The following is a 254,675-nucleotide window of genomic DNA, read 5'->3' as shown; positions in this document are numbered from 1 at the left end:
TGATGGTTTTGCCACTTAAACTTGCCTCCCCTCTCGGGTAGGCGTGGCCTCCGCAGGATCTTCTCCACCCTGAATAAGGGCTTAGACCCCCTTCCCTCAATGCGTGTAAGGGCCCCGGCCTAAGTTGCTCTATGCGAGAAACATAGAGAGAAAAGAGGCCCGGCCAGGCTTGGCCCGTTCCCAGGTTGGCGGCCAGCACCTTGTTCCCCCTCCAGGGTAGCGATAAGGAATCCTGATGGCTTAAATGGGGCATTGGGGAAGGGTACGTGCAGCCTGATACAGTTGGTCGTCCTGCACGTAAGAATACCTGCTCACTCCTGTATCAGCAGTTCACATACACGGCTCAGCGCATGGCGTTTTTATAAGTGGACCCCTAGTGTCGCTTCTCTGACACAACGTGGAGAGAGCGACAGAAGGGGAACGTCCAGGTTACGTATGTAACCTCCGTTCCCTGATGGAGGGAACGAGACGTTGTGTCTCCCCTGCCACGTCGCTGAGCCGAGCCACTTCCGACCATTTCCGGCTCCTCAGAAAAATCCTGAATGAACTCCCGTATTTGCGCCGCTTAAATACCCATATGTCCGGGGGCGGGACATGCAAATACTGGTTGCCAACTCTCATTGGCCTTTTTTCATAGTTCAGAGGTGAATATCGGCGCTCAAGAGAGACCCCTAGTGTCGCTTCTCTGACACAACGTCTCGTTCCCTCCATCAGGGAATAATACGTAACCTAGACGTTTTTATTGAGCCAAGATGTCAGTGTGTGATGTTTCATTCTTCTATTGGTCACACGTCGTCTCCATGTCTGGATTCGCAGGTCAGAGGCAATCTGACATTCTTCGTATGAGCTTGCATTTCCGGTCTTCTATGTTCGGATGTGTTTGAATGAGAGTGAATGAAGCACGAAGTAGCATTGGAGACTGAACTCACAATTCATTTCAATCAAGTTTCCTGTTACCATGTTGTTAAACTAATGTCATAAAAAAAAACAGCAGACACAAATATTGGTAAAATAATTTTTAAATTCACAGAATAATTTTTTAGGCACTTTTAGGTACTTAGTATTTATTTAAATATAAGCATCAACAATTCTCTCGCCATCTCCGTAATCTTTTTATTGATTTTTTTTTTTTTTTTCATCTGAGCTTGTCATAATGCCTCATAGAAGGATTCATATGATGCTTAACTGTATTCAATATGTAGCGGATAAATTAAGATTATAAATTAAAATGGTGCATCCATAGGCAGCTCACTAGGTTTTGGAAAGGAACAATAGTCTTCAGTTTGGATGGATGTTTTTTCTGTTAGAAACGGTCTTTTTTCTTGTTAGAAACCACATAAGATATATTGAGGACACCAAGCTGTTCAAGAGAGACATATGAATGGCACTTGCTCACTAAATTGTGTGTACATTTGCAGTATGTGCATGTGTCATCTACCTAGGCAGGAGATATAGTTATACTCTGTAGCATGATGACATAACATACCAACTGTCTTTACTACAGATGTAAAAGTATTAGACGTCTACTTTGCTGAAAAGACCAACCTGGACATCATGAATTTCCATGTTGGTCCAGGCTGGTTTATGCTGGTTTGATTGGTGGACCAGCATAGTCATACTGTTCACAAGCAAAAAATGCTGGTCAACCAGCATGATCTTTCTGGTGAAGTTAACCAAGGAAGGGTATACTATAAGTAAGGGATAATCCATGGCTAGGTGTGCATTAAACTAAGTCACGACGAAGAGGTGAAGAACCACTAGACACAAAGAGCACTTTAATCATTTAACACATAATTTGCTGTGGATTATTCTCCTTATAAAATGGTCACTTGCTAGCATATTTGTTGGCACTCCTGAGAAAATGTCATATTTAATTCCTATTCTTTGTCATTTTCACATTAATGAGAAAAACCTGCATTGTAGATGTAACAATTTTGAAAGTGGCACTTACTGTTGAAATTGTACATGATGAGGGGAAACCATCCAATTGCTCTAAATCTGCAGACTTTTACCTCTGAGACATCAATACGGTATCCATTAAGGCTGCACGATTTACTGAATTAAGAATGAAATCACAATGTAGCTTTGCGTGATTATTAAATCGCAAAAGGCTGCGTTTTTTATTAAAAAGTTTTTAAATTTAGAGCTACATTCAGCAATGTGTGATTGTAGGGCGCTCTCTAGCATAGGTGCACATGTTCAGCAGGTCAGCAATAATAAATTATGTTTATATCATATTACAATTTAAATAGTCTTGCCGGATTTACTGGTTACCTTCTCTCCCCCTCTGTGCAAAACAGCTGAATGTCAAACCACTTTTTCCTTACAAGTGCTTTGGGTGAGAAATAAGGGGCTGATGAACACTGTTGTCTTTTCCATGTTTCCTGAATTACTTCTCAGTTGATTTAAAGATGGCCCTACATGACTTGATGATGCTGTTTTGTGACTTGATCGTTAATTCTAGCTCTGAGACTATATTTGCGTCCAGAGTTTTTTTTTATACATAGGCATAAAACTCTTACAATTTCTCATTACAGAGGACAGCAGAGAAGGAGCATTTATGTAGAATATTGATTAAAACTGACTTAAACTACCTGTGCATTAAATGGTTTTAACTAGAGCCCGAAGCCATTTGTTTTGAGAATAATGGCTGGCTGATGAAGTTATTGGCTGGCTAGCCGGCTCAGCCAAAACCTAAATGGCTGCTGCAGCCGCCAAACTTTTCATAGCTGCAAATGTCTGAAGCTGCCACTTCATGTCTACAGAATGACGGCAGAGATCGCGGAGATGTTGATTAAGAACGCAAACTTTTGTTGAATTTATGAGAAATCTACAGACGCAAACAGACGAAGTGTAGTTAAATAAAGACCTAAATATGTATTTTGGACTTTTTTTCACCACAAGTCTGAAAGAAGACATGTTATTGAAGACAAATATCCAAAAATCTCAAAATTGACCAGTAAAAAAAAATGATGTTTTTGCCTGCGGTGTCTCGCCTTAATATAAACACACACTGTTATCAGTATTATTTTGGACAAAGTTTTGCACATTTCACTTCAATGTACACTGAAGCATGCGTCGTGAATTAGCAATGTGGAAACGGTGGTTTGTTACTGCAGTAATATCACGTTCAGTGCTATAAATCTCTCCGTTCCAGAATATTTGGTTCATAACATCAATCTTTGATTCAGGTGTTTGTGCAACCGTGCCCTGAAGATTTAACAAAAGTCTGGGTAGGCCTAAGTTAAAAAAAAAGTAAGTAGGAATTAGGAAAGTATGTGAGAAGTGAGATCAAAATTACCTTGCTTGCTTCTTTCCGCCATTTCACCTCAGTCGCGAGAAAAAAATGCATCAGCTTCTTCTGTACAGGAAAACGAGCAATTTTAATTGGTCGTCAATTCACTGTGAGTCTGTGTATCGTAGCAACGAGCACAAGACTGTGCTGTTATGAATCCAGTGGGAAAATAGATCTCGTGTATTGTTTATATATTTCGTGTGTGTATGTCTCTATGTAATAGAATTATTATTTGATGCAAATAATTCTAGCCGGCTCAGCCAAACTTTATCAGATGGCGGCTCAATTTGGCTTATGAAATTATTGGCTGGCGGTGGCTGAAATTCTAAATGGCGCAAATGGCGGCGCCTGGCGGCATTCCAGCCAGTCAGAATTGAATATTCAAATAGACCATGGCATAATATACTCTAATACATATTAAACAATATTATTTATGAACTTTATTATTTTTAATGTTTCATTGTTTAAATACTAAGATCCATGCAAATCAGTTTAATTACTCAGATGATTGCTGGTCAGCAAAACAATTAAAGGCTGTAATAGGGAGCCTGAGAGCAAGCATTGCTCACTTTTCTCTTGATTACAACATTATTGCCTCTGATAACAGTCAGATTTGTTTTGTAGGTTTGCCTCTTCACCCTTTAAGACAAGTCCATAACCATAACTAATCAACACCTCAGTGTTAATCCCTTGTTGTCTGCCCTGTGTTCTCTGTCTCACTTGTCACGTTTCCTTGTCTTCTCCGTGTTTTCCGTTTCACCCGTCACCGATCCCGTTCCATGTCACGTTTTCCCTCTTGTCCGCCCTGAGTCTCACTGTCCGTGTGTGATAAACTACACTTCCCTTCATTCCCGATCCTCTTCACTGCTGCCTCGGTGTTATTGTCCGCACCTGATTGTTATTTTATCATTATCGCATCTGTTTATTTAAACCCCGCTGTTTTCCCTTTCCTTTGTCGATCGTTAACGTTTCATGTTTCATATTCTGATGACCTCTTGCTGTTATCTCTCTGTTCCCCTAGTTCGTTCGAGGATACCCCAGCCCTTCGCTGTTTGTCCTACCTGCTGTGCGTTATTTTGTGTTTGAGTTTGTTCCCATCGTGGACTTTTCATTTGTTCCTGTGTTTTGTTTATTTATCGTTGCTAATAAAGCCGCACGTAGATCCAACCTCCCGCCTGCCTTCTGATTTCCCCACATTCATAACACTCAGCACTATGCAGTATTTTCTTTAGCTTGTGTGTTTGTGGGTGGGTTTGGGTGGTTTACAAGGACATGTTTTTAGGTTACAAGCTGTTAATTACAAGGGTATTATGCTATGAATGTGGTTTATGAGGACATTTCTATTGTCCCCATAATCCAAATCACTTAAAAAACATACTAAACAAAGCAGAAAGTTTTTAGTTAGGGTTAGGTTTTGGGGAAGGGTTAGGGGTTAGAATCTATATTTTGTACAATATAAAAATCATTATGTCTATGGAGAGTCCTTGTAAGGATAGCTGCACCAACATTACTGGGGTCTTCTCTGGAAAAATATCTGAGAAGCAGGAGAGTAAGCAAATTCTCATTCATGTCTAGGAGAAACAATTGAATTGTTTGTCTTTCCTGAGAGATGTCTGTCTGCTGCTGAGCGGAAAATTCCTGCTAAAGCTGAATATGAGAAATAGGGGGACTCTTGAACATATACTGTAGGAGCATCAAAAAAAGTGGGATGAGAGGGTGGAGCCTGAATGTACAGAGCCAGGCAGATATTGGCTGGGCAGAAAGCTGCCTTTGTGAGATCACAGCCTCCACAACAGCTTCCACCCACATTGGGAATGAAGCCTTGATTCCAGTCAGCCAACACTTTTCTCAATGAATAACAACTGTTGCTAGTGTTTCAGTGTTCTGTGTCCTCCAAAGTTCTTCTTTTACAAATTCACACATATTACATTAAGAAATTAAGATTCAGTTTTATTAAATGTTCTATCCACAGTTTGTGGTAATAAATGGGTTTTGCAACATGTGTAAACTTCTCTGGAAACTCTATGAACTGACTCCAATTTTATACTTGCTTTTTTCAAAAGATGATACTGAATTCTAAGGAAACTTTAAGGCCCTTTCAGTTTAATTTAAGAGACAACGAGAAGAAGAAAGAGATTCACCAAAGGCTGAAACACAACATCAAAGGACACTGATAAAATACAGACCCAGTCAGTACTAGGAACATTTTGAATGTAAAACATATTTGCCTGGTATGAGACTGCACTTGCAATACAAATCAGAGATGGATCTGAAAGAGCTGTACCTTTTAGAAAAGTGCACTCAAATAAAGTACATGAATAAAAAAGAAATCTTCACACAAAAAGAGCCCTGACCTAATAGAACAATAGTAACATTGAAAGAGCTAGACACATACTCACTCACACTTTCTGCTGTTTTCTTATCACAATGTGGTGACTGTGTATTTGAATGTTCATCTATTCCTTTAGGTCTGTCCCATATGCGTCTGCAATATTATACACCATTTTGTATTGTAAGTAGTGTGAGTAGTATGTTCACACTACAAATGTAAAGGAAAGAAGTGTAGAACACCTGGATGATGCAATGATGTGTATATGTTAGAAACTTGAAAATTACACTGGATGAATATACTGGACCACCGAGTGCATAGCGCATAGAGTGAGTTCACAGCGTATACTGCATCATTTGGGGTACAGCTACTGTAAGATTGGCCTTTTTCCCCCAATAAAAAATCCTTAGGTGTTTTTTACTGGAAAACAAGACAAATACCTATTAAGAAAATGATATGCTAAATAAATTGTGGTTATCTATACTTTTTGGCTATAAGTACGAGGACAATGAATACATTCGGTTACTCCATTAATTTCAGTGAAGACAAATCATAATGCTACTCCATATAATGGCATTCAAGGGCATTGTGTTCTTCCAACTTCATTGCATCAGTTTTGGGAGAGTCTATTTTGCTTCAATGCCCCTGTGCACAAAGCAAGGTTCATAAAAAGGTTGTCTAGTGAGAAAAACTTGACTGGCCTGCACAAAGCCATACCTGAACTCCCTTGAACATCTTTGGAGTGAATTGAAATGCCAACTGTGAGCCAGGCTCCTTTGACCAACATCAGCACCTGACCTCACTGATGATCTTGTGTCTAAATGGAGCAAATCGCTGCAGACATTACTACATACATTATAGTGCAAAGCCTTCCCCAGTGGAAGCTGTTATTGCAGCAAAGGTGGAATTGATGCCCATGATTTTCAAAGTAAAAATTCATCAAGTACATATGGCATCTACTAACATTTGGCCACATAGTGCCAAACACACATAATGTATAAGTGAACTCTGTGTCATTACTTTTCTATTTTATACAGTGCATTGGCACAACTAATAATTGTGGTCATTCTAAAGAATGCCAGAAGAACATGCATTAAAAAAGGGTGTTTATAATAAAAAAGAACAAATGTACAGAAGGCTTAAAATGAATCCCTGTAAAAATAAATAAATAAATAAAATCCATAGGGGGTGAATCTCTTCCACAGATCCTCAGGCCTGGGAGCTGTTTACTGTCTGGGCCAGAGGCTACTGGCTCTCTAACAACCCCAGTCACAAGTTGCAATAGTTGCCAAGCCTTTGAAAAGAGGACAAATAATCAGAATTCCCCTTGAACCAAAGGCAGTTGCACTCCCCCAGTCTTGGCACAAAGCAGGCGTTACAAAATAGGTCCTTGGAGGGATGATTATTAATCAAGTGCTTTAAGAGTGTTTGAGCTTTGTGAAACTTGCTGAGAGATATCAAAATAACTGATACGTCAGGCAAGATTACTGCTATTCAAGTGTTCAAATTGCTGCTATTCAACTACAACCTTGGCCAATATTAATAAATGCAGCTATGCATGAAGGCACAGACTGATCAAACTGTGAATTCGGCAAAAGTAGGTTAAAAGATTTGCTGCTGAATTAAGTCTGTGCTTACGAAATTTAAATTACTGCCCCCTAGGTCAAAGCTGGAAGCGTTGCTGTGGGCATATGTGTAGCTCCAGTTTCCGAGTGAAACGTCCACAGAGTGCCGGCAAAAGCAATTTGTATTTTTAGTTGTAAATGATGTAAAACAGTCAACAGAAATGCATATTTTATTAGCCGTACACCAAAAACTAAACCCTAAACCTAACCGTCAATGGAGTAAAAGTCTCATTTTTGAGCAAATATGCAACCTCAGAATCACACTCATCATTGATTACATGATCACAATTACTTTATGGTTCCCACAGGACCTGTGCTTCAGAGGGTCCTTACGCAACACACTATATGTAGCACTACAGTAGTGGCCAAAAAAATCTGCATTATTTATCCTTCTGATCTTTCATTCAAAACATGTACAAAAATCTAACCTTTAATTGAAGTAGAACAATTGAAAGAGGGGAAATATCTCATTATTAAATAAATATTTTTCTCCAAAACATGTTGGTCACAATTATTGGCACCCCTAGAAATTCCTATGAGTAAAACATATCTGAAGTATATATATTCCCCTTCATATTTTTTTTTTTTTTTAGTGCACCTGTGTGACTAGAAACATGAAATTGTACAGCCATGACTTCCTGTTTCACAGGGGTAAAAATATGACGTAACACAAAGGCAAAATTCTCTTAATCATCAATCACAGTGGGTTACACTAAAGAATATAGCTCTGATGTGTGGCAACAGGTTGTTGAGCTTCACAAAATGGGAAGTGGCTATATGAAAACAGCCAAAGCATTGAAAATGGCCATTTCCAACATCAGCGCAATAATTAACAAGTTCCAATCAACTGGAGATCTTAAGAACCAGCCTGGAAAAGGATGTGTGTCTATACTGTCTCCATGCACAGTGAGGAGGATGGTTCAAGTGGCCAAAGAATCTGCAAGGACCACAGCTGGAGAATTGCAGAAATGAGTTGGGTCTTGGGGTCAGAAACTCTTAAAACAAATAAAAAATTAAATAGAATATCAGACATCACCTACATCACCACAAGTTGTTTGGGATGGTTTCAACTCTCATCCAACAACAAATTCAAGTGTCTTCAGTATGCCACACACTACTGGATCTTCAAATGCAACCGGGTTCTATGGTCAGATATTAAAAAAAAAAAAAGCTTTTTGGCAGCAAACACAAGAGATGGGTTTGGTGCACACAGAGGTGAAGAAATATCCGATGCCCATGGATAAATGTGGTGCTTGATCTTTAATGTTGTGGGGATGTTTTTCTGCCAGAGGTCCTGGACATCTTGTTCAGATCCATGGGATCACAGACTTGGATAAAAAATAAAAACCTGGCTGCCTCTGCCAGAAAGCTTACAATGGGCACTGGTTGGATCTTCCAGCAGGAATGGGAAAATGTTTCACTGACCACAAAATCAAGGTTCTACCATGGCCATCCCAGTCCCTTGACCTGAAACCCATACATGTCCACCAACATGGACATCTGAATTTGAAGGATCTGCAGAGATTCTGTGTGAAGGAATTGTCTCAGATCACTTGCCAAATGTTCTCCAACCCCATTAGGCATTGTAAGAGAAGACTCGGAATTGGAAAAGGGTGCCGATAATTATGGCCAATGCATTTTGGAGAAAAATATTGATTTAATAATGAGACATTTCCCCCTTTTCAATTAAAGTTAGATTTTTGTAATTTGTTTGGATGAAAGATCAAGGATAAACAACACAGATGTTTTTTTTCACAACCTTCTTTCTTCATATTTACCATGGGTGCCAATATTTTTGACACAACTTTACAGGGAAATGTGTTCACACTTGAAGTGTTGTAAAAATGTCTGATGGGGATGGCGCTTGTCTGTAATTCGGCTGAATCGGGTTGATTTCTGGGTCCATGAACTTTGGTTAGCAACATGTTGATTTCCCTTGTGATGACGTTGGAGGGAAAAAACAGACCAGGGAGTCTGGGATGTAAATTTAGTCACATATTTATTACATAAATATATAGTAAAATAGACCAGCGACAATAACCATAAAAATATCTTCCTTTAAAATCCAGAACATAAACAAAGAATATGAAAATAACAAATTGACATTGACAAACACGCTGATTGTCTGGACCTGTCATAAACAGCCATACACAAAAAACCTGACATCACACCACCCAAAGGACTAGGACTGTAATAGATGTAGGGTGGGAAGAAAGGACAAGGTAAATGGGTGGTGAGGGTGTTCAGCATGATGGTGGTGTGGTGGTATGAAAGGAGATCACAGTAGATATTCAGAGGTTTTGTTGTGTGTATTTTTTTTCCTTTTTTCTTTTAAGAATCTGAGCGATTTCTATATAAACATACACTAGACAGACAGCTTTGACTGTTGCGCTGCATCTCACTGTTTTAAAATGTCTTGCATAAAAATGTTTAAGCCACATGTCAACTTAACTTCAACTTTAAAACTGTCTCCAGACACCTGTGTTCTGTTATATCCATTGTGATGCAACTAGCTTTACTTGAGCACAAGAACATGTTCTGTCTGAACAGCCTCTAAGAACTGTTTGTTCCTCCACATAATGTTCAGCCAGGGAGAGCCAAACATTGTCCACTGAACAGTGTAATGAGCAAGCAGCTTCACATTTGATCCATTTCCTGCACTTTCCACTGAGTACAGCATGAAGCTATCATGGATGCCTCTCCGTACTTCAGAGGTTGAATTAAATTTTTTAGATGCATGGTTCTTTCTTTACCCCTCAAGCAATGCCAATAAATTCCACAAAAAGGCCCTGTACAATAACAGCAAGGTGTAGTCTGAACTCTGCATAGTTTATAACAAACACTCCCACCTTCCTCAGCCAGTCATCTGCAAGCTGACCCCTGATCCAAGCCTCTGATTGGTTAGAACCCCTGAGTGACCGCAACCTGTAATGCACACAATTCCCAGCTGCGTCTTTGATCACAGTGAAGCAAGGAATTTAGTTTGTACTAGTATTAGTTGTAGTCGAAATTTTTGTTTTGCCACAAATACACCCTTTGCACAATGTCACTGGTAGATGGTGCAATAAAAAAAAGGCTGGCTTTAAACTTTAGTGACAGGTTTGATTTTGGTATTGCAGATGTGACAAATGGCTTACACCTTATCACCAGGCCCACACAGAATCTGTGGCTTGCCAGATTTCAATAGAATATGAACGCTAGCCATTTACAGTGTTCTACATATGCCCCAAACCTTGCGTGTTAAATAAATATTTCATTTAATTTGATGCTTTCAGCTTTCAATAATGGTGTATTACTCTCAGCTCGCTGCACAATTCAGCAGACCCCCCCTCCCAAAAAAAAAATCAGACCAAAGAAATTTTTGGCCGATTCCATCTGGGCCTACTTATCAGGCACAACATCCAAGAAAAGCTAAACATATGGAAACTGTGGTATATGCCAGAGGACCACTCAGATGGAAAACTAGCAACATGACAGAAAAAACAGGCTTTCATATGTAGCCCAAAAGGAATGTTCCTTTACTGTAGCTGGAATGGTGAAAAAAACTTGAAGCCTTAAAGACATGAACCCTTCCTTTGCACCTAGACTGAAGAACCTCAAGGTATCCAGAAACAATGCATGGTGAAACAACCCCAGCAATATCCTGGCAGAGGGGCTTTCATCTGTAAATCTTATTTTAATTATACATTATAAATGATAAAGCTTTGCATGTAGATTTGGAATCGTCCAGTGCAAGTAGGTTTTATGTCTTGTAAGAACCAGCTAAAAAGCTAGACAATCTTACACCAAGCCCAGGAGGGTGTTTGGGTGTAGGGTTGTTCCACTAAAGCATGCTTTGAGGCCTTTAACAAAATGTTCTGGGTTCAAAACAAGTTAAATTCAATCGACAGCAATTGTGGCATTTCGACTCAAATGATTTAACTCAAAGCAAAACTCAGTTAGGCACTTTCAATGAAAGAAAATGGGGCCAGTCCATAAATGCTAAAATACACATTGTTTCAAAAGTATTGTAATGAGATGTAAATATTATATGTGCGAACATGATAATAAAATCGCTTACTAGCCTTCTGTGTAAAGTTATTTCCGAGCCAGGATCACAGGGTTTCATCATCATATAAACAAAGATGTAATATTGGATATAACTTTCCACAGATAAGGTTAGAAAGCAATTTTACCATATTAAAATCATGTATTCACATGTATAATGTTTACATCTTGAGGCTATATTTTTGAAACTGTGTGTAATTTAGCATTTATGGACAGGCCCCATTAATTTCCATTGTAAGTGCATTAATGTAACAGAACATTCCTTTTGCAAATAGAATAGAAGAACAGGGAGCACTGCAAAAGATAGCATGGCCCTCACAATGCCCCCCACTGAACACAGTCAGTCTGGGATTACACGAAAAGACAGTTGTAGTTGAGACAGCCTAAATAGAAGAACTGTTGCGAATTCTCCAAGAAGCTTGGAAAATCCTATCTGCCAACAACCAACAAAAACTGTTTCCAGGTGTACCTAGGAGAATTGGTGCTGTTTTGAAGGCAAAGGTGGTCACACCAAATATTGCTGTAGCTTTTCTTATGTTTCCTGAACTTGGTATGACATTAATTGATAAATGAAAACTTTTTATGGCATTATATTTGAAGTGCCTAAAACTTTTGCACAGTACTGTATATATATATAAATATGCAGTACTGAGCAAAATTTTAGGCACTTCAAAAAATATATATGTCATATATATATAGTATATATATATATATATATATATATATATATAATAGAGGAGGACAAGTTGAAATTACTTTCTTTTTCTTTTTTGTGGAAATCAACATTATGCCACAAATGCATAATATTGCTCTCTACATAGATTCTTGTGTAGTCACTGAAAATAGTCTCATGTTTGGCAAGATACATATACTAGTACATGTACATTCCTCACAGTCTAGGTATAGCATTATATTTAAATATCTTGGAAAATTAAAACAAACTATGCAAAGATGATACTCAAAACATAATACTAACAGCATCCTGTATCTAACTATTGTGATTAATGTTCTTGGAAATATATTTGGTTTTTGGATCTTGGAAATTAAGTACCATTTCATTTCAGCCTCCCCAAGCACTTTAAATAATAAGTCAAGCCCTAGAGAAAGATCTGATTGCAGGTCTGATCTCCTCGTGCACTCACTGGATTGCCATAATGACACTTGATATTGTCTCTGGAGACCTCTACCACACTAAATTCACTACAAAAGGCTCTGGGTTCCAAAAAAAAATATATATATTACTGTTAAACACCAAAACACTGAAGTGAATAAGGCAGCAGCACATTTTCCAATGGAAAATCAGTTACTTTTTAAAACTGGATCACAAATGTACCTTTTCTACTTTCTCTACTTCTCTGAACCTAGTACCATACACAATGTCAATCCTCAAAAAGTGGAACACGGCAGGACAAAACAAAAGGTGACTTAGCATAGACCTTTTTCACAGACTGTGATGACACGTTTCTGCCCTATTTAGCAGTGTAAAATATCACAATTGTTTTTTTATATTATAAATTTTTTTAAATATTGAGTGTAAATTTATAACATTATGCTTATTGTTATATTACTCTGAAATAAGTTTTAAAAAACGAAATACCACAGGATTTCGATTACAGCTGCTGAGGGAGTGACATTAAATTTGGTATCTTCTCCATCTGGCTGTCTTAATCCACCGCTCTCTAATTTTTTCCTCTTCTGGAAAGTCATTCAAACATAATAGTGGATTTTTTTCTTTTGGTCTTGGAGCAAATGGGTAAGCGAAAATAATATTCTCTGTGATCTCCCATTCACTACTGCAAACGTTTACTTCTGCGTTTCAAAACCCAGAGTGTGAAAAAGGTCTATTAAGCCTCATAATCAAATCAAAGACATAACTCTCACATGTACACTAACTAGCAGTCTCATAGTGCACAAACTCATGCACTTTGCATACTGTACTATGCAAAGATTTAAATGTATTCACGTTTGTCCTCAACAATCAATACCTGCTCTTGACTTATTTGTACCAAATAATGAGAAAAAAATGTAATAAAAAAATGCTTAACTGCAAAAAAATATTTTCTTAATCAGTATATTTTTGCACCGTTTTTCAGTATAAATATCACAAAAATCCTTAAAACAAGATACTTTTCAGTGAGAAGCTAAATTGGGTAAAATAATAAGACTTGTTTCAAAGAATATAGCATAAATTGCCAATTGGCAAAAACATTTTCTTGTTTTAAATTATAGATTTATGTTTAAAAATGCTATTTTGCTGCTCCAATATAATATATCTTGTTTTAAATGTTGTTTAGATGTTTTTAATGGAAAACAAAAAAGCTGAATAAAAAGAATTGCATTTTAACTGTCATCGGAAAATCCTGTGGAATCTACACACCCATACAGGCATGTTATAACTACAGCATCATTTTTTTAAAGTATATTCTGTGATGGTTTTATATGTCTTTGTGTTTGAAATCAGCACAAGCTAGTTTCCCCTGCTTGAAAGCTAGAAAAGGAATGGAGTGTCTATTTACAGTGCAAAGTGCAAATAGCCCCTCTTGTTGGCAGAGACAATTTTGACTAACTCCGACCACCACTGCTCAGACCAAACTCAAGACAGCCACAAAAGATTTATTTGGGGTCAAATGCTGATCAAATGAAGGCGGGCATATTTGAATTTTTCGCAATGGGGCAAAGATATTAAACTAGTTAACACATTAGACATATAGTGGATTAAGAGATTAGATTACTAAGTGACTACTTGCTCTCCGATTTTACGGAAACCGCACCCCTATATGCAGTTTTAGTAGTGCTGTGTGTAACGACGGTATGTGTATGCGTTGTCACGCTGGAAATATGGGTTCGAATCCCACCCCTATCATACTTTCCCATGTCTTTACTATCAATTATTCTTATATACTATATAGTAATAAATAAAAGAGATTTAAGTCACAGTGAAAGATAAAATGAACCATTGTTTAATATTGTAGTTTTGGTGGAAACTGTATAGTTCTGATGTACTAATCTTGGTGTTACTACAGTAACATGTTGTTAATAGTAGTTAGTAGTAACCATGTTTAATTTTGTGGTTAATATGATTTTGCTAGAAAAATACCATGGTGACACTATGGTGAATGTAGTAAAACCATGGTTACACTTTGTAGGTTAGGGGTAGGGGTTGGTGTAGGATGTCTGTGGGACTCCAAATAAACACAATACAAATGTAGTGATGCCACTATACTGTATGTTGTGTTTTTAAACAGGTGTAAGAGTATCCGCCACAAATTCTGCAGGTAGGAAAGGGAGAGAGGAAAGAATACTGAAATCACTCGTTTCTTATTTTAAAACCTAAAACACACAGATGTCATCAGATTTAGAGGACCACACTGTACCCAAAATATAACACTTCAGAATTTCTCTTTGAGACCAAAATGTTGCAGGGGGCCAATCAGACTTGACTGTTATTATACAAGTTAACAATTCCTTCAGTGCTTCTTCTGATTCACTTATTTGTTGCTGCTTTGCTTACAACAAAATTTGCTCTGCTTTTAAGGTTTCTCCACACTGTTAAAGCTTATTAAAAAGGTTGATTGCAGCACAACAGCTAATTTAACTTCTTGCTGTGGAGGCTGGCTGCTACTCGGCATCTGAACACGGAGAGAGTTACTCATCAAAGCAAATGTAATTGGAAATCAACTGAATTGCCCCGCTGCTTGACAGGAGTACAGGTATGATTGGAGAGGTTCAGTTCACCTGCCGGCACTTTTATCAACTCAGTGAAGTGTCACTTATTAATGGTCATGGAAAAATCTAATTTTACACAAATTTCCTGCATTTCTTGGTGTATTTCAATTCAACATACACATTTGCAAATTCAGAAAATAACACAATTACAGATAAGTTCTGGCCTCACTTTATCCAGTAAGTGATGGTTGAAAATGGTAACAAATAATGATTAAATCTTCCTAAATATTTTAGTTTAATCATTATATCCTTTGTAATGGGCAAAAATACAGATAAAATTAAATCAAAAAAAGTATTAAGCATTATTTTTATTTTTAATATTAATATTACATATTACCATAACTGCCATTTTGACAGCTGGGATTGGTAACAACCCTGTCTTATGTAGCATTCCTCTCTTTTATACACTAGACACCTGTTTTATGTCTTATCTGGCACATCCAGTAAGAAAAGCTGAATGAACTGAACATGTGGGAGCTTTGGCAACAGGTCAGTGGACCGCTGAGATTGAACACTAGCGGAAACAGCACAAACACGACAGCAAAACAGATGTGTATGTACACTTTGGAACCTTGTAAATGCGGACAGAAGTGCATGGCTTTGATACATGGACCCATGTTTTGGACCTGGAAATACAGATTGCAAATTCTTTTTTTGCATGTTGTTTAGAAACATGTCCTGAGAGCAAACCTGAACAAGCCCGATCCAAAAGGAATTTCTTCATACCTCCCATTCGTTTGCATAACATGACAAATATTGGCCATTAAAAATAGCCATTCTTCATACTCTCATGTGACTAGCTAAACACATTCCTTGCTGTCTATGCATAGTTTTCTCTCCTGACTTGGTAGAATAATCTCAGTTCACGATACCAACAACCTACTCAACATGACTAAACACAAAACATTCAAACACCAACCAAATTGTCATACTCTGGTGAAAATGCTAGCACGAAATTTGTTTCAGAGGATGATAGCTTGTATCTCAGAATTAACATCAAGCCTTTAATAACCACTTTAAACAACAAAACCCCCATATCCCATAGACAGATCTGACTGAAATGTCTCTAACTGTTGAACATGAAATTACTGGGCAAATCTTTCTACACTCCAAAGCCAAAATAAAGTAATATTTCCTCACAAGATGATCTAATGAAAAGAAATGTTGATATTGTCTCTGGAGACCTTGCACAATTGCTACCTTCAAGTAACTTCACTTCAAAAAAAGCACTCCGTTCCAAACATGTACAATGAAAGAAATTCCACAAAGCAATAGGAACAGCAACCAAAACAATCAATGAATCTGTTGTGCCAGTGTGAACGAGAGCAAGGGTTTAAGAGTCAAACGAAGCAATGGCAAATGGAAAATCATTAGTGTTCCTATTTCAAGTTGGACCTAAAACACATTAGTGACCACATTTTCATCTTCTGTCCTCAATTTCCCCACCCAGACCCATACTTTTCACTTTTTACTGCATCAAAAGAGCCTTAAATTGTGTCTGAAGGTAGAACAAAGAGGTCCGTCAGCAAATCCAGCTACATAATCACTATGAAAGCTGAGACGCACGCACAAACACTCACACACACCCGTGGACACATTTTTTGCATGCACAAAATGCCCCAAAACTCAAAACGATGGGTCTTAATATGATCATTAGATGTTTAAATTAGTTTCTTCCACGTACAGTTAATCTGTTTTACCTTAAGTCATAAGGTAAAAACATAAGCTGAATGTATGGTGTATATACACTCCTTTAACATATTGTGTACATAGAGTATTTCCAAATATTTTAAGACAAGTTTGACTGGGTCTGGCACATGACAACATAATTTTTTCATTAAAAAAACAAACAGATTAAAAAGTGGCAATTTCAGTGCATATAGCAGCACCAAACAAAATTGCAAAAGTAAGGACTGTTTTCTAACATGTTTGTATGGAACCCCCAACATTGACGGAATACCAATGTGCACCAACATACATCGCCAACACCTTGGCGATCATCATATGTCATTGCCCCACCAATTTTACTTTTCTAGATTCTGGCCTTTTTTGTGCATGCCTCTTTTCAGTTTGACTTCAAAAACAGAGAATAACTAGATAATTAAAAGCTCATGTTTTCTTGCTTTGTTCACAGGCAGCACCACAGAATTAACATTTTTCAGGAAATCAACTTACAAACTGCTTACATTTAGTAGTGGAATAGGAGAAACTATTTTAATTAAAATTATATGTTCGATAATTACACACTTCACCTTTATATTCCTTTGCTTGCCCATGTATCAAAAACGATGCTTTTGCAGAAATATAAAGGTTCCCTGCTTTAATTTTTAGATCAGCAGAGATGTATTTTCACTGCTGGAACACCAGGCTTAAGAGTGCAAGAGAGATGTGTGTGTGTGTGTGTGTGTGTGTTTGTGTGGCAGATATAGAACAGATAACCAGAGAGTGAATGGGGAACAATAAACAGAAGACCACCACAGGACACAAACACTGAAAGCACATCGTAGAGAGCAAAGAATGATGAGCTAACAAAAAGGAGTGGCTGGAATTTTTCATCATTTATTTAAAAAAGTTTATTATATTTATTTTTTGTCTTTTTTATTTTCTTGATACCTGAGAGAATCTTTCAAAAGCTTTCCTTTCCAGTCTCATTTCAAACAGATGCGGTGTATACATACATCATGCCCGCTCTCTACTCACACTCTCATGGCTGGGTGCATTTAGCTCATAACTGAGCACTTAAACATAATCATCAACACAAAGCAAATGAAATGAAGTATCAACTTAAGGTAAACACACCAGACTTGAGGGATTTGACACCACAGTGTTGAGGGTGGCCAATTAAACTCAACGGTGTGGTTCTGCACCCCACTTGATTGAATGTTGTTCATTCGTTGACTGTTTCATTCAGATGCTGATTTGCATATTGCATTTACGATTCTCTCCACATGCTGTACAAGTACATTAAAACTGTCTGACTTCAGTACCATAGCTAATTAAATATGCCTCACTAATTTTAAAGCTCTGAGAGGGGAAAAGTTCAACTCGTGAAATAAAAGTTTATACACTTCAATAATCATTTTCCCAATTAGAATTTATGTCTTGTTTACCTATAAAAATGTCAATTAGTTTTTTTTTGTTAAGCCTAAACCTAACAAAACTTAGCAAGCTTTTTGCTTAAAAGAACCCCCAAAAAACAATGTGCTTCATTAGTAAATGTATCTTGCTTTAACCCTCCTGTTTTGTTCAGGTCATTTTTGACTCACATGTCAGAGTTTTTTTAGTGATTACTAGGGCCTTGCTAGGTGGTTGCTGGGGCATTCATAAATGTTTGCAAGACATAAGTAATTAAACATAATTCTGAATTTGTTTAAACATACAATAATAAAAAAAAATATTCGATTTTAGATTTAAATGTTTTTTTTTTTCCTCAAAATCTTTAATGTGAAAAACAAGCAATTGACATGGTATATATACTGTACTCTACAGGGTCAAAACAGTTGTTTGAGTGTTAAGTGTTAAGGATGTTCAAATAGTTAAGACAATGTGTTTTTTTGTCTACGTAAAAAAAATGAATAACTGGTTGACAAAAGTGAAAAAGCTTTATTAATCACCTCAGCTCATAGAGAATGTTTCATTCACCAGGGTTCATCGGTTTTCGAAACCAGCTATGTGTGTCTAAAGGGGTTGATGTTCACAGAATGGAACTGATTTTCATAAATTACATTTAGGAAAAAGTGCTTTTGTTGTCTAATAGGTAGTAGGCTACCAATCCACCAAACCATGAGACAGCGTTCAACGCAAACTCATACATACAAACACAAAAGCATGCTACTTGCAGGGCAGTCTCTCAATAGAGGATTACCAGTAGAAAGTTGAGTTACCATCTTTTCTTGCCTTGTCTATGAAACTGACTGACTGATGAACAATCTGACTGTGGCTCATTAAGTTGCAGTGGGTGGGACTTTGGGGGGTGGGAGTGTTTAAAAAGATGACTTCTCATTGGAACAACCAGCATGCTATCAGAGGGTAGAGCATTGCATAGACATTCTTGCTACAGGGCATTTTAAGAAATAAAACAATACCACCACCAAAGAAAACCAAAAATACTGCAAACAAAATAAATTCTCATTCTTTTCCCCCCACCTTTTTTTGGTCTTGATTTCCAGCAAAAATATCTCAACTTCCTTAAAACAAGATATATTTACCTGAGAAGCAAAACGACGAGACATCTAAGAAATAATTCATTAGGAATAAACTGAGGCTCGATTTTATTTGCATGTGCTGTCCGCACTGGTATAGCATCCGATTTACTGAAAGTGCACTTGACTACACTGCACATTTGGATTAGGTTCACTCAGATCAACACCCTTCTCCATTATTTGATCATTATTGATTACAATTAATTATTGCTGCCATGCTCAATAGAAAATGTGCACAAACATATATTTTTAATCAAATGCAGTTAATAATTTAAAAGTGCAATGTTAATTGCACCAGGTAAATAGCACAGACATTTGTAAATGAATCTAAAGTTATCTTAATTTACTTTAAGTAGAAAGTAGGGTGGATTGTGGGTGGGTAGAGAAGACGATGGAGGTTTTTGTCTTTAAATACGTCATGCAAATGTAGCGCAACAGTTAAGTGAACTCACCCCTTAGTCCCTTGGTTACACAAACATCTAGCAAAATTAGTAAGGGTTGTACTTAAAAAAAGAAGGAAAAAAATATTTTCCAATTATAAAAGAAAAATAAACGGTAAGAAAAGTAAACTTTGAATTATAATTTTTTTCCCCCATTGGCAGTCCCAGGCAAATCTTGTGGCCTTCTGTGCTAATTATTTTAGAAAATATGTAGAATTCAATTTAAAAAGTAAAATTTGTTAAATGAGTCGAGAGTACTACAGTCTTAATGTTTGCCAAAAGTATTATCACATTAGGTAAAATGATTAATAAACAAACATGCAAAGGACAGGGAATGTGTGGACATTTGTGAATTATGGGCATCCTCTGCGGAGATTTCTACGGAACACTGTGTGTGCAGATTCTGTATGGGCCTGCCCATTGCCAAATAGCGTTTTCTTGTTTTAAGCATTAATGTCACAAAATGTTATCATGTTTTTCTGAAAACTAGTTAATATTTTGTGTCATTTTGCTTTTGAAGTTAATTCATCTTGTAAAAATATGTAGAAAATAAGAAGGGAAAAATATATATATATTTTGCAGTGCAGTGTCTACTGTTGCCCTCCCTTCGGCGAATGTGTATGGACGTATGGAATCTGATTGGCAGTAGTTGGGCCAGTTAAGTGCTTTTGGGTACCGGACTATGCTTTTGGGGGTGATTAACAGCGAAAACCTATTCGCTACTCTCTGATGTTTCTTCATTGCTATACGTCCCCTAATCTATACCACTTCCTCCATTTCCCTGTCAGTGATCGGACCTATAGAATAGACATTACGTCTAGTAACCCTGTTTGGAAAGAGCAGTAGATATCTCTGTGGTTTGAGTGCGGGGCGGAGGCACGGGGTTGGATTGTTAAATTCACGGGGCACTTCCTCATATTTGTATTGAACATGCACGTTTGCGAGTGCACACAACGGTACACATACATTTCACTTTACAAATTGGGTTGCATTCGGGCCTCAACATCCAGCATATGACGTTTGCATATGGTTAACACAGTGATTTAACCTTTCGTTTTATATTTACATCCTTGGTTATGGCCAAAAATTACAAAACAAGGAAAAACACATAAAAACAAAACTGAATAAAGTATTGCACCTTGAAGATGGGCAATATATGCTTAGTAAGCTGTTTGTGTAACAACAGTTTGACAGCTATGTCCACTCTGCTGGTGACCTGTAGTGAGGTTCTAGTTCCCGGGCTTGGTTCCAGCCCAGTCCTGTCAGCTACATTCAATACCATGAAGTACTCTCTGCTGTCACAGATACACACAACTCCCTCTACAGCCTTCCTGCCATCCTGCATCCTGTCCGCTTCCATTACTGCCCATCACTTCACCGCAGACAGAGCCTTTCGGACAATACCACACAGGCTCATCTGTTTACTGGCTAATGTATGTACCTGGTGCAAATCAGAAACAGAATGGGCTCTGAAGGCTGAAGAAGGACGCTGTGCGCCTCTGCGATCACATGAGCGCGACAAGCACATACACCCCATCGTATAATTCAGCACATGCATTAGATACACTTTGACACAAGTGCCACACAGATCAGCACTCCTCCCAAGTTCATTTATGCTTTGTGTTGTGTGAGGTATGAGTAGATTGTGTTTCAGTTTTTTTTTTTATATTTTCAGTTTCTGTTGCATTATTTCGCATATTTACGTTTTTCTAGTATTCTATTATAAAAAAGAAAACAAAATATAAAAAAAGAATATATTCCTGTTTCTTGTTTTGTAAATTCCTCTTGATAAAAAGATGGACAAAAGACAGATACACAGACAAACAGAGCAGTTGACTTATCAATACAAACTATAGTGAGGTGAAAAAGAGGTGAAATCTAGTTTACACTGCACGCATGGTCAAAAAGTGACTACGGTTGTTGTTTTCTCTCTTACACAGATCAGATCCAAAACAAACAAACACATTTCAGTTTAAAAAAAAAAAGAAAGAACAAAACAAAAAGCACAATCAGCTCCAAGATATTAACTTTGTTTTGGAGTCATCTTTTTTTTTATTTGTTTTCTGGGTTTGTAATTCTTCTTTTATTATAACTTTTTTTCTCTTTCTATCTCTGGCAAAAAAAATAAAAAAATTAAATTGAAGGTAAAGCAGCATCAAAACCCCTGCCATAAACCAATCGGAACCACTGTCATCACTGTGTTTTCTTATTTTAAGATGAAATTCCATACCGGCATTTACAGAATGCTGTTTCTCTCTCATGGTTTCAGTCTGTTTGAGGTTTGTGGGTTCTCGCTCTCTCTCCGGGGCACACAACTGTCCACAAGTAGTAACATGGTTGTTCTGTTTCCACTTTCTGTGATGTCATAGGACCTCTGATTGGCTGTCTTCCTTTGCTTTGCAACCTCCCATTATAGAGCAAGAATGTAAAACTCCACTTCTCTCTCCAACTCTTGATACTCTCTTTCGATCTGATGCTAATCGTTCACATTCATTCGGTGCTGCCATTCTTTGCATGGCTAGGGTCGCTCCCTTGTCTCACAAGGGAAAGGCCCATTTCTGTTTGGTGTTCATTGAAAGCCACGACTGGCTTCAAGGGGAAGTGTGGGGGTGGGGGGCACAATGGTGTATGTATGTTTTTGAAAGTGTATGTTGGAGTCCTTGACTGTGGCATGACACTACAGCCCATACCTGGCATGTATGAGTGTTATGGTTAACTTAATACTGACACTGAGGGTGTGCTCGGGAGCACATGGACTTGTGGCCTCTGTTTGACAGAGAGTCCTTGGAAAGAGCTCATGTCTTGCATGCAACTGAGCTGCTGTGTGATTGAGGGGGCCCATCATGCCTTAGTGCAAAAACTCCATGGAGGGAGATGGGCCAAAGAAGGTACCTCGAGAACCAGGGGTTTAATTGTTTGTGAAGATTTGAATTGGCTCTTTCAAAGCTAAGTGCTTTCTTTCAACTTCTTGTTGCCCCACCTCCCCCACCCATTGCACATTCTCTCTGCCACCCTGAAAATTCCAGCTGACTCCTCACTCCACTTTCATAGATTTTTACAAACTACTGCTTGGTATTGGAAAGGTAATAGATAACAGTGATAGACCCAGTCGGTTTAGGCCTGGCCACCTCGGGTCCTTCATCTCCTCATACGTTTAACTGTAGTTGTCTCAACAGCGCCTCTTCATAGTCAGCGGCATGAACGGTTTAGTTCGCTTGTCTGCCGAAAAAATTAGCTTCCATTTTGACGGAAATTTCAAAGTGACACTTGGTCCCACATGAACAAAAAACAAAGAGACAAAACAAACCCCATACAGAATTGTTCTCTCAGCCCAGAGTAAAGGGAGCTCGGAGAAATCTGACAGGCTACAATGAGGAATGGAAGGCCCTCCTGTCTACAGTGGTATTTCAAATTAACTGAGGGAGAACTGAGAGAAAATGTGTTGTTTTTTTATGGCTGTCAGTGTGTGAATCTGTGTAGGTGCATGTATCCCTGCATGGGAAATCTAGCTAACAGTTGTGTTTTGGAACATGCTTGCTGGTTTCTAGCTGGTCTAAGGCCCTGTTTACACCTGTATTATACTGACACTGCCATTTACACCCGGTCAAAATATACTTTTCTTTTTACCACTTTTGTTCGGATTTCAGGGGAAGGGTCTCTGATTTATTCACCTTCCACACAAAAGAACAGGGTTGGATTCCCAGAAGGGCAGATCTCCTTTTGGTCTGATGGAATCCACTTACTCATAAAATGTACAGCTTTTTGTACTGTTATTTGCTTTGGAAAAAAGTGTCTGGTTAATGCATAAATATAATGTAAACATTTAAAATATAAATATAATGACCAGCTTAGTCCAGCTAAAAAACAGCTACCATGTTCTAAAACACATCTACAAGCTTAATCTGGATTTTCCAACACAGTAATTCCATGTGTGAGTAAATGTGTGTGTGTGTGTGTGTGTGTGTGTGTGTGTGGGAGGAGGCTGAGGGTAGCTGCCCTGTGTCCAGAGGTGAGGTAGAACCTGTCCTGTCTTGGAGCCACAGCCAGCCGGAGGTGTGCCCACATTTGAGGTAAAACAAAAACAAAAAGAAACATCGACATCAGCCCGACCGCCAGGGCTCATCAGGAGTGTGTGCGTGTGTGTTCACACAGACCGGGAAACAGTAGCATCTGGGCGGAACAAAAAGGGGCTGGACTGAACTCTCAAAGTCCTGCATGGGAGTCCAGAACTACAGCACCGCAGTGCACACAGTAAAAATGAGGCATTTGAGTTTTGAGGTGTGTGTTTGAGTATATCTGTGTGCGTGTGTGTGTGTGTGTGTGCTGGGTCTGGGAGGATGGTAACAGGCTCCCTCCCAACACCTGTAAAACATACAAATCAGTGCGAACCACAAGCGGGGTGCCTGTATTTCCAAGTCTTTTGTGAAATCTCTCCTGCACACTCTTTTTCTCTCTGCGTGACTTTGTTGGGAGAGAAAAGAGCTCGTTTATCATTCAGAACAGGCTAATCTGACGAAACACAAAGCCTGGACAAAGGTGAGTAGAACCACACACAAAGTTTTTAAGTGGCACCCCAGAATGTTCGCTTAACCGCCGACCGAAAGTTTCAAATGGTCTGTATCCTACAGAGGAGGGAGGGAGGGCATATTTTCGAAAGGTCCCAAATCATTTTGAGAAGCTTTATTTAAATATAGCACCTGATTTGGTTTAGAAATATCCTCCCACTTCGCACACAGGCTCAATGTAACTAGTAAGAGAATAATGAGGTCTGTTCAAAATGCTCCACGTTTGCGTGGAGCTCGACATAACAACACGTGAGCGACAAGATGCCGGCGGATACATTGCAATCTCACAAGAAGTCTTTTATTATGTAACTAAAATTAACTGACCACTTCGCAACCTGCTGAGAGGAATCGACACCAGCTGCAACATGGCATAAACCGCCAAAGCCCTCGCGTCTTGTCAGATGGCATAGAATTGCTCCTCCAGTTATGAGAAGTTGGTGTGACAGTAGTGCAGTGTCTGTATGCATACAAATGTATACAACCTCATTGGAGGTTGTGTCGCTCAGTAAGAACTACACTGTGTATGTGTGTATATTCTGTGTCTATAACTAAGGTGTTGGTAAACCAGTATAAGACATTATGCAGAGACAGAAGGGCCACCCGTAGGGAGTTTAGTGGATGGAGGGAGGGCTGAGTATTCTGTAAAAAGCAGAAAATAAAGTTGCCGACTAAGACCCCTGTATGAAAGCTGTTCTGATGATGACTCCTGCTGCTGGTGAGATTTGGTGCATGGAGTGGGGTGACAGGGGGTGAGGAACACGAGTTCAAAAACGTTCCTGATTCCCGATCTCCTCACACCTCCTGATCCTCGAAGACCTCCAGGAAGAGTGGGGGGAAGAGTTCAGTGGGGCACTCCACCTTCATGTGAAGGAAGCGGCTGGCGTGGCAGGCTCCGATCATGCGTAGGTCCGTCACCTTCATCAGCAGCTTGGGCCAGAAATGGGGAATGTTGTGCTTGCGATAGTTGATGTAGTGTTCGAACGCCAGGAGATACATCTCCTGACACTTCTCAATCTTTTCCACACATGTCAGGCCTGTGCGATCTACAGAAGAGGAGAGGATACTCATTAGAGCCCTACGACTACTATTAAGCAAATCTCAATTATATAAAAAAAAAAATAAAGAATATTGTACAGAAATCCAGTCAGAAATTATGTGTGTAATCTTTTTTAATGTTAAAATGCAGACTCCTACTTCAGCTTAATATGTAGAGACAACTACAAATAATTCACTCATAGGTTGATTCCCTTGAAAATACTGGGGCTTAGAAGTGTTTTTAAAATACTGTTAAAACAATGGCTTGAGATTGTGCACCAAAAATATCACAAAAAAATAAGTTTATTAAGTTTCAAACTATAAAATAAAAGATATTTTGTTCAAAATTAAGAAAAAATGTGTTTGGACACTTTCTGGTTGTCAAACTTTGTGGAAAATGTTAATAGTTAATGGGATGATCTACACCTGTGGTTAATCTGCAAGGATGCCGGTGAGAACTTCAGGGGAACTCAAATCATATGCAGTGAAATTTAGACATTTTGAAGTGTGACTTAAGTGTCTAAAAGTGTCCTTAAACTCTTTGGGTCCACTGTATATTAGGGATGGGACAATATATGAAATTCCGAAACACCCCCCCAAAAAAACATATAGGCAAAACTCAATATTGTGGCATTTGCAACATAATTTTCTGTCCATGTGATCATAAATGAAATGTCAAAATCTCTGTCGCTTTTTGAAGTGCTTAAGGTGCTTGAATATATTACTAATGTAAGTACTGTAATACCTGGAAAATCACCTTGTTTTATTCAAAAGTGCTTGAGATTAAAAAAGAAAATGTCTTCTGTGTAATGCGTGTCCATCAAAGATGAGATCAACAAACTCAACTTTCATTGAAGTGTCTTATAATTTCACTTCTGATCTTTAGTTAGTTGCTAATCAAAAAGTAAAAAGAAACATAAATTTTAAGCACACATAGCATGAATGTGGTAAAGAAACCGAGACAATTATCTTGCGTTAATGTTCGTAGAACCGGAGACCGTAGTTGAACTCCTAAAGAGACTTTTTGCGTTTTTTATACAAATTAATGTACTCAATGTAAAAACATGTAAATTGTGCACATTATTTTACCCAGTGACAGCTCATATCACTGTTATATATACAATTTCATGATTTAATATTAATTAATAGAATATAGAATTTTTCTACTTTAAAAAAAAAATAGAAAATGTGATTATAATAATAACAAACAAATATATATAAATATACATAAAGAAAATACCCTTTCACATACTTTTTCAGGACAGGTTCTGTTCAGTGCTTTTGCTTGCTCTTCAACTGATCTTCCAGAATCTAGCCAACTATTTTTGAAGGTTTATTTGTTTTTGTATAGAGAAAAGTATGTGAGAAACGTCTCGGGTTACATGTGTAACCCTTGTTCCCTGAAAAAGGCGGAACGAGATGTTGCGCTGCTAAGCGCTAGGGGAACAGCTTTAGCTGTGAGCCGAGCTGAATAAATGTGTGGAACACGTCAATGAACATTGACCAGAATTTATAGCCTCGGCTGATGTAATCATTAGATGCACCTGAGGCCAGGCTATAAATGGATACGTCACCAGGTGTCGTCAGATACTTCTTTTTGAAGAGCAGTCCTGGGACGTCCCAGTGCGGCAAAGCAGCGCAACATCTCGTTCCGCCTTTTTCAGGGAACAAGGGTTACACATGTAACCCGAGACGTTCCCTTTACAAAAGGCTTCACTACGATGTTGCGCTGCTAAGCGTAGGGGAACGCAATACCCACGCCGCCGCACTTGGGGCTGTCCGGACCCCTACGGTTGTGCAGTGTACTCACAAAAACGCGAGAGGTCTCAGACATGAGCTTCAGATGTCGACTCAAGGGCATAAGAGCCCGGAGTAGCATAAACATCTAAACCATTCAATTTTGATGAATGTGTGCGGAGAGGACCAGCCTGCCGCATCACAAACTTGTTCAGGCATGAGCTGAGATGTCGACTCAAGGGCATAAGAGCCCGGAGTAGCAAAGCATCTAACCCATAAAGTTCGATGAATGTGTGCGAAGAGAACCCTGTCGCAACACAAACTTGTCATAAAAACTGATGAATGTGAGCGGAGAGGACCAGCCTGCCGCATCACAAACCTGTTCAGGCATGAGCTGAGATGTCGACTCAAGGGCATAGGAACCCGGAGTAGCAAAGCATCTAACCCATAAAGCTTGATGAATGTGTGCGAAGAGAACCCTGTCGCACCACAAACTTGTCATAAAAACTGATGAATGTGAGCGGAGAGGACCAGCCTGCCGCATCACAAACTTGTTCAGGTATGAGCTGAGATGTCGACTCAAGGGCATAAGAGCCCGGAGTGCAGAACATCCAAACTAAAAAGTCCAATGAATGTGTGCGGAGAGGACAACCTGCCGCATCACACACTTAGTTTAGGCATGGGCTGAGATGCCGACTCAAGGGCATAAGAGCCCGGAGTAGCAAAGCATCTAGCCCATAAAGTTCGATGAATGTGTGCGAAGAGAACCCTATCGCACCACAAACCTGTCATAAAAACTGATGAATGTGAGCGGAGAGGGCCAGCCTGCCGCATCACAAACTTGTTCAGGTATGAGCTGAGATGTCGACTCAAGGGCATAAGAGCCCGGAGTGCAGAACATCCAAACTAAAAAGTCCAATGAATGTGTGCGGAGAGGACAACCTGCCGCATCACACACTTGTTTAGGCATGGGCTGAGATGCCGACTCAAGGGCATAAGAGCCCGGAGTAGCAAAGCATCTAGCCCATAAAGTTCGATGAATGTGTGCGAAGAGAACCCTGTCGCAACACAAACTTGTCATAAAAACTGATGAATGTGAGCGGAGAGGACAAGCCTGCCGCATCACAAACTTGTTCAGGCATGAGCTGAGATGTCGACACAAAGGCATAAGAGCCCGGAGTAGCAAAGCATCTAACCCATAAAGTTTGATGAATGTGTGCGAAGAGAACCCTATCGCACCACAAACCTGTCATAAAAACTGATGAATGTGAGCGGAGAGGGCCAGCCTGCCACATCACAAACTTGTTCAGGTATGAGCTGAGATGTCGACTCAAGGGCATAAGAGCCCGGAGTGCAGAACATCCAAACTAAAAAGGTGCAATGAATGTGTGCGGAGGGGACAACCTGCCGCATCACAAACTTGTTTAGGCATGGGCTGAGATGTCGACTCAAGGACATAAGAGTCCGGAGTAGCAAAGCATCTAACCCATAAAGTTCGATGAATGTGTGCTGAAGAGAACCCTATCGCAACACAAACTTGTCATAAAAACTGATGAATGTGAGCGGAGAGGACCAGCCTGCCGCATCACAAACTTGTCCAGACATGAGCTTGAGATGTCGACTCAAGGGCATAAGAGCCCGGAGTGGCAAAACATCCAAACTATAAAAATCCAATGAATGTGTGCGGAGAGGACAACCTGCCGCATCACAAACTTGCTGCAGAGGGAGACCTCTAGCCAAGGTTTTAGAGGAGGAGAGCCCTCTGGTAGAGTGCGCCCTGAAACCTACTGGCGAAGCTTGACCGCTGCCTCGTAGGCCCGGGCAATAATGAGGATGCCTCTTTGAGGGCACCCCGCCCACCAAGCCGTGGCAAACCGCAGTGGCCACATAGAACCTGGCAGTGGCGAGGCAAGTGCCCGCTGACAGTTCTTTTACAGAAAATCCAGAACTGAAACAAACTGGCAGTTAGCTGGTTCTGTAATAAGAACTTTAGTAGAAGGAAACGCATGCAGGTGCATTTGCGTTACTACGTTCAGCCCCTCCCAAGGGGAGGGGAGGGGGACTGGGCAACTCGGGAGAAGTAGAGGAGACATTGCGCTATCAACAGAGGCGAAGAGGTCCTCTTCTGCCCTGTAAAATCTACCCAGATCAGTTCCAAGTGGAGGGAGCCCTAGCACTTGAAATGGTCTCAATAACCTCAAGCGAAAACCCTGTGAACCTCATTTGGTACCCTTAGGGGCCAGACATGAAAGGTTTCACAATTCGGGCCGGGGATGAAATATCGTCCCCTGTGCCTGAGACAGAAGGTCCCTCCTGTCCAGAATCGCCCAAGGCGAGCCGTCGAGGAGAGATATAATTTCTGAGAACCAAATCCTGTTCGGCCAGTGAGGCGCTATCAGTAAGAGGCAAGACCCTTGCTGGCTGAACTCTGGCTAAGACTCCCGGAGCAGAGAAACCGGGGAAAAGCATACCGACACATTCTGGGCCATGTATGCGCCATCGCGTCCAGACCCAGGGGGCTGGGTGACTCAGAGAGAAGTAGAGGGACATTACGCAGTCTCTTGAGAGGCTGAAGAGGTCCACTTCTGCTCTGTAAAACCTCTCCCAAATTTGTTGTACTACCTCGGGGTGGAGTTTCCACTCGCCCCTCGGTATGTTCTGTCTGGACAGCAAATCTGCTCCCACATTTAGGCGTCCAGGGATGTAAATTGCCCTGAGTGACAGGAGCTTGCCCTGGGCCCAAAGGAGAATCCGACGTGTCAGAAATACAGCTGACAAGAACGTGGGTCTCCTTGATGATTTATGTAAGAGGCTACCGCTGTATTGTCCACCCGCACCAAGACATGGCAGCCTCAGGAGGAGGTATTTCAGGGCCAGAAATACAGCCATCAACCCGAGACAGTGACTGTGACAACCGAGCTGACGACCCTCCTATCCCCTTAAGCTGGACGACCACTTAAGGCCGCTACCCCGCCCGTCAGGGAGGCGTCTGTCGTTAGCAGTCTGCGACAACAAGACCTGTAGTGGGACCCAAGGCAGAAAACCGGGGTCTGAACCACATAGAAAGGGAACGAAGCCTGAGGCGCGTAACCCTATTTAGCCCAGGGGTTTTGGCCCTTGGAAGAAATCCCACGGCTTTTGGCCACAACAAAAACGGTCTCATAAGCAGAAGGTCCAGAGGGATCACCGTGGACGCGTTCGCCCTGAGACCTGGAAATCGTTGATACTGATAACAGTGCAACCTAGCCTGACTTTGCTCAGGGTGATCTGAATGGACTCAATCCTAGCGGGAGACAGTTGTGCCCGCATAGTGATTGAACTCCATACGATGCCCCGATAGACAGTGTTCTGAGTGGGAGAGAGGACGCTTTTCTTGGCGTTGAGCCTCAACCCCAGAGAAACAGATGAGCTAAGACGATGTCCCTGTGCTGAACTGCCAGTTCCTGGAACTGCGCTAGGATCAGCCAGTCGTCTACGTAATTCAGAATGCAGATGCCCCGGAGTCGCAAGGAGCCAGCGCTACATCATGCATTGTGAATGTGCGGGTAAAAAGGGCTAGGCTGGGTGAAAGAACCTGACCCTGGAAGACTTCGCCCCCGGAAGTGAACCTCAGGAACTTTCCATGTTGTGGCAGAACTTCTAAATGAAGTATAGAAGTGCGTCATAAGATCGATGGTGACCAGCCAAACGAGTTGTAGGGCTTGAGACACGACCGTCTTGACAGGCATCATCTTGGACTTGAACACCCACGGGTAGTTCAAGCTTAAGATCTAAGCCAGACGCCACCCCTCACCCTCCATGGGAAACGGGAAGTATTTAGTGTAATAACCTAACTGTCTCTCTGGAAGGGGAACACATACCATGGCCCCTTTAACCAGGAGATTGAGAGTTTTTTTTTTTTTTACAAAAAAGAAATCCGGTTTACGGTAGTGAGAACACGCCGTTGAAACACGGAAAAGCGGCGAGAGAATTAAATCCTGACGCCCTTATAAGACCCACAGAAAAGGATATATCAGGCAGAAGTTTCCACGCTGCCAGGATCTCTGAGATGGGTATTATATTTTAACACTTCCTGTTGAGGGGTTGTCGGGTGTTTCGCGTCCTGAATAAAATGCAGGAACAGCGAAAACACCCAATTTTGACGGAAGCCTCTGCAACCCGAAACACCAAGAGGTGGCGGGAATGGAGGGGCTTCGAGGGGGTACCGGGAGGGGTGAAGTGAAGCACGCGCCCGTCCCGAGGGAGCTACCCCTAATCTAGGCGCAAGACCGTCAGGGTCTTCTCTTACTAGAATTTATAGTCCTGAGGGCTGGCAAGGGTGGCGAGACTGTCCCCAATCCCTGGGAGGAGGAGCACGACTCGCCACGCTTTGCTTTTGAGCCTCCCTTCAGTCAGGACCGAGGTGGGTCTGAGGCTTGCTCGTCAAGCGCAGAACCCACACTCAGGTCATCCAGGAGGTCAGCCTGGTATGCCTGAAAAACAGCATAGTGTGCAGAGCAGCACCAGCCTGACCTGCTGCTTGATAAGCCCTTCCCACTAAAGTGGAGGTTGTCCTATAAGGCTTTGAGGGAGAGAGGGCTTCTTAAGTGACGATGTCGAGCCCGGCGAGAGATAGCCCGCAAGCGTCTCTTCGACCGGCGGCATCACTGAATACCCCCGTGCCTCAGCACCCACGATAGTCGAATATAATGACGTCGAGGGTATGTGAACACGGGAAGAAAATATATATATATATATATATATATATATATTTTTTTTTTAGGGGTTCTCCATGAGCGAAAAAGCTCTTCAAGGAGGTTATCAAAGAAAGGGAAGGGACCCATGAGGCGTTCCCTTTCTTAGACTGGAAGATAAAATCTATCCCCTAATTGGAGCGTTTGGGGTCTCTTTTCGCGTGGCCAGTCCAATCTGGCAACAGCACGAGTAACAACATCGAGCAATTCCTCCGTAGATTTTTTATTGCGGACGGAAAGCTCGGAGGCGGAAGAGAATAGCGATCCACCTCATGATCCGAAGAAGCGTTGGAACGCGCCGAGATCATGTGAAGGACCAGCTGGGTTTGGGGAGAGAGTGAGAGAAAGGGATCAACCCGTCTCTTGCTCCTCAGCCAAATCCATGCACGAGCCCCACGAACGATCTTTTCGTGAGTGCTGACTCCGGAAGCAAGCGAGGCGAGCACGCCCTGCTGCAACGCAGAGCAGCGTGCTCTACCCCCAAACAAACAGCAAAAACTGATGTGTGCCGTCTTCAGCTATAGAGCAAGAAGAGGGGAACACGCACCGTTTGCTTTCAGTCATTCTCTCTTTCTTTTTTTTTTTTAGATATATATATATATATATATATATATATATATATATATATATATATATATAATATTTTCTAAACAGAAGAGAAAAATAGAACAACGTTCACTGCACACTGCCTAACTGAATCTATCTCCTAACAGAGGAAAGAAAGTTTTGACAGGGTGTGTGAAACACACAGAAACAGAATCGCTCTGAAAAAAGAGTTTCTGACGACACCTGGTGACGTATCCATTTATAGCCTGGCCTCAGGTGCATCTAATGATTACATCAGCCGAGGCTATAAATTCCGGTCAATGTTCATTGACGTGTTCCACACATTTATTCAGCTCGGCTCACAGCTAAAGCTGTTCCCCTAGTGCTTAGCAGCGCAACATCGTAGTGAAGCCTTTTGTAAAGGGAACTCTTATTATTTGAACTTTGAGAATTTACATTGTGTTTTAAAGAACTTTATTCTGTTGAGAAATGATAATGTGGATTTTGCTAAAACAAATTCAAAAGAATACATGCAATTTTCTGTCATTATTTATTATCTAAGTGTTATTATACCGAATCAAGATTATATCAAATTGTGAACCTCATTTCGGACATCAAAGCGAATCATGAGATTACTAAATCGTCCCATTTCTACTGTATATGTGCAGGAGAGCAATTATAGGTTATGTTCCCCTGGTGTCCTCTCACCTGAGCTCATAAGTAGTACAGCTTGTAGCAGTGCCACCTCGGAGTCATCCAAATTAAACTGCGCCAGGCTCTTGCCCAAGTCGAAGATGGCGTCCGACACCACACCCAGCCCTCCATTCTTCAGCTGCTCTCGTTTAACAGCCATCTCTCCACTGAGGGTCAGGGTCTCGCTTTCTGGGTCATACCGAACTGCAGCACGTAGGGACATGATCTCCATACAGCAGCCCTTCAGCAAGATGATCTGATCCTCACAAGGCAGCTAGACAGATTACAAATCACACCATAATGCATATTTATATCCACTTATAATGGGGATGTGCAAAACAAATAAAACTGACTAGCTGGTGGGTTGACTAGTTGACTAATTAGTCTTATAAACCCTGAATAATTACACCTATTTCTGGTTCACTTGAGCCCAAACATTTGCATTTTTCTAGTGAAGTTTACGTAAAACACGTTCTTGGGTTCAAAAACAGCTAGACAGTGAGCAAAGGAATGAAACAGAATGCACGCATCTCGAGAAGCTCTTATAAAAGTTGGATATTTTTAACTCAACACAGCATTTTAAAAATGCAGGGCCCTATTTTAAGAGCGCTAGCATTAAGCGCTGCACTACGCGATAAGTCACATGCACCAAGTCATTGTATATGTTAATTAATTTTTGGTATTTTCATGCAAGCATGCGCCAAGTCTAGGAATTGTGCAGATTAAGCGCTAATGGACTGGGTCTCCGGATATTTCACCATGTGCGTACTATTATATAGTCTATATTCTGTCAAACAACAGTGCTATAAACAAAGACAGCACAATCACAAGAAGTTGGTAGTGTAAATGGTTAATATGCATTACAGCAAATTATGGCTAGTATTAAGTATTGTATTGGCCTTTCAGCTTATGCTGTGGATTTTTGCACGCACTTCACTTCTACCAGTCGATTTTGCTTTAAAAAATGTATCCATTTATTGAAACACAAAAACATTAACCAAAATGATTTCTTAATTCAAAATTACACTTCAAACGAAACAAAAATATAATAAAAATAACAAAGTGGTCAAAAACATCCTATTTAACCACAGCGCAAAATCCAAACATTTTATATTTTCAGAGTTTGGATATGCAGTTTATTAACCACCTGCTGGTGGAATCTACAAACTACAAAAGCAGAAACTGAGATTAGACTTGGTTCTGAAAAGTCTTAACACAATTACCTATTTCTCAGGAAATTAGCAAACTTCATTAACATATAATGCACCCACAGTTTGCGCGCATAGCATACACCCACAGATAGCGCAAACACTTCCACCCAAGGCAACTTTGCAATTAGCACTCTCATGAAAATGAGATAAATTGCACACGCTTATTATTCTAAACTCTACGCAATGGCCAAATATGTCCATCTGAATATGTCTGGCTGTAGCGGCAGCACCTAAAAAGTGGATGAATTTAAAGATGCAATTTTTCTGATATGGTTTTACCATGAAAACTGCCTAACAGCTAAAGAACAGCAGGCTGTCAGCATGCTAATTAATGCACTGTCATTAAAAAATATTAAATACACATAACAAAAAATCGATATAAACAAACAAGTAATCGGGACACATCCCTATCATCTAAAGGCCAAACATCTTGTGTGATGTTGTCCTAAGGCCTAAATCCTTGAAAAACGACTTTATTTTGTCAATAAAGTTAGTAGATTCTTGTATGCATCTCGAATATTTTGGCATACTGGTCAAGTCAGACAACTCAAACACTAAGGACAAAAAATGTAGGGAATCTTGCAGCAAAGTTAAATAATGTTTACACTGACATTTCATGAACGTTTCACATCAGTTACACAAGCAACATGGTTCAGTCAGGTGGCAGATGAGCATAAATTATTCCCTTACTATGTGTAATTATTACTTTTTTGCTTTTCAGTGTGTGTAGATGTATATAATATAAAATGTGGAAACAGAGGAGGCATAACACTCAGTGTAGAAATAAACATGGAGGCAGTGGATACGTATTATAGTGTCAATTTATGGTGTAGACAATAACAATTTTGCTGCCATAAGTGTGTTGTGTAGTCTACTGTGCAAGAATGCAGTTACACATGCAGTTAGAGTTGGTGAACGCCAACTCGAAGTATTGAGAAAGCCACTTGGCTCTAAAAATTAACAGTTCATACAGTAAAAATAATGACACAGACAACAATGCACACCAAACTCACCTCCGAAAACATGGGCAATTTTTTGGCAAAGTCGACGACGCGTGTGATGGCTGGGGTGATGATCTTGGTAAACTCGCTGAAGGCCTCCAAATCCACTTTGTCTCCATCTGATGTGGGGGCCACTGGAGACTGACCGATGTCCTCTGGCTATGGACACAAAGATTTACAGAAGGTTAAAAGTGGCTTTCACCAGAGAACACTTGGCAAAAAACCTGTGAAACAAATTAGGAGCCATAACTGTCTATGACTTCAGGGTGGCTTTTGCTAAATAAATATTTTCCATAAAAACTGAGTATAAAGAACATTGAGGACATGGAATACATGTTGTGGTCGATCGTTATGGGTTTTCCCAATGGCCAATGTCAATACCAATAGTTTATGTTGAGAGCAAGGTGGCTGATGGAGGTATTACAGTATATTTACACACATAACACAGGACCACGCCAAACCACAAACTGCCCGGATTATAAGTGCATGGCTGCATAAGCAGTGCGAGAGCGCAAGTGCTAGATTGTCCTGCCAGCAGACCTGATCTGTCTCCAACAGAGAATGTGTGCCGCATTATGAAGAGCAAAATACGGCAACAAAGGCCCCGTACAAATGTGCAGCTGAAGATCGGCATAATGGATGAATGGTGTAAAATTTTGCTTGCTAAATTTGACAAACTTGTGTCTTTAGTGTCCAAACACTTACTAAGTGCTTATAAAAGAAACAGTGATAAAAAAAATGAGGCTATAAATTTTTTTTTTTGAGGTTGTACAATTTAATGATAAAAAATAAGGTTTTCTTGTTACAATTTAAACAATACAAATTTTGCACAATATTTACTTAAAATTCACTAAACATATTTGAAAACTATTGTTACAAAATATGATTAAACCAGTGTGATCCCTCTAGGCTTGGTCCCTCAGGTGTGATCTGCATTCACACCATTGAGAGGGACTGAAGCGGTTGTCATAATGAAACAGCAGCTTTTCAACCACACAACAGCTCTACTTTTTTGCCAACATTAAAATAATCACAGAAGTACTGGGAGAAAGGTTTATAGTTGGTCTGAACCAGCTGTTTTTATAAGGCAATGTTTTTTGATGTCAAAGAATACATTAGGTAATTAGTAAGTCCTAGCTTTCTCCTAGCTTATCCATCACTCATTTTCAACCCTTCTGGGGAAACAAGTGGAGGGGCTAGTTTCTTATAACCATCTTTGCTATTAAGAACGCAGAATGCCATGCAGTATTGCAATGTAAACAACATGGCTGTGCTCAAACTGGTAATCGAATTCACAATCACATCTTATCAATCATAATCAATCATTATAATAGAAACATATTAAAATCACAAGTAGACATAGAAGTTGTAAATTTCAGTATATATATAATGGAAAATGTGTACTTAAAGGTGAAGTGTGTAATTTCTGCGTTACTAGTTACGGAATTACAAAGAAAAAATATGTTTACAAACAACCTTTGGCAACACCCCTAAGACTCATCATGCCCTTTCGCACTCTCTGAGTCCCTATGAACAAATAGGCAATGCTTAATAAAAGGTGAGAAACGTTTAATGTTGTATGAACAAGATCACTATAACATAAACACACTGGGCAAGAAGCATGGCAGAGGAATCCGGTCATCCAATAACAGTGGCGGATTGAACGGCAGCTGGGTGTTTGGTGCGCGGGATCTAGCACATGAGGTAGGATGGTTCTGGTAACTAGTAAGCAGTCCCTAGGTGAGATTATTTTGGTACCCTAAGTGAGATCTCTGTTGTTCATGGGGGAGGCGGCGGTATATTAGCAACTTGAGCGGTGATGTCGTTATTGGCACTCCCTTTTACCAGAGCGATCTCATTATTGGTGGTGTGTTTGTTTGTGTGTGTGAGTACCATGTAAATGTGATGCCAATGTCTTCGAATTTTGGCTTTAACATCTGTAGACAAAGCTATACTTAATTCCCTCTGTACAAGTCTGCCATAGTTGTTCATATTTTCCCCGCTGAACGGCTAGTTCAAGTAGCCATGCCCCAAACTTACACTTTAGGCGGAGATAAAAAAGGATGGTTGGAGACTAGCGGGCCGCTCAATATATAAACATCAATATTTTGATGGTGCCCGGGAGGCTCAGTGTTTCTACTTTTGGGGGAAGTAAACCCACGACTGGCTTACTTATAGTTGTCAATGAACAATAAACTGGGAAAGTATAATGTATTTTGACACCAAAAAAGTTACACACTTCACCTTTAATAAAGAACAATATTTGTGTGTATTTGTTGAAGATATACATAATATATTATTATACATCTGGAAATGTATATAAGTTACAAAGTCAAATAAGAGGTAGTGGAAATTTTATAATACTGCAAGTATTATAGGATGTGTAAAATGCTCCAAATAAAGTGCAGAGACAGCATCAAAAGTACTATAGTACAGTAGAGGTAGTTAAAGACAGAGGTAGCATGTTCTACTGTAAGGGTCAGATATGGTGATCAGTTAAGGGATGTGCGTGTATAGGAAGGTGATGGTGTGATGTTGATGAGTGTCCGACTTCATCTGGGAGACAGATCTGGGGAAGAAGCTATTCCTATTCCTATTCGCCTGTTAATGAGTGCTCAGATAAGTCTGTACCACCTTCAGGAGGGCAGGAGAGAGAATAGACTATAGTTTTTGTGGGTGGGGTCTTTAATGATACCAAGAGCTCTGGTCTGGCAAAGCAGGTTGTTGAGATCTTCGACGGCCCATAGCTTGATTCCAGTAAATTTTGGGTAGTTTTGACTACTTGCTGTAAAGATTTCAGGTCCAGTGATGTGCAGCTGTCATACTAGACTGTGATGCAGTGGGTGAGGATGGCTGAAGAAGGCTGTTGGTAAACTTGATGAAATGATAATAGGAAAATACCAATAATTACCAATACCAATGATTAATCAGTCTGGCCGATATATTGGTCTATCTTTATTTGTGTGGAACAACAGCCTTCCCTTATGTGAGCACAGCCCTACAATCGCCACCCTGCAGGGTACAACTTGAGTGGGCAATGAGAAAGGAGGACCGCCGTAACACACACTGCTAGCAGCGCATGTCGATTATGCTCAGATAGGACACTACACCCCCTTTTAGTTATCTCTACAATGCCACTGGACACTTTATTTACCCTCTTATATGTCCATCTCTTTGAAAATAAGTGACTCTCTCTGAGGCCTGATGCCACACCCATTATGTCTGTCATCGTTCACCCTGCCTCAGTGTACAGTTCAGACATAAGTAACAAGAGGCAACTCCAGCAGCAAGCACAGAGATGAATGTGTTGGCTCTGGCTTCTCAGTTATGTAAGCTGATAGCCTTGGAATACCTCAGTGTAGAGTATCCTCAGGGTGGATTAGAGGTCAGCTATGTAAAAATCCTGGATAAACATCCAAGTTGGCCTCTGCAATTGGAGCAACATTCAACTACAGTATGTATGCAGTAAGAGAGGTGTTACGTGACTGAGTCAGAATAGAGGAAACACGTTTTCAAGAGGCAGAGCTGCATTAGCCGCGAGTGAATTATAGCTCTGCAGGCTGGCCGTTGAATATATTTTATGAATGTGAGAAACGACCATGACTCAAGTTTCTCCAACCCACACCTCAAACATTATAGGAATAACACATGAATAAGCTCTCAGGAATGGAGGGTGAACGTGAAATATAGAGATAGAGAGGGCAAAAGGGAGAGAGAGATCAATATATAGAGAAAGAATCAGAAGGGAGAGAAAAAGTCCTTATAGGATCAGATTTGTGAGGGCCGATGACCAGAGATGAGTGCCAAGTTATGGGTAGTCTGCGGCTGCCCTTCACCCCACAATCATTGGGATCCATCATCAGGGTGGAAGTCACCTCCTGCAGCACAAATGCACATTGATTTCTTTTGCTCCTAAAAAGTGCAGTGACAGCAATAAACAAACACACTAAAATCAAGGCAAGACTAAACAGGAAAATGTGTAGCAGGAGGCTTCACACAAATAATGTAGTTGACCAATAGTGTGTTTCACAGAGAAGCTGTGAGAAAAAATAAGGCTTGTCTAGGGCTGCACGATTATGACAAATATCATAATTGTCAATTATTTACCTTTATACTACAAACCCGATAAATAATGTATAAATTCAAATCCTTTTTTTGTGTGAAACAACTTCATGCCATATTCTTTATGTGGGCTACACATCCAAAACAAGCTGAGAAATGTTTTCGTAAACTACTTCTGCTTGGTCAACTTCACATTGGCCCTCTTTGTAGCATGAAAATCAAAACTGTTATTACATTTTTTTTTTTTTTACAAATTATACAAAGAAAGCTTGAGCAGATTTACTGTTTCAGGCAACTGTTTGAGCTGGCAGCAGTTCTGTAGTCTCGCAAATAATTGCGCTATAATCAACAAAGCTGTCTATTATTCAGAGTAAATCTTTCATTTACAATGTCTCTACCTTCTTGGTCATAATGGGGATGTTCCAACTTTTATGTTGCATGCTTTTTGTTTTGGTTCTAAAGCTTCGTTTAATTGCCAGAAGTTGTTTCTTCACATTTAGTTTTTCATTGAGAACAGAAGCGAAACTTAAAACACATCTGTGGAGCAGACTGTTTATAACAATAGTGATTGCTTTAAGACTACATGGGAAGCACTGCTTCCCCTAAAACTTGAAAAACAAAATGCTGCAATGACGATATGTACAAATAATCTGTGTATATTAAATATTACTCTTTGTGCCTTTCAACATTTTAGCGAATAATAGTGTAAAATATCAAACATCACTACCGCTCTGTTCATTCAATAATGGAATCTGCCTTTTGCTGCATAAATATGTCCATTAAAGACAGTGGACACAAGGCCCAGCGCCATTGCTTCAGTGGGAGCATGTGGCACATACCTGTACCATTCAAATCAATGCTGCAAAAGATCAATGTTGCTTGGACGAGAGGAATGCTTTGCTTCTCTAGGAGTCTATGGGCGAGTTCGGAATAGCATCCTACTATAATATACTCTTCCTATTTTTGCGATAGATATTTATTGCAGAAGTTATAAGAGTAGTATGGGCAGTATGCCATTCCGAACTCAGTCTATGAGAACTTCATGAGCGCTATTTGCACTGGATCTGCATATGATTGCATATTGGACATTGGGCTTTCAATCAATGTATTTTTGTCTCCCCTGGAAGCCCAGCTTCTTTATATGATGATTGGTCGAGCTCTCAAGTGGGTGGTACTTTGCAAAAATGGCATATCATTAAAAAGGTGATGTACTTGATTGACAGTGTATACAATGCAATAGCACTGCTGTCGAGCACATTGTTCAGATGTTATTAGTAATCTGGCATAACACATTTATTTCAGCTTTCACAAATGAATATTTTACCTATCATGTTGCAAAAACAGTTTTGAGCTTATTTAAAAATGTTCTTTAGTTTGATTAGTAGTTAGAGCAGCTTTTGGAGCAACATTGCAGACACCCAAAAACCATAGTCAATGCTTCCCCACTTTTGAAAAGCACCAGTCGCCATTGGTTTAAAGCTCACTCATTAGGATAATTTGTCAATTCTAGTTGTCAAATTTATCAGTTGGCTTATAGACCAACTAAAATGCCTCTGATTTCCCACTGCATTCATGTGTGCAACAAACACATCTATGATTGGTTCCCATGCTCAATATTTAGCAAAAAACTCATCCTAAATAGAAACTTTTGAATCAACAGTAGTACACCCAAATGGAGTGCGTAATAAACACTTTTCATGTTTAGTTAATCATGGCAGCCGTAAATGTAATCTTGATTATTTATTTGATTAGTTGTGCAGCCCTGGGCTCGCCTGTAGCTCTGTACACTATAGCTCAGAAAGACGAGTTGTTGAAATAATTACATGTACAAATATTAACATTCATTCGCCCTAAAGCTGTTAAGAAGCCTTGATATGATATATTCTGATGTAAATTTACAGCGTAGACCACACAGAGTGCCAATGGCTAGAAGGTAAATAAAACACAAAATAATTGTGTGTAGCAGTGTTGCTGTGTAGCTGTGTTGTGCCTCTAAGGTACTTCTGCTCATGTTTAGAATGTGTGTATTTGTGTTTACATTGCGCTGTCCCAGGCTGACAGGCCTGTTTTAAATATGCTGCACTGGTATATTGATGTACGTTTTTACAAGTATGAGTCAAAGTGTGTGTTTGTGTGACAGCAGTTCCTCGCTCTCTTCCTTCAGGAGGTGGTGGTGGTACTGACCCTGGAAACTTACCAAGACTGTCTTTGCATGTAAGACCCTAGTGTAAACTATTCTCGCTGCTGGTCCACCTCAGAATTCTCTCAATGCTGAAAATTGGCATTGGACTTTATCGCCACATATGTCTAAAGACAGCTCTGTTGGATTGTAGAAAGGCAGAATTGAACGTTCCCATTGAGAGAGAGACAGCATTTTATTGAGGTCATGCAGGGTCTTGGCCTTGCCATGTTATTGGAGGAATATCTTGGTAGTAAAGCTTATATAGGCTGAATTCTTTATGGGGCGTTTTATAGGAGTTCTCAACCCGGCCGGGGAAGTGGTTTCTCTCTCCCCTGTGGCTGATATTCATGGGTCTAGTGCAAACTGAATGTTTAGATTGGTGTGCGTCAGGGCTTTGATAGTATGCTCAGAATGGTTGGGAGGGCGGTGTGTGTTCTGCGGGCTGAGCAAAGTGACTGCAGTTCTAAGACATGCTCGGATTCTCCACCGCGCTTATGCTTGCTTGTGCATCAGTGTATCTGAATGTGATTATGTCTGTTTATCTATATACTACAGAGCACAAAAGACAAACAAATACTGCAGAATATCTGACCTTCTAAACACTATGACATTGTATCTCAATCTCATTTTACAGTGCCTTAAACCTTACAAACCATTCTTGAAAAAAATATAAAGCTAGAAAGATTGTTAGTTTTGTGAGTTTGTAAGAATGATATTACTGGCTCGGGCCTGGGTAGCTCAGCGAGTATTGACGCTGACTATCACCCCTGGAGTCACGAGTTCGAATCCAGGGTGTGCTGAGTGACTCCAGCCAGGTCTCCTGTGCGACCAAATTGGCCCGGTTGCTAGGGAGGGTAGAGTCACATGGGGTGCGTGGATTGCGAAGAGTAGCTTGAGCCTCCACATGCTGTGAGCCACCGCGGTGTCATGCACAGTGAGCCACGTGATAAGATGCGTGGATTGACTATCTCTGATTATTATATTATTATTATTATTACAAATGTTTTTTTTTAGATAATATAATTAATAATGATAATAATAACAACATAGAAATAATATGTTGACTTCTACAATCATAACCATCCAATCTGCCAAAGTAACAGGACTTTAGAATAAAGTTTAGGACCAGAAACGTTTTGTGCCATTAATATTTCTCACTTCACGCTCATAGTTTATCACATCGGGTGGATGCATACGGTCTAGTCATTGAAATGTTTTTAAAGCATAGACATGTTTAAAATATTTCTGAAGTGATATTATAGGAGTGGGTAAAAAGAAGATCAATATTTAATTACTTTTTTACTATCAATGTCCACTTTCACGTTCTTCTTTCGTTTTTGGCGATTTGCATTCTTTGTGTATATCGCCACCTACTGGGCGGGGAGGAGAATTTATAATAAAAAGGACTTAAAATGTTGATCTGTTTCTCACTGACACCTATAATATTAGTTCTGAAGACATGGATTTAACCACTGGAGTCATATGGATTATTTTATGCTACCTTTAAATTCTGTTCACCATTCAAGTGCACTGAATGGACCAACAGCGCAACGATACTCTTGTAAAAATCTTTGTTTGTGTTGTTCAGCAGAAGAAAGAAAGTCTTACACATCTGGGACCGCATGAGGGTGCGTAATTATGTGTGAATTTTTATTTTTGGGTGAACTATTTTGTTAAGGTTTGATGGATGAAATTGCACGTTGATCGAACTCATTTATTAAATAGCATCATGTCAGTTGTAATAAGACTTTCCTGTGCCACATTCTTTTATAAAAATGTTTTTTCATCACTGTCACTGTTTACAGGCATTATTCATGACAATCACAAGAACAGAAAAGAGGCTTGACTTCAGTTAACCGTTCGCATTAAAAAAACTGCCACTCACAGTAGTTTGAACATAGCTTGTGTTTTGAAACAGCATGCGGGTCTCTCCAAAACTTGTGCTTGGCAACTTTCTTTTTCTGTCAAAAGTTGACACCTTTTTCACAGGGGGTGGTATATTGTCCTGCTGTCCACAACTGCAAGAGCCATCTCAGGTTGAGCAGTCTGGTATCATAACTCATTACATTGATTAGAAAGCTGTGTAAACACATGCTAATCCATGCTGACAGACACGGTCACAGTGATGCGCTAAACTGAAATGTATTGTTTTGAGCTGACACACAGACAGACAGAAATGGTCCTATAAGTGTAGTCCTCTGTGTGTGTGTGTGTGTGTGTGAGAGAGAGAGAGAGAGAGAGAGAGAGAGAGAGAGAGAGAGAGAGAGAGCGATAGAGAGCAAGTGAGAGGTAGACGAGCACAGAGTGTAATTAAAGTAAACAGCTTGTGTTATGACAATTCACAAAAAAAATTAAATACTGCATGTCTCATATTCAGTTGTTAGAATCACTGATTTACTTCAAAGTAATTATCATCAATATCCTTGTAGCTACTGTCATTGTTATCATTTGTTTCTCAATAAAATGTCAAAATAAGCTTGACAAAGCCTTCTCAGATAGATCGATTACCAGGAACTTGCGTTTCTGTTTCCAGTGCGAGCCCTGTGCATTGGTGTGGTGGTGAGCTTCTGTCACCATACGGATGAGCTCCCACTCTGAGCTGCTGGGTTCTGGACGATTCTGCAGGGACTTCACCATCTCCTCTTTTTTCCTCTTTTCACGGTTCTCCTCAATCAAACGGCGCTTCGCAACCCGCTTTGAGTCATCCAGAACCACTACACCAAAGAGAGAGACAGAGATAGAGGTTATTTCTTCAACAAGCATTAATACATTGCTATCTAAATGGTTGAAGGAGAAGACAAGAGCTTGAACAGTAACACAGTGTTCTAAAGGGACGGTAATATTTACCTTCGCCTGACTACTGGTGGAAAATAATTTTGCACCTTAAAATGTGTACAGATTTTTTTTTTAAATAATAATTTTGATTCAGTTTAATTTGTAAATGAACCATGAACCATGTGAAAAATCAGACATCAATATGTCTAGCGCCGATGTTTTACTCTACACAAGAGCAATATTTAGCCCTTGAAATATTTTCTAGCTGAGAAAAACTAGAAACTTCCATTACTTCTTGAGATTTTCTTAATTTCCAAGGCTTTTCATACAAGGAAAGCACAATGATCTCATTTAAAGCCATTTTTGGAAGAAAGATGCTTAAGACACATAAGCAGAATTCATGTTTACATGCATTTTGTTAGCATCTTTCTCTTACTTCTTTATATACATGCAGCTCGCTCAGCAAGCAGCTTTCTCAACAGCGAAGGGGATATGACGTGATTTCTTTGTGACACTGGTGCAAAAATAATGAACATGGTGTCTGAGGAAGGCTTTGTTATTTTTTTGTTCTCCATTGTTTTACTTCATGTCACACAGTTACTGCTGTATTTGTTTCCTTAACTTTCTATCCTGCCACGGATTTGCACATGCAATAGTGGGTTTCCCTATTGCGCCAAACTCCAGGATTCCCACAGCATTCTTGAGTGCATATGCTGACGTGAGGGACAATAGTCGACATTGTAAAGTGGTGCATTATAGTTGATATTGTTGTGTGTTTTCCCCCTTCCCACTATACCCCCCCCAAAAATGTTGGGGGGTATAAACTTGATGATATCATGTAGCGCTACATCCGATGAGTGTTATCTGGGCTTTTCCACACACATGTAGAGTTTTCAAAGATGTATTAGAACGTCGCTTATCCTGCGTTCTCCAGTAGAAACCTAGGTGTACCTAGCAGCATAAGGAAAAAGGTGCTTGCGTATACATGATGTTACAGAACGTTTTCTGCAAAAACCCTGTAATAATCCATTTACTTAAGTACATGTAAACAGCGGCAGTTTTGAAATTCCCTGATATTTCCAGGTTTACCATGACTATGTTTCCATAGTTTCCATAGGATGTTCCCAGAAATTTTATCTTTTTGAATATATTTGATAGATGGTGCTACCAAGTGCAATGTTGCAGAAACAGAATCAAAGCGATCTACAAAATAACGAGCCCTGTCACAGTTGGTTAAGACAAAAACTTACATGCAATAGATATTGTCGAGAATGGTTAGATACAGTGTAAAGAGTTTGACATACATTGCACATCATATAATGTAAAAATTCAATAAAGAAGAGAAAAACAGCCCTAAGATATTGAAATGAAGGCAGGACACATAGGGGGTGAACGAGAGAGAGAGAGAGAGAGCATAAGGGAGGTATCAAAGCAGAAACAGATCAAGAGACATAAAGCATTACTAAGGAGAAGAGAAAGAGTGAGAGTGACAGTGGTCAGCATTGAACATGTGCTGTACATGTGTGAGGCGTATGGCAATTCCGAACGGAACGCTTCAGTTTGCCTCAGATTAATTTTACATTTGCTGTCAAAATGCATTTGTGTATATACGGAGCAGGGCTGCATTTGTGATCCACTAACCTCTTGCAGAATGTTATGAATATATGTATATGGATTCAGTATGTGGGTCTGGCAGTATGTGTTTGTCCGTGTTCGTGTGTGTGTAATTGTTGTGATTCTGCTAGTGTACTGTATACACACAATGCTTTTGTTTGTCTGTCTATTTTGCATGTCTCTATTTGTTAAATCCTGAAGTTAAATGTCTTGATCGAAGAAATAATAACAATAGTTCAGGACTGTGACCTCTGGAACCCAAAGCCAAAAATTAGAGGGCATATTGGCAGTGACTGTGATGCAAACAAATGTTCTGACTCCATGCATTTATTGTTGTGTGTGTGTGATTTTGTACGTTCAGTAATTTTGTATATTATTTGCATAAGTGTGTGTATGGTGTCACTCACAATCCATGGCCATTCCAACTGCGATACATTTCTTGAAGCGGCACAGCTGGCACTGGTTGCGGGTGATCTTGTCGATGATGCAGCAGCCATCGTACTTACACGAGTAAGAGGGATGCAGGTTCTTCTGGATGGTGCGCCTGAAGAACCCCTGAGAGAGAGAAAGAGGTGGAAATCAGTGGCAGGCAGTCTGACATGGTGTCATCTGTCACATACTACTCTTCCTGTCCCAGATTAGCATGTGTATTTTTACAAGTCAGGGGAACTGTGCGCTCTCAGTTTGCTTTTCAAATCAGTATGTTAAGACAGGAGTTGTATTCAAACAATTTCATGAAACTGTTGTCACTCACAATTCACTCCCTTCACCTATTTACAGACACAGAAATAGACAGTGGGGGATGATAATGTGTTTTTGGGCTTGTGATTTGACAGGTTTGCATGTGATGGAAGTATGAAGGTTGCAAAGATGACAACAAGGTGTACTGCAAAGCTCAGATCAGCTCCATGTCATGACTATATGCTAGGTGAAAGTCTAGTCTCCCCTTTTCTCCCCAATTTGGCATGCCCAATTCCCAATGCGCTCTAGGACCTGGTGGTGGCGTAGTGATTCGTCACAATCTGGGTGGCGGAGGAAAAATCTCAGTTGCCTCTGCATCTGAGACCGTCAACCCAAGCTTAAGATGTACATCTTATCACGTGGCTTGTTGAGCACATTACCGCAGAGTCCTAGCGCATGTGGAGGCTTCACGCTATTCTCCGCGGCATCCACATGCAACTCACCATGCGCCCCACTGAGAGGGAGAACCACATTATACCAACCACGAGGAGGTTTACTCAAAGTGACCCTACCCACCCTAGCAACCAGGTTGCTTAGGAAGCCTGACTGGAGTCACTCAGCATGTCCTGGGTTCGAACTTGTGTGTAGTCAGTGTCTTTTCATGCTGAGCTACCCAGGCCCCTTCCAAAAAAATTTTTTATGAGAACGAGTATGAGTACCCATACTTCCTTTTCGGTACTCACCTTTTAGGTACTCACGGATACCTGGGAATTTTTTTTCTATTACTTTTCTGAATTCCATATCAAGAGTTTATTTCCATTTTATCATAAAACATTTTTTTAATAAATTAATTCATTAAAACTTTAATCAAATGAAAATAGTATGATACATTTTCAACAAAATATTGTATTGTATAGAAAATACAACATTGGAGTTATTTTTGTCAAATAACGTGCTGCATAACAGAGCATCACAGATGTGAGATATTGCTCAAATATAATAAAGGTACTATTGATGTATTACTAATATTATCAGCAGTATTAGTATCACAGTGAATATTAAATAACTATACAGAAGTTATATATTTCTGTCGTACATTTTTCCATTTAAATGTAGCTTTTATTTTAGCGGAGGTTTTATTTTGAAGCCCTCTCCGGTTCGGTTTGTTTTTGACGGTAGCTTCTCACTTCTGAAAAAGCAGGTTAGTACATGAACCAGTGTGATTTTAATTGAATATACAGTATATGTAGTCTGTATGTGCTTCACGCTATAAAGTGAATTAGTGTTCTGCTCCCGGTCATCGCTACAATAAAGTATGCCACTGTGCTCATGATGGTATTTTCCCACTCATGCCACCAAAACAGTGCCAACCTGCATCTCAGAATAGCATTCTGAGATTATATTCTTCTCACCACAATTGTACAGAGCAGTTATCTGAGTTACGGTAGACTGTGTCAGTTAAAACCAGTCTGGCCATTCTCTGTTGACCTCTCTCATCAACAAAGCATTTCCTTCCACAGAATGTTTTCTGTGCCAAAATGTTGTTTTTGGCACCATTTTTTTTGTATTTAAGTATAGGTTTGAGTATTTAATAACTGCTGATCTCCTGGGATTTTCACATACAACAGTCTCTAGAATTTTCTCTGAATGGTGCCAAAAACAAAAAATCATCCAGTGAGCAGCAGCTCTGTGGATGAAATGCCTTGTTGATGAGAGAGGTCAACAGAGAAATGCTGGTTCTGACTGACAAAGTCTACGGTAACTCAGATAACAGCTCTGTGCAATTGTGGTGAGAAGAATAGGTTGTTACACAATATTAGGCAGGTGGTTTTAATGTTTATCTTTATCTTGCTAAATCGCAGCCTTTGCAGCTTAATAATCACAGTAGGACATAGCGTGATTTTAATTTGTGCGCTGATTGTTTATGTAATGACAATCGCACTTTAGGTGTATCAGTTTTTTGTATCTGAGCATTTTTACGAGCACAATTACAAGTACATGAGTGCACAGGTCATCCCATACAAGCAACATCAGATATGTCTTACCTTGCAGCCCTCGCACGTGATGCAGCGGTAGTGGTAGCCAGTAGCTTTGTCTCCACACACCACACATGGCTCATCCTTATCCAGGTAGCTGGGTATATACCCTACAATATAAACAACTGTTATTTACATTTGGGTTTGCTATGCAACATGTGTACTAGTGAAACTGCAATTTTAAGATTATTTTCCTGTCAAAATATTCTAAGCTAATAACCAGATGTCCTAAATATCAATTTACCTTAAGGCATGTGACATTTAGTAGATTTGTTAAAACACCTCTAGAGCTATTTGAGGTAGACTGTATTGTAAAATCAAAGGAAGGTAGTTACTTCTGAGAGTTCTATGTAGTCTTGTTATCTTTGACTGGTGAAAGCCCTGAAGAGCTCTTGACTTTCAGAGCATCACTTGACAGCAATTAAGACTGCCAGAGTTAAAAAGAGGAAGAAAAGTCTCTCATCTCAAGCCAATCAACTGCCTGAGCCTTTCTGTCAATTTCTGGGGCATTTCAACAGTAAGAAACAAACTGTAGTTAGAGATAAGGCTTATGGACTGGCAAAACCTATACATAAATTGCCATACATGTACCAACTGTTTAATGTAAAATCTGCTTAATATTCAATCTATGCCCATATTATAGATATATGTAAATAAGTAGGGCTGGACAATAAAACGATATCAATATTTATCACAATAAAAAAACTCCATGATATCGACGATAAGCTTTTGAGTCATTTTCTATATTTAGCCTGTGTTCTGCATCTAGACATGCGTGTTGACAAAAACACTAGCAGCTTGGCTTTCTTGTCGTATGTTTCCACTGGTGCGTGGTGAGCGAATGTGAGCGAGTGCTTTCAATTCCTTCCTATGGAATCCGAGCATCAAGCTCACAAGCTGGATTGTAAAATTGACAGCAGCGCAGGGCAATCGGTTCCCTAGCGTTGGGAGTGGCTTTATGCGGATTTCTTCCGCATCAGTGGAAACGAAACCTCAGACTGTATGAAGTTGCTATTGCCCCCGCTACGCAGGTCACCACGTTCCGGACCCCAGATTGATTCCATCTTGACTGCAAGACATCATGACGACGCACCCTCTCCTCGTCTCTAGTGAGCAGCGCGACAAAACAACAGTGCCGGTTACATCATATCTGCTCTTTCTGCTCTGTATTCTTCAACATTTTTCTCTAGCACTGAAACACGCTTCACTGATGCCATGTCCCGGGCCACACCCGCATCCTCTTTTCCCCACATGTGCGTAAACATGAGGTGCGTGTTTCCAGAGCACCTTTAGACCATAACTTTTATTCTTTCTAAATGTAGTTTTATTTATCAGCATGTTCAAAGCCTTTAATAATAAACAAACAGATTTCTGTTCTAATTATGGAATTATATATATATATATACACAAATAAATAAAATCTGTTGAGATGATTGGATATGTAGGAATACTAACAGATAGCTGTCTCCACATATTACAGACCTCCTTGGGCCTACAGCACTGACTTCCTCAAATGAATGAATAAAGAAACAATAGGCCACTCATTACACAAACCAATACAAAGCCAAACCTTACATAGCCAAATAGCCTGGGAGATTGTTTTAATGCAAGTTATTACCTCCTAATAGAAAATATAGATAAAGTGACATCCCATGATGACAACAAGCCTATTCAAATAGCATTTGGGCTGATGTGAGGAGAATCACGAGACCAACTGAAAGCCCTCTTCTCCCTTTTTCTGTGTTTCTTAGAAGTGTGTAGTCAGAGATGTGTTCTAGGAGCACAGGGGAGGGGACAAGCATACGACCATGGCTCTAGGCAACAGCATAACTGTTAGCTAGCATGTGAGTTGTCTTACCAGACATGCTCTTCACCGAACACTGGCTGTTTTTTCTTTTCCTTTTCGGGCCATCGAGCCACCTAGAGAGTTAGAGAATAAAAGGCTAGCATTACAATATGTTAGGAATAGGTAACAGTGGTCGACTAGTCATACAAAAACTGACTAATCAATTAATTCATTTTGATATTTTAGCTGTTAGACAGTTTGCACAGCAAATCCCTCTCGAAAAGTTTAAATTCATCCCACGTAAAGCACTGCCACTTCGAACATTAACATTCAGACAGACCTTTAGCTGTTACATCTTGTCTCACGCTGTTTGTAGCACCCTGCCATGAGAATTTTGTTTCTATGGCAGATTGTCAAGTAAAAAATAGTCCAACTTTAAAATAAATAAATAACATATCTCAAGACCCCTGCATTCTGTTCCATTCCATTGTGCTCCTCTAGCTGTTTTTGGAAGCAAGTGTGTGTTTTATGTAAACATTCCTTAAAGGGATAGTTCAGCCACAAATGAGAGGAACCCAAAATGACATTTTAGGCAGAATGTTAGCCTCAGTCACCATTCACTTTCATTGCATCTTTTTTCCATACAGTGAAAGTGAATGGTGACAGCTGGCTAACATCACAAAAAAAATTACAAAATTTATAAAATAAATACTAGGCCAATAAAATACAAGAATCGGAAACTAAGTTAGGATAAAGCTACTTCCACTAATATACACAGAAATTATTTATAATATTTACCTAACTGATTCGGCCATTCAGGCCACAGTCTCTTTTGAGTTTATGTGCTTAAATACAGCTTTGCCATCTCCCATCTCAGCAGGAATATTCTTTCAACAGTTTGCCTCCTCTCGTCACCATATCATGCGAAACAAAAGCTATATATATATATATACATATACTCCCAGCACAGGTGCAAAAATTCAATATGTCTAACTGAACCTCGTATGAAACTCCCAAAAATATTAAATGCCACTTTTAATAGTATAAATAATCTATTTTTGTTTGTTATCTTGTCCCGTTTAAAATGTATTTACCTATTTTCATAAATGACATGCCTATGGTGCGTGCGATCAGTGGTACAGGGTGGGGAGCAGGCTGCCGATAATTTTCTCCACACACAATGTGCTGTTTGTAGTCTAGGGCTAGTAGCAGCTCGAATTTCACACTGAATATGCTGGATTCAGTCACGTTATTCCTTCCTCAGAGTTGTCAGAATCTTCTTTTGCCACAAATAAGTTCCTAATTAAGAGCTTTGTAGAGTCAGCAAAAAAGCAAATAGTCAGATCAAACGTTTACATGCTATTTCATTTGCGTGAAGACTTCGATTTCAACAGATCTTGCTCACGTTTCAATGGCCGTTGCTGATACTGGAAGTAGGTTTACCTTGTAAGGGGCACCCCGGAAGCAACAACCCCGGAAGTGTGAAACTGGCCTATCAGGCTTTCAACATGTCAATTTGAAGGTTTTCATTTTTGGTTGATATATCCCTTTAAGAAATGCATGCAATTGGGGTCAGAAGTAGCCAAAACCAGCCTCATAAAACATGAATTTCTTTGAACCGATTAGTCGACTTGACACTCAGTCAACACACTTACAAGATTTTTTAAATAAGTCGTTTTGTGAATCCCTAGTATCTGCCAGAAAGATGGCAAAAGGGAAGTCTTTGCTCCGATTTAATGGCTGCAATTCCCTGTGGTATCACTTATATTTTTAACTAGCACACATTTAGCTACAAGTGCTCCACCAACATGACAAGCCTGTCATCTCAATTTGCAAGAGTGAGGATCACAAAACAACAAAACCATCTGAGCTGTGGCGCACGTGTTCCTGATATGTTGAGTGCTCATGCAGGTGCCACAGGTTCCCTTCTCTCGTCCTGTCTCATCTAATCTCTTGTCATCAGAAGCATGTGGCCCCCTTAGAAAATTCTGTCAACATTTGCACACCCTTATGTCGCTCAAAACATGTATGATTTTCTCAAGGGTCACAAAAAATGTATGAGCAAAATGCTGCTTTTTTCCATACAACAAAATGTTCAGCTGCAATTTTGCTTTGTAAAGAAAACAAAAAACAAATCATTAGTTCTGGATTTGAAGCTGGATCCCCATTACACACTGAACAAAAACTAGACTAACACATACACACCTACTGAACATGTGGAGTGCCCCCTCAAAAAATATAGGTGCACTGTAAAAAGAAAAGAAAAGCTAAAAACGTGGGGGAGCATTAAATAATAAAAAAGAAGAAGCAGTTTCTGAGTACATCTAGTCTTACTGTGATCAAAAGGGCTAGCTGGCTCAGCTCTCCACTGGGAGAGAGGGAGCAGTTATGTAACAGAGTACCCAAAAAGTGCAGGCAAATCTGTTAGCATTCACTGCTAGTCTCTCCCCACTTCATCAGATCCTTAAAGGGATAGTTTACTCAGAAATTAAAATTCTGTCACACACCCTCATGTTGTTCCAAACTTGTATGACTTTCTAGCAGAACACAATAGGAATTTTTACTGAATATCTCGTTCAGTCTTTTCAATATGGCAGTGGATAGCTTTAAAAGCATAAAAGACTCAACAGTAAGATATCATAAAATTAGTCCATGTGGTTGGTGTGTCATATTCAAAGTATTCTGAAGGCATACAATATGTTTTGTTGAGAAACAACCTGGAATCCAATACATGAACATTTGACCACATAATTAAAGAGGCTAGCATTAGCCATGTGTGAGATTGTGTGTTGTTTGTTACACTTTATTTTACAGTATCCTTGTTAACAGGGTTGGGGAGTATCGGAATACATGTAACGGGAATACGTATTTAAATACAAAATGTAAGTAACTGTATTCCACTACAGTTACAATTTAAATAATTGGTATTTAGAATACAGTTACACTCAAAAAGTATTTTGATTACTGGAGAGATTACTTAGCATTTTATTGTAATTTTTTTCATTTAATATTTAGTCCTTTCATATGGAAAACATTTATACATATAAATGATGCGATCCAAAGTGCATTTGAACACTTTCTTATGTGTGTTACATTCATATGAGCAGACAGAGAAGTAAGATTGAAGTAAGTTTAGTGCAGAAGAAATAGAAATAAACTTTGTGTAAATTGTCAGTTTTACGCTAAGCTAAAATACTATTTCTCGCCATTTTACATGCACATGTGACCAGGCACGATCATTTTTTTTTATCAAGAAAATTCACATTGGATCATAATTTTTTTTCTTTCTAGCAAGATATTCTATTAGATATTAAGGTAAAAATTGTATATTCTTGATAATTGTTGTATCGTTTTCCTGTAAAAATATCTAAAAATCCTTAAAACGAGATCAATTTCATTTATCTTGTTTTAGAAAAAATATTTAGGTTTTTCAGAGAATGTATTTTTAACATGTGTATTTTGTAAGAGTTTTTATAGTCAAAACAAGTGAAAAAAAATCGACCAGTGCTGAAGAAATAATCCAAAGTATTTAGAATATGTAACTGACCTTGAGTAATCTAACGGAATACATTACAAATTACATATTCCTGCATGTATTCTGTAATCTTTAATGGAATACATTTCAAATGGTAACCCTCCCAACCCAGCTTGTTACAGTGTAATTACAGATTATTACTAATTAACATGCACTTACTATATGTTAGGGTAAGGGTTTGGTTTAGGGTTAGTTGTGTGTAATTATGCACAAATGACTGTTATTACTACAGCCAATACAAGTAATATATGCAAAAAGCACACTGTAAAATAAAGTGTTACCACATAGTTTAGTGTTGCAAAAACACAAGTTCTGACACAAGGATAATGCTGGCCTCTTTAAATATGTGGTCAAATGTACATGCAGGCCATTATTGTCCTGTATGTCTGGTAGAGCACAGCGCTAGCAATTTTTAGGTCATAGATTTGATTCCCAGGTAACACACATACTAATTTAAGAAATGTGCTTGAAAATCCTTTCAAATGCATTTTGAAGCATCCACTAAATGTACAAATTGTAAGTGTAAACAAGTCGTATGACTGCAAGATGGAGCTCCACACAGAGTTTACAAATAAGGGAATCTTGGCCATTGCATAACAGCCTATATTAACCTAACAAAAAAGATACTACAAAGAATGCCACTGTATTGCATTGAATGCCCTGGTAAAGTACAAGCCAAATCAAATATGATACTATCATGGTAACACCATAGTACTTTTTGTTAGTTTCCTTGTTAGTGTCTTGAGTTACCACTTTCTACCTCTTGTTGCTTACATAGTGTGTTTTGATCAAGTTCCTGAAGCCATTGCTCTGTCTCACACACAAACACACACACACACACAAAGAAGGTCATCTTTGTTCAAAGCCATGGGATAAAGATTTTTAAAAAAAGGTCCAAAGTTTAATACTGATGACCGCTAGTGGGTTCTTTCACTCATCACATTGTTTTTGTCATTCGCTGTATTGATTCTGCAGCTGTGGTGCATTTATGAATGTCATTTAATATGTCTGAGTGAGGTTCTGTCAGGACACTGAAGCCTCTAGACTTAGTCTTTCTCTCTCTCTCTCTCTCTCTCTCTCTCTCTCTCTCTCTCTCTCTCTCTCTCTCTCTCTCTCAGGCAGACGTAAATATCATTCTTGAGCCCTGTTGTCTTTGTCACAATTACACTTGATTCAGTGTTTTTGACAGCATTACCAATACAACTGTCAATCTGCAGTTCTCGTGGAGACCCACACAAACAACACAAACATGCAAAAAGAAACAAAAAACTAACACAAGCATTGCATCTTCATTTTGTTTTTTATTCTGTTGATCTCTTTCACTTCAGATGCTTCTGCTTAAAAACAGCTTGTTGGCTGGTCTTAGATGGTCTTCCAGCCTAGTCAGACTAGTCTTAGTTACTTTTCAGCTAGTCAGACATTGAGTTCTGTTAGACCAGCTTGGCCAGGCTGGGAGACCAGCTTAAAACAGGGTTCCCACACTTTTTGACCAATGGATTTCCAAGACTTTTCCATGCCCTTTCCAGTCATTTTTATTCAGACCAACTTGCTAGCAAGTCATTTAGACACATTTTTTATCTGTTTTGGCCAATTCATAGAAATGAACCAACTCAAGAAAAACATTTCTCAAAAATCAGACATTGCTATGGCTTGCAAGCCTGTGATACTCTACACAAGATCAAAGCCAATAAAATACTTGACAGCAGAAAATATAGTGACTTTTCCATGACTTATGATTTTATTAAATCCCATAGCTTTATTAGATTTAATGTAACTTCTCTACCATTATTCAAGTACGTTCTTAGTTTAAATGTGAGTAATATGAATACATTCCAGGACAAACTTCATCCGGGAACAAAGGAATTCTGTATATGACTTAGTAACAACAACTGTGAAAATAATTGACTCTGGTTTGTTTAAAAGTACAATTTAACCATAAGGAATATCTTTCTTATTATGTGTAGCACTTTGAGTTGAAATGAGTCGCCCGACTCTCGGTTCTTTATTCATTTATTTATTTAAATCAGCATTTTGACTCTGACGAGTCCACCGCCACATTATAGGGATAGTAAAATAATTCTAGGTTTTCTGTGACAATGGGAACCATGTTAAACCAGGTTTAAGGTATTGTAGGCTGGTTTAAGGTATTTTATTATAGCAGCAATTGCTTATTTCAAGTTTCAGACAGGCTGCACTAGGGAAAGCCCATAAGTGCTCTTAAGACATGGTGCAGGTAATCAATACTGAAACTAGATTAATTTAGCAACCTCCATTACAGTAAAAGCAAAGCAGATTAATAAAGCTAAAGCTCTACCATATAATGTGGTAAAACAAAAATAGACAGCAGGATTTTAAGATAGACAGATGGACAGAGATAGACATAGAGAAAAATAGAGAAAGACAAAGTGGGAAAGGTATTTTTTCACTCTGACATATGCTATAAAAAGAAGCCTCAGAGGAAGCCTCAGTGGACAAACTTGTTTGCCGCAAAAGACATAAATTATTCTGGATCCAAATGGAAGGGCTACACCACTTTCCCATTAAGAAAGAGGAGCTGTTGCAGTTTGCACAGAAAATACTGCAATATGAGCCGGGAATGAGCAGCTATCACTTTGAACACAAAGTGATGTACAACTGCACCAAAATATGTCCGATCTGATGGTACTGAAATTATGTTAACCATTTCTCATTTAATGCTCAGAAGCAGTACAGCAGCATACACGATTCAGAAGTATCAGACATTAGCATTATGTTCAATCGAAGCATCAGAAAGCACATTTCAAAAGGGGAGTTGGATAACACCAATGCTTTCCACTCACAAACCAGAGGTTTTAAAACTATTTCGAATTAAATCCAGCAAGGGACACTTTAAAAGCAGAGCCACGAGTGTTGCAGCAAGGCTAGGCTTGTACAGTGATACAGGTATGATGATGAGAAGAGTCTCACCTGATTACGCAGTGGGAATGAAGAATGTGCATGCTGAAGAAAAAGGATTATGGCTCTTCACCACATCAAGTAAGCTTGCTGCTCAACTAACAGAGCTGCAATAGCCTGACTGGATTCTCTTTGATACTCTGCCTCTCTTGCATAAGTGCTCTTTCTCTTTCTCTCTCTCTCTCTCTCTCTCTCTCTGACTGTCATTCTGAAACTCTCCCTCACACTTTTTTCTTCTGTCCGCTGTCTCTCCAACTCCCCTGAATTTCCCCTGACTCTTCTTTGAGCTTTTTTTCCAAGAATTCCTCATGAGAGGTTCACTCTCTCTCTTTCTCTCCCTCTCTCTTAATCCCTCCCGTGGACTATTATTGGGCACTGTGATCCCTTACGGGCAGTTATCCGGGGTTAGGAATGAGATATGGCAAGATCATCATGATAAAGCAGGAGAGATGGAGATCTCTAAACAAGCCTTTAAACAAGCCAACTGGTTCAGTTACCTCAGGTTATTTCCGCCTTTTACTGAAGGAAAGTGAAAGAAAACTTCAATGGCACATTTATATTTTCATTTATCCTCTACAACAAGGTGAACATGGTACAAGCAGCGACAGTGACAGTAAAGGTGGGTCAAATCAGGTGAATAAAATAAATAAATAAAGCGAAAGAGGGAGTTTGGGGACAAAGGAATCAATGTACCACTCCTCTCAACATTGGAGAGATAAAGAACGTTTTATGTGCTCATAGTTCCATTCTGAATTTAGACGAACATTGGCACATGGGTAGTTTTCACCTAATGTAGCTTTCCATTTTATCAAGATTTTAGGTTCAAATTTATATGATTAAAAAATATAGAAATTACGCAATATATTAGGGTGCTTTATAATCATATGCTATGATTTTTTGTCTACAGTAGTTCATTTTGAATTATCCTGCAGAATGACATATTAAATGTTCCATATACTGAAGTTTCTCCATTGATACGAGGTTGTAAAAGCTGCAGGCATAATACAAATTCTAACAGAATTAGGAAAATGCTGATTAAATTAGTTTTAGATGGAGTAGGACGCCGCAGGAGATGTCAACTTCCCCAAAGTATTTAATGTCAACTAACCACATATGCTTGCAATCAAACCTTGAAGACAATTTTAAAATCTAGGCCAAATAAAATTAATCCAAATGACGTCAAATTGATGCATAGCTAAACATGCTGTAATTATTCCCAGAAAATTGAAGTGCTGTAATTCAGGTTTCGCTGTCCTTTAGTTTATTTTTATTTTTAAGAATCGAGTTGCATCATTTGAGTGACAGGCAGCTGAGAATCTCAACTCTTTCTTATGCAAAGAGAGGTTTTGGAGCCACTCCATCCTGCATTTCCTTCCTTCTAAATCCCTCACTGTGTATTTGCTGTTTTCTTCTGTCTCTCGCTCTCTCTCTCTTTATCCCCTCTCGGCCAGCTTTATGAGAGCTTATTTTAGACCCTGTCTGAATGTGATCTGGCAGTTCCCAGCCAATGTCAGAACAGCAGCCACGTGTTCGCTCAGAAAGAGAGAATCAGAGGAGGAGAGGAGGGTATTTGAAAAAGCAGCTATTGGATTGTGCTCATTGCATGTAAATGTGTATGTGGCACGTGGGGGCATGGTCATGTGTCGGTCTCAGGGAGAGTGGTAAGGCTCATCACCTGGGTTGTGAGTACTCTAACACCAGTCTCTAATTATAGTGATGGAGGAGGGAGACATGAAAAGGAACGCCAGAGTATCAGTGTGGGAGAGAGAGTGACCGGAAAGAATGACAACCCGGAATAAGAGTCATTAATTGAGAGTGCTTTCATTATTTACAACTTAATTTATGTTACTGATGGTTACCGTCAATTGTGTGCTGAAAACATACAATTAAAAGAGACTGACCTTGAACCTCCTTGATTGTCTCCTGACTCCTCCATTGCCCACGAATGTAACTTATCACAGTGTATATGTGCATGTGTACACATTTTTATGTACATGTTAGTATGAGAGCATTCGCATTTCTGAGCAAGATAGCAGATGAAATAGTCTGACAGCGGACAGCCTGCAGATCACATGACCAAATGGCTGGAGGGCTGTTGGCTCTGTTTTCAAGTGCTGTGCCACCAACACGTGCTCATGTTTGCATCTGAATTACTGCCACACTCCACTCAATTAATCTCTTAATAGGAATGAACCAGGGTTACTATTGTATACTAAAACTGAAACTATGATAAAGTATATCTATCTATCTATACATATATATATATATATATATATATATATGTGTGCATGTAAATTAGAATTACTCTTCAGCAATCTGTGAGCATCATGTCTCTCTGCTTAAAGTGGATTACACCTTTGCAGGGCACAGACCTGCTGTTAGGCAATCTGCAAGAAAATCCTGTCTATTCACTTTATGCAAATCTAAGAGCTTTTGGAAGCAAATGGTGAAGATCCAGGAACTTAGTGTTATCAGGGTCAGACTAAAACAGAATAGAAACATAAGCATAAGTTCTCCTGTCCACTGTGGCTAATTGACTCCAACAGAAATCTTGTGTTTGTAAAATCAACAGCAACAACAACAACAACAACAACAACATGCCTGGTTCTTCTCTACACACTGCATCACAAACTATACTGATAAATGCAATTTGAAATAAAATGTGGCAATTTCGGCTGTAATAAAAAAGTAAATAAATAAAAAATAAAAAAACAACAACAAATACAAAATTTAAATCAAGTCAGCTTTCACTGCTCACAAAATCTGATCTCCAATACAAACATCTCTTATTATTACCATCAAAAATCAATTGGATAAGCATAATTCCCTGTATACAAATTCCTTGCATATGTATTAAAAACAAGTCCAAAACATAATTATTTTAGACTAAATACAGAGCATTGCCCTACAGACACGTTTCAGATATAATAGCATAATATGCGAAGACGATGTAAATGTAATATAATTAGTACGTTTTTGGTAGTTCAATTCCCCCGAAAAGTGTCAATACTGTAGCGCTAACAAAGAATTTGAGCATCAAAACCAGCCCGTCATAGTGACATTGGCTAAACTAGTTCTACCAATTGCAAATGGTGGGTGTTTTCTGGAAACCTGTTTAAAAACAATAATTATTATTGTAATTCCATTTGGTGCAGCTAGTTTATGGAGTTATATTTGTGCCACAGCTCTGCACTCTCAAAATAATAAAAGAGTGTACAAACATTTTCTGATGATATTTTGAGTTTGAGTTTATTTATTTATATATTGCAAGATCTCACTCTCTGTCTTTCTCCTCGTAAGCACTCTGCGTGCACACAGAACTTTAGATTGCTTGCTTGCTTTTCCACAATATTTTAACAAGTCTTGCCTCCTTTGACAAGATTGGCTATTATTATACTACTTAGCTTACTCTAATGTACGTTTTTCAAAATATAGTAGCCTGGGATCATGCAATACCATGGAATTCTTTCCAATATTGTTTTTTTTTTTTAACTTTAATAGGTTCAGAATATTTATAATACACAAGGCTGTCGTCATAGCTGACATAAAGGCCATGAGACAATGGGACAGGTCACACTATAGAAGGTGGACAAAACATGTTTATTAAATAAAATGTATGTAATAAAAAAAGAAGAAGATTATTCAGTGGTTGCTGTTCCTCAGAATATACTGTGGGATTGATAGAAGTGAAAATAATCCCCCAAAAACTACACTGTTAAAGTAGTCTTAAAGAGTTTTACACATGTGGAGAGATTCAATTTATATAAATTTGGATGAAAGTGGAAGCTAAATTGACCAAGCTAGTAGCTACGCAAGTGTAACTTGGTAACCTAGAGAGCTGGCCAAGATAACTAAATCCTAATATAGACCATACTAAGAGAGCTAGCCAAATAGAAAGCTATTTAGTAAGCATACTGGCTGTGTGCAGACTAAAAAACAAATCATAAAGGTAAAAATAAAAGCAGTCAAGATGCATCTCGGGTAATCCAATCACAGGTGGTCAGGTGAGTCACATCACCATCGCTGTTTACACCTGGTCGTTTAAATGCATCTCCTGTGAACATTTCTGATCGGATTTGGATGGGAGGGACTCTGTTTCATGACAACATACATCAATCACAATGTCAGTGTGTTCCTGAATGATAATAAACTGCAACAAAGTAAGAAACGAGGTAGAGGGATGGTAATTTGCTGCTTCCGGAACACATACAGGACGGATTAGCATTTACACATCAAATGTGAAGGTTTTGACCACATACGCATGTCGTTTTTGGAATTCGATCACAAAATGATTTAGATCCCATTTAGACCTTTATTTAGCGCTGACCACATGTGATCGGATCACCAAAAATGCATCTTAATACCAGGTGGAAACAGGGTCAAATTCAACAAAACAGCTACTTAAGTGTGGTTATAGTGTGTTATACATTTTCTTTCATGAAAACAAACTATCTCCTCCTTCAGCTCTCCCCGTTTTGATTAGCAGTGATATGGACAGCCAATCACAATTTACTCCCTTATCTCTGATTTGCTGAACGATTGGCAGATTGTAATTCTGTGACACTGTTGAGCAAGCATGCAGTCAAAGATATGTGCACACGCAGAGTGGTTTTGAGAACAGAGTGAATAAGATCTTGCACACACAAAAAAAAGTAGAGTTACATTCATTTCAGAATTCTGTGTAAATTCACATTCAAATAAACTTGATTGATTTTCGTTTGCTCAAATTGAATTTATCTTTGCAATAAAATACACTGAGTTCATGCGTGTGCAAAAAAACTTTTTATGCACTCAAAATATCATCTTGCATACTAAAAATATCATCTTGTGTGAGCAGAACCAATTCGTGTGCTCAAAATATCTTGGCACGCAGTATTGTGGCACAAATATAACTCATACTAGTGCAGAAAATTACACACTTCATCTTTAAAGCAACTTATTTTACAGTTGTGACTTTGCATAAACATTGTTTAGCATAGTAACATAGTAGCTATAATTACGAAAAGTAATGTGTTTTTAAATGACATGAAATTTAGAGGTGAGGTTTGCAATTTCTGTGCCACTTGTGGCACAAAACAGAATTGCATTCTGTTTGAACATGCAGACCGTGTCCAATAGCACATGTGTGGAGCTGGATTACCTGTTTTGCTTCAAGATGGCAGATTAAGGAATGTTTGAAACTTTGCAATTTGCCACTAGTGGTGCAGAAATTACACACTTCACCTTTAATGTATAGAGGAAGAAAAAATACAAAAAACAACAAAGTCCTTATGACCAGGAGGTTTGGGTAGGTGGTGATTGGCTGGCGTCTAGGGATGTTGGTGGGTGGGTGAAGCAGAGTAATGAAATTAAGAGAAGAATGGGAACCAGCAATCAGGTCTATTATGAATAACAGCCATATGCCTGCTTCTCCCACTCTTTGATTTAATCCAGATTCCTGTGGTGTGTGATCAGCTAACCTACTGACAGGTGGCCTCTGTGTAATTAAGCTGAAGGGCCCTCGCTTTATCGGTTACTGAGCCAGCACGCTTGGCATCTGACCCTGCATTCCTGGGGTCTTGTCCGTGACACACACACACACACACACACACACACACACACACACACACACACACACACACACACACACACACACACACACGTTGGTGCTGCTATCCTTATGAGGACTCTCCATAGACATAATGATTTTTAGACTGTACAAACTATAGATTCTATCCCCTCACCCTAACCCTCACCCTTTCTGCATGTTTACATTTTCAAAAAAACATAGTTTAGAATGTTTTTTTTAAGCGATTTGAATTATGGGGACATTAGAAATGTCCTCATACATTTATAGCATAATACCCTTGTAATTACCAGTGTGTAACCTAAAACAAATTCTCGGAAACCACCCAAACCTGCCTACACACACACACACACACACACACACACACACACACACACACACACACACACACACACACACACACACACACAGAGAAACACCTGTAAACACTAGAACAATGGTCTGCCACTAAAGACAAAGTACTGATGAGGTTGTGATCTATGGCCTTCTGTGGCAAATCATTTGTTCTTTGCACTGCTTCTGTGTAATTAACGGCAAGAACAAATGATTGCAGTGAAAAAGCTTCAGTGGGGTGAAACCTGCTCTCAAGCCTCATTGATTTAATGACTGTAAAACTTGAATAACATGTATAGTCTATTTAGAGGATAATTCATTAAACTAGGTGTAAACTGGCAAAAGTTTAACTGGCAAAAGTTTAACTAGCCACACATCTTGAGCAAGGGCTTGTGGGAAGAATGCATACTTAATCTTAAGTTATATAGAATTATTCAACTCCTTAAAAGAGATACTTCTTGCATACAGTTTTAATAAAACTAGATTTAAAAAAAATAATAACTAAAGACTTAAGTGGTGCTTGCCCGGGCATTACGCCACAATACTAGGGAGTTCTGGGTGGATGCTATGCAGTTACTAAGGTGTTCTAAGTGGTTGTTAGCATGCTGTCACTTACCTACTAAAGGGCTGTTCACACAAAACATGTTTTTGCAACTCAATGCACTGTTTTTAATTATTTTTCTATGTAAACATGTGCTAGATGGATGTCTTTGACCATTGCTGTTTTTTTAAACGTCTCATGCAGGACTGCCAAGTATAAAAAAAAATAATAAAAAAATATTAAAAATAAAGCATCACGATACAGCTGCATTCTGTTTTATTTGTTACACTATTCTATTTTTTCTATTAGAGCAATAATGAGGTCAGTCTGAACAGAGTTGTTTTGGATACCTAAAAGGGTGTTGCTAGTGGTACCCTCTGTGACGGAATGACACACCCAACCCTTGTATATAATATAATATATAATATAATAGAATATATAATAGAATATAATCCTTTATTTTGGTCACATTATACACACAGTATTTTGCATATATACAGTGAAATGTATTCGTTTTCACACATCCCAGCTAAGCTGGGGTCAGAGTGCAGGGTCAGCCATGATCACGCCCCTGGAGCAGATAGGGTTAAGGGCCTTGCTCAAGGGCCCAACAGTGGCATCTTGGTGGTATCATCGTCACCCCGCCCCTTCAGAGGGGCTGTCCTGCAGTAAGGCTCACAACTAGAATGGGCAGAGGATTATTACTAATAATCTAATATTTAATGACATCAATGAGCTCATGTTTTGCGTGACAGACATCAATCGTTTCGACATTCAGTATGATATTGACATTTACACTCGTTTACATTTACGAGAAAGGGAAACAAAACGTACTTTTAAGTGTTGGTGTAGTATCAACACATTCAAAATATATAGGCTATAAGATATTAAAGTTTTTTAAAAAGTCTATTTTTCCAGCTGTTGTATTAGTATTTATTTATCACCCCTTATTTATTTTAGATACAGTTCCTATATTGTTATCTACACAGGGAAAATGTACTATTTATCTACTTTTATTACATATCATATTTTAATGGGGATATAATTTATTACAGCTGACAGTTACACGACCAGACAAGGTTTCGACATCAGCCGTAATAAGATCAAATTGAAGTTCACTGCTTTTTAACACTTCTGTGTACAAATCTGAAGGCTGTTTATTGGATCAATACAGGTAAATGTCATAGTATGCAAAGGAAAAAGAAAAAAACAGAGGAAGAGAAAAAACTGTAAGATAAAGGTATGTTAAGTAGCTAGGCTATGATGCGAGCTAACGTTAGCTGGGTAGTTAGTTAACATAGCCTAGGTAGCATATCTTCTTGTATTAGGAAAGTTCAAGTTTGATTAAACATCCATAAATAGCCTTGACATCTTAATATATTATAATACAACATATTACTTATATAGTTTTAGATGAAAGTTTTTGTCTTATGTGTAAAAATGATTTTCCTGGGTATATATTTTTGTAATAAAAATAAGCTTCTGTTCCATAAACTTTGTACTGATAACAACTTAACATTATTCAAATTAGTCTACCATTTTGGGGTCTTAGCTATTATATTCCAATATCATTATGCCTCAATAAGCGAGTTATAGATTAAGAGTTGTTGTTTAGGTGTACAGATGACTTGCTGCTGTGTATAATCATTTGAGTTGAGAAAATAACATTCTGTTCTGTCAAATATGTACTCTTATGAAACTTCCCTAGGAGCACTGTTGAAATATTTTGGAGGTGGGGCACAACCAACACCACCTGCCCCAAGTGCCAGTGCTACAGCTGATGATGATACAGCATCTGAGTTCAACAACAATCCCTGATCAATATATTTATATGGATAAACCATGCCTCTTATTTTGTTTTTGACAGACAGTTGCATTACCTTCTAATATGACATCTAACATGACTAGCTTTTATTATTATTATTTCTATTTTCATCTTTAATCAGGTTCATCCTCTGCAGGTGAGGAGCATTTCCCAGCACCTGCATCCACTGATCCTACTGTTCCTTCCATGTCTGTTTCAACCTCAGCGGATGTGGCAAGTTAATAGCACAGCAGCCTATGTATTTGCTCAGTTTACTGTAGAACATCCTGAGATTAACATTTCTAATTCTAATTATTAATGTAATTTCCTTATAGGTCCTTCTAATTCTGTGGTCATAGGGATCGATGTCACATCTACTCCTTTAGCAACTTCCAGCTTACACCATGGATCAGCAGCTCCTCCAGTTGACCCAGCTGATGTGGCCATCTATCCTGTCCGACTCAGAAAGGACTGATCTGGTAAGCAGAGGGCCACTGCCTATAAAGGAAAACTTCACATTCCCTGAAAAATCTGATGGCCGAAACTTCCAATACCACTACAGAAAATTAATTAATGGGGAAAAAAATAAAGTGGAGCTGCTCACTTATTCAAAAAGAAATGATGCAGTCTAACAGGATTGGGTGTATATAATATAGGTGTGCTACTGTTACAATTAAAAACTGTAGACAGGTAAAATCATACTAGGCAGACATTGGTATGTCGTAAGCAGCAGCTACAACTAATAAAATTGATAAGGGGTGTGTTAGATTTATAGTGTGCGAATAATCAAGCATTGACAATATTCAATCATATTGGCGGCATAGAGGGGCCCTCAAATCAAATTTTGCTTAAGGCCCCATAAAGGCTTGGGCCAGCCCTGACCCTTCCTTCATATGGCCCCATTCTCCAAGTCAAAAACTGATTTTTACATGGCTTGTTGAACGTATTGCAGCAGCTTCCCGGTTAAATGAACACAGCAGGCGCTAAAACAACAATTACTTTTATTCCCTTATAAAGTGAAGAAAAAGGGCAGATTATCAGTTCTCAAACAATTATCTTTGCATTCTGTTCCTCACACAATGTTACTTTGGACATCAAAATACTTCACTGAGATGATACATTTTAACCTTTGCATTACATAACCAACAAATTACGCAGTAGCTCAACTGATAACACATTGCACTTGTGATGCAAAGGACCAGGTACGTGTCATGAAGAGTACACAAGTCTACACATGAGCCGAAAGTGTCATAAAAGCACATTGAAATTACATTTGCTTTTTATGACACTATAGGTTAAGTTTGTGTTGAAGGTTTAAGGTAGAGAGGTAGCTTTTGTTGATATAAAAATCATTAGAGCATTAACTTTTATAACCTCAATTGTTTTGGGAGAGATTGTAAATAATTTATAGTGCAACACAGTGGACATTTCATTTTGGAAATTATTTGAAACTTGTTAGGATCCATGTAATATAATTTTTCAAAAATGTTGCCACAATCACATAATTTTCATGAGGTCAGTCTTGATATTCTCTTCCCTAGCACAAGTCACTACTTCAATGTACAACCCCAATTCCAAAAAAGTTGGGACAGTATGAAAAATGCTAATAAAAACAAAAAGGGGTGATTTGTAAATTATATTCACCCTTTGTTATTTTGAATTATGTTTAACATCTATGTATAACTAATGTTTATTAATGTTACAACTAAACATTATATGATGTTTTATCTTGTAAATGTCTTTTTTTTTTTTTTTTATGTACAGTAATTTCAAATCAGATGATTGCAGCACACTCCAAAAAAGTTGAGACGGGCAATTTAAGACTAATAACAATTTTATGAGTTAAAATAAGATGGCAATGTGAAACAGGTGATGTCAAACAGGTGAGGCAGTTGTGTCATAGTATTTAAGGAGTCTCCAAAAACAGCATAGCCTTCAAGAGCAAGGATCATTCAAGACATTTCAATTTGCCAACAGATGCTTCAGCAAATAATCCTGCACTTTGAGAACTATGTTCCCCAAAGACAAATTGGAAGGATTTTGGGAATTTCACTCTCTACAGTGCACAATATAGTTAAAAGATACAAGGAATCTGGTCAAATCTCGGTGTGTAAAGGGCAAGAAGAAAACCACTTCTGAATGTGTGTGATCACTGATCCCTCAGACATCACTGTCTTAAAAGCAATCATCCATCTGTAATGGATATAATGAACATGGGTTTGGGATTATTTTAGTAAACCTTTTTTAGTCAACACCACTCGCCACTGCATCCACATATGCAAATTAAGACTTAATTATGCAAAGAAGAAGCCATACATCAACACTGTCCAGAAGCACTGCTGACCTCTCTGGGCTCGGACTCATCTTAGATGGGAAGTAGAACAGTGGGACCGTGTTTTTTGGTCCGATGAGTCCACATTTCAAATAGTTTTTGAAAAACACGGCCATTGTGTTCTCCATGCCAAAGAGGAAAATGACCATGCAAGCTGTTATCAGCATCAGGTCCAAAAGCCAGTGTCTGTATGGGCCAGGGGTGTGTCAGTGCCCATGGCATGGGTAACTCGCACTGTGAGGGCACCAATAATTCAGACAGAGATGTACAAATTGGACCAGCATATACTGCCATCCAGCACCTTCTTATCCAGGGAAGTCCTGGAATTTTCAGGAGGACAACTTTAAAACACAGAGAGTGTGGGTGCTAGATTGGCATGCCATGCGTTCCTGAGCATCTCCAAATGCAAAGTGTGGTGCATTATGAAGCACAAAATATGGCAACGACGACCCCGTACAATTGTACAGCTGAAGACCTGCATAATGGATGAATGGGGGAAAAATCCACTTTTTAAACTTAACAAACTTGTGTCTTCAGTGCCTAAATGCTAATAAGTGTTACTAGAAGAAATGGGGATCTTTCACAGTGGTAAACACTCGACTGTCCCAACTTTTTTGGAGCATGTTGCAATCATCTGATTTGAAATTACTTTACATTAAAAAAATGTAAACAATTAATTACATTTACAAGGTAAAACATCATATAATTGTTTAGTTGAAATGCTTTCAATATAGAAAAGGTTGAATATAATTTATAAATCACTCATTTTTGTTTTTTTTAAGCATTTTTCATACTGTCCCAACTTTTTCGGAATTGGGGTTGTTAGTGTATGGGATTTGATGGCTTACAGAAGTACTAGCACGCCTCTCTCCCCAACAAGCCATGAGATTTCGGCTTGGCTTGGGAAAGGGGAGGGGGTTAGTGTTGGTTCTGTCAGTGAAGTGGAAAAGCTAATTTCTAAATAAAGAAATTTCCCAAAGACATCACACATCACACAAACACTCTGAGAGAGAAGACTTCATGTGCATGGTTAATGGGTAAAAACACTACTATTGTCTGTAAACCTAACTCTCCTTTGGAACGTGAGGGGGCAGTCTGTACCATCTTGCTGAGACTGAAAGCCCACTTGCCAGTGTGTGTGTGTGTGTGTGTGTGTGTGTGTGTGTGTGTGTGTGTGTGTTTTGAGTGTGTACTGACTGTGGACATTAACTGGCATTCTCTATGGCTTTAACTAACTCCTGTGCTGGCTCCAGTACTCACACAAAATGTGTTTATATTTGTATGTGTGTATAGACTAGTTGGTGAGGTAAAGGTTGGTCTCTACTGCTAGCCTTTAAACTCAAAAGCAAGGCACTGAGCTGTACTCACTGTGTGAGCTGTCCATAATCACAATGGCAAATGGAGCCAGTAACCATGAAAAAATTTGAGTCTCCTGACGCATCATCATGTGAGATAGAACAATTAGATAAACACACAGAGAAGCAGGGTGCACAAGCAACATTGACAAACAAAATAACAGAAAAGCTCTTAAAGGAACAGTTCACCCAAAAATAAATATTCTCTCATCATTTACTCACCCTCATACCATCCCAGATGTGAATGACTTAATTTCCTCTGCAGATCACAAATTAAGATTTTTAGAAGAATATCTCAGCTCTGTAAGTCCATACAAAGCAAGTGAATGGGTGCCAACATTTTGAGACTCCAAAAAGAACATAAAGGCAGCATAAAAGTAATCCATATGACTACAGTGGTTTAATCTGTATCTTTAGAAGTGATGTGATAGGTATTAATGAGAAACAGATTAATATTTAAGTCAATTTGTGCTAGAAATGTGTGTGTATGCATGAAAACTGCAAATCACAAAAAAAGAAGAAGAAGAATGTGAAAGTGGAGACTGACTGAGCAGGGAGGATCATTTATAGAAAAATACTTTTTTCTGACCCGCACCTATAATATCACTTCTGAAGACATTGATATAACCACTGGAGACTTATGGATAACTTTTATGCTGATATATGTGATTTTTGGAGCCTCTAAATTTTGGCACCCATTCACTTGCATTGGATGGACCAAAAGAGCTGAAACATTCTTCTAAAAAACTTAATTACTATTTTTCTGAAGAAAGTCATGCACACTGGGATGGCATGAGGGCAAATAAATTATTACAATTTTTGGATGAACTATACTTTTAAAGCAACCACTCTACTAATATTTATTCATTGACTGCTGAAACTGTTCTGAGATCAGTATTTAAAGTGAAAGTCCACATCAATGTAAATTCTGTCATCATTTACTTCAACCCAATATAGCTTTGTTTGTCCCAGGGAAGCCTCAGTCGCAATTCAATTGTATTGTATGCAATGAAAACACATTCTGCTTAATATCTCCTTTTGTGTTTAGCATAAGAAAGGAAGTAATAGGTTTGGAACAACATGAGAGTGACTAAATTAGCTTGTTATTTTAGAGTGAACTACACCAGTAACCTTTAAGGGGTGTGACTCACTGTTTCTCTTCTCCCTCTGATTGATTTGGGTCCTGCTCCTTGGGCATGTGTTCCATTCACCTTATTTCCATCCAGCGGCCAATCATGTGAGACTGAGGCGGGCCCCACCCTCGAATGCACGCCTGTCATTCGAAGGTTGTGATGAGTCAGACAGTCATCCGACGGCTCCGTGGAGCGACGCTTGCAAACCAAGCCCACCTCACTCTCCAAGAAAAATGTGGTAACAATTGAATTGAGGTCTGTAAAAAAAAAAGAGAATAAAAATGAACATGTGCATTAACCAAGGCAGAATGTTGCAATAACATTATTGTGACAATGTAATTTGTCGAAAATTCAAACAATGTTAAAACCTAGCTGAATATGCTAACTAGGGCACCTACCCTAGGGTAACAGATGCCTAGAGAACTCCACAGGAAGCTCCGGAAATTTCTGAAGAATTGGAACATTCACCATTCACAAAATTCTACACATCCCCTGCCCATTTGTATGCTCATTTAATACATATTTTGGCTATTGTCATAATGCTTTCAGCTACCAATAATAGTGAAGCACTCTCAGGTCCGTTTCACACATTTGACCATGTTAATCCACTCTGCAGAATTTCCCTCAAAATCAGTGCAGAACAAGCAAATAAAGTCTGCAGATTCCATCTTGGCCTGCCTAGAGGTCTGAGCTCTTGAGTTTTATGCAGAATTATTAATTGTCAATGTGCATGCATTCCCCTCCTCTCTTTGCTGTCATTCTCATGTGAAACACTTTGCATGCACTCTCCCGTGCATAACTGGCTCACTGGAGTCACACTTTCCAGGAATACACCTCTGATTAGCCGGACCATAATCCCATCTCTCCTTATACACAAAAATACCTTGTGCGAGCCATGGATATCATGCGAAACACTAGGCTTCTCTTTTGCTTCTTTGGCAACAACAATGGGTCTCTCAACCTGTTTAAATCACATTGGCTCTGCAGCCGCAATAATCTGGATTAAACGGCGGGATATTGATAATATTTAGTTTGCAGTTCCAAGGGCCACTTGTCTCACTAGATTTGAAAGCGCCACAGAGCCACAGTTTTTAAAATGTTCTAAATAATCGAGCTTAAAATGGCTTATAGTTGTCCCTGCACATTAAGCTTTGACAAGAGAAAGTATCTTAATATCAAAAAATGTACACACTTAATTGTGAATGCTGATGTAGTTGTTCTAAAATGGATACACAAGTCTAAACACACTAATGAGATTAGAATAAGGAAGTGATCATGTGCTAGCAAATTAGAGATTTTGCAACATAACAGATCAGTACCCAAAGTTAGACTGTTTTGTTTTTGTTGCAGGTTAATAAGGTCAAACTATATGTGTCATGGCAAAAACCAGAGTCCAGAGTTCTCTCTGCAAGTAATTCTATGTAAGCTGTCTGGCCTCCCCTACAAAGGCACATTTCTTCTTTGAAAACTGATACAATGAGTCACATTCAAAAAGCGATTTGCTGAAAGATGTGCATGCGTTAGGGTATATCAATGTTTCTTTGGTATTTATTATGTTCAGTTACTAAGCGCACTGGCCAAAAACATCTATGTATGTGTGGCTCTGGACCAGAGAGGGGAATTAGATCTATATTGTGTGTGTGCGTGTATGTGTATGTGTGTATGTGTGTGTGTGTGTGTGTGTGTGTGTGTGTGTGTGTGAGCGTGTATTTATCACTTTGTGGGGACCAAATGTCCCCATAAGGATAGTAAAACCCGAAATGTTTGACCTTGTGGGGACATTTTGTCAGTCCCCATGAGGAAAACAGCTTATAAATCATATTAAATTATGTTTTTTGAAAATGTAAAAATGCAGAAAGTTTTCTGTGAGGGTTAGGTTTAGGGGTAGGGTTAGGTTTAGGGGATAGAAAATAAAGTTTGTACAGTATAAAAACCATTATGTCTATGGAAAGTCCCCATAAAACATGGAAACACAACAAGTGTGTGTGTGTGTGTGTGTGTGTGTGTGTGTGTGTGTGTGTGTGTGTGTGTGAGAAGAGAAATTAAAGGTGATCCGACAGCTTAGCTCAAATATTGAGAAATCATTATCACAGAGCTGAGAGGTGCTGCAGGACTAATGCAACAGGTATACTGTAGCATAAAGCTTGATACAGGACACTTGCATGCTGTTGCATCCGGCTGGGCTAGAGTGCCATTTGTCCATCCTTTGCATTAATGACAGCATGTACTCAAGTTGGCATGGAAGTTGGTGCAAAACCCAATGATCCATGTTATCCTGACAAGATCTGAGAATGTTCCAGATACTAAGGCAAGCATCTTTTGTCATTCAGTGGAAGCAAGGAAATCTGTCCTTTTGTACAAGTTAACATGGTCAATGCCACATTTGATTATATTCATAGCATATTCAGATTATGACATTCTTTGTTGTAAAGTTTTCAAAATGACAAAACTTGCAAAACTGTTTATTTTAATTCAAAATCCCAGATTTTCAATGTGGACTTTTCAATGCCATTGTATATTGTGACTACAGAGGTGCTTGGAAATTCAAAGGCATAGCAGTGAGACCAGTGTGTGATGCAACCCTTTGACAACAAAGCCAAGAGGACATTTGCTGGGCATTAGTTAATGCTCAGCTGGCCTGTTATCTTTCAGCAGGCCTGTTTGCATATTTACCGGCCTAATCAGCCTTTTCATCTGCCCATTAAGCTTATGTGTGTTAAAGTATGCTCACATCTATTGTGTGTAATGATAAGCATGTGTGGTCGTTTATTAAAAAGAGTCATTACTAAACAGCATTGATGCTCGCTGGGACTGCAGAAACTAATCACAATAATTAGTCCCTAATGATTAACAAAGGATATGAGAGGATTATGAGTTCCTCGAGTGAAGCTGCTTGTAAGTAGGGCTGGGTGATATATTACACAGTGTATTCGGAATGAACGTGCTGGCAATATAAAATTAAGCAACACATTGTGAGGATTTACCTCACTTTTTGTTTGGACAAGTTTCCCAAAATCTGTGTTATTAGAATAGTTTGGGAGTTCAAAAGTGTGAAGATAGAGATGTTTTAAGTGCATCTCTGATTCTCTGATTTAAACTTCAGTATCAAAATGCAGTTAGAGTTGATCAAATCAGATTAAATTAGAAAACTTCCATTTTATAAATTAGTTTAAACTAAGTAAATTGGTTCAAAACACTCGATTAGTTTGCGTCATCACAACACTTTTGTAAAAACAAAAACAAAAAGAAAACATGGCATTTAATGAAATGGTCCAGGTTCAATGCAAGTCAAACTCAATTAACACCATTTTTGGAATAATGTTGTTTACCACAATAAAAGTATTTGCACCATGTTCATTAAAAAGGTAAAAATATGAATTAATAAAAAAAAAATTCACAACGTTTGAAATATATAGACACAAGATGTAAACATTACATGTGTTAAAATAATTTTAGTGGGATAAATATTGATTACTAACCTCAGATGTGTTAAATCATATCCAATCGGGATTACAGGTTATCATTGTCATGAAAGCAAAGTTGTAATATTGGATGTAGCTTTACACATATAAGGATAGTAAGCGATTTTATTACACTGAAATAATGTTGACATGCATCATGTTTTCCTCTTGTGGCAATACATTTGAAACTGTGTGTTTTTGGTCATTTGCATTTGAATGTTTATGGACTGGCCCCATTCACTTCTATTGTAAGTGCAGTGATTTTCAAATGTTTTGTTTGTTTTTTTATAAATGATGGGCGAGTCGTAATTATTTTTATTTTATTATTATTAACATTATGCAACATATGGTGTTAATTGATCTTAACTTATATTGAATCATGAACATTCCTTAAACATTTATTACAATATTTAAGTCTAAAATACATTATGTGCATAGGTAAATATTAAACAAACTGGCATGGTGATAATAATTCATACGGTACTTTTAATAGTGATGCAGCCTCATAATTGGTGGTGACCCCTTAACCTGTTAACCTTTGCCAGTGCGCCGGCGCACTGAAGAGTTTTTTTCCCCCACTAGTTTAATGTTTATGAATAGATTTAACGTGAAAGAACATCATTAATCTTGGCAAACTATATATCATTTTAAAGGTGTAAGCCTCAAGCATCGATGATAGAGCTCTGTTTTTCGATGAAAAGCTTATAACGAATGAATTTCTTGCATTTATGTAAGCAGTACAGATCAAAACACACATAATCAAAAACGGAGTACATACCAGTAGTGTTGTAATAACGAGCCACACACGCATCCACTGCTAAAAGTTCCAGATTGAATGGAAAGGTGAGGGTCCACTGAATAACATCCCATAGAGCATTTTTAGTCCAAAGAAACAATAACGTTGTAACATCGATGGTTATTCCTTTGTTTACATCGAGTTTCTTCAGGGTGAAGTATCATACTTGTCGGTTATGCAATAAAATTATGCATAAAAACAGACTCCCGCTACCCGAACGTTATATGGGTGTGTTGCTTAGAGTGTAATGAACAAATTAAGACCGCACACACACACACACAGAAATACAAAGATAGGCAATATATAGGTCAAAATATCCAAACACTGCGGTCAGTTTTTTTGACGTGAACCTATTATTTTGTCTTTACAACGAAAGCCAATGAAAGAATTGAAATTATATGACTGATAGAAAATGTAGCCAAGCAGTGCACAATTCCAACGATACCCAGGAAGATTAAATTCCTCGCGAACCAGATTTTTTTTATTTATTTGAATCAGCCACTCTCTATTGAGGAGCTAACCTGCGACGTAGGCTGTGACCACACCCCTGTCATTTGACAACAAACAAGCCATTGTAAAAAGACGGTTCCCCAGTCAACATCTGTTTTCGCGTCTTACTTACTGGACGGATTATCTCATCAAATGGATCGTCAAAAGAAGTTTTTTTTCTGCTGAAGATGTTTTATTTGAGATCACTCGAAGCAGCGATGACGAAATTGAGGAGAGTGAAGACAGCGCCGAGGGTGATATGCTTGAGGACGGAAAAGATGGTCCAATTTTACATCTGTGAGTTGCTATGTAACATGCACACATTATACGTGTGTGTGTGTGTGTGTGAGTGAGAGTGAGAGAGAGAGAGAGAGAGAGAGAGAGAGAGATAGTGTGTGTGTTTGTTTTCCCATTTGATTTATAAGGTAAATGCATTGTGGTCTGAAAAGATAATGCTACTTTATATGTATTTATTTATTTATCTATTTATATTTGTATTTATTGGATAATTATACAATTGTTTCTGTCATTTTGTCCTAGCACACACACACTATATATCTATATAATGTATGTGTGCTAGGAAAAAAAAAACAGAAACAACTAAACACCTGTACAATTGTCCTATACAGTATAAATATAAATAGACTTGATATTTTTTCTGTATTTTTCCTAGCACACACACACTATATATATATATATATATATATATATATATATATATATATATATATATATATATATATATATATATATATAGTGTGTTTGTGCTAGGAAAAATTACAGAAATACCTAAACAACTTTACAATTGTCCAATATATACAAATAGAAATAAATAGAAATAAAGTAGCATCAACTTTTCAGACCACAATGCATTTACCTTATAAAACAAATGGCCTGTCTGATGGCTGGCCATCAGTGTGATTGTTGGTTCTATGTCTGACCATCCATATGAATGCTGTCTGTACCACTGGCCATCACCATGCTGTCTAAATGACTGCCCATCAGTTTGATTGTTGATTGAATGGCCAGCCACATAAAAACTATGCAGAATTATTTACTTGACATGCGGTGCTAACTATCTTTCCATTCTTTCCCATGCAACAGCCATCAAGTTGAATCTTCAGATGAAGAGTGACATCCAAGCACCAGCCAACCAGTAGAAAAGAGAAGCAAGCTCTCAAATTCTTCAAGATCTGCACTTGCTGTTTTAGACCTGAATCGACCAGTAAAAGGGAGAGGCAAAAAGAGCAGCGCGTACCAAGTCCATACCCGCTGTGTCCCCAAGCACCCCTAAAGAAAAGTGGAACTGTTCAACTGAAGAGGACGTTTGGCATGACCAGCACTGACTAAACAGGACTTAGCATTTTGCCAGAGACAACAGCATTTTTGAATTTTTTTTCTTTGCCTTTTCTGTTGCAAAGAAATTCAGTTATTTTTTATACATTTATTTTTTTAAATATTTCATAATATTTTACTTATATTTTTATTGTTCTGTTGTGCAAATAAATCACTTATATAAAGTCTTATGGTTGTGTGGATTATTTTATAATTGAAAAAGCATGGAACACTGTATATGATGACTAAAATAGCTTGCAGTACCCTTCATAACATTTGGTCATTAGGTTGCTTTTTGAGGTATCCAAGGAGGCTTCTTGGTACCTGGACATAGTCTTGGAAAAAATATTGCAGAAATCTCATTTTTCATAATATCTTCCTCAAATGTGAAATATAAACTGATGAGACTTGTGGCTTTCAATCAATTACCTAACTGGATTCCTCCAGGTTTGTTTTCATTTATTTTTTCATAAAATAATGAAATGTTACTTGCAGTACAAATTATCTTCAAGACACTTTAAATTCTATACATTTTTGTCTGTGTAAGTCTGTCTTCTTTTTAAATATGTCTAAATTGAGCATGTAGAGCAAATTGTTCAGTAACTACAATTATTTTAGTTTGGGGATGTCATTTCTGGGGATGTGCCTCGGGCAGGGGGAGGGAGAAAGGGAACTGACATAGTCTTGGAAAAAAGCTTGCAGGAACCCCATTTTTCATTATATCTTCCTCAAATTTGAAATATAAACTGATGAGACTTGTGGCTTTCAATTATTTACCTAATTGGATTCCTCCAGGTCTATTTTTATATATTTATACATGAAATAATAAAACATTTTTTGAAGTTCACATTATTTATGAGGCACTTCAACTTTTATAACTTTTTATTTGTTTGAGCATTATCAACTCTGATTGATTGTTAGTAGAGTGCCAAGTGTCTTCTTTCCAAAGAGACCTTAATTTTGCCTGTGGTACACTGTTCTCAGGAGCTATATTTATTTTAATTCAGGTATGTCATTTTCAGCTGTGAGCCCCTGGGGGTGCAGGTTAACAGGTTAAGCCCTACCACTTATTTTCATCACAAGGCTCACTATCAGAAAAAAGGTACTGCAGAGGTAAATTTTTGTTGTACAATGTTAAAGGTCCCTATATGTACCTAAGTCTATAGGCCTATCTAGAATATGTCATAACAAAGTATTTATATACCCTTTACAAAAAAAAAAAAGAACAAAACAAAGTACATACATAGCCAACGGTATGACTATAAAAAGGGCAAAAATAACAAATCTGTGCATTTTTATTGAACATGTACACGTAATATTAATATGGTTGCGGTCTCTTTAAGAAAATGTCCCTGACTCGCGCCTGTCCGTGCAGTCAGATATTCGCGGTTCCGTCAGCCGAGTACCGACAGCACCGGCATCTCTTTACCTCTCTAGAATGGAGTTGGGGAAGATGTCTACAGCTCACTCAATGAAGGAGCTAATTCAGAGGAGAGGAAGAAATTAGAGGGTGAGTATAAAAGTTACACGCTGAAACATCCTTGGAAAATTAAAGTGTTGACCACTATTTAACGACACATAACCTTGAACTTTTAACTAAGGCCAACAGAAAAAAAAATCAGTTATGGCAATTTCTGTCTGCAATCAAATTACTTTATTCGTCAAATAAGAGAGACGCTGAAACGAAAGTATTGTTAAATTGCACTTTGGTGTTAAGGCGCTTGCTGTTCTAAGTTTTGGCAGCCAAGTGGGGCCCATGAAAGTTACTGTGTGTTAGTGTGTGTTTGTGTATGAGTGTGTGTTTGTTTGTGTGTGTGAGAGAGAGAGAGAGAGTGTGTGTATGTATGTGTTGATGAGTGTGTGTGCGCGAGAGTGTGTTTGTGTATGAACGTGTGTGTTTGTGTATGATAGTGTGTGTGTGTGTGTGTGTGTGTGTGTGAGAGAGTATGAGTGCATGTGAGAGAGAGAGAGAGAGAGAGAGAGAGAGTGTGTGTGTGTGTCTGGGATGGCATGATGGTGAGTAAACCATAAGATAATTTTAATTTATGGGTGAACTTTTTCTTTAATATCGATGTAGCCTTAGCATTAATTATGGGACATTAAAAAAGTATACAATTACATAATTTGACAGGAAATTGCTCATGCTTTTTGTGTCTTTCTTAACTATTTGCAGCTTTATCAAGAAATTGGTTGTGTTTGTGTATGAACGTGTGTGTTTGTGTATGAGAGAGAGAGTGTGTGTGTGTGTGTGTGTGTGAGAGAGTATGAGTGCATGTGAGAGAGAAAGAGAGAGAGAGTGTGTGTGTGTGTGTGTGTGTGTGTGTGTGTGTGAGAGAGTGTGTGTGTGTGTGTGAGAGAGTATGAGTGCATGAGAGAGAGAGTGTGTGTGTGTGTGTGTGTGTGTGTGTGTGTGTGTGTGTGTGTGTGTGTGTGTGTGTGTGTGTGTGTGTGAGAGAGAGAGAGTATGATGTGTGTGTGTGTGTGTGCATATGAGTTTTTTAAATTCCCATGTTCCCTGTAGATGTTCAGACTAAGCTGGACAGAAAATAATCAAAATCATAAGAACAATCATAATTTTAAGATGCAATAATCTTAATAACGGTGCCAAAGTATTAAAGTTTTACACCAAATTTGATATTTAAATCACATATAATGCTAAACTAACATTAACATATTTTTACAGGTATCCATCTAATAATTTCTGGTGAAACAGTGATATGAGTTGTTCATATGATATAAAGGGTATATACACAGACCAAGTCCCGCTTAAAAGCCAAAACAGTTGTAAACAAAGATGTCGTTGGATCTTGATGTGAGAGGAGAAGAAGATGCCATCTGGGATGGCATGATGGTGAGTAAACCATAAGATAATTTTAATTTGTGGGTGAACTTTTTCTTTAATATAGATGTAGCCTTAGCATTAATTATGGGACATTAAAAAAGTATACAATTACATAATTTGACAGGACATTGCTCATGCTTTTTGTGTCTTTCTTAACTATTTGCAGCTTTATCAAGAAATTGGTTTCGAGAAGGTTTTGGAAACATTGCATCTAGTGCAGCTTGCTCAAGAGAAATCTCCCTTAGCAAAGCTAAACAAGGAGACTAGAGAAGAATCTCTCAGTGAAGATCATTCTGGTAATTGATTCTGATTATTGATAACTGATTCCAGTAATTGGCTATTGACCTCAGTCTTCCTCTTAATTAATCCTAGTCTTTCTTTGGATGGATTCATACATGTTTATATGTGTCTTGTGTTTTAGTTATTGATTTCAAAGCAGCTCTCCTGATGTTGCCATCCTTGTTCAGGGATAAACTTTCATTGTGCTTGGGGAGGTGTGTATATGGACATCTGTTTTATTAATTTTATGGAAAACTGCATTTAGAGTTGTGCCACATTAAGGTGAATATTAATTACTATTCACGTATATATATATATTGTGTCTGTCCATCATTTGTTGTGTAGCCTTACACCGTGTCCTAACTACACGCGGCGCGATAAAATTCCAGCGACAGCAAGTGTGTCTGTCCACACTAGACGCGACGCGACTGTGAGACGCCACACGTCAATCAAAAATCACAGCCATTCAGAACAGCGTGTGGGCGGAGTCTCCCATCTTTTCCATTTACTACATACATTAGGCACTCTGATTCCATATATGGGGCACATATATATTATTCATATGATAGACTATGCATAATAGCCCCTCTGCCCCGTGTCACACCGCCGGCGCCTCTGCTACGAGCAGCGCGGACTACTGTCATTGTCATTACGACTCCCCACCCTGCCTGTATTTCAGTAGATTGTCTGGAATGACACCCCTGGATACAGGGACACAAATCGTCATGCCTATTCACTCTACTTTACATTGAAAATAAAGCGGAATTTGTTTTACACAGGTTGATGCGTCATTAGTAGCCTACTATAGCTAAATGCTACATTCATTCATTCATTCGCTGTAGATGAAAGTCTAAACTTAACTTACCATGTGTATTCAATGCTTCAGCTATACTTCTCCAGACGGAATCCTTTTTCCTGATGTCTTTGTGGAATTTGTGGGATTTATCGTAGAGAATTGAATGCCTTTGAACTTCGACAATCAGTTCCTCGTCGTCCATGTTTGATGATTAAATATTCATGACACGCAGAACTTCCATCCAATGAGATCTCTGTGTGGGCGGATCTGTCAGCCGCGACGTCGCAGAAATAGGAACCGTTTCTAAATTAGCAACTTCGCGTGTCGCCGTCACGTATGGTTAGGACAAAAACTCTGATTAACATGGAAAAGATACCTTTTATCGCGTGTCGCGGCGCGTGTAGTTAGGACACGGTGTTAAGTAAAAAAAAGTTGACAGAGAAAATCTTATGTGTGCTCTGTCATTTAGAATCACCATATCCAACTGTTCAGCTACCAGAGGTCACCGACACAAAGTCTGTGTTTACACGAAGAGTCACTGCAGTGGTCAGAGCTGATAGGTTGGAGATCTGCAGGGCTAGCGTTGTGGATGAAGGGACTCTTGCTGCATTTTGTTCTTACTTTGTCTTCAACCTGGCACATCCATCTCACTTAAAGAATACTCTGATATTTCTTCAGCGGTATGTTCTGAAAGTTGCTTTGGATGGTGACAAGCCTCTGCCTACTCCTGTGACCTGAGTCATTAACCGCTTATAATAACATCTACCAAAAATTCCTCGCCCATTCTGTTGTGCAAAATTTCCTCGGAGAACATTCACACTTGTTACATTTATCCAACACATAGGTCTTGTTCATGCAAATGAGGATATTTTTCAGTAACTATTTGTCATACTGTATGAAATGTGAGGAAGACTGGACTGTTCTCTCACAAGGTGAGGAGGCTGATTACCAGGCACTAGATACATATGTTGTTGATGACAAACTGTTAATTAGCTCTTGGTATTCCTGCTGAAGAAACAATTGCACTATACTGTAAACCTAAAAAGGTGAAGTACAAGTATTAATGTAGCCTTCTTTTCCCCCCTAATTTGGAATGCAAATGTGCTCCGAGTTCTCATGGTGGCATAGTGAATCGCCTCAATCCAGGTGGTGCAGGTCAAATCTCAGTTGTGAATCTGAGACCGTCAATCCGCGCATCTTATCATGTGGCATGTTGAGCGTGTTACCGCAGAGACATAGCATGTGTCGAGACTTCACACTATTCTCCACAGCATCCACACACAACTCACCACGTGCCCCACCAAGAGCGAGAACCACATTATAGTGACCACGAGGAGGTTACCCCATGTGACCCTACCCTCCCTAGCAACCTGGCCAATTGGTTGATTTGGAAGCCTGACTGGAGTCACTCAACATGCCCTGGATTCGAACTTGCGACTCCAGGTATGGTAATCAGTGTCTTTACTTGCTGAGCTACCCAGGCCCCCAATGTAGCCTTTTTAATAACATTTACATTTACACATTTGGCAGATGCTTTTATCCAAAGTTACTTACAGTGCACTTATTACAGGGACAATCCCCCCGGAGCAACCTGGATTTAATTGCCTTGCTCAAGGACACAACTGTGGTGGCTGTGAGAATCGAACCAGCAACCTTCTGCTTACCAGGTCTGTGCTTTAGCCCACTATGCCACCACCACTCCATAATAAGCTATATGTATGTCAATATTAAACATTGGGTTTTATTTTCTCTATGTTTGTGATTTCATTTTAAATTTAACTTTATGGATGAATTATATTACAATGTTTTAATGTTTGTCATTTAATGCTCATTTTAAATGACTGCTTTATATTTTATAGTATGTAGTGTATTTGCTGTTTAATGTATGTTATAATACTTATTGATCCACACCTGCTGTTGAGAGATGTGCAAAGTTATGAACTTAATGTTGTTATTTTTGTAAAAGAGAATTATAAGTAAAATTTAATATCTGTAAACCTGTGTCAATAAGGTACTTTTTTGCCACCTAAAGGATCAAAATGGCTCTGTCACTGTGGTGGTACCCTAAAGATACAAAGTTGTACCTTTTAATAAGGTCCATTTTTGTACCTTCTACGTAGTGTACACGATTGTACCTTAGAGTACAAAATTGCCTCTTAAATGGCACAAAGTTATAAGGTACAAATTTGTTCCTCAATTAGAGGTACAAAAAAGGTCCCCTTAAAGGTACCACCCCAGTGATGGCACTTTACCCTAAAAGGTACAGTTTTCTTCTTCTTTTTTTTCTGTTGAGTGTGCTGAATGTACACTACCATTCAAAAGTTTAGGGTCACTATTCATTCTTTATGTTTTTTTCACATTTTAGAATAATAGTAAAGTCATCACAACTATGGAATAATAGAATTGGAACTATGGGAATTATGTTGTGACTAAAAAAATCTAAAATAAATCAAAACTAGGTTATATTTTAGAATCTTCAAAGTGGCTAGATTTTGCAGAAATGTACTCTTGACATTTCTCAACCAACTTCTATTCGGTACAAGTTTACAAAAACTTTTTTTTAAATAAAATTTTAGTTTAGTAATTAAGTAAATGAATATGTTGGCACAGGCACAATAATATTTTTGTCTACAAAACTAATTTCAAACATTTATGTATACGCCTTCAGATCAACAGGTTTTTAAGATCACGAGAAACACTTCAGGCAAGTGACACCAAACTTTTGAACTGTAGTGTACATGTGGACTATATCACCTCCATACAGCCCTGTATATTGTAGGAGGTCCACCCCTCCCTCCTGTTCAGTCAAGGTCAAAATCATAAAAACTATACAATCAAACATAAAGGATCTATAAAAGTAGGTTTACAAGCCAGGGTTCCTGTTAAACATGCTACTGAGCAAGAACAGGAGGTGAAGGGAGACTGGGACAGAAAGAGCTTCTAGGGAAAGAAAAAGAGAAAGAGAGGAAGCTGATGAGGTTAAAACTGAGTGGTAGTGCTTAAATCATTACAGGACCATAAACAAAGAGAAAAGAGAGATGGCATTTGTTAGTGATGAGGGTGTGTGTGAGTGTGTGAGAGTACGAGAGCAATAAAAAAGTGCAACAGGAGCCAAAAATGCACATAAACTACATTCATTTTAAGTGGAGCATTGCAGGTATCTTTGATACTGCACCTGTGTATGTAAGCCTATTTGTGTGCTGGAGTGTGTATGTTCTGTGCGTGAAAGGGGCACAACGCTTGACAAATATGTTGACACATTGGTTATAAGAACAGCAGCAGGTGCAGCTGAGTAAGGGTTTCAGCCTAAATTTTCTTGCTGTATCTTTATCACTGGTCTAAAATACTACACTAAAAACATTTTAATTGGGAAGAAGAAAGACTCAGGACTCTTATCTCTCTCTCTCTGGTTTCCTGCTTTCTTCTTGCCCTTAATAACATGCTTTAAAATGCTGGTTTGAAAGCAGAATAAAAAAAAAAATAATTGTAACTACGTTGCAGCGAGAAACGGTCTCTTGCTCCTCCTCTCAGAAGGGATGCACAAATGTACATATTTTCACAATCAACTAGCCAACTAGTCAGTCTTAAAGAAGCCCTGTATAATTTGTCTGGTTTCAGGTTCACATTACCCTGATTGGACACATATCTTAGGTGCTGCATACACCTAAGTTACACTCACACCACAAATAGAGCAGAACACAGGTGTCTGGAGATGTGTTTTTAACAGTTTAACTTATTTTTAACTTAACAAAAAAATGAGGCATGGCACAATGGTCAAAGATATCCGTTTACCACATATTTAATAGGAAACCAATTGGATACCTGCGCTGACTGATGCAACAATGTGTTCCTTGTGAACACCCCTTTAAGGGAATGTTTACTTAAAGATGTTTTTCTGTATGAAACAGCAAAATGGAGTGCAACGTAATGGAATAGAACACAGGACTCCTGAGGAGCATTTTAAAAAGTTGGACCATTTTTGTTTGACTATTACTTGAAATGCCGCCTTAAAAACACTCATGGCAGGACTCTCAAAAATCTGTGAGATGCAACACAACTGCCGATGATGTGCATCTGAATGTGTGTGGCTGTAGCAATGTTTTCAGAGAGGGTATTTCTGTGATATGTGTTGAACAGCTACAGGAACACTGTCAGCATCCTAATTAAATCAACGTCACTCAAAATATTAAAGCTAAAAGACTAGTTAGTTTAGTTAGATAGACTAGTTGTCATCAATAAAACTAGCTGGTTATATGACCATCCTGACCCATTCTTTTGTCTCACCCAGGTATGAAGGCTTTGCAGTTTCCTTAATGTACAGTGGATTTACATAACTAATCCATGATGAATAACCATCCTCATCTTAGGATATCATTGCCAGTCAGAATGTACCAACCTTTAATACAATTTTCAGGATCAAGCCAACGCATGAAATGCCTTGCACGGTTCCAGAGCTAGAGTCCCTTATATAACTGGCCTACACACTGCTTGAATTTTGCTTGAAAAAAAAAAAAAGAGCATTTTTAATGGCAAAGGGAATCAAAAATGCTGCTTTGGATGGAGAGATGTGCTGTTTAAAAATCTAGACCTGTTGGAGAGCAAAGGTTAATTTGATCAGCCGCAGGAAACTGGAAACCGGTCCATAGCAGGTGTGATCATCTCGACAACCCGGATAGTTGATATTCAACTTTGCTCTCGAGAATTAGCACATGGGTAATTACAGATCTAATGGATCTAACACAATATTCACGCATATACTTGCCACCTCCTTTTACATGGAGGTGAAGCTTTAGCTATGAAAAGATTGTAATACCTGCCTCTTGGTACATGATTTTCCACAGTCGTTTACCTGGGCCAGAGCTGAACAATAAGGAATGTTCTCTGCTGGCCTGGTTGGGCAAGTAGTTCAGATTTTCACTTGCCCAGCCAACATTTTCCCTGGCCCCACCATAAAAATTATTTCCTTTTTATTTTTAAGTGTCAGAAAAGTATTTATATTTATAGTATTGATGAAAAAATATATACATTTTTCATTCTTTAGAGCTCTGTGAACAGACTCTACAGCTACTGCATAATGTTACTCCCTGACATTCAGGTATATTATATATACTGTATATGTGTAAATGCAAATGCCAATGTTTGGCATGTGTACATTATCGGTATCGACCAATAAGCTGAATATATACAGCATCAATTATGCAGGTTATTGGCCGATACCAATAATCTACATATGCCAATTAATAAGCCTGGTCAATATATCAGTCTTCTACTTCCTTTCAAAAAGAAACAGGCTTTTTCCAAATGATAATTGAGTAGCTACAGCATCTACCATCATGGGCTAACTGCCAAAATGTATATGCCAAACCCTGAATCCTTGCTTCTACTCCCCAGAACCTGAAGGGTATGTCCTGCTGATTATTGCTTATCAGATCTCTCCTTATAATGCAACTCCATACTGTACAGGGCCGGAGATTAACAATGTCCTCTTCTTTCCAGTACTTTGCTTTTAAAATGTTAATTATTTCAGACATTCATAGAGCTTGAATAATCCTCATCATATCTGTGAGGAAAAATTATGCTTGTGTCTGCTCAGCATCTCTGAGGGATAAAGAAAATGTATGAAGTGGATCTGATCAAATGCTTGTCTGAGCCTTTCAGCTAGACTACGGTTACCTAAGGTCAGTGTTCCCAGGGAAAGGTCACATATATACGGCTCTAACATTGGAGGCTCTACAAAGTCACTTCCCTTGGGCACAGACAAATGTTTAGGTGGAAACAAAAAGGGAAAAGGAAGGGCAAACTGGCCAACCCACCTCCCCAACACACACAAACACTCCCCTTCAAAGAGTGCAAGGCTTCGTCCCTCATTCCACCATGCCTTGGCAAAGGCACATTAAGACACTGCCAAGAATGTGACTGCATTTAAAAAACAAATTAGATGTTTTTTTCCCCTCTCGATCTTGCTAGGTTTCTGAGGTAGATCAAACAAAAGAACAAAACTTTGATGTTCTCCAAAGGTGGATAAAAGGAAGATTTGCAGAGTTGAGCTCTCTCAGGGTTTGTCTGCTTGCCAGCTTTGTGCATAGCTAAATCATGCTATATTAATCTTTCACAAGGCAAGTCAGTCAGGCATAAAAAAAATAAAAATACAAACCTGATTTACTTTTTAAGACGCATGCTTGAGCATTTATATTTCATTACGCTATACCAATAGGAATTGCTCACATCTAGCAACTTGTCAAGCTATCTAATTGCTGTTTGTCTCAAGGTATGGGTAAAGCATTCATCTTCAGAGAAGAGACCACAAACTTCCTCTTAGAACATAACAGATGGTGCACTGCCCTTCCCCTGATTTAACGTGATGCCAAATGGACCAAACACAAAGCTGTTCATCCAGTGGCCTACTTATGATGTAATTAGCATGCTTTTAAACAATGCAAAGAAGAGAAACAAAAAAGAGACACAGAGGAAATGGAGGGAGGGAGAAAGAATGGAAAAAACAAACACATAAACAGAGCCAGTGTGGACAGAGAGACAGGTGGGGGCAAAGGTCACCACCAAGTTTGGACAAGAACCCAGTTTAAGAGCCTATGAAATAAAGTTTTTTGAACATGAGTTTTGTGGCTATTAGTCCATGTCTATTCACTTTGTGGCTACCTAGAGTATTTGCCAGTGTATGCCTAAAAGTTGACTAAATTAAATTTTACGCAATTTAAATGTATTTCTTTTCTGAGAAAACGGACCAAAAATATTGATGACTCATCTTGCACTACACAGATTTTTGCCAATCAAATTATCTCTTGAATAAAAATGTCCCTCCCCCTACAACCGAAAAGCAAGTAGCAAATCATGGGTCATGGCTGTGACGTCTAAAGCCTTTTGGCTATTAATGAAAAAAAGAGCATGCCTTTCAATATTTCATCAATACGTCAATATATGTCAACAAGGGCCGAAAACTGTAGTGCTTTTATCTCCTTTCCTCTTCACAAACTAGAATGACTTGCCTATTTGTGTGTGATTCATGCACGTCTCTGTCTCTATGTGAAGACGCCAAACACACACAGCACGTGAGGTCTGGCAGTCAATCAGGTAAACAAGTATAGTATTTTTATGAATGGAGAAGAAGTTAAATCAAGATGAAACAAAGGCAAATCCGACTTGTTTGTGTTTGTTGATGAGTGTTTATTGGCAGAGGCTGAGACAACCCTGTGGCTCAGAGGCACCTGATAGATTATACTGGGGGATAAAACAGACTGAGAGGTGTGATATTTTGGCCAAAGGCCATTCGATCTGCGCTTGTTCCTGCACAGGACCGCACACTCACTGCCAACGCAGTCAAAGGTCTGGGTAATCTCAACCCGCAGACATTCATGTCTTTCCTCTCTTCCTCCATCACTCCAACTCTTTCCCACTCTAATTCTTCCCTTTCCAGTTACTCAAAACCTGGCCACATCCATAAGAGCAGAGGAAAGAGCAGACATCACAGTAGGCCTCAATGACTTCATTGTTTAAAGGGATAGTTCACCAAAAATAATTTTAGTTAGTTAATACTTCCCCAATTTTGTTCCAAACATGTAATGTTATTTTTTTTTTATAGATATCCTAACTGCTTTTTCCAAAAAATGGAAGTTAATTGTGACTGGGTTTGTCAGGAGCCAATATAAAAAAAGAAATTAAAAAAAGCACATTTAAGTATCATAATAGTCCATATGACTCAGATGCAATATTCTTCTGAAGCAATATGATAGCTTTGTGTGAGGAAAATGGCATTATTTACTTATCTTCCCCGCTACCAAAGCTCTGAAATGGAATACACAAGTTGTTTGAACTAGAGGTCTTTACAGGTCCCTTTGGATCCAAAAACCCGAGGTCCAACCGAAGACCCATAAAGGTTCAGATCCAAAATTTTGACGAATGCCTCGGACACAGGTCGGGACTGATATTAGTAGCCTCGGGTCTTGGGTACATTTAAAAAAATGTGCTTTTACTGAATGGACCCAAGAAAACCAGAATTATTTTAAAATATGCAAATATTGCAAAGATCCATTAATCTTTCAGGCATTTAACAATATTTTATTATTTAAAACAAATACAAATTAAATAATTCTATGACAACATTATTTTCTCACCTTTTGTCTGTTCTCGGACAATCCACGCTTCTACATGTAAATGACCAAACCCTCCTGAATACTGGTGTGTGCAGGCTGTGTAGACGACACTGCCTTTTTGCATTGGATCCAGTCAGGTTCGGAAAAAAATTACAGTCAGGTATTTTATCGGGTCTGTCTTGGGTCAGGTTTTCTTTTCTTTTTCTTTTTTTATTATGCACATCGGGTTCGGAACAGAAGTGATTCTGGATGATTCTGGTTGGGTAGACATCTTAGGAACCCGAGAAGACCTCTAGTTTGACCTACTAAAATAGTGCAGTAATGCCATTGACACCAAACATGGCGTGCTGGTTCTGGTATGTCTTGTGAACTAGATGTCTGCATTCCCGCGAAACTCCCGCAGGACCCCATCAGTTTTCTTGCGGCATGGCAGAGTTGTAGTCGAGACCAACTCACTCGAGTCCGAGTCGAGACCGAGACCAGAGAGAGTCGAGTCCGAGTCGAGACCGAGACCAGAGAGGGTTGAGTCCGAGTCGAGACCGAGACCAGAGAGGGTTGATTACCTAATTTACTTTTATTTACTTAGTGATATTGGTTTAAAAAAATATTATCAGTTTAGGGTAAAAAGGCCACATAGTAGGTGGTGTTAAAGTAATTTTATTACAATTCGTCAGTATTAAGTGCTCTTGTCCACATAACATCATTTCATTGTACCACTATATACATCCATATAACATTTCTAGTACACATAACATTACTGTACCACTCTATACTGTAAGTCCACATAACATTTCTAGTCACCAATCACTGGGCGTGTCAATCAATTTAAAGAAATATTATATACATACATTAATAATCATGAAAAATATTTTGAATTGGACTCGAGTGGACTCGGGAATAAGTCTGAGTCCTAAAATGTTCGAGTACGAGTCAATACCGAGTCAAAATGCACACGAGTCCATGACAAGACCAAGACCATTAAAATATGGTCTCGAGGCCGAGTCCGAGACGAGTCCGAGTCTCGAGTACTACAACACTGCGGCATGGGATAAAATTGCCGAGTCGAAGGCAGTATCGGGCGGTCAGACAAGATATGTGGATATCTATTTTTATATTATTATTTATAATTGCAATAAAAATTAAATTAAATAATTATTTTATTTTACAATTCATTTAATTTTGGAAACAACAAACAGAAATTCCTACCTAAAAATGTGCACACAACAAGTGCATCAAATTATCTATTACTTAGAGCAGACTATAGTTACCGTAGCTTTACAAGAATGGCAGAGCAAAGCATGGACATACTGTGTCATCAAAGGATGTGAAACTTGGACTGGAAAATGGTCAGTTTAAGTGTTAAGAAACCAAACTCAGGCAAGGAAGATGGGCATCATGTCACGCATTATCTGATAATAACTATAACATAAATATAAAACGTTATTTGTATACACTTGTTATTTGTTTGTATGCTTTTTCCCTATGTGGAAAACAAATGCAGGGTTGCGGGAACGGGAGCGATCGGCAAGAAAATCACTGAGGGAAGAGTGGGTGAACAGGGAGTAAAATTCAGCGGGAGCATTCAGGTGCAGGATAGAAACTTGCAGGAACAAGATGGAAAAAACGTCTTGTGTAGACTTCTATTGTAAACAAATTTCATTTACATCTATGGCGCCATATTTGATTTGAGAGCTCCTGAGTCCTCGCAGATAAAAAATTTGAAATTTAAAAAAATTTAAAATAAAATTCCAAATTGAATAAAATGTCCATCAATTTATAAGTACTATACTGAACATTCAGTGTTGTTTACCACCATAATTTTGTATGTAGTTTATAATTAAAACTCTGCATTCATTTTAAAACTCTAATGTGAATAAACATTACATACTAAAGACTTTAAGTCAAGATGTGAAAGAAAACAGGGCAAAAGGTATTTGTGGAATTTCAATCATCCTCAATGCTTTTGCTGCACAATTTACCTGTCATTTTTAGAGAAAACTGATGTATTTATAGCCGGCAGCAGCATTCGAGTCCTTTAAGTTTTCATCAAATACAGAACAAAAAGTCCAATTGTTGCTGTGCAGTGTGTGCAGTCACAGTGTGTGAGAGTACACACGTGGCATCAGTCCAAACATCAGCACAGCACAAATAAAACACACCAGCTGCTGGCCAAGAGCATAAACACCAGGCAAATAAAAACAGTGAAATAAACAAGGCCACATTTACAGTATAAAGAGAAAAAGCAAGCTTCCACAAACAGTGATGGCTCTGAAGAGTTTAGCAGGACAAGCCTCAGAATGAAGACACCACAGCAACTCAAATTATGATTCCTGTTAAGCAGTTCTGAAAAGACTGTTTTCAAGACGGTTGTACAAAAAGAGATAACTACATTGTAGACCAGGGTCAGAAATGAATGGCCACTTACAGCAAAAATGCCTCTAAATATGACAAAAATGCCACCGAAATTCAAAATGCGAGGGCAAAAAAAATCTCTCTAAAACAAATTCCTCAGTTTGTATTTTTATTAGTAAAATCTTACGTAGACTGAATAACCTGAGGTATTTGACATAGAACGATTACAGTTTTAATATTAGTTATAAAATATACAGTTATTAAAAACTGAATAAACAGCAGTGGGCCTATAGTAGTATAATAAATAAATAAATAAATATTATTTTTAGTATTGATAGAAAAATACATATGCTTATAAAATACTTATATATGTGTGGCTTAAAAATGTAGAGGAATGTTAAGGCTGAAAGTGAATTCCATGACATGGATGGCCCAGATGCTTAATTTAGCCCCATTCAGCATCTTGTTGCTTGTATCGGTAAAAAACACATAAAAAAATCACTCCTAGTGGGATGCAAAGTGACCCACCCCCTGAAGCAGCCACACACTGCTCTCTCATGCATCATGCCTCATATATTCAGGCCACACCTAGCTCTCCCCCACCTACTCCACCCTACCTGTCACCTCGACCCATCACCTCCTCATCTCAGTCACCTTCGTAATGAGCCATAAATGTCGGCCGCTGTGGCATACGGAGGACAGAGGGAGCTTGCACGAACCTCTGAGACTAAAGAGCTAGAGGGTGGGTAACTGCACTGGGTGGGTGAGGGGGTTTCCCTCTCACGGATGTTGTGCAGCCTTGAAAGCCGAGAAGGTGGCGGTGCTCTCCAGGATGACGGCGCCTGTGGGAGAAAGGTGATTTTTTTGGCTCGGTTCCAGAGCCGGGACCCCTCCTCCCATGCATGTGTGGTCCTGAATCATATTAGCGTTAAGCTGGAGCCCACATATGAAAAAGCAATTTTGTATTTTCCTCATTTAATACAGTTTTTTTCCCCAAAACAAATTAAAGTATCAGCATAACAATTTAAGTGCAAAGTTGAAAAATCAACATGAACTTCAAAATATTTTAGCATTTGCTCTGTCCGGCTTTGCTTTAATGACCGTGCTCTCAAGCTTTCCTGTGAAAACGTGCATCATCTGATCACCTTTTCTAGGGGATCCATATAAATAGTATTTTTTATATATATATATACTGTACATTTTAAATAAGTAATTGCCCTGCAACAGTGTTTGAAAAACTAAATTTCAGCATAAAATGTTACCAAAAGAGATTTGAAACTTGACTTGGACTCATGACAAAAGACTAAGACTTGAGACTTAACTCAGACTTGGCATTTTTGACTTGAGACTTGATTTGGACATGTGACTTGAGATTTGACTTAGACTTGGCCTTGAAATAATTCGATTTGTGACAAAAGACTAAGAATGAGACTTAACTTGGCCTTGTGACAAAAGACAAAGACTTGAGACATAACATACACTTGGAATACTTAAGACTTGACTTAGACTCTTGACAAATTCTAAGACCTGAGACCTGACTTGGACTATTTATAAAAGACAAAGACTTGGTTTAGACTTGGCCTTGAAAGACTTGAGATTTAACTTGGACTTGTGACAAACGACTAAGAGTTCAGACTTGACTTGGACTCTTAACAAAAGACTAAGCTTTGACTTAAACTTGGTCTTGATAGACTTGAGATATAACTTGGACTTGTGACAAAAGACTAAGAGTTCAGACTTGACTTGGACTCATGAAAAAAGACAAAGACTTGAGAATTGACTTAGACTTGGTCTTGAAAGTCTTAGAACTTGACTTGGATTCGTGACAAAGACTAAGACTTAAGACTTGAATTGGACTCTTGACAAAACACTAAGCCTTGACTTAAGACTAAGAGTTCAGAATTGACTTGGACTCATGACAAAAGATAAAGACTTGAGACTTGACTTAGACTTGGTCTTGGTAGACTTTACATTTGACTTGTACTTGTGACAAAATCTTAAGACTTGAGTGTTGACTTGGATTTGGCTTTGAAAGACTTGACTTGGTCTTATGAAAAAAGATGTGAGACTTGACTTGGCCCTGCGACAAAAGATTTGCAATAACTGACTTGTGTAAGAGACTTGTGAACATCTCTGCAGCATAATTTAAAATAGTTATTTATTTTACAGAATCCTAAAACTTTGTTTATTTCTATGTTTAAAATGCATTTTGAATCCCAGATTCTCAATGTGGACTTTTGAAACAACTGCACTTATTGTACCAAAAAAAAAATTATCCAGCCACAAATATGGAGCTGTGTGGAAATTCCCGCTGCAACACAGTTTTAAAACATGCACATGTACAACACATTTGAAATCTCCAGGCAAATACCTCTCATCCCATCAAAATGTGGGCAAAATCACATGTGTTGCCGTACATGCCTCTCTCTGGACCATTTAGCTTTGTTTCACATACAGTTGAAGAGTGATGCGACAGGTTCAGAAATTTGAAGCATATAACATTGTGAAACAGGCCCAGAGAGGCAAAGGAGAGACTGATGGGTGGAGGAGGGAGGCCATGAGATGTAGGGTTTATGGCAAATTGCCCTGAGGTATAAAATGAAACAGTTACTTAATCATTTTTTCAGCTTTCCTCACTTTCTTGTATTCATTTCATGTCTGTTCCCAGATGCAAGGCCCTTATTCAACACAACGTTCAAGAGAGAAAGAATGAGAGCAGGAGAAAGATGAAAAACTAGGTGTCTGACGGCTTTTAGCAGCAAATTTATCATTTTTTTCTGTATACTGTATACGTCTGTGTGGAGAGTGTTTGTGTATGTACATGTATCTTAATCGGGTTGTTTGTGAATATATGTTTGCTTTTTGGGGCTCAGGGCGAAATGCATAGCCATGCGGCCACCATACCCCTATGTCTGTTTTTAATAAATATGTAAGTATAAGTCTGAGTCTCTTAGGATCACTCTGTCTATTTATTTTTAGGTAAACACTGCACTTCCTCTGCTTGTGGATTGTGGGTAATGGGGTTCGGCAACTTTCAATCTTGGTCTTGGCTTGCTGCATACATTATACATATCATCCTCAACCAAGCCACAGAACTGTAGATGTGGCCCCTGAGGGCCATGTCGAACCCCATGGACTTAAATACAAATGGCCCCTTTTTTATATTATAGTAGTGTGTTTCTTTCTGTTTAATGGTGAGGAAATGGACTCCAATTCCCACAACGCTTGCGGTGAGACAGCTCACACATGCTCCATACATTTGTCAGCTCAGGCTCCGTGTGTAGCCGTAATGAGAAGCACTGGCCCCCGGCACTTAATCAACAGGACAGCAGTTCAACATGGCCCGCTAACAGAGCATGAGATGATTCAATCCCTCCCTCACACAGATGCCTCAGGAGAATCAGGAAACATTATGGAGCATAAACATTGACCCGAACCACACACAGGGGAGGGCTGAAGGAGTGGCGGGCCGTCAGAGGATTTTTTCAGAATTTTTACAAAACATTTACTCAAACAGAACAAAACAATTAAAGAGATCAAACTAACCAATGTTTTAATCAATTCACCAACTAATATGCATAACTCAGATGCATATATTGTATAACTGCATATATACAGTACATTTACAGAAATTTCAGGTTAATCAACAAGAGGAGGCTGACAGCACGAAGCAGGGCTTTGGGCTACCATCCTGAGCTTAGTTTCAACCCTAATCATACACTCCGGCCTATAATTTTAAATTAATCCTGAAGACCTGGATAAGCTTTTTCAGACGTGTTTGATTAGGGCTGAGCAAAACTCTGCAGAAAAAAAACTTCCAGGACGGAGTTGAATAGCAATGGATTCAAGGCTCCTCTGATTAGGAAACTAAGCAAGATTATTTTGAAATGAAATGAAATTGACACAGCAACAATTTTTTCCCCATCAAAAAGTGACAAGAAACTAAATTTATATAAATACCCCAAAATTAAGAGAATTAACCTTTCAAGCCAATTTGCTTTGATCTGAATCGGCCAGGCCCGAGCAGGAGATCTGTATCTCCATAATCACCTTGTGCCACCAGTGGTTATCCAGCAGAATGTGTCGACTCCATTCACTCCATATAGAGTCTTGAGAGTCTCTGAGGGAACAGATGGCCCTCTGTAAGATTCTACTATACTAGTGGCAGAGACAGAGTACACCCACACATAACAACTAAAGCACATGGCTGGCAGTCTGGGTTGTTGGAAGTGTACATTACATATGATCTTTGTACTCAAGTGTCCAGGCAAATCACAGGTAGGGGAGATGAGGTGTGAGCTATGAGTTTGGCTGATAATAACACTATCAACAGCACTGCATGCCCAACAGGTGACGATAATGAACGCTAATAACATTAAATTGCTTATTTGAAAATATGCATAGACTTACTTTAGGGACCAGATTAAAAATAACAGTATTTAATTAATTAAAAATAAATGAATTATATATATATATATATATATATATATATATATATATATATATATATATATATATATATATATATATATAAACATGAAAACATCTGCTGAATGTCATTTTATACAGTGTTTGGGAGTGACTAACTAAAATGATTTGCGCTACAAACCTATATGGATTCTAGCGTTTCCTATTATTTTAATAAATGACCCAGTTAACAAATTTGTTGTCGAAACAATTTTCAAATGTTACAATGTGCTTTTGCAACTACTTTTTCAAAAGGGTACTGTAGCTTGACTCTAGCTGAACTATTTTTCCAATTACAGTAGCTTGTATCTTGGGAAGCTATACAGTTTTCCCAACACTGATTCTAACATCTGACAAAAAATGCAGTGGTGTGACGTATTACACATGAACAGATGCTTTTTCATCTTCAATTCATCAATGATATATTTTTCCATGTACACGTGCTAAGCTATAAGTGTCCACTTCCTTTCTTCTCTTTTATCCTGTAGGGATCCTGGGCATTATTAGAACAGAGATAGAATAGCGTTGCCAGAAACCTTGTCTAAAGATGATGAGGATGAAACCGACTTTTTGGGCTGCGGGAGAAAGACGCCACTGTTCTGTGCATTAGAGGTGGAGAGAGTGAGAGAGAAGAGAGTGAGAGAGAAGGAAACAGGTTACAGTGTTACACAGCTACAGCGCCCCTTGCACTCTCACATACATTCTGATTCAATAACGCTCAGGTTTCTTCACAGAACTGCCTTCTGTAATCTCCTGTAATGCAATACAGTACCTGATCTTTGAACGCAAGTTCGTTTCACAGTTCAGTTCAATGAACTTTATAAGCACTTCCATTAAACATGACAAACATGAATGAATGAAGCCAGTCAGCATTCATTCAGATACTATTCATTTCCTTCTTCTCAGAGTTCTCTGAAGAACTCAAAATTCTCAGTTCTTCAGGTCATGATATTCCAAATCAAGTAATATTACAAATAATAATATATATTTTTCAAAATCAAATAATAGGCTATTGCTATGCTTTTGAAACGACTTTTCCAAGGAACAAAGTTGATTAATAACCCCAAAAACATATAATGTATAAAAGATAAATAAGTGAATTTACCTTTAACAGTAACAGCTCAGGTGTCACAGATTAACCAAGAGTGCACAGGGAGAAGAGAGTGAGAGATAAATAAAGAGACAGAACAAGATAGAGAAGAAAGCAAGCGCATTACTCCAGGGGCCTCAATTAACCAACACAGGAAGCACATCTGTGGACGCATACCAGTGAGTGTGGGCAGTTGTGATATCTCATGCTTAAACGCTCAGTAGTGTGAGCAAACTTTACTTTCACATGACACAGTTGCATGATAAAATCTCTTTTAAAGCACTGCGGCTGCAGAAAAAAACCTCATCCTTTCTTCTTTATTTTGATAATATACAAGGCTAAACCATACAGTAAGTACTCCCACAAAACATTGAAACTAAAAAGACAATAATTTCATAACAAACAACAACAAACATTTTCAAAATCAGTATTTTTGTCTTGTTAACCAGTTTACTAGGGCTGGGTTTTGATACAGATATCCTCATTCGATTCGAATCAGAATACAATCTGATTAAAAATGTATTCGATTTGATTATGATTTCAATACGATTCAATATTGATTCATAAGGGCATATTTCAGTTATAATGTCCCTTTTGCTTCCATATGAAAGAAATTCTCTCCCACTTCTCTCTAACTTATTACAATTCTCTCTAACTTGGTACAATTCTGGTACAATTCTCTCTAACTTGGTACATTAGGAAAATATTAATTTTACTAATTATATTTTATTCGTTTTTCATCATTTTGGTCACATTTTGGCTTTTAAAAATAAAGAAATCCATGTAATCAGTTAATTATTAAGATATTATATTTCATATAATATTTTTGTTCCATATCTATTGTTTAATTGCATAATTTGTACTATTTACAAATATTTAATTGATTTGTTGAACACTAGCTAAAACCTCTAGCTAAAAGTCTCTTTAACAAAACTGACTTTTCTGTCGAGCACATGTTAACTAGAGAGAACTTGAATGGCTTCACCTCATTTGCGCTATGCATGATTAGAATGAAATATATATTTTTTGTTGTTTTATGCAGATTTTGCGTATGCTCATCTTTCTCTCTAAAAGCGAACAGAGCAGCAGGAGGTGAGTGCTGAAGTGAAGGCACAGGCAAGCCAGACAGCCCAACTCAGCTGAACAACCAATCAGAAAGTTTGTTTCAGAAGCGATTAGATATTTGCTAACTAATCATGTCTAACGTTTCATTAAGAGCCAGAACATTTCTAGCATCTACCTACTGTGAATTGCTGATGTGCCAGTAGCACTGGAGACATTATAATTTGCGGTGTTTACTTAGCTGATAAACATGAAAATATGCCTTTAAATACAACTTTTTGTGAAAATACTGACTTCACCCATGTTAGTTTAATTTAGATGATCTTCTCAGATGCTGTGCCAGTTAATTGAGTTGTCCTGTAATTATATTATTTAATTACAATTTGTATTTCCAAGTAGGAAAACAATTTCACTATACCTTGAAAATTATAGTAGTTTACATTATACAGTAGTAGGCTCCACAAGTAAAACAAATGAACCATTAATTACTACGCATATTTAGCAATATAGATACTATAGTAAACGTGAACATTACTACACTCATATTAGCTTTACAATGCTTAACATTTTATAATGTATGCATTAGTTTATTAATTATTATTTCCTAGTAATAAAAATAACATTAATATTAATTTCTTTAATTAATGTATTAATTAAGTTATCATGCCATTGTTCTTTTAGTAGTGTACTGGACACCACAAAGAAACTATCTTACCCTGACAGAAATTTTGTAAATTCAAATGGGACTATGATAACAACAGACCATACTGTGAATTTGATAAATTCACAGTATGCCCACCTCTTCAGACACTACTACACCAAAAATAAAGGGTGTTAAAAGAGGCATTATTCGATGACAAATGGGTCACGTGAATCTCGTCTTTGGACACACATTACACAGAACAAGTCAAATAAAAATATTAAAAGAAAGAAAGAAAGAAATAGATTGGCTGATTGGAAGAGAAAAAAATGGTAAAGAATAGAGAGAAAAAGGAAGAGATGTGCACCTGAGACATGGACAGCAGGAGGCGAGGAACGCAGAGGGAACTTGATTAAGTGCTACAGCTGAATAGCTTCTATTCTTTCTCAGCAGTCATTATGACTCTAGTTTCACAAGAGGAATGCTGCATATAGGAGTCATACAGACAGACCCATATACCTCTTTCTCTCTCTCTCTCTCTCTCTCTCTCTCTCTCTCTCATCTCGAATCACACACACACACACACACACACACACACACACACACACACACACACACAAACAGGCACAAAACGGCTGGGAGGGTCTGCGAGGCCTTTGGGTCTGGGTGAAAGTCATGCAGTCGTGTGCTCCTCTCTCAGCACACCATCATTTGAACAGATGGGGTAAATATTGTGCCTCATAATTCACTTCATCTAAATCACTCATACAGCGAACAGCGGTCACCCCTGATCTCCACATAACCGGTGCAGTACCTTGAATCCACCTATAGTGGACACAAAAATGATCACCCAACACATTACACCATTTCACAGAGGGGCAACAGATCAAGGCATTATTAATTCCTCACTATACTACGCTAAAGTCTCCCTTAGCCTACCGTCAACATGGATGTGATGGCGAGCCTGTGAGGTGGTTTCCATCACAGGATTTGAATGTTTCTATAGTACTTATTTATTGTTTTGCTCACCATTTTGCAATATTTATTTGGGTATTGTGGTGCAAATATGTTATGCATCCTATTTATTATATATCCTATTGTTGTTTTCCACTGTCATTTTAACTCATTCGTATGTAATTATTCAAAGATTTTGTATTTAAGAATAGGCAGGTGAGAGTTCATTTTAAGTTAAATTTAAACAAAATTGTGTGTTTAAACCAGCCACCACTAGGGGCGAGGAAAAGTGAAGGACGACGAGTGTTTGAGTATATGGACAAAGTTGCTAGCGCTGCTTGAGAGCAATATACTGTACTCTGGCCTCCATAATACCAGAAACAGGCCTAACTAACTTTTTCTCTCGAGTATGTGTAGCATTCATGTAACAATTGGCTAGCAGTGGTTCCCAACCCTTTTTCTTGAGGCCCCCAACACTACATATTTTGGATATATCCCTAATCAATCACACCTGATCCAAAAATTAAAATTCTGTTGTTTACTCACCCTCAAGAAGTATTCATATAAATTGGGATTGCTAACCTTCAGATCATATGTGAGAAGATCTAAGATGAGAAAGGAATGGGATGAATTGACATAACCTAACAGAGAACATGAGAACCTACATGGACACTGTCATGTAAACACAACAGCTGAAATTCTAATGTTGATTTAAGGAGACAACCTTTCCAACTCTCTTTTCCTCCCACCATTCCTCCTTCACCTCCTTTACACACCAGCTGTTCAGACTATTGTGCATCTCATCAATAAATGAATTATTGCTCATCACACAATTAATGGGCGATTCTGTTTGAATTTAGAAATAAACCACAGCTTTTCTCTTAGTTAGGGAGAGAAAGAAAAAAACAAAGGAATCAGAGATGTGAGGGAGAAGCTTAGAGGATATCCTTTAGATTGCACTTTTAATGCTGTGGTGTGAGTTTTACCTATCCAGACACTATTGGCACTTTTCCACTGCACGTTACGGTTCGACTTGCCTCAACTCTTTATGTTTCCAGTCTTGTATTTCCACTGCAGTTTAGTGCCATCTTATCGTGGGTGGGATTACAGGCTGGTCGTCATAGTTGTGCTGCCTCTACTGCCGTGACATCATCTTAAACATGACTCAAACTGACCAAAACAATAACATGACCGCTAGCTGTTAGCTACTAGCTCATTGTGCTGCATAAAGCAGTTGTTGCATGGTGATTTTAATTGGCCTAGCCTGGTTGTTTTAGAAGCAAGCTTCCCAGTAGATGGTCAACTAAATAAAGTGAAGCTTTCAAGCAGAGTATAGAGTTAACGTACCATCCATCATCGTGGACTCCAGCCGGGCACTCTCCATCCTATTGCTCGCCAATCTAGATAGCGTCCATTTGGTCGAACCACTTCCACTTTTCCTTGATGGTTCTGTAGTCACTTTTATTTAACTTTTCCCTACACAGTTGGTAGGTCCAGTGGTAGCCGGGTGCGGCCAACAGCTGATACACTTCCTGAGAGACTTTTTCGTTTCGCTCATCGCTAACGAGTGGACCGTCTGCACCTCGTTTATTGACCATGGCATAGTTTTGCACACAGTCATTTCTTTTTTACCAATTCGAAAGTCCCGTGAACAAATTACACTGCTATCGCTGTTGCTAACTTTAAAACTAGCAGTTAGATGTTGCGTGTCGGAAATCAAGTGACGCTGGTCGTGACGATTCTCCCTGATCAATCAGTGATCTGCAGGATTTTGACTTCACATTTAGTATCCACCCGGCTCGCTTGGAATCTCGACCGAGGTGGTACTAAAAAAGTATCAGGTACCAGGTACTATCCACAGTGGAAAACCCCCAAAAAGCGAGCAGAGTCGAGTTGAGTCGAGTTGTACCATGCAGTGGATAAGCCCCATATGAAAAGCTGCAGGCAAACAGAACTGCCTCATGTTGTAGTCGTAGGCAAAAAACAGGCTTCATCACTTTCTATGCACATGTTGCAATTTACAAAAAATAACCATTGGCCATTAGGGATGTCCATTTTAGTAATTATTTCTACTGAAGTACTCGACAGATAAATTAAGTATCCCAGGGTGGTGTTTTGCACAATTCTTTAATAGTTTGTCTATGCACATAAGAGTCAGATGGATGTCGTTCGTCATAGGATCAGTCCTTGCTGCTTTTTCAGTGTCTTGAACCATAAATATCTCCTTTTTTTAAGATGTGTGTCAAGTTAAAAAATTGTATTACAAAACTTTTAAACTCATATGGCACCACCAAAAATGACACCATAAACAACCAAATTATAATATTAAACAACCATTTAATAAAACTCATCTCCTGATTGAACAGCATTCTGTACAGTATACATAGCTACACTGATAGCCATAAGTACAACCTCAACTCTGTTTCTTCTCTCTCTCTTCCTGGGTTCTACCATAACTTTTACAAACAAATTCTTAGAGAAATATTTATTTGCATAAAAGGTCATGAATAACCAAAACATTGTTTTAACAACTATTTATGTTACAAGAAGAGAGGAGATGGTGTAGTAACAAAAAAATATGCGCATGCGCAGTCACGCAACTTATAAAGCGATTGGTAAATTAAACATGATGTACAGTACGAGTGATTTTTTTCAGCCAAAAATTCTGCCATTTACGCATCCTCAAAGTTTTTGGATGGAAACAATGCAAACTAATGCATTAGGAAAGCTTCAATTTTAAACACTGGCTCACACAAGGCTTACTGCACAGCTAAACCATCCACTTTATAAACCAGCATTTAGTGTGCAGCTATCCGAGTGTGGACGACATAGTACACTATTTTCCATACAGTATTTTGTTTGTGTGGATGTACCCATCTTTACGCTGAATGCAGTAGTCTAGGGGAAACATCTTTTTCCACTCAACGCTTAAAATCAACCTATAAACAGGAACTGAGGCTCCAGCTCAAAAACTCTTTGCATGTTGTTTGCAACGTGCCATTATAAGAGGCCATCCATGCAAATGTTGGGGACCTTGACATAGTGATCAGTTCTGGCCAGGTGTGCAGATAAACTAGTAAAACAGGTGCTGATAAATTATGCATTAATGAACATACCCACAAAACAGCATGCACAAGCACGCGCGCACTCACACATACACGTTTGGTGCAGCTATTCTTATGAGGACTCTCCATAGACATAATGATTTTTATACTGTATGAACTGTAGATTCTATCCCCTAAACCTCAGAAAAAACTTTCTTCATTTTTACATTTTCAATAAAACATTGTTTAGTATGTTTTTTTAAGCGATTTGATTTATGGGGATACTAGAAATGTCCTCATAAACCACATTTATAGCATAATATCCTTGTAATTATCAGTTTGTAACCTAAAAAATAAATCCTCGTAAACCACCGAAACCCACCAACACACACACATGTAGAAACACATATAAACATACATATTTACAAGTCCATACTACCAAACATCACCTTATTTTAGAGGTATACAATATATTGTTGACCAATTTGGTATCGGCCCAGATTATTTTATATTTATATTATATTTGAGATATTATCAGATTATAATTTGAGCATATCTGAGCCAATACTGTCTTTTACAAGACAGATCGAGACCCATTATTTTGGTAATAACTTAAAATTGACAAAATACTACTGTTTTTTTTCCTTTTGGGTGCAGTAAAATTAAGCATAAGTATACATTGACCTAACCCTATATAAAAAACAAAAGCATTATTTTCAATTATAATTATAATAGTTTTTTTGTTTTTACATTTGTTTTTCCATCACAATTGCATGTCTTTCTGGGGCCATAACATAATATTGGGCAGAAATGCTTTGTAATTGTTGTTATGTCATTTATATCATACAAAATGGGAATACCCTACTATACCTGCTGTCTACATGAAGGATGACAGAATTTTGTTGTCCATAGATATTTATTTAACCTTAGAATATTTTAATGCTCAACGTGATCATTTCAAGTTCAATTTCACATTGTGTAGTGCACTGAAATTTGAAATGATATTTTTCTTGTAATACAAACGACAATGTAAACACTGTTTAGTCTAATTTTATACATATGATTAAAGAAATATGTAATATGTATACGTGTCCGACTGACGTCTGTAGAGAGTGAGGCCGGAAGAGGAAGAACGCTAAGGATTTACACCTGTGGGAAATTCTCTCTACCAGTTTATGGCAGCGGGGGCGTGGTCAAGCGCCCGTCCGGGGGAGAAAGCGGTAAGGGTGCTTGCACCTGAGCTAAATTATGTCTAACACCTGTCTCTAATTTCAGTGAGCACGGGGAGAGCGGCATAAAAACGGCCACAGAACCTCCAGTCTAAAGGAGAGAAACACGTCAGTCCAGTGTTGGCGTGTACGAGAAGCTACGAGAGAATTGAAAAGTTTATGTTTACTGTTGTGTGTAAAGCTGTGAGCACTGCTGTGGCCATTAAAAATACGTACTTGGGAAGAGCAATTGCCTTCGCCTCCTCCTTGACCATCAAACTTTGTTACACAGTTGTTCTGTGTTGCAGTAAGAGTTGGACAGGGATAAAAGAGGCAATCCAGACCACTGGAGGAGAGAGAGAGGGAGAGAGAGAGAAAGATAGAGAGAGAGAGAGAGAGAGAGAAAGAGAAAGAGAGAGAGAGACGCATGCAGCAGTTCTGATGTGTGCATTCAGTTGCATTATGCTGAAAAGCAAACAGTGTGTGAGAATACTGAAAAGTATTAAAAATAAAGATGTACTTTGGATTGTTTGCCCGGCTCCCGCTTCCTCCTTCATAACAGAACAAGAGACTTGTCACATATTTTAACTCTGAGCCTTATTTAAAAGATCCATTTATGATACCGGAACAGTTGCGTTCTAATTCCTATTGTTATTTGTCATCATGTAAAAGACAGAGGTCCCTTTAAATGCAAACATATTGCAAGCGCACAGGCCTTGTGTGTGTTTATGTGGGCAATGCAGCTTTTGCACAGCAATAATAGGATCATAACGCGCTGAATAAAATCTGTGCTCCACGGCGGGGCACTAAGCTCCCAGTGAGAAGCCTCTGATTTATCGCCCCATGCTGCTACATTCGTCTTACAATCTGTGGTTACACTTGCCTTTTCATGTCTTACCATATCCTGCTTTTTATCTCTTCAGTTTTTTAACCCCACCCCCTGCATGTGCTCCGACAGGTAGCATCACAGCATTAAACCACTGGCATGTTACCGGGAAGACGTCATAACTGGCGGTATAACAGTGTGCTTACCCTTTTAAAGGATACACCAGCGATTCTCCTGTGTTCTCTGTAATGTTTGTGTACATAAATGTGATGAAATTCCATCAACTCTAGTAACTTTTGAGGTGAGATACATTTTAAAGAGTATCCTGTTCCGAAAGAGCCTAAAGAGTCATATACTTTGGAAAGTCTTGTATAATTATCATTAATGAAAACAAAAAAGAATGCTTTTTTTAAAACTGAAATCAAAATTAAAACTAACTTAACTGGAAAAACTGAAACTGATACATTAAAATACAATTCATGGCTTCAAAACGAGAAAAAAAAAAATAATAATAATAAAATGACCACAAATGATTTTATTTTCTGATACACAGTATATTTTATTATATCATTTAATCTTCAAAATTTGGCAGCACTAAAATACTAAAACAAAACAAAAAAGTAAGTATACTAAAAAAACTAAACTGGAACTAGAAAACACTGGAAAGACTAAACTAAAACTAACAGAACAGAGTTTTAACTAAAAGAAAATAACCTAAGGACAAAATGAAAAATAAAATATATAATAATAATAAAAATAATAAACCTAAATTAAAAAACTAAACTATAATTACCCTGGAGGGAAAACCTTCACTTTGAAAGTTTACAATAATCAAACAATTCAATAAATTAGTTTAACAATAAAGTCAGCTATCATAACTTCATAATTTCACTGGGCTGAATAAATACGTGCCAACATTGAGATAAATACCATATAATTAGCAAAGTGCCTGAAAAATCCTGAATTATTTACTAGATTCACTAGAGTATATTGCCGCAAAGCACACATTTTCAGACAACACGGGTAACTGTATAATAATAAATGATAGCATTACTTGGAAGTGATCATTATTCCAAAGAATCTACCCTAAAGCACATTTTTAGTACTCTGCAAGGATTTAACATAATGAAAGTATTATTATCATCTCTCCCTGTGTAACTGAGTGAGTGTGGATTTCCTTCCTGAGAGACTGCATTCAAACACAGTTTGTTCTACCATTCTCCACATTCTTTATTTAGAAATGAATCTTCTTGTTAAAGGATAGGCTTTGTTAGTTAGTGCATGACAGCTAGATGTTGTTTATATGTTCGCTAGTTTTTTGATTAGCACTTGAGTATTGGTGGCTTGTATGATAATAGCCCATTAGCAGGAGGTCATTAATAATCAAATGCTGCTGTTTCTTTTGGCAACGTTGTGTCTTACTGTGCCGATTAATGTTTGGCAGAAAAGTAAAAAGAGAGCAACTATGGTCTTATCCAATTTTCGTGAGAGCGCTAATTGTAATCACAATTTTCCTGCCAGGGCAAAGCACAAGTGGGTGGGATTGTTTGCACTATAATGGCGCAATTTGCTATTTTCCTGAGAAATAGGTAATTGCGCTAGTTTGAAAACCAAGTCTTAACTCAGCCCAAAATTTGAACTCAGTTCCTGCATTTGCAGTTTGGAGATTCCAAGTTCATGTCCAATCTCTAAAAATAAAGTGGATTAAAAAGTGGAAAATATGAGTTGTAGCTGTCATATATGAATCAAAAACGCATTATTTTTCAATGGTTATCATTATGTTTATATTTACAATTGTATTTATGATCTAATTTGTATTGGTATTTTTCTACATGTTGAGTGATTTTTAAGTCACTGCAAGACAGGCCAGTGGAAGAAGTTGGAATGGTATGATTGTTTTGACCACTTCATTAACCACAAAATAATATTCATTATTTTGATTATATTTTCATTTCTTTGTAAGTGTTATTTCAATGAAACTTTTTTTACAATCAAATCAGACCATTAGAAGTAAAGTGCTCAATTGCACTTTATCCAGCCCATTTGCCACTTGCGTCTAGACTTAGCACATGCTTGCATGAAAATACCAAGAATTCATGGCCATGCCCACTGACTTTGCGCTTATGACTTAAGGCATGGCAATGCGCTTAAAACTAGCACTCTTAAAATAGGGCCATGTTCTTTTATCGTGATTCTGACCAACCATTTTGGAGACTTTTATAATTATTTCAAATGACAAGAAAACAAGAATTCAATAAATGTCTCATCTACACTCTGCCCCATCTAGGGTGCCGGCTGTGACGTTTCACGTGAATTTGATTGTTTACACAAGGAATAACGCACTCTGGGGGGCACTCAGAGGAATTTAGAACCTACATTATGTGTTGTAGGTTGTAGGTTTACATTGAACCCTTGAAATATCACTTAGAACCTGAGAAAATTCTTGAGTTTGGGTCATTTTGCTTTTAACTGCTTTTTAGCAGATCGAAGGAGCTTTTTGTCCACCCAACCCTCAATAACCCAGAAAGCACTGTGCTTCAGTTACCCTCGTACATTCAACCTCCCTGGGTTGTTGTCATAGTTATAGAGACTGCATAACAGTAGATGTATGGAGGGCATATTAACATAGAAGTCACACATGTGCTCACACAAAGAAGCAGCCACCTGTTGTGGCTCCACAAGATCTCACTGCACATTGCCCTATTCCCCTCAACACTGACCCATGTCTCAATATGAGGGCTAATCACATTGTGCTGTATATGTAATTATGTAGCTCATTAACCAAATCCCGAGAGTCATTAGGGATTAACTAACATACATACTCTTTGCCTCGCAGTTACATGCATATCTGCATTATTAATTTATCCCCCCACCCCATTCCCATCACTGCCGTTACTCATCACCAATCCACGCATTGCTTCCCGATGGCACTCAGTTCAGGTCAGTGACCATAGGAGAGGAACGCAGGCATTTTTCACTTAATTGGGTATTGCGAATTTAATTAAAACTCATTGAGAGGAAAATTTAGTTGTGGCACTGAGCCTGTGGACTCAACCCGAACAGCCAGACGGGACTGATCACTCTTTGCCTATCTATAGCTGCTTTATCTTCTTTATAACCTTATACTATCATTATAGAACTCTAACTCACTCTCTTTGTTTTTCTGTATCAGTTACATACACAGTGCTGTTCAGCTCAGAGTATGTAGTATGTGTACGTACTAAAAGAGAGTCTTTGTGATGAGGCAAGCGAGCAATCAAGAGAGGCTAAACAAAGGCTGAACAGTTTACATAGGCCTACCACACTAGAGGTCGACCGACCGTAGATTTTCAGATAGTGGTAAAACACTATCTATGATATACAATATATTGGTCAACCTCTATATCACACCCAAAGTACCCTCTGCCCAAGAATGGATGGGTTATGATGATCAACTTGTTGTTAAGAGACTTTGACAAGTTTTGTCTTGCTTTTTTCTTTGGTGCTTTCATTAAATTGAACCATTATAGCACCGCTGCTGCATCCAAACAAATCCAAACAGACTGGCTACATTCGTTGTTGCATCATGACATGCACTGTTTTATGAGTGTCGTGCACAATGAGAATTGCGTTATTAAGATTTTGTATAGTTTAAAATAGTTCAATTTTTAAAAATATGGGATACCTTTATTCTGTTCCATCGCATTGCATTCAGTCCACCTGTTTTTGAATAATTTACACATCTACGTGAATGCACCCTAATAGACTGATCCTGCATTTTGCCCTGTCTTTTTAGGAAAAGAATAATCCTTTATAAATGCCTCAGTATGGATGTCACCTACTGAGCCACTTAGTTAAATCAATTTCCTCTAATCTGGGCAAAGCTGGCCCAGAGAAGGAAATACTTACAACGGCACAGCACATGCCTAGGAGAGAGACCCATTGTGCTGCGATGCAAAGCCTGCGCTGAAGAGGATCTGATTAGCAAAGTGCTTCTCCTTTGGGAGCTCAGCCAGCTTCACTCTGGCGTGTTCTGCCCAGACAAACAGCCCTCCGCCTGGCAGCAGACCCACCACTCGCTGTCTACAGCAGCCTGGGCCACACCGGTTGCAAGCAGCACCTTACTGCAGGACTCCCAAACTGAGGAGCACCTCCATGCCCAGAATACATGACTGCACAACTCTATTTTATTTCACTTTATGTCCTTTATACTTCTATACATTTTTTAATTCTTTGTTATATTTTCCTTCTAAAATAATTAAGAGTGGACTTTAACATGTCTTTATTTTGTGCGCTTTAAGTTTCCATTGAGTATGAAATGTGCTATATAAATAAACTAGCCTTGCCTTCAGATAATCTGCCCAGTAATGGCAGCCTGACCGTGTGTTAACAAGTCAAAGACCTAAGAGTATGAGGATTCCTTTAAATAGAGGTCAGAATAACAGGCAGTTAAGGCCAACATCCTTCTTTGAACAGTCATTTTTGGTCTCTTTGACAAACAAAAAGCATTTATGTTCAAATACAAGTCCAACATTAGGCAAGACAGCGGTAGAGGCAACAATACACTGTGCTGAAGGTGGGACAATAATCACTGTGAAAAGTGAGATGTTGCTTTCTCATACCCTGCAAAGTCAATGGAAGACGATACGTAAGCAACAAAAAGCACTGCTCAGCATAGTATCAGTTACACATTTGTAACTCATGTACTGCACCTTTTTATTTTCTAATTTCAAGGCAGCTGATACAAAGTTGGAGTGCTACTGGTTAAAAATGTTTGATTGGAAACAATGGCACACCAATGAAACACCTCTATTAAAATGTTAAAAGTTATGTGCACACAGAGGAAGCCCTCTCTTTCCTGCAGCACTGTGGTTTCATATCCTGCTTTGTTGTCACAGCAACGGAAGGTTTGCTATTGATATTTGACAGAGGTAGTGTGTAGCACCATGACGTTTTTGAAAACCCACAGATGTCCAAAGGCAAGTAAAGAGAATGAAAGCGTTTTCACTTTCAGGAAAAAATAGACTAAGACTGAAGCCTGGAAAACCTCTTTGTAGGATACACTGGAGAGTGTGCTACATGACAGGACTCTGGAACTGAGTTCCAAATGCAACCTAGGCTCATAGAATGAACGTTACTATAACCACATTTTTTGCTAAGTGAGTTTTATGTGCCACATATTATGTTTTGCTGCAGTTTTCTGGTAAAATTAACACAAATCATTAGTACTGTCGCGAATACAAGTCGAGACAGTCACAATGTCAGAGAAAAAACTGCTTTATTAAAATAAAAGCAGGCAACAGTACAAAACAAGGGCAAATCCAGAGAAGACTGGTCAGGGTGAGCGTTAGGTCAAAAGCCGGGGAATCAAGATATAAACAAGGGGCAAATCTGGGAGAGAGTAGTCAAAGGGAGCGTGAGGTCGAAGCCGGGGAATCAATATATAAACAAGACAAGCAAGAGAGCTCGAGGGAGCAAAACGAGCGTGAGCTCGAGGGGGGCGGTACGAGCGTGCAAGCTCGAGGGGGCGGAACAAGCGTGCGAGCTTGAGGAGTGAGTGTGTGTGCTTGAGAGGCTTGAGAGGGGGAGGAGCCCTGAGAGACTCGAGAGGCGAAGCCATGAGAGGCTTGAGGGATGGAGCCATGAAAGACTCGAGGGACGGAGCCCTGAGAGGCTCGAGGGGAGGAGGAGGAGCCCTGAGAGACTCGAGAGGCGAAGCCGTGAGAGGCTTGAGGGGTGGAGCCCTGAAAGACTCGAGAAGAGAAGCCCTGAGAGGCTTGGGAGGGGGAGCCCTGAAAGACTCGAGAGGAGAAGCCCTGAGAGGCTCGAGAGGAGGAGCCCTGGGAGGCTTGGGAGGAGGAGCCTTGGGAGGCTTGGGAGGAGGAGCCTTGAAAGACTCGGGAGGAGAAGCCCTGAGAGGCTTGAGAGGCGGAGCTCTGGGAGGCTCGATGGGTAGAGCTCTGGGAGGCTCGAGAGACTTGAAAGGCAGAACCCTGGGGGGCTTGGGAGGTAGAGCTCTGGGAGGCTTGAGAGGAGGAGCCTTAGGAGGCTCGAGAGGAAGAGCCCTGGGAGGCTTGAGAGGAAGAGCCCTGGGAGGCTTAGGAGGAGGAGCCTTGGGAGGCTCGTGAGGCGGAGGCCGCGAGGGCTCTGAGGGGCGAGCAGAGGCTGGCAGAGCCGTGGAAGACTCTGGGGGCGGAGCAGAACCCGGCAGAGCCGTGGAAGACTCTGGGGCGGAGCAGAACCCGGCAGAGCCGTGGAAGACTCTGGGGGCGGAGCAGAACCCGGCAGAGCCGTGGAAGACTCTGGGGGCGGAGCAGAGGTCGGTAGAGCTGTGGAAGACTCTGAGGGAACCTCTGCGGTCTTGAGCACAAGACGAGCGTGCGAGCTCGAGGGGGGCGGAACGAGCGTGCGAGCTCGAGGGGGCGGGCGGAACGAGCGTGCGAGCTTGAGGAGTGAGTGTGTGTGCGACGAAGCGGGGATGGGGCAGAGGAGCGGGGTTCGTGACAAGTACAATGGCTGATTTTGACTTTATAAGACTTTTGACTTCATATATATATGTTATGATATAAAAACACTTTTACTCTAAACGCTAATTGAAAAACAAAACATTTTAACACTTGTATCACAGACCCACCTACATTTACACACCAGTTCCAACATGATTAGCTTGTGTGATAGCTCACAAAACTCAGAAGAACCACGGCTCATGCCCAGCCAAGCAAGATGACACATGAGACAAAAGAGTCATAGAAGCAACACAAAATGATGTGGTTGCTTCAGAAAATGTGCTTACGCATTTCCTTTTACAACACTATCGGTTATATTTAGGCTAGGTTTTGGTTTAGGGTAAGCCATTTCACTTGCTTTTAGTGCCCCAAAATGTGTAGTAAAATGTGTAATGAGGCACGAATTTCATTTTGCAAAAATGTTGTCATGGTAACCTAATTTTCATGATATCAGGCTGTTCAAATCACTTCATAGATATAACAGAAACAGAATTTCAGCAGCATTACAATCAACATAAAGGGATAGCTCACCAAAAAATGAAAATTATCTCATCATTTACTCACCATCATGCCATCCCAGATATGTATGACAGTCTTTCTTCAGCTTCAGGTCCTTAAAATGCAAGTGAATGGTGATCAGACTTTTGAAGCTCCAAAATTCACAGTCAGCATAAACATCATCCATATGAAATCTTTATGGTTAAATTATTATCTTCTGAAGCGAACCGATTGATTTTGGTGTGAAAAAGATAAATATTTACAGTAAGTACTTTTCTTTTGTACAATAAATCATGTAAGTATATAAATCAAATAATGTCCGGTCAGCAGCAGTATGCCCGACCACGTCACTAAGGGGGTTCAGTTCATGCGGTCTCTCATGTGACGTATTCACGTTGGCATGTTACGGATGTATTCTCACGTTTTTCTCTCGGTTGAGACATCCAGAATAAGCACACAAACGCAACATTGCTAAAAACATACAGATACAAATGCAGATCTAAACCAAAACCAACAAAGCTTCTGTAAAGTGTTCCTCCTTCTCAGTTGTAAACAGCACTGCTCTTACGGGTGTGTCGCACGTGTGTCAGTTCTCGCGTGTACATGCAAACATGATTACTGCATACTGCTACTGACTCGAAGTGATGATTTTACAGTTAAAAGTACCTAAATATTGATATTTTTCGCACCAAAAGCTTTAGAAGGCATTCAATTATCCACTGGAGTTGCATGGATGACGTTTATGCTGACTGTAATTTTGGAGCTTCAAAGGTTTGATCACCATCCACTTTTAAGGACCAACTGAGCAAAGATACTTTTCTATTTTTTTTATATTTTTTTTTTAAATGTGTTTAGCAGAAGAAAGAAAGGCATATACATCTGGGATGGCATGAGGGTGAGTAAATGATTAGAGAATTTTCCTTTTTGGGTGAACAAACATCCTAGGTAACAATGTTCAAAACATCATATTTTCAAAATCTACTAGTCTGTGATTCTGTGAGTTGATAGAACAAATAAAATAAGTATATAAATTAAATAATAGCTTTTTTTACCCATTGCTTTTGTCATACCTTCAAATCCACTTTGACATTTTCGGTTAGGACAAGACTGCACAGACAGACTAATTCATCAAATGTCTTGTCAAGCCTTCTATTGTATGCTGAAAAATGTGTGACTTAACTTTTCCTCAGCATGTCACTCCACTTGGCATGAAAATACCACCATCTGTGTAAGATATAGAACCTTCTAAAACCTCAACCACCCTAGCTATACTTTTGCTATACATTCCATGTTTAAATAAGCTTATGTTTTGTTTAATTAAGCGAGGAAATTATATTACCAAAGGATATGGTCCAGTTTGTTAAATAGCAAGAATTAACATATTAACACAGGATATTAACACCGGAAGGAACTTATAACTCAGGAAGGAATGCAGGCCCAACAGCTCCAGAGCTATTGCTAACATGTTTGCAGTGTTAAATTATTCTTATGGGAATTGTATGTTAATTATTCATTTGCAAAATGCAAGATATGACAAAGAATAACATTTAGTTTTATTAGGAGAATTAAATTAAGGCATTTGATGGATGAGAATCTGGCCAGAGCTTGTCATTCTTAAGGCAGTGTAAGGAAATGGGAGCAGGGTAACCCACTACTCACTGGTTTACTAATCTTCCTGCTGTTGGGATTTCATCTGGGTTAAAGTTGAAAGCTATCATGCACTGGTTGGAATTTCAGCTTAGATCCCAACTGGTGACCCCAATCCCTCCTACAGGAACTGCTCCCACCTGTACAGGTAACAGTGATTACAGTGATTTGTAATCGGTGGAAGGGTTTTCAGAGGAAGAGTTGAAAGAGAGTATGGCTAAGTATGCACTGTTCAACTGCAAAAATGTGTCACAGATCACTGTTAGTATTGCGCTGAATATATTTGCTAGGCTTGGCATTGATGCCTTTTTCAAGCATAGATTATCCGATTTTGTTTTAGATGATTATTGATCTATATCTGTATTTTTCCCAAATATAAATAGGGCTACTCATTGCACAATAGTTTTTGTCTTTTCATACATATTTCTCAACACAATTTGGTAAAGTGCCTAAAGTTGGTAAAGCTGACCGGTAAGGTAACTTAAAGGGGGGTCACACACCAGACATGGCACATTCTAAAATTAGAAACAACCATTTTCTATGAAGGTACGCACACCACCGCTCACTTTCTCATGGTGGCAGCTACAACTCTGTAGGATTGCTTAAAATTCTGCAGCACGACTTGCATAACTTTCCATTAAATTCAACCTTAATTATTATCAGAAGACATAATGTAGATTATTTACTCTAGCCATCACTGGATGATATATTGTACATATGCATCTTTCATAGTCTACACAATGTATTTTCAGTACCAAACATGTTTTTTGTGGTTTGACAGCTTGAATGAAAAAAAATTAATCAAGGCTCTATGCCTTTTTCATAATAAACATGGCCATTTTGAATCGTTCAGTTTGCGCAGTTATACTACACTAATAGTACACTAATCTGCAAACTCTTTGCTGTCACTGTTCATTTTTGAAGTACAAAAACCTAAAAGTAGGTACAGAAGTACCAGGCAGATGGCGAGGTGACCAGGGCAGACCAGGTACATGGCCAGGTGACCAGGGTAGACCGGGCAGATAGCCAGGTGACCAGGGCATAGCAAAGGGACAGCCAGGAGACCCCTGGTAGAGCTGGCGGAATGAAGCATAGCTTGGCAAGACGGTTGTGTGCCGAAGAGCAGGCGAGGCTGACGCAGCATAGAATGGGAGGCTGATGAGGCAGCATGGCATGCTGGACTCTCGGAGTGCAGAGTCGCTATAGGCAGAGGTCAAGGGGGCAGAGCCGCAGTGGGTGGAGCTGCTAAAGGAAGAGACCCAGGGGGTGGAGCCACTGGAGGCAGAGACCCAGGGGTTAAGGCAGCCTGGCACAGTGGGTCAGACGTAGGACAGGCGGCTTGACATTGTGAGATAAAATGGCTTGGCATGGCAGGCATGACAACATGGCTTGACGATGCAGGAGTGACAACATGGCTTGGCATGGCTGGCATGACAACATGCCATGACGAGGCAGATGTGGCAACATGGCCTGATGAGGCTTCAGGCGCTGGCTCTGGGATGGCCGAGTTGACCATGGCAGGCGTTGGCGCTGGCTTGTGGTTTGTGGCAGGCGTGGTAACGGACTCTGGCATATACTCCTCTGTAGGAGAGATGGCATCCTCCATAGCTCCAACAGTAAAGCTGTATAAATCAATATATTGTGTCAAAGTCCATGTGATTTTGCCCTGTGGCATCAAAGATTTGACTGGCTCTTCCAGTCCAATATGAAAAATGTCCTTCAGATCCACTTCATTAAAGTTCACCTCATTGGCCAAATCACAAAATCTGACATGTACTCCTCTAGGGGATGATTCCCCTGACTTAGATGAAGTAGCTGAACTGCTAGGTTCATATTATAGCTGGTTTGAGTATTCTGTAACTTTGTAGGCAGGCAAGACAGGAGCAAGCAAAAACAAAATGATGATGATATGAATTTAAGTGCAGTTTAGTGACTAAATGCATCCAAAAACTTTCAAAATAAACAAATCGGTAAATCATAAAACAAAACAGAACAGAACATAAACCAGAACATAAGCTAGACTTGACAATGACTTGACCCTAACTAGACTTGACTATAACTAGACAATGCAGAGACAATGCAAAGACGTTACAATCTCAATACTTGACAATGGACTAGAGAACATAAGCATTATAAATACACAAACATTGGTAACAGTAAACAAGACAACCAATCACAGACCAGAACTAATAACATAAGAACCAATAACAGGACAGATAACAAGATAACAAGACTAATAAACATAAACCAATGAAAAGACAACACTAATTAATATGATACCAAGACAATAAGCTAGTTTGAGATGAGTGCAAGTTCTGCACATAACCGGTGATCAGAGGCAGGTGCATGTCGGTTAGAAATCTGTCCGACTGTGATGTCATGGTGACGTATGCCAAAAAAGTCTCATGAGAGCGAGGCGTGAGCAATTGTAAGAGTCAGGCTTTTTGTCAAGTGTTGGATTTTTCCAGCTGCGAAAACTGCAAGCATGATGATTTGCTGATGATACAGCTTAATGCTCATTTGCTTAAACAACCTTTGTGTTTTGTTCTCTTCTAAAAAGCTCTGGGAGCTCTGGCTCTTTTTTTATCTCCAATATCATGTTTTATGTGTATAAATTATATGTGAATATTTTCAACACTCTGACATTTCGATCTCTGTAGAGGATATGCAAGGGCATAGATTTGGCTTGAACATGGGGGGTTGCAGCGTGAAGCATTTACATGTATCCATTGATCATGATATCTATATTGGAGGGTTGTACTTGCTTGTTTTGATTATTGTGTGGGGGGTTACCTCCCCCCCAAAAATCTATGTCCTTGGGGATATGTGATTATATCATATTTCTGAAATATTTAAAATACGTGTCTTTATTAAATTAAAATGGATGTAAAAGGCATGTCTTATGGAGGGAATTAAATAGCATGTACATTGATTGTCTTTTTCATCATATTTATTTTCATTTTAAAGCAACAGAATTTTAATTGTATCCACTTTATCAGCAACAGCATATGAAGGCATCTGCCTTTGATCTCGAACGTATCTGATCCACTACATAAAGTGAGAAATGTCAGACTTGACAGCAAGTATTTCACTCCTCCCCAAACTGCAACCGTCTACTCTCCTCTACTTTCAATGCGAGGCGTTTGGCATCTCAAACGAACCTATTTGGTGTGTTCGACTTGCTCGAACTGCAGCTGGGGGAGGAGTTAAACCAGACACTTTGCACTTCCAGTCACATGCTGAACCCACACCAGTCACGGAAGAATGCGCAATGTTTGCTTTCTTTATTGCAGATGTGGAATTCAGATGTTTGAATTTTACATAAAATAACCAGAAACACTGTTCATTTGAAAAGTTGATGTGCTGCTTAATACAGCATCTATTGGGTATACAAGAAATAAATCTAATAAAAGCCTGAAATATTTTAATACCAATAAAGGAGTCCGAATTTTTTATAACTTTGAAGAGTTTTTTTAAGAATAAACATGATATTACTATGGAAAATATGATGTACAGTTTTTTTGTTTTTTTTATCCTTAATTCCCACTACTTAGTAGGTCCTCGTGGTGGCGCGGTTACTCACCTCAATCTGGGTGGCGGAGGACAAGTCTCAGTTGCTTCCACTTTTGAGACAGTCAATCCATGCATTTTATCACGTGGCTCATTGTGCATGGCAACACGGAGACTCACAGCACTGGAGGCTCATGCTACTCTCTGCGTTCCACGCATAACTTACCACGTGCCCCTTATCGCGACCATGAGGAGGTTACCCCATGTGACTCTACCCTCTCTAGCAACCGAGACAATTTGGTTGCTTAGGAGACATGGCTGGAGTCACTCAGCATGCCCTAGATACAAAATCACAACTTCAGGGGTGGTAGTCGGCGTCAATACTCGCTGAGCTACCCAGGCCCCAAAACATGATGTGCTGTTATAAAAACACAGAGTTGTGAGAGTTTCCGCTAAACTGGAGTTGTCAGAACACTATGGTAATGGCATACTAATATACTACTCTTATTTCTGACATAGATTGACATAGTATTAGTAGTAAGAGTAGTATGTGAAGTATGCAACTGTGAATGCAGCCCACTAAACACGTGTAACAGGTGTCGCGTTGTACGTCTGGCCAAGCGCGAATGAGCTGTGTCATCATCAGGGCTTGTGCAGCTCCTCTGGAGCAACTGCAGCTACTTCGCCAGCCGGCTGCTCTCAAATCGCTCTCGCGGTCCTTTGAGAATACACGTCACGTTGGCGTGGAAGGCGCCGTGTCATGTCGGACAAATTTCTAACCAACATGCACTGCTTCAAGTCCAGCACCAATCGGTCAGTGCAGCATTGCATTAACTTGATCACACCTAATAACTAAAACCCAATCAGAACAAAAATACATGGATTATGAAGGTCACATGACAAGACAAGGAAGTCACATGAAAAAGGAACTAAATTTCAAAATAAAAAAGACATGAAATCAAAGCATGAAAGTGAACAAAACACACAAACATGTGACAACAGACCAACTGACAATAAATTAGACAGCACAAAAATTAGGCTTCTAATTTAAATGTTGGTTAATGTTCATATAGCGATGCTTTAACATCCTATCGAGCAAATATAGTGGCGCTCAATTATCGGTGTATCAATATTTTATGACATTGCTAATAGTTGCATACATTTAGGAACTACCTGTTTTATAATGTTAGCTTTACTGTTAAGCACTGACGTCTCAACCTTAATTATATTTCATTAATAATAATTTTTTTATGATGAATAATCAGCTTTTGGTTTGCGTCTAGTTCAGAATAAAAAGAGAAAATAATCAAATGTGATGAAGAACCATTTATTTGTATATTAGCAAACAAATTTAATTCATAGCATTATCCAAAAAATAAGCACTACCACATTGCCATTAAATTATAAATGTAATTTATTTAAAAATAAAATTTAAATATATATATATATATATATATATATATATATATATATACTGGTGTGGCATTGGGGGCCGTGGTCATGTATCTGTCTGCAGGAGAGGGAAAGCGGTAATTACTCTTAACACCTGTCTCTCATTATAGTGATGGCAGAGGGAGACCTGATAAGGCTCGAGCGCAGAGCGAGAGAGAGAGAGAGAGAGAGAGAGAGAGAGAGAGAGAGAGAGAGAGAGAGAGAGTGAGTGGCCAGAGCAATAGTAGAGGAAAGACCCAAAACTAAAGCCAGAGATTGTCATTAAAAGCGCTATTTTGAGTTGGCCACTAAGAGCTGTTTATCTAAAGTTTGTGTGAACCTAAAGTGTGTGTGTGTATATAAACACTCAACTGTTTGGTGTCTCCTGACTCCTCCATTGCCTATGATCCAATCTAATCACAACTGTATATTGAATTTCTATCAAAAATAAATACATACGGTTAACTTGAAATTACTTTTATAAAAATTTAGATTTTGGACATCCCACCCATTCATAAGATACAGGATGCTTCTGAGCTCATGTGCAAGTGTGGCAACAGCAGGTGTTTCATGCAGTAATCGCTGAGAGGGATCCGTAATCAAGCTAATTAACTGACTGAACAATATAGACTGTAATGTGTTTGAGAGGAGCGAGAGGCTCCATGTGCTAATCTGGATCATTATCCTACCCCTCCATCAGTGTCAACAGAGAGGCTACAGCTAAACAAACACACATGAATTTCCTTGCTCTTCTAGTAAATATGCTAATTGAAATCTTTAATTCAATCCACCATATCTGGAACTACTAAACTTATGTATAAAATATAAATAATAATTAGAATGACAATACGTGTAAATGAGATGATATTTGGCAAGCAACCGGAGGGGGGAAACCCCCCACTATTTTGTTATGCAACAAAACGTTGTACAAACCAAATGATTTCCATATATGAATTTGGCAAGCAACCAGAGGGGGGAAACCCCCCACTATTTTGTTATGCAACAAAACGTTGTACAAACCAAATGATTTCCATCTGATGAGCAATGTCTTGTGATGATCAAACATATGATCACTCTTTCTTTATGTGTTATGGATGAAAATGTCCAGGTCGCGTTTACGAGCAGTCGACTTAATGGCACTAGATTAAATATCTTTAAAAATAACTTAACTTTGGCTGTTGCATCAGGTCTCGTTGCTTTTTCAGTGTAATTTTGCCATGAGAGTCACATCTTTCAGACATTGTCTCAAATTAAAAAGGATCTTTAAAAAAAACACTTCTCAAATGCATCTCAAGACCCCTGTGTTCTGTTCCATTAAATTACGCTCTGTCTAGCTGTTTCTAAATAGAAGAACGCATCTTGTGTGTAGGCCCTATAATCCTCTCCAGAGAGTTGAGCACTCCTGATGCACTTGAGTGAATAGTGTGGTGAATAAAATTGCATGGTATAACAGTACAATCACAAAATTAAAAATAAGGTGTAGTTGTTCCTGAATTTAGATCAGTATGAAATGTTTTGAAGTTGGGAAAAATGTCATGCAAATATTGTTTTCATGATCGATAATTGCTGTCCCTCTGGAATACTCAATTACTCATGCACAACCACTGCCTACAGTATATGCCACAAGAAGTGGCGGCCCATGCATTCTAAGTCTAGGCCTTCAGTGTGATTCATGCCATTAAGAAAACAACGTTTTACAATGATTAAGACACCTTATCATACATAATGTCGAAGCCAACTAATAATACCAATTGACATTTTAAAAATTGGTTCACGAACGAAATCCAAATCTTGAAAAGACACTGAATGCTCAAGATAGCCTAATCTTAACTGCAGCATGAATGTTTTGTGAAATATACTATTAAATAAAGAGTAGGATACATCTCTCGAATGGATATATGAATCTACCAAGGAGGTCTACAATACCAGGAAAAAGATATCTGATAAAATTTGCGATTTAAATGTTGCTTGCAATTCATTTCACTGAATGCTCAAGACATCCTAATTTACACTTTGAAAACTCCTGATGTTGCTATAAAATTGCCAAAAAGCACATACCAATGTAATTGAAGTCAAAATTAGCCATCCATTCTTGTTTAATAAATGAAACGATCACACTGTCATGCAGAACATCTCGGGTTTATAATCCATAAGGATCTCTTTCTCAATGGCGATAATGGCAGTGAGTGATGACAGTCTCTGTCTTGGGGCAAATTCCTATCGAAAGTGATCATCCCTATGCCCTAATCACTACAAAGGTCAAAGCTCTTGATGAAGAGTCTCTAAAAAGAGCATGGCATTACAGTTTGAATGTACCCTTCTCTAAAAGTCTTGAAAAAGATCCCTTTGTGAGAAAATAAACGTACGTTCTTTGTTTGAAATGACTTTCAAATGACTTTCAATCACTTTCAAATTACGTACATAACGTCATGCGAGATTGCGTCACTCAAGTCCAGATAGAAAGTCTAGACTGGGACTTATTTAAAATTCTAAATCCACCAAGAAGAAATAAATTAATTTTACATCTAGATGTCCATTCATTTGCACTGTTAAGGGATTCAGTGGAAATTCTTAAGGCTTAAGAGGGTTGGGCTGCTTTGTCTAACAATCTCGGCTTCGGAAAGCGTCACGTTATGCTTGTAAGCGTCAAGGAATAAATTCAGATTGGATAAACTTAGTTTTTCCCTATTCGTTTGTAGATCAATTAGTTGTAGAAAGTGATTAAATATACATAGGCAAAAAGGTTCATGAGAATTACAGGTTGAAAAAGATTTTTTTAAACCACATCAAGATTTTCCAACAGTAATCAAGCATACAAGCTACAAGGTGAAACACAAGAATACAGCAAATAAAAAACAAAACAAAAAAAACTCTCATTAACCTCCCTGTCTGTGTGCGCCTCATAATGGGAGCTCCCCAGGAAGTGTCCACATATGTCTAATCCACTTCTAAACTTCAAGGGACTAAAACGTATTTAACACACATAAAGTAAACACATCAATACACCCATTGTGTATCATTCATAAGTTTGGTCACACTTGAATGATTTTATGTTTCTCATGATGTTAAAAACTATTATCTAAAGGCACATGTTTGAAATCACTTTTGTAGACATATAAAATTGTGACTGCATATAAAATTGTACAATACTACTTAAAAATAAATAAATAAACAATTATATTATATTATATATATATATATATATATATATATATATATATATATATATATATATATATATATATATATATATATATATATATATATATATATGGTGATACACCGATCAGCCACACCTTTAAAACCACCAGCCTAATATTGTGTAGGTCCCCCTCGTGCCACCAAAACAGCTCCAACCCCCATCTCAGTATAGCATTCTGAGTTACCGTAGACTTTGTTAGTTTGAACCAGTCTGGCCAATCTCCTGTTGTCCTCTCTCATCAATAAGGCATTTCCGTCCACAGAACTGCCGCCCACTGGATGTTTTTTGTTTTTGGCACCATTTCGTGTAAATTCTAGAGACTGTTGTGCGTGAAAATCCCAGGAGATCAGCAGTTACAGAAATACTCAAACCAGCCCATCTGGGGACAATCCCAAGACTGAATAGCACATGTAGAGCTGAAGTTATGCAATTCATTATTTGAAATGTTTATTTAAGTGCTTGAATTGGTCATCAAGAATGTCTATTTATAAAAACAGAAATTTCCTTTCAGAGAAAGTGACTTTCCATCTCACAGTGAAGCTGAAAGACACCTGGAGAGTAGGCTAAGAATTTCACAAGAGCTACAGTATTCACGCTGACAATACTCTGGGAGGTAATGTACTGTACGAGCCCTTGAAATGAAGCATATGACATTTAAAATGTGCATCTGGGGGTTGGTCATCACAGGGCAAGTTAAACTGTAGAGTGAGCAATTCATATCAGCACCACAGCATGGATAGCAAACCAGTGTGAATTCTATGCTTTCCACGACACAAATAGCCCATGGCTGACAGAGTCATCACCAGTTGGACAGCCACAATTGCCATAGATCACGTGCATAGACAAATACACAAATACACACACACACACACACACACACACACACACACACACACACACACACACACACACACACACACACACTTCAGAATTGGTTTTATGTGCAGCACTTACATTTACATTACATTTTACATTTATGCATTTGGCAGACGCTTTTATCCAAAGCGACTTACAGTGCACTTATTACAGGACAATCCCTGGAGCAGATAGGGTTAAGGGCCTTGCTCAAGGCCCAACAGTGGATCTTGGTGGTGCTGGGCTTGAACCCCCGACCTTCTGGTCAGTAACCCTGAGCCTCAACCGCTGAGCCACCACTGCCCCCACTTAAATCCATAACCAGAGTTTATAAGGAAACATTTTTGTCAAAAGTAGAACTCTGGTCCTCTTGGGACTGATAGAGGGTTTCCTTTGTGGACTGGAGTCTGCCTGTCCTAAACCTCTCGGTATTTCTAGCAATGTGCGAAGCATCAAGGAACGGGTTCGCTCACTTTTCCTCCTGCTCTACTTACCTAATGTCCCATATTAACGACCTGTTGGAAAACTTGCCGGCTTTACAGCAAAGGAGAAAAAGAGAAACTAACAATTGGGGGTGGGATTCAGTTCATAGAAGTCTTCAAAAACCTATGCTGCCTTAGAATTTGAACAAAATAACATATCTTAGCACAGTTAACATGTCTAACTATTCTGACTCTGAAGCAAGCCTATGATGCCTTAAAATGCTGCATCCGTAGGCAGCTAACTATGTTTCACAACAGAGCATATAGACAGGCTATGGATCCATTTTTCTTTCAGAAAACCATTAATTAATGCAGGAGTGATATATTGCAGAGGCTAGAAAGTCAATGATCTGTTTAGATGGTCTGTAGACTTTAAGTATCCAAACTTGTCTCTGAGACAGATATACTCTTAAACATGTGTATGCTGCACTGCTGCATACTTTTGAGAGGAGAGGGCCCCAGGACAGTACGTACTGTACTGTTCCCTCCTGCACGGCTTGAAACTTTTTTTGTTTTACCCACGTGGGGGGAAGGTACATAGGAAATGTGAATAGAGATCCTTCAAGCATGTGCTTTTATCTGTGCAGGCCTGTATAATGTCATGTCTACACTTCAAAATCATTCCTTGAGGTTGCAGGACTGTGGACCTCAGAGACAGAACAAAGCCAGAACTTCAATATACAGATCTGTTCTGTCACCAGTGGTCCCTTACATTGGGGTGTATAATATTTGCTTTGCTCGATTGGATTACAATTGTTTAAATTGTGCACTATATTATAATCAGCGACTAACAGTTCACGGAACAAAAGCGAAAACGAACAAAATATTTAGAAGAACGTAACCAAAATGGGAACAAAGTGATTTTCAATTGTTCCGGAGTGAAAACCTTATTTTTAAATACCGGTAACCGGTTATAACTGGTTAATTTCATTTAGATAATTTTTTTCATGAAACCAAAGGCCAAAGGGTTTATCACAGTACATTTTTGGAATTACACCACTTGTGCTTTGAGTCCTGAAGGAAACTGCATCACAAATTTCTTTGCCTAGTTGCCAGTTGTGGATGTTGCATTCTGTAAATGAAGATCTTTTAACAACTATATGTAATTACAACAAACCGTACACATGCATGACTAATACAGATACAATGAAAACATTATTAGAGAGTTGTTTCCAAGTCTTAACTGAATTAATATTAGATATGTTGCATTAATACAGAATTGATGCTGTCGGGTTTTGATTCAGAAGCAGATCTGAAATAAAAATTATACTTAACTATTAATTAACTTGTAATGATTTATATGCTGATAAAGACCACCACACAGAAAAACATTTTATTGCTTATTTTAGCTTATTTTGGTGAGTCAAGTGGTATATTTTGGGCTTGTTTTTACAGACCAGGTTGCTTATTTCTCTTGCAAGACCTGGCAACACTACAATTGGTATTTTACCCATCCCTAAAAGTACTGTCATTTTAAAATGAACATTATTAACCGTTATTTTATTTTGCAAAAACTGTTTTTTTCTTCCAGTTCAGATGTTCAGCAGCTACCTTTCCAAATGGTCACCGTACCATTTGGAAAGAGGCTGCTGAATGTCTGAACCAGAAGAAAAAATACAGTTTTAGTCCCTGATAATAACATCTAAAATGTGATCACAATCAGTTTGCTTTGATTTGATTATTTTGCTGCGTAAAAATTTAAGAATTTCAACAGGAAAGAATGTAAAATCGCTTCAGTGAAATGCTGTTGCCTTACCATTAGGGCTGGGTTTTGATACAGATTTCCCAATTTTCTTTGGATTCACAAGATATCAATGCATATGGGTATATTTCAGTTATAATGACCATTTTGCTTACATATGAAATAAATGATCTTCTTATTTCTTGAGTGAGATCTTTATTGAATCTTTAGACAACTCTTATTTTGGAAGAAGGTGCCTCGAGGGTGGGGGGTTATGGAAAAGCAATATCCTGCCCAGATCTCACTGCTAACTTCACTTCCCCTCAGCATGCTTCAAGTTCACCGGGTTTCTGTGGCGTCACAGCAGGTGTAATTTATGGGGTGTTAGGCTGTAACTGAAAAATACACTGTTACACCCCCCCACCTCACCAACCCCCACGCAACTACAACCCACCCCCCCCTCCCCTCCAACACCCATGTAACACCAAAGCGTGAAGCCCTATAACACAGGTACAGGGCCTCTTTTACCTTGAGAGTCCCCCAAGGTAAATGCATATCACATTTGGCTCTGCTTTCTTTTCTGCAACACCAATTTCAGAAATGCAAAGCAAAAATAAAGAGAAAAGCCAGCTAAAAAGACATGCATAGCTGGTCAGCTCCACATGTTGTGTTTTGGAAGCCAAACAGGCTTCCTAACGGGCCTGGGTAGCTCAGCGAGTATTGACGCTTGGAGTCACGAATCCAGGGTGTGATGAGTGACTCCATCCAGGTCTCCTAAGCAACCAAATTGACCCGGTTGCTAGGGAAGGTAGAGTCACATGGGGTAACCTCCTCGTGGTCGCTATAATGTGGTTCTCGCTCTTGGTGGGGCACGTGGTGAGTTGTGCGTAGATGTCGCGGAGAATAGCATGAAGCCTTCACACGCATTACGTCTCTGCGGTAACGTGCTCAACAAGCCACATGATAAAATGCGCGGATTGATGGTCTCAGACACGGAGGCAACTGAGATTCGTCCTCCGCTACCCGGGGACTTAAAACCACATTGGGAATTGGGCATTCCAAATTGGGGAGAAAAGGGGAGAGAGAAAAAACACAGGATTCCTAACTACATTAACCAGCAAGATTCCTTTCACCGGACAGGCCATTCTGATCAACAAACTTAACCACTTGAGATTTTGTAGTACATCAGAATTACAAGTGGGTTAGGGCTGTGGCTGAGTAAATAAAAGTGCTTTAAATTGACATTGTGTATATTTGGGCATAAGACACTGTGTGCATATTTGGGCATCAGAAATTAAGTTAGCATTTCTTTTTAACTATCATCATTCATATATGACTTTATTATGACTTTATTGACAAGGTATTGAAAAAAATAACAAACCATATTGAAAACAACCACACTTGCTGAATATTTTACAGATGCAAAGCAGCAGACCTCTAGTTCTTTGCACTGCTAATGGGTCTCTTGTGCTATTCCACCAGATAGATTAACACCAAACCAGAACTAATATGGAAAATGGTCAGCTTATGTAAACATCATGGTTACCCTATCTGTCTAGATGTATTCCTAGAATTTAAAGTGTTTTTTTTTTTTTTTCATATTCCAAGAAGTTCACATGGATTATTTGATTTTACACTCAAAAAACTGAAGCATGCTACAGGGTTTCCACTACACAAAAGTACTTCTATCCTGCGCTAGAGACATGTGTACTCGTCACATGCTGCTGACTAATCTGACAGTGCGAGATGGGACACATGTACATTTAGAGGTGCTCTTTCAAACATCTGTGCATCAGGAAACAGCTCTGCATGACTGGTATTATCTAGTCTTCTAGGTTCATATATTTTTTTTCTAAAGTTCTCGTACTGGGGCAAGGATTACACTGCAATTACGTGTCATCTGTAGCAGCCGGCTGCAGGGCAGGAGAGAGAGAGAAAGATGAAGGCTACTTTCATTTCTGACACTGCTCAAAGCTTCAATATGTTCTTGCAGACAGGTGTGCTAAAACACCATCTTATCCAAATGATACTGTAATTCTTTTTCAGCATGAGACTCTGGCACAGGGCAGCTGTCGCACTGGGATAACATGCTGTAAAAACATATCAAATGGACCAAATGAATGCAAAGCAAAGTTTGCAAGTCTAGACTGAAAGAGTGTTGAATTCCGTTCAGAGGTATTATAAAACAAATTCAGCCAGACATACTGTACAGTAAGCTAGAATTCAGGGAATGTGTGTCCCCTATTTCTTAGCCCTACCGACAAGACCTCCCCTCCCTAAAAATGCAGAAGAGTACATTCTGTCCGAGCCACTGGGCCATTGCATTAGACCCTATTTGGGTTTATTACACCACTCTCAGAAATACTTGATTCTGATTGGTCAATCGTGGCATTCTCCAGTCAAATATCTTTCTAGAATGACTACTAAACTGCATTTTTTTTTTTGTATTCTGTCCCTGGAAACAAATCTCCACCACTGTGTTATTTTCATGTCTCTTTATCTATCAAATAATAAAATAATTTAAACTCAAATCAATATTTGATGACCATTTATTTTAGGAGGAACCCCCAAACACTGACCCCCCTCACCATTCTGAACAGCACTGTGGCAGCAGTGGAGTCATTCAGTTTCCTGGGCACTACCATCTCACAGGACCTTAAGTGGGAGACCCTCATTAACTCCATTGTGAAGAGGCCCAGCAAAGGTTGTGCATCCTTCGCCAGTTGAGTAAGTTCAACCTGCCACATGCAGGCGCTGCTGATAAAGTTCTAATCAGCAGTCATTGAGTCTGTCCTCTGCACTTCAATAACTGGTTTGGTTCAGCTACGAAATCAGATCTCAGAAGACTACAAAGGACAGTTCGGAATGCTGAGAGGATTATTGGTTGCCCCCTGCCCCCCCTTCAAGAACTATACACTTCCAGAGTGAGGAAAAAGGCTGGTAAAATCACTCTGGACCCCACTCACCCTGCCCACTACCTTTTTGAACTGTTGCCTTCTGGCCGACGCTTCAGAGCTCTGAGCACCAGAACCGTCAGTCACAGGAACAGTTTTTCCTCTCAGGTTATCCATCTCATGAACAGTTAAAATTGCACCATTGCACAATAATTATTTGCAATTCACAGTCTAGTCTTTTTAAATTTATCTGAAACATCCAACTTCTTCTAACATTATATTCCCATGCACTATATATAACAGATTTGTATTTATACTTGCACTATGTATGTGTGTGTGTGTGTGTGTATATGCGTATATATTTATGTATGTATGTGTATGCTTATGTGTGTATATATATATATATATATATATATATATATATATATATAAGAAAAAAATATTCAGATAATTAAAATGCATTACATATTGTTATATGAATTACAGTTATACAGTGAAGAAAACACTTCAGCAGACAACAACACAAGCATGAGTTACGTTCTTGCGTTCAAAACACTTGAAGGAGTGCAAATGCGAACTAAGGGATCTCAAGATATGTTTAAAGATTGAGTATTAAACTATATTTAACTTGACACAGTGACCTAAACATATTATTTTTACAAAGCAACACACTCGAGACGCGACACAAGCAATGTCTGACGCAGGTCGTATGGTCTTTAGCTCACAAATATTTAATTATCAACAAGGTTAAGGAGGTGTCCTTTAAACCGTTACACTGTTTTTACCCAGTCAATCTTTATTTAAGAAACATGCCCCCTTAAATAGATCCACTTTACTCCTTCTGTAGATGAATCTGCCCCTCACTTTTTTTGGGATTGTGTCCACGCTGTAGTATTTTGTATTATTTTCTGATTAATCTGTTTATTTTTCTTGCCAAGTTTTTTATAAATAAGTGTAAATTTATGCCTAATAAAGCCCCTATTTGCACTTTATTGTAAAGACTTGAAATATTATTTAAATACTCTTTGTACCTCCAACAACTCCAAAGCATTGAAAACCATTACACTATGTAATGAATATAATGTCTTGGCATTACTGTAAAATATATCTGTAGTATTGTGTACTATGTATACCCCTGGCTTGTTTCTTATGTTCAATAATATGGTAGTAAACAATACGTTGTATTCTAAAGCCGCTTTTTGTATTGTAATATTTTATATATATATAAAATATTGTAATATATATATATATATATATATATATATATATATATATATATATATAGTCTTATTGTGTATTCTATATATACTTTATTTTCTATTAAAATTGTATTGTATCTTTTTTATCAAATTTAATTTTCTTTTTATTATTATTTCTGTCTTGTTGCTGTTTTGTATTGTTTTGCACTGGAAGCTCCTGTCACAAAGACAAATTCCTTGTATGTGTAAGCATACTTGGCAATAAAGCTGATTCTGATTCTGATTTGCTTGTTTATTAAGTAGCCAAATAATGTGTGGGATAAGGTACACTGGCATGCAATGTGGTGAAATGGAGTAACTACGCATTTTGTCAAATCTGAGTTATGAACACTATCAGGTCTCACAGACAATGATTTGTAATGTGACAAATTTGGCTCAACTATGTTCAGATTCAGAGAAAATGGTTTGATTGTCATCCTAGTCACTGCGTTTTGCATTTATAAGGCATCCCAGTCAGACCCCACACAGGTCACTATCACAAAATCAATAAAAATAAATCAAATGACAAGCGTTACATTTACATTTATGCATTTGGCAGACGCTTTTATCCAAAGCGACTTACAGAGCCCTCATTACAGGGACAATCCCCCCGGAGCAACCTGGAGTTAAGTGCCTTACTCAAGGACACAATGGTGGTGGCTGTGGGGATCGAACCAGTGACCTTCTGATTAACAATTATGTGCTTTAGCCCACTAGCCCACCACCACTCACCATGTCAAGGTTTACTTTTTGAGCATTATCCCTTACACACTGTATTTGCCTGATAAGACAATGAAGATTCACAGAAGTGGACAAAGCTGTATACTTTACTCAGGGACTTATAGTAAGCGGGACAGAAAGGGAAGGCCACAGAACCTACCAGTGTCCTGTTGTGCTTTGTTTCTGGTTAATGATTTTCCCAGGCTTTGGCTCGCCGGAACTATAGGCCACCACCCTGCAAGAAATAAACAGAGGTTTGTTCAGAGGGGGTTCAGAGGCAAGAAGGGAAACAGTGTAGGATATGGGAATTATTTTTGGTACACACACACACACACACACACACACACACACACACACACACACACATACATACACATACACATACACACAGACCAACCAGCCATAACATTAAAACCACCTGTCTAATATTGTGTAGGTCGCCCTCGTGTCACGCATCTCAGAATAGCACTCAGAGATAATATTCTTCTTGCCACAATTGTACAGAGCGGTTATCTGAGTTACCATAGACTTTATCAGTTTGAACAAGTCTGGCCATTCTCTGTTGACCTCTCTCATCAACAAAGCATTTCCGTCATCAGAACTGCCGCTCACTGGATGTTTTTTGTTTTTGGCACCATTTAGAGTAAATTCTAGAGACTGTTGTATTTTTTCAGTTTGTTGACTTTTTTTTACAGACTCAAAGACTCCTTTCTGAGCCTTCTGGTCTCCTCATGTCAGAGTCGGCAGGGGCAGAGGCTATAACATTAACATTAATGTGAAGAGGGAAAAAAACAAAACAATAAAGCTAAACTGTTAATTCAGCCAACCCTAAGGATAAGTACGGTTTAAACAGATAACTAGTTTAATGTGAGTTAAACTTGATCAGTTACTGTCAACCTTAAAGCATATTTAGCATCAATTTAGCTAGCTATCTATAGCCATACATCCAAACAATTTCTAACGTTATGTAGGTCCCAGTTTATATGACTATGTCACCGTGCACAGAAAGGTTAATTTAACATGTACACAAGCATGTACCACTACAAGTTAGATGATTTTGTTTGTTGGTTTGTTTGCTAAACTTTAACCTTACATGTCGGTGTCCCAGTCATTGCGCCGCTGCATTTATCAGTAGTTTTGGAGGAGGACTCGTGTGGTGTTCATGTTCAAGGAAGCTCTGTGGCAGGACGCTGAGAGGGTGACTGCACTGGTTCAGTCTTCTTGCAGTCGAAGACGGAGCAACTTTCTGCTCTTAAGTTTATTCCGTGCACTATCAAGTGCTTCATCAGATTTGTCGTGCTGCCGGTCTTGGCAGCAATTATCTTGTCGCAAATACTGCATCGCGCGCTGTTGGCATCGAGCCTGGTGAAATGTAGCCACACTTTTGATCTTTTCCAAATCTTTTACATCTATGGGGTTGAGACGCATACACACTACAGCATCACGTGTGAGCCGCGTCTCTGGGCGTAACCGGTGTAAACCAATGTTTTTCCTTGATGCCTAAACACAGCCAATCACCGGCACTTTTAGATTTGGGCACATCTAGCATGCTACATGCTTATCACTGACGATAATGAGATTAACCCCTTAGGTATTGAAATTTGGTACCAAACGACATACATTTTCCGATACTCGATACCCAGCCCTACTCGTATCTGCATGATTTTATGCACTGCTCTGCTGCCACACGATTGGCTGATTAGATAATCGCATGGATGATTGTTGGTGCCAGACGGGCTGGTTTGAGTATTTCTGTATCTGCTGATCTCCTGGGATTTTCCCACACAACAGTCTCTAAAGTTTACTCAGAATGGTGCCAAAAACAAAAAAAAATGCCTTGTTGATGAGAGAGGTCAATGGAAAATGGCCAGACTAGTTTGAGATGACAGAAAGGCTATGGTAACTCAGATAACTGCTCTTTACAATTGTATTGAGCAGAATAGCATTTCAGAATGCACAACATGTTGAAGCTTGAAGCAGATGGGCTACAACAGCAGAAGACCATATCGAGTTCCACTTCTGTCAGCCAAGAACATAAAGCTGAGGCTGTAATGGTCACAGGCTCAACAAAACTGGACAGTTTTGTTTACTGGAAAAACAGCCTGGTATGATGAATCTCGATTACTGCTGAGGTACACAAATGGTAGGCCCATTGCAGCCTCAGCTTCCTGTTCTTGGCACTAACAATCATGCCATCACTGAGATAAAACAAAATTCTCCATTCTGACGGTTAATGTGAACATTAACTCAAGCTCTGTATGATTTTATGAATTGCACAGCTACCACACGATTGGTTGATTAGATAATAGCTTGAATAAGTAGTGTATAGGTGTTCTTAATACAGTCGTCAGTGAGTTTACAGTATATCACATTGCTCTGTCTCAAATTTTGCTACACACATCATCGCTTGGCATATACAACCGCAAAAAAAACAAAAAAAGAAAACAAACAAAATGTCTTTTTTTTCACCTTTGCCTACAAAAACCACAAAGACGTCAATCACAGAAGTGTGAACGTTCATGAAAAGACGCATAGGCTAAACTGCACTATGAAATGGTGAAGTTTCATTTTTCACTCCTTTGGTGTGAAAAACACTTCAAAGTCTTTTTGGTTCTTTACTTTTGAAAGTGGGTCTGTTGTCAGCTGCACAGAAGCCACATGAATGGATGTCTTTATGTACAATAATAAAAATAACCTGACCAATATCCATAATTAAACAGCAAACTTATCTCCTTCCTACACAATACAAATGCATGAATGAAGAAATACTGCAGTGACTACTGCTGAATTAAATTATTTAATGTAAAAAATGATGTCAGAAATATGGTACTTTGTCTATTCAACAGTACAGCATCAGGTGCCTGATTCTGAGAAGGTTTAGCTTCCTCTGGGGAGAGCAGAAGGGAAAACCAAGGGGCACTTTCTTTAAAAGGCCTCTGTCTCAAATTGCCAATAGAGTCCCTGTTTTAATTACAGCTCTGGCATGGCTTCTCACTAGATATAGATAACAGATCTAAAGCTATTGAGTTGAAAGCCAACAGTATTAGCTCTCTGATCGCTGAAATAAATCCTCACGCTGTTACTCTGTCTCCATCAGGGAGCTTGGGTGTATATCTGACATCTAAATTCATCTCTCTGCTCTGTCCTGCCATGTCCAGGTAACAGATTTGAGACAGAAGAGAGCCTTCATAGCTTTCTTAGTTTTTCAGTAGTTTAATATTTGACCTGCCCTGCTTTGTGCCTATGTTTTGGTTAGAATGAGCATACTACTACCTAATTTTGAGACAACAAACGGCTGCAAATATTAGACCATTCAGTAGAACACATGAAGCAACTGGAAGCTACAGATTTGCATGAAGGGATTCTATTTCCAAACAATTACAAAGTTGAATAACAGACATTATATATAAGGTGCATAACTATAAAGATAACTAATGTGCTACTCGGGTGTTTCTCTCTCTCCTCACTGTTAACTGTCTTGTCTAACTGTAAAAAGGCAAACATCAATAAAACTTCTATCATATACCATCTGTAAATATGCGGATAGCTCATTTAATCAGGTTTAATTCATAAACATAACAAAACTTGCACAAATCCAGTTTTTTCATTCTGTGGAGCACTCATATATCCTCCTCTGAAGCGTGTATTATAATAGCCTGGATCAAAACTGTTTCTGTTTGATTTACCAATGTTCTCTTACTGTCAGTCTGTGATACTCCAAGCAGGCGATCCAGGCTGTCAGTATATTGCTGCCCTGGCTGGATCCGCACTAGCATGTGAGAGCAACTTCAAAGTAAACAGCACTTCACATGCGCTATAAGTAAACGCAATATTCATTGTGCACCATATTTACAATTAGTTTGACTTGGTCTTTTTGTGAGAAAATGCTATTGCTAATGCACACATTACTTATGTGGTTGCTGTACTACAGTGTGCACTGTTGTTATTTCCTTCATCCTAATATTTTACCATTTCTTTATGTGAAAACATTTACTAAAATGAGAAGACTAAACAGAAACCAGGAGAAACTGCTGTCTGCCATTTAAAACACACAACATCTCATTTCAAGTTAATGTTGTATGATACATTTTGAGTAAATATAATGCTGAATAAAAGTTAATAAATGATTAGCCAATGTATGCATATCATTTACTATTATATTAAATTGTGTGATATATCGGCCACATTGCTCTCTGGATATAGGTCTCTGCAATTAAAAAACTTCGGTCGACCGCTTCATGTGATCAAATATTTAGCTTGCATATACTACTGTGAATGTACCAAGCTTTATAATGTATGTGCAAGGTGACATCAAAGGTAGCACACTTCCTGAAACCTGGCTGCAGATACTCTACCACACTTAGCAGCTTTCACATAAACACACACATTGAGAAAAAGCACCAGACGTTCCCTGCCTACCAGCCAATCAGAACCTTGCATTTGAATGATGCCTGCATTTACAGTCTGGAGTTGTAAAATGCCCCATATAAAACGAGTCTGTCTGTCCCTTTCCAACTGATTTTGGCTGCTTTTTTATTTTGATTTGCACTTGTGATTACACATGCTGTGCAGGCATGCCGCCACACCTCCACGTGTAACAAACCTTACGCACACATCCCTCTGAACTGAATCATGTGAACACACAAAACACAGCACTAAAAAAAAAAACATGAAAGTACACAGTTCTGGGAATGATTTCAATCAGAAGCAGGTTTAGTTTACTCATGTCAGACATTTACTGACTTTTCCTGATCACTCAAAACATTAAATGAAAATTAAAAAAAACTACTGTCCAAGTCTAACAAACCTCTATTTACAAGCAGTCACCGGCTACAGTCAGACTGGCAGTCCATAGACTAATAAAAAGAAATCTTGATTTCAAAGAATCTGTAGAACGTATATGGCAGGGCGGAGGGTGGGGCCAGGTTGTGATTTCGCACAACCGGCCCCTAATTGGGCTGATTAGCCCGAGAGGGATAAGGGCTGACTGGAGACAGCAGTGTGACAGAGAGAGAGAGATTTACGGGCAGCTGTCCTTTTTGGTTCAGTTTTATATCAAACTATTATTTATATTGTCAAGCCGGTTCTCACCTCCTCCTTTCCCACAATACATTTACAACGTAATTTTTGAATTAGTATATTTAGCTACATTTTCACATTAATATTTTTTATGAAAAAAGCTTGAGCACCACTACAGCATTAGGTCAATAAACACTCAATTATTTTTATTTGACCAAAATGTAAACTCAGAACAAGCTTAGAATGTAAGTCTATAACTGCTTTCATTTGTAAGAATGCCAGTACAGATCCTCTGTAAAGTTAAGGGACAGTCACACTAGATCATGCAAAAATGCATCGGACCATGATATGATGTCATACGGAAGGCTTATGGTTTTTAGTAAATAATACATCACAAATAACAAATAGTACTATTTTCCAAATGTTAAACTAGACTGTCTACTCACTTTGAAATGTGTATTAATTGTAAGAGGTAAGCGTCTTTTTGTCATACAGATTGGCAGGTAAGAAGAGTTCACCAAAACATGAACTTTCATCTATAGCGAAACACTATATTTCTTCGCATGAGCTTGCATTTCTTGGTATCCATTCGCCTTTTAAGCTTTGAATGGGTGTGAATGGAGCAAGCAGTGTACTGTGACTAGGGCTTTTGTGTTTTTGTGTAATGATAAAAACGCTGGAAACAATTCCCTCAGGGTTTTTTTTTTATGATACTGACATATCTCTGATCGATGGAACTTCTATGACTTGCCACACAAAATACTGTGGTCAATGAAGACGAAAGATAAACAAGTGAGTAAAAGATTGCAATATCAAAGTTTTTTCTTTTCTTTTTTCAAAGCAATCCTATAAAATTATGACCTTCAGTAGATATTGAGATATCTGTTGATATGTATATATAGTATCTCCAGGTAAATGCCAGTTCCCACCCTTTGTACAGTGAAGAACAGTGTTTCAAGCTACTGACAGCCAGAGTCTTGACCAGTATCAAAGTTGGGTTTGTATCGTGGAGCAGCACACCTTTGGAGGGGATAAGGATTGGTATGAGGAGAGATACAGGCATGCAACAGATGGAAGTACTGTACATAGCAATGTCTGCTCTGAAACACAAGACTGAGTTTAACCATAAGAACATTGTCAGTGTGCTGTGAGAAGGTCCAAAGTCCAATCTGCCACAATGTAGGGAATCAAATGCTGATTTTCCTCTAAAAACTTTAGATATCAGTTCCTCTTCAAAGACTTTGAAAGCATGTTTATGTCTTAAGAGTGTCCGTTTGAAAAATGTATTTGCTTTCAGGGTCTATGTAATTTCCTGATGAACACAACTGATAACTATATCCCAAATAAACTAGTTTGCATGTAAAATGAGAACTCAAGACAACAAGCGTCTGTCCCCTTATAACAGCTGACACAGCTATTGCGCAAGTATTTTTTGATTAATAATACACTTTGATGCTCATCCCAGAGTTTTGATCTAAACTGTGTGGGCCACTGCTTCATGGGAGACTCAACAGAACCCTATCCAATGGGAGCATAACTAATGTGCTACCTCCAGAGAGAGGAGTGTGTATGATAGGAAGGAAAAAGAGAAACCGAGAGCCACAGGCTTCTCTTATCGTGGTTCTGAGCCTTCAACTTTGCTCTTTTTGAGTGCATCCCAATCTCCCACGGCCAGGGGCCATACTCTCTTCAGATCATTCAAACACAGACATGGATGCTCCTCAGGAAAGCCATCCCATAGATGGCTCTTTCAAAACTCACAGGAAAATTATCTGTGGTTTATTTGGTCTAGAGTTTGGATGTGAAGGAGTGCATGATGGAAGTTTAACGGGTATTTACACTTGGTCACATGCGTTTTGACTGATTGATATATATGATATGATAAGAATTACATTTGTATGTCAAATTGATTGTTTATTTTTCCTCATTTGTAGTTGCTTTGGATCAATGCTTCTGCTAAATTACCAAATGTAAATGTAAACATATAAAATTATATGGACATATATGATGATATGATACGGAGATATGAGCCATGCAATCCACACGTGAGTGAGACACATAGATGTATTCAACAGATGATCTCTCAAACTTATAGTTGTGCTGCCAAATTTCACATTTGCATCATCATGGAAGTAAACTCTGTTATATTTACATACAGCATAGGAATAGTAGATTGGATTTATATCCATTTTGCAGAGACACATTTATGCATCCAAGTGCAAATTGAATGTGCATTTCCAATTGGTTAGCAATTCGACTGATCAAGGCAAATGAAGTAACTAAATGTAAAATGGCCCTTAGTAGTGAAAGAACTGAAAAAAGGCTCCTGTACATGTCAGCACACCGTATAGCTAAGGAAAGCTGTAATCCAGCAGCTGTTTTGAGGCCATTTTGATTAATATATACTGTATACTATGTATACATATACTCTGATAGTGTAAGACAGAGGACAGTTTAATGATTAATACAAGGAGGAGGGTTAGGGAGACAATAGTAAAATGTTGCTACTGGAAGAGACTGTTATCTAGAGGGTTTCCAGCAGTCTGGAGGGCAGGGCAATACCAGGGGAAAAGGGATGACATGTATGGGTCGATCTCCCCTGTTGCATTTCACTCAATGATATTACCATTTGCCCACCCCTCCACCTATGGTACATTCCACTTTATACTGACCCCTTCCACCCTGACACCAGCCACCCACTTAGCCCTCCATACTGCCTCTGTATACGGGACAAATATCCACACAAACTAACATGCCAAAAACAAGAGCATAACACTCATAATGCCAAACATACTGTATATGTATTAGGGTTAGGCTTGGTTGATTGCATTGCAGTTCAAGTTTCTATATTGTAAATCCCCTTTGTCTGGCTTTGAGTAAGCATTTTTATGTTGCGTATAAAAACGCGTCATGGCAGGGGCATGCGTTAAACCTCAGTCAAAGAACCAATTCAGACCAGGAACAAATGCATAATGAGCAGAAATCAAAGAGAAGGCAAGAGAATGATCAAGATAGCACAACACAGAGAGAGAGTTAGAGAGAGCATGTTTGTGTGGAAGACAAGGCCACGTTGAGTAGCACAGCTGGGCAGCTCTAGGCAGCGGGTAGGTTAGCTCAGGGTTAGAGCTGGGTGGGAGAAGACAATACAGCAGGGCTTGTCAAAAGTCTAATTTATGACCGGTCATCCAGCGAGCAGCAATTTGGTCCAGTGGCTTGCAGTTCTCCTGGGAGGATGGGAGAAATCGTGGGACACGTAGGCTGTTTGTGTGTAAATGTACCGATTGTGCTCATGATGGAGAAGAGAAAGTGAGAGAGATGGACAGGAAGAGAGCATTTGGGGTTTCTGTGGTTGGACCACATTCTAGATACTCTGCTGTGCTGGCACAAGATCAAACTACTGAATGTAAATAGAGCTAAAGAAAAATAAATGAACTAGTCTAATCTAAGTGAAATCTCATCCGCTGGTTGGAAGTACCCCAACCAACAACCCTTCCCCAGCCCTTCAGGCAGCCCTTTGGCAAGGTCAGTCAACATTAAAGGGTTATTCGCAGCAAAACTTGCTGATTTGCTGATTTAAATAGTAAATCCCTGTTTGCCTTTTTCAACTGGCCATAAAAAAAAAAAAAAACAAAGCTGGTCAAAGTCAAAGCTGCTAATTAATCCAGTTACTGTGACTGCTCTAAAAATACCCTTGTGAGTAGACACCAAGCATTTAAGATTGTCACTACACCTCAGGTTTTAAAACAGAGTCATTGAGACTAGGACTGGGCCGACACAATCATGTATCAGTCGCAATTCTTTTTCATATTGATATTTTGGAAACTTGTATCAATGTTTTTATTTTATTTGTGTGTGCATTTATGTAATTTCATACAGTTCGATTAATAAAGAAGCAACTGATCTATGAATAAGAAATAGGCAAAAACTCTTAAGTCGCGCTCACACTAGGCTTTGAGCATGCAAAATAAAATTATTTTCAGTCACACATCTTTTCAACAAACAAAGTCACAAGTGAGAGTTCACCAAGCTTGAATGTTATTACACAACAGAGTATGAAGCAGGGTTATTATAGTTTATTATAGTTTTTATTTATATTTTATATTCAATTTATCATTTTAATTTAGTTACATTTTCTTCAGTTTTCAAACATTATCTTTAAGTTTAGTTTTAGTTTTCTCGATGTTATTTAGTGTGATTAGTCTTTTTCTTCCCAGTATTGAGTATTTATTTATATTTATTTTTTGCGTTTGATGTTAGGAAGTTAGGAGACATACTAAGCTTTCTATAAATGTATAATGTCAGGTCATGTGGCATTTGGATCATTATTAAAAGTTTCCAAAAAAAAAAATAGTAAAAATTTCCAAAAGTGTTGCAAATTCACCCATATTCAGCCTACACTGTATTGTTAGGCATACCTCGTCTTGTTTCACTGTTCCCTCTTGTTTGACATTTTTGTCACTTTTTGCATTCCATAGTTTTCACTTTTGTCCCGTATGTAACTCCATAGTCTCTTTGTTAGCGTTCGTGTTTTCCGTCAATGCTTTCACCTGTCCCTCGTTAACTTGCCACTTGCCTCTGTTTCTTCCCTCGTATCTTGTTTGGTGTTCTGTTTGTTCATTGGCCCCTTAGTTCTATGTTCATGTATATATACCCTGGTTTTTGGTTCAGTCCTTGTCTATCGTTGAATGTTGCTAGGCTGGTATGTGTTCCCTGCCCGTTTTCTCAGTTTTGTTTTCATCGTGTATTCAGTGTTATGTTCATTTCCCCATTGAGGGTTTTCCTTTGTGTTTCTTGATTGTCTCAGTTAATAAAAGTAAGTTTGCATTTAGATCCGCTCTCCTCGTCTGCCTCCATTCGTAACAGAACGATAGACCCGCCAAATATGGATCTAGCAGCTTTCTTTATGGAACTGGCCCAGGCGGATCTGACCTACCGCGAGTACTCCCACTTTTTTTCCACTGTTGCCATCCACACCGGCTTTGACGACACATCCCTGAAGACCATCTACCGGCTCGGGCTACCAAGACACCGGCAGAGGGAATTGCCGGACCGCGGAGACCTCACGTGGATGGAGTATGTGAGTCTGGTCTTGAGGGAGCTCGCTACCGGGAGCCACCTCTCTCGATCCCGGTTTCCGCCTCTGGGCTTTCCGTGCCGGCCACGGCCAACGAGCCAGCGCTGCCAGCTTCATCCGCCCGGAGGAGGAGGAAAAGAAGAAAGGCTTCTGCTCCCCAGTCTCCGCCTGCCACGGCCAGCGAGCCAGCGCCCACGCCTGCCACGGTCAGCGAGCCAGCGCCCACGCCTGCCACAGTCAGCGAGCCTGCGCCTACGCCTGCCACGGTCAGCGAGCCAGCGCCTGCCACGGTCAGCGAGCCAGCGCCTGCAGCCCCTACCGTCCCAGAGCCAGCGCCTGCAGCCTCGACCGTCCCTGGGCCAGCACCAGTGGCCATGACCGTCCAAGCCCCAGTGCCAGTAGCCATGACCGTCCAAGAGCCAGTACCCCCCGAGCTTCCCAGAGCTCCGCCCTCCGAGCTTCCCAGAGCTCCGCCCTCCGAGCTTCCCGGAGCTCCGCCCTCCGAGCTGCCCGAGCTTTCCAGAGCTCCGCCTTCCGAGCTTTCCAGAGCTCCGCCTTCCGAGCTGCCCGAGCTTTCCAGAGCTCCGCCCTCCGAGCTTTCCAGAGCTCCACCCTCCAAGCTTTACAGAGCTCCGCCTCCCGAGCCTCCTACGGCTCTGCTCCCAAAGACTCCAGAGCTTTCTAGGGCTCCACCTCTCGAGCGTCCTACGGCTCCGCCTCCTGAGCCTCCTACGGCTCTGCCTCCCGGGCTCTCTAGGATTCCGCTCCTCAAGTCTCTCGAGCCTTCCTGGGCTCCGCTTCCCGAGCCTCCTACGGCTCCGCCTCCAGAGCCTTCCAGGCCTCCGCCTCCAGAGCCTCCTATGGCGCCACCTCCATCGGCCCCGCCGCCAGAGCCTTCCGGGTCTCTGCCTCTAGGGCCTTCTCCCAGGGCCCCTGACCCTGTTCCTGATCTGTGGCCTCCGCCCAGGCCTCCTGACCCGGCCCCTGTCCTGTGGCCTCCTCCCAGGGCCCCTGGCCCTGTTCCTGACCTGTGGCCTCCTCCCGGGCCTCCTGACCCGGCCCCTGTCCTGTGGCCTCCTCCCAGGCCTCCTGACCCGGCCCCTATCCTATGGCCTCCTCCCAGGGCCCCCGACCCAGTCCCTGTCCTGTGGCCTCCTCCCAGGCCTCCTGACCCAGTCCCTGTCCTGTGGTCTCCTCCCAGGCCTCCTGACCCTGTTCCCGTCCTGTGGCCTCCCCCCAGGCCTCCTGACCCGGCCCCTGTCCTGTGGCCTCCTCCCAGGGCCCCTGACCCTGTTCTAGCCCTGTGGCTCCCTCCCAGGCCTCCTGACCCTGTTCCCGTCCTGTGGCCTCCTCCCAGGCCTCGTGCCCCAGTCCCTGTCCTGTGGCCTCCTCCCAGGCCTCCTGATTCTGTTCCCGTCCTGTGGCCTCCTCCCAGGCCTCCTGACCCAGTCCCTGTCCTGTGGCCTCCTCCCAGGCCCCATGACCCTGTTCCAGTCCTGTGGCCTCCTCCCAGGCCTCCTGACCCGGTCCCTGTCCTGTGGCCTCTTCCCAGGGCCCCTGACCCAGTCCCTGTCCAGTGGCCTCCTCCCAGGTCCCCCAAACCGGTCCTTGCCCTGTGGCCAGCTCCCAGGCCTCCTGAACCTATCCTTGCCCTGTGGCCAGCTCCCAGGCCTCCTGAACCTATCCTTGCCCTGTGGCCAGCTCCCAGACCACCTGAACCTGTCCTTGCCCTTTGTGCCCCCCAGGACTCCCTGCCTGCCCTCTGTGCCCCCTTGGACTTCCTGCCTGCTCTCTGTGCCCCCTTGGACTTCCTGCCTGCCCTTTGTGCCCTCCTGGACCTCCTGCCTGCCCTCTGTGCCCCCTTGGACTTCCTGCCTGCCCATTGTGCCCCCCTGAACTTCCTGCCTGCCCTCTGTGCCCCCTTGGACTTCCTGCCTGCTCTCGTGCCCCCCTGGTCTGCCCGTCTGCTCCTGGTGTTTTTTTTTTATTTTATTATTTGTTTCTTTTATTTATTTCGGATCGTCTGGAATCCGATCCTTGTGGGGGGGCTCTGTTAGGCATACCTCGTCTTGTTTCACTGTTCCCTCTTGTTTGCCATTTTTGTCACTTTTTGCATTCCATAGTTTTCACTTTTGTCCCGTATGTAACTCCATAGTCTCTTTGTTAGCGTTCGTGTTTTCCGTCATTGCTTTCACCTGTCCCTCGTTAACTTGCCACTTGCCTCTGTTTCTTCCCTCGTTATCTTGTTTGGTGTTCTGTTTGTTCATTGGCCCCTTAGTTCTATGTACATGTATATATACCCTGGTTTTTGGTTCAGTCCTTGTCTATCGTTGAATGTTGCTAGCCTGGTATGTGTTCCCTGCCCGTTTTCTCAGTTTTGTTTTCATCGTGTGTTCAGTGTTATGTTCATTTCCCCATTGAGGGTTTTCCTTTGTGTTTCTTGATTGTCTCAGTTAATAAAATTAAGTTTGCATTTAGATCCGCTCTCCTCGTCTGCCTCCATTTGTAACATGTATAAAAAACTAAAATTAATTCAAGATCATTTACATTTTATTTTAGTTAGTTTTTGAGTTTCAGTTTAGTTCCAGTTTTTTTCCAATCAATATCGGTCAGCCGATATTAGCCTTTCATGATATATCGGTACCGGCATATATGTTTACTGATATGCGAAGATATGAAAACTTTTTTCAGAAAATATAATGCAAAAATACTATTTATTTTTCTACATATCGTAGATTGTCCAGTGTGAGTGTCCAGATGGAGCTGACATGGTGCTGCAGACAGTGCGGAGTTAAGCGGTGCAGAGGTAAGCGGTATATATACTTGGACAGACAGATGAAGACTTTATCACAACTACACAAAAGCCTGCTGTAGCTCGATTATAACTGTAAATGCAATGTATGTGGAACCATATTGGACAAAAGTGAAGCAAACTGCACAAGATACTGAAACTGATTCCGCAGATTCACTCACGACCCACTTTTATGATCCAATTATGAAATTGTGATGCATTGCGAACATTTTTTGGCATGTATATTATAAGTAGATGCCAATACCCAGCCAAGATCAAGGCATGTACCCGAACTAGGTTGTAACTGTCTCTGCTGGCCTAAAGAAAGAAACACTGAAACACAAAATTTAGATGTGTGCTGCCTGTGAGATTTGCAACATCAACTCACTTATGCTGGTTGATGCGTTAATTTTTTATGAGGGTCATCAGGACCAGGGGATGCTTAAAATCTGTCCTCCCTGTCCAGATATTTTAACCTCTGTCCTCTAGGATGCCCGCAGCCCCTTTGGGTGACTTGCCTTCCTCACACGCTTCACTCAACCCTTTGTTATACAACAGTCATTAAAGCTAATTTCAGAAGTAGCCAATGGTGTGACTCCACCTCATTTTAACTTGGGTTAAGGGCCTGAAACATGCCTAATATTCACATAATGTTTGCAATTATTTTAATGCAGATATGAAATTAACCAACACCAACATTTAACCAAAATTAATGCACTTTTTTTTTTTGGCCATTATGTTTCCTAAAGACTCAATGAGTGTTGAGAACTTTCCTTGTGTTCTGAGTATGATCGCATTAAGACAGAGGCATTTTTAATTTTGTCTCACTTTTAAAATTCAGTAGCACAAATGCTGTTAGAATTGGGAGTTTAATTTTATGAATTTCTGTGAAGCAGTTTACATTTACGCATTTGGCAGATGCTTTTATCCAAAGCGACTTACAGTGGCCTTATTACAGGGACAATCCCCCCGGAGCAACCTGGAGTTAAGTGCCTTGCTCAAGGACACAATGGTGGTGAATGTGGGAATCGAAATAACAACCTTCTGTTTACCAGTTCAGTGCTTTAGCCCACTATGCCATCACCACTCCATGTTTCAATCGTTCAAAGATTGCAAAGAACGTGTTTACATGACATTCTGATAATCATGTATAAGGTCATGTAAAGAACTTAAAGGGTTCCTTTTATCAGGGCAAGGTCATAAACAATTTAAGCAAAAACCAATCGGCACACCTACTGTAGGTTTTTGGCCATAATCCCTATTTAGCATTGAATTTATACTAGGGGTGTAACGATTCACTTGTTTTCTCGATGCATCGATTACTAATCCTCCCAATTCATATGCAATGATCTTGAAATATGATTTTTGAATCAAGAATTGTTAGTGTTAGACAATAATTGATTTAAAGATTCACACTCCTAAAATATACCCCTAATATATACACATTTACTGATGTTCTTACTGGCTTATCCAATGTGCCCAAGTTTTATGCACATGACTGTTTACATTTTAACATCAAAAGCAGAGAATTATCCAATGATTTCAAATCTCACATGTGTTTTTTTTTAATAAACTGACTTGTGATAGTTATCACTGTACTGTATTGGTATTCATGTAAACGTGCTCAATGAATCAATTCAAACCCTGTTTGAACAACGTTTGTGTCATCGTTGTGCAATGTTGAAAAAATGCCCTTGATTTTTTGAAAATGTCTATAGCATTTACATTCTGGCATTAAACATTTTGAATCTACTTGGCAACAATACCTATTTGGTTGAAATGAAAGTACCTTATATTGAAAAAATATATACAGTATATCACACTGTAAATACATTAACATATATCAAATATGGTAAAACGACTGGAAAAAAATATTGACAAATATTGTGGGTATTTCACCCAGCCATACGTGCGTTTGTCCCATCTGAAATGCTCCAGCTCCACAACACCCAACAAGCCACAGTGCTTTTGACAGTGCAATCATTGATTTCATATTCAATTCATAGGGCCCACAAAACAAATCGGGCACACTCGCACACCTGCCAATACACATGTCAACTAGATTCATTAACATGATTCCCTTAGACAACCAGAGTTTCTATTGACTGTTCTCCAGAAGAAAAGGTGCAGCACCTGAAACACAAGAGGGAAAACACAAAAACACAGAGACATGACACGCATATGAGACAGACAGACAGACAGGCAGGCTGGGGAGGCACAGTCAGACCCAATTGTGACAGACTGTGCTCGGTGCTGGCTGGCATTCAGATCCCACTATTTGCATGCCAAGGTCGAAAAATGACAGTGCAAGCAGAGTTTAAGTCACGTATAGACAGTCCTCACACCTTACGCTCTCACATCTACTTTGGCGCACGCTGCATAAAAACCAGCTTAGGTTTATTTTTTTCCAGCAAGGTTTTGTAGCTTTCTGTATCCTTGTAGGCTGGTAGCATCTATCAGCTTCTTGCCTTCAGTTATAATGATAGGAAATTGTTCATTTGGACTTATATGAAACCAGATGGCACCATACACTCTCCCACTCCTTAGTTGCAATGTTCTCACCCAGCCCTCCTAGAGAGCATTCCATATGTAGATAGAAACATAAAGTGAGCAGAGATTGAAGTTAATGAGTAAAGACAGAGAGAAAAGGCACACATGTATTACAGTCACAACATATTCCCTTCAAAACATAGTCCACATCCCCTCAAAACCCACCAAAGACACACAGCTTGACACCCAACTGGCTTAAACTAAAATCCACTAAGGGCTTTATTTTGTATTCGTTTTAAAACCCATGACAATGCAAAACACCATCATCTGACAGTCCTGACAGGCTCTTTGCACCTCCACCAATTTATCTATAAAAGTTTGTGTGACAGTACATCACATTATGTATACTGTGTGTCTGTGTGCTTGCTCTCTGCTGCTCCATGTGACAGCTCAGTCACATGCAGTACACGTCACTCTGTGTAGAGCCAAAGAGAAAGTGCGAAAGAGAATGAGAGAGTTTTTGACAGAAAAAGAGAGAGACAAATAGGTAGGAAGTGCACCCTACTGTCCTACTGTTTGGTGAACTCAATACCCAGACCTACTCATAACCCACAAAGTTATTATGAGTGCCCACGAAAGAAACATCTCATGCATCCTCCAAATTACCATGAAAGAAAGTCGCATTCGAAGTGTCCTACTTTCTTTTCTGAAATGAGACGGCCTTGATGACATATGCGACCGACAAATGCGACCTCCGAAGGATGCAGCCTTCCAAATGAGACCGCCAATATGTGTTTTCCTACAATAATCTACAACGTATTACAACACAAACACTTAAAAGTTGACATAATTCATCAACACTATATCATCATCATCATCAACAGTTGGTCTTTAGTGATAGTTTGTCGTAAGTTTCCGATATAGCTTAATTATTGTGAACTTCACTTTGAAAGGTGCAGCGCATGAAATTATTTAATGAAATCATATTTTTTTGAAGTTTGATAATCACATTAGGTCATAGCATGTCTTTCCGCCAACAAACTGAAGACCTCTTTAAATAAAAATGAAGACTTTTGTTGTATCATTTAAGATATTTAAGACATTTTAAGACTTTAAGGATCCGTGGGAACCCTGCTAATGTTAACAAATGAAACCTTATTGTAAAGTGTTATCAATACAACAAATATAAATTATAATGCTGAAGTGTATATACATTGTTCAATGTTAAAATACGTTATTCTATACCAGCTTAATGTGCAGGGACAACTATAAGTAAGCCATTTGTAGGTTGATTTCCTTGAAATTGTAAACACTGTCTATGTAGTGCAAAAAACAAAATCTATTTATTTGAGCAGCACATCTAGCCCGACACAGCATCATTGACTCAAACAATGGCGTGAGCTTAGACGCGAGACAATCTATCTGGTTGATAAAGGCAGATTTTTAGGTAATTGCTTAAAAACAATGATTATTTTTGTTAATTCCATTTGGTGGCATTAGTGGTGCTGAAATTGCACATTTCAGCTTTTACAGTTGCATGGTTTGTCGTGTTGCGGAAAAAGTGGATAGTATATTTCACGTTTCGTATGTATTAATATTTGGTATGTGAAATTTATTATGTTTTAAAAATGGAAGTCTTACAGGGTAACAGCATATCTTTTAAATGCTTTTAAATGCTCAAATCAGTGTGACTGCGCCTTAACTCTCACCTCATTAACATTCGCTGACTAGAATGCAGAGGGTTCTTCACCCTGGGGCAGGTCTATAGCAGCCTATAGAAACGCTGTGTTCTGCAAAGCTGTCACACTAATATTTTCTTGATGTATTCTCTGTTTGTATGTTCTATAAAAGGCTCAGTTCTAGAAACAGATGTTTTGCACATGATTTATGTCCCCATTAAGCAGGCATGGTAAATAATGTATATACTTCCCTCAGAAAGGGACTGGAAAAGAGAAAGTGAGAACGATAGAAACAGAAAGAGAATAGGGAGGGTATGTCGATGACATGGACACACCTGGGTGTGTATACAAAGCCTGTCTGAATATGCATACTGCCCTGCTATACAATATCTAAAACGCAGTACAAGTAGGATGTTTGAATACTCAGTATACACCTTATTCACAGTAGCACTATCTTTCATTTTTGACAGGAATGACAACAAGACTGTGAGGGATTGACATACAGTCTCTTAAATGAAGTGTACTGCTGTTTAAAGTGTTGTGGATCGCTTCCACTGACGAAATACAGAAAAAACATCTTTCCAAAAAACAACATGAGTTGTGGAAAATAAGATGTGATCTAGGAGCTTTATACACCTTTATACAGTGCATACCATTTATGAGACTGTGAGTCTATCCCTTACAGCATCGTTTTCATTCCAGTCAAAAATTAAATATGGTTCTAAGTGAATAAGGTCTATTCATGATAAAGTATGGCGATCAATACTCAGGTGAAGTACTGCATCAGCTGAGATTTTGAAGTGTGCAATCAGTTAACACTTTCAAAAGGAGGGTGAGAAGCTGTCAAATTTGAAAAGCTGAAAAACAAAAATGTCTGAGAACTGTGTGTGAGCATCAAGAAAGTTAGTATGTCATAGGCCAAAGATCACAGGGGTCAAATGGCAATGCCAACATGGTGGATGTAGTATGTTCGCGAATGTATTTATGCACATATGCAAACCTACAGAACATATTTCATAGAGAATTCTGCATTCTGATTTCTGCAGCGAATTCAGAACATACACTTCAGATGCAGCCATAAATCTGGCCTCTGTCATTTGTGTACTATATACTATATGGTCAAGTGAAGAAACCGTGATACCAGGCTCTGGCCGCATCGCTCCAGCTGTTTGCGGCCCCAGTAACACAGAGTGGCCGCTTGTGTGCCATGACACACCAGTGAGGAGTCTTTGTCCTGAGCAGAATCCACACCAATGAATGTACGATAGAAAAACAGTGAGGGTCTTTATGGAACACAGTCACAAGACGTTCTTTGTTTTTCAGCAAGAGGTTAAAGCCACTTCACTGAGACGTGTGATGGAAAAAAAAAAAAAAACTTTGGAGGTTTAAAAAAAGATGGTGAGGGAGCAACGAAAAGCTAACATATGAGCGCAGTTATGAGGCCTATAAGATGGCAAAAGTGTTGCTTTACAGGTCTCCTGAGCCAATAACTCTCTGGACCTCTCTGAAAACCATATATGATGCATTGAACATGCTGTACTCCAAAACGCGGCTGAACGGTTTACATGCCTCCTGGTCTTGGCTTGTCTGTTTGCTGGTTTTAGAGGGTTTGGGGCAACTTTCAGAAGGGTTGGGAAAAGAACAGCTTATTAAGAACAGCTTTGATTTAAAAAATAAAATAACAGAACTGAATGGCTTTCATGACTTTTGGTTTCGTTAACAGTTCTCAAACATGAATTGTTCTAATGATGCAGATGGAACACCCTACTAAAACACTCTCAGTAACATTCATCAGCACTGCAACACTACTACTAAGTTAGCAGCACAGCAAGAAGTGTACTCCAATTTCTGAACAAATTACATGTATGAGTTGGTTCTTTTTAATGTACAGTGCAAACCCTACAAAGTGAACAGTGTAGTCCGATTTACAAACAAATGACTCGTATGAGTCTGTACTTTTGAACTGACACTCCAAAACACACAGTGCTACTTCCCAAATTAAATTACTCTTCACAGACATTTCTTTTTAATAAATTAAAAATTTTCTGAAGTGCAAGTCTTTCATTTCATCATGTCTGACTCAAAACAAACCAAAACTATTGTCATTAGTCATTAGTTATTAGTGGAAAGTTGTTGATATGATGTGTTGTTGAATATACACATTATGCATTTGTTATTATAAGTGCTGCGTTATAAAAAAAATATTAATTAATAAAGTATATTAAATAAGTGTGTGTAAACACCTTTTGCGAATTAATAATGTTTTGATAAAATGTTAAATGGTCTCATCACTTGGTAACAGGTGGATGAGTTCAGTAAATCCAATAAGAATTGCATTTCTTATTTCCAAAAATGTGGTCCTTAAAAGTAATAAATGAATCATTAATGAAACCATTAAGGAACCGGAATTGTTAAATTCCTTATGATTACATTCCTACCTTTCTGTTGGTCAGGCTTGCTTGAAGACCAGTTGGCCAAATAATGAATCCATCTGAGCTCTAGCTTGACTGACTAGACAGTCAAGACCAGCTGAGGACCAGGCTGGTCAGGCAGGCCAGGCAAGGAGACAAGCTTAAACCAGCTTAGACCAGCCAACCAGCTTAGGCTGCTTTAACTGTTGTTTTAAGCAGGGATATGGTGTATTTTAGTGAGCTGTCACCTAGGTAATGACTAAATTTGTCACCACTTATACAAATACACACGTTCAAACAGGCCAAACTTTGCCACGCAGAGCTGAAGTGAATGTGGGCCTCTGGTCTATGAAGCACTTGCAATAGGATCTCTAACCGAAGGGGGAAAATCCTTTACAGGGCAGTTAGGGCCACAATAACACAGCAGGGACCCCTGAAGTATACCTCTATATTTTACCTCTTCATTAACCTCGGCCTAAAGGCCTACCAGCCCAGTTCCGCCAACCTAAACTAGGCTCTCTCTCTCCTGAGACCAAAAGCCTACAGAGTGAGAGAGAAAAGAGAGATTGAGAAAGGAGTAGGGGGCTAAAGAAAGGGGGTGTCTCAGCACATGACCTATTGCTCAGGCTTACATGATCTGCAAGCTTCTTAAGGTAATGACATAGGATAGCATCAGTGAGAATTACCTGACCTGTCCTTGAATGAACCACATCAGCCGCCATCTTGAGCAATAGATACCTCCTATAGAATGATAGCTGAGTCTTAGACACTAAATGTCACAAACAAAAGCTAGATTGTCTGGCAGTAAAGCTAGACACAAGGGGTATGGTAAAAGGCTTTCAGCCTAATAAAAGAGTCCTGTTATCAAACCAAAGACAAACCCGGACTCATGAAACCTGACAGGAGATGTGCCAAAAGACTGGGAGATTCCTGCAGTGTGAATGTGTATGGACATGATCTGAATCTGGCTAATTAATGTTGTCATTAAATACTGTGACATTCGGGTTGAGTTGAAAATAGACAGCAAACACTTGTTGGCTCAGGCTGAGTGCCGGCCGAACTGTATCGATGATCCTAAGCGTTTTAATTAAAGAGTGGAAGACCAATAATCCCTACCCACGTTTGAAGTCAACACTATGCTGAAGAACCACAAAAAATGTGGAGAGGGTTGGCAGCAGATTAAAGATACTGCCAACACCACTAAATCAAATTTCCTCAACAAATGAGATTGCCAGATCCTCAAATGTTGCCATCAGATGAAATAACAGGAAAACCAACACCAGAGAAAGCAGCAATGGGCTTGAAAATATTCCCAAAGAAAATTAGTATGTACTGTATGTTGCATAGCGGAATGATATTGGGGAGTTGGTTGAATGAAAAGGATTGGCCACCTCTCTTTTCAGCTATAGATAAATCAAATAAAAAGTCTAGGAGTCCAGTTCAATCATCTACAGACTGGATATTTTAAGGCATGAAAGATCTCATTGGCCATGGGGCTGGCTTAATACACGCAGGCAAAACAAAAATGTTTGGGTTCTGTGCTGGTGAAGCTCAAATAGTGCAGTTTGTTTTCATCCATTTTGAAATGTTTAGGATCTTGATTCATGTCAAATGATCTCTCTTGAGGGGTAAAAGGGTTAAACTTCCATGCAACATATGAAAAGAGAAACACTAAAACTTTAGATAGGAAAATGTGATATCTGCGTAAAATAATACCCAAATGCTCAACAGGGTTCATTTCACATAATAAAAAATTAACATCAAATATCAACTATAAGGGCTGGGCAGAGAGAAAAAAAAAATTCAATTCCATTGTAGTCATGTCTGTTTCTTTAGACATGAAATGCCCCTTATTTCTATTATAAGCAAACAAAATAAACAGCTTGTTGCTGTTCAAAGGAGTGATCCACCATGTAATATGACCCCTAATGTTCATCAATTTATGCAATGGTAGACCAAGATCAGTCTTTTTTGACTTCAGCTGTCTTGTCATCATGGGGGATATTGAAAAGTCTCTTTGAAATGCAAAGTCAAAATGTTTTTGCCTAAAGCAAAGAACCCAGTTAGAATGAGAGAAGACCTTTGTGTGATTTGAGGCATTATCAGTCGTAATTCCTGCCATGTGATGTATATTACAACGTCTCATTAAAGGTCTCCCTCGGGTTCTCTTCTGTGTGGTCACTATTACCGTAAGTTATGCATCGCCCAGGCATCATGGCTGCATCTGGCGTTTCCTTTATTAACGGAGTAGTTAAAGCTATGTAGGACTGCATTATTCTGTAAGTCCAGAAGTCTGTTATAAAGGTGTAATATCGAGCCCTTTCAAGAAAAAGTTTCTGCTGAGCAGCTCATATTGCTAGCGGCTGAGTGTCTTTAGCAGCTGCTTAAATCCAAATCTTTCCACAGTATATATTGGTATTTGGTCTGTGCAAATGAACGCTGCCACTGCTGTGTTTATAACAGCTGCTTCTTTGGATGTTGCATCATACTTCTTGGCAAAGAGGCTGTGAAAGGTGGTTTACAACTTGCTGATAACGGGTGTAGATCTCTGGCTATGGGCACCAATTTGGGCAGCATAGTTCTGAGATAGGTAAACAACTGCAGTAATTTTTTACAATCCTTCAGTTTGTAAATTGCATAGGATATGTGTTTATTGTCAATTATTCAATTAAATTCAATAAAACATTAGCTACTTTATATCTTTAAAAAAGGATAATACAGAATTATTGATATTTAATTTACTAAGGTGAGTGTTGTTGTTAGAAGTTAAAGCATTTAGGTGAAACAAAGTGGAAATTAAGTACACAAACTTTTGGGTATCCTGCAAAAGCAGTGGACTGTGACTAAAGGTATTTAAAGGGATAGTTCAGCCAAAAATGAAAATTCTCTCATCATTTACTCATACTCATGCCATCTAAGATGTGTATGGCTTTCTCTTTTTGTAGAAGACAAACAAAGATCTTTAGAAGAATATCTCAGCTCTGTTGGTCCATTCAATGAAAGTGAATTGTAACCAGGCCTTTGAAGCTCAAAAAGGTGATTGAGTAAGCATAAACATAATCCACCAAACTTCAGTGGTTAAATCAACATCTTCTGAAGTAATCCAGTTGGTTTTGGGTGAGAACAGACCAAAAGCTGTTTTACTCCTTTTTCACTGTACATCTTAAAAACAGTCTCATTGGTGATCGTGATTTCAAGCTCGATTACACTTCCTATAGCGCCATCTAGCACACTGCACATGCGTCTAGCACTAGGAAGTATAATCGAGCTTGAAATCATGATCCTGCCTAGAGACTGCAATGGCAAAATGTCCAGTGAAAATTAGCTATATTTTGGTCTGTTCTCACCCAAAACCAACTGGATTACTTTCAACGACATTAACTAAACCACTGGAGTCATATGGATTACTTTTATGCTGCCTTTATGTGATATTTGGACCTTCTGAATTCTGGTCACCATTTAATTGCATTATATGGACCTAACGAGTTGAAATATTCTTATAAAAATCTTTGTTTGTGTTCTGCAGAAGAAAGAAAGTCATCCACATCTGTCATACACAACTATTTCTTTAATGAGGTTGCTGATGTTTTATGCTTGGCCTGAACCCTCTGTAAGCATTCACAACAGAGTCCATCAATGATAAGTTTCCAGATTTAAAAAGGAAGAAGCCAAAATTAATTCTCATTACATTAATTTTGTTTTGCTTTTCACCATCCAAATATTTATTTATTTCCATTGTTAAATAGAAAACCAACACATTAAACATCAGTTTTTACCATTTTATGGTATTGTTTATTCATTTATTTTTTATGTAATTGCAGACATACCATTTATTCAAATTTAAATTTTGTGGTGAAAATAGGACAGTCAAATAAAGCAAACTCACTTTTTCAAAGTGTAGTAAAATTGCTACATACGGCATAAATTACAGTATTACTGTGTTGATGGTACTAGTGTTTAAAAAATTATGTGGCACTGGTGGTATTTTGAAGTTTGAGTACCACAATACTACTGTAACAGGAATATCCCTACAGTGCAACAATAGGCTGTATGACATATATACCATGCAACTGTCAACCGTTTATCCTATATATACTGAAAATATTCTGCTATTGGCCTACCGTTTATACCACGGTACATAAATCCACGTGGATACCTGTGGCCAGGACTGCTCCAAAAACTACTCATAGCGTGAAATATCTTGATTATCACCTTATGATACCCGAGCTTAAAGTATACTTTGGGTGTGCGTGTTGCAGAATGCTCTGCACACAGTATGTGTGACATAAGATGCATCATAAGCACAGCTGCATGCCTTGACCATGCTTAAATTTAGCTTTTAGAAATGTAAGTACTGAAACAACTGGAAAATCACCTTGTTTTTTATGAAAAGTGCTTGAGATTAAAACTTTGTTTCCTCCGTGTAATGAGTGTCCATCAAAGATAGGAAACTCAACTTTAATTTAATAATGTGTCTTAACATCCTTTCTGTTATTTATAGTCAATAAAAAAAAGTACATATAAATATTAATTTGAATCTCACATAGGATGGTTGTGCTAAAAACGCAGAGACATTCTTGTTGGCATTTACTAAACCGGAACACTATAAAATGCATTTTGAATCTCTTAAAATGACAGTGCATTTTTTTGCATTTCTTATACAAATTAATCTACACTCAATGTTTTTACTTGTAAATTGTACACATTATTTCAAACAGCTCATATCACTATTATATACAACAGTTAGTTCCGGTCCTCAAATCTGATTGGACGAGAGACGTTCCATGAGCACTGATGGTCTGACAGCATCAGCACTCGGACGCTTCACTGTGTGTGTATCACTCCTCTTGTGTTCATGCCATTCTAAACTAAGGTGTAAGAGCAGTGCATATCTGTTTTTATGTATCTGTATTTATTTTTGAAATTACATATGTTAGCCAGCAGGTGGTGGCAAAAGATAATTTTTGTGTGTAATATAAGCCAGTCGGTGTCAGTCAGAACATCGCTTTTCTATAGTGATTCTTGCGCGGCTACCACGAAATAGGGAGAAATACCCCCACTTGGATGCTATTTTTCCAATGAGAAAGCTGACCTTCAGAACACTGAAAGCATCTCTGCTTGGGAGTGGCAACAGGTGATCACACACACTCCGTCTCTCCCTCTCTCCCTCTCTCTCTCTCTCTATCACACACAGAAAAAGACACATAAAAACGCACACACCCATCAATCCATCCTTGTTTATCCAATAACTTGTTAGAAACAGCACAAGCCATGATACTATTTCTTAAGTTAACTTTTTTAATTACTAATGAAGGCTTGAATGCATCATTTGTTTTGAATAAGCAACAGCAGGTTTTGATCCGTAGAGTAATAAAGTAGTTCCATGCAAAAATGCGTTTTTATGACCTTTCTCTGTTTTTCCTAATTATTTAAAATATACTTGTTCATTGATCTGCTGTATATAAGCAATATCACACTCGCAATCATGCTATAGGGCAGTGGTTCTCAACCTTTTTGAACAAACGCCCCCTGACCTCTTCATGATCCTCTTAACGCCCCCCTAAAAAAAAAAAAAAAAAAAAAAACACTTCAGAAATACTATTACAGCCAAACAATTGCAACACTGATACCTGAAGCCTGAGTTTTTGGTAAAAAAAAAACCTGAAACAGAAGTTTCTTATTGTATTTAAACTACATGTAAAAGCCTCAAGTTGAGTAATATTGTGTTTGGAAAAAATGCAAAAACACATGGATTGTTTGAAAGGTATTGCAAATGTATTTAGAAATTCAAACAAATTCAGGCTCACACACAAATTTTTTTAAGATGAACCAATCACGTGAACAATAACGTAACTAACCTAAATGGCCAATGAAAAAGCAGCAGTCGTTCGCGCACTCAATTAGGCAATATATACTAGGCTTCAAATTTGAATAGCCTACAAACGGTCATTTGATTTCAAATGACGAACAAAGACGACAACAGCTCGGCCACCTGAACTGAACCGAAGAAAAAATGACGTCAAAAACAGCCACTATTTTTTAATTAATTACGGTCATTAGTGTGAGCCCTGAGCACTAATTATGCGCCAAATTATGTATTCCGTGTTATGTACAGAAAAAGCCGGTGAAAGCGCGCCTCTATTTTGCGCTGAAAATTCTCCGCCTCTTAAAAGCATGTATAACTTAGGAAGCGGCTCTCCTGGCATATCCTCCTGGTGAAGTGGCAGCAGTAATCCGAGCAAGACGAAGACATAGGCTAAGGAGAAGAGCTGAAAAGATTTTGGCACAGGCCGCCTGTTGAGTACCTCTGAGTAAGGCCCCCATTTGTGCCTGAGCGTCCCCCTCTCTGCTGCCTCGTTCACACCGCCCCCCCAACACTGTCCAAACGCCCCCTAGGGGGCGGTACCGCCCCCGTTGAGAAACGCTGCTATAGGGCCTTAAATCAGCACTGCTGTGATTACCTGCAGCCGAATCACAGCAGTGCTGATGTAGGGCCACATATCACTCTTGCTCGTGTGATATTACTTAAATATATACCTTTTCATGATGTAATATTAATTAATAGAATATAGAATATTTTTACAAAGTTAAAATGTGATTATGATGACAAACAAATTATTAAAAATCAAATATTCACTTTAACATACTTTTTTAGAACAGGTATTGTTCAGATCTATTTTGCTCAACAACAAAAAATCTGAAAATATTTTTTTCATTTAAATGTTATTATACAGAATCAAGATTATATTGAATCGTGAACCTCATATCGTATAATGAACCGATTCATGAGATAACCATATCGTCCCATCCCTACAATTAATTAGGGGAAAAATAAAACAAATGAATGCCATTTAAAAGTCTGAAATTAAATATTGCAGTGGCATGGGGGCTTATTTTTTTTTACAAAAAAAAAAAAAAAAAGCAGAATTCTTTTATCCGACCAGCCTCCCACTGAAAGTTTTCATTCCAGGGAAGAGAAAACACAACTGCCTACATTCAAAAGGATAAGAGAAAATGCATCTTCTGGAATCTACTAGCTGCACTAACTGCCACAGACTTTTACAAAGGATTGCAGTTCTTGAAACAAAGTTATTTACAGGACCACCAAACCAGACGGAACACACAACAGAGCTTCGTCATGGACGCCCTCAGCATACAGCCGGTGAGTCCCATGAATCTAGTGCTCCTCGACAGGCCATACTGAGTGTAGAGAAACAAACCGATCGACTTACAAATCGATGGCAAAAACAGGGAGCGAGACCAAAAGGCACTCGAGACATCAGATTGTCACGAGCATCTCATATTGCCGCAGTAGCATCCTCTACCCCAGATACGGCTCTGACAAGGAATGCAAACACTGGTTTCCTACCACCGCCTATACATCTTGAGAACAGATTTGCAGTATTAATGAATGAGGAATCCCCAAATGTGATGAATGTGATCGAACACAGACTGAATCAGCCAGTAGCTAACACTGATGTGAACTGGCTCAAGGTCGAGCAGACAGCGGCATTCAGCTCAGAGCGCAGCCGGGCCCAGGACTCTGATAGTGGGTGACTCCATAATCAGAAACATTAGCAGCAGGGATACAACTACATGCTGCCTTCCACAAGCAACAACCTCGGATGTAAACAGGGAACTTCAGAACATTCTGATGAAACATAAGACTGCAAATCGACTCATCATTCATGTGGGGAAGAATGATATTCATAAAGAGCAGTCAGAACTCCTTAAATAGGATTTCAATGAACTTTTGAAACACTTAAAAGACTGAAAGTTCAAACATTCATCAGTGGACCACTTCCAGCAAGAGGAACAAACAGGTTTTCACGGTTGCTTGGGCTTAATACATGGCTGCAAAAACCTGCAATATAAAAGGAGTGAACTTCATTGACAACTTCAATCTTTTCTGGAGTCAGAGGCAACTGTTTCGACAGGATGGCCACCACCCAAACAAACTTGGTTCAAGAGTGCTAAAGGACAATATCTACTTCTCCCTCAATCATCCTTCTGCAGTGTGTGCCAATCCACTCAATCTGAATGGCACACACACACCTGGACACAGTATGAATGACCACAGGACTTCACTTCAGCACCTGAATGGACATGCAGTTGACAAATCACACAAGGACAATGATAACACCACTCAGCCACAACTATTTCTGCTCATGGACACAATCTCATCTGAGCCCTGCCCACAAAGTTCACCACAGACAGACTGTGACATATTAGAACTGCTCCAAGATTCAGCACCCAAGGACGACTTTCTGGAAAACATCCAGGGAAACCAGGACAGCATATTACAGCCCCTCTCACCAGACACGTTATCCCTCTCTCCAGCATCTCCACATCTGTGTTTCTCAGAGAAAATGGAAGAACTGGTGTATGCTGGAACCAAACTATCCCACTCTTTTGCTGCAAGCCCCCAGATATCAAGCAAAAACGTCAGGCCCCTCAAGCACCTGCGGGCCCAGCTCGCCCTCCCCTCCTCCTGTGAGAGCTCTTCCACCTCTGCCACAACGCCAGGGCTCACACCCTCCTCCATCTGCTCGAGGTGAACCAAAAACAACTGATACCAGCTCTCAGTGATATGTGTTGGGTCCCTGCTATGATAACAGTAACTTTCTCAAATGTTTACAAAACAAGCGGGAACCCAGTGTGCCTGTATCAATCTCTATTGCTGTTCGATTACATCATAGAAAGTCTAAGGCCTTCAAAAGCCGTACAGCAAACCCATCTAATCTGGTGCCTATTACACGCCAAACTAAGATTGCTGTGGGGACAAAAACTGTTAAGTTAGCACTTTTAAACATCCGCTCACTTAAAAATAAATCACTTCTAGTCAATGACTTAATTATCACATACAACCTGGATTGTATGTTTCTAAATGAAACTTGGCTAGAAGACAGCTGTAGTGCAACAGTCCTTAATGAAACATCCCCTCCTAACTTTACTTATTTGAGTGTCTGCAGAGAAGATAGACGAGGTGGGGGTTTAGCTGCTCTTTTTAAAGATGTCTATCAATGTAAGCAAATATCATTTGGGAATTACCCGTCTTTCGAATATCTGGGTAGTGTGTTAAAAGGTGCTCCACGCATTTTACTTATCATTATTTACAGGCCTCCAAAATACTCTCCAGCCTTCGCTGAGGACTTTACAGAACTGTTATCAACAATTACCTCAGAGTTTGACTGTTTTGCCATTGCTGGAGACTTTAACATTCACATAGGTAATGCAGAAAACAATATGACAAAAGAAATCATAACTGTTTTAAAAACTTTTGATCTGACTCAGCATGTACATGGACCCATTAAGAGGATCATGAAGAGGTCAGGGGGGCGTTTGTTCAAAAAAGGTTGAGAACCACTGCCCTATAGCATGATTGCGAGTGTGATATTGCTTATATACAGCAGATCAATGAACAAGTATATTTTAAATAATTATTTACTTATCAGTAAGGGTCTAAACATTTCATCGATTGTTATTAAGGATGTAGCACTGTCTGATCATTTCTGTGTTTTCTTTGATATATTGATCTCTCCTGCCATTGAAGCTAGATCTGTGTCTGTCAAGAAGAGATGCTTAAATGAGAACACTAGTGTACTATTTATGAAGGCTATATCTTTAACACCAAGTATATCTGCTGACTCTGTTGATTTTCTCCTTGATTCTTTTAACTCAAAAGTTAAAAGTGTAATTGATGATATTGCTCCTGTAAAAGTCAGGAAGAAGAGTGGCAGACAAAAAGCGCCTTGGAGAAACTCAACAGCAGTGCAAAATATGAAAAGACAACGCAGAAAAGCAGAGCGCATATGGCGGAAGACAAAACTTGTAGTCCATTATAACATCTACAAAGACAGCATCCATGCTTTTAATATGGAACTAGGCAAAGCTAGACAGACTTTCTTCTCGAATATTATAAACAGCAACTTAAACAACACACGCACTCTTTTTGCGACTGTAGAGAGACTGACAAACCCCCAAGCCAGATTCCCAGTGAATTGCTCTCAGACAGCAAGTGCAATGAGTTTGCTTCTTTCTTCTCTGAAAAAATCAATAATATCAGAAAGATGATCAGCACATCCTTGAGTTGTGCTGGGGTCAAACAAATCAAACCACAACCTGAGAAAGTAGTTACTATGTCTGATTTCAAAGAAATTGATGGCAAAATTTTGGAAGAAACCGTACAGCACCTTAAAACATCAACCTGCGCCCTTGATGCACTTCCCACATCTTTTTTCAAAAGTGTGTTCAACTGTTTAGAAGCATATCTCCTAGAAGTGATAAACTCTTCACTTCTCTCTGGGAGTTTTCCAAACTTCCTGAAAACTGCAGTTGTCAAGCCCCTCTTGAAAAAGAGCAATCTGGATAAGACCATATTAAGCAACTATAGACCGATCTCAAATCTTCCAGGGCCTGAATTTCGTTTTTTAAACTGGGGGGGAATTCCCCCCTTACATGGGTCACATGGGGGGGATCTAAAGATTATGGGGGGTAACTTTTGATGCATTGCTAATTTCATCATCTTCATTTATTATACAGATTTGTATGCATGAATTGTGCATTTCCAGTTCTCAAAACAGTTAATAACAACAACAACAAAAAAACTTTATACAAAATACACCATGCTCTTCTTCAAATTGACATTAAGACCTCAGTTTAAACTAGGCCTAGGCTATATATTAATGTCTCTCTATTTCAGTGTCGTTCATGTGTTTCAGTTCAGTTCAATTCTTTGCTTTTTTTTTTTTTAAACTTCATACAAAATACGCCATGCTCTCCTTCAAATTGATATTAAGAACTCAGTTTAAACTATATGTATTTATGTCTATCAGTTTCAGAGTCTTTTTAATGCATTTCAGTTCAATGTCAGTCACTTTAATTTATCCTTTGACTGCTTTACCTCTGTGAGATTTTTTGTGGATCTTCAGTTTGGCTGCTTGTCGGCCTTTCGTTGTCGGAGACTTTTTTCTTTGGATTGTGATCTGCATCATCCGAACTTGTCTTTCGCTTCAGCCAGCGGTCCAAATTTAAACCATATTTAGATATTTAAACTACGCTAACCGAACAATTCATTGTCTGTGGCCGTGTTTGTGCTGTGGGAAATATGCTGCGCATAACACAAGAAAACAAGGAGAAACGCGCAGTCACATGCTCAAACAATCAACAACATCGCTCTAGATGTGTAAATACAAGTGGAAAGCGCGGCGCGGCGCTGTCTCCTTTCCACAAGCGCGTGCTCTCCGTGGCGTCTGTCGTTGCTATGCAACCATGAACGTCGCTCTCCATGATGACAAGGAAGTATCAGCAAAAGATTAATTGATTTCTAGCCCTTGCTTTACTACTAGATATATTTATGGAGATGAATAATAAAGGCCCTGTACAGCTATCATGATCAGCTGTTCGGCCGAGAATTCAATGTTGTTACGCTGTAAGCTGATCAGTTGGTTCGTTGCTGCCGCGCTCTATCACTCGCACACCATAAAAAGCAAAATGGTTTTAATGTTTCAATTGCGTGATTAAAATGACATTATTTGGAAGCGGATAATTTCTTCACAAACAGCTCATTATGACTCAAAATGTTAGAATGCTGCACCTACACTCGATAGTGTGGATAAGATCAGCGCAACGCAGACCACTGCATTGACAGCATGAAACATGATCTGTCTGTAACAGCCAGGGCTCAGCGGAAGAGAATGCCGGTCCAGCGCTGATTGAGGTATTAAATTCGAAAATAAAATACAGTTTGACATCTTTTTTCTCGCATCTGTGAATTTATTTTTTAATCATTTGCTCTGAGATGAAGCAAATATATTTGTGCGGGAATTTCTCGCACTACAAAAGCTAACCTTGCGGGAATGGCTTAAATTATGCGCAATCCCCGCATTCCCGCACCGAAATTCAAGCCCTGTCTTCCTTTCATAGGCAAGATCATTGAAAAAGTTGTCTTCAATCAGCTGAACAAATTCTTGAACTCAAATGGATACTTTGACAATTTTCAATCTGGTTTCCGATCGCATCACAGCACAGAGACAGCGCTCATAAAGATAATAAACGATATTCGCTTAAATACTGATACAGGCAAATTATCAGTACTGGTACTACACGACCTCAGTGCTGCATTTGACACTGTTGATCACAACATACTTCTTGACAGGCTGGAAAACTGGGTGGGGCTTTCTGGGATGGTCCTAAAATGGTTCAGGTCATACTTAGAAGGGAGAGGTTATTATGTGAGTATAGGAGACCATAAGTCTGAGTGGACGTCCACGACATGCGGAGTCCCTCAAGGCTCAATTCTTGCGCCACTCCTGTTCAACCTGTATATGCTCCCAATGAGCCAAATAATGAGAAAGAACCAAATTGCTCACCACAGCTATGCAGACGACACACAGATCTACTTAGCCCTATCACCTAACGATTACAGCCCCATTGACTCCCTGTGCCAATGCATTGATGAAGTTAACAGTTGGATGTGCCAAAACTTTCTTCAGTTAAACGAAGACAAAACTGAAGTCATTGTGTTTGGAAACAAAGATGACGTTCTCAAGGTGAATGCATACCTTGACGCTAGGGGTCAAACAACTAAAAATCAAGTCAGGAATCTTGGTGTGTCTCTACAGTCAGACCTTAGTTTCAGTAGTCATGTCAAAGCAATAACTAAATCAGCATACTATCATCTGAAAAATATTGCAAGAATTAGATGCTCTGTTTCCAGTCAAGACCTAGAGATGCATGCTTTCATCACCAGCAGGGTGGATTATTGTAATGGACTCCTCACTGGCCTTCCCAAAAAGACCATAAGACAGCTGCAGCTCATACAGAACGCTGCTGCCAGGATTCTGAGCAGAACCAGAAAATATGAACATATCACACCAGTCCTCAGGTCTATACACTGGCTCCCAGTTACATTTAGGATTGATTTTAAAGTATTATTACTGGTATATAAATCACTCAATGGGCTAGGACCTCAATATATTGCAGATATGCTCACTGAATATAAACCCAACAGATCACTCAGATCATTAGGATCACATCAGCTAGAAATACCAAGGGTTCACTCTAAGCAAGGAGAGTCTGCTTTTAGCTTTTATGCCAGCCGCAGCTGGAACCAGCTTCCAGAAGAGATCAGATGTGCTCCTACAGTAGTCACATTCAAATCCAGACTCAAAACACATCTGTTTAGCTGTGCATTTACTGAATGAGCACTGTGCCACTGTGTGTCCGACTGTTTGTACTGTATTTTATTTTATTCTAAACTGTTTCAATTATTCTTATTTTTTTATTCTTATTTTAATCTCTTCTATGTAAAGCACTTTGAATTACCATTGTGTATGAAATGTGCTATATAAATAAACTTGCCTTGCCTTGCCTTGCCTTGCCTTATTGGATGGACTATCAAATGACCTATATCCAACTGAGCAAGTATTAAACAAAAGCATGCTGGTAAGTAAAAAAGAGCACTGACCAATTTATGGTGATATTAATCACATCAAAGAAAATCCATCTGAAGTACATTTGTGCTAGAGAAGGAGACTGATGCAATGCTTCACAGGGTGCTGAGAGAGCACAAAACCCAGGTCAAAAATAAAAACAGCAGCGTCTGAAATAACAGAGATTTATGATAAACTGCATAAATGCCAAATGTGAGTCCTCAAATACACACTGGATCACTAAGCATATAGCAATGCCTTATTCTTTCACATCTTTCTGCCTGTTGTTGTCATCAGATCAGTATCACACAGTGCACAAACATTCTATCATCAGAGAAAAAACTTAAAAGGAATAGTTTACCCAAAAATGAGCATTGCCATCATGCACTCACCCTCATGCAATTCCAAATCCATACTACTCTCTTCTTTGGACAAAAGATGTTAGGCCAGCATTCACTTTCATTATATGAAAACAAAGTAGCAATGAAACTGAGGCTGTCAGTGCATAACATTCTGCCTGAATGTTTGTGGACAAAATGGTCTCTTCCATTCAAATACTAAAAGGGATGTAAGCTTTCAAGCTTCAAAAAGGATGGAACAACCATAAAAGTATTATAAAAGTGGTCCAAACATCTCATACAAATCTTCTAAAATAATTTTATATTGTTTTATAGAATAATCTTCCCATGCAGTGAGCTGTCAGAAAACTTAGAATATGGTGCACCAGTCATTTTGACCACAATACATGGAAAACTACTTAACAATTCATCTATTAACTGTATGTTAAAAAGAAGAAATAATGTCATATGTGTTTGTAATGACATGAGTAATCAACTATAGGACCAACCAACCATATTTCATATTCTGTCGCATTTGCAACAACTGGTAACACTTTACAATAAGGTTCCACTTGTTAACATTAGTTAACATGAATTAAAATGAACAATACTTTTACAGCATTTACAGCATTCACATATTTGTTAATGTTAATTTCAATATATATATATATATATATATATATATATATATATATATATATATATATATATATATATATATATATATATATTATTAACATTAGTTAATGCACTATGAACTAACAATGAACAATAGTACTTTTATTAACTAACATTAACATAGATGCCTAACGCATTAACTAATGTTAATGAATGGAACCATATTGTAAAGTATTACATAACAATTTATCAAGAGCATAACATCAAAGATTCATCTGGTACATTCCTGAATGTGAAATTCAACTCAAAATATATATCTGTATGTTCATTAAAGTTTGGCAAAGACAAGGTGTTTGTGGTCCAACTTCTGATATTTTAAAATGCTATATGGATCCTTATACACTGGTGGAAATGGCATGTCTCCCAAGTCTGACCGATGCCCAATCTTCAAAGGAGTTTGGTCGAGCTCCTTCTCTGCCCTCAATATATACACACGTAACCAATCAGGCCCTTGGGCGATGCTTCAATCAAATACTTTTGATCCCTATGTGGAGAATTTTTTGAGGTCATAAAAACCATGTGTAAAGCTCAGATGTATTTTTCATGGGTGCAAGTACAAATTTATATAATGTAATTTGAGAAATTAAAACTAATACTCTGAAAATGCTAGATTCAGAATCATACACATTAAAGAAATGAGGTGGTGTCAAATACACTGGAAAATACTATAATTGAGAGCAACTATAGTTGGGGCACAGCTGTATTTGAAATTCAATCATTCACCAGATGCCCTCCTGTCTGCCATAAATGTATGAGAATACAGCCCAAAAGAATTGACAAAATCAGAATATGGGCTTCCAGTGTAGTGTGCGCGTAAGTGCCAATTAGCCCATGTTTATTTACTATTTCAAATAAGCAGCTGCCCCCGGGCTGTATGATATGCTTAGATAGTCTTAAACTACAAAAGACAATAAGAAGCTCCGCTATTATATGGTGCCAACTACAGAACAGCATGTTGCGCTAGACTAGTCGCTGCTAGCCTTGACCATTTCAAGCTAAAGCCGGCACCACATTAGCGACAAGCTTTGAAAACTTTCATGTAAATAAGAGTTTTTGTCCCGAACAGCCCCAACTGTGACAAGCAATAGAACATTTTGTTGGTTGCTTGTTTTCCATTTGTCGCACTGGGTATCCCCGCCCACAGCGAAATCTTATTGGTCGCAAAGCATTTCTGCTTTCAGTGTGGACAGACAAACGATTTGATGCAGGAAATAGCATCATGCCTGGTTAGGACACAGTGTAAACCAGCCAGTGAAAAGTAATGCCTGTACAATTTATTTGGCCTATAAAATGGGTCAAAAGGGGATGTGAAGTGTTGCAGACAGGTTACTTGGAATAAAGCATATTTGGGGGAGAACCACTGCCTTGATGGCAAGAAATACATCACATATGAAGAGATATTTAAGTACTGCATATCAAAGAGCACCTGAATAATCAAAGCGATTCAGTATATTCAAACCAAAATAGTCTGTGCCATTAGTCCAAGCAGTCAAACAAAGACCAGTGCTGAATGAGGAAAAATGGAAAAAAGGAAAATCATCAAATGGGGAAAGGTCATGGAGAGGTAGGGGATTAAAGGAGAGGAAGAGAGGCCACAAGGAAGAGGATGAGCTGAACCCAGAAAACGAGCCTTCCCTAGTTGACATCTGTATAACAAATTTTTCTACATGGTTTGCTTTTTCTCCATCCGCTCTTACGCTTAAAGTTAGAGAGACAGTAAGAGTGTGGTTGTGTCTACATTTGGATGGAAAGGACACATGAATTCCAGAGGTGAGAATTACCCCTCATCTTGGGCCTCGTCATTACAGCAGAAACAACTTAAAATACTCTGTCATTTTTGGGTATACAGATAAGTGTAAGACATCATTAGAGACTATAAAGGTTCTACTTTTATTTGTGTACACGCACAATAACAACATAATCTTGTGCTTTTGTAAAACAAAGAAAATAAAAAGGGTGAGCTTTCAGCAGTCCGTGTTCACAAGCATATTTCAGAAACACGTCACAAAAATGAACTGAAACTCCGCGAATACTTATCACACAAACATGAAACATGTCTAAAGAAAGCTTAAAATGTCTACTTTTTAATAAAACAATTCAAATTTAAAACAAAAATTCTCCTGCAATGTAATCTGTATGAAACAAAGTGCTGCACATGTTTCAGCTGGCTGAGCTCATTAAATGTAATGTGATCCACCCACCAGCAGGGCACGCCATTCATACGGTAATGTGCTGAGACGATCAATGCAAATGGTAAACGCCCCGACTGTGAGGTATAATGTAAACACATTTCATTCATTTTTCTGTGCCTTTGCAACGATACACAGGCGAGAAAGCTCCAGGATATTATGGAAGAGTTAAAACTTTCCTAAGAAGAAGAGCGGGACACTGATGAACGTTTGTATTTTGAAGAGAGACTTGATCAAGCCGAGAATACAATTTCGGAGTAAGTCATTTAGTTTTCATTAGCTGACATGCTATTTTAAATAAACATATTTTACTAGTGGGACTGTTTCCAGACTTGCCAGACAGGATTCAGAGTATTGACATTATCTCCTAATAAGCAAGTTTTAGTTACATTTAAATGCTATTTCGGCTAAAGTAGGTATTTAAATTGTATACTGTATAATATAAATATGATATGTAATATGATATAAAAATAATATGAATGTTTAGATTATATTTTATCTAGTGTTTATAATGCTTCATTATCATCAACAAAGCTTGTGCTGGCAAAATGTGTTCAGGTTAAATGAGTAAAATGCACTTTAAATATGCCCATATTAGAAAATCACCATATTATAATGATTTCTGAAGGATCATGTGACACTGAAGACTGCAGTAATGATGCTGAAAATTCAGCTTTGATCACAAATTGCATTTTACAATATATTTAAATAGAAAACTGTTCTTTTAAATTGTAAAAAGAGTTCAGATTATCAATGTTGTTTCTGTATTTTGGATCAAATAAATCCAGTCTTGGTGAGCAGAAGAGACTTCTTTTAACGGTAGTGTAGGTCTAAAATCAAGTCTTTATGTAAAGAAAATATATAGTCAGATTACTTCTTTTAACTTAAAACTTGATTTGGATCATTAAGTCTCCTCACATTCATTCTCTATCCCTCATTGATAGGCCCAGGGGAGGGTATTTGTCTCTCATGTGTGAATTACAATTAATATTCATGATCATTCACGCCTCCTCGCATATTACCTTTCAACACTAAAATTGTCTTACAAAAGTTAAATTACTATATTGTTTTGTATGAATGAGTGATCAGGATGGTTTTTACATCATTTTGTAGCAAAAACTCTAGGCTACAAGATCCAGTTCTCAAAAGTCTTGTGGACAAATATTTATTATTTGTTATATGACCTTATTCGTTTTTTCAAAAACCATGCATAAACGTTATTTTCTCAAAAATACAAACCTGTACATACATGTAGCTCACATATTATTGTAGCCCAGTTTGTGCAGAATACAGTGTTATCAGACTTTAGCCATTAATGTTTTTAAGCAACTGAAAAAAGCACAAAATGTCAAGGCATGTCAAAACTTATCCAGGGCCCAAAATATCCTCAGACCCCAGAGGGTTAATCAAAACTGAAAAAATGTCATCATTAATTCGCTCTCATGTTTCTCCAAACCCATCTGACTTTTTTTCGCAGGGAACATAAATGGAGATGTTAAACTCTGCATGAAACGAAGTTGTGACCAAATTTACGTATTGTGAGGTATTTCTGAGTGAAATGGCTTATCGAACTATCGAAGGGTGGGGACTTGATGTTATCTATCAGATGTTGATTGGATTGTAAAAAGTGGGCGTTACATACCGGAGTGGAGGCAGAAGTAAATGCTAGTCTGCTCGAGCCAAAGCAGTTCCACGTATTTTCTGTATAACCCAAATTCTGAAAAAGTTGGGACAGTATGAAAAATGCTAATAAAAACAAAAAGGTGTGATTTGTAAATTATATTCACCCCTTGCTATATTGAAAGCACTATGTTTAACATCTGTTTTTAAACTAATGTTTACTGTTACAACTAAACATTATATGATGTTTTACCTTGTAAATGTCATTGTTTTTTTGTTTTATTTTCAGTCATTTCAAATCAGATGATTGAAACACACTCCAAATAATTGGGACATTCGAGCGTTTACTTAAGTTTGTTAAGTTTAAAAAGTGGATTTTTCCCCCATTCATCCATTATGCAGGTCTTCAGCTGTACAATTGTACGGGGTCTTCGTTGCCATATTTTGTGCTTCATAATGCACCACACTTTGCATTTGGAGATGCTCAGGAACGCAGGCAGGCCAATCTAGCACCCACACTCTCTGCTTAATCAGCCAGTTTATGGACGTCCCTGGAAAAGAAGGTGCTGGATGGCAGTATATACTGCTTCAAAATTTGTACATGTCTGTCTGCATTAATGTTGCCCTCCACGAGTTACCCATGCAATGGGAACTGAAACACCCCTGGCCCATACAGACACTAGGTTTTGGACCTGATGCTGATAACAGCTTGGATTTTCCTCTTTGGCCCGGAAAACATGACAACTGAAATGTGGACTCATCGGACCAAAAAACACAGTTCCACTGTTCTACTTTTCATCTAAGATGAGATCAAGCCTGGAGAGGTCAGCAGTGCTTCTGGACAGTGTTGATGTATGGCTTCTTCTTTGCATAATAAAGTCTTAACTTGCATATGTGGATGCAGCGGCGAGTGGTGTTGACTAAAAAAGGTTTACTAAAGTAATCCCAAGCCCATGTTAATGATATCCATTACAGATGAATGATTGCTTTTAAGACAGTGATGTCTGAGGGATCAGAGATCACACACATTCAGAAGTGGTTTTTGTCTTGCTTGAATCTTTTAACTATATTGTACACTATAGAGGGTAAAATGTCCAAAATCCATCCAATTTATCTTTGGGGAACATAGTTCTCAAAGTGCAGGAGTATTTGCTGAAGCATCTGTTGGCAACTGACAAGTCTCGAATGATCTTTGCTCTTGAAGTTTATGCAGGCTCCTTAAATACTATGACACGACTGCCTCACCTGTTTGACATTTCCTGTTTCACCTGCCTTGTTATTTTAACTTGTCAAATTGTTATTAGTGTTAAATTTCCCCTGTCTCAACTTTTCTGATGAATGATGCAATCATCTGATTTGAATTGGCTGTACATCATTAAAAAAACAATGAAATTCACAAGGTAACTCATCTTATAATGTTTAGTTGTCATGCTTTCAATATAGCAAAGGGGGTGAATATAATTTACAAATCTCTCCTTTTTGTTTTTATAAGCATTTTTCATACTGTCCCATCTTTTTCAGAATTGGGGTTGTAGATCTCCTCTGCTATGAGGCAAAAAAAAAAAAAGGTCTGTCATTGTAAATAGTACTTGAAGTGAAAGAGAAAGGCTGAGTCTTTGCCAGATGCTGTTTAAAGACATCAGAGAGATGGTAAATAGGGGAAAGTTTATGCTGCAATTTTAGGAGAGCTCAGGACAGTTTGCCTAGTGAATCAGAGGAGGCCGCTGGTCCACTATATCCTATCCTCCATCTCAAAGACTGGATCTACATCCACATGTTGTAACGGTGGCTGTACCAAATAAATTCAAAGAATGAATAACTGGTAACTTGAGTCAAATAGTTTGGGCGCCTGACAAGTTTTTACTAGTCAAAAAATAAATAAAATTCAGTTTCCTGGTAAATAGTTCATAAACCACCGATACACAAAATGAATACTGTCCAATAACCACAATAGCACATAGAATATGGACTTAAATGTACACAAACTAATTGAAGGTTTTCAGGTCAAAAAACAAAGAAAACACGTTATTTAAGAAAACATTTTATTTATTTATTTTCTCTCTTTTTCCTCAAAATGACAAATACAAAAACTAATGAATACACAAACAGTACCAATTAGATTGTGGCTTAAATTCAGTTCTGACTTTCGTTTGATTCACAATACGTTTGTGCGTGCGTGGGTAATGAGCGTGTATGTGTGTGTGTTGACTGCATGAAGTAGGCTACGTAGCGGACCCACCACTGCACATTCAGAGCCTGGAAAATATGACTCGAGTCTTAGAGTGGGGTTAAAAGATGATGACAATGCTAATACCTGTGGCAGGTAAGACAGGCTGGAGTTATGTTTCACCAGGAAGGCAAACTGTGCAGAGCTTAATCACTTGGCGATTGCACCCGGTCAGCGTACACAGAAAATCCAGGAACAAATGGCAGCGCCCGGCCTTCAGGTAGCATGTGACCCATTTAGTTAACCTATAAGTATGAATTTTCTTTTTTACCTGCTTCCACTTCTCTCTCTATCTCTTTTATATATAATTTCCTTCTTACTTTCTCATTGGTTTCTGCCCATTTGGAAAAGTGAAAGAGACGGCATGGATTTTTTTCCGTATCGCCACAATGTGGGGTGACAGGCTGAAAGCAGTGGGGCCCAGGGAGCAGAGACAAGCTGTTGTTGATTTAGGATTTTTGAGCGCAAGCCAACATTCCTATAGGGGAAGGAAGAGAGTGAGCGAGCAAAAAAAAAAAAGCTCTTTAGACAGTGCGAAGAAATAAAAGAAAACAAGAGTGCAAGAAGTCAATGTATGTACACATAGTCAAGAATATACATCGTATATGTGTGAGTTTGTTTATTTATTACTGTGAGAGCTTGTGTGTTGTCAAAGTGGGTCTGGATTTAATGTGCAGTAACAGAGGCTGGAAATCAGTGAATTCCACACTGGAACATTGGGAGTACAATATGTAAAAGGAGTCAAATGGACACAGACTCTCCAAGTGTAAGAACAATGGAAAGAGGCACAAAAAATACAATAAAACATGATAATAAAATGGAAGTAGTTAAAAGGACCTGGATGTCAGCCAAGAGTCCAACCAACTCCAGAGAAGAATGTGTAGGGCTGTGTGGGGTCAATTCAGACAAAAATACAGTGGCCCCAAAATTTAGACCCTTAAGCCACACTTAAAAATGTATGAATGTCTTTGCATTATTTAAGCAAAATATAAAGTATGTATTTAAAAATATAGCACAGGCACTCTTTCAAGCAAAATATTTCACAACAAAAGGTTTTTCACTCAAAATTAAGACAATAATTATTTTGACAATTTCTTGTGGTCAGACATTAGTGGAACATGTTCACAGTTTATGTGAAGAACTACAACTGTGGTTACTCTGCTGTGATTTCTAATCCTGATTTCACAGCACCACAATGGAAAAAGAAACCATAACCGTGTCGATAAGCCTGGGTCTGTATGCAACAGCATGACTCAACAATGGTAACACTTTGGTCTGATGGTGGAAAGGCAGCTTGAAGTGTCCAAATAGCCATTCACTGTTCTGTTGTAGAATTCCTTTTAAAAGGAATCCTGTTTTAGTGAACATCCCTCTCATTTAAAAAGAATCAAGGCTAATACGCATTGAAGACTTTCCATGAAAAACCTTGAATTCTCTCTCTCTCTTTCTCTCTCTCTCTCTGCATGGGTAGACCATGCTCAGGGATCTGCTTCAGCAGTCATGTATCAGGCTCTTACAAGAGCTTATAAGAAATTGAATACTACTCCAACAAGAATGTAATAGTACCCAGTCTCTGAGTACCACTCTTGGCTGACAATCTGACATGATTTTGCATATTCAGAAAGGTGAGCACTTCATTCCCAACCCCACAGTCCTAAATATTTCTACACTTTGCATCAGCCTATAAACCCAAATTACGGGGTTCAGACAAACCCAGCCTTCCCTACCATCACCCCCTCTATGGAGGAACAGTATTACCATGATGGTTTGATCAAATACCAAACCCTCAGCATGCACTTTAAAATTGATATTCCAAATTGACCCTAAGAGCACACCGTTTACATTTGTACACACACAAATATGAGACTTGAAGGATAAACAGAGAACGACAGCAGTTACAGGACCTACTTTACTTTCTTTTAAAAAGCTATAATTTTGAGACCATATGGTGAAAAGTTTGTATAAATTTTTTTTATATAGTTATATTTTCAGTTATGATACATGAAACAAAACATATACATAACATTACAATTGTCATTTTTCTTTTACATAATCAGACTACATAACAACCCTCCCACCCTCCCGAAAAACAACAACACGCAATTCAGACCTCACTTCTTTGGCTGTACTAATCATTAATATAAAATCTAAAATGTAAGGAATGTAATTGCAATTAATTTGCAATAAGAGAAGGTAAATGCTCCAGAAAAGGTCCCCAAATTTTTCCAAAAGTTTTCGGTGATTTCCTAACATTGAAAAGTATTTTCTCAGGGGTAAAATATGAAATGAGTTCATTGATCCATTGTTTTCTTGATGGAGAATGAGTCGACTTCCAGTTCACTATTATACATTTTTTCAACGCAGTTCCTGTCAATAGTGTGAAATACTTTTTATGATGAGAGGAATCTAATAAATCAGTATCCCCTAATATCCAAATCTAGGATCATTACTAATTGGGATACCTATAACCTTTGAAGATATATCAATTATATATTCCCAAAAGTCATTCAAAATAGTACAATTCCAAAGCATATGGAGTAAGTCGCCTTCAGACCTTTTACACCTTTGACATTTTGCAGATATTTCAGTATTTAACATGTGAAGTTTCTGAGGAGTATAATATGTTCGATGCAGAATATTAAATTGGATTTGTCTATGTTTGGTAGATATTAAAATAGTTTGCATTCTTTCCATAACACATTCCCACTCCACCAGATCATATGCACAGTCAAGATCTCTTTCCCACCTCTGCTTCAAGATTACGTTGTCAAATAAAAGTTTGTATTATTTGCATGAAATTTTACATGCATACTCTTTTGGAACATATCTCAGAAAACATACCAACACAATGAGTATATAAGTGGATGTTTTTTTTTTCTTGTACCAAACAATCTACAGGACGTTAGCCAAACGTTTGCAATTGCTTCCATGCATCACTAATCATTAATGAAATGGAAAAAACATTTAACAAAGGGTTGTAGGTAGAACACCTAAGAAATAGCATGAGACCATGCTATTTCTTATGACTCTACGGTTACAATACAACATTTTCAAGTACTTTTATTAGTCAAATGTGTGATACAAGCTGGATCTTTAGGTCTTGTTTGCTACAATTTTTTTTGTCTATCACCCAGTATAGGCATATGGTCAGACAAAGGTGCTCACAATAGCTAGTGTGTAAGAAGTCAGTGAAAATGTATGCATTTACAGACCCCAGGGTTTATTGTGCAGAGAGAGAGGTAGGGTAGAAAGAGTATGGTATAGAAGCTGGTATAGATAGAGGATAAAAGAGAGAAAAATGGAATATGAGAAGAAAGAACAGGTGTCTGAAGCAAGGTGGATGTGGTTATAATGAATTAGAGCAGTGGTTCCCTAACACTACACATTTTGGATATATCCCTAAATCAAACACACCTGATTCAACTCATAAGCTCATTGGTGGAGACTCAAAGACCAGAACTGGGTGTGTCAGAAAAGGGAGATATACAAAATGGCCTCCAGGATCAGGGTTGGGAACCTCTGAATTAGAGAAAGAAAGAGACCTTGGCTTGCCAATATGGTACATTATCAGAAAGTACACAAGCATTTATTGTGGCTTCCTGGCTATTCAATCATGACAGAAGTTTCCCTTCACATATCAAAGAGAAAGAAAGTGTGCTGAAAAATACTAATGGAGAGTAAAAAAATTTATTGATAATGTATAGTTTGAAAATGTAATAGTTAAAAAAAAAATTATAGTTTGTCTCTGTAAACCTTTACAGTAGTGGAGCTATCAAAAGGAATGTTTCAGGTTAATCCATCCATCCGTCCATCCATCTTCTATTGCCACTTGTCCTATATAGGGTCACGGGTAGAACTAGAGCAGGGGTGCCCACACTTTTTTGCATGATGATCTACTTTTAAATGACCAACTCAATAAGATCTACCAACTAATAAAAAAACACAGTTTTGTTTAAAAAAAAAAAAACAGCTTTTTGGGACTACTGCATGTATCCCTACATGGAATTCATCTTCTAATTAATTAAAAAAATATATAATAATATTCAAAGTAGATATCATTCAGTTTTAACACTAAACCCAAAACACCTACAGCACAATATAAACAATAGCCAGGACATTTACCTTATTCTGATGATTTGCACTGAATTGAATCACTTTTGTATAATCCGGGCATTAGCTGCTGGTAGCTAGCCTAAAAAACTGCTAGCTTCGCAATGTCGCGCTTTGTTCTAAGAAGCCCTTGGAAGGTGCGAACCTAGTTGTCATGGCAACTGAATAAACAAAAATCTCGCCTGGTCAAAATGTACTCGTCAAATGCAAGTCAGACAGAAACAAAAATATGGAAAAAGATTATATTTATTTGTATTAAAATTTAACGAAAGTACATTTCAATTTTGTGCGATCTACCAGCATTGCCTTTGCAATAGACTGGTAGATCGCGATGGACGTATTGGGCACCCCTGTTCTAGAGCCTATCCCAGCTGTCCATGGCCAAAGGTGGGAAACACCATGGACAGGTGGGCCAGTCCATCACAGGGATGGCACACAGACATACACATTCCTAATCTCACTCTCATGAACAGGCAATTTAGTGTTTCCAATTCATCTGCATGTTTTTTGGACTGTTGGGGGAATCTGAGCACCCAGAGGAAACCCACGCAAACACAGGGAGAAAATGAAAACTGGTGAACCGGAACTCAAACCGGGGACCAACTTGCTGGGAGGTGACAGTGCTACCCAATGAACCATAATTGTCACTTTCTGTGACATAAATTAAATTATGTAAAATACAATTAAAAACTACAAATACAAAAAAAATATAATTACATTAGAAGTGCAAATTTAGCTAGAAGACTTAAGTTCAGCATGAGGCTAATATGATTGATACAGCACCACCAAACGGAATTGCAAAAAAAAAAACATTATTTACAAAGCAACTTTCTGAAAATGCCCCCCCGTCTCCCGCTGATCAAACACACAGATGGTCCCACCCCCAACTCACACCATTGGTCGAGTCAATGTTGTTGTCTCTCTTAAGATGGGTCACTCAAAACAAATCAAACTAACCTTGTGTTTACCATAGTTAAACATGGATGGCTCCTCAGTGGTTAGTTAGGTATCTTTCTTAAAAAAAAAAAAAATATATATATAATTTGTTATAAAAAAATAATAGCCTAAACATATATAAAAAAAATAATAATCCTTTAATACAACTAACAGTTGTAATGAAAAAAAAATCTATTAAAGTTTACTGTGATAAATGTTAGTAAGGGTGTTGATGAGTAGATGTAAAAATTCTTGTAACCGATAATGAAGGGCAGGTGATTTCTCTTTCCCTCACCAGCACTATTCAGAAAACCAGTGCTGTAGCCATTTGAAAGTTTATGTTGCTCCATAACACTTTGAAATAGAACATTTTTATGTAGAATTCAGTATACAGTAGGATAGAGAAGAGCGCATCACTTGTGCAAGAGATTCTCGGTGACACGCAAGCGACACCAGTCGCAATAACCCAACACAAATAAATTTCAGTGCAGGAAAAACCTTGGAATATGGTCTGAATATGCATGGTCAAGCAAGCCATTGCAAAAATATAGGAGTGCACTGTCAGCCAGTCATAGGCTACCCTATAAGTGGAAATCAAGTTATCATTTTATGCCTTTATCACAAGCATTATATGCAGGAGGTATAAAAATATAAAGAATAGAGTTTGACCAACAACACAATCAAATTACAATGTTAGGGTCCATTCAGACAAATTATAGAACAGAATGCAGGCTTCTGGAGGTGCTTTTAACTTGACATGAACGACTGAAACAGTAAAACTGAAACTTGTTTGGGGAAAAATCAACCTACTAATGGCTTACTTATTTATCTCTACATATTGAGAAGACATGCAAGTATTTTAAAACATACATATTTCAGCTTGAGGTAGTTTTACTACACATTTGATTCTTTTTTTATTGCAATTCTGCTCTCCACAGACATTGCTCGGCCCCCATCACCACATATCCCCATCGCCTGACTTACTCCCCCCCCATTTCTAGAGAGGAACTCCGCCACAGCCATATGCGGTCCTGGGCTGTGGACCATCTCGAACATAAAAGGTTGAAGAGCTAGATTCCAACGAGTGATCCACGCGTTGGTATCCATAATGCAATTGAGCCACTGGAGCGGGGCATGGTCCGAACAGAGGGTGAAAACATGCCCCAACAGATAGTACCGGATGGTGAGGACTGCCCACTTGATGGCCAAACACTCCTCTATCGTGCTGTACTTAATCTCCCTCAGTGAGAGTTTGCGACTAATGTACAGCATGGGGCGTTCCTCCCCCTCCACCATCTGGGGCAGTACCACTTCCAACTAGGGTTGGGCGACGTCCCCTAAATTGGCAGTTGACGATGTTGACAGTAAAACATCGCGATGGACGATGATATCTTCGGTGGAGTGGGGCGGGGGGGATTATATAATTTCATATAATTTTCAAAAATTATATGAAAAATTATAATTTCGTTATTTTACTAACCCAACTAATGACTCGTCGGCGCTTTATCAGTAGGTTGCACGACACGTGAAGCATTTTTTTTTTTTTAGCTTTCACTTAAGAAGAGTTGTGCACTTTTTATTTTAATATATATCTTTACATAAATACTATTTTCCACTTAAAAACTATAATTTTGTTATTTTACTCACTGATGAGCAAAAGGTCGAGGCAGAAATGACCATGTAGACCTACCTGCAGGAAATGGCCATTGATGGGGAAGACGACCTGCTGACTTGGTCGAAAACGAACGACAAAAGGTTTCCGTTCATGGCAAGATTAGCACGGAAATATCTGTGCATATGTGCTACCAGTACTCCATCAGAGCGGGTCTTCAGCACAGCGGGTAGTGTAGCTCCAATCCGCAGCTTATTAAAACCAGATAAAGTGAATATGTTGGTATTTCTGGCCAGAAACATCGAAATTTAAACATGGTCTATGGTGAAAGATATTAGACTTCTTTACGCATTTTTCGCCATCCGTTGCGGAGCTATTCGATTTTGCATATTATTTTTTAAACGTTCATTTGTGTAGTTCATATGACCACTTTACAATATTTCAATAACATAATTTATTTTGTAGCCTGTGCTGAAGTTATTTGTGCTGCTAATTATAAGTGAAATGTTAATGCCGAGTTTCGGTCTGAGTGTTGTTAATAAATGTGTGTTATTCATATACACCTTGTTTCTTTCATTTGATTTGACATTATGGATTTATGGCCAAGGAAATTTTTCTTTAAAAGTACTAACCAGACAAAAGTTATTTGATGTTCGCTGTCTGGGTTTATCTAACTGCCGCTTCAGTGTATACAAGAGCTATGTGACAATGAGCAAGATTTTCTGAGACACTACAACTACTAATAATTAATTAATAAAGGCTATTTTCTTGTAGCCTACAACATAAAATATTTTAATCTAAATGTAGGCCTACAGTGTAAGACATGTAAAAAAAAGACAAGAAGCTAACACGGTATTTTCACAGACTAATTCGTCACGTCTCTGGCATATACTACAGTATTTAAAATAGCATATATGCATTAGTTATATTCTCAATTTAATTTACAGAGCAATCCCTGCAAAGTTTTTAGGTTAACTATAGAAGAGACTAGGATTAGTGAGTCACACTAGCAAGACTCGCAAAAGGGGGCGTGGCATCACGTTGGTGGCTCTACATCGTGATGTTGGTCAGCCATCACGATGGACGATGATATCGTCCATCGGCACAACCCTACTCCCAACCCCCTGTCCGATGCATCCGCCTGCAAGATAAAAGGAGGAGAGAGAAGTCAGGAGAGTAAAATAACGTCCCGCCGCAAAGTGCAGCTTTCACCTACATGAACGCCTGCTGACAGGGCTCCATCCACTGGATCGTATCTGGTGCCCCCTTTTAAGTAGGATCAGTCAGCTGGCTGGTGATGGCGAATAGTTAGGCACAACCTACATTAATAGCCAGCCAGCCCCAGGAACTGTCTCACCTCCTTTTTGTCTTAGGTCCCAGGCAGGCTGCAATCGTTGCGGTCTTATCAATATGGGGCTGTACCTGTTCATGACCCAAGAGGATGTCCAGGTACGATAATTCCACCCATCCAATAGCACAATTCTTAGGGTTTGCTGTGAGTCCTGCCCATCTCAAATACTTCAGGACAGACCTCAGATGCAGGTGCATAAATAATGAATAAATAAAAAATTATGATTTTGTCCAGATAGGAAGCGCCGTGCGGTTCTGTCCATGCAACATAGCCGGGGCCCCGAACAAACCGAAAGGAAGGGTGACATATTGGTGTAAGCTAAACAGTGTGGAAAATGCCATTTTGTCACAGGACATGAGAGTTAAGGGGGTCTGCAAGTATCCTTTTGTCAAATCCAGAGTCAAATAAAAGTATGCCACGTCTAACCGATCAAGTAGTTCAACAATCTGAGGCATTGGGTACGCATCAAATTTGGCACAGCATTGAGTATTCTATAATCCACATAGAACCGGACTGAGTAGTCAGTCTTCGGAACCAGCACCACTGGGCTGGCCCAGTCACTGGGATGCTTCCATTACCCCCATATCAAGCATGACCTTTAATTCTTCCCAAACAACTTTTATTTGTGTTTGGGTAATTGGTAGGGACCACTACCCTGGGGTGGCTTCAATATGGTGCTCTATGAGATTTGTATGACCGGGAAGAGGAGAGAACACATCGGAGAATTCTCCTTGTAACCTAGCAACCGGAGGTGGATTTAAAGATCACCTTCGGTCCGAGCACCTCACTCTCTGGAATCACCATCGCAAAGTCACAGGGACCAGGTCTCTCCAACGGTATTAGGATATTGAGTGCTCCACCTCTATCTGATCATTTAACCTCATAATCGATTTCCCCAACTCGCCGTGTGACCTCAAAGGGCCCTTGCCACTTGGCAAGTAATTCAGAGCTCGATGTGGGGAGGAATAGTAGGACTTCATCTCCCGGTGCAAATTCCCATAGCCAAGTACCCCTATTATAAAGCCAGCTTTGACATTCTTGAGCCTGGAGCAAATTCTCCTGTGTTAATTGCCCCAGTGTGTGGAGTTTTGCTCTCAGGTCAAGAGCATGCTGCACGGTCGATGCCTGTACAATAATTTGAATGGGGAGAACCGAGTGGAGGCTTGCGGGACCTCTCAAACTGCAAATAATAGGGGCTCGAGCCACTTGTCCCAATTTCAAGAGTCTTACAAAACAGATTCTTTAGTGTCTGATTAAACTGTTCGACAAAGCCGTCCGTTTGGGAGTGGTAAATGCGTGTAAAGCAGTTCAATGGAAAGGAGGAGGTGAGAACCGCCTTGACAATATAATAGTATAATGAAGAAATAAACCAAGACACAAACACACACATAGGACGGACAGCTGCCCGTAAACGTTCTCTCTCTGTTGCACCACCGTCCGCAGACAGCCTTTATCCCTCTCGGAGGCTTGATTGGCCTGATAAGGGGCCAGGTGTGTAAAATCATGACCCAGCCCCGCCCTCCGGTCACAATGCTGGTCCAAATATATTTAATCGTACAATTCCCATAGTGTACGTGACAAACGTTGTGCCCTGATCAGTGAGGATTTCTTTCGGAATCCCCACTCGGGAGATTATTCTGAAGAGTGCCTCCACAACACTACGTGCTGAGATGTTGCGCGGTATTTCTTCCGGATATCATGCTGTGTAGTCCATCAGAAAAACACAAAGTGTTGCACGCATGCCATCCGCACACCACCTGCGAACATCCTTGCGAATGCCCAGCCAATAGAGATGGACCATTAGACGGTCTATTGTTTTTCCCTGCCCAAAGTGACCTGCTATCAGATTATAATGAGCCGTCTGGAAAAAAATTTCCCAACAGCTCTTCGGTAACAATTGGGTGGTTTCCTCCTTTGTCGGAGCGTCCTGCATCACTTGATACAACCGATCCATAATAACTGATCATTAATCCACTCGTAGAGCTCAAGGAATGCCTCCGGGTCGCCTTGAGGTCCCATTTTCATCAGTGTGGCATGCGCTACAGCCATTGGGTTGTGGCTTAAGACCCCTCCCAGTGTGCAAAGCTTCGGAGCACCTGCCGGTCCACCTCTTGAGCCTGGAAGAGTGCCTAGAATTGCTGCTCCTGCTGTAAAACGCAGCTCAATAAGAGACTGATGTTGGGCTTGGTAAATGCTGGCTAGGGTCTTGAATGCTTCGGTCGGTGAGGAATCCATGACTGTGTTTTCTTCCACCTAGTCCCGGGTATCAGCACCACTATGACAGGTTCTTAGCTGTCTTGTAAAGCAGGAAGCGGGAGCCAGTCTTTATATCTAAACACTTTTCAGAATTTACATCACTGTTTTCTTTTCAGCACAACTTGCACACACACAGCTTTGTGCACCTCTCTCTCTCTCTCTCTCTCTCTCTCTCCTCCGGCAGACAGCTCTTTCATATGCCTCTCAGCTCTCACTGCAAACAGCTGTTAGATATAATTTCCCACAGGTGTCAATCCTTACCGTTCTTACTCTCATGGCCTCGCTCTCCACAGATGTCGCTCGGCCACGCCCACATCACCACAGATACCTACCTCTGAAATTTTGTCAAATAGAAATAATTACTTATGCTCAATCTTGTTTTTCTTCAAGAATATTAATAAAAACTACATTTTGATCATTGGGGTTTGAATATCGATATTGGTGGGGAAAAAAATTGCAATACTGTGAAATAACATATTTTTTAAATATATTAATATTAGTACATTTTTATCATTGAGGTTAGAATATTGATATTGATGAAAAAAATATTTTATTGCAATATTTTATTGATAAAAAAAATTGCAATACTGAGAAATAACTTTCTCCCACCTTCAAAGCATGCACCGAGGTCTTTTGGCTGCAAACTTGCACTAGTGGTCACAGAAATATTCATATTAATTTCGACATGTCACATCGTCCTCATCATACAAATTACCAGCTGATGAAAAACAAAATATTTAAATGGGATATGGAGCTATGCATATTCACCAGAATGCTGCCCAAATTCAGTCCCTCATAAAACCCAATTTCATCATTGGACATAATGCGGACTCACTGAAAGATCCCCGTAAGGAGTTAAATGTAATTCATAGTCCATGCAAAGGCCATTTAACCTACTTCAGAGAGCTAATGGAAGGTTCATTCTGTTCTGCAAGGAAGAACTTCTGAGATTTTTATAATCAATACTGCATCCTGTCTTTGTCAGTTCAATCACTTACTAAGATGTTTTTAAGTCTTCAGCAAAACCAATTAGATGCAAATGTTGAGGACACAAAACATACAGACAGAGATTTCCTATGCACATTGCTCTCAACCGATTTAGATTTTTACTATTCTTCTTGCAATCTAATTGGCTACAATGGCCAATGGTCTAGGACTGGGTAAAATAATTTTCTGATGCATCACGAACAATCTCGATATTGATTCTTAAATCCCATAATTTATCTTTTACTCTATATGTAAACCTCTACTACAATAAGAGGAAATCACTGGCATATGCAACCAAATTCCATGCTATGCAACTAAAAAGCCTATGATTAGCCACTGGCTGGTAAATGTTCCAAGTTCAGTATACATTTTTAGACCACTTTCAATAAATGTATTTAAATACTGGTAAATAGTACAAATTGTGTTTGTAAACAATAAGCATGAAACAAATTATAATATATGCTATATTGTATCATATTTATTGATGGAATGTGACCAAAATTATGAAAAACAAATCAAATACAATTAAATAAAAAATTTTGTAAAGTACCTAGTTAGAAGGTCCCCTGTATAATTAACAGCATTAGATGGGAGAGAATTTCTTTCATATGCAAGCAAAGTCGACATTAAAACTGAAATATACTGTGACAGGGCGGAGCCGGGTCGTGATTCCGCACACCCGGCCCCTAATCAGGAAAATCAAGCCTCAGAGAGAGATAGAAATGATTTATGGACAGCTGTCCGACACCTATGTGTGTGTTTGTCTTTTTTGTTAAGATTAAATTTAAAATATTATTTATATCATCAAGCAGGTTCTCGCCTCCTCCATTCCATTTATCCCTTTACACAGATGCCGAAATCCAGGAAGGAGGAGAGATGCGCCGTAGTAGAGTCCTCGCCACTACCATCCATCCCAACGGAGCAGCCGCGGCCATCCGCCGGAGCAGCCCGGCTGCCTGAGAGTGGACGAACTGCCATGGGCGGAGGAGACCCCTACCAGCCGCTGAAACACGGCGGGGTATGAGACCTGTTCTGTTTCCCGAGATCACGGCAGGGCGTTCCATCTGCCATGGGCTGGAAGACTGCCTCTGATCCATCCAGGGAGGCGGGCTGTTGTCCGTTGGAGGTTGGAGCAGTGGCCGAGGACCAAGCTATGGCATATCGGAGAACCGGCAAGTTGGCCTTTCACTCTCTTTTTAAAATATTTTGTTAATTTGGCACGGAGGGCGGGCCGGGTTGTGATTCCGCACACCCGGCCCCTAATCAGGCTAATCAAGCTTCAGAGAGGAAAAATGGCCGACTGGAAGCTGCAGTGCGAGAGAGAGAGATTTACAAACAGGTGCCCATCACCTTTGTGTGTTTTTGTCTTTTTGTTTCAGTTTTATATTAAACTTTTATTTATATTGTGAAGCCGGTTCTCGCCTCCTCTCTATTCATTTCTTTACATATACCCATATGAATAGATATCAAATCAGAATCAAATGGAATCAAGAGCTTGTGAATCATAATCAATTAGAATCTGGAAATCTGCATCAATAACCAGCCCTAGTTTGGTCGAAATTATGTTTGAAGAAATAAAACAAATTTGTAAGCCATTGCAGAGCAAATACATACATTTTGAGATATATCTACATATATTTTATATTGTCAAAACTGTGAAAAATAAAGAATAGAATATTTTTTTCTTTTTTTGCTAAATTGCCCATCCCATGACAAATAGCTAACAAAACATACAATTAAATATTATTTTTTTAAGAGAAATATTAATGTTCATCACTGAAGATGTAGTGTAATATCTTCAGAGGTGCAACAGAACAAACAAACTCAAAATCATTATCTAGCCAACTAAGACACCCAACAGGTCAAAGGAGGATTGTTAAGCATTAATAACTTAAATTTACAACTTAATCATAAAGCATTACTTACTAGTTGTACATTATTATCACCATACTGTATCATGGATGTCAATTAAATTTGGTTTCCTCTTTCTAACAATCAACTATTAGCTTTCCTTGCACCCTGATGCAAAGCTCAGGATGCCCCTGGAGATGTCAGTATATGTAAACAACTTCCTTTTGATACAGAAAAATAAACATTTCCCCAGCGGAAAAGTACAAAATGCCTGGAAAGCTCCATAGGAGCTCTCGCCATAACAACATGATCACCGTGGCACCTGTTCCGCTTCATGTGTAACACATCCAGAACATAAGAGCAAGACGGAATGTTCCCCATAGTGTTATGAAAGAGTATACTGTCATTATTGAACAACATAAGTCTGACCATAACTGCTATGACAAAATTCCATTGCAATCTAGAGTATTCATTCATTATAAAAGCAAAAAAAAACACATAACAACAATGTATAGAGCTGAGGAGAGCAAAACAATGAAGAAAAAAAAATGTCATTTTGTATCATTGTCCAACCCCCCACAATCAAATGCCATTGACTGAAAAATGCACAGGTTGAATTTTCCACTGGATGCCTTACAAAGTAAGACACTGGAAGTCAGGCAGACCTATGTATTATTGAGCTGTTTACAGTAGTTCATTTCAAATTGAATTTTTTGAACTTTTTTTCAAATTGTTAAAGTTAAACAATGAATGTATCAAAATGTTTTGGACCGTACATAAAAAACATCATATGGAACATATGATTTTAAAAAGACAATCACTCTGCCAAAATAGTTCATCTTCGTACATTCGTCAATAAGCATTCTAGCCAGTTAACTCATTAACATACATAAAAAAAATAAAATGCACTTATCAAAACAGGCCACAATCCACATCAACCTAGTCTTCACACCTGTGTGCTCTCTTAGTGAACCAAATTGTGCTAATTTCAATGTTGAAACATTAAACCACAATGAAAATCAAAAATAAATGGAGAGAATACATTGCTAAAGAAGATATAATAGCGGTTTCTCAGCAGTCACGCAATCCATTTAGGAAACCATAAATGTGAAACAAATTGTAGCTGCAATAATTATCAGATTTTTCTAGCCTACAAACATATTATAATTAGACACCATCTACTGCCATTAAACAGTGACATGAATGCATCTTGAATATAGTAGGGATGCACCGATCCGATACTGAAGCTTTTAGATGGATCGGGTATCGGTCAGAACGTGTTCGTTACTGTCAAGCTCAAATAATGACATAAAAGAACCATAAAAACTCAATTATAGCAGTTCATGTGACTCGTGCATTTTATTCAAAGCCGCTTGAAGACGTGCGACAGCTCTGTGAAAAACAAAAGGCTGTGTTTTATAAGTAAATATATAAAATGCTTGCACAGCTACAGCGTGTCAGTGAATGGCACTGTTCTGTTTACACAAACACACTCGTGGTTATTTTTAGCCTTCACGCGGTGCGCAATATTTGAGCGCAACTCACAAACAACATCTCAGATGTAGATGCTCAATAGTTCGTTTCACTTATAATATGCATTTAGAATGGCACTGGAGGTGATTTTTACCAGAATTTGAATAAGAAGCAAATTAAACTACTGTGAACTTGCCCACAAACAGACATACAGGACTTCCTGGAGACTTCAGAATGTCAAAATAAAAGCATGAGGGTTTAAAAGTTAAAGGTGCACGATTGAGATATATTCCTATATATTACTATTAGAATATATTATTATTTGTTTACAAAATATAATAATATTTAAGTTGAATGGGTTAAAAAAAAATAACTGTGAATGAAAAGTGATCTGATATCTTACAACTAAATTGAACAAAAAAAGAGATCTGAATCCTTTAAAAGTCCTTATTACAGCTTATTTTCTACTATTGACTTATACTGGAATTACTGTTCATTTGCTGCTACATTATCCAGTATACTAGTTAATAATAAAGTGTTTCTAAATAAGCTATTCATTTATATTGAAATAATGTGTAGTTACAGGTTTGTGTTTCTTTAGATATTAAAGAGCACACCCAATTAGTAATTACAATAAAAGATATTCTAAACTGATTATACAAAAAACAAAACTGGTATCGGATCGGCCGATACTGAGATTTCCGATATCGGAATAGGAAGAGAAAAAGTGGTATCGGTGCATCCCTAGAATGTAGCTATAATTTCTGAAACAAATGAGTAACTTTTTTCTTTCCTGCCTACCCCCTCTTTGTCACCCAGCGCTCATGTTCTCTGTTCCGTGCCTCCTCTCACAATAATACTAATGAGCCCTCTAATCAGGAAATGGGCTCTTCTGGAGAAGCTCTCATTCAATTCTGAGAACTCAAAAATTAAATGATTGAGGCACAAAATGCTTGCCGCATGTGAAGCTTTAACAAAATTGAATTGAGAATGTTTTAAATGTCAGAAAGTTCTACATCTGGCCATCATGAAATAAAACAATTATAAAGTGAGTGCTTAAATGCCCATTAAGTGAAATTAAGTTCTCACATTGTGTCAAGTATCCAGGTGATACTGAAAGAATGGTGGAATTATGAGGACGATTCAGAGCAGAGAGAAACACCCGACAGCCCACTCTACCAGCACAGAGAAGCTGCTCACAATCCATGGAAGTATTGAGTAGAATTTGGCAATCTCACTGCTGACTTCAGCTATTCAAAGAACACCCAAATCTGTTCATACTCGCAAGCTCTGAAAATGAGCAAAAATTGTTCCAAAATCAAACAGATGTGGAGATTGACTGAGCGATATAGCTGAAAAAGTAATAGCTGAATATTTTTCAGCCTTTAAATATTCAGTATATATGAAATTACTAAACCCTAAAAAGGTTTTTGTATCCTGGGGATACAAATATTTAAAAGGCTGGGAAGAGGAGCAATTGGGAGAGTGAAAAAAATTTAAAAGGGGGACCCTGCAAATAATAAGGACACTAATAACATTAATAACTTTGTTTATTAAGTCTGGCATCAACTAACAATCTTTATCTAAACGAAAAAAGGCAGCATTTCTTAAGGCGGCGGCAAATGTTCCTGTTTTTCAATATTATTTTCATGATTTCTACAAGCTAAAATTGAAAATAAGAGCAATATTTAAAAAAAAAAAAATGGAAATGTATTATGTGGGCCTTATGTGTTGAAAAATGGCAATAAATACATTTTTAGTGGTACATTTATATACTTGTATATTTAAAGGAATAAAAGGATATTTTTTCAATCAGAGGAACCATCATTTCAACCAAACCACTACTTTTGCAAAGTAGATTCAAAATGTTAAATGTAAGAGCTAAAATGTAGTAAAAAAAAAGCTATTTTCCCACACTTCCAAACAAGGAATTTGCATTTTATTTAACTTTAATATGCACCTATAAACTTGTAAAACTACATTTCAAAACCAAATGGTTTAATTGTCTGAAGGTCCACTAGACCTTCGTTTTTTTAGGAGGCATTTAGACCGTTCAAAACAGCTAGATGGAGTGCAACAGAGTGAAATATTCAGGGTTTTGAGACACAATTTTAAACATGATGTGATTTGTTAAAAATGCAATACTCATGGCGCAAGATTCTGAAATTTTATTTTTTTACATTTTGGAGTTCTGATATAAACAAACAAATCATTAAATCATGAATCGATTCATTCATTCAAATGGACAGTTTGAACTGATTCTCAGAAATGAATCCAATTGACCAACTGAAACACCATTTTCAGAGATGCTTTTATAACATCTTTCTGAACGCTCTCATACTCATGAGTCATGAGACAAGGAGGGATCACGGTTGCTTAATTTTATTCCACCAACTATACCATCATGAATACATAGTAAATATTTGATGTAGGCCTATCACCCTACCATAGTGTTTAGCACTTTCACTGCCAACTTGACAGCAAAACAAAGAACACGCACTTCTGTTCAGCTACCTAAGTTCTAAACAATTGGCAAAAATGTCAAAAAATCTGATTTATGCTCTCCTAAACTTAGGCACACATCCTTTGTTTACACTCACCGACCAAATGAAATAATCCCTTTACAAAAAAACCTTTCAGGCTTTGTGCAAATTCCCTTTTTGTGAGACTACACCTGCTTATCTCAAAATCTGTGAAACAATAGCAAGTTTTCGAACAAGTCTCAACTGAAGAGATGGCTGCCAGCGGGAGCTTGTGTCTGCTGAAGCTGTGCTGCATGTTGCTGGTCATGTTTCTGCTGAAAGCTGCAGGGCTTCTCGTTGAATCTGGACAGCGATCAAACAGTTTTCAATGAAAGCAACTCCTCACCTGTTGCAGTTTATTACTAACTCTTTGGTTCACTATTAACCCACCAACTGGCCTTATCCTCTGTGGGAACTGGAGTGACATGGACTTTTGGAAACCTTAAGAAACATTGACAGCAAAAAAAGGTGACTTGTAACTAAAACTAGTACATACTTGATGGACATATGTGTTTATAAGTACACTTGCTAATGATATCACAGCTAAACATGCAGAAAATGTTCCAACCATGACAGCTGCAACTGGGAAATAATATACATCTAGGGGTGCACCAATCGATCGACCACCGATTGAAATCGGCCGATATTTGTCTTAAATCTGTGATTGGCTGATCGTGCCAAGAATCAGGGACGATCTTTTTTTCAGCACGTAGGGAATCACATATATACTGCTCCTCAAATGAATGAGCGCTTGCTAAGCCACTGAAGCATGACAGAGTGGCCTTTGTAGGGTGAGTTGTTGGCCATTCTAAGCCTTAAAATATATAAACTTTTAGACATGATTTAATTCACTTAAATATGCCGTTTGTTTGTTTTTTTAATGTGTAAGAATTGCACGTGTATGTATATTAAGTTGCCCATTTTCTAGAGTTATTACAGTAGTAATTCTGACTCACTGCACAGTGAGCTAGAAGAGGATAAAGAGACTGCTAATGGATATAAAAACAAATAAGTATGAAAATACAAATCTGAATGCACGTGATGTAACGTAAGTCTTGACAATCAAACATTGTGTTGAGCGATAGAGACTGTTTGAGAGATCATGAGCACTTTCAGCTTCACTCCCTTCAATATGCTCACTCACGGTGTTTAAATCAAACATGCGCACTCTCCAGGTGCTCTCAATATCTCAGTCACTCATCTCAGCACTATTCTGTGAGGATCCCAATTCAAATCAGATTAATGTTGGTCGCAATACCACTAATAACAGATGTAACTGTGTAACCTTCAATAACGGCACCACATCTTCACACATTTGCTTAACAGGGCTCCGGACTAAAAAAAATTACTAATGGCTCCTTAACTGAAACATTAAGGAGCCAAATGGTTGTACTTAGTCACCAAATCATATAATTACCAAAATTGGATTGTTGTCCAGAAACAAGATGGAAAGCAGAAGAAAAGGATGTCAGCTAATAACCCATTAATCAGAGGTTTAATAAACAGTAAATAGTTGAGGAGATACAAGTTTGCATTCCCCTTTTGCCTCATCAATGTACACACCTCTTTCATAATGTATGCAAATATAAGAGATTCATTTTTTTTATTACTGCTCTTCAGAATCTACATAAGCAGATATTTACATAAAGCATAGTATGCATATAGTAGTAGCATCAATAAATGTTTGCACCTTGTGTAATTGTTGAGTCACTCAATTGTCCAAAGTGTCAAAAGCTGGATCTCATTGACCAATATACTATACTATAATATATATATGTGCAGGACTTTGCATTATAAAGAAGCCCGAAATACACATGGGACTCTTATTTTGAGATGTCTGCGATCCCAGTTGTGAACACACTGACGGATGATTCGCTGAGTAAGTGAATCTGATTCAAATTGCTAACCTGTGCTCCCGAGTTCAAACCCTCCGTTATTTTCGGGTGATTCATGAAAAAGATTCGGTTCAAAAGAGTAATTTGTTCAAGACTCGCGCTCTGGGTTTGTTGTCGCGTGTGGTGCAGTGAGCTCGTCAGAAACAGAACGATTGAAAAGTGCCGCAAGACACACTGGCGCTCTAAAAATAACTTACAAGATGATATATCACAAAACAGCATATGAATGCACACAACTCGACTGTCGCCAATGGCAACTAGATTTTAAATTATTGTCGCAATCAATTATTTTTGGTCGCATTTTAGTCGCAGCCTGGAGCCCTGCTTAATAATTAGTGTTACAACAAAACGTTAAAGACAGTAAAAAAAAATCATAAATATTAATGATTTTCTACTGGAGCAGTTTTAGAGCGTGTAATAGATATATTTTTCTTATTTTTGAACGTATCTCTGTTGAGTGTGATGTGCTCATGGTTTTAATGGTTGCCAGTATGTCACAATGACCTTTTGATATTGACAACAGAATGTTAGCAATTCACAATTAATGTAATTTTGGTAATACTTTGTAAAAAGGTTTCATTCCTTTAACATTAGTTAATGCATTAGGTATCATGAACAAACAATGAACAATATATTTTTACAGCATTTATTAACCATAGTGTTAGTTAATAAAAATACAATACAATATACAGTTAATGTTAGTTCATAACATTAATTAATGTGCATTAACTAATTATTAGTATAACTTACATTAAGTTATTAGTTCATGTTAACAACAGTAATGTTGTTAAATAATGTTAACAAATGGAACCTTTTTGTAAAGTGTTACCGTAATTTTACTATGTGGGGAATTAACATATAACTGCAGCATATAACTTGTAAAAGTGTGGCAAAGGGCACTTTTTAAAAAAAAATTGGTATCGGCCAATCTTAGTGTTAAAAACTCAGAGATCGGGCTCAAATCTCCTGATCGGTGCACTGCTATATTCAGCTAAAGGCAATGTCCTACAAGCCAACTCAAATGAGTTTTTAGTAGGAATCGAAAGACATAACTGATGTCACACACACAAAATAAATACTACTTTGAGCACAACATGTATGACAAAATCCAGTCCCAACCTTATGTACCTCAAAAAGTAGCCTAAAACCAATCCCGTTATCAAGCTTAACAAACAACCCCATAATGAACTGAAACAATAAGAGTTTTTTTTCCTTAACAAATATGAACAGACAATCTCACCATTACTACATGTCTATGAGCTCCATTTAATAGGAAGATGAGATCATATTCGTCTATGCCGATGATAATATGCAGGGCTTTCTCCCATGTTCCTTACCTTTGCCTGGAAGTACTGAGCTTACAGAAGACACCTTGGAGAATAGAGTGACGAAAACTAAGTTTAAAAGCTCAGGTAAGTCTGATTTCCAAGCAGGCAGAATGCACCACAGACACCCATTAGAGGATTTCCTCTGGGAACATACTCAGAGAAAGCAAATGATTTTGCAGATTAGCACGCAGTATCCATGTTGACAAGAGAGTGAGGCAAGTCATTGGGTCAAAGTTGACCAATCACAGGTTTCATATGACCAGCTTACCTCTAAAAGGCTCACAGAGTTTCCGGAAGCTCTAAGTAGAATGTTAGCAGCACTTAAGTAGTACTTAATCTCTAAGGCGTATTTCCCAAAAGCATCGTTTTCTAAGTAGTTTGTAAAAACGCTCGTAAATTAAATCCATTAAGTGCAACTTAAACATATTGTTCTGGCATCTTTCACAGTTTATCAAAGACAATGGGACATTTAATAAATGGTATTAACATATTTTGATAATTGGAAAGCCGTTGTAAACTATTTCAGAGGATAATATTTTTTTTTTTAAATCGCATTGAAATCAATAGGCAGTCTCTGCAGTTTGCACATGCGACGTAATAGGTCTAAATTTACAAGACATGTAATACAGTATAACGTTATATTAGCCTTCAGTGAATAGCATAATTGTAATGGCAATAGAAAGATGACATGTTCTTACTAAACAGCTTATTTTAGAAGACATATGTGAGCCATGTGACAATGCAGTTTAAAAATTTAATAAATATGTCTTAATAAATAATTAAAATATGGTTAACAGAGGAGATAAAGTGAGAGTGTGCAATGAGAGATTTCTCTCTCTTCATCCTCCTCCTCTTCTTTCTTCCTCATATGGTTGGTTCAAATCGGCTCACCTATAGTCTTGTTAGTTAAAGGCAGTAACAAATTGCATAATGCATAATGGCAGTAAGGCTACTAGTACACAGTACCTTGAACTCTAACCAGATGATCTATTAATATTTAGACAGGTCTATGATTAGTTAAATACTGATGCCTGTCATTTTAATCCTGTGTGCATTTGTTCAGTTTCCAGCCAAAAAAATTAGGCTGCGTGAGAGCCCCTAATGATTCAAATAGCGTACATTCATGTTACATGCATTTATTGCGTCACTTTCATTAATCTCTATGATTGAGCATCAATACATCTGAAACTCTGTCTTACTAAAGCCATCATTATTTCTTTAATTAAATTCTATAATAGTTAGGTAATACATTTTGGTGCCTCGACAAGGTAACAAACAACTTCTATGTTTGTTGTATTTCCAACTTATTTTCATTTTGAGAAGACAAACACTTGGACATAGTGGCCCAGGTGATCAGCACCTTTGGTCTGGACAGCTCCCATAACCAAGCACTTAAGTTCAACTTTATAATGAGCGATCTACGTGCTGGTTTGGGAAACAGGCTTTACTCCATCATAAAATAACGAGCAACGTTTGTTAATATGGTCGTTAAAGCTTAAGTTGCAACATTATCAGGAAACCCAGCCATAATCCAGTGGCTAACTGAGGTTACACCTAAAGCCATGCCTCGTAAAAGGACCTGAAGTAAATACACAATGCTTTTTCACAGGCCCTTGCTCAAATCATGTCTACACAAAACAACAAAAAAATCATAAATACATACCCTATATAAACATATGGGTAACTGATGCATAACATGCCCATAGACTTTTTTTGTGAACATCATGATTTTAGGTTCAAATTTATATGAATGTGTAATGGGAAGTGTACACTTATATCAAAGGTTTTACATTCACAAATTCATTTTAAACAGTCGTACTACATGTGACAAAACTTTTACATACAAAAATATAATGTAGTCTACTAATAATTTTATCCTCTTATATGTGAAAAAAAAGCAGAGGATGTGAAAAAATGGATGTTGAACCAATTTTACCAAGCTAAAGATGATTTAATTTGTATCGGCTTTGAAACCAAAATAAACTTTTCAGATAAGAATGACCTAAGGTGTGTGTTATAAACAATCTTTCAATTACATATACAGTTACTGGCTTATCCACTGGGCCAGTACTGTATAAATGAGTTTAGACTGGCTACATAAAATCTACAATATATCATCTGTATACTCTCAACTTTAACAGCTCAGGGGCCAGTTGCAAGCAACCCTGTAAGTTAAGCAAACCCTTAACGACAATACCCATCAATTATAACTAATAGTTATCTTAAGGAATATTTTGTAACTGGGTCCAAGGTCTTAGTTACTGACATCCCTATTCACTACACTGTAATGTAATGTATAGTATAACAATTTTTAATTATTTACAGAGTTCCCACACCTACTGTATTGACTAATGAATTTTCAGTTTTCCAGTGACTCGTGACTACTGGGGTAGGTGAATAGACACTAAAGGTTATTTACATGTAATTCTCTGCTCAATCTGTGTAAATAAACATATTGTCCCTTCCTCAATTCTAGCAGATTTTGTCAGTTTCCAATAGGAAAGGTTAAAATTTCAGGAGACCAAACCTGACGGCATTTAAACCTGCTGATTTTCTCATCTGGCATGGCAGAAAAGGTCATTCCTTGAGACTTATTTAGACAGAAGCTAGATGACAGACTCCACATGCACAGATGAGAGATGAATAACATTAAGACAGACCACCCATACGATAAATAGTGAAACTGAAACTGAAGCCCGGAGCCGAAAGAATATCTTGTGAACTTTCCCTTTTTGATCTTGTCACTGCATATCAAGTGTTACTGTATATCTCTAAGACCACATACTGTGGCGTGGTGTCAATATACAATGAATCAATAACATGTATAGTGAATGACGGTAAAGATCTGCTGTACTGTTAAGGAAGGGTATTTGCATTTCAATGGTCCCATAGTAGGCAGCCTAAGAGGCAAAAGGAAAAGCAATGACAGAAGCAGACAGTTAGGAGTATGGTGGGATGCAGCACACCTTTGCATCTAGTTCTTTGTTACCAATTGTATGTGGCAAGGTGAAGGTGGAGCTCTCAATTACTGTCAGTTGAGAAGGGACGGCAGTGTATCAAGAAACTATGTAGGTCACTTGAATGGATTCTGGATCCCCCCCACACTGACACAAGACACCATTATTGGAACCTCATCTATGTCTTTTTCTTACCGCAAAGTGCTACAATGCAGTTCCCATTAAAAAGCAAAAGGCTCTAACACATTAGATTTGATGTCTGGCACAAGCTCTCCAAAACTCCATCTAATAGCTTTGTCATATGAATAATGAACTTTCTCCTGTGCTGATACCACATAAGCTCTATGGATGAGAATTACATTAAATACAGACACAACAACACAATCCAAAAACTGATGATAACGCTTTGCCAAAACTGATCGCTCTACTCTTGCGAGAGGAAGATGGGCTCCCCTAGGTGAGTCTGGCTCCTTCCAATGTTTTGCTCCCTCTTCACCTAGAGTAAATATCTCTAACTTCCTCTTGTTTTGCTCCACAGAAGAAAGCATGTCATTAAGCTGCTTTGAAGCAATATGTATGGTGAAAAGTGCCAAACATTTTATTTTTACTTGACTTTAACTAAATGTGCAGAAGACCAATAAAATGCAGATAAGCTTTCCAAAGACAAAGATCTGTAATTAAACACTCAATCTACATACATGGGTTTGGCTGTGAAAGCATGTGAATGTATCTCTAATCAATACAGATTGTGGTGCATGTCACATGTCCACTGAAACACAGCTTATTCGCCAGCACGCATTGATCCGCCTATTGCCCAATGGCCCACCCATTGGTGTATGGCCATGCATCTGATTCCCATGTTAATCCCAACTAAGCTCTCTGCACTCTCTGTCCAGCAAGCGATAAATGAAATGCTTTTGCAGAAATGGGCCAGAGAAAACAAGGCTCAACTGCAGGAATAAAGCCATTCAAACCTTCCCTCTAACCTGAGCCAGGATTCACACAGCAGACTGCCCAGGAATGGCTTAAACTTCTCAGCCAGTGCTGCATTGTGCAAAGACGCAACAGAAGAAGCTTCACATGCAGCCTATCCCCCTGACTCCAGGTGGAACTGTGTGGTCTTCTGTGTGAGGAGCAAGCCAATAAAAGTAGAACACCCTGTCTGTGGAAAAATCTGCATTATTATTTCATAAGATTTTGTTTAGTTAAGTACACAGATTTCAGCCTCAATTGAATCAGTTGTTATTGGGACCAAAAGGTCAGCAAAAGTCAAGGCTTCACTCTTCGCTCTGCCAGAACAAGGGAGATAATGAGAGAAAAATAGAGAAATACTGCTTAAATTAGGGAAGTACAAATATTTTTCTTAAAGGTACTTTAGGATATCACAATGACCATCTTTTCTGCTTTGTGATAATGATAATTGTGGGAATAAAGTATTAAAACTCTCATAATCACAAGATGTGAGACGGCGGGATCATTAAAATCACAGCAATATTCTAAATATTCATTATTTATTTAATATATTTGATATATTGCCCAGCCCTACTGTACATTTGATTGCACAAGTCTATTTCTCTTCCAAAGTAATGTCACATTTTTGTCAAAGTTTTATTTTCTGTTTATCGTTGATTGATTGAACAGCCTCGAGACAAAATAAAAAAGCAATAGAGAAAACTTTCACACACAAAGAGAAAAATAAACTGATGTGTCTCACTGATGTGGAGATTGATCTGCTGGACACAAAGACAAAATATGGTCCAGCTTGCATGCCAAGTCAAATAGCTCTCCCGACTCCACTCTGTGAAGCAGCCCAAGCGTGAGGCAGCTAGTGTTTGACACCTTTTTCATTTTAACATATAGAGTTTTGCTTCTCAAAGGAAATACCCATTTTTCCCCTTTACTTTAACCACTTGTTATAGTCAGGCGAGGCAGCCGCTGGTCCTTCCAGTCATGCTTACCACTGCCCTGCAAAAGCAAAAGACCTTAACTCACTAGAGTGTGAAACTGAGAAAAATGACTTTAAAGTTTCTGTTTTGTCCAGACAAAAGTATTATAGGTAGGACTCCCAAAATTTCACAACTAGTTGCTATACAGAAGAAATGTTTGTATGCAAAAAATCTTGAGCTCAAAATTGACCTTTGACCCTTGTTTGGCAGTTACTGTACTCTGCCTTTGTATCATGTGCCAAAAATCAGGAGTCATGCAAAGGCAAATGGCCGTAACTGACATATAATCAATATTTACTTGCTGTTCACCATACTTACATCCATTATAAGAACACCTAACCCAGGTCTAGTCATCATGGTATTTGTTTTAAATTATATAGAAGACCTTTGGTTGTTCCTATTTAGTGCTATAATGATCAGGATAGTGCGGCAACACTAACACAGTTAAACAGTATAACAGATAAGTTACTTTGCAGTACAGTACAGTATGAATAAATACAATACATATTTTCACAATAAAGATAATTTAATTATAATTGAATACAAAGGTATATGTATTTAAATGCAAGATATAGAGTAATAATTAATTAAACATTGGACCAATACATTAGAGATTAGAGACTGCTCATTCCAAGTTTTTTACTGCTCCAAATAAAATCTTACTGAAAGCTAATTTTTTGAGATATCAACCTAAAATTTGGAACACAACTTGTCCATAGGTATATATGACAAAGCATTCTTGAAATACAACCATTTAAGTTTGGATAGTGATTTTCATGTCTATGCGAAAAAAGGGGGAGGGGTGACAGTTAAAGGGTTAAGGGCCACCAAACAGCTCAAGATGGTCAGTCAGCAACTGTTACGGCGTTCTGCTGTGGTTTCTCGTATGGTTTTGGATGTTACGGTTGTCATAGCCCTTTAATTTCTCGTTAAAACAATCAAATTGACTCACGATATTTATTCACATGATAAAGGAGGTCTTGAATACCCCAAAAATGACATTAACTCATTTTTGACCAAATATGATGTTACGGCGTTTTGCCTTTGTAGGGCAGACCAAGTTGCCTGCTGCAGATGTTGTGCGTTCTAAAAATGTGTAAGGAACCTCTGACTAATATCACCTTGTGTGCTCTCAGGACATTATGGCATGGCAATATTCTTGTTTTATTCTTATTTTGGGACTACATTGACCAATTTTCAACCTTCCACAACCTAACATGAGTACAGTTCACAACATCAACTGATAGCAGAGCTTTGATGAGGCCACATTTTTGGCACAGCTTGTCTTCTGATGTCAATGTCTTTTGAGGTGAAATTGTTCTGGTCTGATAACCACATGGCGGCAATAACCTAAAGCTCCAGGCTGTTATTACAGACTGGCTTTCCACCAACATTATTCATGATACAGTCTATGGCTCCTCTTGTCTTATTGAATACAGGTTTCAGGTTTTAAACGGGGTCAGTGGAGTTTGGTCACGGTGCATGACAGGCCACCACATACCTCAGTCAGGTGGGAACATCGAAAACAAAAAATGTGTGTTGATGCATATAATGTTTGAATTAAATAGTTTAAAGTGTGCTGCATTGTTTGCTAAATGATCAAAGATGAGCATCCTACAAACGCTAGTTTGCATTGTCAACAGTCATGCTCAAACTTTGTAAACGCTGACTAAATCTTGAGTTATTAAAAGTTTGAGACAGCACAACGAACACTCCGGTGTCTTGAGATGTATTTTTAAAAGTTTAAGTTCTTTTCAACTTAACAGAGCAAATAAAAAATGCGCGCTCCAGAGAAAGATGCTGAAAAAACGGTGCAATGCAGCACAAGTCAAAAATGTTGATCTTGCACATTTTTACATAAAACTCAATTGAAAACCGTGCAAGCAGATGCAAAAACCTCCAGATGAAATCTCACAGGAGTCCCTGCTTTCTAATGCACATTAATTCATTAAAATACTGAGATACAAAAGAAAAGGGAGGTCATTTGTGTCGACCCACCAGGCAATCAATTAGAGACATCAATTAAAGTCTCTAATATTTTTCAGTGTCACATATGTAGGTGCTTTCATTTGAAGGACTCACAGTACCAAATTGAGATTCTAATTTAGGGGAGGGGACTCAAAGGGCACTAGAAATTCATGTAATTTCAGGGACCGTGCAAAGGAAACAGTGGATCCCGGGCAATGTGTGCGACCTTCACTCAGTCAACTAATCATAACACAACATTTTTGGATTCAGTTCATTCTAATATTGCCAAGGACACTTTGGCATGTGGTCAGTTTACACAGGAATCGAACCACCAACCCTGCAATTAGTGGCCGACCCGCTCTACCACCTGAGCCACAGCCGCCTCTATATAGTATAAGTACATCTATTAGACTGTGTAGATATTGTATATGACATATGCATGTATTAGGTGTCAAAAAGGGCTTTCACACTAGAGCTTTTGGTGTGGACTAAAGTCTGTTTAACTTCAGAGTTTGGTTTGTTTAGTTGGTGTGAAAGTGGTTTTCTGAACTAAGGTGCACAGTCCACTTGAAAAGATGGTCTGGGTATGTCTGCAAACTCCTGCATGGTTTACAATTGGTATGAAAGCAATCTGTCCTAACGCACAGAAGTGAACTACTAATGATGACAAATAATTGACATCTTTGTATGCTCTCAGTCACACTTATTATAGTAGAACATCTTTTTCATAGCCGCTTGTCTACAGCATCTCACATCTGCAACAGTACATCCATGGTAAACAAACTCACATCAGCTCAGTCCTCACAGAACCACTTGGCTAGTCTCGCTCAACCCACCATTTCAGGTTTATCCAGCTAAATGTGTCCACACCAAGCCCTCTCTATCATCTGTTCATACATGTATCACAGAGTCCACTCCAACAATCTCATTTAGATCACTTCCATGACTCTCACATTGACCTGATTGAAAATTGCCCATTTTTATTTTTATTTTTTCACACAAACTGCTTTGGCAATATCTATCACACACACTAAGGTCTCAATCTCAAGAATAATTCAACTTTAAAGCCTTTGTATTACAGAAATAATACTGAATCAAATTAGTGCTTACCTTTCCAGTAAATCACCCTACCTACCCACACTAAAGGCACAAATGTATTGTACAATTTTCCTGCGATTCACTAAATGAAATGTATAGCTGTAAATGATGCGTGACATGCTTTTGAAAGGCCAGCCTTGTCTAATGTATAGCACAGGCAGTTGCTTGCATATTTGGTTATTTGACATAAGAGGGGACTTTCAATGCTCTAGGTTACTTAAAAACTAGTTGGTCAGGTTTAAGGTGACTAAAGTTAGAAATAAAGAGTATGTGACATTATCTTTACATAATAGTGGTGATGACAGTTCACTTTGAAAAAGCAGGCAGAGAACTCTCTAAAGCTCCTTATCCACAAAAACTCTTTTTCCCTATTGTATCTGTTGAAGGTAATACGGCTTGACCACCAGGGGTGCCGCCAGAAATTCTGGGCCCTATGGAAACCAAAATTTCTGGGCCCCCTACATTTTTTACAGATAAAATTTAACTCAATAAACATGCCCAGTATACTTTAAAAAAGATACTTAGCGCATTGCATAGTTAAAATGTCTAAAGATGAGTACAAAGCCTACAAAAACAAGAAAAAAATATAGAAATATGTACTTGTTTACATAAAAGGGAGAACATTTATTATCTCAATTGCAATTGCAAGCACAACAGAACATAATGTACACATATTGACATGTACTTTACATGAACAAGCTTTAGCTGGGTCAAACTGCTCAATCAGGAAACATCAGCTAGAACTAACCCATAATTAAATCAGTCCAGGAATAAAACTAGCTAGGCCAAAAGGGCTCAAAATCAAGACACACCAGGAGTAATGCCAGGCCTAAACCAGTCCAGGACTAAACAAGTACTGAACCAGACATCAACTGTTTGTTATCCAGGTCTAACAAAGTTATGTTCAACATCACTTTATAATGGCCCAGCGGCATACCTTTCTGTTGGCAAAATCATGTATCAAATCATCAAAGTTCAGCTTTCTTGCCAGTTTGCTTTCAATGGATAGTATGGCAAGGTGACAAAGTCTATCCTGCAACATAGCAGACCTCAGATAATTTTTTATCAGTTTCAGCTTACTGAATGCTCTCTCGCCACCAGCAACGGTCACAGGCAGTGTGCAAAATATTCGCAAAACTATGCAGACCTGCCCAAAAAACTCTGCAGCTGCATCTTGTAAATGCTGTTGACACCCTGGGAAAGTGGCCCTATATACAGAGTTGAGGTGTCTGACTTCATCTTCAAATTCACAAGTCAGATCAGTGTTGTATTTTGAAATCAATAGGAGAACGAGGTGCAGACAATAAAGCTGACTCTGCATCTGTATAAGTCAAACACACACACACACACACACACACGTAATAATAACCATATTATTTTTATTGGCCTATTTAGTTTTCTTAATATAAAATATTAAAATATCTATTTTGTATACTCCTTATAGCCAATGGTTACTACAGACACATTTTTTATTCAATTTTATATTATTTTTTCTGGGGCATTTTATTCACATTGAACGTCAAGTTTGACAGCATCGATCGTAGCAGCAGCACTGTCACTTCACAGAACACCACGACACACACACGGCAAACTGATTTTGTAATTTTTGAAGCGTGTAGATTACTTTTTGTTTTGTAAAGTTATCATCATGTGGCGAACACAGTAGATAAGACGTGTTTAGAGGCTTCAATCTTCGTGAAGTTTCAGCTCAGGCTCACCTTGTTCGGCTGAGACGGGGACGGGGACGTGGGGAAGGAGGAAGTGGGTGTGCAGCAGCCGCTGAATCTGTGTCTATGCGACATGATAACCCCGGAGACAGCAGAGATGTTATTATTGTTGGATGTAAATCATAATTCAGTAATTATTTTACTAAGCTAGCTAGATAAAAGCAGGTCATGTAGCAACAAAAATAAGTAACTCTGAAAGTTTTGGAATACAGGAATAGGGCAAGCTACCTTTCTTTTTGGAAAACTGTGTGACATACTGTCGACTTCGGCGTTCTCTGTCTTCTCTTTCCTTCTTTTCTTTCCGTATTTGATGCCCTGACTATTGATGTGACATGCCTGCATGTGTCACTGTCTGCACTGCATCATAGCAAGTGCAATAAGCAAGAGACGCTACACTAGCGATCGTAGCTCGGACAGCGCAGGTGGAATGAACCATTGTGAGGGGGAGGGGTGTGACTGAAACAGTAAATACATTATTTGTTTTTTAAATATTAAATATATGGTCAAAACGGACAAAATACACATTTAGTGCATGAGGGGCCCTAGCACATTTAATGTATGTATAAAAAAGAGAAAAGAAATAAGAAAAGAAAAAGGGGGGTCTGCTCTTCTGGGCCCTAAATCAGCCTGGGCCCTTAGAATCGTCCTAACCTTCCACCCATTTACGGCGCCCTTGTTGACCACTGACAGTGTTGTGGAGATTAAATTGGCTGAAAGTAGTTAAGTGAGGTCGTAACCTACAGCATCATCAAATCCTGTGATATCTAGGCATGGGATTCAGCAGGAACCTAGCAATACAATATTATCTGGATATATGAAAATCCTGCGATTCTTTATGTTTTGCAATCAAAAACTATAATACTGTGATCTTTTACTTTTTTGTTTCTCTTTTACGTTTCTTTTTGTGACTCAACTTCCTGCTTTATTTCAACGTAGAGCACTGGAGTTGCTTGGAGCATACAGTTGGCTTGTCAGTGTAATTAAAAAAAAAAAAACTTGAGGGAATGCCGCACATTGGTTCCAGTGTGTTTAGCATTACATGAAAACTCATGCAGTCTAGCTGTATGGACATCCTTTCAAATGGAACAGTTTGCATATTCGTCAAATAGAAAAACGTGACTCCGTTGACCAAACACAAGTAGTGCTCAATCTTTTTACTCAAAAATATTAATGTGAAAAATTTAACTAAAAGAATGAGTCTTGGCTTAAAAATATCAAAACAGTATAATGAGGTAAAATATTGTGAAACTTTGAAACACCAATATCCCAAGAAAACATTTTTAAAATGAAAACAAAAGCTAGCACATTCAACACAAATACTTTTCTACCTATACATATCATGTGAAAGAGTAAGTCAAGAAAGAAAAAAAAAGAAGACATTTTTATTTATTTTTTTTGCAACAGGTGTTCCAGGGACTAGATAGTAATTTGGACAAGTTGACAAATGATAGTTAACTCATGACAGTAACCGCAGCGGCAACATCAAACAATAGAGTGGTTTTGTTGTTGAGTTTCCCGTTTCCTCTATGCGGGGCCCCTTAAAGCTCTGCTGCAATCTATATTGTGAACACTGTGATCTCTAGCAGTCTTCATTATAAGATTACACCTCTGTTCTCAACCCTTCTTTCTTCTCTAACAGAAAATCACACATTTAAACTGCCAAAATCAACCCTTAGCCCCCCTGTTGGTGGCTGCTTGGGATTTGTTTTTAAAACTGTTGACTTCGGCATTGGTTGCAATAACTGGCTCCAAAACATCCAACAGATAAAGTATGTTGTAGTTGTGTAGTGTAAATTGGAGTTAAATCAAGTTGCTTGCACACACTTGTTTGCTCTAAGTTCTGTAAAAAGCCAAATGATTTTGCTATTAATGTTTCTAAGAAGTGCCTTTTAGATGTTTTGTTTTGGCATATCCTCCTGGGACAATTTCATTTTGTTTAATGTCGATATATTGCCTACAGCATAAAAAGCATATATAGTATTTATATTTATATAGGCTACATGTATTTATATATAATATAATATAATATAATATAATATAATATAATATAATATAATATATATGTCAGCCACAACATTAAAACCATCTGCCTAATATTGTGTAGGTCCCCCTCGTGCCGCCAAAACAGTACCAACCCGCATCTCAGGATGGCATTCTGAGTTACCATAGACTTTGTCAGTTTGAACCAGTCTGGACCATTTCTGTTGACCTCTCTCATCAACAAGGCACCATTCTGAGTAAACTCAAGAGAATGTTGTGTGAAAATCCCAGGAGATCAGCAGTTACAGAAATACTCAAACCAGCCCGTCTGGCACCAACAAACATCCATTATGATTATGTTATCAGCCAATCATGTGGCAGCAGTGCAGTGCATAAAATCATACAGATGTGGGTCAGGAGCTTCAGTTAATGTTCACATCAACCATCAGAATGGGGAAAAAAATCTCTTTTTGATTTGGACCGTGGCATGATTGTTGGTGCCAGATGGGCTGGTTTGTGTATTTCTGTAACTGCTGATCTCCTGGGATTTTCACGTACATCAGTCTCTAGAATTTACTCAGAATGGTGCCAAGAGCAAAAAACATCCAGTGAGCAGCAGTTCTGTGGACGGAAATGCCTTGAGGAGAGAGGTCAACAGAGAATGGACAGAATAGTTTGAACTGACAAACTCTCAGGTAACTCAGATAAAAACTCTACCATTGTGGTGAGAAGAATATTATCTCAGAGTGCTATTCTGAGATGCGGGTTGGTGCTGTTTTGGTGGTACGAGGGGGGCCAACACAATATTAGGCAGGTGGTTTTAACATTGTGGCTGATCAGAACACATATGTGTGTTGAAAACGGAAATTTGCCCAAAATTCTTAAGAACGGAGTCAAAAAATGTACTTGTCTGTCATCTGTGAGAGATTTATCTGATAAAGGTAGAGCTTATTTTGAAATCTCTTATGTGAGTCTGATACTACAAATTTGACTGAACAGACTTTTATATATATATATATATATATATATATATATATATATATATATATATATATATATATATATATATATATATATATATATATATATGTGTGTATATATATATGTATATATACATTGAGATATTACTATTATAATATATTAGTATTTGTTTACAAATTATAATAATATTTATGTTGAATGAGTTTCAAAAAATAACTGTGAAAAAAAAGAGATCTGAATTCTTTAAAGTCCAGATACAAGTTGAAAAAAAACAGCTTCTTGTCCTGATGACTTATACTGGAATTACTGTTCATTTGCTGCTACATTATCCAGTATACTAGTTAATAATAAAGTGTTTCTAAATAAGCTATTCATTTATATTGAAATAATGTGTAGTTACAGGTTTGTGTTTCTTTACATATTAAAGAGCACACCCAATTAACTCCACACAATAATGTAAAGATATTCTAAACTAGTTATGCAAAAAAACAACACTAGTATCGGATCAGGATCGGTATCAGGATTGGAAGAGAAAAAGCGGTATTGGTGCATTCCTATTTGCTAATTCCTAATTGCATTCCTAATTCACAGCAGAGAACTACCAGAAAGCCACAATTACTCATTTAAAATCCCCATGAAATCTAAATGAGAGTTTTGGGGCTTTTAGTCCTGGTCTATTTTTTTTATTATTATTATTTCAAGCAAGACCATTTCAATACCATTTCAAGGATGTATTCGTCAGTTTAAGGAAGTGACGTTTTGTTCCTTGAACATTTGATACTCTCAGTATAAACAACATGTTTGAATAAGTTATTTCAGGTTAAAGTTTGATGGTTCTTTGAGAATATTTTTTAACTCAAAGGATCGGGTAATGATACCGGAAGTGCTCCCAGGCCATTAGCGTTCTATTTCCTTTGTTATTGTTTACAACCTTAAAATGGTTTATATGCTAGTGTACTCCTAAAAGTTGACAAAATTAACTTTTATAAGATATGTACACTTAAAAGACTTTCTTTTGGGAAAACAGGACAAAAATATTGAAGGCTATTTTTCTTTTCCTTTTAAATGCTCTCTAGAAGAGAAGGGGTGTTTCTCAATGCTAAGAACATAGAGAACATACTTTTTTATGAAGACCAGTCTTGCCAAACTACCTTAGAAAAATAACTAAAAAGGACAGGAGGACTTAGAACACATCTATTGCGAGCTTTGAAATATGATGTGCTCTTCCTGTTGTGTAATTGACCTTCCCAGCATATTTGTAACCAGTGAGAGAATGGCATTCTTCTGGCATTATCACACAGCAGTGACAGCATTATTATCATCATCACATCAGTGAGGTTTTGCAGGACTAATGATATACTGAACAAAAAAAATCTGTTAACACTCATTTCCTCCATGTGTTTATTACTTTATTAAAATCATGGCCAACAGAACAACAAATGATGATGTATTATAACAAATTGTTAGACTTTCACGACCTTACAGCAGGAAACTCTTGAGGGAAAACACAACAATAAATGTCTTCCATCTGCCATCATAATATCATGTTCTTGCCAATCGATGTATCCTTGATATTCGGCCTGATCAATAACACATCTGGGTACTTTTATGCATTCTCTATAATTGAGTACTGGAACTGAACTTCGGCAGTGGTGATGACGTAGAACGAGTCCAACATAACATAAGAACACAAGAACACACATTGATAAACAGCCACTGTTCATCCCCCTAAAACCCCTGCGACTGACAAGCAAGTAGCAAAACATGGTTCATAGCTTTGACGAAACTATTATTAGAAAAAAAAGTTGCAAAAATTAAAAAAGGAAAAAATAGGGACAAACCCTTCAATAGCTATGATTCCATCCAAGTTGCGAATTTAATTTATGCTAAAAGCCATATTGTCACAAAAACAGTGTGCGAATAAAGCCTCGTTTCCATCCAAAGGTTTTCAAAGTATGAAATCGTCACTTCCGGAGAAATTGTAGCCATTGTGAGTGTTTTATTAATAAAATACTTGTGGTTTAGAGCAGGCATAAAAAACACTAAGAACTTTGTCTCATGTTTGGGAATGACAGTGCATCAAACACTTCTGAACACTATATATGTGCATCCATCCTTATGACTGTAAAAGAAGGGTAACAGTTCTCTGTAAAAAAAAAACTAACTGTACGGTTTGCCACCCACGGTTCAGTAAGCATTTGCACAAAGCGGTCGGTTCACCTCAAGTTTAATGATGCATCTGGAGCACAAGGTTTGGAGAAGAAAACAAAGCGTCAAAAAGGCACAGTTACAACATCCGCTAATGCACCTGAACAGATATGTGGTATGTAGATGGATACGCTCTGCCTGTGTTTCACGTGGATCAATTTGATGACATCACTGTTCTGCATCGGTTGTGTGTAGTGTAAAATGGCAAGCCGTGAAAATGCAGGTGAGTTGAAACTGCACACACTATCTTCCATTTTTAAACAGGCACTCAAAGCTAATTCGGACAAACATGAAACAATAACTAAGCGCTTGGGATGTTCATGTGGGATTTCCACATATTATTAAAATACTCAAGCAGCATTATCACAACATCCCTTCTAGTATGCATTTTAATAGCACGGTTATTCCTTTTATAGTGATGTACAGCTTCTGAATATTGAAAATATGTTGAGATGAATATGAAGTGCACTTTATGTTGATGCATGTATCATATTAGTGCTGGTATTAAGTTAAAAACATATTTAGTTAAGGGCCCTGATGAAAATTAACCATTGTTTTACTATAGTAATATTGTAGTAACCATGACTGCTGTCACCATAGTTTTCGGAGCAGAAATCATGGTTCTGATACAATTAACCATGGTTTGATAACAGTAATACTGTAGTTTCAATATAGTAACCATGATTTTACAATACAACCATGTAACCATGACAGTAACCATGTTTATATTGTGGTTACTATGATTTTAATACAAATGCCATGGTAATACTACTGTTACTTTTGTAAAAAAAAAGTATCGTTATTTAAGGGCAAACCTGTTGAATTGTTTAGCAAAAAGAGTATTCTTTAGATTTGGCAGTAATATTTCGTTTTTTTTTCCTGAACAAAGCTAATAACGAACCTACCAAAACCATGACCCTAAAACCATGATACAAACTGAAATTCGAACCATTACACCCCTAATCTATAACGTGCAGATATAAAAGATATTTTCAAAAGTGTCAATAAACCTTTTGTTCCACACAGTTCAAGTTTGTTTTCATCTTATTTGACTTTTTAAACTCTTTGTAGGATTATTTCAGGATGACCGGAGCAACATTTCAGATGCGATGAATGGCCCGCTGGTTAGTCCAGTAATGAACGAGTTATTAGGTCACATGCCCTTTTTGATGTACATGTTTAATTCTTAACAAATTCCATAGGTGTTTATTTGGTGAATGTGTTTCCATCATAGTTTATGTACATTTCTATTTATAGAATAAAAAAATGTATCCACCTCAAGCAAGCACATAATTTTTTATGAGCATTTTAGAGATATATTTGCATCTTGGTGTTCCATCCAGCAGTTTCTATGTGATTTCTTAAAATGCACATAAAAAAAACATTGCTGGAAGCATAGATAATGTTTCAATGTCAACAAAGGACAGAAAACTTTTACTCGTCAAGTTATTTCATGGGGTCTACACAGTGCTACGCAACACTGACACAGCTTTCTCTAAAAACTCCATTCACAAACATGTGGGATAATGAGGATTTTTTTTTCCATTAAGCAATGCCAGAAATGTGACCAAAAAAACATGGAAATTCACTCGACCGTGAAAGTGTGCTGTAAATTAATATAAAATATACTGGCAAGGGAGCTGTCATCTTCTTAGCTAAAAGAGTCACAAAAATTGCAATGTCCAATCGCTCAGTGGGGTTTAAGCTTTACCTCTTCTTGTAAATGCTTGTTTACAAACACACCCAAACACAAATACTATACAAGCAGCAAACACAACACCGGCTGAAATGCAAGCTCACTAGCAAATAAAATTATTCTAATAAAATATTATAAGGTACTATTAAAGCATAATAATCTTTTCTGAGCTTCTACACTTAGGTATTGGTAAAATAATAAAATAATAATAGGTCTCTGGTGTAAATGATGGCCTGAATATCAAAGAGGTATTAAAAAGAAAATGATCAAGAGATTGAGCACAACAGCGCTGCCAAACCCTCAAATCCTGGAATTTGTCCAGCTCAATTCGTCAATGGTGAACTTTCATAATAAAAAGTACTGCTAGTCTTTTTTAATTTCTTTATCAAAGAAAGCATTATCATACACAGAAAATCTATGCAGAAGCAATTTTGTTCAAGAAATAAAACATTATCTCTATCAACTTTCAGTATTGAGAACAGTGGAATAGAATGTCCATAACTCAAGTGCTTTTCTAATTCTGCCAACTCACCTATCTTCCATTTATAGTAGGCTATCTATAGATTACATTACCTAAATGACTAAAAATGGGAGAGGTGTCATGTGCACATTTTCTGCTGTTAAATCATACCTTGTATTAATTTATCTAATTTGCAGATTTCAGAAACGACATACTCCCTACACTTTACATAAATAAATAAATATTATTAAAATAATAACCAGGTCAGTAGTCAGTATGGCTTTGAAAAGTTTTTTTTTTTTGTTATTATAACTTTCCATGTTGGCAGCAATAGTACTTTGTAAAAGAAAAGAAAAAAACTTTTAAACAAAAAAAAAAAGCAGAGATGAGGATACTGGCCTAGAGACAAAGCAGTGAGGGATCTTTTTTTACCAAAAGATTAGAATAATATATTTCATAGTGTTCATTAGTTGAGGGTACTTGGATAATTATATTACAAGATATGATGGACATTTGTGTAAAGGTATTAATGGGAAAGGAGGAGGCGAGAACCGGATTGACAATATAAATAATATTTTGAAAAACTAAACAAAAAGACAAACACACAAAGGTGTCAGACAGCTGCCTGTAAACACTCTCTCTCTCTCTGTCGCACTACCATCTGCAGTCGGCCTTCATCCCTCTTGGAGGCTTGATTAGCCTGATAAAGTGCAGGGTGTGTAGAATCAGGTCCCGGCCCCACCATCCGCCCTGTCACAATTTGTTTTCAAGCTGGCTGACAGCAGTCCAGTTTTTGTGTTTGAATATTTTTACATTGTAAATATTTACTTTTAAGATTTTTTTACATTCAAATATCTATGTATGGGACATAGGAGTTCTTTTGTTACTGTATGGGGGTTCAGGGGTAACCCCTGAGAGAAAATTTTGAAAATGTACAAGTCAGAATTAACCAAAACGTAACAATGGTCATTATGGCCAGGCAGTAAAATTTTTTGTTTCATCAGACTAGAGGACATTTCTCCAAAAAGTAAGATCTTTGTCCCCATGTGCACTTGCAAACTGTTGTCTGGCTTTTTTATGGCGTTTTTGGAGCAGTGGCTTCTTCCTTGCTGAGCAGCCTTTCAGGTTATGTCGATATAGGACTCGTTTTACTGTGGATATAGATACTTGTCTACCTGTTTTCTCTAGTGTCTTCACAAGGTCCTTTGCTGTTGTTCTGGGATTCATTTCTGAATTCATTTCTGACCATTCATGCTGCATGGTCCCATGGTGTTTATACTTGCATTCTATTGTTTGTACAGATGAACGTGGTACCTTCAGGCGTTTGGAAATTGATCCCAAGGTTGAACCAGACTTGTGGAGGTACACATTTGTTTTTTAGGTCTTGGCTGAATTCTTTTGATTTTCCCATTGATGTCAAGCAAAGAGGCACAGAGTTTGAAGGTATGCCATCATTCCTTGAGCTTGTGAAGATGACTCTCACCACTGGATTTTATAGTCATTTCCAAAACTTTAAATTAACTGCATGACATAAGCCTATAGGTACGGACCAGCCTATAGGTGCAGGTCCAATGGTTCCATTTAGTATTTTTTCTTTTGCTGTGTTAGCAAAGAGTGCTTACTACATATAATTTAATTTGCTGTTATGCCGATAAAATATATTGTGCATATTTGCTTGCTGTAGCCTAATACTGAGTCTAATAATATAGCCTACTGGCATCTGTGTAAACAACAATAATAAAAATGTATTTATCTGGAAGGTTTTGTATGGAGTGTGAACATTTACAGTTGGTAGTAGATGCCATTTAATAAAATATTTTGTCTTGAATGCAGGGGTTAAATTGAGAATTTGAAGGTGAGGAACCTTTATATGCTGTTATAATATCCATTCAATTAAAAACACGGGTGTCTAAATATGTATATTCATAGGCCTGTATGGTATTCCATAGAATATACTATATATATATATATATATATATATATATATATATATATATATATATATATATATATATATATATATAGAGAGAGAGAGAGAGAGAGAGAGAGAGAGAGAGAGAGAGCGAGAGAGAGAGAGCGCCACTGGGCCCAGATTAAGAGCCAGTCTGAGATTTAAAGCTGTTAATAATTGTGAAACGAGGCATTACAAAGCCGCCTCTCAAGACTCTGTTCTAACAAAGGCATAGTTTATATGGTCAACCTTGTTGTGCCCACCTGCAGCCCTTTTGGGTTGTGTGGGGCGGGTGTGTGTAGGGAGATGGGCTGAGTGCTTGTGAGGCCTTTTAGAAATGCCATATCTCAGACAAATTCCCTGGCCCTCATTGACATGGAAACCACATTCTCTCTTGAACACAGATACTACAGAATAACAGAGACTACAGACAAAAAAAATACCAAAATAAAAAAGCCTGAACACAGTTGAAATAAGAAGTTGGCCTGCAAAAGTTGGACAAAGAAAGACAGAAAAGCAAACCTTTTTGTTAATAAACTGGGTGTACACTATAGGTCTGCAACACCCAAGCCCGACGGGATCTGAAAACCCATCTTGTTTTTGGCTGGGATCAGATTCGTTTTTCCAAGTATGACTTTGGGTTTGGTTAGAGTTTGTAACTAATTTCGTGCACACGCATGTTGAGCCAAGCCAGCTGGGAGCGTGTTTAAAATGAATTCCTTTGGAAGCAGTGTGCCACACTCCCCAGGGGGATTGACAGCGGCGCGGAACAGGTGTTGAGAGCAGCCAAAAGCTTCAAAAAGTAGAAATGCTCAAGTTTATTCAGATGAAGTGCAAAAAAGCCAGGCAGCAGCCAATCTCTATGACCTGAAAGCAGTGAAGTCTGTCATAAGCCCCTTCAAAATCTGACGATAATAATGTTTCAGCTGGATTCAGTGCTTTAATCTAATTTATTTTGTTTAACTGAGACTTCCAAAAGACTTCAAATGATGATTTCACACATTCATTGGTTTCAAAACTGTGGCGGAGTGGGCAAAAGTAATAAATCATCACGTTATATACTTTGGGCTTTCATACATATAGCTGGCATCTTTTCAACTGTAATCGTGCATATTTAATTAAGATATTATTGCTCTTGAACTGAAAACCTTGATTCAAACTCGCTATACCACATCCCAAAGTTGCAGCTCTGTCTCCGGTATAGTGAGAATCTTTGAGCAGATTTTTTCCACTTCAGTGAACAACTACCACGAGGGTCTTTTCACAACCAAAGTGTTTTTGCATATCTGCATTGTTTTTCAATTGTTTTCCTTTGTGAACACGCACTGGATGGATGTCTTTGACAGTTGCATAGTGCCTCGTACACTTGTAACAAAAATTTGACATTCTGATGAAGTTCAGGCTGCAAAGAGAACTTATGTGAACAGTATGTGACTGTTACACACAATTCTAGATTGTTCTATACCAAGCAATGTTTCAGTGCCTCATAAACAGAAAGCCAATGTCTTTTACCCATCTGCCCTGCTGAGGGACCGCTGTGCGTGTTACGTTTACTGCCTGTGTATGTTTACTGTTACTATACTATTACAAACGTTGTCTGCAGTACTTACACACATCCTTTTATATTAAGAAGAAATTTCGGATTGGGGTTTCAAATCTGAAACTACCGATTGGGTCGAGTCACACGGTCTTGGGTACGGGCCTCACTTTAAAACCTGTGCAGACATCTAGTGTACACAGTCCAATTTTTCTGGCCTTTATTAGGACTGGGAGATATGACTATATAAACTCAGCAAAAAAAGAAACATCCTCTCAATTTCAACTGCTATTATTTTCAGCAAATTTAACATGTGTAAATATTTGTATGAACGTAAAAAGATTCAACAACAAAAGACATGAACTGAACAAGTTCCACAGACATGTGACAAACAGAACTGGAATAATGTGTCCCTGAACAAAGGGGAGGTCAAAATCAAAAGTTAGATTCAGTATCTGGTGTGGCCACCAGCAGCATTAAGTACTGCAGTGCATCTCCTCCTCATGTATTGCACCAGATTTGCCAGTTCTTCATGTTCCCGGACATTTCTGTGGGGAATGGCCCTAGCCCTCACCTCCGATCGAACAGGTCCCAGATGTGCTCAATGGGATTAAGATCCAGGCTCTTCACTGGCCATGGCAGAACACTGACATTTCTGTCTTGCAGGAAATCACACACGGAACGAACAGTATGGCTGGTGGCATTGTTATGCTGGAGGGTCATGTCATGATGAGCCTACAGGAAGGGTTCCACATGAGGGAGGAGGATGTCTTCCCTGTAACGCACAACATTGAGATTGCCTGCAATGACAACAAGCTCAATCTGATGATGCTGTGACACACCGCCCCAGACCATGACAGAACCTGAATTTTACGGGAAACCCCGCCAAGGCAATAATCAGTTTCTCCTCCATTTTGTCTTCGGAACTAATGTTTGGTGGGAACCAAAGTTTACACTGTTGTGTTCTCTAGACTTCGCTAGAGTGGAGCACTTCTATACTCCATAATGTTGCCCGCACTTGAACTTTCCTTTGATGCCCACACCACCAAAGTCACGCCGTGCCGCTTCTCGCCACGAGAGACGCTGGCTGCCATAGAAAAGGAATGACTTCCAGTCGATTTGACGCTCTCGCCACCTCTGGTCTGAATGCACCATTAGCAATGAGCTGCATCTACACACGGCATGCATTGTTGCTGGAAGCAATGCCCAGAAGGATCTCAGAAGTATTTCTACTCCTAATGACGTCATGTTTGTGGGGCGTTCTGTTATGCGCCTCATTCAATAGGAGCTTCGAGTTCGATCCTTTGGAATTTCACACATAGGTGAAAAGTGAGCAAGGCTTCATGGGATTTGTAGTCCGTTATGGACTCCCTTTTTTGATTTTGGTGAGGTTGTTATCAGTAAGGTTTTATGACTGTGTGTAGGCCTTAGTCAGGCTTTACGACTGTGTAGACCTGCCTTTGTCTTATATCTGAATACACGAGGCCCAACAACACTAAGCATTCAAAGTAGAGCTGCACGATTCTGGATAAATTGAGAATTAAGATTTTCTTGCTTAGAATAAAGATCATGATTGTGAAGAATTTTTTTTCAGTGATTTAAAAAACCTGGACATAAGGGTATTATACCCAAAACCTTGGACTCAAGATGGCGCCGAGTATGGCTGCGTTTAAACACTGCAGTTTATTGTTTGTTTTGTTTACAGTTTTTTGTTTTTTTTGTCTTGGATGTTGTCTGCCTTATTGTATACGACAGATAAACGCTTTTGGACATTGGTTCTGCAATTACACACTGAAAACCGGACTTCAAATTCCTCAATGCGACCCTCTGTTTACAAACACGCCAGCGGAGCCCTTAGTCTGGGCTGCCCGGCCGCGGAAACACATTAGGATAAGGGGAAAAAGAGCCGGCGAGAGACCTCTTAGGTAAAAGCAGAGGTGGTGGTGCATGTTTTATGATCAACAAATCCTGGTGTAATCAGAGGAATGTACATTTTATCAAGTCTTTCTGCTCTTCTGATCTGGAATATCTCATGCTTCTCTGTCGACCATTCTGGCTACCGAGGGAATTCACAGCGGTCATTATCACAGCTGTGTACATCCCCCCCACAAGCCGACACAGACCAGGCACTCAAGGAACTGTATGGGAGCATAAGTGAGCAGGAAACCGCGCACCCTGAGGCTGTGTTCATTGTTACCGGGGACTTTAACAAAGCCAATTTTAAAACAATCGCACCAAAATACCACCAGCACATCAGCTCCAACACACAAGGAGACCGGGTTTTGGACCATTTCCGCGTGGCACTTAATGCGCGGACCTCCGCTTTTAATTACAGGAATGCGGAGGAGCAGAAACAAGCCAGTTATGCCCTCCGTAACTCTATCAGAGCAGCCAAATGTATTTGAAGGACAGTTCAACACCACCGACTCTAGAAGTATGTGGCAGGGAATTAACATCATCACGGACTACAAAGGGAATAAAAACTCCGCCGTGAACTTGTATTAAGCTCATCTCTCCCGGATGAGCTTAATACATTTTATGCTCGTTTCGAGGACAATAACACCACCTTTTTGGAGAGAGCACTCGTGGCCGATGCTACAGATGATGGTTCACTCTCCATCTCTGTTGCGGATGTAACCCGATCTTTCCAACGGGTGAACATCCGCAAAGCTGCGGGTCCAGACGTCATTCCGGGCCGCATCATCAGAGCGTGCTGGCTGGTGTTTTTACAGACATTTTCAACCTGTCCCTCTCCCTGTCTGTAGTCCCCACATGCTTCAAAACGTCCACCATTGTGCCTGTACAAAAGCAATCAAAAAGAACTTGTTTAAATGACTGGTGTCCTGTTGCTCTGACCCCCATCATCAGCAAATGCTTTGAGAGGCTAATCAGAGATCACATCTGCTTTGTGCTGCCCACCTCTCTGGACCCATTGCACTTTGCCTACCGCAACAACCGCTCCACTGATGATGCCATTGCATCTACAATACACACTGCTCTCTCCCACCTGGAAAAAAGGAATACATATGTGAGAATGCTGTTTGTAGACTACACCTCAGCATTTAACACCATAGTGCCCTCCAAGCTTGATGAAACTCCGGGCTCTGGGCTTAAACAGCTCGCTGTGCAGCTGGATACTGGACTTCCTGTCAGGCAGACGTCAGGTGGTTAGAATGGGCAGCAACATCTCATCACTGACCCTCAACACTGGAGCCCCGCAAGGCTGTGTTCTCAGCCCACTCCTGTATTCCCTATAAACACATGACTTTGAGGCAACACATAGCTCCAATGCCATCATTAAGTTTGCTGACGATACGACAGTGGTAGGTCTGATCACTGACAATGATGAAACCTACGGTGCACTGAGGTGCACACCTCTCCCTCAACATCAGTAAAATCAAGGAGCTTGTAGTGGACTTCAGGAAGAAAGACAGAGAACACAGCCCCATCACCATTAATGGAGCACTGGTGGAGAGAGTCAGCAGCTTCAAGTTCCTCGGTGTCCACATTACTGAGGAACTCACATGGTCCGTCCACACTGAGGCCGTTGTGAAGAAGGCTAACCAGTGCCTCTTCTTCCTTTGACGGCTAAGGAAGTTTGGAATGAACCACCACATCTTCACACGGTTCTACACCAGTACTGTAGAGAGCATCCTGACTGGCTGCATCACCGCCTGGTACGGCAATAACACCGCCCACAACCGCAAAGCCCTGCAAAGGGTGGTGCGAACTACCGGACACATCATTGGAGGTGAGCTTCCCTCCATCCAGGACATCTATACCAGGCGGTGTGTGAAAAAAGCTCAGAGGATCATCAGAGACTCCAGCTACCAGAGTCATGGGCTGCTCACTGCTACCATCAGGCAGGCGGTATCGCAGCATCAGGACCTGTACCAGCTGACTACATGACAGCTTCTTCCCCCAAGCACTCAGACTTTTGAACAATTGATCTCTCACGATCAATAATCAGCACTGCACTTTATTAAACTTATATCTCACACTGGACTGTCAAATATATTCTCTGTATATATATTTTTTATATACTCTTTATTTTTTATTTTTATTGTATGTGTATTCTATAGTGTGTATTGTTTACTGTACATTGTATATTATTATTGTGTTGTGTAATTATGTGTACATTTGATATGTAAATTGTATTGTGTAAATATGTTGTTTACTGTAATTGGTATATGTCTCGTCACTGTCATGACTGCTATGTTGCTAGGTAGTGTACATGGTAGTATGACATTAAAGTGATTTGATTAAACAAAGTAACATTTAATTTACTAGAAGTTCTGACAAAATGTTCTCTGCTTCAATCTATGCAAAAATGCAATAAGTTAATCAAATATATCAATTTTAAATGTCCTAAGTCCACAAGGAGGCGCAACGAATACATTATAAAAAAAATTTTATTATTATTTTAAAACAAATCCTGCTAAAAACTGCATAATAAATAAAAAAAACTATTTAACCCGTTTCTCACATGCTACGTTAAAAGCAAAATGGGCAGAAAAAAGCTTCATTAACTGTCCTATGTTAACATGGTATTGCACTTAAAATCAAATATGCAATAAAACACTGTTATTTTACAATATATATATTTTTTTAAAATAAATATTAACCATTTAAATTAAAACAATGAGGCCTTTTGTGATTCTCTTGTAAAACTTGCTTCAAGCTTGTAAAGGAATTATTCAAGAGTCAGTAATTAAGTAGAGAACAGAGTAAACTATTTTTAGCAACAGCAGTAAATAGAAGTATAATAATAACATAAAAAGTAATTTAATGCAAATGAAAGTACTTAAATATTTGACACTCTTTACTGTGTGATTATTAGACTACATTACACTATATTCATACAGATTTGATGCAGTAAGAATGCCTGAATGCCTATAACAGACATAATGCAGTTTATATACATTTAGACATTGCACAAATCTAACATTTTGAAGAATTTGTCCCGTCTGCTTATACATTAACCGATGTGTTTGCTTTAAAATCTGGTCAAGACAGCGTAGATTTAATTATGTCTGTTTACACTGGTAATTCATTAACAGCTGTGTTTACATTAATATCACCAAAAGAGGGGTCTTTTGATTAAAAACATTGCAGAGTTTCATGCAAGAGTGCTGCATTCATCACGAGATACAAGTGCACGGGCAGGCACGCGAGCACTTAAAAGGAGCCGGCTGAGATCAAACAGCGCACGGTTAGAAAATTTAGTCAAATCTTGGAAATCCCAGTATTTTTGTAGCATTTGTGGCTATTAAAATATTGAACTGAACAGAGATTCTGTCACACTCCTGGCTAATCTTGGCTGCACCCTGCAGTTTGTAAAGCACTGTGCTGGACAAACATCTTTGGCCGTTGCGTTTTAGTTTATTCAGCATCTCGTGTTTTGTAGAAGCCATATGTTACCAACATCTAAAAATTTAAATTTGACCGCTTTATAAGGAGATGCCACTGGAACTTTAATATACATTGCAGAATCGTTGTCATTTAGAAATGAGATCACGTGGGTGTGTAATCTTTTAAAGATTAATCATGCAGTTATAATTTCAAAGACTGCCGATATAACCGTACGATGAAATAAATCCTTTACAATTCCTGAAAATAGTCTCAGACAGTAGAATCGTGGCCTAAATCGTGCAGTGTGCTCCAGCTTGACAAACTGATGGAAGATCTCAAACAAACATGTTTGACGAGCGCATGTCTCTGTGTGCGTGCATGTCTGTGCACATGTGTGGGCCGTGTTATCTCAAAGGGGAAAGAGCAGCGGTGGTTGACATTCATGCGTGATCATACTGAGTGGTAAATTCTGTCATGTTTCACAGGATAGTGGATGTGCTTATCAGTTTAAAACCGAAGTCAAAGTTCATCTTCGGTGGCTGCCATTATGCATCTGTTATGAATAGGGGCAGGTTATGCTTTCTGAGGCCAGAAGCAACCGACCAAGCTGGGGCCCCATTTTAAAAAGATTTGCTTTAAGAATGACACAAACATTATTTTAAATCATAATTTTAAATTCATCCTATAAACCACTGAAGCCAAGTACATTCAAAATGTTTAATGAAATAAAAAATTAAAGACAATTAATGCATGTTTTCCAGTTTTTCCACAATACAGTAATAAAAAAAGAAATATTTACCTACATAGATTTAAATAAATTGAAAAAACATTTGTCAAGTTTGCCATTATATGACACAATATTTTTATTTCTTTGAGGTTTTGTTGTACACAATAGTAAAATATTCCTGTCTTATTTACTTTCATCTGGAGCTTATATTCTGATGCTGACGGTGTATTTTATGTAAGCATTGTAGGCAACATTCATAACTAACAATAAACATACAAAGCACAGTGGCCCCTCAGCACACTAGAGCAGAAGGAAAAAACATTGCTGTTTATCAAGCGCTGAGATTTGCTTGTTGCAAAACAATCTGGAATAATTGTAACAGTCCATGTTCAGAACATTAAATCTCTGTGACACCTGTGCTAAAAAAAACAATCTAGACAGTTCAATGAATGATACAGAACGCAGGTGTCTCGGCATGCATTTTTGAAACCTTATTAATTTGACACAGTGCCTAAAAATGTGCCAGTCCTCCATGAGACACTGAAGAAGCAGCGAGATGCGGTGCTGCAGGTATGGACATTTGGTCAGAGCAGACGCAGGCAAAAACACGTTCGGTGTGAACAGCCCCTAACTCATCCATTTGCGCGTATTTGTAAGTGAGAGCACGTGCCCAAAACAATATCGGTTATTATAAATGTATTGATAAAGACAATAATGAAGAGAAAGCAGGAAATTATGTTGGATCTCCTTTAATGCCACAATTGAGCTCATCTGACCTACTGTCTCTATGTAAACTACATTTATATGGAGACATGAGGCTTCTAATGTTCCCTGATTTCTTCAACCTTATAAGTGACTGCAAGATCAACTCAGAACACATCTCAATGTCCAAACCGAACGATTTAAAAAAATAAAAAAATGTCCATGTACAAACTGCAGCTAAATACAATTGCTACTCCATCTCTGAGTGCTTAAAGAAATAGTTCACCCAAAAATGAAAAGTTTCTGATCATTTACTCACACTCGTGCCATCCCAGATGTGTATTCCTGTCTTTCTTCAGCAAGATTTTCAGAAGAATATTTCAGCTCTGTAGGTCCACAAAATGCAAGTGAATGGGTGCCAAATATTTGAAGTTCCAAAAAGCACATATAGCCATCATAAATGTCATCCATACAATTCCAGTGGATTAATTTATGTCTTCTGAACTGAAACGCTAGGTGTAAGAAATAGATAAACCTTTTTTTTTGTAAACTTTTTACAAAAAATGCTTGCTTCCAGCCAGCTCGTTGACGAGGGTGGAATTCAAGCTGCCAAGCGCGTAAGCCTCCTCTGCATAGATATTCATATGTAGATACCTTATAAGCAGCTGTTTCTCTGGACCGCAATACTGTTTCCACACTAAAGCAGTTTGTGCAGTAGTCTGAGCAAGGAGTTCGGTCTGAGGCATCTCCTCAATTCACTTGCTTTCAAATGATTCAAACAGCTCTCCTTGTTGACTGTTCCAAGATGGCGCCACAGTTGATGTATCAAAACCAGCCGAATTAGACAACTGTGTATGAATATCTATGTTCCTTGTGAACACTGTGCTTCCATATTTTTTTGTAGTTCCTCAACCCTCGTGAATTAAAAAAAAAAAAAAAAAGTTTTCAATATTTATCTATTGTTTACACACACCTAGCTTTACAATTCAAAATAAATTAATTAATTCACTGGAATTGCTCTGGTGCTTCAAAAATGTGGCACTCATTCACTTTGTCCACAAAGTAGTCCACAAACTGATGGACCTACAGAGCTGGAATATTCTTCCAAAAATCTTTGTTAGTGTCCTGTGCACACAGTTGGGTTATTGTAAAGGAGTGACAACTGCATACTTTAACTGAATTAACTAGAGACAAATTCAGGTATCGACTATTGCATTTACGGCACATCTGTGTAGTATGTACAGAAGCAAACTTAAAAAACTAGCTGTTAATTAAAAGCACATTTGAGATTCTACAAGTACATGTAAGCAAAAAGTGAAGTGAAGTGTCTTGTACACAAATTTTGGACCCAGTCTGGCTTGTTCCAATGAATTTGCTGCTCCCACCAGTCCTAGTTCTCGGGGCAACCCATGTATTACAATATTTTAAGGGTCAGTTCAGACAAAACTCTTTACTGTGCTATAAAAAGCTAAATGCAGCGCAACGAATAGAACAAAACTCAGCAGTCTTGAGAAGCATTTTTAAAAAAATTAGTTTTTTTTTACTTGAAATAGCGTCTAAAAAATGTGCCACTTCTATGCGATATGATGAAAAAACAGCTAGATTAAGAGCAATGGTCAAAGATGTCTTTTGAGTAAACATTTACATTGAAAAACAATTGCAAAATAGTGCAGATGGATGCAAAATCATGTTCGGTGTGAACGGCACCTTACAAGCTTAAAACACGGCACTTCTGTTAATGGTAGGGCTGGCAGCAGGGCAGAGAATCTAAAAATAACTTTTCACTTAAATATTTCACATTATATTGAAGCTTGAAATTATATAAAAATTTAAAGACAGTATCTGTTCTATTTGTTATGGTGCATCTGTTTTGTTTTTTTGTTTTTTCTTTTGGGGAGGGGGGGGTTAGCTCATGAATGTGATCAGTCTGTGTTGGGCACACATTAAAAATCTGAATACATATTTTAGCATTCAATGTGCATTTTTAATCTTAAATTTGACGAATATTCAAATTTAATTTGGCAGCCTTACTCAACGGCAGATAACAAAAACCTTTGGGATTATAATGCATCTTCAGTCGCTAATATTACTTTGGTCAAAAATGTAAAACACCAAATGGTAAAACGGTGGCATCCAACAAAGTGATGTTATAGTTATCAATATATCAATCATCACAATTTCAAGAGTAACTCCTGTATACAGACATGCATGAAATGGGATAACTAACAGAATCCTTTCCTGCATTAAAATGTGTTTGTTTCTCTACAGACTTTGCAATGTGTACGTGGCATATACATGTTTGCTGGATTCTGAAAAGGATGCTTGTAAAGGTCTTTTTATAGTGTGCTCTTACTTACAAATTAACACAGCTGATAAAGGGACAGGACATTGTGTTTTTAAAGCAGATGTCACTTAGTATGACAAATTGCCACATTCTAAGATACGAATATTTAACATAGAATTACATTTTACTCAAATGTAATCTTGTCAGATAACATTAGTTGATGTTTTACATAGAAGATAATCAGCTGGGTCTAGTTTGTGTATTTTAGGTATAAATGCATGACACATATAAGGTGAGACAGAAAATTCTGATAAACTAAAAGGTCAACCTTTCAACTCGTGCAATCTGTGCTATTTCCACTTAAAATATCCTAATACCACAGTGAGCAAACTCAAATAGCGATGCTAAATAGTAATTGTTTGGTTGGTCCAGGTATGCCTTTTCTTCTTTTTACACACACACAAAAATCTTCTGCGATATCTAATGGGTTTGTTATGACAGGACCAAATAGTGAAAAGCAGCCAACTGATGTGTAAGACACGATTATGATGGGTTGGGTGTGAAGTGGCAAAAATTACCAAAACAAAATGAAGAGGACCTGTGGTAAATTACGTAATGAATTAACATCTCTTTAAGAATTTCCAAATGCTTGTTTTATAGAGATACCACAAAGTAACCATGTTGATATTGCTAACCCATACTTTTTAGACTGACAACCCTCAAGACCACATAAAGCCGCTGTAGCACCATTAATTTGGGATAAGGACTTCAGCTGAATTCTGCCTTATTTTCTAACTTGAGGCTACATTTTTACTATGCTTTCGGCATTGTTGTCCATATATTAAGGGGCCACAGTATGGAAAGCTACTAAGAGAGAGGCCAGAGAAGGTCACTTCCCCCCATTAAAAACTCATCAGGACCAGACAGAACAAGCCAAGCTACTGTAGAACAAATCCTGCAACTCATCTTTGCCTGCCGTTTTCAACTCGGTACCAGCTAGATGTGCTCACTTGAGACAACTGACAAAAAAGTGGAAGAGTATAAAATGTGTCGTTTATTACAGAGGGATTTCAATAATCATAGCAAGACTAATAAAATCATATAAGCCTATATCTTCATCTGCAGTGTGCGTATATAGCACAAATACCAAGGCATTTTGCCTTTAGATTAGTTTCTCTTGAGAAGCATTACAAAATACCAAAGATGCAATCTTTCTGAAAATTGTATATGCTGAGATATGTACCAGGATATGGAATTATAATGCAGCAACAGGTGGCATGTTTAGATTACTTAAAATGATTCATACCGCATATATTAGCACAAGCCAAAATGTGATAGTGATTAATAAATGCTTAAACTGTTGTGTAAGTTTGCATATTCCCTGAGAGGATTTAAAATGTGAACACTTGATTATTTATTAAAAACAGCCAGCATTAGTACAGTATGGATCATTTTGGTCGTGAGTAATTTAGTTTCATTTAAGGAATGCACTTAAAGAATACATAATATGTAAATCAATAAAACGGATAAATCAATAAAACGGAAGGATTCCAGTACATAAAAGCAAAATGCATATGGGACATAGTCTTGTATAATTAAATCAAGCAACTGGGCATTTAATATGTGATATACACCCTAATCACAGATTAGCTATAATTGTACTGTATGAGTCAAAGTAAAAAATAAATAAAAAATGGTGGCATTTACTGCATTTCGCTACACCAGATGCTTTCACATACTATTTTCATTTTTAAGCAATGAAATAACTACCATATGCAAGTTCTGATACAGAGTGGTTTTAGTTAAGATACTGTAAATGGTTTTACTGTTAATAAAGCTTAGCATGCATATACAGAAAACACATTACTGTACATTAAAATGAACAGTCCACATTAACTTTTCAGAAAAGCAGTGAGCTCATGAAGTAAGGCAAGCATAAACTGAAATTTTCATTTCTACACAAACTAACCTGTTGGTACTGTATCATTTATGTATATGTTATGAGCTAAATAGAGTAGTAACAAGCACTTGAACTGAATTTGTTAGTACAATAATTCACACCAGCTTCAGAGAGAGAGATGTGTGTGTGTGTGTGTGTGTGTGTGTGTGTGTGTGTGTGTGTGTGTGTGTGTGTGTGTGTGTGTGTGGCAGGCATACTGTACCAACAGCTACGGTGCAATAATGTGTCTGTTAGTACAGTATGTGCTTGCTACTAACTAGGCCCCATACACAGCAAGACATTCTTGCGCCTACGACCTGTGCAATGTCATAACTACTGACATTCAAAAGCCCGCGTGCATTATACCCACGAGGTGCCTGTAGTGTCTTCCAGTAAGATGCGACGGGAATTTATCATTTTAGCTTTCAGGCAGTTGATCTGTCAAAACATGCAACTAGCGCACACACTGGAGTTAGCTTGGTCCTGCAAAATAACACGAGCTTTTGTAACATGCTGAAATGCTGCAAATGAAAGACCACAGCGCGCGACTCACCGTGAGAATGTTTGGCGGGTTAGCGCAAGATCGGAGAGATCCTGTGACTCGCAGATAAGTGGAAACGTCCAGGCGGTTCGTGTATCCAGTGCAAGTGTACACTGCGTGCCGATACCTCCCTCCGCAGTGAGCCTTCAAACTAATCTTTCCTCCTCTTAAAGTCCTTCTTTCATTATTTAGGACATGGACTTGACTCTCGGTGTTTGGTATTTACCCTCCTTTGGTGTAGGTAAGGGGTACAAAAAGTACTCTGCCGTGCCTGTGCTGCCTCGACAGGGATTTGAAATGAAGAGCTACGATCGCTCCTCCCTCCACAGTCCCACTGTCATGTACAGTACTGGGGTGCGCATAAAACAATTTAATAAAACTATCTACCGCTCTCTACAGGACTACCATTGTAAAATACTTAGGCTAGATGTCTGCACTTGTCTCTCAGTTTAATTCAGATTTACTGGCATGACAGTTGGAGTATATTTCCAAAGCGTTTTGTTAAATACAAACTGTTTTAAACAAGATAATAATGTAATAATAAATACAACAATTAGTAGTAATGGGGAAAAAAAGAACATTAAAATATGTAAAAACTGAGAATGATTAAATAGAATAAAAAGACACACTGGCAGCCAAAAGTTTGAAATAATGAACAGTTTAGCTGTTTTGGAAGGAAATCGGTACTTTAATTCACCAAAGTGGCATTCAACTGATCACAAAGTATAGTCAGGACATTACTGATGTAAATAACAACACATCACTATTTGAGAAAAGTAATTTTTGATCAAATCTAGAAAGGCCTCATTTCCAGCAGCCATTACTCCAACACTTTATCCTTGAGTAATCATGCTAAATTGATGATTTGATACTAGGAAATCACTTGCCATTATATCAAACACAGTTGAAAGCTCTTTGGTTTGTTAAATGAAGCTTAACATTGTCTTTGTGTTTGTTTTTGAGTTGCTACAGTATGCAATAAACTGGCATTTCTTAAGGTAAGGTCAAAAATGGCAAAAAAGAAACAGCTTTCTCTAGAAACTCGTCAGTCAATCATTGATTTGAGGAATGAAGGCTATACAATGCTTGAAATTGAAGATTTAATTCAAAGGTGTATACTACAGTCTTCAAAGACAAAGGATAACTGGCTCTAACAAGGACAGAAAGAGACGTGGAAGGTCAGATGCACAACTATGCAAGTGAATAAGTACATCAGCGTCTCTAGTTTGAGAAATAGACGCCTCACATGTCCTCAGCTGACAGCTTCATTGAATTCTACCTGCTCAACACCAGTTTCATGTACAACAGTAAAGACTCAGGGGCACAGGCATTATGGGAAGAATTGCACAGAATAAGCAACTTTTGAAACCTAAAACTAAAAGAAATGTTTAGAGTGGGCAAAGAAACAGACATTGGACAACAGATAATTGGAAAAGAGTGTTATGGATCTTAACCCCATTGAGGTTTTGTAGGATCAGATAGACTGTGAGGTGCGTGAGAAGTGCCCACAAGACAGTCACATATATGGCAAGTGCTACTGGAAGTGTGGGATGAAATTTCACGTGAGTGTCTGGACAAACTGACAGCTAGAATGTCAAGATGCACGATATCATACGAATTAGCCAAATATAGAAAAGTCGTACGAATCTTGACGATTTCACCGTGAGAGTGTGTTGGATGAGAAGAAAGTGTTTCTCATCCTCTACTTGCTTTAGGTCGCAGTGTCTGCATATTCATATTCTCTGCTCTCTCTGTGTCCAGGCTTTCTTATGTCTTCCTCTCTCTAGTTGTAAATCATTGTCACTTAATCTGTATCTTGAGAGGATTTTTCTCTTTTTACATTGTTTAATTGATAACTAGTTTGTCAATTGTTTGGTTCTATTTAGGGCTAAATAACATTGTTTTTTTTTTGTTTGTTTTTTTTTTTTGATTGCTTTAATGATTGAGTTGTATATTCAATCCATGTTTTAATTGGTAATTTCATATGGCCGAATAGTGATTTAATTGCATTAAAATGCCCTCCGAGCCTTTTCATTCAATGCTTTTACAGCCAGACCAAAACCCCCAGATGCACTGATCTCAATGCCCAGATAACTGTAGCTGGTGCTGTGCTGTAGGACCTCTCCTCTATAGGTGAATTGGTATTTGTTTCCCTGAGATCTGGCCTTCTTCTGGGATAACATGACTCTGGGTTTGTCCAGGTTGACTGTAAGGGCCCACTCCAGACAGGACGAAATCATCTGCATACAGCAGACATTTGACCTCAGTGTCATGTAGAGCAAGGCCAGAAATACTAGACTGCTACCGAGCGGCTGCAAAATCATTTGTAAAGATGTAAACAGCTTGCTTGCTCTCTCTCTCTCTCTCTCTCTCTCTCTCTCTCTCTCTCTCAATTTAAAGTACTTTATTGGCATGATTGTATTAAAGCATTAATACACATTGAAAACACATGCAAGAAAAAATTATAATTATGATTTTAAAAAATATTAACAAATAATAATTAACGTTAGATAAAAATAATTATCTCTTTCTTTCTGTGGCAAAGAATGGACAATGGCCCTAAATATTTGACTTTTTTATAAATGTACTTACTTTAAATATATAATTAAATAAATATGATAAAAAAAACACATATGAATAATAATTATTATTATTACAATATTTTTCAGATATTGCCCTACATTGAGCTTCTCAATAACAACATGATATTGCTATAAATGTAAGTTTTATTGATCTATTTTACCCATTTTCTGGATATATTAACAATATGCTTTTCAGTAAGTCTTATTGATGTAAAATGGGTGAATGTTCTTATAGTATTTTAGTTCTTATGTATTTTAGATCTATTTTAGACATTTCCAGGAAGTGTAAACAATACACTATTTTAGTAACAGTATTATTTACATTAAATGGATGAACTGAAATTTAGAGTTGAATTTCATTTCTTTTATGAAATGCATGCATTATGCATAGGTTCTTGATTGATTGATTAATTGATTGATTTTCACTGACTCATGACAGTCAGCCTACATTATATGTCAAGCATGCTTTTCTGAAGTTTATATAGTTTATATTCTGATATATATTTATATAATAATACATTTAGTAATATATAATATTAATAAAAATTTATATATATATATATATATATATATAATAATAATAAATAATACATTTCACAGAAATGTAAACAATAAGCATTTAAATAAGAATGTAGAATTTTTACAGTAGGGACAAAATAACATTTTCACCCTGTGAAGAAACAATACATCAACCTGTTCTTGCAGTGGTGTTTACTGTTTAGCTAAATCACACAGTATATCATAAAGATTGTACTCCCTCAATACCTTGTCAAGTTTGTACATGTATGGATATTCTGAATTCCTTATATTTAGAATTAAATGACATATTGTAAGGAAGGACTGATCAAACTCCTAAAACAGTTTGAATGATACATTTGAGCCAATACTTCAAAGACAAATTGACAAATTATAGAGATAAATATAAACGAGCAAGAAAAGGCCCTGCAGTAAATAAACCCAAAGCAAACAGTATGTCTTCAGGTCTGCATCAAATATATAGCATGAAACACACTGCAAGAGCAACAACTCAAGCACTAATGAAAATAATAGCTTAGTCTCATACTGCATTCAAATGAATGACTCGTCTTTACCCAGCCAACATAGTGAGGTCGTGCATGTCCCTGCATAAATAACAAAAACCTGTAATTGTTTATTTAGACGCTGACATTTGATTTCATTTTTGCTCACTGAGTCCTAATAAAGAACAGAGGAACAAGGCAGCGCACTCAGACAGGAGGAGATTTCTGGCTGATAATATCTTTTGCTCAGAAAGTATGGAAATTTCCATAACATTTCCAATCAATATTTTTTCTATAACCAGAAAGTATTTCTAAGTACAGAATGCTGCAATAATGTCCACAATTGATTCAGAGTAAAATGTATTATGTGATTATTTCACAACACTATTGTTAAGGCTAATAAGCAAAGATACTTAGACTTACATCATGCTGAACTGTAGTTCCTACAAACCCATTGTTCATTTCAATCCATGTTTATTTCAATAAACTGAAAAGAATTTGAGTTAAAGCAAAGTGAAAGTTTAGAAAAAAGAAGGGGGGTGCATGTCAAATTGTTTTGAAATAGTGACTGTTAATGAAGGAAACAATTTAAGGATGATATGATGCAATACATTCTTTGTCTTTTTTGCCCTGCTGTAAGGGTAGTTTTTTCAACCTTAAATTCTTGGTCAATAGAGTCTGGCTGCACCAACCTCAGGATTGGTAGAGAGAATAATGTACTGTAAATTCAAGTGTTCTGCTGATGCTTTTTTATCCAGGTTGAATGATAATACAGGGCAATTTCTAAATGGCATTTTTGCACAGTTGAAGGGCACTTCGGTAAGGGGGTGCCACTCAAATGGTCGTTCCAAACAAACGTAAGAAAATTAATCCTTTCCCAAAGCGTCCTTCCACAAGACTGTTAGCTTACATTCATAAAGTAATGCCTTTAAGAGCTCTCTGCCCTTTGGAGTAAGAAGGGCATTAGGATGACCACTGTCGAATAGAATTCGCCCACAGTATTTGCAGAATTCAACAACTTGGGTTGTTGGGTTTTTTTAAGAGACCAAAAAATAAATACCTTACAAAATAATTTTCTTCTCTTTTTGGTTAGGGGGAAATGTTTTAATTCTAAGATCTCTTGTTGTGGGATTCATGAGTTTCATAACATTTAATTATGGCAATCTCATACAAATTGAGCAAGAGAGCAGAATTGTAATGGGTGACTAAAATGACTGAATAACTGCAGGGTTGCCTGTCACACTATTTTGAAACAGTGACTGCTAACGAAGGAACATTTTGAGGATGGTATGACGCAATACCCACTTTGGTTCTTTTGCCCTGCTGTATGGACACCTCAGGGTTGGCAGAGTGAATACTGGGTAGAGTAAAAAAGCAAGATGATTTTGTACAAGATGCCAGGAGTTTCTTACATTGTTGTAATTCCTTAAGCCTTTGCCAAGCCATGTACTGTACTACATTCCAGTATGATGTCAAAAGTAGGCCCCGCTGGTATTTTGAATCGGTACCAAATTGATGCCAGAAAAGGTACAATGATGTCAGTCTTTCTAGAAAGAGTACTGTCTGTAGAGTACTAACACAATATGGTTCCCAAGTGCTGTCTGACAGGTGGCTGCCTTCAAGCAAATGCCTATTTGTGTGCATGCTCGGTTTTGATTTAGTGTAAGATAAATAAGCCTGCTTCTCCAGACTGATTGCACTGTGAATTTGGTGAAGGTATTTTGAAATTTTTGCTGCTGAAATTGATCTGTACTAACTGAAATTTCAACCTCTGTACCCTGTGGCAAATGCTGGAAGTGTTGAACGTTTGGGCACATGTGAATTTCAGTTGCCGGTTGAAATGTCTACAGAGTGGCACCAAAAGCGAGTTGTATTTTTCCTTGTAAATTATGTAATAGAGTTAACAGGAATGAATATTTTATCAACCCTGTCCCCAAACCTAACCATCGGTCAAGTAAAAATTACATTTTAGGGCAAAACTACAAACTCTGAATCACACAAAATATTGTTTATTTGAACACAATCATTTTCTGCTTTCCATGGAACCTAAACCTGTGCCTCAGAGGTTGATATTAATGTTATATCGTCATGAAATGAGAATCATTCAATTTTACTGGTATTGACCACTGACATTTTGCTATTCTACCCTACCTCCAGAAAACACAGTTATTTCTGTGTAATATGTTCTTAAGAATTTGTATTTCTTTGTAAGACATAAGACTTTGAATGGACCGACAAAGCTGTTGTTGTCATGGTACTAGCATAAATTGAATTCCTTCAGAGCAACTAAAGATAGCATCAAAGAAAGTACACAAATCCTTTGATTGGCTGTTATTATCACTACACCCCTGCACAAATTCAAACCTTAAAAACGTTGTGCTGTGTTGGTTGTGACACAGCTAATTATGCATTGTACTCCTTTAACCTTCAGCTTTGCATACATTCAAAAGTATGTAAATAAGTAAGGGATTAATCTAGCAAATGGAGAAAGAAAAGCCCAGGAAGAGTGCATTAGGGCAAAAACATGACAAAACATAAGTGCTTTAACTAGCTCCTTCTGAATAATTGCAGGAGCAAGCTGCAGCTGCTGTTCATATATGGCAACATATCACATTTGTTGTGATATGGTCTTGTTTTCCTATATCTCACATAAGCAAATATTTGATTATTGCATTTTTTATAGTCTGCTTAAAATCTGGTCAAGTTTATTCATCTTATTCTGGCCAAGAACCACCCAAATAGACAGATAAGAGCTGTCTGACTGACATTAGTAGCAACCAATTACAGTTTGTGTGGCAATTAAGGACAGGTTCATCCAAAATCTTTCATTTCAATAACATACAATTAATGAAAACATCAAGAACATTAAGATATATTGAAAATATGTGTAGATCTTGCCATCAAATATTTTGTGTTCACAAATGTAATAAGTACAGATTATTTCTCAGAAAGACCAATTTACAATTCTGTTCATGTATTTGCAGATACTTTAACAGATACTTACTTGAAACTTGATTACTTAAAGTGCCTCAAGCAAACTCTTAATATCTTTTAAGGATCAGAGTTAAATCCATCTTGTGGAGACACATTCACTGTAAGTGGCCAAGTGTAAATTTAATGTGCATCAGTAATAATGCATGAAGTGACCAAGTGAAAAAAAAAAAGACAGATTAAATGACAATCCTAGATTCTAATTAGAATGTATTTTGAATCAATAAAGCAGAGGGAACCTCAAGGCCAGGCCGAGTGAAAATAGAGGATATGTTTTGTCAAAACATGTGGCTGACCTTTGACCTCAGAGTTCATTGTTACCATGAAAACACACAAGGCATGTGAGAACAAATCCTCCATGGATACCAACTTTTATGGTATAAATAAAAAACAAATAAAAATATATATTTGGAGTGACACTTTGCAAGGCTACTTCCCCTATATGGAATGCTAAACAAGGGGATGAGCATGTAAATATTAAAGGGATAGTCCACCTAAAATTTTTTTTAATTCTGTCATCACCTTCTCAACATCTGCTTAACGTCTCTTTTTGTGCTCCATGGAAGAGGGAAAAAAAAAATACAGGTTTACAACAACTTATGGCTGAGTAGATCTGACAGAATTATCATATTTGGGTGAACTATCCATTGGGCATGTGTGTGCAGGGATACCACATGTGTATTTTTTGGGGGCTGGTTCATAGAGCTTAGTACAGCAGCGTGAACACAAAACTATTATCCTTGAGGAAAAGAGTTATCAGAAATGAGAAAATTCTCTGAGATTTTTTATTTTGTTTGATCATTTTATTTTTATTATTATTTATTTATTTGAGATTTTTACTTGAACAGTATTACAGTGACATTAGTGTCAGTTCCATTGACTTCGAAACTAATTCTGTTTAATGTTAGACACTAAGGTTACATTTTAAATCACTTTTCCAGTATGTAAAGAGTCCTCAGTTAAATTAATATAGTATTTTCCCATAATGTATTCCATATAGCTTATCTTAATAGCGGACAATGGAAATAAATTGCTGCAAGATCAAATAGAGTGTTGGGTCTGTGTTTTCACTGACAGTAGATAAAGCATAAAACAAATATAACATTCTCTTCTGAACATATAAAATCTACCTCTGTATTCTGGCATAGTGAAGGTCAGAAGACACTCTGTGACATTTGTTGTCTGAAACCTTGTCACATCTCCATGAAGCTTTTATGTGGGATGTTTATGTCCCTTGCATGATAGCTGGAATAGATTTGATGTAATCATGTTGTTAATGGTGCAAGTCTTGATGAGATCTTGAGATCTTCTCTCACCCACCAGATGTTATCATTTAAAATAAAATAAAGAATTCAGACCGGCTCAGATCCATATTTCAGCTCTTGTAATATTGTAAAAGATGTTGTTCTCTGTTTCTATATAAGGAATCATTTTATTCCTCAACATGAGGTTTAATAAAAGTCTTAACACAACACTTTAAATCACATTCAGACAGACATCCTCTGAACCAATAAAGCACATTATTTGAAAATCTAATATTTGCTGGAAATCAGAAGTTATTGAAATAAATGTTTTGAGTGTTAAGATGTGTTTGTGCGAGTATGGCTCCATAAACACCTCAGGGTTCAATGAACTCTGATCTCTCCCACTTTTAAAAATTCCCTACAAACACAGCATTCTCATACAAAGAAAAATCCTATTGGGATTTGAAGAGTAAACAGCTATCGGCGAAATGTGCAAAATAAATGAATGCCGTTGCAGTGGTTTCCTAGTCTGGTTGTGAATGATTTATTGCAGCTAAAAAGAGAGCTGGCGCTGCATCGCCAGTCCTTTGCATTGCAAAATAAAATGTTCTTCATCAGTATTTTTTTTATGTTTTTCAGTAAATATATCTAAACATCCTGAACCCATTTAATCCCAAATTATTCCCAAGTGAGCACATGTTTAACTCCTTGTGTGGCCCAATAAAACAAACTAAATTCATTTTATTTATTTATTTTTATACTTTTTATATATTAACAGTTTTTTTATTACATACATAAATCATACAAAAATACAGAATAAATTATATACATTAACCCTACATTAGCCAAAATAAGACTTTGCCCCTGAATTTCTGCTAAAACAATAATGACTAATTTATCTTTCCTCCGTTTGAGACATTTGAATTGTAGATGTTTACTTAGTGTAATGACTCACCTGCTCTTACTTTAGCAGCACTAAAGAAAAATGCCCACCCCATATCTTCCCAAATTTTTCAGCTTCCTGCGAGGAAAGATGCATTTCTTGAAGAAACACAATATCATATTTCTTACATTTAAGAAAATAAATATCCTTCCTTCTTTTTATGGGGCGCCCCAAACCATTCACATTCCACATGGAGAGAGACAATCCACTCAATCAAACATTTGACATTTTGATATATTAGAAAAAATAGATTGTATAACAAAAATACAATTATAATGACTGCATTCCAACATTAGAGCAACAAACAAGGTGTCAGTTTATTGCATCGACTCCCTTCAATCTAATTTCAATCTCTCCACAAATGCAGTGGTAGGAATTTTGAATTCCTGCAAACAGTCGTGAATACACGTCTCATTCAACCATTCATTTCCATGAATGGGATAAAAGCAGAGGAGCGTTAAATTTAATTTTTATCTATGCTAATTTTATGATCCTTGCAGACCATAAAAGTGCCACAGGCTTGCCCTGAGACACGTGATTCACAGTCCTGAGGCTAATCATATTACATCTATGAACTCATCAGATATGATGAGCCTTAATTAAGTCTAATTTTGTTCAGATTCAATATCAGAACCCTGGGTCATCTGATACCACCAGAGGGTGTTTTGTGAATAAATTCAAAATTGCCAAGCAGTCACAAGACCCAATAAAATTATAAGCATGACTTTCTAACTGAACTTTTATCCTCTTCTGGACATTGTGGCATAACATAGTATGCAAGCAACCTGAATAATTATTTGGCAACACACCCCTTAGTCTGTAACATTTATGAAAAGAGCTATACATTTAGACATTAGATTTAATCCAAGATTATGCTCATTAAAAAAAAAAATCATTTTCATTGCATCCTGCCCTCAGTCTCTGTAAGGACATAAGGGGTTGTGTGGATGTCTGGGAGCATACAAACCTAGTAACCGAAGCAGTATATTAGAGAAATCATTCTGTCACAATGAGCACATTGAATTGCATCATATATTGCTTTATGTTAGTGAATGATGCATTCCAGCATGAAGTGCCAGGTGAATGCCCTGAAATTGCATGACCTTTACCATTCTGACCGGTCCAGTGCAGTTGCATCATTTTGTCCTGCAAGCATTTGATTAGTCATAAAGCATTCATTTGTGAATGCTTCAGTAGTCAACTAGTCATCAGTCACATTTCTCAGAAAAAGAAAAGGAGAATATATATATATATATATATATATATATATATATATATATATATATATACATATATACACACACACACACACACACACACACACACACACACACACACTGGTGGACAAAAGTTTGGAAAAAACTGATTTTGCTCTTATAGAAAGAAATTGGTACTTTTATTCACCAAAGTGCCATTCAACTGATCACAATGTATAGTCAGGACATTAATAACATGAAAAATTACTATTACAGTTTGGAAAGAAATATTCAGAATTTCTTAAACTTCTTCAACGAGTTCTCATCAAAAAATCCCCCTCGTGCAGCAATGACAGCTTTGCAGATCCTTGACATTCTAGCTGTCAGTTTGTCCAGATACTCAGGTGACATTTCACCCCACACTTCCTGTAGCACTTGCCATAGATGTGGCTGTCTTGTCTGGAACTTTTCACACATCTTACAGTCTATCTGATCCCACAAAAGCTCAATGGGTTTAAGATGGGTTTCTTTTCCAATTATCTGTAGTCCAATGTCCGTTTCTTTGCCCACTCTAACCTTTTCTTTTTGTTTTTTGTTTCAAAAGTGGCTTTTTCTTTACAAATCTTCCCATAAGGCCTGCACCCCTTAGTCTTTACTGTTGTACATGAAACTGGTGTTGAGCGGGTAGAATTCAATGAAGCTGTCATTTGAGGAAATGTGAGGCGTCTATTTCTCAAACTAGAGACTCTGATGTACTTATCCTCTTGTTTAGTTGTACATCTGACCTTCCACATCTCTTTCTGTCCTTGTTAGAGCCAGTTGTCCTTTGTCTTTGAAGACTGTAGTGTACACCTTTGAATGAAATCTTCAGTTTTTTGGCAATTTTAAGCATTGTATATCCTTCATTCCTCAAAACAATAATTTACTGATGAGTTTCTAGAGAAAGCCGTTTATTTTTTGCCATTTTTGACTTCATATTGACCTCAGTACATGCCAATCTATTGCATACTGTAGCAAATCAAAAACAAACACAAAGACAATGTTAAGATCAAACGTTAAACCAAATTAGCAATTTAGCATGATTACTCAAGGATAAAGTGTTGGTGGCTGCTGGAAATGGGGCCTGTCTATATTTGATCAATTTTGATCTTTTTTTCAAATTGTGATGGTGGTGTTTTTTACATCAATAATGTCCTGAACTTTGTGATCATTTGAATGCCACTTTGTTGAATTAAAGTACCGATTTCCTTCCAAAACTGCAAAAATCTGTACATTATTCCAAACGTTTGGCTGCCAGTGTGCCAGAACAAATGCATACATTCTGAGGTTCTTCTCCTATTACTGAATCGTCTGTGTCCTATTATATAGTCCATTCCCTGTTAAGCACCTGCAATATAAACAAAGACAGCGAATTCATAAGACGTTGGAAGTGTAAATGGGCTATATGCAATGAATTAGAATAATAGAAATATACACTGAAGTTCTTATTGCTTTTGTGTCCTTGTTAAATGTCAGGCAAATTTCTATGACAGTGACATGGCTCCTTTTATATGCATGGAAAATGTGGTTCTCATCAGAATTTGGATGAATGCTCAGTTATTATATATAAATTATAGAGAATGTATGTGTTATTAATCATTTTCATCTGCTGACACACAAATCATGGCTAGTATTAACAGCGATTATATCAGCACACACTTCACTTCTACTGGTCGATTTAGATTTTTTTTTTAATTAATAATTCATGGAAACACGATTTTATTTTGAGTAATTATGTGGCCAGTGTTGGCCTTGTGGATAAATGGCATCTAGTCTGCTGGATTCGAAGTTGGAGGCCATTTTTTTTGATCTTCACAAATTTTGTCATTTTCCTTTTCACAGTTTTCCTGGCCAGTGAGAGGAGATTTTCTCCAACAGCTCTGAATGGTTTTGCACCCCGAGAAACAACAAGGTCATCAAGCATTAATCTTTATTGCAATAAAAGAATAACATTACAGTACTGTTCAGCAGCAGATACCCAGGCATCTATCTCGAGGCTGGTGCCCCTGTTGATTTATACAGTTACAACCCGTGGTGTTGGTAACTGCCTTTATCTATCTATGTTATCAGCAGAACATGTTCTCTTTCTTATCTGGGCATGACTATCCGTCCAAGCACGTTTATCTGCGTGAACATGTTTGCACATGCATGCAGGGCCTCAAAATGCAGATGGTCTAACTCTACCTGTCTTTCTCAGCTAAAGTCCTCAAACACCCTCACTAATTTACAAGCATTCCTTCCCGGAATAATTTATTTTGTGTGCACAAACTGTCACCTAACATTTACTAGATGTGATTTGGAAGAAGTTCTGCTAAACTTGCAACTTGCAATCCACATTAAAATGTAACACACTAGTGCACCTCAAAGAGGATTTGGATATACTCCTCACTGTTGTGAAGGGTCCCAAATATACCACTGTGACACAATATCTATAAATACCCCTGAAGCATAGCCCAGGAAAGATTTAAAAAGGTCCATGGAGTACATGTTGCTGTTAGCTTTTACATGGTCTCGTAAAACATTTAAATGTCCGTCCTGGGCAGCCCTCCAAATTTTAGAAAGGCCTGATTGATTTACTCTTTAGTCATTCCAAGCCAATCAATCAATAAAACAAGGGATGAAGAGAGGACAGGACAAAGAGAGAAAACAATAGGACTCCTTGCAAAAACAAATTAAAAGCACACAAATCTGAAAATATTAAAAATAAAAATTTAATTTATGCATTTGTCAGGAAGTGCTTCTTGCAGTGCTTTCAAGGAATGTTCAATTGGAATCAAACCTATGAACTTTGATAACATCTTGTTGGCAACTTGCCTACTGTACAGGATGAGCTACTGGATAGGGAGAGACATTATGTTTATGATCTATAAGGGAACTTTCTGTAAGTGTAGTGCTGTTAAGTCTAGGCAGAAAGGCGAGATGCCTACAGATGTCCTCAATATGCACTGAGAATCTAGAGCCAGATCTGCATTTGTAGATGCTCTTCCCAGAAGGTAATGGCCTTAAGTAAGATTACACTTTAGGATAATACAGTGTTTTTCAATTGCTACGACACATTTCCTAAAACACATAACCACAAAATCAAAACTGCAAACTCAATTGTACAAACCTAAAAACCAACCAGACAAAATCAAGACTCAGTTAAAAACTATATTATCTTTAAATTAATTCAAATTTCACCTTCAAACAGCTCGCAAAGCCATCATATACTGTACATTTACCGGCCACTATATTAGGTACACCTGTACATCTACTTATTCATGCAATTATCTAAATCAGCCAATTGTGTGGCAGCAGTGTTATGTATAAAATCATGCAGATATGGGTTCAGAGCTTCAGTTAATGTTCACATCAACCATCAGAATGGGGAAAATTGATCTCAGTTATTTCGACCATGGCATGATTGTCAGTGCCAGACAGGCTGGTTTGAGTATTTCTGTAACTGCTGATCTCCTTGGATTATCACATGCAACGGTCTCTAGAGTGTATAGAGAATGATGCGGGAAAAAAAAACACCAGTGAGCGGCAGTTCTGTGGAAGAAAGCCACTCAGTACAATTGTATTGAGCAGAAAAGAATCTCAGAATGCACAACATGTTGAACCTTGAGGCGGAGAGGCTACAGCAACCAAACTTCTGCAGCCAATTCTGTCAGCCAAGTACAGAAAACTGAGGCTACATTGGCCTACGATTCGTGTACCTCAACAGAAATCCAGATTTGTCAGACCAGGTGATGTTTTTAAAATCATCTACTGTGCAGTCTTGTTGAGCCTGTGCCCACTGCAGCCTCAGTTCCCTGTTCTTAGCTGACAGTAGTGGTACCTGGAGGGGTCTTCTGCTGCTGTAGCCCATCTACCTCAATGTTCGACGTGTTCTATTTTCAGAAATGCTTTTCTGCATAGAACTGTTGTAACGTGTGGTTAATTGGGTAACTGTCACCTTCCTGTCAGCTTGTACAAGTCTGCCCATTCTTCTCTGAAGCCATTTTCGCATACGGAACTGCCAGTTGTTTTTTTTGTTTTTCGCACCATTCTCTTTACACTCTTGAGACCGCTGACCGTGAAAATCCTAATAGATCAGCAGTTACAGAAATATTCAAACGAGACCATCTGGCACCAACATTCATGCCACGGTCAAAATCACTGAGATCATAGTGGAATTACAGACAGGGCCAATGGGCCTGTACAATCAATTGTATATGCTTAAATATGTGGGCCCCACAGAATATACGATTATACTCCTCAACAGGGCCCTGTGACTATGAGGTCCCCCAGCCCTCTTATAGGATAGTATCCTTTTTCTTATTACATGTTTTGAGCCACTCTTTAAAATTATAATGCCACCTGGTGAATGTTTCCATGCTCCTCTGGAGGTTCTTTGTATAAAAGAGCTGTCGAACAAAAACTTTTATTATACTATTCATTACTTTCTGCTGAAAAACTGCATGTTTGCCCTAAATTACGAAAAAAAACGTGGCTTAGGTAGTTGGGAAAAATAATTGATTGGTGTGGTTTAAAAGTACTTAAACAAGCTTTTTACGTACTTACAGTAAGTAAAGTTGTTGAGACGAACTGTAATGCTGGCCTGAAAAACTTGTCTGAAAGTTTAAAATAGTTTTATATGGTTGAAGTTAGAAAGTTTTACAGGTTTTACAGTAAGCAAGCAAGCAAGCAAAAAAGAAAGAAAGAAAGAGAGCATCTTGAAGCAGATTAAAGGGCTTTTGTACAAGTTTTGACAGCTGAAGTTTGAAGTTACAAACATTCCAAATCAGACTCGTAGCTCAATTAAATATTCTGTCAATTTAATGTAATCTAGACACTTTGAAAATACATAAATGATGCCTTTGCAGGGCTTTGCGATGGAAAAATAATAATGTTAACAAAGCTGTAGGGTCGTTCCAAACAGAAATTCCCCAAAAATTACCAAATGACCACTATCATTCAGATGAGTTAGAAATGAAATAGCAGCGTGAGCCAGAACTGCTGAATTTCACCAAAACCTTCCACAGTTACCATAGGAGCCTAATGTATTTGTTAAATTCATCAATATTTAAAGTGTTTGATGAAGTTAATATATTTAATAATGTATTATGGCTCCTTTAAATATATGCATTTTGTATGCATAATTTGTAGTATTTACATTTTCACATTATGTATAACAAATGTTAAAATGGTACTGTTGCTTTAAGAACAGTGTCTGTTCAGCAAACGTGTTTCAGTTGAGCGGTTTCTTTACCACATCCATGCCTAAAAGAAAATTGGCCCTGGGGTCGTTGCTAGTCATAATCCGCCCTTGACTGAGATCACATTTTTTCCCAATTCTAATGGTTGATGTGAAAATTAACTGAAGCTCCTGACCCATATCTGCCTGATTTTATACACTGCACTGCTGCCATACGATTTGCTGATTAGATAATCGCATAAGTAGATTCACAGGTTTCCCTAATAAAGTGGCTAGTGAGTGTACATCAGATACACCAAACACTCCTTACATAGATTTATTAAAAACAATATGACTACAGGAAGTACCACAATACAGAATTTCAGGAGTAAGCAAGTACCTTTAAAGGATTAGTTCACAAAAAATGAAAACTGTCTCATCATTTACTCACCCTCATGCCATACATGATGTGTATGACTTTTAGATTTTTAGAAGAATATTTTAGCTTTGTAGGCTTATAATTGCATGTTCACGAGAATCAAATCCAAAGATATCGAGATTCCAGCTAATGTGGAAACGAGTTCTCTGTAAAAACTGGCAGGCGATGTCTCTATAAAAAGGTGATTGTCCCATTAACTATAAGACAAGACTTAAGTTCCTAGGTTTGTGGTAAAATAACCTGTAAACCAACAGTTTGAGCAGAGTGCAACTGTGGAAAAGTTGACAAGAGGGAAGAGTTGTTGATTTTTCAATTGAATAAATGTTTAACAGAATCTTATACCAATGCTCAGGTTGTGATGATATTTTGGTGATTTTTAAACAGTATGAAAAACATGGTGTAAAATGCAAAATGTGTGTTTAGAATTTTGAGGGGGGAAAAAACAAAGGAAACACAGGAATAGTGTTTGTAGTTTTGAAGAATTTCTCTATTTTGGACATGGTTAGGACATTTGGCAAAACATTTATTTATAGGGAAAGATCACCCAAAAATGTAAATTCTCTCATCATTTACTTACCCTCCTAGCATCCCAGAGGTGTATGACTTTCTTTCTTCTGCAGAACAGAAATTATGATTTTTAGTAGAAAATTTCAACTTTGCAGTTGAAGTCAAGTGAATGGGTGCCGAAATTTTTAAGCAACAAAATCCATACAAAGGGAGCAAAGAAGTAATCCATAGGACTCCAGTGGTTAAATTAATTTGTTCAGAACACTATATGTATCGTGTGGGTTAGAAACAGATCAATATTTAAGTCAATTGTTAGCATAAATTCTCCTCCCTGCCCATTAGGGGGTGTTATGCACATAGAATGTGAATCGAAAACAAGATGGAGAACATGAAAGTGAAGGAAAAATTACTTTTTTTTTAATCTGTTTCTCACCCACACCTATCATATTGCTTCAAATGATGTGAATTTAACCACCAAAGTTGTCTGGAGTACTTTTATGTTGCCCTTATGTGGATTTTGGAGCTTCAGAATTTGGCACCCATTCACTTCCATTGTATGGATCTACAGAGCAGAAATATTATTTAAAAATTTTTCATTTTGTTCTGCAGAAGATTTGGGATGGCATGAGGGTGAGTAAATGATGAGATAATTTAAATTTGTGGGGAACTAACCCATTAAGTGTCTAAATTATTTATGTGGCTCTGTTTTTCTTTCCTCTTAAGCCTGAAAACAGTCACTGTCCTTCACTGAAAGAGTCTATCTGAATTTTTCTTTAAAAACAAATCATAAGGACCAAAGGAAAAATGCATTACTGTAATGTGTCCATATCCCGATCCTCAAAGGCTCATTGAGTGTTCTTCTCACTATGGGCTTTGGGGTTCTCTGAAAACTGAAACTGAGCCATGCTTTCCTCACAATAGGTTGTCACATGGAGGTTATCCCAGTCATCCCTCCACCATAAAGTGAGTCCTGGGACTGAATTGGCTGTGTACGATGCAAGGTAGTGGCAGGGAGGTTTGGAGGTGTGATGGTGTGCAGTGACCCCTGTGATTTCAGTCCTGAGCAGCACACATTGGCTCTCCTCCAGCTGGACACTTCATCCCCCTAAAACAAATCAATCCATGAGTCTGCAGCTGATAACAGAGCACTCCGTTATTCATTGTCATGGATCATGGTATGGGTAACTGCTCTGAATACAGCACATGTTTGAGTTTCCTTTTCTGTTTTGGCATACGTGTAAGTCTGTTATTCATCAAAGTATCTATTTCTAAGTTTAAAAAAGACTTTAAAAGGTATAGTTCATCTAAAACAGAAAATCTGTCATTATTTACTCACCCTCATGTTGCTCCAAACCCATGTGACTTTCTTTCTTCTGTTGAACACAAAAGGTTAATTTTTTAAGAATATCTTGGCCACTCTTTTCCATATAAAGAAATCGAATAAGGACTGCAGCCAGAAAGCTCAAAAATGTCAAAAAGCATCACAAAGATTTAGTAAAAAGTGTTCAATACGACTTGTATGCTATATTATAAATGTTCTAAAGCCATATGATAGGAATCATCTGAGGAACAGACCAACATTTGTATCGTTATTCACTGATAATCTTCCCCTTCAGTGAGCTGTTAACTACTGCGATAGGAACACTGAGTCAGTGAGTTCAAGAATCAAATCAGTTAATGAACAGTTCAATTCAAAACAGTTTTGTGAACTGGATCAATCAATTGATTGAAAAATCTGAATCAAAAGAGTGATTCATTTACGAACTAGAGCTGAGGAACATACCAAGGTTTTCATTGAATAATGACTTAAATTTCGATCTGTTCCTCTCACAATTACTACCACATAGCTTCAGAAGTCTTGCAATATAGCACACAAGAAGTATACTGTAGGTCACTTTTATTGTGCTTTTTTTTGGTCATTTTGGAACTTTACAACCCCAGCTCTCATTCACTTGCAGTGCATGCCAAAGAGTGTTCCACAGAAGACAGAAGGTCATACAGATTTGGAACCACATGAGTAAAAATTATATCCAGTATAAAATGAGTTAAAAGTAACATCTTTCTGGTTTGCTGTCAATGAAAAGTGCACTTGAGCATTACTAATGGGGTTGTGGGGGTAACACTACGTTTGACATTAAACTCTATGGGCCTTTTATATCTCTCCTAGCTGTAAGTGAAAAATGTGATTTATATTAATTCAGCCAAGAATGCTGAAATCATACTAGACTGAAAAAGTTCTTGAAACGCTCACCCAGTTTGCCTGTAAATAATGCTTATTTGCTTTTCAAAAGCAAAATATACACATTAAATTCAATGCATGATGTATTTATGCTCGCTAATATCTGTACACCAGAAAATGATGTTTCTTAATTCTGTACTGCTGTCTACCTAACAGCCTTTTTGAGCAAGTCATAACTTTCAATATATCACTCTGCTTGCTTAATCAAATTCATTCCCCACCACCACAGGCTCAGGTCAATTTCTATTTCCTAGAACACAGCTGACGTATCATGTGGAAAAATAAAATACAGAAACATATTGCTTAAATGTGAAAATGTATTAAATGAGTTGGGCAATTTATGTGCGCATACATTTAATTTACAATATGTTCCAAATAAGAGCAGTCAAACACTGACAAACAAACATCGGTCAAACACAGTCATTCCTTCATTTCCTCCCAAAAGTTTGCACTTTCTGCATTGTTAGGATCGTAAATCAATTAACTCATATGTTGTCCTTTTAATAAATCCTGAGGTTCTGACTGGTGAGTGAACAATTTGGAATTTAAGTGGTGCTTACATTCTGCTTATAAGCAACACATGGTGTAAAAATTATTATTATTATTTAGTTTTTTAGAAAATGGCCTTATGGTTTGGGATATTTGGCTAATACAATGAATTTTGGTGAAATTTGTATTATTTTGTTATACTATTAAATATACATTGATTTTATTATTTTATTCTAGATATTATTTATTTTTATTTTGCATATACAGTATTTGTGCAAATGTGCACACACGTACAAAAATGTTGATTTCTACCAAACATGCTTCTAATTTGTCATTCATAATTTTAACATGAAAATGAGCTTTCCCATTTGCTGAAAATTATTGCCAGAAGTTTGTAGCTTGATGAATGTGCAGTAAACCTTTAGCAACTATATATTTGATAATTTGCCCAGCAAACACTTCTATGGCACACCCGTGGCAACAATGAAGAGTTTGACAGAAATCTCATTTGCATGAGAAAATAATGAGTGGCAAATAACTGTAACTAAAAACAATTACTGAACTTTAACTGAAGCTCCTGACCCGTATCTGCATGATTACATGCATTGCACGATTACATGCATTGCACTGCGGCCATAGGATTGGTTGATGAGATAATCGCATGAATATGTAGGTATATAGGTGTTCCTAATAAAGTGCTCAGTGAGTGTATATATATGAAATGAGGTGGCTGGTGCTGTGTGTGCATGCTTCATGTGTGTTCAGAGGATAGTGGTTGGTTTAAAAAACTAAAGTTTGCACTTTCTGCATCATTGGATCATAGGCAAATTAACTCATCCGTGGTTCTTTTTATAAATCCAGAAGTTCTGACTGGTGAGAGAAATACTTTTTTACATTCTTAGCATTGTGATAGAGTGTGTTAACTGTGCTCTGGCTGCGATAAGATTGTAATGATTTTTGAATGATGCAAGTGCTTTCTACCATACATAAATTCATGAGTAAAAAAACAAAACAAAAAACAAAAAGAGTAAAATGATTATATATATATATATATGTATATATATATATATATATATATATATATATATATATATATATATATATATATATATAAACAGGAATAATGTCCAGTATCTACTTTTGAGAAGTTAGTATTTCTTTTAGAAAATGGCTTTGTTCGTTAGTATAATTGGCTAATAAAATGACAGGGGAATTCACTAAGAATTAATTGCACCTGGTAAAAGTGGCAATTTTTTGTACATGCTGTCTAAGCTGGTTTAACGGCCCATTGACCAAAGGAATTATGCAGATCAGGCAATGGTGCAAATGTGCCCACAAAATGCTGAATGCAATTTTCATGGTACAATTCCGAATTCCGGGTTGTTTTGAGTGCTACATAGGAAGACCACCGCGATCTGACACCCTTTGCCCAGACTGTACAGCATTACTCCACTACTGTAATCCAGACACTTGAATCATTTCTTGAACATCCCAAAAGTGTGCTTGACTACACTGAGCATCTGGATATACAGTATGCCAGGTTATAATGCTCTTCTCCATCATTTGATCATTATGAATTACTGCTATTAAATAAAATGAATTTTTCAATCTGCTTTCATCTGGCGGTTAAAGCGTGGTGTAAATTGCGCCAGGCAATTTTTGGAATGAAGCACAATATACTGTATAATGAGCCTAATTTATATAGAAAGGTGTGTTTGCACAGAAAGGAATGACAATGACTTAATTTAAATACTGAAGGTGCAATGCAAATTTCAGTGTCTTCTTAAATTAGATTGTGAGTGGATAGTGGTTAAGATGTGTTTCTTTGCACAAAAGTGGCGCTGTTTAGTGAATTTTTACTGAATTTTATTTATACTTATATATATATATATATATATATATACACTCACCTAAAGGATTATTAGGAATACCTGTCCAATTTCTCATTAATGCAATTATCTAATCAACCAATCACATGGCAGTTGCTTCAATGCATTTAGGGGTGTGGTCCTGGTCAAGACAATCTCCTGAACTCCAAACTGAATGTCAGAATGGGAAAGAAAGGTGATTTAAGCAATTTTGAGTGTAGCATGGTTGTTGGTGCCAGACGGGCCGGTCTGAGTATTTCACAATCTGCTCAGTTACTGGGATTTTCACGCACAACCATTTCTAGGGTTTACAAAGAATGGTGTGAAAAGGGAAAACATCCAGTATGCCGCAGCCTGTGGGCCGAAAATGCCTTGTTGATGCTAGAGGTCAGAGGAGAATGGGCCGACTGATTCAAGCTGATAGAAGAGCAACTTTGCCTGAAATAACCACTCGTTACAACCAAGGTATGCAGCAAAGCATTTGTGAAGCCACAACACGCACAACCTTGAGGCGGATGGGCTACAACAGCAGAAGACCCACCACTACAAATAGGAAAAAGAGGCTACAATTTGCAAGAGCTCACCAAAATTGGACAGTTGAAGACTGGAAAAATGTTGCCTGGTCTGATGAGTCTCAATTTCTGTTGAGACATTCAGATGGTAGAGTCAGAATTTGGCGTAAACAGAATGAGAACATGGATCCATCATGCCTTGTTACCACTGTGCAGGCTGGTGGTGGTGGTGTAATGGTGTGGGGGATGTTTTCTTGGCACACTTTAGGGCCCTTAGTGCCAATTGGGCATCGTTTAAATGCCACGGCCTACCTGAGCATTGTTTCTGACCATGTCCATCCCTTTATGGCCACCATGTACCCATCCTCTGATGGCTACTTCCAGCAGGATAATGCACCATGTCACAAAGCTCGAATCATTTCAAATTGGTTTCTTGAACATGACAATGAGTTCACTGTACTAAAATGGCCCCAACAGTCACCAGATCTCAAACCAATAGAGCATCTTTGGGATGTGGTGGAACGGGAGCTTCGTGCCCTGGATGTGCATCCCACAAATCTCCATCAACTGCAAGATGCTATCCTATCAATATGGGCCAACATTTCGAAAAAAGAATGCTTTCAGCACCTTGTTGAATCAATGCCACGTAGAATTAAGCCAGTTCTGAAGGCGAAAGGGGGTCAAACACAGTATTAGTATGGTGTTCCTAATAATCCTTTAGGTGAGTGTATATACACAGTATTATTTTATTAGATTATAGATATTTTATTTTTATTGTGTGTATGTGTAAATGTGTATGTACAGTATGTGTTTCTTGAATCTGCCTTGAATTTTAGTTCCTATGCAGCTGATAAAAACTACAATAATATGCAGAGAGTGCTGCCTCAGCCGAGTTACTGAAGTCATACCTTTTCCCAAATACTTTATATATATATATATACATTTATATTTATGAGATGGGTGCTATGTGCACATATTCTACATGAATGAGGGCAGTGATTGGTTTCAAACAAAATTACTCATTCCCTCATTTCCACATCTCACAGCTTCTTCTCTGACCCATTTTCTATCCATTTCACAACAACTCCATTTGCTGCTCATCCCTCTCTCTCCTCCCTCCCTCCCTCTCTGTTTCTTCTTCTCTGCATTCATGATTCAGTGAACAAAGTGATGTTCTTTGTGAAGGCTCATTCTTGAAAGACATAACTTATGAACTTCGTGCTGTCTGTTATCAACGTATTTACTCCTTTCATATTGTGATCTCAAGGTTGATAACGTGTTATCATCTCTGTGAGGGATTTACATTTTAAACCTATTGTTTCTGATCTGTTTTCCTCCAACAGCACATCATTTTGATGTCCCTCAAACCTCATTACTATGGGATCACTGGACTGCAGATGCTGATTTCCAGTGCTCTTCGGTGCTTTAGACCAGGTGATAAAGTGTGAAATCCCCAACAAGCTTTCTCTGAATGAATGGAGGCATGAGAAAGTGTAAGAGAAGACAAGCGAGAGATAAAGAGAAACCGAGAAAAGAAGGGTTTAGGCTTTGTGCCACACTGTGTTGCTTCCTCTGTCCAGGGTGTCGGGTTTACTGTGTTTAGCGGTAATTAGCATGCCACCGCATGGCATGACATTACCTCCTGCCATTTGCAAGCTAAGCTGTGAACAAATAAAAGCTTGTACGATAAACAAAGTATCTTGTCCAGCCTTGTGTTGAGGTCACTGACAAACATCTTTGGCTTAGTTTGGGTAGGGCCCTTTTCTGTTCAAACATGACAATATCCCGCAAAGAAAAATTTGATTCTTGAGTTTACTGCATCTGGTGTGGAAGAACTTGACTGTCCTGCATAAAGCCCAGATCTGAACCCCATTGAACATTTTTGGTATGAACTGAAACTCGATAGCCTAACATCAGTGCCTGACCTCACCGAAGTTCTTCTGTCTGAATGGGAGCAAATCCCTGCTGCTATGTTCCAACATCAAGTCTTTCCAGAAGAGTGGGAGCAGTTAGGGAGGACCAACTGCACATTTATGTCTCATAAAATAAAAGCTCAGCAAGCACATATGGGTGTGGTGTTGTGGCGCCCATATACTTTAGTCCATGTAGTTTGTAGTTTGTGCGTATCTGTGCAGTGTTCATATGTGTTTGTATGAAAGCATGTATGTGACAGTGTGGTTTGTAAATGCATTACTTTAAGTAAAAGCCTCTCCCTCCATCTTCATGTTTATGTCTGTATGTGTGGTGAAAGACGTGTGCTTACATAAGAGTAAGGTATGGAGGAACGTCACACCTATCGTTTCAGGCTTTCTCAGACATGTATGCCTTGTTCTTGATCCCACACTTACAGAAAACAAACATTTACTCTACAGCAATCCAGTCACCGAAAGTGACATGCTTTTAACGGCCATTATTCAGTGCTGAAACAATGACGAGGGTCGTCTGCTCTTTCATGTCTCTCCTGATCTCAACATCTACAGTCAGGATGTACAGCGCATTACTAATGGGTGGAAATATTCCTCCTGCTCTCTTTTTTAAATCTTTCTCACATACCTACTATCTATCAGTCATGTCGTTACCAGCATCTTGCTTGTATCTCTTTCTTAAGATCTGTAATATGCTCTCATCTATCTTTAACTGTGTTATGTTTTTTGCCCTAAACTTACTTCCATCACTTGCTTACTTCAATATATCCACATAATTTTTCTTCCTCATGATACCATCTATTTTGTGACATGCACCAGTCCTTCCAAGAGCAAAGCACCCCTACAACATGATGCTGCCACCCCCATGCTTCTCAGAAAACTGTAGTCTGGCTTTTGTATGGATAAACCAGACTTGTGGAGGTCCAAAAAATTTTTCTTGGCTGATTTCTTTTGATTTTCCCATGATGTCAAGCAAAGAGACACTGAGTATGAAGGTAGGCCTTAAAATACATCCACAGTTACATCTTCAATTCAGTACACCTCCTTTCAGAAGCTAACTGCCTAAAGGATTGACATCATTATGCTTAAAGGCACAGTTAACTTAGTGTATGTAAATGTCTGACCCATTGGAATTGTGATATAGTCAATTAAAAGAGAAACAATCGGTCTGTAAACAATTGTTGGAAGAATTATTTTAATCATGCACAAAGTAGATGTCCTAAACTATAGTTTGCTAATATGAAATCTGTGGAATAGTTAAAAAAATTAGTTTTAAATGATTTCAAACTAAGTGTATGTAAACTTCTGACTTAAACTGTACCTTTTTTTGTGATCTGATCACTGAAGCCACATTTGGAGAAAACAAAAACACATGTGACAACATTGCAAATGTAATGTAAACTCTAATCTGTCCTGATGCCTCCCAGACAGCTGTGAGGGACTACCCACTTAGCTGTCAATCAACCATTGTGGCAAAACAAAAGTAACAAATTTGACTGTTGCTATTACAATAAGTGTGCAATACATTTTCTGAAGTCAAACAAATGTAATTTTTTTAAGAAAAAGTAAATTAAAATACACTTGTAAGTTCACAGAAATGTAATCTTTGTGTTCATTTTGGTTTCATACATTTTTGAAAACCATTTATAGCATTATATACAAAAAAAAAAAAGTACATTTCAAAAGAATACTTTCATGTGGTGTAACCAAGTAAAAGATGCCAAGTAACCAAGTAAAAAGAGAACGATTTGAACAAAGAAAGGGAATGAGAAATTAAGATAGAAAAAGAGAATTAGAGATTAAAGATAGCCATGGAGATAAACGAGCAAAACAGAGTTTTGAACTTGGTGGAGAAAAGGAAAAAGAGAATGAGAAATGAAGATACGGAAAAGAAAACAGAATAAATTGTCTATTTATGAGAGGGGGAGAAGGAGAAGGGAACAAGTTTAAGGAATAGAGGAAATAAGTCAAACTTAAGAGAAATAAATATACGGGGTGGTGTGGTAGAGCACACGTGCTGATGTTGTTCATCTCTTTACTTATAAAAGTAGCTCGTTCAAAAAGTAACTAAATTCTTTAAAAAGTTACATCACTAGTAAGCCTCTCACTCTCTAGTACAATGCCCACTTTTACTCCTGATTTAATCACAATACAGGGAAAGGAGAGGTGTACTAAAGCAATGTGTTACTTATTTAAAAAAAATAACTATTTTGGTCCAAAATAAAAAATATTGTGTTACTTTACTCGTTACTCAAAGAAGTAATCTGTTTAAAAGTAATAAAAGTAACACACGTTTTCAGTGTTGGGGTTATTGCATTACACCAACACTGCTTTTATCCATACTGGATCGTAACTTATGCATATTTTCATCAATAACAGCTTCATATTGACATATTGATTCAATTCAGAACAGCCAATTTCAATTGTTTTTTTACCAAGGTCCAGCAGTATTTTTTTCAGCCAAAGGATCCAAGTCACAGCTTTCTGCAAATGCATCCACGATGAGTAGTAATTAATAAGACACATTACAACACTAGATCCCTCCTGAATTTGAACCTGTAATGCATTAACCAAGACACTTTTCTTGAATTCTGGGTCTTGAGATGAAATCTTCCCCAAATCAGCTGGGCTGTTTCGCCACTCCTCCTGTGGTCTAATAAGAAAGAGAAGGCCGGATGCCCACATCTGATCCTTAAGTAGAAGATCCAACTTTAGCCCTCTTGAGGCAAGAGGAATTGAAGAATGTATATACTTCCATTGAGTCATGTTGGATGCTCTCAAGATCTGAAACACTCAAATCTTGAAGAATCATTTTGAATGTATTTCAGCACAGCAGTGCTGTCAATCCAAAAAACTGAATCTTGCAATTCCATCTTTATATATCTTTTCCATAACTTGTCCATTAGACTGGCAAGAGTGGCAGATGTAAGTTCCATGCAGGGAATGGTGGTACATTACAGTTGTGCTACTCAAGCCTTACTCAGCAAAAAAGAAGAATATGCTATTAGTTGATGGTTATGGAGAAGCAGGTAAGACACAACACCTTAACCTCCCTCACTGGCATCTGAGAAATGGTGCAACTGAGCCAACATAACTTCTCCAAACTACAGGTTTCAAACATCTTTTTGTCTCATATTTCTCCAAGCCATGGAGATCTTCTAACCAGTTTCTGTATCTTTGAGCATACCTGAAGGGTATAATGCTATCCCATCCAATCCCATCCCTGCACAGGTCTTGAAGAATATTCTTGGCAGATGAATAACTACTGGAGACAAAAATCCAAGAGGATTGTAGATGGCACTGATCACAGAAAGAGGGATTCTTTCTGATCACAGAAAGAATCCCTCTTCAGGTAAAAGGTCTATCTTTAACCACTGCCTTGAACTTAAAAGGTGTCTGATTCAGCCCACTACTGTTCACCTAATGTTCTTTCCACCAGAAGTATATCATGATTCAAGTCTAGGTCCTTTACCTCTTTCTTTCTGTCTTCTTCTGCTATGACACTAAACACTCCATGACTGTTACTCAACTGTTTGGTCAAATGTAATCCACCTTTAGCACACGTTACAAGGAGTTCCTTATATATTTATTCAGCATCTGATTCTGTGGGCACTGGAGTAAGGCAATCATGTACATAGAAGTGATTCAGGATGACCTCCGCATTCTTAGAATTAACAGATCCCTATGATCCTGTGCACATTTCTCAAGTGCATAATTACAACAACTTGTAGAGGAGGAAGCAGTGTAATCTGCCTGAAATTAAGCGTCTCTTTTAAATTTCCTTTGTAGGTTCAGAGCCCGCCGTTCAGCAACTGGAAATGGTGGTGGTGTAGTGGACTAAAGCACATAACTGTTAATCAAAAGGTTGCTGGTTCGATCCCCATGGCCACCACCATTGTGTCCGTTAACTCCAGGTTGCTCTGGGGGGATTGTCCCTGTAATAAGTGTACTGTAAGTCGCTTTGGATAAAAGCGTCTGCCAAATGCATAAATGTAAATGTAACTAAATTTTTATTTATCTTTAAACCTGAGCTGCAAGCCAATACAATAATGACCATCTACCAGTTTTGCAGACTGAGACACAAGATCCATAAACTGGTTATCTTCTTTAGACCAGTTAGACTTTAGACTGGTTATCCTACCAGTTCATCTAGAGTATTCTCAGGGAAATCGGTCTTAAACTGCGGTTTCCAAAGCTCGTCCAATTTCAGAACTGAGATCCTGTTTACAGTCATGTGAGGTTGGTCATTACAAAAAGTTCCACTCCTTTCCATTACTTTGAGTGGTCCATTCACTGTCCATCCAAGCATGGTTTTTGCCGCATATGGTAAATTTTTCTGGCTGTGAATAATTTGCCATGGCTCCACAGCCTCTGGCAAATTGGCTCCAATTAAGAGCTCAACTCCTGCTTCAATCGAGGGCAAGTGTAAAAGTTTTAAATAGGCTATCGTTCAAGAAAGCTCTGCATTGGAATATTAGATTTAGATACTGGCATACCTGTCTGTGTATACACTTCAGGAAGTACACAATAATGAGTCTGATCCAATCCAGCGACTTCTAAATCCTTGAGAACATAGCTGCAAACAGACTTATCTTGATTCATGCTTTTTTACCGCACGCTGTAGTGACGTCACTCTGCTTACATTTAATATATAATTTACTGTCTATAAATGTAATTAATGTTAACAATTATACATATTTTCAAAGGTCTAAGGGTTCAAAATTGATATCCGATCTGTGTTTCACGATAGCAATGCTTCAGAAACAGCAATTTAGTTATTTGTGCCAGGAGTACAAATGAAAACATGCAATATCATAACGGGACCTCATACATTTTTTATGAAAACGCGATCGCCAGATGAATCCAGTTCACCACACTTTGGTCAATTGTCCATGACAAAGGTTCATTCAAAAACATCCAATAGCACTTTTTGTCCATAAAAGTGATAAATATGAGAAATATTGATATATTCTCCATTGTTTACATATCACCTGAAAGATTTACCCTTCGTCAGCGTTCTTCAACAAACTATGCAATCTGAGCAGCATTCATGTTGTAACACTGTATATGATCTTTTATATTACTCTCATAAACAAAATGAGCCTATCTCCAAAGTCTATTTAAAAAAATGGGGCATGGTTTTATTCATAATATCAAAGGAGTGCAGTCAGATTTTGTGTCGTCTTGAAAGGCGGAGCCTTAATTTTACTCTATTCTTCCAGCGATTTTACAGAGTAAAAAGCTTGCAGGAACCTCATTGTTTGTTTGATCATCTTCAAATTTGAAACCTAACATCTTTAGACTTGTGGCTTTGAGCACATTGTATTTCTGGGTTGTCTTGGTACTTTTATTCTTTTTTTTTAGATTACAAAAACATATTCAGCACAAAATATTTCCATTACTATAAACTGCAGCTTCTCTAACTTTAAAAAATAAAACATATATTAATTCTGAAACTTGGGAAATCTTCTTTCAAAAGATACTACAACTGTGTCCATACTCCAAAGGGTTCAGTAAATACAACCATTTAAGTTCAGGTATGTCATTTTCATGGTTTGTGCTCAAAAGGGTGTGCGTATCAAAAGGAGGATATTACATTTTTTTGCACGACAGATTAAGTTTATTCATGAGGCTTTCAGTACAGAAAAATGTTGAGCTGCCAGGATCTAAAAAGGCATAAGTCTGTACAATCTTGTTTCCATTCTTATTTTTAAGAAGGCACCAGAATGGACTAGGCACAAGCATCTTCAACAGCCCCAGTAACATTACTGGACTGTATGGAGACTAATGCACTACCCACTGCTTGCTTTGGTTCCTCTGGCCTTTCTTTTTTTCTCATTGGAAAACACAAAGAACGCTTGGGTGCTTAAAACCGCACACTTTACAGACAATCAGCTACTATTTTTCTGATATGGCTTACACACAAACAACCATAACAGATTCCTCAAGAAAAAAAATAGTTTTCTAAGAAAGTGTGGTACAACAATCCAAAATATGTTCTTTATTATCCATAATATTTCCTTATTAGTTTTCCGAACATCTTCTGTACCACGTGCCATAGTGACGGTGGTGGCAAAACTACTTTCCCTAGTCTTAGAATTGATTTTAATAATTGTGCTTCGACCACCACTAAGAGGTGCCTCTTGGATGTTTTCATACACAGGATCTGTAGCAATTTTCACTTGCTTCTCAATAAAATTCACAATATTTTTAAATACTCCTTGGTCATTACGTTTTTGCTGCAAATCACATGCCACCAATCTCCATTTATCTCTGAGCTTAAAGGGCAACATTGAAATAATAATTTACATGTTAGTAGTCAAGTTTAACTCATTCATATAATGAACATCTTCCATGGCATTGCAACAAACTCTAAGAAAAAGACAATAATCTTGTAATGCCTTTGTGTCCTCAGACTTTACTGCTTTCCAAGAGAGCGCTTTGTCCATGTATGCTGAAGTTATTTTCAGCTCATTCCCAAAATGTTCCTTAAGCAAAGGCTTGGCTTTCAAATAACCCTGCGTGGGGACATATGTTGACAGCTTCTGACAAGCTCTTTAGGTTGACCTCGGGTATATTGCTCAAGAAAATAGAAACAGTCACCATAACTTTTTACATTTTATTCCACAACCTCCTGAAATGAGCTTGAAGATGAGCAGCTGATGTAGCTGACCTATTAGGTTGTGAACCATAAGAAGAGGCCTTTTGCTTGATTTCTTGCTGCATGCATTTGAGATACCATCAGTTCACCATTTTACTTTCCTCACTTTTATTTGGAACATTCTGTGAATTTGCATCAAGCAGAGGTTGCATCAACAGGCAAGAGTCATTAGAGAAAGAAAGCCCTGGCTGAACGGCCATGTTCTTTGTCTTTGTTTCATCCATCGCAGGAAGAGAAGACAAAAGATGTTTATTACTTTGTACAGAATCTGCTGCTGTAGTTTGAGTCAATTGATTTCTCTTTGATATTCTAAATTCAGACAGCCACAAAACCTTTATTGAACCAGGAAACAGTCAAACCATTAATTTTGCTTCATTTGTTCCTCAACTGAAAGTAAAATAATTACACTCTCATGCAACACATAGGCAGCATCTTTCAAAAGCTTCAATGTTTCCAACAGTCAATAAACCTTGGATGAATTTTCATCATTCTTCATGAGTTCTTTCATTGATACAATCCCATTTTTCATTTTATTCACTTTGGATTTGCATTCCTTTTGCAGTGAATCAACTTTTGTCTCCTAATCCTTTGCTGTGAGCTTATGCTTCCTTTTGCTTTCCATAGCCGTAGCATCTTCTTCCATTTTACCTCATAAAATGCAATTCAACCGCACATACAGCTTCCAACAGCAATCCATCTAATCAGATGCACGACACATTGTGCAAATCACAGTGCTGCGTGTCCCGTCACACCGCACCTCATAAACTCTGAATTTCCAGTCCACCACAATTCTTCCAAACATCATCCGATCAACGGTACACATGTATCACCACAAATTATAGCGTCTCCAATAGACAAGCAGCAAACAGACACAAATAATTATCTGGGTCACAAACCACTTCTAATTTTGTGCATCTTGTGTCCACTTTTCCTCTCGCAATCCACGACTGCATTCCAGTGCGGCGCATGAATGGAATTGAAGGCAAAGTGTTTTCTGTTGAATAATATTAATGGCATCCAGTAGCCACTGAGAAGCTAGGTAGTGGGAGAATTTCCTTGGCTCGTTTGCTTTTCAAAGAAATGCAAAGCTGTTGCCTTTCATGAGTTACATTTTATTGTGATGAGTCATATGAAACATGCAATGCAAATACATAACATGGTCAAATATAGTCAACAGTAAGTTAGCTTTCCCACTACTCACCCCTCCCCCAACACCAAACAACCAGCAAACGGGACCTAATAAAGGAAACGGAAGTGTTCACGTGTGCCCATGTGAAAGTAAATAACCAATAATAAATAACAATGAATTACTGATCATACACAGAATTTTGTGATTTTTGGAGCTTCGTAATTTTGGCCCCCATTCTCTTGCGGTGTATGGACCAAAAGAGCTGAGAAATGCTTCTAAAAATCTTCATTTGTGTTCAGAAGATGAAAGAAAGTCATACAAATTCTTTAGTTTAATTAACTCATCAATGCTGTGTACAGAAAGAAAATTGTGGGGTGTGTAATTTCTGCAAACTGTAAAAATAATGTTAGTTTCTTTGTATGTTTGAGTGCACTGCCTTTATAAAACAGTTAAGTAATAATACAAATATTAAGGACACATATCACAGACATTTGAATTAAAATAGTATCTTATTAATAGAAGATAATTCCTGGCATGTGAACTAAGATGAACTATTGGCCTATATGGGTGCTGCACACTTCAGCTATAATATAAAAAATAATAGGCTACCTTAATTTCAACATAGCAGCACAATGCATCAAATAAATCTCATTGTGTTCTCCTTGTAATCATGAGTCCCATAATCAAGCCAAAGTCACAGTATTCTGACGAGAGGTTCTCACAAATTGGAACCTTTAAAGTTAGTTTCCAACTCTTTTGTCACAACATGAAAGCCAAGAGTTAAAAAAATGACAATTCACAATTGCTGAGCTCTCACGGTTTCCACTTTGAAATAGCTATCAAAGAGTTTACAAGACAGGCCTGTATGTTCCACTTCAGACACAGTAGGAAGTGTGTGCATTAGCATCACTCTCTGTATGGTTTTGTCTGTACTGCCATCAAAAACTACAATGTGATATGTTGCCTTTGTGAAAATGTGCTAGTGTTTATTTGTTCATGACTCGAAAGAAAGAAAGAAAGTTTATGGCAGATACCTTTCAAACAATGTTTGGTGGTTCCTAGAACTGCTGTTGTGTGGAGGACATGAAGATTAAATCATGTTATAAAACAACCCAGCATTGTTGCATTAGATAATAGGGACCATCCTTCATCTGTGGTTCAAGCTGGCCTTGATTCTTTACTCAAACAAAGAATCAGTTTATGTTGTGAGAGCTGTGATCATTCTTGGAATAAACAGACTTGAAAGAATCAATACTGTATGTGTGCAGACTCTGTGAAGATACATTTTTCTAACCAGCAAGCTACATGTGTGTGGGAACATTTAGAGAGTGTATAGACATATACAGAACAATCATTTATGCCGTTCTCAAAATCACTTGAAATAAGTTGTCATTTTCCTATAATGGAGACACTTGTCTCTTACAAGAAGGTCGCAAACACAGACTACTGCACAAGAGTCCAGATGAACCTGCTCTGGATGAGCTCTTATAGCATGTGTGAGATGAGCTTCGTGTACATGTCTGTCATCTTAGACTGACCTGACATGCATTCCTGTTTAATCTAAGGACCTCTGCTCCCACATCTCTAAAAACAGTAGAGAAGGACCAGATGGGAAGAGAACAGAGGAGATGGAAAAAGAAAAATGGATACAACATGAGATAAAAGGAGAGGCAAGGAGAGAAAAAAAAGATAGAGGAGATCAGATAAGAGGACAGAAGATGACATAAGAAAAGAAGAGACAAGATTAGGTCCAGTCGAGAGGACCAGATGAGAGGACAAGAGATGAGAAGAAACAAGGAGAGACAAGAAAAGAGGCAATGAGACAAAATAGACAGGAGTTTTTTGTTTATTTGTTTGTTTGTTTTTTAATGCCATGCCACCCAAACCATTGGGTGGTTTTCATATTTTTTGATTCTTGTTAGGTCTAAAAGGGGACTGGTTTATACATCTGTTCCAGTATTCTCAGATCTACTTTGAGATTTTGTAAATAGTCCAAAAGGTCAGATATGTCTTGGTTTTTGTTTGTATAGGCTTGAAGAAGGGGTTAAGAAAACAGGATGGTAAACTGGGTTTTCTTTGTTGGTCTTCAGCTTTGTTGTATATTGCAGGGCTAGTTTGAAGCGTCTGTTCTCCAGAGAAAGTTAATTTGCTTCTACATACAAACTTTAAGATGGTGACTTTCTAAAGGCCCCTAATGCCAGTCATATGCCTTGATGATATTCTGTGTCCAAGAGTCTGATATATGATTTCCTTGCTGATCCGTACACTATATATCCATAATCCAGGCATGATCGAATTAGTGTTCTGTAGTGATTTAAAAGAACGGAACTTTCTGCACCCCATTTTGTTTCAGCTAAAACCTTTAAAATGTTCATGCTTTAAGACATTTATCTTTGAAAATCTTTATGTGAGGGATAAAACTCAGTTTGCTGTCAAGAGTTATTCCAAGGAATTTGGTTTCCTTAACCACTCTGTGTTCACCATCCATGAATATCTCTGGAGCAAGATGGAGAGAGTGTAGTTGGCAAAAATGCATACAAACAGTTTTGGTCTTTGAAAATTTTAAAACATTTGATACTGACCAAGACGGCATTCTGTTAATTGTCAGCTGGATTTTCTGTTCAATGTTATTCATGGATTTGCCTCTGTAGCAAATGTCAGTGTCATCCAACTAAAGACTGCAATGGATATCTGACCATTTTGTGATGCCGTTGATTTTGATACTAAAATGTGTAACTGATAAAATGCTTTCTTGTGGTACTCCTAGCTAATGTTTACTGTATGTGGGTCAGATAGGGTATTACCTAGTCTGACTTTAAAATGTCTGTTTGATAAAAAAAAAATAAATAAATAATAGGTAAGCGTCCTCTAAAACCAAGTTGATATAAATCTTTTAAAATACTTCCAATGGGGCTTTTCCACTGCACGGTACTGCTCGACTCGAATCTGCTCGATATTTGGGGGTTTTCCACTGTGGATTGTACCTGGTACCTTTTTTAGTACCACTTCGGTCGAGGTTCCAAGCGAGCCGAGCCGATACTAAATGTGACGTCAAAACCCTCCAGATCACTGATTCGTCAGAGAAAATCGTCACTACCAGCATCTTTGCTATAAGCTAGATGGCAGGTTAGCTTACCCTCATGCGTCGTCTTTGAGCTAACACA

At 38.4% G+C, this 254,675-nt stretch overlaps 1 protein-coding gene across 2 annotated transcripts; it reads right to left on the bottom strand.

Moving 5' to 3' along the window:
* Window positions 1–17,079: 17,079 nt before the first annotated feature.
* On the bottom strand, window positions 17,080–220,847 carry LOC127633243 (thyroid hormone receptor alpha-like). Of its 2 annotated transcripts, XM_052112190.1 has the most exons (10): window positions 220,583–220,847; window positions 128,407–128,481; window positions 69,873–70,111; window positions 50,394–50,455; window positions 48,545–48,645; window positions 46,226–46,373; window positions 43,938–44,143; window positions 35,198–35,344; window positions 32,989–33,247; window positions 17,080–25,272 (listed from the first exon to the last, which is right to left on the bottom strand). In XM_052112190.1, exons 3-10 carry the CDS (start codon window positions 69,926–69,928, stop codon window positions 25,022–25,024), a joined length of 1,230 nt encoding a protein of 409 aa, XP_051968150.1. In that variant the 5' UTR covers window positions 69,929–70,111; window positions 128,407–128,481; window positions 220,583–220,847; the 3' UTR covers window positions 17,080–25,021. The 2 variants fall into 2 exon arrangements, with proteins under 2 accessions (XP_051968150.1, XP_051968151.1); XM_052112191.1 differs by lacking the exons at window positions 69,873–70,111; window positions 128,407–128,481; window positions 220,583–220,847 and adding an exon at window positions 56,803–57,026.
* Between the last annotated feature and the right edge of the window lie 33,828 nt (window positions 220,848–254,675).

This window comes from Xyrauchen texanus, chromosome 40 (assembly GCF_025860055.1).
Source record: "Xyrauchen texanus isolate HMW12.3.18 chromosome 40, RBS_HiC_50CHRs, whole genome shotgun sequence".
Lineage (NCBI taxonomy): Eukaryota > Metazoa > Chordata > Actinopteri > Cypriniformes > Catostomidae > Xyrauchen > Xyrauchen texanus.
The sequence above is the reverse complement of the archived record's forward strand: the minus strand, read 5'-3'. Positions and strand labels throughout refer to the sequence as shown.

Coding starts and splice junctions, on each gene's coding strand:
- LOC127633243 (XM_052112190.1), bottom strand. CDS start 69,928: ATGGAACACATGCCCAAGGAGCAGGACCCAAATCAATCAGAGGGAGAA. Junction 44,144..46,225: donor AGTTGGAATGGCCATGGATT/GTGAGTGACACC, acceptor TCTTTGGTGTAG/TGGTTCTGGATGACTCAAAG. Junction 33,248..35,197: donor AATTGCCCATGTTTTCGGAG/GTGAGTTTGGTG, acceptor TAATCTGTCTAG/CTGCCTTGTGAGGATCAGAT.